General features: G+C 48.1%; 2 protein-coding genes, 1 long non-coding RNA gene and 1 other non-coding gene across 5 annotated transcripts; 3 read left to right on the top strand and 1 right to left on the bottom strand.

Moving 5' to 3' along the window:
- Positions 1–42,038: 42,038 nt before the first annotated feature.
- On the top strand, positions 42,039–65,367 carry SCN3B (sodium voltage-gated channel beta subunit 3). Its single transcript, XM_060160640.1, has 7 exons — positions 42,039–42,359; positions 42,782–42,861; positions 49,426–49,589; positions 52,360–52,585; positions 57,154–57,292; positions 60,988–61,067; positions 61,433–65,367. Exons 2-6 carry the CDS (start codon positions 42,807–42,809, stop codon positions 61,049–61,051), a joined length of 648 nt encoding a protein of 215 aa, XP_060016623.1. The 5' UTR covers positions 42,039–42,359; positions 42,782–42,806; the 3' UTR covers positions 61,052–61,067; positions 61,433–65,367.
- Positions 65,368–66,261: 894 nt separating this feature from the next.
- GRAMD1B (GRAM domain containing 1B) lies at positions 66,262–243,421 on the bottom strand. Of its 2 annotated transcripts, XM_060160638.1 has the most exons (21): positions 243,048–243,421; positions 201,945–202,010; positions 113,411–113,621; positions 112,516–112,536; positions 106,496–106,516; positions 95,338–95,422; positions 94,747–94,850; positions 93,916–94,011; positions 92,452–92,532; positions 88,989–89,104; positions 87,035–87,191; positions 85,769–85,958; positions 83,989–84,132; positions 82,891–83,009; positions 82,479–82,621; positions 80,189–80,292; positions 79,393–79,596; positions 78,285–78,375; positions 74,505–74,612; positions 74,069–74,186; positions 66,262–71,539 (listed from the first exon to the last, which is right to left on the bottom strand). In XM_060160638.1, the coding sequence occupies exons 1-21, from the start codon at positions 243,419–243,421 to the stop codon at positions 71,450–71,452; spliced, it is 2,643 nt and encodes an 880-aa protein (XP_060016621.1). In that variant the 3' UTR covers positions 66,262–71,449. The 2 variants fall into 2 exon arrangements, with proteins under 2 accessions (XP_060016621.1, XP_060016622.1); XM_060160639.1 differs by lacking the exon at positions 112,516–112,536.
- Positions 98,947–102,666, top strand: LOC132526396 (uncharacterized). Its single transcript, XR_009542552.1, has 2 exons — positions 98,947–99,754; positions 102,395–102,666. It is a non-coding gene; the product is annotated as an uncharacterized LOC132526396 (long non-coding RNA).
- A 5,433-nt stretch (positions 243,422–248,854) lies between the features above and the next one.
- On the top strand, positions 248,855–248,927 carry TRNAG-CCC (transfer RNA glycine (anticodon CCC)). The gene has a single exon. It is a non-coding gene; the product is annotated as a tRNA-Gly (tRNA).
- Positions 248,928–253,231: the final 4,304 nt, after the last annotated feature.

Genomic DNA, 253,231 nt, shown 5'->3' with positions numbered 1-253,231 from the left:
TTCTCTGGATTACAAATCAATCCAAGTCTATAATTTATAATGACAGAAATCTCCCCGTAAGAATCTTCCTTGGCACAGTGGTTAAGAATCTGTCTGCCAATGCAGGAGACACAGGTTCGAGTCCTGGTCTGGGAGGATCCCACATGCTGCGGAGCAACTAGGCGTAAGCTCCACAACTACTGAGCCTGCACATCTGGAGCCTGTGCTCCGCAACAAGAGAAGCCACCGCAATGATAAGCCCACGCACACAACGAGGAGTAGCCCCCGCTCACCGCAACTAGAGAAAGCCTGCACGCAGCAACGAAGACCCAATGCAGCCAAAAATAAATAAATAAATTTAAAATTTTATATTTTTAAAAAAAGAATCTATGTCCTAGCAGAAAATTCATCTCCCATGCAAACTGTCTCTTCTCTTGAAGAATGGCTTTTGAAATCCTTTTCTTGCAAGATTTTGAAGTTTCTGGCCAGTTTGTGGGTTTTCTCTTGAGTAATCCCTTCTTTTAGAACTCACACGATGTATTTCAAATCTCTTAATTTCCCTTCCCAACTACAGTAAGTCCCCTACATACAAACGAGTTCCGTTCTGAGAGCACGCTTCTAAATCCAATTTGTTCATAAGTCCAACAAGGTTAGCCTAGGTACTCAACTAACACAATCAGCTATATAGTACTGTACTGTAATAGGTTTATAATAATGTTCACACAAATAATACATACAAAAACAAACACAAAAAATAAAACATTTTTAATCTTACAGTACAGTACTTTGAAAAGTACAGTAGTACAGTACAACAGCTGGCATACAGGGACTGGCATCGAGTGAACAGGCAAGAAGGGTTACTGACTGGAGGAGGGAGAGGAGGTAGGAGACGGTAGAGCTGAAGGATTGTCAGCAATAGGAGACGGAGGACAAGCTGCAATTTCACTCACGCCTGACATTGATGGCAAAAGTTTTGGTTCTTTGCTGGATTCAATTCTATCTTGAAAAAAATGACCCAGTGATGTCTGGGTAGTAGCTCTTTTTTTCTCATCACAGACGACACTGTAGCACTGGATTGCATTCTGAACGGCTGCTGCAACCTTTGTGTACCGTTCTATGTTCAGGTCCTGTGCCTCAAAAACTAACAGTGCCTCCTCAAACAAAGAAAATCCCCTTGCCATTTCCTGCGTCGTGACTCTCCTCAGTTCTTCAGTTACTTCTTCCTCTCTTTGTCCTTTCCCTGGGCCTCCAATTCCATCAGGTCTTCATTAGTAAGTTCCTCGTATTGCACAGCAAGGAGCTCAATGAAGTCGTCCTCTTGCAGATCTAGCTCAAAATAAAGATACTGTACTTCTGTACTCTATACAGTACTGTACAGTAAAGTACACAAAAGCACAACCACTTGTAGAGGATGCACACACATGACAATATATGCCAGATTCCTGAACTAACTTACGTGATTGGACATGGGAACGCATGTTAGCATCTTTGAAAGTTCCCAGCTAGAAGGTTCATACGTAGGGGATTTACTGTACCATTTAATTCTTGTGGCTTCCCATTGCTGAATTCTTTGTAGTGAGGGGTAGTGAGGGCCTCTACCTTGATTTACAGCCTCCGCTTCCCTGTGTGTCAAAGTCAACCAAGTGAAGTTCATAACTTATATCCCTGCCCCACCCCAAGTCCCAGTCTCCTGCTTTTATGGGTGGGCAAAAAAGTGCTTTCGGTTTTTAAGTAAAAGTAAAAGACACATTTTTCATTTTCACCAAGAACTTTATTGAACAACGTAGTCGCCCTTTTGTTCCACTACCTTCTGCCATTTTTCAGGCAACTTCATAATTCCATCTTCCCAAAACGTTTTTATCTTTTTGAGCAAAGAACTTTTCCAGGTGCCTTTTACAATCTTCCAGGGAATTGAAATTTTTTCCATTAAGAGAATTTTGTAAAGACTGGAATAAATGGAAATCCAAAGGTACAATGTCTGGTGAATACAGCGGATGAATCAGAACTTCCCAGCCAAGCTGTAACAGTTTTTGCCTGGTCATCAAGGAAATGTGAGGTCTTGTGTTATCCTGATGGAAGATTATGCATTTTCTGTTGACTAATTCTGGACGCTTTTCATCAAGTGCTGCTTTCATTTGGTCTAATTGGGAGCGGTACTTGTTGGAATTAATCGTTTGATTTTCCGGAAAGAGTTCACTCATAATAGAGGACTCCCAAACCCACCATGTACACATCACGTTCCTTGGGTGAAGACCAGCATTTGCTGTGGTTGGTGGTGGTTCATTTCGCTTGCCCCATGATCTCTTCTGTTCTGCATTATTGTACAGTATCCACTTTTCATCGCCTGTCACAATTTGTTTTAAAAACGGAACTTTTTCATTACATTTAAGTAGAGAATCGCACGTGGAAATATGGTCAAGAAGGTTTTTTTCACTAATGTGGAACCCAAACATCGAAGCGATTTGCATAACCAAGAGGTGCAGATGATTTTCAGCGCTTGATTTGGGTATTTTGAATATGTCAGCCATCTCCTGCATGGTATAACGTTGACTGTTCTCATTTAACGTCTCGATTTGATCGCTATCAACTTCAACTGGTCTACCCGACCATGGAGCATCATCCAGTGAGAAATTTCCAGCAAGAAACTTCACAAACCACTTTTGACATGTTCGATCAGTCACAGCACCTTCTCCACACACTGCACAAGTATGGAGATTTTGCATTTCAGTTGCGTTGTTACCTTTCTTGAAGTAATAAAGCATAATATGCCAAAAATGTTGCATTTTTCCTTCCATCTTCAATATTAAAATGGCTACACAGAAATTCGCCTATTTTGATAAGTCGTTTTTTTTTTTTGCGGTACGCGGGCCTCTCACTGCCGCGGCCTCTCCCGCTGCGGAGCACAGGCTCCGGACGCGCAGGCTCAGCGGCCATGGCTCGCGGGCCCAGCCGCTCCGCGGCATGTGGGATCTGCCCGGACCGGGGCACGAACCTGCGCCCCCTGCATCGGCAGGCGGACCCCCAACCACTGTGCCACCAGGGAAGCCCTGATAAGTCTCTTTTTAAATGCACGCTGATGTGACAGCTGTCACATACAATCTAACAAAACTGTTTTGAATGAAGTTAAGGACAACTAAGTGCTACTACAGCCACCTTATGGAAAAAACCGAACGAACTTTTTGGCCAACCCAGTATCTCTGTATGTTTTTTTCCATATTCAGCAAAATCCCAAGTCTCCTAGCTCTGTGATGCTGCTGCTGATTCTTCCCAATCTTGTAAGTCAGGGACTTGAAGATCAACAATATGATAGAAACTTGCTCATCCAGCATGATTGGAATCAGTAATTTGTCAGTTAACCTACAAAACTGACGAATCATTTTTTAAAAATATAAATTCATGCTATACATTTTAATTTCAAACATGTAAATCTGTGTTTATTTTCCATTCTGCCAAGCCAGTACTGCATGGTATTTAGTCTGAGTTTAAATCTGGTCCCACTATGTAACACTTATATGATTCTGGGAATTAATGAGATCCAACACTTATAGAGCACTTACTATGTGCCAATCCATTTCCTAAGTGCTCTACCTATGTTCACTAATTTATTCTTTACCAGATCCTTATTTTGTTTAGTTTTTAAGGGATGCCCTAACAATTAACACAAACCAAGTGGCTTAAAACAACAGAAATGTATTCCCTTAAAGTTCTAGAGGCTACAAGTCCAAAATCAAGGTGTCAGAAGAGCCAGCCTCCCTTCGAAGGCTCTAGGGAAGAATTCCTCCCTGCCTCTTCCTAGATGTGGCTTATAGCTGTCAACACCTGCCTTTGGCTTCCCAACGCAGTCTTCCCTCTGTGTGTGTCTGTATGTCTCCAAATCTCCCTCTCCCAGTAACTGGACTTAGGACCCACCCTACGCCAGTATGACCTCATCTTAACTCGATTGCATCTGCAAAGACCCTATTTCCATATAAGGTCAGGGAAGTACCAGGATTAAGATTTCAGCAAATCTTTTGGGGGATCCAAATCAACCCACCACACCTGAGGAGAAAGAATTACTGATTATCCAATTTCACAAATAAGGCAATTACAGCTCAAAGAGGTTAAGTAATTCGCTTAAGGTTATACAACTAGAGAGTAGTAGAACCAATATTTATTGATAAATTCGTCTCCCAATCTGGCTCTCAATTCTTGCTCTTAACCAGGAGTCTAAAAGACTCCCTCTGAACAGAAGAAGGAACCTGAGGGTCGTGAGCGCTATGCCTGACACCACCAAACCAAAGCTCAAACTCTGAGCTGTCCTGGGCCTAGCGAATGAATGTAAATCTCCAAGAGCAGGTTCCTCTCGCCGCAGACCTGCAGCTGCCCTTGCAGTTTAAGGAATTACCGCTTGAGGTCGACTCTCCCTACTGGAGGCTTATGCCCTCCACAGGGACTCCAGGTCTGCAAAGGTAGGTGTTAGGTAGAAAGAAATAGGGAAATGTCTGGGATCCCAGATTTTTGAAAGCCCCCCACTGCTTTCAAAATTTTAGTTTTCAATTTCAATTTCTCCCCAGATTTTCAAAAGATATACGTGCAAAATCTGGGCTGCTTTGAACAGCTAGTTCTTTGAACCTGAAACCCTCATAAGCAGTCAGGCTGGGACGCAGTCTATTCACACCTGGCACTCTGACTTGAGCACATTTACAGACAGTAAAAGTGATTGTGGTGCCTAAGGAATTCCATACAAAAATACAGCACGATGCCCATGGACCTTTTTTCTTATTACACCAAAAACCCACGAGCCCTCCTCAGAAATGAAAATAAGCTGGGGTAAGGAAAGGGGAGGGAATTGTGTCCCCACTAAAGCCAGCATCTCCAAATCTATCATTCTTCCTGAAAGTGACCAGCCACCATCCACCTAAAACAGAAACCTGTGATTTGTCCCAGATTCTTTCATCTCCCTCCTCTCTGTGTCCCACCGGTGATGCTAATTTTCAGTTATCCTTAGTGACCCACACCTGTGCCTTCCTCTCATGTGTCCTCGTCCCCCCACTGCAGTGGTTCAGGCCTCATCATGTGCGTTTTTACAATGGCATTCTAACAGACTTCACTGCTTCCAACGTTACCCCTCCATAACTCGTCCTCTATGTGACTGCCCACAAACATTTTAAATATTAAATTGGATCCTATGATTTCTCGGCATCAAATTGCTCAGTGACTCCCCAGCATGTTCAAGATGGAATACGAATGCCCTAGCATGAAGGCCCTACTCTCATGCAGCTCCTCTGTCCATCCCCAACTCTGTCCATGGCCCACTTACCTGTTGGTTGCTTTTTATTTTGAAAATTCAACGCGTGCTTCACAGCCTCCCAGAAGTTTGCTCTTCCTTTCCCTTCATAGACTTCTCGCATGGCCCTTTGACCATTGTATTGTCATCACCTGTTAACTGTTCTCTTGGTTTCATTTACCCAACACCAAGCACAATTTCAGGTACATAGTAGGAAGTCAATAAATAGTTATTGAATAGTAATGTCATGTCTGAAAAAGTGTAGGAGAATGTGTGACAGTTGACTCATACAGTCATAGTCACTATTTGGGAACTGGCATTAACAGAGAAGCCCTGAATATCTGTTTTAAAGCATTTATTAACAATACTTCACTCTGAGTTTTTAATTTCTCCATTACTTGCCTATGAGCTCCTCGTCTCTTGAATATACTTTAGGATATATGCTAGCACCTATTACAGGGCTAGAATATAGTAATAACTGATTGACTGTTTTATTTATGAATATCACACTCAGCTTTTAAAAATGTAATCACTGAAGAAGTTAAAGAAAAAGTCCCCCAAGGACTTTGATTTAAATAGATTTGAAGAAATTAAAGTACATATGGAAAAAAATTTCTTAAATCAAGTATGCAGAGGCAAAGTAAAAGATAATTTTAAAAAAGCATATATAGGGCTTACCTGGTGGCGCAGTGGTTGGGAGTCCGCCTGCCAATGCAGGGGACACGGGTTCGTGCCCCGGTCCGTAAAGATCCCAAATGCCGCGGAGCGGCTGGGCCCGTGAGCCATGGCCGCTGAGCCTGCGCGTCCGGAGCCTGTGCTCCGCCAACAGGAGAGGCTACAACGGTGAGAGGCCCGCGTACTGCAAAAAAAAAAAAAAAAAGTGGAACCTGGGGGCTTCCCTGGTGGCGCAGTGGTTGGGAGTCTGCCTGCCGATGCAGGGGACCCAGTTCGTGCCCCGGTTCGGAAAGGTCCCACATGCCGCGGAGCGGCTGGGCCCGTGAGCCAATGGCCGCTGAGCCTGCGCGTCCGGAGCCTGTGCTCCGCAACAGGAGAGGCCACAGCAGTGAGAGGCCCGCGTACTGAAACAAACAAAAAAAAAAAGTGGAACCTGGGGGCTTCTCTGGTGGCGCAGTGGTTGGGAGTCCGTCTGCCGATGCAGGGCACACGGGCTCGTGCCCCGGTCCGGAAAGGTCCCACATGCCGCGGAGCGGCTGGGCCCGTGAGCCATGGCCGCTGAGCCTGCGCATCCGGAGCCTGTGCTCCGCAACGAGAGAGGCCACAAAGGTGGGAGGCCCGCGTACCGGAAAAAAAAAAAAAAATCATTTATAAGGGAAAGCTCAAATAGCCTAATGAATTCATCTAGCCCACTGGCTTTGCATCCTCCACTTCTAATTTACGCTACTGACTCCAGATGGCGATATTTTATCATGATCGACTGAGTCATGGCCATTTGTTAATTTATTCAGCAAATGTATAGCGGGAGGCTAGGCACAAAGAATTCATAGTGAATGACACATAGACCTTGATATGTGTTTATAATCTATTGGGAGAGTGGGTTAGCTATACAGATAATGGAAAAGTACAGTCATGATGATACAAAATAATAGGCAACATATTTTAAGGGACAAAAGACCTGAAAAGACACTTCATGAACAAGAAAACAAATAGACTAAAAGTACAAAAAAGTGATCAACATTATTAGTCATCAGGAAAATGCACTTTAAAAGGTCAGTGAGATACTACTGTATCCCAGTAAGAATGACTAAAATGAAAAGGACTTAGAAAACTCAGAGATGATGAGGTCGTGGAGCATTTTGAAAGCTTGCACACTGCTGTGTTGATGTAAACTCAACAAGCACTTGGAGGACTCCTTGGTCTGTCCACTAAACCTAACCTGACAAACACCCTGTGACCTAGCACTTCCACTTCCGGGTATAAACCAACAGAAGTGAGTGCTTACATGCACCGAAGCCTTGCACAGATACGTTCATCACAGATTATTTATGATAGAAAAAACAGAAAGAACTCATACCCATCGATAGTACAAAGTATAAAGTATGGTATATGCACAATATATGCAATAACTGGAATATTACACAGCAATGAAGAACAAAATACTGCTGCTGATAGCAACAAGGATGAATCTCACTAAATACAATGTTGACTGAAAGAAGCCTGACCTCAAAGAGCACATACTATATGATTACATTTTAGGTGAGGCTCAAGAACAGGAAAACTAATCTATGAGGATAAAGGTCAGAACATTTGTTATTTGGAGGAGCAGGGGAAATATTGAGAGGAAGGGGGAAATGAGCCTTCTGTTGTGCTAGAAATATTCTGTGTCTTGATCAAGGGCTGTATATACTGAATATATATGGATGTAAAATTTTATTGAGCTGTATAAGATTTGTGCACTTCACATATAAGTTATTCCTCAATAGACAAATAAATAAAGAGAAATCAATAGTCAACATCACTGAATGTTTATTAGGTGCAAGGCATTTTGTCAATACATATATTATCTCAGTCATCACAATAATTCTCTTTTTCCCAGCCCTATTGAGATATAATTGACATATAACATTCTATAAGGTGTACAAGGTGATGGTTTAATATATGTGTATATTATAAAACAATTACCACAATAAATTAGGTAACACACCCATCACCTCACAAACTTACAGTGTGTGTGTGTGTGTGTGTGTGTGTGTTGAGAACTTTTAAGATCTTCTCTCCTAGCAACTTTTAAGTACACAATACAGAATTGTTAACTATGGTCACCACGCTGTATATTAGACCCCCCCAGAACTTCATCTTGTAATTGGAAGTTTATACCCTTTGATCACCCTCACCAACTCCCCCCATCTCCGCCTCCTCCCTGCCCCTGGCAACTACCAATCTACTCTCTTTTTCTATGAGTTTGGTTTTTTTAGATTCCACATATAAGTGATATCACATGGCATGTATCTTTGTCTGACTTATTTCACTTTGCACAATGTCCTCAAGTTTCATCCGTGTTGTTGCAAAAGGCAGGATTTCCTTCTTTTTATGGCTAACTAGTATTGCATTTGTGTTCCCTTTTCTCCACATCCTTGCCAACACTTGTTATTTCTTGTCTTTTTGATCACAGCCATTCTAACAGGTGTGAGGTGATCTCATTATGGTTTTGATTCGCATTTCCCTGATGATTAGAGTTATCACAGTAATTCTAAGAGGGATGTTCAATTCCTAATCCCAGCTGACAGATCAGGAAACTGATATTTAGAGAGCTCAGTAACCCGCCCAGGTGCATGTGACATGCACATGGCAGAGGAAGAACCCAGGCAGGTCTGGTTGTAAAGTCCAAGCTCTAGTCCACTGTTTAATGGCTTCCCCATTTTACAAGGCCCAGTAAGAGGGATGAATTCTGCCTTAGGGGGATTGCTTAGATTAGCAAAGACTTCAAACAAAAGGAAGATACATTTTGAAACAAACAAGTGAACCCAAATGTTATCTATCAGTTTCCTCGCTTCCTGCTAGAACTAAGGAATCCTGGATTTGGAAGTAGGTGTAGCGATCATCCAGTCTAGTCCAATCCTTTTTTATTTTGTTTTGTTTATTTTTTTACAATCCTTTATTTGTGAAGGAAATAAAGCTCAGGGTGGCAACGACACTCATTTAATGCTAGCAAAGAACAGAGCTAGGGTCAACTGGAAAATAGCTGACCTCGCCCAGAGAGATTAAGTAACTCCCAATGGCCACCCAGAAGTAAGTGGTGGAGCTGTTATCTGAATTCCCACAGGGTGACTGCAGAACCTGTTCTCTTAACCACTGTGTTAAACGGGCTTCTGACTCCTAGCCCCGCGCTCCATCCACTGCCCCAGCCTGCCTCCCAAAATACACTGAAAAGTCAGCACATTCAGAGAGATTGGAGTGGTCACAATCCACTGAGGTGGGGAGGCGGACCGGGAGACTGACATGCTTGCCATGTCAAATCAGGTCAGATCCAATTGCAGACAAATTGGGAAGATAATTGGGAATTGCTGATCAAAGTCAATTTTGAGCAGAAAGAAAGCAGCATTGGGAAACCACCTAATTTAAACCAAGAGATGGTTTCAAGAATTGAATTTAGACCCAGAGGAAGAAAAGCTCAGTTTTAGAAAAGTTCAATTAAGGCATTAAAAAATCCAATTTGGATCAAAGTGGTAGGTCTGTCTAAGCACTGGGGTAAGATGCTTATCTGGCTCAGGCGCCACAGTCCGGAGTTCACAGCTTATCCCAGCCTCCCTCTCCTTCCCACCTCTTTCCATCTGCCCCTTCCTGTTCCCCAACAGAAGTTCTTCCTAGTTTTTCTTGGGACTTTTGCAATCCTTGCCCACTTTTCAATGTTCCATTTCATCGCTGAGTGGTCTAACATATTGATGGTCTTTGTCTTGGTACAACTGGCCTTGTGGAATCTTTCCTTCATTGTATGACTTTGCTATGGCAGCTGTAACCAATTACCACAAACTTGGTAGCTTAAAACAATAGCAATCTATTCTCTCCTAGTTCTGGAGACCATAAATCCAAAACCAGTATCACTGGTTCAAAATCAACCTGTCAGCTTAGCTGCACACCCTCTGGGGGCTCTAGGGGAGCATCTGTGCCTTAGCGCTTCCAGCTTCAGGTGGCTGCCCACATGGCATTCCTGGGCTTGCGGCTGCATCACCGCAATCTCTTTCTCCATCTTCCCAAGGCCTGTGTGTGTCTTCTCCCTTTGGTTCTCTCTTATAAAGACCCACCCAGATCATCCTGATAATCTCCTCATTACAAGATACTTAATTTAGTCACATGTTACCGCATAAAATAGTATTCACCCTTTATCCAAATAAGTCAATACTTTGAAGTTCCAGGGATTAGGAAATGATCTCTTTGGGTGGCCATGATTCAGCCTGCTACTCTTCAAGCCCTAGAACTACAGAAAGATAGATTTAGAAATAAAAAACCCTCTCTAACGACCCACTAAAAATATCACCACCATCAAGGAGAATTCCTCTCTTAAACTCTCTTCAGTCTGGCTTTTCTTCCTCACCATCCTCTGAAGATACCCTTGTTCAGTCTGCCAACTCCTGCGACGATTTTTCGGTTCTTTATGCTACTGTAGCAGCATTTGACACGGTAGAGCACTTCTTCCTGGAAGCTATGCTCCTTCATTCCCTCCTACTCTACTGGCTACTTCTTTTCAGTCTTCTCTCCTGGATCATCATCTTCACACAACTTCTGAGCATCAGAGTGCCCATGGCTCAGTCCTTGGACCGCTTTCCATCTTTAGCTATTCTTATTCCTTTATTCCCCCAGCTTTAAAGCCTCTGATACACTGATAATACCCAAACTTAAATCTCCATCCCAGTCTCTCCCCTAAACATCCAGCATTAGTACAGAACAGCTACTTGACGTCTCCATTTGAATGTCTAACAGGGATCTCAATCCTAACATGCCCCAAACTGACCTCTGTATTCTGCTCCCCTCCCCAAGCTGCTCTTTCCCCAGGGTTCCCCATCCCAGTGGAATATATTGCCCAGTCACTCAGTCCAAGAAACGGGAGTCATCCTTGACCTCTCTTTTCTCATATGTCTTACAGCCAGTCTATCAGCAAATGTTACTAGTTCTATCTTTTAAAAAATTCTGACTCCTACTATATCTGTCCACCTTGACCACAATCACCTAGTCTAAGGCACCATCACTTCTTGCCTGGACTGTTATAATTGGTCTCCTTGCTCCTAACTGGTCTCCCTGCTTTTCCCCAGACCTCTTTCAATCTAAATAACCACGAAGACTATTTCAAACACAAACCTCTTCATGTATTTCCTTTCTGTTCCAATGGACTCCCATCACATTTAAAATAAAATCCAAAGTCCTTCCCATGGTCCATGACGCGTCTCCAACTTCATTCCTTAATATTTCTGACCTTGGCTTCCTGCTGTTCTTGGAATTTGCTGTTCTCATCCTGGCCCGCCGGCCGTGCACTTCCTGTTCCCTCTCTTGGACCACTCTTCCGTGGTTGTTTCTCCAACTTGCTCTTTGACTACATCCAAGTCTGTTCAGCTGTCATTTCCTAGGGGAGACCTCTCCTGACACCCTACTTGATAACATTTCTATCACCCTCTTGCCCCATCCCGTAATTTATTTTCTTTAAGATCTAATATTATAATATGTATTTGTCTAACTGATGCGTTTCTATCTCCCTCACTATAATATTGGTTTTCTGAGAGCAGGGAATGTGCCTGTTTTGGTTCATTACCAGATTGCCAGTGCCTAGAACAGTTCCTGATAGAATAGGAACATGTGAGATTTTTTTTTTTTTTGCCACGCCATGCAACATGCAGGATTTTAGTTTCCCAACCAGGGATCGAACCCACACCCCCCTGCAGTGGAAGCACGGAGTCTTAACCACTGGACCTCCAGGGAAGATCCCTGTGTGAGACATTTTTAAGTGAATGAATGAGTGAATGATTTAAAGATTTCAGAAGGCAGATGACTGGGATATAAAATGCAAGCTTTTGGAAGGGACTTCCCTCCACTCCCACCAACCACAAACTCTGATGGTAGTAGCTGGGCTTCCTCCCAGCTTGAACGTGCCCACCCTCTCTGGCTGAAAGTCAGCTCCACCAAGGCGGCAAGTGCCTCTACCCCCATATCAGCTTTGCAGCCAGCCTCCCAGGGGAAGTGGGCAGGGAGGCCACGAGGTGGAAAAAGCCACCTAGGAGAGCAGAGCTAATAATGGACTGTTCTTCTGTTATAGCAACTGCTGTGACATGCAAATGCTATCTTGTTAAAAATAAATAAATAAATAAGAGTAACTTATTGGGATTCCTTGTAAGTTCTTAGCAGACAAAGCTTCATTTCATGCCCACTCAGGGCAGCAGTTGAGAAAGAGCGCAGCCACAGGGTCAGTGCTGCCCACATTCCTTCCAGGGGCCTTCACGGCTCACAGGCCCAAACACAGTGCCTTCCCTATACTTCAGACACTACTCTACCACCACTATGCCTGCCCCCCGGCCAGGGAAAATCGGTGCTAGCCCAGTGGCCAGGAGAAACCCACAGAAAGTGGAGAAGCAGGATAACATACTAACAAACAACCGAAATTTTAGAGGCAAGCCTCAATTTGAATTCCCAAAGTAGATTGTGAGCTATGTATTCTTGGGAAAGTCACTTATTAAGCCTCAGATGCCTTATCCATAGAACAAAGTAATGTCTGTCTCTCAGGGCTGTTTCGAGGATGGAATGCTCTAGGCCAGCACAGGATCGCAGTGACTAGTAGTCAGCACAATTACCCTTAGTCGGCCTTTACCAAGGCGTAGAGGGTAAGGAGGAAGGCAGTAATGGCTGGGACACCCGGCATCCCATGACATGATTGGCATTGGTGTATAACCAGCCTGCTCTGTGGAAGCCACAGAATTCCAGAATGATAGAGTCACAGAAGCCTTCGGAGATGTTAAAACAAACGAACACATAAACAAAAGACCTTGCATTTTACAAAAAAGGAAATGGGCCTAGAAAGATGGACTGATTTGCCCAGAATCGCATAGCTAGTGAATGGCAAAGCCGGAGCTGGAACCCAGATCTCAGAGCTCTGCTCGTACGCTCTTAGAGTGCTTCTTGATGTTGCTCACAGGCTAGGCTGAGTGACTTGTAAGCCCTCCCACCCACACCATGCCCAGGCCTCAAACTGCACAGCAGGCCCAGCTCTTCAGCAGATGAGCTCAGACTCAGTCACAGCCTCGTCAGGCCTTGCAAGGACTCTCTGCACCTCCCGCACCACCCCCGCCCCGTCCCTCATGCCCATTCTCTAATTTGCCTTCCTCCATCCATTAAGGCCTGTGACAGGCAAGCTCCCAGCTCCCCACTCCCTCCCCAGAGAACATCTCAGCCGGCTGGCCCATAGGCCTGTTGCAGAAAAGAACACTTTCTGGAGGGGATGTCAGGGATTGCAAGGTGGATCTGAGGAGCCCTCTGCTTGCATTTCCTGGAGAAGCCTGTGGGGCCTCTGATTCCTTTTATTATCCTCTGAACCCTTAAGTAAGCTTGTTGGTGATGCCATGTAGACAAAGTATCCATAAACTGAAAACAAAGGCAAAACTGCCAGATGGCTTAGGTCAAAGGCCACATGCCTGGAATTGCCTGTCTACTCCTTTCATCTCTTTGCTCCTTCTTCAAATATTTTTGAAATATCATCTCTTCTGCTGAGCCCTTCAAATGGAGGAATCATTCTGAACCAGGATTCAAATCCTTAGTTGCCCCTCACTGGCAGTGTGACCCTTCTGCGCCTCAGTTTTCTCATCTGCAAAATGGGAACAGTCAGATTATCTTTCTCATAGGGTTATTGTGAGATTGTGAATTGATAAACACACAGCACTTATATACATGTCTGAAACAAAGTAAACCCTCAATAAACATTTCCTGTGGTGATAATGATGATGACGAAGATGATGATAGTAAAGATGGACCTCTCTCATTTTAAACAGGAATATACCGTGGGACTCCAACTGCCCTATAATATGTACTTCTCCTTCTTTCTGTCCATACCTAAGTATATTTTAGTGCATTATCTGATATAATCCTCTTCACTGTTGGTTTTCTTGACTAGTGGTCAATGTCTGATTTAGAGAGCAGGTCCCCACCGGGCAGGGACCAGAGCTGGTTAACACTCTGAGCCTTACTCCCCTCCTCTGTCAAATGGATCTAATCCCACATGACTTGCATAAAGGATTAACCAAATTAGCATCATAGATTAAATGGTCAATAATACTGTCACCCTTATTCCTGATTATCTATCTGTGTAACCTGACTAGTATTAGGTTTATTATAAGACATCTTCCTTTTTATTGATAAAAACAGTCAAATATAGCAATTTCATGTGGTTCAGTCTTATAATAGTAACAATAATTGTAATAAAAACAACAATAACATCCAACATTTATTTAATGCTCCTATATGCCAGGTACTGCCCCGGCATGACATGTTTCACATGGATTATGTCATTTAATGTCTGTGAGCCTATGAGGTATATGTCATTATCATATGTCATATGATAATGTCAAATAAATAAGCACCTAGAAGTTTAGTAAATGTCCAAAAGTAACACAGATAGTAATAGGACACAAACCTACAGTGTTAAATTCTGAGTTCACATTCCCAACGAATACTCTCTACTGCTTGGTCTTCTGCATCCAGAACTCTACCTTGTTCTTTTCTTTTTTATTGAACTATAGTTGATTTATAGTGTTTCAAGTGTACAGCAAAGTGATTCAGTTATACATATATATATACATATATATATATATATATATGCTTTTTCAGATTCTTTTCCATTGTAGGTTATTACAAGATATTGAATATAGTTCCCTGTGCTACACAGTAGGTCCTTGTTGTTTATTTTATATATAGTAGTATCTGTTAATCCCAAATTCCCAACTGATCCCTCCCCTCCTTCCTTTGTGGTAACCATAAATTTGTTTTCTATGGCTGTGAAGCTATTTCTGTTTTGTAAATAAGTTCATTTGCATCATTTTTTTTTAGATTCCACATGTAAGTGATGTGATATTTGTCTTTGTCTGGCTTACTTCACTTAGTATGATAATCTCTAGGTCCATCCATGTTGCTGCAAATGGCATTATTTCACTCTTTTTTATGGCTGAGTAATATTCCATTGCATATATGTACAACACCTTCTTTATCCATTCATCTGTTGATGGACATTTAGGTTGCTTCCATGTCTTGGCTATTGTAAATAGTGTTGCTATGAACATTGGGGTGCATGTATCTTTTCCAATTAGAGTTTTCATCTTTTCTGGATATATGCCCAGAAGTGGGATTGCTGGGTCACATGGTAGCTCTATTTTTAGTTTTTTAAGGAACCTCCATACTATTCCCCATAGTAGTTGCACCAATTTACATTCCCACCAACAGTGTGGGAGGGTTCCCTTTTCTCCACACCCTCTCCTTGTTCTTGTAGATCCATCTTTCAATCCTCAAGGACTGGGACCCTGTCCTTGACACCCAGGCAGTGGCTAGGCTCCTGTCACCTGATGAGAAAATGCCCTGCTTCTACCTTTGTCTGCTGAGACCCTGAGTATGGCTTACTCCTAGTTTCTCCATCACTGTGTTCTGTCTGTCCAAGGAACACTCCCTCATTGTTCATGTTGGGCCTGCCTGATGCAAAGTGCTTTACTGAATTGCTCCCCATCGTATGTGTTTTTGTCTTAATCATATGCCACATTCTGCTTACCAGACAGTACTTGCTCCTTCAGCTTCAGCTGTCTCCCCCATTCCTAGGAGGGTGCTAGTGTCAGATCCGTGCTCATCCCTTCTGTCATTTCATTTTGTCTTAAGCAGATCACACCTAGCCCTGCTCATGCATATGATGCTATGGAGAGAACCCTGGAGATGGAGGGAGCATGAGACCTGGTCCCTGCGTGCAAAGGGCTTGTAATCTCATTGGCAGACAGAATATAGAAAAAGAAATGCAAGCTAGCGCATATTGTGCAATGATTGAGTGGTCCGGACATTTATTATGCAGTAAAGACTTAGCATTAGGAACAGAGTGAAGAATGGTGGTCAGGATACAGTCCAAACAGTTCTTCTTTACCATTTGCACCAAGCCCAGTATCCCAGTATTAAAGGAAAGGGAGCCCGATAGGGGAACAGCGGGAGCTCACCTAAGAGGTCAAAGTGGCAAAGCAGCTCTGCGGCGTGTCCCCTCACCTCCAGCCCGCTCCACGTAACGGCAGAAGCTGAATCCCATTTCTGTGCCTCACCACACAGGATCCTGAGCCTCTCATTCACAATGAGAAGTCCAGCGACCATAATTTAAATTCCCCCCAGTGCCTAGCCTGACTGTGTCAGAGTGAATTGCAGGCTAAAAAGCCACGTTGACTTTTGTTTAGACCCACACACACCATGCATTTTCAGGCGATTTTTTTCAGCCTCCTTCTGCTAGCTGAACAAGACTCATCTATCTGCAGCCATTAAGTCTATCCACAGGCAGGTATCAGGCATGACCAGGAAATCAATGAGCCAGTGAGACAAGATATTTCTTCCCTCTTTTGCTCATCTAAATGGGGAAAGCTTCCAGTGGTGCTCAGAGAACAGTTGCTGCCCATCGTCCTTTTCTCTCTCCCTACATGGCAAACACAGAAATTATTTTCTGCCAAGAAAACGGACCAAGGCTAAACTCAAAACTTTGTTTGTATGATGAAGCCAGTCTAAAATCTCCTTCATGTCCTAGAAGCTATTATAGAATCTGTTCTGGAAAAGGGAGGGAAGGAGAGGTCAGAGATTAACTGGGTAGAGGTGTATGAAATGTCCAAGCCCTCTATTTCCAGGCAGAACTACATGGGAAGCATCCATTAGTTGGCTTAGATTCTCAGGGACCTTTACTTCCAAACCCCATTCTAAAGACGTGTGTCTGTGAACGTCGGGACTTCTTTCCTGCATCTGGCTTTTATTCGTCTAAGATAATTGATCACTGACGATAGCATGTTTTCTGAGCCTCTGGTGTTCAGTAAGGTTTTGGAACTTGGCAGGCTTTGTGACTAGAGAGCAGGCTTCATTCACCATCACTGGTAGAATTGGACACTGGATAGTGTTGAGGTGGAAAGCAAAGGGCAAGACACTGGTCTTAGTGGGCTCGGGCTGCCGTAAAACACCATAGACTGAGCAACTTAAACAAGATGTTTATTTTCTCACAGTTCTAGAGGCTAGAAGTCCAAGATCAAGATGCCAGCATGGCTGGTTTCTAGAGAGAGCTCTTTCCCCAGGTTGCCAATGGCCACCTCCACACTGTGAGCTCACGTGACCCCTCCTCTGTGCGAAAAGAGTTCTGGGGTTTCTTCTTATAAGGACGCTAATCTCATCGTGAGGCCACCATCCTCATCTAAACCTATTACCTCCCATAGACCCCACCTTCAAAACCATCATATTGGGGGTTAGGGCTTCAAGATGTGAATTGGGGGTAAAGGAGGAAAATATAATTCAATCCAAAGCAGCATTGTACTCTGAATACTCTCTGTTACTACATGAAACATCCTGATCAGGGACAGAAGCGTCCATTAGGTGTAGGACCACGTATTTCTGTGATGACTTCTCCTGTGTTTTCTTAGGCAGCTGTGGTTGGTATGATGTGGTATAGTTTCTGTGTTGTGGTATTATCCGCACTGGATTTGCAGCCAAAAGAAAAGATTTCAATCACCTCACACCCATTAGGATGGCTACTATCAAAAACAGAGAAAATAGGGCTTCCTTGGTGGCGCAGTGGTTGAGAGTCCACCTGCCGATGCAGGGGACATGGGTTCATGCCCCGGTCCGGGAAGATCCCACATGCCACGGAGTGGCTAGGCCCATGAGCCATGGCCGCTGAGCCTGCGTGTCCGGAGCCTGTGCTCCGCAACGGGAGAGGCCACAGCAGTGAGAGGTCCGCATACCGCAAAAAAAAAAAACAACAGAGAAAATAATAAACGTTGGCAAGGGTGTGGGACAATTGAAACACTCATGCAGTGTTGGTGGGATTGTTAAATGGTACAAACACTATAGAAAACAGTGTGGTGGTTCCTCAAAAAATTAAATCTGGAATTACCACGTGATCCAGCAATTCCACTTCAGGGTATACATCCCATGTGCAGCAACAAAGACCCAATGCAGCCAAAAATAAATAAATAAATTAATTAATTTTAAAAAAACTAATGTGATAGACTGAGCAGCCAAAGAATGTGAAAATCTTAAAAATTAATCCTATTAAATCAGAATAAATATCATAATTATAATTAACAAATTATTAATTAAATTGTCAGTGAAAATTAATTAAGTTGATGAAAATTAATCATATTATGATTGTGTGCATCCCCTCATCAGGTCTCTGTGTCTAGTTAAATTATGTTTTACTACTTCCTTTCTTAGACTTGATTATAAAGATTTTACCTGACTTGCTGATTTGACTCTTAATTTGTGACCTTGTCATGAGTCCTTGCAAAATTACACACTGTAGATTTTTTAAAAACAGCTCCAAGCACATTACACTTTTCAAAGGATCTTAAATGCATTATTGAATAATAACATCTTTGCCAAGACTGAGGAAGATCAAATTTCCGAAGTCTAGAAAGCCAGAGAGATTGTCCAGTTTAAATTGTTTCTTTCCCTCCACAACGTGCCTTTTTAGCTGCTAACTGTGACTCTCTGAGGTGTCCCTTTAGCACAGACTAAGGTAAAAGGAGGAGGACAGGTGGAATTGAGACTTCTTATCCCACAGAGATCAGGGTTCTGGATACATGTGCCCCCTTGTGTTTGTTAGGTCTGTAGTGGTTCAGAATAGAACAGAAAAGTGAAAATCAGGGCAGGCAGCAACAGTCCCAAATACTTCATCCCCAAAGCTAAGCATGGACAACCATGCACAGGAAGCCAGTGAGAAAGTGTGTGTGCATGTGTGTGTGAGAGAGAGAGAGAGAGAGAGAGATGTATTCTGCAAGAGTCATCAGACTGTGGAATCAAACACTGGTGCTCCAGCACCACCACTCCCCTTCCACCCACCAAGCTGCCACATTACTAATTCTCAGCCATGGCTCTACCTCAGAAAAATCTATTATTGACTGTATGTGCCCACACGTACAGAGATTCTGATTAATTTGATCTGGGGTAGGGTCTAGGAATCAGCATTTTCCAGAGCTACATAGATGTTTCTTACATACCGCCAGGGTTGAGAACCATTGGGTCATGCGTTCCATCAGCTTAGACGAAGTTAGATAGAATTTACCATTGATGAGGACATTTGATCTTGAACCTAGGAAATTTATAAATATCATCTTCGGAGCTTTAAAGTCTTTGAGTTATATATAGTGAATTAAACATGTGTTCATCTATACTCCCTCCCGGGTTCCCACTAAAATAAGAGTGAATGTTTTAAACCTGTAAGGACATGTAGCACAGAGAAGAGAAACCAACAGACAAGTGCTACCAGCTAAGTTTTGGAAAATGGAATGCAAATGGAGGAATAGAAACTGACTTCGTCAAGCTAGAAAAGCTAAAACCTACGTGTTTGCAGAGGGGAGCGTGGATGAGAGTCAAGATGATTTGTGCTGAAGAATACTTGGGGGCACCAGATACTGAGATAGGAAGAGAGGTGGGACTAAACACGGGAGGATTCAGTTGAACGTCTGTATAATGGGCAGTCTGTTAGGTCCTCTCTCCCAGTAGGAGAAGTCAGGTGACTCCCTCCATCACAGAAGGTCTAGGGTATTCTCTGAGAAAATCACATCAAGAGTCTTCAGATAGGATACCAGCACAGTGGAAAACAGGGAAGAGGCGCTGAGCTGGAAAGAGGGTGATTCAGTGGAAATCTAGACGATCACCTTTGGCATCCAGCCCTTTCAGTGGCTTGGCTTCAAGAATACTGACTGCCAAACAAATTCTCTCCAAGTGAAAGATTGGACAATCTTTCTCTGGGGAGACTGAAGAGTCTTAAGGAAAAAAAATAACCAAAATTAAATGTATAACATCCACAATAAAACAGCTGGTGCTCTGTCACATCCCCATCGACTGAAGGCAAAGACGTGACACCGATTATTCCCGAGATTCCAACCAGCTTTTCAGAACCTTGCTTGGAAAGCATAGCCAAGGATCTTGAGATGCTTGAAGAAAGCTTCCACCTGACAACAAAATTCCAAAGCAGAAGAAATGGAAGTCAAAGGAACCAGAGACCAAAAAAGATATTACTTTTATGATTAATATTCTCAGAGAGAAAAGAGAGGCTATTGCATCCATGAAGCAAGAACAGGAGCCTATACAAGATAAATCTGCAGAAAACAAGCAAATAAAAATGTGGTAGCTTTGGTAGCTAGTCTCCAAAGACAGACCTCAGTGGACCATGCTTCCCAATAACCACACCCTTGCACGGTCCTCTCCCACATGGAGTACTGTGAGGCCCTGTGACCCACTCTGACTAATAGAATGGGACAGACGTGACGCTGGGCGAGCTTTCGGCCTAAGTCTTCGAGATAGCTGCCAGTTTCTGCTTTTGGAAGCCCTGGGCTGCCATGTAAAAATTCTCGGTACTCTGCTAGGGACACCACATGGATAGGTCATGGACAGAGAGAAAGGTCCTGAGACTACATGGAGGATGCGAGCCTCAGCCGTCCCCATGTTCTAGCTGAGTCTTCCTGCCACCTGGCCAAGGCAGATGTATGGATGAAACCATGCTTGCTATTCCCGCACCATCTGCTCTCTGGCTGAGAGGGAGACAACATGTGAGGCCCCAAGTGAGACAGATGCATCCCAGTCAATCCATGGAATCGTGAAAAATAATAAAATGTTTGCTGTTTTAAACCATTAAGGTACAGATGGTGTGTTATGCAGCAAATATAAAATAATTGCCCAAATTAAAAATGAATCTGAATGGCATCACACTTCTTAACAACACCCCTGAAAGCTAAAAAATAGTCGAGTGATAGCTTGAAAAGCCAGGGTGAGGATGGGGGTGCGTTATTTCAATCTACAGTTTTACACTTAGTAAAATTAGCCATCAACCATAAGGTTGGATTAAAGAAGATTTCATGCAAGGCCTCAAAAAATTTACATCCTATGCAACCCTTCTCAGGAAGCTATTGTCAGCTGTGAGTCAGTAGCATGGAGTTCTCAACTGGGTACAATTTTGCCCTCCAGAGACACTTAGCAATGTCTGGAGACAATCTGGGTTGTCACAAGTCGAAGGGGACACTGCTACTGGCATCTAGTGGGTAGAGGCCAGGGATGTTGCTAAATATCCTATAATGGCAGGATAGCCTTCTACAACAAAGATTATCTGGCTCAAAATGTCAGTAGTGCAGAGACTGAGAAGTCCTGGATTAAATCAAGAAAGAAGATACTTTATCAGGGAATAAGATTTCCAACACAGTAGATTTGCAAAGGGAAGTCCCAGGTCTGCAGCTGTATTACAGGCTTAGAGGACAGCCAGCCCAAATTGGAAAGGGATCCAGTAGGATTATACCAGGATATAAAAGATTCCAGTAGGAGTATACCAGAAGGAAAAAAAAAAGGGGGTGGGGGGAAGGGGATGGAACTGGAATAATACCTGATTGTTTGATTACATGGAAACAGTATTAGAGGGGAATTGATAGTTCTTTTGAAGAGTGGGAAGATTCAGTGTTGGGTCATAAAAAAGTAAACAAATTCATCATATTCTCTTGACTCAGCAAGAGGGTTTATACAGTAGTGATAATATAATCATAGAATAATGTTAATAACAAACATGTATATGGATTAATAGAGCACTGTTCTAAGTGCTTTATCTGTATTTACTCATTTAACCCTCACAAAAATTTTACAAGGTAGCTACTGTTACTGTCCCCAGCAAAGGCACAGAGAAGTGAAGCAATTTGCCTGAGGTTGCACAGCGACCAGTAGCAGAAGTAGGATTTGAACCCAGGCAGCCTGTGTCCAGAATCTGAGCATTTTTCTACTACCCTAGGCTGCTTCCTAATTTAGACAAACAAACAATGTGATATTCATCTGATATGCACTGGTATAGCCAGGCAGCCAACAATTGTTCTGCAAGTTCTCCAGCAATTACTCAATGTCTGGAATATCATTCCTGGAACTAGAGAGGGAGGACAGAGAAGGGGAAATCAGAGTGTGAATGTGTTAAACCCTTACACTGTAATAGGAAATTTATATATATATATATATATATATATATATATATGTCTAAAATTGAGACGTAAAGATATAGCAGTACAACCATATTGTTTTGCTATACAGAGGAAAATATCAGAAGAAACGGCTAAAAGAGATTTACGTGGTCGCCCTGAGGGAATGGAATTTAAGAATGGAGAGGGAAAAAGCAGGGGAGACTCATAAGCCTTGTAGTACTGTTTGGCTTTAAAACCACGTAATATATTTATTATTTTGGTTAAAAAAATTTAATTTAAAAATTTAATAAACTCTCATTGGTTTAGGATGGTAGAGACTTGTCCTGCCTGAAAGCAGAGGCATAATCCAATGACTCTTAAGGTGGCTTTTGGGAATTCCCTGGCGGTCCAGTGGTTAGGACTCCGAGTTTTCACTGCCAAGGACGCGAGTTCAATCCCTGGTCGGGGAAATAAGATCCTGCAAGCCTTGTGGCGCAGCCAAAGGAAAAAAAAAAAGAAACAAAAGGTGGCTTCTAGGCTAAGGACCATGGAAATAGGAATATTTTGTCTCTGGGAATGGCCTAAGCTGCCTTTCCTTATGTAAGGCAGGAATGAAGACATTTGTCTTGAGCCACTTAAGACTCCAGATGATCCATTTGAGTCTGGAAGCATCTCTTCTGCCTTTACGTGTGGCACTTCTGTGACAGAGCCTCTGTGACATCCACAGGAACTCCTTTCTGGAGAGAAACATGGGCCATTCAGGTGGGAAGGAGTTCTTGCTGAGGGAAGAGGAAGATTGATAAACTCCATCGCTGGGTACAAAAGATGAAGGAAAACTGTACCAAAGGGAGGAAGACTGTGTGAGAAAGTCAAGCTTAACTCTGTTTATATTTCAAGTGAAGGCCAAGTACAAACCTTAGGAGACGTTTTTTTTGAGATTTTTTGAAACTTACCCAATTTGGCTTATTTTTAAACCCTTGGCTCTTGCTTTTCAGTGGCCTCAGACACCTCTTCTGTACCATTTCATAGGCTCTCAGCTTCACAGTCTCAGAGGTCTTGGATCACTTATTTTAGGTCCACTCACTGTAACAACCACCTCTACTAAACTGACTAACTTTGTGCAGCACAGTGAGACAGTACTTTGCCTCAGGCCTGAGCTGGTGACGCTTAGCTCTGGTCCAGGAGATTCGCTGTTGACAGGAGGTGAGAAACCACTGGACCAGTTGGGCACTTACACATGAGCTGCTCGGAGCATGGGGGAAATTAACCGTGTGATAAACTCTGACAAATGGAAGATGGGCTCCAGTGGCTAAATTCTTCTCTCTTCCTCCCCCAGAGAAACTTTCCTGAAAAAGAGTCATGTGTAGCTTGGGAGATCCTGTGAAATCAAGTGTCTTGTCCTGCTCCAGGTCAAGTGGTGATCAACTCAGTAACACGCTCTTGTGTTGCGTCTCCTTCTTCCCCGGACTCTCCTTTCCCTCTCCCCCATCTCCTGGGATTGCATCCTAACCAAGTAATAGCACATAAACTTGCGTCTCCAGTTCTGCTTTCTAGGAAACCCAGATTTCAGCCTTCAAAGTGTTAAAGGTCTCACCTAACATAAAATAGATCATTTGAACAGACCTGCAATTATTAAAGAAATTTAATTCATAATTTGAAAGCTTCCAAAAATGAACCCTTTAGGCCCAGATGTTTTCACTGGAGAATTCTACCAAACATTTGAAAAAGAATTAACATCAATTCTACACAATCTTCTTCAGAAACTAGAAGAGAGGAAAGCACTACCCACCTCATTTTGTGAGGTTAATGTTACTCTAATACCCAAACCAGACAAATACAATTTAAAAAAAAACATAAAACTTCAGGCTTATATTTATCACAACTTAGATGCAAAAATACTTTTTAAAAATGTAAGCATATCAAATCCAGCGATATATAAAAAGAATTATATACCATAACCAGTGGGGTAGGGGCTGGAATAAATCAGCTAGGCTGAATAATATTTGAAAATCAACCAATTAATACAGTAAAGGCATTTGACAAAATTCAAAATCCATTCATGATAAAAGCTCTCAGCAGATTAGGAACAAAGGGAAACTTCCTCAACTTAATAAAGAGCATCTATAAAAGTCAAAAGTTAACATCAGGACTTTCCTAGTGGTCCAGTGGTTAAGACTCCGTGCTTCTACTGCAGGGGGATGCAGGTTTGATCCTGGGTTAGGGAAGTTCTGCATGCCATGTGGTGTGGCCAAAAAACAAAAAAAGTTAACATCATACTTACCAATGAAAGACTGAGCGCTTTCCTCCTAAGATTAGGAACACAGGAGGTGTGTCCACTCTCATTACTCTTATTCAACACAGTAGTGGAGGTCCTAGTCAAAGCAACAAGGCAGGGCTTCCCTGGTGGCGCAGTAGTTGAGAGTCCGCCTGCCGATGCAGGGTACATGGCTTCGTGCCCCGGTCCGGGAAGATCCTACATGCCGCGGAGCGGCTGGGCCCGTGAGCCATGACCGCTGAGCCTGCGCGTCCGGAGCCTGTGCTCCGCAACGGGAGAGGCCACAGCAGTGAGAGGCCCGCGTACCGCAAAAAAAAAAAAAAAAAAAAAAAAAAGCAACAAGGCAAGAAAAGGAAATAAAATGTATACCAAGTGGAAAGGAAGAAATAAGTTGTCCAAATTTGTTGTCCAAATCATGTCCAGATGACATGATTATCTATGGAGAAAATCCGAAGGAATTAACAAACAAGTTCATATAACTCAATGAGTGAGTTCAGTAAGTTCACAGAATACAAAATCAACCACAAAAATCAACTGTGTTCCTATATACTAGCAACAAACATGTGGAAAACAAAAACTAAAAATGCAATACCGTTTACGATTACTCTCAAAAAATGAAAGAGCTAGGTATAAACCTAACAAAACACATACAGATTTGTATGCTGAAAATATAAAATGCTGGTGAAAGAAATCAAAGAAGATCCAAATAGATGGAGAGACATACCATAATTAAAGACTGGAAGACTCAGTATAGCAAAGATGTCAATTGTTTCCCAATTGATCTATAGATTTAAAACAATTCCGGTCAAAATTCAAGCAAGAATTTTTGTAGACATAGACAAACTTATTATAAAATTTGTATGAAAAAGTAAAGGAGTAGAATAGCTGAAATAATTTTGAAAAAAAAAAAAAGTAGGAGGAATCACTGTGCCTAATAATAAGACCTATTTTCTAGATACAGTAATGAAGATAGTGTGAGATTGGTGGATGAATAATTATATAGATCAATGGAACAGAATAAAGAACCCAGAAACAGACCAACATAAATATGCCAAATTGATTTTTGATAAGATGCAAAAGTAATTCAGTGGAGGAGGGATAGTCTTTTTGACAAATGATGGTGGAACAATCAGACATACATAGGCAAAAAAAATGAACCTTGACATAAACCTCATATCAAATACAAGAATTAATTTTAAATGTATCACAGATTTAAATGTAATGTGAAACTATAATTCTTTTAGAACATAGGAGATAATCTTTGGGCTAGGTGAAGACTTATATGATACCAAAAGCACAATACATAAAAGGAAAAAAATGATAAATTGGGCCTCATCAGAATTAAAAATTTTGCCCTGTGAAAAATGTTTAAAAGGATGAAAATAAAAGCTACAGACCAGGAGAAAATATTTATAAACCATGTCTCTGACAAAGGCCTTATATCTAGACTATAGAAGGAACTCTAAAATAAAATTAACATTAATTTAAAAAAAGAACAATTATAAAATACACAGAAGTTATGAGCAGATATTTTACCCAAAAACAAGATATAGGTGGCAAATAAGCACATGAAAAGATGTTGAACATCACAGCCATTAACAAATTAAAATCACAGCGAGATATCACCACACGTTTTAAAGAACATTTTTAAGAACAGCTGAAATTAAAAAAAAAAATAGGGCAACATCAAAGCTGGCAAGGATGTAGAGAAATTGGATCACTCATAGATTGCTGGTGGGAGTGGAATTGTGTCAGCCACTCTGGAAAACTGTCCAGCAGTTTCTCATAAAATTAAACATGCAACTACCATATGACCCAGCAATTTCTGGGTCATATGAGACTTGGGTATTTATCCCAGAGAAATAAAAACTTAAGTTCACACAAAAACCTATACACAACTGTTCATAACAGCTTTATTTATAAGAACAAAATACTGATAACAACTCAAAAGTTTTCTTTAATAAATGATTGAACAAACTCTGATCTATCCATACAATAGAAAAGTACTTATCAATAAAAAGAAATGAACTATTAATACATAAAACAACCTGGACAGAATTCATGGGCATTGTGCTTACTGAAAAAAGTCAATCTCAAAGGTTACATTAATAGAACATTCTAAAAATGACAAAAAAGTAGAGATGGAGAGCAGATGAACAGTTGCTAGGAGACAGGGGTGGGAGTGGAGTGGAGTAGGTGGTGGACATTCATACAAAGATGTAGTATGAGGCTGTTCTTTTGTGGCGATAGAACAGTTCTGGATCTTAAAATCTCCACATGGGATGAAATTGCATAGAACTATATATACACAAGCACATAAATGAGTGCAGGTTTAAAAAATGGTCAACAGGGACTTCCCCGGTGGTCCAGTGGTAAAGAATCCGCCTTCCAATGCAGGAGACGTGGGTTCGATCTCTGGTCAGGGAACTAAGATCCCACATGCTGTGGGGCAACTAAGCCCACGTGCCACAACTGCTGAGCTCACACGCCTCAACTAGAGCCCGCGTGCTGCAGACTACAGAGCCCACGCACTCTGGAGCCCATGCGCCACAACTAGAGAGAGAAAACCTGCATGCTGCAACGAAGAGCCCACGCACCACAACGAAAAAGATCCCACATGCCTCAGTGAAGATCCTGCGTGCTGCAGCTAAGACCTGACACAGCCAAAAATATAAAGAAAATTAAAATAATAAAATAAAATAAATAAGTATTTTTTTAAAAATGGTCCACAGTGAATAAGCTCTGTAGTCTAGTTAACACTAATGTACCAAAGTCAAGTTTCAGATTTTGATATCGTACTACTGCTATATAAGATGTCACCATGGGAAGCTGGCTGAAGAGTGCACAAGACTATTTTTTTTTTTTTTTTTTTTTTTTTGCGGTACGCGGGTCTCTCACTGTTGTGGCCTTTCCCGTTGCGGAGCACAGGCTCCGGACGCGCAGGCTCAGCGGTCATGGCTCACGGGCCCAGCCGCTCCGCGGCATGTGGGATCTTCCCGGACCGGGGCACGAACCCGTGTCCCCTGCATTGGCAGGCGGACTCTCAACCACTGTGCCACCAGGGAAGCCCTGCACAAGACTATTTATACTATTTTTGCAACTTCCTGTGAGTCTATAATTGCTTCAAAATAAAACTTTTCTTAAAAAATAGGGAATCTAAAAAAATGAAAAATATAATTTTAGAAATGACCTACCTCAAAATTTCAAAGGGCTCTTAGTCTTCTGAAGCAGGCTAAACTGACTTAAGAGATCCTCTTCCTTATGTTGAAGATAGAGGCGGGCATGGAAAGAAAGCCCAAAAGGGAAGCAGCAGCTAAAGAGAATAGAGGTAAGTAGGCCAAATCTCTGGAATTTACAGGAGAAAAATAATATGCCTTGAGCGGGGATGTGGCTACAGTTTAAGCAGAGGAGGCTGTATGTTCACTGATACCCAAGCGTGGAGAAAATAATAGGGTCAGACAGGTTGGGGCAAATCTGGGTGTGGGGAGTCTGAGTCGGAGGAGAGAACATCTCTGTGAGAGTGGATGGAGAGACAGAAGAAGGAAATCATTTTGAAATGATAACAGAGCCTGCAATTTGGGTGCAGCAGGGATGAGCATTCAGCCTTGTGAGCACTGGTTGTCTGTGGATGATTCATTCCACACCTTGCTGAGGGACTTAATCCCCGCCTGCCCACCACAGCCGGAGCTCTGCCTACTCCCTTGGCTCTCCCCTCCACCTAAGCCCAAGGCATATTAATAACAGTCGCCGTCACAATTTGCACAGAACCTTTTCATTTTTTCAAAAACGTTTCCCATCTATGACCTCATTTGAGCCTCACCGTTCACGTGTCAGGTTGTCAGGGAAGGTGTTTTTTTAAGGTAAGAGAATTAGGAAATCCAGAGATTTTACTGACTCATGATATACGGTGCTGCATCTCAAGTCTCTGGGCTGTGGCCATCACCTCTGAAATATGAATTGTGGTCACTAGTTTCCTACTGGGCCGTGTCAACTCTCAGCTCACAGACTCCTTTGCAATCTGATGTATAGGGAATAAGCAATTCAGAGAGAAAAGCTACCAACAAAATCCAGCCTCAGAGAAAGAGCTCTGCTTTTCAAGGAGCCATGATGGTAAAGAAAATGCATCAGTTCCTTTGTTGGTGGGTTTTTTGTTAAGAAAGGGAAGGAAAGTATGCAAATGTCACTCCGGCTGGTTTTATGTTTTCAGGTAATTCCTGAGTCTTAATCATACATGGGTTCTGGATTAATCAGAATTTATTTTTATCTCCTAACCTTCCGGCGGAAGCTTAGAGTGCTGTTCTTTGCCTGCTGGGTGAGGTTGCCATAGAAACTCTTGGAGGGGAAGCAGTGTCTCTCTTATAATGTTGTGACTGCAAGCAGGGACTAAAGCGGATCAGCCACTCCCAGACAGGAATAAGGATACTCTGGAACTGGGAAGGTACTCATCTCCTCTACTCCAAGATTTCCTGTGCCCTGAGACGTGCAGTGTTTCCCGATCAGTTCAGCATCTCAGCACACAAAAGGAAGTAGAATCTGCCCTCGGAGCTCATCTTCATTAGCCCCTCACTGGAGGTTGGCTGGAAAGCCCAGATTAGAATTAGGAGCACTGCACATTGGTAACCAAGATAATACTCAGCCTCTCATGGGTCCTGAAGTTCCGCGTAATTAAACCTTGCATTCCAATGAATAATTTTTCTGGTCTATAAATAGATATGGAATATATGAGTCTCATATATTTTGTAAGGTTTAGAAATAATTTGGATGCAAGCGATTTAGTTTAAGAAAAGCACCACAATCAATATCATTGATGCTGAGAGAAATGTTCTACCAATGACAAGTCACTTAATAATGACCAGTTTGAGGGAAGAGTTTGATCCTGTGTCAAATCATGGCCCAGGCAAGGTATCTTTTAGCTTGTGAAATCTACTTTAAATAAAAGATGATATCAAAACAAAACTTTAAAATTAAAAAAAAAAGAATTAAAGAGAACTAGAAAAAGCACCGCTATCCTGCCGCTGGCTTGAATTGGTTCATGAGACCGATGTGTGCATTTCTTCCCAATTCCGTATTCAGGGATGTCACATCCGTAGCTTGAAAGTAGTCATGGTAGGAGTATTTACACCACAGAAATGTGTCAAACGTACAGATCAGGGCTTTTTCCTCTTCTACCAGCTCACTACTAAGAACTTTTAGAAGATTTAATATCTAACTCTAGATACTTTGTCTTCCAAATATTCCTGGGTTATAGGTATCTCAGAGTCAAAAGAGATAAAGTAACTCCATGTAAAAAAAAGCAGGAAAATAAGTTTCTTTAAACCCACTCTACGATATGGCTGTTTTCACCTTGGACATGTTAAGCTACTTTTTTTTTTTTTAATGCCCTTAGAGTCAAATGCTTTTATATTGTATCTGACCCCAGACTCTTAAAATTAGTGTTCCCTTTCTTCCCGCTCTGTTCTATCTGAAAACAAACATTTCTGAGTCACTCTTCTCTGTCTCTGAGCGTAGGTCTACTTTCGAATCTCTGCTTCCTGTTGACAAGAGGAGTAATGACACCACTGCTGGGGGCAGAATAGAGGATACAAACCCAGAGCTGGGCAAAGACCGAGGGCCAGTAAGTGCCAGTAGGTGCCTGGGTCAGGCGAGGTGTCGCCAGGTCGTCCCCTAAGGAATAGGGGACTCTGGAGGCTCTGGTGCTGTTACAAACACTGCCTGAACAGGCGGGTCCAGTCCAAGTGGAGAGTTCAGCACCAGCCTTGTCTAGTCGGGAACAGACACTCAGCCAAACTGAGAGCAGAGGTGACTTTTGAAGAGAGTCTAAATAAAGCTCCCCGATCGGCAGCTGTTCTGAACACTCATCTTACCTCACTAGGTTGGAATGAATTTTGTGCTGCTGGGACAGAAACTTCTAGGAAAGCCATGGACATGCTGCCCTTCATCCCACTGAGGGCTGTCAAGTCAGCTGAGCCTGGGGGCTGAGGAGTGCAAGGTGGCACTTCTTGATTCCACGTATGATACCACATCAATAGATTACCTCAGCTGGAAAAGAGTTTTAGCTGTGGCCCTGCCTCCTTCCTGCCAGCGAGGAGAAAGAAAAAGGAAGGGAGGGGGAGGGAGGGGAAGGGAGGGGGAGGGAGGGGGAGGGAGGGGAGGGGAGGGAGGGGAAGGGGGGAGGCGAGAGGAGGGGAGGAGAGGAGGGGAGGGGAGAGGAGGGGAGGGGAGAGGAGGGGAGGGGAGGGGAGGGGAGAGGAGGGGGGAGGGGAGGGGGAGGGGAGAGGAGGGGGAGGGGAGGGGGGAGGGAGGGAGGAAGGAGGGGAAAGGAAGGGAAGGAAAGGAGAGAAAGAAAGAAAGAAAGAAAGAGAGAAAGAGAGAGAGAGGGAGGGAGGGAAAGAACGAGAAAGAAAGAAAAATGAAAAATAAAGACAGAAAATGAAAAAGGAAATGAAAAAGTGCTAAAATCCTCTTCTCACCTTTCAATCTGGTCCTGGAGACTAAGACCCAAACAGTAAATGGTTCACGATGAGATTTAAAGAAGGAGTTTCCTTACTACTACTTTCCACTTCAACTACACACAAAAACAGGACCAAGGTTCTGTCTCCTCGCTCCCGCATAAAAACAAAGGGCATCTTCTCCTCCCTCTGAAGTCTGACTCCTCCCTCAAGGCCTTGAAGGCCCTCAGGGACGGCTGGCAACGCACAGCTGCTTATTTATTTGGGTTGTATTTAGGCGCCATGAGTGCCTGTGTGCGCAGAAGGACTATGATGTTATGGGGACTCAGTTTTGTCCTTTTAGGAACAAACTTTCCCCCAATTTTGACTTACATCTTTCATTTCAATTAACTGAATCTTTTCTTACTTTCTCCCCCAGGCCTCCTAGGACTAAATCTCTTGGAATCCTTTGGAAGGAGGCTGTGTGTTCCACTTATTTCTATTCTCCTGGAAGAGAAGCATTTATTATCCCTGTTCCCACCTGCCTTATTCAGACCATAGTTTTATCCACATGACTCAAGTCAGCTCTTCCTTTACGGAGTTCATGAAAGTGACTACATCACTATTGCATCGTCTTCAGAGTTCTCGGCTGACTTTCCTATAATTCGTCCATCTTCCTCAGTGATTTCTGCATCTGAGAATGGTTGTTTCTTTTCTTATACCCATCGTTGCCTTTGTGAATGTCAATAATCTATGCTGATAAAGCTTCTCATATTTTGACCTCACACGTTCTTTTCTTTTCTTTTAAATTCCAGAGACCTGCAAACATCCACCGACTTTCAATCCAGTCCAGCTGAACATTAGTGAGTTTAGTAAAGAATTGTTGACTTACTGACCTGGATATGAACTTGAAATCTCTTCCTCTGTTTCATTCTTTCGAATTCCATAACTATTTGTTTTGATTTTATTGCTTTGCAGTAATGTTTACTTGTTGGAAAAATAATTCAAATTTGTACATCAAAAAAATTCCATTATCCTAACCTCCTTAACTGCAATGTCCTCCGTCTGCAATGTACCCTGGTCACTTACAGGTCACTTACAGGTCATTTACACACACAATGTACCCTGGTCACCCACCATACAGACTTGTTTATTCCTCAGTGTGGCTCCACATTGAAGATTCCAACCCTCAAAATATCTTTTCTAGCAACTACCTCCTGCCCTTCCTTCTCTCTCAACAGCTTGCCACCCCTAAAATTTCTTCTTATTCTTATTGTCATCACCAGTCACTCTATGATTCTTTATTTTCCTTTTTTATCCCATTTGTTTGACTTGGCATATAATTAACCATTTCACAAACATACTACAACTCCAAGATGCCTCAACACCTGGGACTTCTCTTCTATTGCCACTCCTAGCCTTCAGGAATAGTAGCCAATTGTTGTTGGAGAAAGTCTTAAAGCCACTGGAACTGGATTCGTCACAAATCCATTCTTTGTTAGGTCTACTGATACTCACATCTGCTTTCACTCATCTTTTATTAATTACTCATCCCACTTCTTTTTTTAAATTTTATTTATTTATTTTTGGCTGTGTTGGGTCTTCGTTGCTGCACGCCGGCTTTCTCTAGTTGTGGCGAGCGGGGGCTACTCTTCATTGAGGTGCACGGGCTTATTGTGGTGGCTCCTCTTGTTGCAGAGCACGGGCTCTAGGCGTGCAGGCTTCAGTAGTTGCAGCACGCGGGCTCAGTAGTTGTGGCACACGGGATTAGTTGCTCTGCGGCATGTGGGATCTTCCCGGACCAGGGCCCGAACCCATATCCCCTGCATTGGCAGGCAGATTCCTAAACACTGCGTCACCAGGGAAGTCCCTGTACCAACACTTCTTGCTTTACTTCTTCCATTATGTGTTGCCCCGTCTCTCTCCTCTACTGAAACTCCTCTTAAGGTCATCAGTGATTTCCTAATTACCAAGTCTCCCAGCCAACTGTCCCCCAATTAGCTTGCTGCTGGAGCACGCTTTGGCATGACACTTTCCCTCTCTTTACTCCCTGACCACAGCACTATTTTGATCTCCTCCTATCACTTTGATCACTCTTTTTCCATCTCTATTCCTGGCTCCACTGCTTCCTCTACCCTCCTAAATTAAGCTATCCTCAGATCTCCTATCTCTTTATAGTCTCTCCTTCAAATATCATCCATTTTTCCATCACTTCAATTATCGCTCTATGACAATGACTCTCAAATCGTGATTTCTTCTAAGGACTAAATTTAAATTTCCAGATGACCTATCAGTATCTGAAACATAAAATATACCAAACAAGACCCAAGATCAGCCATTTTCTCCCCTAAATCACTCCTGCTATCTTCTCTATAACTTCTAATGGCATAAACATTTTCCCCATCAACCCTGACTAGAGTGACTTTTCCTCCCTTTCCCCACATCTGGTCATTTGCCAAATCCAATGTCTTTTTTTTTTTAAATGTGATTTTATTATTATTTTTTTAAATATTTATTTGGTTGCACCGGGTCTTAGTTGTGGCAGGCGGGATCCTTAGTTGTGGCATGTCAACTCTTAGTTGTGGCATGCAGGTGGGATCTAGTCCCTGACCAGGGATCGAACCCGGGCCCCCTGCATTGGGAACATGGAGTCTTAGCCACTGTGCTACCAGGGAAGTCCCCCAATCCAATATCTTATACCTTCACATTTTTTCCAAGATCAGACCTCTCCCACTCCCACTCATCAGCCCCTCCTTCCCTCTTACTACATCTACTCCAATCGTTTCACCTATTTTTCTCATTCCATGTCTCCTATTCTGCCAAATTAATTTTCCTAAACTCATTTCATATCATCTTACATGCTCTAAAATCTCCAGTGACGCCCAATTACCTATCCAACTAAGTCTAGACTACTTTAATGAGCATTAAAGACTATTAACTTACTTTTCCAGCATTACCCACCATTATTTCTCTAAATGTGTCCCATGTTCAGATAAACTAAATCATTCACTTTCCTCATCTCAGGTGTGAAACTTTCCTACCTCTATGCTCATGTTGTTTTCCTGTCAAGAACGTCTTGCTTTTCAATCACTTCCTGTTGAAATCCTATCTTTGCTTTAGGAAGTTTTGTTCCTTTTACCGTTTGAGATGTAAACTACCTTTCATCTAATCCTCTATATTTTACTCTTACTCTGCTTTGTATCCTAACCGCTGGCCGAACGTACCACGTTCTCACCACTGATGTCTTATCCTCACTCTAGCTTGTGTCTTTAATACTATTTTCCAAGTACTCTGCTAGTTTCTGCAGATTCAAAGATAAGTAAAAATTTTCCTAATTTCCCTGGGAAATTCAAAACACCCTTACCCAAAGGACACTTGTATTTATGCTTCTCATCCCCATCCCCCCGTGCAGGTTTCTCACTCACCCAGAAGGCAAGTGAGTTCCTATCGCTACCACTTAAAGGATGGAAAACAGAGAAAGTAGAGCCATCTTTACCACTACGTCAAGGGAGAGTGTTTTCTCATATCCTCGTGTTGGAGTTCGGGATGCCTATCTTCGTGCCAGAGGGGAGGTTGCAGGCTTGTGATGGAGACAGACCCCAAAGAACCAGTTACCAGGTAATTTGACAAAAGCTGTCGTAGGAGTGTGTACTCTGGGAGCTGCGGGAGCCATCCCCAGCAAGGCGTGGGAGCAGGAAAGAACAAATCTGAAGGCTTCATTGAAGGATGAAGGAGGCTGGCAGCTGCTCAGCCCAGTCAGGTTTTCTCAGTGACTCTATCAATCATTCTGAAACACAAAATCCAGCGCTGTGCCTTTCCCAAACATTAGGCATAGTCACACGTTCTTGCAAGTTCTTGCAGAAATGCAATAACTTTTAGAAGCTACGTTACTGTTTCATATATCCTGGATCTAGAGGCCCATCCCTTTCCTCCTTCAAGTCCTGGAGTTGGTACGTTAGGCTCTACCTGGCCCTACATGGCTGTTGGGGAAATCTGAGTCCACGGGCATGGTGAGTGAGGAACATCAAAGAATTGAAAACAAAAAACCGATGGTTCTGCCACGTACATACAAGTTGAATGGCCAAGTCATTTAACTTCTCTTGGATTTAGTTTCCTAAAAAGAAGAAGATAGTAATAGTGTCTAGTCCTTATTTATGATGAAGGGACAAGAAAACAATATCTATTAAGTTTATGCTAAGAACCAGGTGATTTACATGATAATTTGTTTAATTGCCATAAATAGCTATGGGTAGGTAGCATTATTATTCTCATTTTATGGCTGGAGAAACTAAGACTTGGAGGAATTAAGTAACTTGTCCAAGATTACAGAGGTAACAAGCAAAGTATCCAGGATAAACCTGTCTGATACCAAAGATATCATTCTTTTCCACTACTCCATTTAGCCACAAATCACGACCTTACTTGAAAATGGCAGGGTCATTTGGTGAAAAGTGCCCCACATTAAGAACCAGCAGAGTGCCACCCGCATCTACAAGGTAAGCCTTTCAGAACACCCATCAACTCCCATTCTATCATTCCTTTTCTTTGGGAAAGTCTACTCATCTACTCAAATATTACCGCTTTCAAAACTTTCCCAGCTGTCCCCCTGCTCCACACCTCCAGAGCATAATCTGTGACTCCATCCTCCAGGGCTATGGACATAATAGCCCTCAGCCCACAATTTCACTTACTGTTGTAAAGCCAGAGATTAATCCAATACCTGGCATAGAATAAGCACCCAGTAGAAGTTTTCTGGGTGAATGAATGAATGAATGATGTGTAACAGTACACAAATCATTTAATCTCTCTAAATAATAATTTTTGCCGTCTCTAAAAGAGATGACTAGTCTCTCATACCTCACAGGTATATCATGGGAATTCAATGAAATATGTTGTGTTCTTAAAAATAAAACTGTTAGATGAGGCCAAGAGGTTATTCCTTTTACAAAAAACAAAAGACAGAAAAACAAAGCAACGGGGAGGTTTTTACTCATGTTGATCTACATGAGCTCTCTAAATGGTGATTATAAGCTTCCCCCGCCCCCCAAAAAAGAAAGAAAGAACACAAAATATATTGCATTTTCTCATGTTTATTTATTTAGAGTCCATAGTTTTTCATCATACTAGAAGTTTTGTGAGTAAAGGGATTATACCTACTTTTCTCACATATAAATACACATATCTACACAACACTTATCTAGGAACTTTCCATTGCACGACGAGTCATTACCTTTCTGACTGATTTGCACATAGACATGTCTTTTGATGGTGTCATAGGAAGAAGTTAAGTCCTTAAAGCTTTGGAGACAAAGAGCCTTAGGTCTGAGTCGTAGTTCTGCCATGTACAGTTGAGTGAGCAAGTCAACTCCTCTTGTATTTATTTCCAGAAAAAAAAAAGAGAGAGAGAGAGAAATTATAACAGTATCTACTTCTTAAGATTGTTGTGGGGCTTCCCTGGTGGCGCAGTGGTTGAGGGTCCGCCTGCCGATGCAAAGGACACGGGTTCGTGACCCGGTCCGGGAGGATCCTACATGCTGCGGAGCGGCTGGGCCCGTGAGCCATGGCCGCTGAGCCTGCGCATCTGGAGCCTGTGCTCCGCAACGGGAAAGGCTGCAACAGTGGGAGGCCCACGTACCGTTAAAAAAAAAAAAAAAGAAGGTTGTGCAGAGTAAATGAATTAATCCTTATGGAGTACATAGCATGGTTTTGGGCCAAAGCATGCCTTCAAATACCGTGATGATGAGATAATAACGCTGCTGATGATAATGATAACAGAAGTGATGATAATCATGAAAAGCTGATTATTTCTCATCCTGCTGGAGTTAACAGCTGAGCGCATCTCTGTAAGGATTAAAGAAATCATCGGAAAGGGAGCCTAACACCTCTTGGTTTTATAGGACTTTACAAAATGCAAAACACATCCACACACACAATTTCATCTGTGCTCCCAGTACTTCTGGGAGGCAGATAATTAGAGAGAATTGGTTCAGAGAGGTGAAGTGAAAATGTCAGTACTATTCAGAGTACAACGAGGTATGGGACACAGGCCTAGGTCGCAGACCTGGGCCTCATGTTGTGGTTTCTTTCTCTTCTTTTTCAATAGTGTTTCTGATGAGCATTGAGTCCTGTCCCAAATGTCAGAACAACAGTAGTATTTAGATAAGCAGCAAAGGTAATAATGATATTTATTTCTCCAAAAGACTTTTCCTTTCTACCTACCTGAGAGCTCCAGCCACATGCATGCCAGAAATGCATAAACAATTATGCCAGGCTAACAGCAATAACTGAAAACATATTATAACTTTTCTTCCGAGGTGAAGTACATTATCACCAATTACGTTTTCTTTTTCCCTACTCAAATGTTTGGATTATCATACCTACCTATTGGCAGCTTTCCCACTGACGGATAACCACGGGTTTCCTGGAGATTGGCTAAAAGCAGTGTGACACTGGCGTTTCTGTACACGGGGTCTGTTCTGAGTGGTGGGGTTCCTCCTGGGTGTCAGGAAAGTTCTGGCTTCCCTAATCATTCAGATGGGATTCAGTTCTATTCAAAAAACTTGTTTGGCTCCATCTTACCTGCCAGGTTCTCTGCCATGTGCAGTTCCAGAAAGAGATTACATAGTCTGGTCACCATGTCACTGTTTCCTGTTCTAATCCCAAACATCCCTTGGCGGTGACAGTAACCACACAGCCGGCAGACAGGATAAGGGAAAGATCTGGGGGAGCCCAATATCTCTCAGTCCCATATGTGCTCTTTGGCCACAGTTTAAAATAAAGAGGTTTCCTCCCTCTCATCCCATGGGGTGTGCACTATTTTTCAAAATTCACTTACAGTAGCAGAAGCAGGTCATTTATTTGACTTGCCTACACTGGGCTCTGATTTCTGCATCTTGACTCTAAGTTCAGGTATGTGTTGATCTTGAAATGCTCCTCTTGGCATCTATGTGTCAAGAAGGACCCCATGTTGATTCCAGACTGGTTTTCTTGTCCGCAGTTTCCTTGTCCCTACTCTCAGTGGACAATTTTTTTTGTGTGTATATATATATAAAGATCTCATGCTTTATCTTTACTCACAGCGTCACTGCCACTACTGTTACTAATTTTCCCCCCAATAATCTTAGTGAAACGGGTTTCTTTCCTCAGGAAAAACTAACTTCTCCATGCATATCTCAGATGTCATTCTTTTTTTTTTCTGTCAGAGACATTGCTTCCCTCCACCTCAAAATCTCTGAAAACCTCAGGCCCCATACTCCCCCCTCCTCTTCCCCAATCTCTGAGCACAATTAGCTGAAGTCCCCTCTGAGGAGGAGTGTCCCCAAAGTCTAGATATTTTCTCTTCCCTTCTCCAGTGTGGCACTGCGTCTTTCTGGACCTTCTCCCATTCCTTTGACTATTTTTTTCTGTTGCCTCTACTGATTATGGCCTCAGCTCTTCACTCTGTCTGCACTATCCTCACTCATTCCTCCATCCATTTATTCATTCATTCAGGATTCACAAAGGATGGAATATCTGCCTGGTACCCATCCAGGCATAGGGATACCGCAGCAAAAAGAACAAACAAGGCTGCTTTCACGGAGCTTACACCCTGAGAGGTGGAAACAGAACATAAGTATGTACATAAATTTAAAATAAGATAATTTTGGATAGTGAGAGAAGATGGGAAGAACAAGAAAAAGGGTAATGAGATAGAGAGTAGCTTCAGATGGGGGAAATAGGTAGGAAACCAGTTTAGAGAGTGTGTCCAGGAAGTGCTACTCTAAGAAGTCATTTAAGGCAAGAGTAGAATGATAAGAAACCAGCCACAGGATGAAGAGCGGCCTGGGCAGAGGGGACAGCTCGTGCAAAGGCTCTATTACGGGAAAGAGCTTGTTAAGTTTGAGGCACATATTTAAAAAGTCAAGAGTCACTGGAACACTGTGGACAAGACAGGGAATGGCAGATGTGAGTGTGAAGAGATAGACAGGGCTCAGGGCAGGCCTTGCTAGACCATGGTGAGGAGTCTAGATGTTATTTATTATTTTATTATTCAATGAGATGCTATTGAAGGGCTTCAAGCAAGAAAGGTACGTGGTCTCACAGAATACAAAGAGTGCCCTGGCTACTGTTGGTAGACTAGAAACTACAGTTTCACCCTCAACTGTAAGGGGAAGATAATCATCAAATTGGGAAAGGTAGAAAAAGAAAAAGAAACAAACAACAAAATCCCAGCAGAAAAGGATTGAAGCTAAAATGGCAGAAAGGAGGAAGGGATAACTTAATTTAAATGAGTTAAGAACTCTCAGAACAAGGCCAGAGGTACTTTAGGGAATTTAAGGTACTTGTGAAAGTGACTGAGAGCTACTGCCTAATATCAAAGGAATCGTCAGAGGACTGAAGAGACCAAATGCTCCTGTTTTCAATAGAGGAGAGACAGGGGAGTAAAATCCTCAAAGTGACTATTTAAAATGGGATTGGTGGGGCTTCCCTGGTGGCGCAGTGGTTGAGAGTCCGCCTGCCGATGCAGGGGACACGGGTTCGTGCCCCGGTCCGGGAAGATCCCACATGCCGCGGAGCGGCTGGGCCCGTGAGCCATGGCCGCTGAGCCTGCGCATCTGGAGCCTGTGCTCCGCAACGGGAGAGGCCACAACAGTGAGAGGCCCATGTATCGCAAAAAAATAAATAAAAAAAAATAAAATGGGATTGGTAAATATTTTAAAAAGAGCATTGTGATTATTAGGAATCTGCACAAATAGACCTAAGAAAAAATTATGTAAAATTAAGCCAGTTCCTGCTGCCATAGTGGTGATGGCTGTAGTGTAATGGTTGATGGAATTATCAGACTGAAAATATTTCAGTCACTCTATGTATTTGGGTGAGACTTTCAATAAGATCATAGAATCTCAAAGATGACTGGAACTTTATCAACAATCCGTTCCAAACTTCTAACCTATAGAAGACTTTTTTTTTCTACAACATCCCAGTAATTCTTTGGATAACAGCTGCTTGAACATAACAAAAGGTAATTCATTCCACTTTGGAATGGTTTGAAATGTATTGCTGAAAATCTGTTTCTATGTAAATGTAAATCTCTCTTATCTGGATCATTATAAGTCTAATTCCTCTCACATATGCCCTTCGTTTTAAATTTTCAGAATGTGTTATGTTACAAATATGGAAAATAGGGAGATATGTTTGGGTATTTATTTGTGATTGAGCAGTAATACCAAAGAAGTCTAATTAGTCAAACTAGAATAAGGTCTCTAAACTCGTGCCAAAGAACTCTTTTTTTTTTCCTATCCATTAAAAAAAAAATCTATATTTGAAAAAAAATCTATGTTTGGATCAAGTGATTATCAAGCCTAAAGATGAAACAAAGCTGAAGAAGAGAGATGTCGGATGATTAAATCTGGATTCAATACAATTATTAATAGCATGGGATAATTGGTTGAAACTAATACATTTAAAAAAATTAATTAACTTATTTATTTTTGGCTGCGTTGGGTCTTCATTGCCGTGCACAGGCTTCCTCTAGCTGCGGTGAGCGGGAGTTACTCTTTGTTGCGGTGCGCAGGCTTCTCATTACAGTGGCTTCTCTTGTTGCGGAGCACCGGCTCTAGGCACTCAGGTTCAGGAGTTGTGGCGCACAGGCTTAGTTGCTCCACAGCATGTGGAATCTTCCTGGACCAGGGCTAGAACCTGTGTCTCCTGCATTGGCAGATGGATTCTTAACCACTGCACCACCTGGGAAGCCCGAAACTAATAAATTTTAACAGCAATAAGCACAGAGGTGTCCCCCCACACACAAGATTCCCTCTATAAGTACAAGACAATTCTGCAACAAGTTGAGTGAAAAATACTTAGGGATTTTAACTGACCATAGCTCATTATGAGTGAGATATGGCTGTAAATGTAACTGAACAGCCGTACCCTCTGAAGCAACTGTGGCTATAATTCTCCTGGATTTACGCTGGCAGACCCCACAGAAAACATCAGTCCCTCTTCTGGATGTATCATGCCGACAAACTAAAAATCCTCCTGAGACAGTGACCAGGGTAGTTAAGGGTTGGAAACTACCAGAAAATACACTGGAAGAGACTTACGAAGCTTAGCCCCAAACAAAAAATTCTGGGGTGGGATGTGGGGAAGCATAGCTCTCTCTTAAGGAAAACATTTTGCCGACCACTTAATGGAATTTGGGGAGGAAGGAAGAGTGTACAGAATTCAACTGAATATGAAGAAGAACTTCCTTAAACGTTAGAAGGGACTGACTTTGTGAAGTAGTGAGCTCTCATTCCTGACAAAGGCCAAGCCTGTTCATCAGGAATGTCCTTGGGGGATTCAAGAATTGGAAAGGAAGTTGAATTAAGTCTTTAACTTCTCATCCAGGTCTAACACACTGTGATTCAAGGGCTGGTCTTCAAAGCAACACAGAGTATGGCCTGGTGGCTCCCTGCCCAGGAAGAAGGACATTCTGTTGCTCTGTGATATGTTAGGAGGGAGAATTTCCTGCACATGGTTCACTTACCGTCAGCTGTTACTCTGCCGTTCTGTTTTGGAATATCAGTGTCAAGTTTCCCGTTTTGGAAAGGGAGCAGTAGGGAATGAGAAGGGGGGAGAGGTTCTTGTATTAATCTTTCACTCGGTTCCAGGCATTCCTAATCTATTATGTCAATATGAGTTTATAACTAAATTTAAACGTTCAGGTTTCCCTTCCAGGGATGGGGAGGGGCAGTGAAACAGCTGCTAGGACTAGGGTGAGGCTAATAGTTGGAAGAAGCCAAACCACAGTTTATCTGCTTTTAAACTTAACCATAACAACAAAAAAGTGAGCAGAGCGAGAGGGACTTGCTCCACCCCCAACACCACTGTTGCACAGACGTTTGGATCACCTCCTCAGCCAGGGAGGAGGTGAACACGGGAACAGGTGCGCCTCCCTCTTACCCCACTTCTAAGCAGGGATTATTTTGCTGCGTTCAGGGTGCCCGGTACCAATTAATCAAGGCTAGACAAAGGATATACCAGGAGGGGATGGGGTCGGGGGAGAGAAGCCAGGAGCCATGTAGCATGTACATTAAAGATGACATCATTGAAAGAGATTTGGCCCTCCTCTTCCCGGAGCTGGAAGCTCGCATGTCTGTGCAGGAGCCAAAGCGGGGTTGCTTGGGCGGGGGCGTGGGGGCGGTGAATTGGTGAGAGGAGGCGTGCCGGTGCTGGGGAGAGGTGTGGAGATGCGAAAGGCAGACCTGGAGTCAGTCGCCGAGCAGAGAAATCGCGGGGGCTGAGGTCTTTGCGCCGCTCCGAGCTCCGCCCCTGCGCTCGGCAGCCGCGCTCGGCCCTGAGAGGGGCACGCCTGTTTGGGGGTGGGGAGTATTGCACTGGCGCGGGGGGGCGGGGGTAAGTGGTGGTGGTGGCGGTGGAGAGCCGCCTGCGCATGTCAAGGCTGACGGAGCACACACGGTCGGGGCGCCTGGAGAAGGGCGGCTGGTCACGCGCCACCCAGGGTCTGGGCCCCTGCACGATCTGCAGGCGAGCTCGGGGACGGGGCCCACCCACCCCACCTCTCGATCGCAGGCCGCACAGAAGCTTCCGCCTCCTTCCTGGCCCCCCTCCGGACCTCCCCGGGGAGGCTCGGCGGGTGTGGACTGGACTGAGGTGGAACGAGTTCTGTAGCTCAGACGGCAGCCCCGGCGGTTTCGGGTGTGAGGGCAGGCCCAGCTGGAGAAGGCGATCAGGGCGGACGAAGCCGGCGCTCCCGGGTCTGGGTGGATCCTGGTCGGAGCGTAACTCTCAGTAGGGAGGTGAGAGGTGGATCAACAGGGACCCCTCCGGCAGCTCAGCCGCCTAGAGCCTGCCTGCCGCTCACTTCGGAGCTGAGCTTTCCCCGAGGTGCAAACAGGGGAAACAGCTGAGCGACTGAAATTGGAAGTTCCGGGTGGGCGGGGAAGGCTCTGTCCGTGGTGCTGATCCGGATCCCAGCAACGGGCTCCGGGGAGGGCGCGCCACGCTGCCGATCCACTCCCTTGAATTGGGGCAGTCCGCCAGGGTGGCTTAGAGCTGAAACCCCCGCCCGGCTCAAGAAGCCCGCAGAGCCTCCCCAGTAAACGGCACTTGGCCCTTATTTCAGTCAGAAAGTCGCTCCCTTGGAGCAGTTCGTCCCAGAGGGTTTCCTCGAAAGTACTGAGAGGGAGCATTTGTTGACCCAGGGAATCTCTCTGTTTAGCCCCGGAAGCCACCCGCTGAAAAAGATGCCTGGCTTCAACAGATTGTTTCCCCTGGCTTCCCTCCTGCTCACTTTGTGGGGTAAGTACCAGCACCCTGCCATGCGAGATGCAGATGACAGTAATAATGCTAACAGTAATAACACTTATTGATGTCGTTGGTGAAAACGAGGAGCCCTGGATGACTTCCCCCTGTGCATGTCTGCCAGACACGGGATCCAGAGGGGTTCCATGAGAGCCGGGATTCTGAGATTGGAAAAAGGCCTCCCCACTCCCGTGCTGCTTTATTCCTGAACTTCCCTTGGTGGTTTTTCCACCCTTCCTCCTGTTTCCTGTTAATTTCAAAGTATTTTTTCCCTTTCCCGTAGCTGAAAGAGCATGCAGTCACATTCATTATTAAAAAATCTCGGTTACCGTTACATTTCATTTCTCAATGAGGTCTTTGAATTAATTTTTATATGTTAAAAAAATCTGGATGCGTGCATTTTGAGAATGAAACTAGTTGTTGATCCATCTGTTTAATTTCAATAAGTAAAACAGGCTTCAGCCATTTGCAGCGATATATTAGATAAATAGGCACCTGGGAATTGCATCTTTCTTCTTTTTCATGAACATGTGGGATTAAGGTGCTTTGGTGTTTGGGGGGCTGAGTTTTTTTGCCTTTAAAGATAAATAGGTTCTTGTTTGTCTGCTGTGAAGGAGTGAGGTGACCTTCTCCCTCCAAATAAGGGAATCCTATACTTGAAACAGTAAGGCTGAGCAGAGTGGTGTTAGAGATGGGCTTGCAGTGGGGTCTGCATGTGTGTAGTGGGAGTTAATGAGTCTACATGATAATGTCTGAATGTGTGATTGAGAGAATGCTTTACTGTGTTGATGTATGCCTCAGGGTCTGAATGTGTATGCTAGTGTATGTCAGAGCATGTTAGCATGGGCATCTGAATGTGTATGCTAGTGTATGTCAGAGCATGTTAGCATGGGCATCTGCACGGATTGATGAGGATGTAGTAGTGTGTGTGTGTGTGTGTGTGTGTGTGTGTGTGTGTGTGTGTGGTTGTTGTGTAGTTATGGGCATTTCAGTCTTGGCAACTTAGATCCTCAGGTCAAATATAGGTGCTCTCCAGTTGATAATTGCTTTACATGATCTTAGCTACATTCCTCCATGTTAAAAATCAATAACCGGTATAATTAGATGCGAGCATGCCCACCTGCCTTACTGAAACGGGGTATAGGATTATGCTCTGTGGTTGGCAGGGAACTCATTCTGCTGGTGCAGTGGCAGATATGCTGATGGGAACAGCCTCTTTACCTTAGTATCACTTTATTAAGCCTCCAGGACTAACTCTGGCTGCCAGCATTATCTGGATTTTGCATGTGACCAGAAGCAGAGCTAAGCTTCCTGTTGAGCAAAATGCCTGATGAGACAGGCTGGGAAGGACAAAGAGGGAGAGTAATGCCAGTCCCAAGGGCAGACTCACCGCCACCCATCCCCAGTAGGGTCGACCAGACCTGAAGATGAAGCAGACATAATAGGTCGCCAATGATCTCACCTGCCTTGAAGACTTAAGGCTGTGATTTCCTCAGGGGGAGGCTAAGACTAGGGGGCTTAGGAGAGGTTAGTTGGGCTGTATAAGAAAGAGCATGAGTAAAACAATGAGAGATGAAGTTGTAGGGAAGGTTGGGGAGAGATTCTAAAGAGCCTTTCTTCCCAAACCCTAATTTAAGTTTTAGCATATATGCCTGAATTCTAGTGGAGGGGGAGAGCACTCTATAGGCCAAGGACCTTTTGACTAGGACTTTCAAAGCCTGGATTGGAGTCTTAGCTCTGCCACTAGCTTGCTGTGTAATAACCTTAGAGTATTTTTGTTCCTCATATACGTATATTTGGAAATACATAAGTTTGGAAATTGGGGCGGATGATATCTAACGTCCCTTTTAGCTGCACAATTGAATGGTAGGGTAATGTAATGTTTGCATGTAATTCCAGCATTGGAAAGCACTTAACTTATATGTGTTCACCCTTCCCAATATGAATGGAATTTTTTCCATTCTTTTATTTTCTGCATGAATTGAACAAAATTCCCTTATTTCCTTCAATAAAGTATATAATAATAATAATAATAATAATAATAATAGAATCTACACTTGCCTTGTGCTTTACAATTTACAAAGCAATTTTCAATCTATTTCTTCTTTTGGTCCCCATAGCAATCCTATGGTGGTAGTCAGGGAAAGCAGTATTATTTCCAATTTAGAGATGAGAAAATGAGTGCAGTGGAGGGGAAAGGACTTGCTAGAGAACTCTTACCTCTTGATTTCAGTCTTCCAGGGCTTGTTCTAGCTCCTCTTATGGACATGTGTGCTGCTATACAGGATTGCCAGGTTGGCGTCTGTCCTCTCATCCCTCTTTGGAGCCACCCTTCCACTCCTCTCCCATGCCATTGCCTTTCCTAGGGCCTTACTCATTTTTACCTCCTAGTGTTTTCTCTGATTTTCCTCTCCCAGGTGTCGGTTGTGTTGGGGAGTGTTTTCCTCTCTTCCCCCAGTAACCCATTTTACATCCCATTCTTTCAAGGCTCTGCTAAGTGACTGGCTAATCTGATAGACCAAGTCATTTCAGGGTGTTAATATCTACAAATAACATCATTTATTACCCCCCTTTGGAAAGTATTTACATTCTAATCAAAGCCTTTATTTTCTTAGCATTGCAGAGCAAAGTTAAGAGGAGCAATATAGCAATAACCAAAGAAGAAAAAGATTTGGGGTTATTAGAGGAGTTGGTTACATACACATTACTATCCACCTGATAATAGATTGATGCTATTCCTTAGTTAAATATAATCATAATTAATATTTTCTTCCTTCTCTGGTTGCCTCATTATTACTATAGACATTGAAGAGGAGACCATGGGTCAAATGATTTGGCCAAGATTATTCCAGGAGTTTATTATTCACAGTCAGCAATGTGGGTTGAATGTCGACCATATGTACAATCTTTTCTTGGATATCTAGAGGATTTCTTGGAAAGAGAGGCACTAGTGTACTGGAGACTTACAGGGTGAAGAAATATACTTTACCTTTTGGTGGAAGGAGCAGCGAGTCATATCGCAAAGGAAGGCAAACAAGGATGAGAGGATTCTGTGGCCATTTTGCAATGTTCCATCCAGGACCTCATGAATTAAATTGACCTCATGAGCTGAGTTCTTTCTTAGGACTTCATACCGGACTTTGGCAAGGAGAAGGCGATCAGTGGGGCTTGCTGTCTGATGATACCTTGGATTACTCAGGGGCAACTCAGAACAAAGAGAGGCTGCCGTGCCCTACTCACCATCCTGACTGCGTGTATTCTGCCTTCCCTCCTTTAACTCTAAATGAACTAACCGTGTTTATATTTAAGACCAACTCATCTACTTGTTCACTAGAGGCTATCACCTCTCACCTATTCAAGGATGTTAGTCCAGCAAACTATACACTTTCAAGCCCCAGCAGCTCTACTGTTCCCTTCATCCAAGCAAAGTCATTGAACCACCTCTCAGTCTGATCACTGTACCAGCCTCTTAACTGTTCTCTTTGCTTCCACCCTTATCCTTCCTCACCTCTTCAGTTTATTCCCAACATAGCAGTCAGATCAGGTAATTTTGTATAAATCATGTCATTCTTCCACTCAGCAGCCTCCAATGCTCCCATGTCACTCAAAGCAAAAGCCAAAGATCTAACTGTGGGCTGGAAGAGCAGCCATGATCCGGCTCTGACTTATTTCTCCTGCCTCATCTCCTCCTACTCTCACTTTGTGCCCTGTACTTTATTGTGCTTTTTGCTTTTGCCAACACACTCCCACCCTAGGGCTCTCGAGTTGCTATCTCCTCTGCACACCTTCACACAGATATTCATACAGCTTGCTCCCTCCTTTCTTTCCTTCAACACCTGCTCGACGTCACCTTCTCAGTGAGTCTCTGATGATTCTATGCACACCCTAACTCCTCTATTCTGTTTTATTTTTTTCTTATAATTGCACTTATTGCAGTTTAATGTTGCTTATTTTCTCTCTCCTTCCACTGGAATGTGGGCTCCATGAGAGCAGGGATGGTTTCTGTTTTGTCCCCTGTTGTGTTCTCAGTGCCTAGAGCAGTGCCTGGCGCACAATAAGCACTCGATATATGTTGAATGAGTGAACAAATAAATGAAGGAAAATAACATTAACGAATGTACAAAGCACATTCGTAGAAATCATCCCATAGAATTTGCATGACACATCTATTAGATAAATATTATTTTCAGCATTTTGTTGATGCATAGACTGAGTCTCAGAGAGGTTAGACAGTCTACCAAACTGGGAATTCTCTGGCGGTCCAGTAGTTAGGACTCTGTGCTTTCACTGTAGGGACCTGGGTTCTATCTCTGTTTGGGGAACTAAGATCCTGCAAGCTGTGCAGTGTGGCCAAAAAAAGTCTATCAAACCCAAGCCTTCAGCTGCCCAATACTGTCTTTCTTCTGCCTCTATAAGCGTAACTGTACATTCCTTGGTACATTTTCGTATTCTTCTCTGAAGTCATCATCATCATTGAACTAACTCATCTTTACCACGTCTCATTAAATATGAATGTGCCCCGAGGCTCCCTGCTACATGGGGTTCTCAATGCACACTCTACACCTCTATCCGCTCCCAAACTTTTGCACAGACCATGCTTTATTTTTTTTAAACCAGGTCTATACTCAAGTTTTCAAACTCTTCATATTCTGAAAATGTTTCTGATCAGTTCTCTCTAGATATGGACCCTCCCCCGATTAAAGTGATGACCCATTATGCAGAAGCAGGAGAGCCTCTTGCAGGCTGCCTGATAAAACCACCCCCTGCTTGTTGAGAGTTTAAAGCCAATAAAATTTATTTTACCTTGACATGTTAAATTTTATCATAGTGCCTCTAGTTTTTAAACTCTATGTCTAAAAATTAAATTTGTTGCTTTCTGAGTCAAATATTTCATTTTTTGACTCATAGTGAGTCGGTCAGTCTCATTTTAAGTTCTAAATAAAGCTTTTCTCTGCTTTTAGAAAGAACTGTCTGCCAGTAGAGGAACAGACTGACCGTTCACTGTGGACTAGTTTTTAAATTACTATGTGTATTATTTCATTTTTTAGGGGTTCTGTTTTTATTATTAATGAGAAGGTAGCCTCAGAAGGGGTTAGAAGTTCTGATATAAGAATCGTTGGCGATTCATCTCACTTTTGAACCTTCTGTATAACAGGCAAACTCTCTTACCAAAGAGTCTTTCGAATTCGCTAACAGCTTCAGCACCAGAAAAAGAAATTTTTTTAAATTGAGTTAGCTTTACTTCCATGTGACTTTTGCAGTTGGAAAGAATCTATTTTCTCTTCCACAGGCCAACCTTCAAATATTTGAAGACAGGTGCGTCGGTGTTCAAGCTAAGCACTCCCGGTCCCCGCTTTGCTCTTACCAGACTTTGCCCCCAGACCCTTCTCCGTCTTGCTTTCCTCTGCACACGCACTCGTTGAGAACTTCCTTTCGTACGATGGGACACCCTGAATTGATCATAGTGGTCCAGATTTGCTCTGAACCGCACCGGGGAACTGCTCCTCCTTTGTCCTGCCATGTACATCTGATAACACAGCCCACGTTTGCACTTGCTTTCTTGGCAGGCACGTCCCACTTTTGATTCATTCTGAATTTTCAGTCTGCTGTACTTACCCTCTTTAATGGGCCATGAGCTTCTAGAGGGCAGGAACTATAAGTCCAGGCCTGCGGGTGGCCTCCAAGGTGCCCCCCAGTCTGACTCCCCCTTTTTTTGTTTTTTACTTTTTTAAATTTTGTTTTTATTTTATTTTACTTTTTTATTTTTTAAATTATTTTTTTTCCCTTCCTCATTTTTACCTGTGTGTCTCTCTCTCCTCCTTGGGTGAAGCATCATCGCCCCAGCCCCAGGGTCAGCTCACCGTTCTCTTCCTTGCTGCTCCGTCCTCCACCATGTATCAGAATTACCTACATTTGCCATAAAACACAGATATGATTACATCTCTCTAAGGCTTTAAAACATGTGACCCCTCCTATTGTGAAGGGCATACAGTGGTCTTCACAACATGGGTCCGATCTACCTTTCTGGCCTTAAGTCTCACCATCCTTCTCTTCCTCTCTTCCCAGCCCAGCCAGGAGTAACTGCCTCTCCTCTAGTATGTCACTCATCATGGTCTGGTTTTATGACAGGAGTATGTGTTCCCTGCTAGACTATAAATGTCTTTAGGGCGTGAAGCGTGTTTTATTCATCTTTGTATCTCAGCGTCAGGCCTGGCATAGAGTAGATTTCTGTGGGTGTTGGTGGAATGAAGGGGTGCATGGGTGGTTGATGGATGGATGCATGGGTGCCCTGTTTCCCACCTTGACTCTAAGTCCTTGAGGGCAGAGCTGAGGTACGAGCTGTACCGCATCCCTGCTGCTTCCGGGGAGGCTTGCAGTCAATGCTGGCTCATCCCTGCCCGTTGTGAGAGGGTGTACCTGGGGAGACACGTACACGTGCATGCTGTTTTCCAGTTTGTCTCATGATTCTGCCTTCTCTGTCTCTCCTCCCTCCCTCCTTGTTCTCCACTGCCTCTCCCCTAACACCTCCTGTCCCTTCCCTGGCGTCCGGGCTCTCCCCAGCTGGCGTCTGCTCCCCTGTGTGTGTGGAAGTACCCTCGGAGACGGAGGCGGTTCAGGGCAATCCCATGAAGCTGCGCTGCATCTCCTGCATGAAGAGGGAGGACGTTGAGGCCACCACGGTGGTGGAATGGTTCTACAGGCCCGAGGGCGGTAAAGATTTCCTTGTATGTCTGACTGCTGACTCTGCCCTTTGTTTCCGCTGGCCTCTGCCATTGTGTGCCTGGCTCCCGACAGCCTGGGGAATGACGATCTGACAAACACTGGCTCTTTCTCTCCAAAGCACTGACAGCTCCTCTGCAGATAACTGACAGCCTTAGTTTACCCAGCCTCTGGGAAAGGGAGGGCTCCAGGCCAGCTCCGGGCACTCCCGGTTACAGGCAGGGTAAGGAGGAGAAAGGCATGAATAGTATTTAGAGCCTACTGTGTGCCAATCACCCCACTAGGCACTGTGCAGGTGTTTTCATCGAATCTCTGCACCATCCTGCTGGATGGATTAAATTCACAGAAACATTGAAATAACTCCAAGGGTCATTAAATGAGATAGCATAGGTTACCTCATTTCAGTCTCACAATCTCAGTGAAACAAGAATGTCAGGCGTGACCAAGACTGATGTGCAACTGGTACACACACATCAGTGGGTAACATATTTAAATAGTCCTATAGTGGTTACTTGTGCCAAATCTCCCAAGTGGCTTCATCACCATCCTTCCCACTAGGAACCTCCAGACCTCCCACCATGTGGGAACTAAGGGATCAGCCCTGGCCAATGTCAGTTCTGACTGGTTGGTGCCAGTGCCAAAATGGTTGTTATATACTTTGAACACCAACTTGGGGGTGACCATTATTTACATTGTCACTGTCTTTGGAGCCAGGCTGCCTGGGATTGATTCTTTTTTTTTGCGGTACGCGGGCCTCTCCCTGCTGTGGCCTCCCCCGTTGCGGAGCACAGGCTCCGGACGCGCAGGCTCAGCGGCCATGGCTCACGGGCCCAGCCGCTCCACGGCATGTGGGATCTTCCCGGACCGGGGCACGAACCCACGTCCCCTGCATCGGCAGGCGGACCCCCAACCACTGCACCACCAGGGAAGCCCACGGGGATTGATTTTTTTTTTTTTTTTTTTTTTTGCTGTACGCGGGCCTCTCACTGCTGTGGCCTCTCCCCTTGTGGAGCACAGGCTCCAGACACACAGGCTCAGCGGCCATGGCTCATGGGCCCAGCCGCTCCGCGGCATGTGGGATCTTCCCGGACTGGGGCACGAACCCGTGTCCCCTGCATCAGCAGGCGGACTCCCAACCACTGCGCCACCAGGGAAGCCCGGGGATTGATTCTTGACTCCACAACTTATTTTAACTCTGTGTCCTTGGACAAACTGCTTAACCTCTCTCTCTGTGCCTCAGTTTCCTCATCTCTAAAATGGGGATATAAGCCATAGCTACCTCACAGAGCTGTTACGAGGACTCATGTGCTATAATTTTTAATGCGTTGAGAATAGTTCTGGAATACAAGAAGTACTGTATAAGTGTTTGATAGAGAATACACACACACACACAAATGGGGCAACTAAGGGTCAAAGAAATTAAGTTAGTGAGACAGCTTAGATTTGAACCAGGTCGTCTGACAGCAGATACAAAGCGCTTATTACTGCACTGCCTCATCTTCCTGGGGGCAAGTTTTTCCCCACGAAGACCTAATGGAGACACAACATTAGGATGAAATTGAGTTTTGCTTGCCCTTCTGTCTAGCTCTCCTAAAGCTGGACTCATTTCTCACTCTAGGCTGGATGTGCCATTCTGATGTGGCTTTGCAGCACTCAGGTGCCAGGCCTGGGACAGTAGGCTTCCTAGCACCTGGCTCAGGGCTGACCGCAACCGAGGCTAGTGCGTAGGTTACAGGAGCCTGGACGTCTTGACCAGATGCAAAGGTCCCCACGAGCCTCAGGTCTGTTCATATGCCAGCCACCTGCTCTGCTTCCAGGCCTGCCCAAAGTGAGGAGAAGGTGGCTCAGATGGAGGAAAAGAAACTTAAAAAATCGTGCTGGAAATACAGAACAACACTAATAGAAATTTTTGTGACAATGAACATGTTCCATATTCGTGCTGTCCAATTCAGTAGCCACCAGCCACAGGTGGCACTGAACACTTGAACTGTGGCTAGTGCAACTGAGAAGCTGAATGTTACATTTTATTTCATTCCTAGTAAGTTAAATTTTAATGTAAGTAGCCACACGTGGCAAGCAGAAACTAGATGGACTGCACAGCTGTAGAAGGAAACAAAAAAAAGGTATGTCAGAAGGTGGAAGTGTTTGAGAAGAGAAATGTAGAGACCACATTTCAGATCTAATTTCGCCCAGAGTGGAAGAGCTGATATGTGCACATTGGCTGGCAGCTCTCTGCTCATGTGGGCCACTTAAGTGGCCTGGGTCCCCTTCCTGCGGCCTGGCCCCGACTGCTCACATCCCCTCCAAGGGGACCAGCTCCGAGAGACACTTTTGGAGGCCAGAGCTCTCAGACGTCTTCATGACGCATGAAGCTGCCTCTCTGCCTTAGTCTCTCCCCGGCTGCCCCCATGACACACCTTTCTCTCTTATTCTCTCTGCCTCCTTCCAATCCTTCCTTTCTCTCAATTTCCCTCTCCTTATCTCCTGTACACTTCACTCACCTTCCTCTGTCCTCTTTCTTTCCAGCCCTTTTCCCTGCCCACCTCTTCCTGCCGTGTCCATGTGCCCTGATACCTGGGTGCCTTTGCCCGTCTTTCCCTGTCTTTGCTCTCTTCCCTGCCCTCCTCTGAGACGCCCATCCCACTCCCACATTTGGGAGCTCCTGGTAACACTGTCCCCGTCCCCACATCCGAGCACCATTCTGGTCCTTTTCTCCGCCCTGTCCCCACCTTTACCCTGTCTTCTCTCCTACACCCTCTGCTTCTCTACCTGCAGATCTATGAGTATCGGAACGGCCACCAGGAGGTGGAGAGCCCCTTCCAGGGACGCCTGCAGTGGAACGGGAGCAAAGACTTGCAGGACGTGTCCATCACTGTGCTCAATGTCACCCTGAACGACTCCGGCCTCTACACCTGCAACGTGTCCCGGGAGTTTGAGTTTGAGGCACATCGCCCCTTCGTGAAGACCACCCGGCTGATCCCCCTCCGTGTCACCGAGGAGGGTAAGGCTAGGGCACAGGCTCCCTTGGGTGCCCTGCTCTCGGGGGAGGGAGGACAGCGGGTTTCCACATAAATGAGCCCCTTGCAGAATGCAAAACCCCATGTATCTGGAGTGGTGATATCTAAAAATGTCACCACTGGCTTGTCCTCCTGGGGCGGCCAGCTTTCTGCAAGCTGCCCGAAAGCTTGCCTCTCTGTGTCTTTCCTCAAAGCAGAAAGGCTTGGAGATGATAGTGCAGTAATCTTGACCCTGTCCCTGGACTCTCACCTTTAGAGAAAGAGGAGAGCCTCCCTGAAGCCTAAAACTGCCAAGACAGTTACACCTACTCTGGCCTGCACTGAATCTCGGACTCAGTGGGCTCACAGAAATCTCCTGAGGTTCTCTAGAGGTCATCTACCCTCTTGTCTGTGACTCATACAAACCTCTGAACTAGCGGTGCTCAAACTTCAGCCAGCCTCAGATTCCCCTGCAGGACTTCTTTTTTTTTTTGCGTTACGCGGGCCTCTCACCGTTGTGGCCTCTCCCGTTGCGGAGCACAGGCTCCGGACGCGCAGGCTCAGCGGCCATGGCTCACGGGCCCAGCCGCTCCGCGGCATATGGGATCTTCCCGGACCGGGGCACGAACCCGCATCCCCTGCATCGGCAGGTGGACTCTCAACCACCGCGCCACCAGGGAAGCCCCCTGCAGGACTTCTTAAACCCAGGCTTTCTGATTCCGTAGATAGAGCATGACAAAAAAAGTTTCCAGGACGTGCTGTTGCTGCTGGGGACCGCACTTTGAGAACAACTGCTGTAAACCAAAGTCTGACAGCCTCTGTCTTCTGTCTCCCTCCACAGTAGTCATACAAGCAACCCCCTCCCCATCCGTGGCGTCTCTCGTTATATAACCTCACTTTCAGCTATGAGAAGGGGAAACGCGGTTTGCTCTCCAATCTTTAAATGTTCCCGATTTCCCACAGCTGGTTCCTTGTTAGGCTGGGAAGTTCTTTCATCAACCTAACTCAAAAAGTTTCTGTTGCGATCAAATCCAGAATCTTGAGGGTAAACTTAGAACTGGTCTTGTTCTGCTTTCCATGGACTCACTGTTCAGAGCACTGTGGCTTCTCACCCCTTGCAAATGTTCCTTCATGTGGCAGAGGAGCGATATATGCATCTCCCTTTGTGTTTTCTCACCCAGGCTAAATGATGACTCCATTTTACTTAGCCCTTCCTAGACGATCTATTTCCAGCACGTTCTCAGCATTATGGCTGCCCCAAGATGCAGGTCAGTGAACAGGCAAAAGGTGTGGGGCAGGAAAGAAAGGAGAGGTCAAATTAAAGCCAGGCTCTTCCTAGAAAAGGATGCCAGGATTCCCGACTTTCAGGCCACAGGTGTATTTATTTTTTTTATCGTGTTATGGTGATTAAATTCATGAAGCAAACGAGAGTGCATAGCAGAGCGAGCGATATCATGATTTAGACAAGACTAAAACGGAAGGTAGGTCAATCCAGATGGTGCACAGGGACGCTCAGGCCACTTGGCTCAGACCTGATGAGCCTCTCCCCCTCCTTGAGCCCGTTTCCTCTTGTGTGAATCGAGGGGGTTGGACTGGGAGCTCTCTAAGGTATTTTTTTGTTCAGAAGTTCCATTATCCTCTTCTGTTTACACACCTGTGCCCCCGGGGAAGTGAGCCTGGCGCCCTCTGCTGTTCACCCTCGGGACTGTCGGCTGGTGACAGCCAGGCCCTAGGAAGCTGCCTCTGTCTCCACCTTGTGCTCTCAAAGGCTTTTGCCTCCAGAGACCTTTGCGCAGCCAGTGGAAAGGGTGGCAAAGCGGAGCCAGTCTGCCTGCCTGCCGGGCACCAGAGCCAGACTTGGGTAAGAACAGAGGGAAAACAAGTTTGTCATCAGAGCCACAGAGCCCCTCGGGACGTTAGGGCTGGAAGGAAGCTTGGCTGTCTTTCAGTCCAGGGGTCTGAACAAAGAGCTGGCATCGGAATCACCCAGGGGGCTTTCCTTCAGTGCAGAAGGCCCCATACCACTGCTGCGGTGTGAGTGCAGCAGGTTGGGGTGCGGTCTGGCGAAAGTCAGTTGAAATGACTCCCCAGGTGGTGGGAGGGTGCAGCTCTGACGCCCTCATGTTGTGGCTGGGAGACAGAGCTCTGGAAGAGGAGGGCTTGCCCAGACATGAAGCACGTTAGCACCAGAAGCAGGACTGCGGTCCAGATCTTTGCCTCTATTACCTGTGTTTCCACTGCATCTTTTCCCTCCACCACCACCCACTCCCTGCCACTTTTTCTTTTTCTCTCTTCCCCGGACCCCGTGACCCCTTTGGCAGCCCTCTGCATCCCCACCCCCAGATATTCACTGCTCTCATACTGCTGCACGCTCCACCATGACACATTCCCCACGTCTGCTCCATCCCTGTGGTCCCAGAGAATCTCCCTGCTTCTCTTTGCTCAAGCTGGACTGATCCTGGCGTAGGCTCTCACCTCCTGGCTCTAAGACAGAAATCTGAGTTCTCTTCACCTGGAGGTAAATAAAGCTAGTGAGGACAGCTTCCTGTGGTACTACTTCTGGCTACTGCATTTAAAAAGAAATAGGGGGGCTTCCCTGGTGGCGCAGCGGTTGAGAGTCCGCCTGCCGATGCAGGGGCCAGTCCGGGAGGATCCCACATGCCGCGGAGCGGCTGGGCCCGTGAGCCATGGCCGCTGAGCCTGCACATCCGGAGCCTGTGCTCCGCAAAGGGAGAGGCCACAACAGTGAGAGGCCCGCATACCGCAAAAAAAAAAAAGAGAAAGAAATAGGGTGCTTGAAGTTGAGCACATCGCAAACCAGACCGTTGTCAGCCCGTGAAAAGACATTTGATGTGTCTGGCATCCTCCTGTGCCTCAAGCTGCATCTGTGACCTCCAGCTCCAGTTAGGAAGCCTGGGTGATCCTGGAGCCCTTGGACTGCTTCTCTGAGGTGAAGGTCATGGCTGTGCCTATATTGTGCTTTTAATGCGCAAGGCCTTGAGGATGACTTATGCCCTATGAATAACCATGAATCTAATTTGCTGCTGAGAGCTAGCAAAGGGAGAGGCGGCTGCAGCCTTCCTTGCCACTAGGAAGGAATATATGTCGGGACATTTGCCATGTATTATGTTTCAGTTATTTATTTATTTATTTTTGTCTGCACCACACGACTTGTGGGACCTTAGTTCCCCAACCTGGGATTTAACCTGGGCCCCATCTGTGGAAGTGCCGAGTCCTAACCACTGGGCCGCCAGGGGATTCCCTATCATGTTTTATTTGTCATTTTTGTTGGTTAGGAAACAAGGAAGGTCAATATTTATTTATATTCATTCATTCCACAAATACTTATTGAATACTTCAAGTATTCTAGGATTAGGCAACAGGCTGATAGTTCAGAAATAAATATGTTCTTAGTAAGCATACAGTCAGTAGAGAAGAGAGATAAATACAGCACAGTACAATCTGGGAAGTGTTATAATAGAGGGATGGAAAGTGCCTGGAGAAGAATGTGAATAATAACTGCACGAGAAGTTGAGGAAGGCTTCACAGAGGAGGTGACTTCAGTGGAGTCTAGAAAAATGGTTGGGAGATTGAAAAGCAGGAGGCGATGTTGGGACAGAGGTAGCACTGGGGTGCGAGATACAATCTAGGAAGAGGGAAGAGAAAGAAGAAACGTCCACAGATTCCAAAAGACCACAGCGTGTATGAGTAGAGAGGTTTTGCTGGCCAACCGAATGGAAATGAGGTGAGGAAGGCTGCACGGCGAGTGGCCTCCTGTGCCCTGTTAAGAGAGTCAGGTCTCTATGCTGAGGGTGGTGTGGGATACTGGAAGGTTTTCAGTAGGTATATGGCAGGATCAGATCTGTGCTCCGGAAGTAGAACTCTGAGGACAGCCTGGTTCATATGTGGAATTCTCCAACCCTCATTTCTGTTTGGGTTTGGAATGACTTGGAGGGAAGATGAGCTGGGAACGTCCTTGCTTCTCATCCAGACATGCTCAGGTCACTGGGTGGGCTGACGGCACTGTCCACGTGGCCCTGTCCGTGTTTTCCGACGCCCTCTTCCCGGGGGTACCACACTCCGCCACCCTAAGCTCAGAGGACAGAGTCGGCTCAACTGAGACATGTGCGTCACACCTGTGCAGACTTTTACATGTCCCAAGGTATCCTTAATACATCAGGTAATGTGTGGTATGAATTATTACCCTCACTTTACAAATTAAGAAGCTGAGTCTCAAATCAGGGAAACGACTGTTCACACACCGGGAAGTAGGAAACCTGAGACCCGGCTGCACGTATCTCAGCTCCAGGATTCCTTCCAGCTCTATAACTTCTTCCTCCATCCATCATTCTCCCTCATGCCTCCCTCCAGAGCATCTGAAGAAAGTCAGTGAGCAAGCTGACAGGCAGGAGAATTAGGGGATGTTAAATCTCATTGGTACCCTCTTGCGTTCCTTTAGACCCAGTGCTTATTTAAGACATACCTAGAAATAGGCCTTGTGTATCTCAGACCTCAGGGACAGCTCTGGGTTTGTGGGACATGCATATTGTGAGCCTCACTCTCCCCCTTGCAGCTGGAGAAGACTTCACCTCTGTGGTCTCAGAAATCATGATGTACATCCTCCTGGTCTTCCTCACTCTGTGGCTGCTCATCGAGATGATATATTGCTACAGGAAGGTCTCAAAGGCCGAAGAGGCAGCCCAAGAAAATGCGTAAGTCCAAAGATGCCAAAATAATGATAGCTCGCCCCTTCCGAGCGCCTGCTCTCATGGGTGAGGTGGTGAGCAATTTACACAGTCCTCCACTTTCCTCACAACGTTTGAGGTAGGCAGCATGAATATACCCATTTTACAGATGCGAAAGCTGAGCCTGGGAAAGTTTGCCCAAGACCATTATAAGAGGCAAAGCCAAGTTTGACTTCGTGCCTGCTAACTCGTGCCCTGCACTCTTAACCACTATGTAAAGCCCATCCGCTGCCACCACAATCCCATGACATTAGCATTATTATGACCATTTTATAGACGCTGAAGCAGTTCAAAGAGCTTAAGTGGCTTGCTGGGGCCACACAGATAATGAGAGGAGAGGCTGGGATTTGAACCGAAGCCTGTCTGGTGTCCTTGCTGTTCCCGACACATTCAGCTGTTTGCTGTAAACCACAGAGCTCATCAGGCCACCTGGGCTCTGCCGTCTATTAGCTAAGGAGCTCCAAACGTGTTCTTCCCCCTGGAGCTTGGCCGTGATTGAAAACCCAGAGACGGGCTCTTCTGCTCCAACGTCCGGACTGTACCTTGGCCATTTTCGCCAAGGCCCTAGTCACTCGAGCACAGGTAACAGATGACGGGGTCTGAGAGTCTAAGGGGCCATGTTGGCTTGTTATTTGGGGAGAGGAAAGGTAGAAAATAACCCTCACAGATTTACACAGTGGAGGTGATAAGCTAAAAACCCTAGGCTATTATCACCTAGAAATGCTTGATAAAGTATCATTTTTCATGATATCTATGATCTCAGGAAAGTAAAAAATTATAACTGACCAGATAGAAGGAAAGAAAGGATATGCTGGGGGGGTTGTCATTCCTGGTGACCTGGGTGATCAGATTTCAGTGCTTGAGCATAGGAAGTGCCCACACTTGGACAGGAAGTACCCACACTTGGACAGGAAGTGCCCACACTTGGACAGGAAGTGCCCACACTTCGACAGGAAGTACCCACAGCTGGCCTTGCACAAGAAACAGAGTTGGAACTGAGGTCACCAGCAGAACCAGGATCCTCAGAGGGCTACAGCTCGTGCAAAAGATAGATCAGTAAATAATCATCAGTCCACCAGCCCAGAGAAAAGCCAAGGAAACCTATCTACCTGGCCTGACTCCAAGTAGAAACATAAAAGATTCTTGAGAACCGGTAACCACAAGCCTGCTCTCACAATGTTTGGGATTTAAATTTATGCTGCCCACGTGATCCAGGAACCTCTAAGCTGAGAAAGTCAATAAAAAAAAAAATTAGTCCCCAGACAGTGATAACCATGTAGACGCAAATGAAAAACTATTTTCTGAAGGGACCCGCTTTTAGCTGAGGCTTAACAGTGCTCCCCAGATAAAGCATTGCTGAATCTGATTCCACAGTCTCATCCAAAACTAAAAGACACAGCAGGAAATAATCCAGCATGAGCAAGAGAAGTAACAGATGGCAGGATTAAACCCCGGGAGCTTCAGACACAAGAAGGACCTGGTAGAATATAGAAAAGAAATTTGCTTAAAAGAGTTAAAACAAGAGTAGGAACCAAAACACAAGAATACAATAAGTTATTAAGAAAAAAGAACAGGCAGATTTGAACAGGAGTAAAGAAAAACCTGGAAATGAAAAATACAGTCAATAACATTCAAAACTCAATGGATTGGTTCACCAGAGATTGGATACTGGTGACCAGAAGATAAACATAAGGAAGTTTCACAGAATGAAGCACAGAGATACAAAAAGGTGGAATATCACAAAGAAATAGGAAGACAAAAATTGAGAAGATCGATTAGCATAAAAGAGAGAAAATGGAGGAGAGACAATATTCAGAGATACAGTGGCTAAGGAAAGGTAGGACTCTTCAGATTCGGGTAGCACAATGTGTCCTGAGCAAGATAAATACATATAAGTCTAAACCTAAACACCAACCATCTTTAAACTGATTAATGGCAGCAACTAGTATAACCTACAGCAAATATCATCTATGTGGCAACTTTAGAAGAACTGCGTGTAATATTAGAACTATGTCAAGGATACCTGCTTCTATTCTATACTGGAGATCCTAGGTGGTGCACTAAGTAAATACAAAAAAAAAAAAAAAGAGTATGAATTGTAAAGAAAGAAACTAAATTATCATTCACAGCCAATATGATTACCTATATAGAAAATCCAAAGGAATCTATAGACAAACTATTAGAACTAGTAAGAACGTTTCATAAGATTGTTGATACAAATCAAAATATTTATAAATATAAATATAAAAGCACCTATATTCCAGCCACAAAAATTTAGAGAAACATCTCAATATTTAAAACATTTTTAAAAATTCAATTACAATAGCAACAAATACTCTCTAGTACCTGGGAATAAATCTGATAAAAACGTGTAAGATATTTAAGGAGAAAATGACAAAATTTTACTGAAAGATTTGAGTTAAATAACTGAAGACTAAAACCTCACTGTTACAAACATAGCAATTCTCTTCCAAATTAATCTGCAAATTCAGTAAAATTCCCATCAAAATACCCAATGGATTGTTCAAGGAACTTGATAAGCGGATCTTAAAAGTCATACAGAAGCCCAGAGGCTAAAACTAGTCTAAGCCAGAGGATGGTCAGATAGTAAATATTTTAGGCTTTTCAGGCTACAGAGGGTCTCTGTCCCCTATTGTTCTTTCATTTTGTTTGTGTGCAACCCTTTAAACAAGTAACAGCCTTTATTAGCTCATGGCCCATAGTTTGCCTATTTCAAAGAACAATAAGTTTGGGGGAGGTGGCTGGTAGGAGTTTTCCTGTCAGATATAAAGATTTCTTATACAGCTATTAGAGTAAAGATTTTATGATACTGGACTTCCCTGGTGGTGCAGTGGTTAAGAATCCGCCTGCCAATGCAGGGGACATGGGTTCGAGCCCTGGTCCTGGAAGATCCCACCTGCCGCGGAGCAACTGAGCCCGTGTGCCACAACTACTGAGCCTGCGCTCTAGAGCCCACGAACCACAACTACTGAGACCACATGCCTCAACTACTGAAGCCTGTGCACCTAGATCCCATGCTCCACCAACAAGAGAAGCCACCACAATGAGAAGCCCGTGCACTGCAACGAAGAGTAGCCCCCGCTCGCTGCAACTAGAGAAAGCCCACGCGCAGCAACGAAGACCGACACAGCCAAAAATAAAATAAATAAATTATAAGAGGAAAAAGAAAGATATTTTCAAGACATGGAATCATCAAAGAAAAAGACAAATGTCTCAGAAGGAAAACTGGTAAAGCAAATGAAGTCATATTGCAGAAGTACAAACCCAAATTGCTTATAAACTTATGAAAAGATGCTCAACTTCACCAGTAATCAGGGAAAGGAAAATTAAAAGATCTATAAAATGTAATTTCCCATCCATCAGTTTGGCTGATTTAATCTAACAGTACTAAGTCCTGAGAACAATGTGGATAAATGAGAAGACTCATACGTTGCTGGTGGAAGGAAAAAACAAAAGTATTTATTATTCTAGTCTGCTGAAAGGGCCATTCTCATTTTCTCTTGGGTAACATGGTGAGAAAGAAGAGCAGAGGTGTTCTAGAGACATCCTTGTTCCTGGGGCCCTTGCTCCTTCCCTTTTCCTGTGTTGGCACCTCTGGGTACAAATGCACTGATTTTCTTCCCCCGTCTCTCCTCCAACAGGTCTGACTACCTGGCGATCCCATCGGAGAACAAAGAGAACTCTGCGGTACCAGTGGAGGAATAGGAGGGGGCAACCGGAGGTGATGTACAGGGAAGGGAGGGGCAGGTAGATAAGGAGGCAGGTTGTACAAGTGACCTTGACACCCACAAACCAAAATGACTTTAGATTTGGTCCCTTAGATTTCTACCCTACCCAGAATCCCCACCCTCAGGGTACTTCTTTAAGTTGATGCCCAAGTAGTCAGAGCTCTGTGCGAGGTTCAAGTCCTTCAGAAGGTGAGTTGCTTTGGCCTGAGTGTTGGGGCAACTTGAACTCCTTACCCACAGTGACAAAAAATAATTCCCCATTCTCCCTCCTATGTAAGGATCGTGGATGAGGTCAGAGAGCCTTTGGCTGGGCTGGACTGGGCTGGCAATTCTCAGTGAGCTGTTTTATCACTGGTAGGTGGCCTGAACACTGAAGCGCTGGCTACCCCATGTTCAGTGATGTCAACAGCGTCAGGAGGGTGCCCCAGGGGCCACATCACTTCCCTTCACACGTCCATCCTTCAGTTCATTCATCATACATCCACTCACCTCTGAACTGTCACCTCTGACTTGCTAACTCCATCAGACCTCCACACACAAGACTTTGCGAGAACCAAGGAGCCAACATTTCTACACGACTCAAACCTCAGCCTGCCCTTGCTGTCAAGCAAGCAGCTCCCATGCCAACTGGACCCCCCCACCCTGTGCTCCACCCGGCTTTGAACACGTGCTGGAGCCGCTGATTCTCCATTGCCGCAAGTGAATGGAGGGCTTAACGGAAGGAAGCTGGAGTGATTAGTCTGGGTTAAAGCAAAAGAGTGTCATGAAGTGGGATTCCTTGAAGTCAGTTTTTCTAAGTTCCTGGTCCGCTTGGCTGGAGCATCAGAGCAAAGCATGCGCTTCTAGGCCCTCCAGTGATAGAAAGGTCATTAAGCATGGACTAAAATGTTCTCTGGACTATGGTGCTCCAGGGCTAGATCCCAAGAGGTCTCAAAGGCCTGGGTTAGTGTCAGTACTTCAAGAAGCCGAGAGCAGGGGACTTGGGAAGTCATACAACATGTTCATGATCTTCCTGGGGCAACGTGTGTGCCTTGCCAGGTGAACGCACCGCCGGAGATGGCGGGGTGGCATTGTTTTCCTGTGGGCACTGGGACTGCGATTCCTAAGTTCTTCCTCTCAAAATTTCTGTGGGTCAGTATTATTACTCATACGGGAGGCAACGGAGACTCAAGACAGGACTCCACTGATACGAGACTTCAAAGGATAAACTGGGGCAGATAGAAGCCTAAGGCGCGGTCCAGTTTACACTTCCCGAGATGGGATAATTTTGTCCTTGAAAAGACTTTGAAATTGAGTTTGGCACAGAACTCGGTGGATTGCCTGGATGAGGTTAGCTCTGATTCAGGCCATTAGAAATTGGCCAAAAAGGCAGAGAGAAGGATGGGAGGTAGATTTGAAGAATTTCTTTAGTGAAAAGGTTTGTGAATCTGAGATGTCTTCCAGAAGGGGAACGCATCCGGGAATGGCATTTAACTAAGACACGTTTTTAGCCTGAGATAGATGATGGCAAATGAGTGATGTGATAGAGGAGGGACAGGCTAGGTGGCTTCCAAATATTTCACCTGTGAATTCATAATGTCCAAGGTTTTTTTTGTTTTTTGTTTTCCCCTAGATGTTAGGAGAGCAGATGAACACTGGAAACATTTTAGTCGATATCTCATGTTTCACTTTGAGTAACTGGTATAAGTGTGATGTCCTTCTGCACCCTGTGATGAGAGGGGGAAGGATGCTTGATGGGATGTGAGAAGATGAAAGTGACTGGGATTCGATGAACAAGATGTCCCTCAGATCCAGGGGCATCTATGGGGAAAGATCCCACTCTCTTGGCTTTGGGCCTCGCCTGACAAACTCAGTTCATCTCTGCCATCCCTGGGACAGCACTTGAATTAGTCCTTGTTTACATATTTGAGAGTCTGATTTTATCGAAGAAAATACTTTCAATAAATTCAAGGCCTTTCTCTTTGGTAATCTCCCACACAATCTCTCTGAAATAGGAGACAGAATATAGATTTTCCTTACTTTCCTGTGAGGAAAACAGGCCTGGATTACTGTGAGGTTTTCCCAGTCACGTGGATGGCGGATGACAAGCCTGCCGCAGAAACTCCTTTCTACCCCTCCACTTCCCTCTTGCTTCAGTAGACCACGCATCTAACTTGTGATCTAGAATGCACGTTTTCTTTTCCTTTTTAAAAGCCCAACTCAGATATCTCCTGGGTGATTTTTAATGAAGCTGAATGGTACCTCTCTTTTTTTCTTATCCTTTACAAGTAATCTTCTCTAGTCTTTTCCTCCTCCTAACTTCTCAACTCTTCTCATCTTTAATGCTTTCTTTATTAAGCTATATGATTTACCAAGCATTTTAATTATCTTATTTCTTCTCCACAACTAGCTCTGTGAGGTGGATATTGCTAATACGTTAACAAATGAAGAAACACGCTGTCTGAGGCTAAGAAGCTTTACCAAATCATAAGTTCATATAGTGGGTAAACAGAGAGCTGGAATTCAGGTCTTCTGAGCCCTAGCCCAGCTCTCTTTCCACTGAGACCATAGCTGCTTCCTTTCCTCTCATTTTTCTTTTCTTTATTTACTTCCATCTAATCTTTGCCTCTCTTGCTTGTCCTGAGATGTTAAACATCTTCGCTCACCCCTAACCCCACTCCACTGCTCCTCTACCACTCTGCTTCTTGGTCCATGCTAAAACTGTGCTTTCAGAGTCTTAATCTCATGTTCGTTTCCCCTTTCTCGTTGGTTTGTACCTCATTATTTCTCCTGAATTGCAATTAAACTCCTTCCTGGGAGACTTGATCATGACTATAAATCCACAAGGTACTGTGATCACCAGCCTACTTCAAATCCTCACTCCCTCCCTGTTCCCCCGCATATTCCTACAAAGGACCCAGATAAACGTGCACTGCTCTGGAAGCTCTATCTGGTATGCTGTTCTATTAAAGGGCTTAGAAATGTTCTCAAGGGCTATCATCACTCTAGGAACCCCACCTGTTGTCTTGGTGCTGGATATTCCCCCTGACTGATGCTTAATAATACAATTCCCTCAAGGCCAGCTCGGCTGGGTCTGGTTTTCCCTCCCTTGGGCTTAACAGCCATGACCTTCATTGCTCAACTCTGCTGGCCCTGTGAGCACCTCGCCCAACGGACCTTTGCCGTCAGCTCAGCCTTGCATCGCAGCCCCAACTCTCGTGTGGAAATACCTTGACGGTCAGCACCTGTCCCAACACCAGCCTTTATTTTCAGTCCATCTAGATAAAAGCACTGTCCTTTAGAGTCACCACCCCCAAACACCCACACGCCCGGATTTCTGACTCTCTTGAGTTTCTGGTTTCTCCTTAGATGCCAAACTGGAAATGTTAGTAGGAAAGGAATTTTTCAGAGCAGGAATATGCTGAAAATATGTATAGAGCTATGAATGGTTAAGAGAAGAGACAGTAGCTCCTTTTTTCCCCCCAGAACTACGGGATCAAAAAGGAAAACATACCCATCTCAGAATCTGTGAACCCACCTGACATAAATCAGAGAGAAAAGGCCGTGTAACTGCATCTTGGCAGGAAGCAGCAGCAAGGAGCTAGACCCATTTCAGAATATATCTTGGCTCTCCTTCCCAAGCGGAAATGGAAAACTAAAACAAAAAACACCTTCCTCTCCCATCCCTTTGTAAATGAAAAGCCCCCAACCCAGTGAGTCCTCCCAGTCACGGCAAATGTATCTGTGTAGTACTTGGTGTCATTACTCCGATCACCCATTCATTCTGCATTTCGGCACCCTCTCTGCGTCGGGCACCAGTCTAGACTGAGTGTGCCCTGCGCCCTTAGGTTTTAAAAATATCATCATCCAAGCCTTTCCTAGTCTCTAAAACTCTACCATGGCAGACGACCCATGTTTGGCCCCCCTCCCCTTACTTGAGGCTGTAGTAGGACCCAGTAGATGCACATTTGAAGCGAGTCTGAGCTGTAGCTCAGACTCAACCCCTATCGTAGGCCAGCGAAGCCTCAAAGCTGGTATTCCTCTCTTTTGGGCAGAGTGACAGGGAGGGAGGCACTGAAGGACGAGCGCTTCTAGGTTTGTGAGGCACCAAACACAATCAGCAAATTCGTACAGCCATGGAACTCGTCACCATGTTGTCACCTTCGTGTGGCTTTTTCTTGATTTTCCACAGCCAATCTTTTTCTGAACTTTAGAAATGTTGTTCCTGACCACTCAAGCTCTCAACAACCTAATGCCTGTATGTGGTGTTTTTCAGTAAACTCCCTGTTCATGTCAATAAAGCGTCTCTAAACACTGCTTGCTCTGGTTTTGCTCCACGGTGTGTGTCTGCTACACATACTATGGCTTCTACCTACCTCCCCAGCCCACATCAATTCCTGAACTCACAATCACTGGATATATGCCCAGAGAATGAAAAATACATTTAATAGTCTAGAATTAAACATACTGTCTCCCTTCTTTCCTTCCCTACCCAAATACAAAGGAATCCAAGAGCCAGAGTGTTCTCACCTGAATGACATCAAACAAGTTGGTGAGGGGCTCCCAGCAAGGAAGACCTAGTGAAGGGAGGGACCCCACTCCCTTACCAGGTTGGCTAACATTAAGGGAATAAAACAACGCTGTCCCCCAGTGTGTGTCTTCCCAGAAGTGCCAAGGCCCCAAAAGGGAAAAGTTACACAAGAAATTGTCACTGGGATTCAGTCTACCATACACTCCTAGAATAACAATACTACTGATTGATAATGATTAATAATGATATAAAATCATTAATAATATTAATAATGATATAAAATCATTAACAATGATTAATAATGATATAAAATTATCTTCATATAGTACTAGCCACTATACTAAGAAACACAGACACACACACATATATTTTATGTTATCTCTAAAATAAACTGAGGCTGGCAGTAACGGTCGGGGCCCAAGGACACAGCTGGTAAATAGTGATGCTGCGATCTGCACTCAGATCTGATTCCCAAACCTCTCATCCGTTCCACTTCATCAGGCTGCCGCCCTCCCCTGGGAAGGAGGTCCTGGATGGCTGGCTGTGCACGTGTGTCTGCGTGTGTGCCTGTGAACACATGCCTTCAGGGCTTGCTGTGATCACACCTGGGAAGCCCAAAAACATCTGGGGCCACGAGGACTAACGAATCAAGCAATGAACACACACCGTTTATTACATGTAGTTCAAGACTTTTTTGCTTTTAATTCATACTGTACTTCCATGGCTCTAGCTACTTTACATGACGATTTGACCGGAAGCCTCGTTTGTCTCTAGGTACTAGCAGTTAAGCTTTTAGACCTTGCGCACAGCGCCAGGCAAAGTACAGTTATAGCTCCAAATACAGATGGCCAGACAACTCAACTGCAATCAACCTGTGTTCTTTCCCATAATGGCCCAGGGCAGGGGTTGGGGATGCTCCCTCTGCCTCACCCCACCCCCACCCCCATGTCAGGATTCTCCAGGGGCCGCAATGGCCTCGGACCCATCCCTCCCCATCTTGGAGTCTAGGCTGAGTCGGGGGCAAAGCACCATGGGTTTGGGAAGATGATCTGGTCCATGCAGAGAGTGGTCTGGCCCTAGAGTGCAGGACAGAGAAATGTGGGGAGCCGCACACTGTCGCTGGCAAAAATGCTTGCTTTTACTCTGCCATCTCAGTGCGTGGCACCCAAGCCCAGGGCCAACTCCCCAGACACAGCCAGCTGTCTTGCCTGGAGCAGAGGCCACCATTTTTTGCTTCTGCAGTGTCTCATCGTGTTGAAAGAAGCAAGGAGGGCCAAGGGGCAGAGGTGACAATGTTCTTTAATGCCTTCACATGTCGGGTACATCGTCTGGCATCAACTCCCCTTGGCAGGCAAAGTGCTTCTCGCCAGCAGCCAAGCCTCCAGTCCAGGCTTCCAGGCCTGCTGAGGACCTCAAGTCGCAACAGAAAACGATGGCCCAGACCCCTGAGCTTCCCCCGGAACGCCAAAACAGGGAGCTGGCTGGGTCCATCGCAGCCACGGCTGGAGCAGGAGTGAGGTAACAAGGTGGGCAGAGAGGTGGGGAGGCGGGGGGCAGCTCTCTGCGCCGTGGGCAAGTTCCTGCTGCACGTCAGGCAAGCAGGGCCGCTAAAAGGTGGCATTCCAGAAAGTGCTCCTCTCGGACCCAAAAATGCATCTTCTGGAAGAAAACCTAGAGGTGGAGGGGAGTGGGGCCAGCCTGCTGGAAGCTGGGGGATGAGGGTCGGGGGTGTTAAGTGGTGGATGGGATGATTGTCCCACAGCCTAGAGACGAAGGACGGAGGAGGAGAGAGTCAGGAAGAGAGGTCCTCAAGCTTCCTACTGGAGTGGGCAGGTGGAGTCAGGGGGTGCCCTACCACCTGGGGGAAGAGAGGAGAGCGCTATTTCTCCCGGGGGGCCCTAGGGAGGAAGGGCTGGCCTTGGCTGCCCTGAAGAGCTAAAGACACAGCATGGTATGGCGCAGAAAGGATTCTTCTGAGACCACACAGTCCAGAAAGATTCTCTCCCTAATCCTTCCTCCAAGATTTCACCCTAGACGTGCTGCCTGCAAACGTATGGACATGGTCAAGCTTGGGTCACAGACAGGGCAATGGAGAGAATCCACTTCTACCAAAGCATTCCTCTTGCACTTTCTTGGTCCTCCCCCTTCCTTGTAATCCCAAGTTCTCAGTGTCAGCGCTCTAAGGCAACCCAAGGATTTTAGCCAAAGCTTCACACTTAATCCAAACCCCAACAAAGCTGGAGACAAGAGAGGTGGTAGAAGCAGGAAGGACTTCTCTCCACCGTTTGCTCTAGCAAGGAGGAGGGAGGATGGACAGACGGACGGAAGGCTTCCCAGCCCAGGGACGGAAGGTGGGCTTAATCCAAGCCAGTGTCCTTGCCACCATCCTCCTCTTCCCAGCTGAGAGAAAGTCCAAAAGGACGCTTACAAAGTAAGACTAGGCCAACAAAGGAAGAAACACCCTCCTAGGTTAACACCGAGCAATACGGCAAGCTTCATCTTTCTCCCTCTCCCTCCCCCACCCGCCTCTCATCGGACCTCCCTGCCCCTCCTAGCGCATAAAGAAGATTTAACTACCCTGGATTTCCTGGAACCCAGACCCTGCCCTACGACTCATCTAAACTCCAGGGAGGCTCTAGTCCAGAAGGCTTGTCCTCTCCTGGCAGGGCACCTTCCAAGTTTGAGAAAGCCCAGCCTCGCCAGTCTCTGGCCCAGCCTCCAAGATCATGTCAAAGCTAGAATCCACCTTAGGGACAGTCTAGCTCAAGCCCCTCCTGTTACATATGAGGCTCCAGAGGCTCAGAGACCGGGGCTATGTGTGTGGGGGTGTGTGACCTGCCCAACAGCAGAGCCAGGACTCAGGCCCAGGTCCCCTGAACCCCTCAGCTCGCTGCCCTTCCAGAGAGCTCTAAGTTGCTGACCTTGCTGTCCTGGAATGTTATCCCTTTGTCCCAGGGAGTGGGATGGGGGAAAGGAGAGAGTTACAGACATGACTGCCCTCTCCAACACCAGTCCCATCAATTCCCCCCCAGTCAGCAGGAGTAGAGTGCAGACCCGCTGCTGTTCTCACCTGTCTAGAAACGGCAAAATCTTTGAAACTGAGTGCAAGCTCTCGAGTGTCTCACCACATGAGTCCTCGCAGAAAGACTCCTATATGACTGAGTTCTTACGTGAAAAAAGCCAAACAACAACAAAGAAAACAAAACAAAAAAATGCCCTGGCTGGAAGAAATAACATAAGATATGGTGGTTTTAATGCTCGCTTACAAGCCAGGGCTGCCAGCCACGAGTCACAATGTCATTTACGTGCTTCACTCCCAGACTGAGCTGCCAGGGCAGAGGCCCCTTCTCTTTGACAGGTTCCTGAATAAAGGGGAAAAGCTTTTGTTTGGGAGTGAACACAGCTGTTGGTTTTCTCCTGGTTTGAAAATCAAAAAATTACTAGACTAGAAAGCTCCCACAAACGATCCTTGATCCTTAGAAATGAGGCCAAGAGATGCTCCCCACGTGCACACACTGCCTCCCGGGTTCAAAACCCCAGAAATCAAGAGGGTTCCTTGGACATCCCTCCCTGTCACCTACTCCTTCCTGAGAGGGGCCCGAGAGGTGAAGCAAAAGCCGAACAATGCCGCGTAGCCAGGCCCACTATACCAGCTTACTCCCAGCAAAGAGTCCCTTTAAAGTCACCCCAAAGGTCCCAATATGGTACCTTTAATAATTGAATAATTTAAATAAATAAATATGTATGGAATACATTAGAGAATTTATCACTTGTCCTTTCCTTTCAAAAGTTTCGGGGAATAATTTTGACTTCTGGCTACTCCAACCAGAAAATTCCTAGCAGCCTGCACTGTTTCTCCTTCTTTGGCTCACGGCCCATGAACCCTGACCCTCACCAGGGTCTCCCATTCAAAGTCCCAGACAGGGACAGGGACAGATATGATCTTGAGCCGCTGGCCCATGGGCGTATGCACACTTCACACGGATTACATGCAACTCCATTTGCTCATGTCTCCTTTTCTAAAGAAGGGATATCAACATTCTAGATGACCATGATGGAATCATCCATCGCATCCTACTCCCCCTGGGGGGGGGGTGGCCTGGGTGTGTCTCTTTCTGTCTTCTCATCCTGCCCTTAGGGCAATAATGAGGCCCTCTTCTCAGACAGACTGAAGAGTCAAAAACTTTCTTTAATCGCTAAAGTGGGATGCTCAGGCCAGTCCAAGAGAATACAACATGCTCTTCTTTTGGGCTAGATCAGTGATCAAATCTACCTTTCTTTCCTCTGCCCCTTCCACCAAGGGGTCCACTAGAACAAGCGATCTGGAAGAGCTCTCCTTGCCAAGTTGGTATAATCCTTTCCTGGTCAAGAATCTCTACAAGCTCTGCCTGGGGCTGCCAGGATTCCTTGGGTCATCACAGGGAGAGACAGTAGTTAGTGTGTGAAGGATGGTAAGCCTGCCCAGATGGGCCATCAGTTCTGAGCCAGCCCCAAAGGCCCTACATGACCCACTTTCCTAACCCATGGTCTTCTTTCTACCCCTTAGTGGTCTCATACCTCTCTGGGGCCAGAGACTAGAGAAGGCGCTGGCTACTCCCTCTGCCAGAACTTCCACTCCCAACTCTCAGAAACAGGGTTTGGAATGGCCCTCTGTGGGGTAGACTCCATCTGGCTTTTTCCTGCCCAAACCTACGCACCTTTGGCAAATCCATTCCCTCCAAGGCTTAGGTCTTCTTTCATGTGCAAAGTGTCTCAGACGGTTGTGTCCCTTGACTAAGCTGGTTCCTCGCTGAGAGGAAATGAGGCTGGCCGCCAGAGTGCTTGGATATAGGTGCTCGCGACCCATAGTAGTTCTGCGGTTAGACCCTACAATTCTTACACGGCTAGTGCATTCACTCTCTCAAACCCTGGAGGCCCTAGAACACACCCTGATTCATCCTAGAAATCAAATGACAGCTCTAAGGGAAGGGGTTAGAGCCACAGACCTGACTTGCTTACAATCGCTAAAGAGGTTTAACAAGATCAAAAACGCTCCCACCCTGACGAATAAACAATGTGCTCTTAGGGCAGAGGAAAAATAGGGCTTTAGGCACTAAAAAGTGACACTTCACCCAGATCCAGCCTGGGAAAAGACCAGAGAGAAGGGGGGGAGTAAGAAATCCCCAGCCCTTACTGGGTCCACACCCCACGCAGGGTAGAGGAAGGTACAGGGGCTGATGGAGGAGAATGCCCTTCAGAACACAGGCCCTCAGGACCTGTGGCTACGAAGCCCAAACCCTCCAGCGCAGCCTCCCCAGCTGTCCCGCCGTCCTCTGCACCTGACTCGCGGTGCACGGCCCACATACAGGGGGCGGCCTCGTATGGTAGAGTTTAGCTTGCGCCCTGCTTCTGATGCTTCCTTGTTCCCGAGAGAACACTTGGGGAAGTGTTGGGTGGGGAAGAAAAGATTCTCGTTTATTTTGGAAACAAATCAAAAGGGGATTAGGGAGTGAAGCACCTTAAGCGATGCCCCCTTGAGACTTCTTTTCACGACCCCAGGGTCTTCACAGGCATAACTCTGGCTCCACGTCTCCATTCTCAGAGCCAAGAATGGCCAGCGAGGGAAAGGGTGGGGACGAGAGGACGGAGAGGAAGAGGCTCAGGGGAGGTGGGTGCTGAGAGGGGGTCCCTGCCCTCCTGGCCCCTCCGCCGGCCAGCACAGGGGGCGGGCCCGCTCCTTCTCCCTGGTACATAGGCATCATCTCTTTTTAAAATCTGTATATAATATATATATTTATATTCTCTCTCTATTTATACATATATATTTATATGGTCTATGTACATGTATTGCACAGGTCTCCTGCAGCTGCCCCCGCTCCTGCCTTGTCAGTGATAGCGGTTCCTCTTCTCTTCACTTTCTGATGTGTAGTCACGGGCCCTGATGCCGTTCTGAAGATTGATGAGGGAGTCCTTCATCTGTAAGACAGGGAAGCCCGCCCCAGCCCGGGTTTGTGCCCTCAGTGGGCTCCTCCATTCAGAGCACCCACCACACCCACGTCTGGCAGGTCCCCCCGCCAGGCCGGGCAGCTAAAGGCAGCAGGCTCCCGAAACGAGGGTCGCTCTCAAGGGACACAGTCTCAGGCTGGAGGGGGACGGCCGATCGAGCCCTGGGAACCCCTGGGGTAAGCGGTGCTGTGTCTCAATGACTTGTGGTCCTTGGTTCACGAAATTAAGAATTCTCTCGAACGTTCCGTTGCCATCAGGACCCGCGTCCGACGCCACTGATCGGTCTACTCACTCGGCTTGGTTTCCCTATGATCCTGAATACACTGTCCTCCTCTCCTGGTACCTTTGCCACACTGTTCCCCCAGCTCAGACTCCTCTCTTGCCCATTCAACCTCACCCAGCTACTATAAAGGCCCAGAACAACTCCAAACTTTCTCTGGCTCACAGCCATCTCTCTCTCTCCTGGCCTTTCATGGACCCCTCACTAGGGCTCTGCGCTGCAGTCATCTTCAATGGCTTTGTTTCAGCTGTGTTGGGACTGCACTGTCTTATCCTTACCTTGTACACCCCAGGTGCCAAGCAGAAAACTGAGTAGGCTCCTAGCTGTACCCATGTCATTGAATTAACTGAATCTTAACTGAATTTCTTAACCTTCTTTAAGAAATAGATACATCCCACATCACGGGATGAAGTTTACATGGGACAATTCCAGCGGTAGAATCCTACCCTGGTTCTAGGTAAGCTGCCTTGTTAACACAGGACGGTTAACATTTCACAGGTAAACAGTTACGGATTTTGAGAACCTCTGATCTCTCGGCCTAATCTGTCACTTTCGTCTCTTTAGTTCTTCGATATCAGGAGGGATGAAGGGCCCATTAATGTTCTTTTCAAGGGGACAGAACGATGGGAATTCCCTGGCGGTCCAGTGGTTAGGACTACGGCGCTTTCAGTGGCAGGACCTGGGTTCAATCCCTGGTTGGGGAACTAAGATCCCACAAGCCATGCAGCGTGGCACGCCCCCGCACCCCCAACCCCCAAAAAAGGGGGAAAAGAAAAACGAAAAACAAAATCAAGGGAACGGAACGAGACACCGATCTTAATGCTTGTAGAGTCGAGTCTACGAGGCTACAGGTCTGCCTGCCCCAAGCTCCTTCTGAAGGAGACCCACCCTGAATAGAATTCCACAGCTGGAAGGGGACCGGGTCATCCAGTCCAACTACCCCCCCGCCTTTAATTCATAAGTCCCTCACCCCACATCATCACATCGCCCTCTGAGCACTTTCAGTCCTTCAAAGCAGCCCGTTCCATTGCTGGACTGCTCTACCCATAAGGAGCGTGCTTTTCGTTGATGACTCAAAAATCCGACTCCCTATAACTTCTGGCCCTAGTTCGGTCCCCTGGAGGTTCACAGCAGCCTAACCCTTCTTCTAGATGCCAGACCCCAACGTCTGAAGACTGGCCTGTGCTGCTCACCCACGCGTCTTCCCTGCTCCTGAGCACAACTTTACTTCTCTCAAGCCTTCCTGATAGGCCAGAGCTTCCAAACTCCTTGCTGTGTTGTTTGCCCTCGTTTGGTTAAAAAAAAATGCCCTCCTTAAACGTGGCTCCAGTGTTATGCATGACACTCTAAACCCATTAACCTGGGTCATGATAGCTGCACTAAAACCCTCTCTCCTTAATTTAGAGCTAAGAAACCAAACCATGAAGGGGAAGTAAAGCTGAATATTAACAAGCGCCTCCCGTGGGCCATCAGACCAAATGCAACAGCAATTTCACGAAGCAATGGTTATAATTCCAATTTTATAAATGAAGGAACCGAAGGTCCCTAATACTAAACCCCTTGCTTGAGGTCACAAAACTAGTCAGTGGCAAGATTAGGATTCCACCTCAGTCTGACAAAATGAAGCTAACTATTGATTTTGCCCCAGAACGACTTTCTTAAAAAGACGCATCTAGTTTTTCAGAAAGAAAACCGTACCAGGAAGAAGACGTTACGAAAAGGAGACACAGTACCAGCCATCGTCCCAGACTCTCAGCACAGCCCCTGAGGAGGGGCCGCGGCCTGGGCGTTGGGTGTCGTGTGCATGTGTTGAGGGCAGGCGGTGGGGGAGGGGAGCACACGTCAAAAGGAGTTGTTAGAAAGACACGCCCTCTGGGAAGAGCAGTCTCTGCGAAAAGGGGGTTATCTCTTTCAAGGCCTGTCAGATGGCTATGGGTTACCAAGAAGAAAAATTAGCTCTCCTCCCATCTAACCTACAGTTTTCCTACTGCAAATCCAGTGTGTTATTTCACTGACATAATTTTGGGGAATACACGGGTGTCTCCCACAGCTCACTCAGGGGTGGCTTTAAAATTAGAACAATGGATGGCCTGGGGGAAGAACAAATGGGAGGAGGGCATCTGGTGGACGATGATGGAGATGGCGCTCTCCTCAGAGCACAGGGCAGGAGTCCCATCTCCGTGAGACCAGGGCAAGGAGGGACGGAGGGGGCATCTCACCTGGTCAAGAAGCATCACTGAGGACTTGATGATCTCCCTCCATTTTTGGAGCTCGGTATCGTGGTACTTTTGCTGGGACTCTAAGAGCTGGGCCCACTCTGTCTGAGACTGGGGTAACCTGTGGGGTAGAAGAAGGGGTACCCCAGCAGCTGGAGTTATGGCCCGTCGACTGTCCTATGCGCCCAGACCCCTAAAGGACAGAGAGCCACATCAGAGCTCTCTGTCCTTTGCTCAGTGCCCTGGTTCCCCTGTGCCCCAAATCAGAAGCAGACTGAAACTACAGGGACAGTTTTCAGAGCCTGCCTAGGCACTCATCCCAGAGGGTTATCCCCCGGCCAAGGGCAGCAGGGCCGTCCCAAGGAGACTGGGAAGCAGGAGCCGGGACACAGTACTGGCTGGGGTGAAGGTGGGAGCAAGGGGGAGGGGCCAGGATTACCTGTCCTGGAGCCTCAGACCCTGCCAGGCAGTGAGGGTCTGGGTGGTATATTCCAACATCCAGAGTTTGTAGAAGAGCATCATGTTGAGGACGACCAGCAGCACCAGACTAAGAAGACGACAAGGGGGGAAGCGAGAGCCATGAGCCGGCGTCTGGGGGAGCCCTTCCCTCTCAGAGCCGGGCACTCCCCCGCCCAGGGGCCGCTGTCCTTGACCACTGGGTCACCCGACGCGTCACAGGGAGTGGTTAAGTGAGCCAGAGGGATGCAGCGGAGGCGGGGGGCGTGGGGGGGGGGAAGAGAGAGAGAGAGAGAAGCAGTGTCATCTGGAGGGGCCAGGAAAGGGCCGTGGAGAGGCGTGTGGGGTGAACGCAACAGAAGGGAGAGACATACAAGTCACCCGGAACCTGGGTGCTGGGGGAAGCGAGGTAAGATGGAGAGGAAAAGAGATGATGGGGTAAAAGAAGCAATCACAGAGTCAGCACCTGAAACAGATCCCAGTGCGAGCAAGGAAGAAAAACAGGGAGGAGGCAGAGGTTAGAAACAGGCTCGTGTGGGGAAGGGGAAGCCCGCTCAACCCGAGGCAGAGAGAAAGTGAGCGTCCACGACAAAGAAAGGGCAGGAGCAGAGACACAGCAGGATGGGGACATCTAGCAGGAAGGAAGGGGGGTGCGGGGAGCAACTGTACACAGACTCTTAGCAATTCAAGGGTGATCAGTCGAGACAAGGTTCCTCCTACAAACCCAAACCGGGGGAGGAATTCCAGTGGGATTCCCAGCTCTGCCCCGATACGCCTCCCAGATGTTAGAACAACTGCCCGAGAGCTGCCGTCTCCTCCGTGCGCCTGCCACAGCCCTGCACGGGGCACGAGGACCAGTCGAGGCTTCTCAGGGATGGGCTGGAAGTGCTCAGAGTCAGGGAGGTGGCAGGAAAACTAGGGGCTGGGGGACCCAGTGGGGAATGATGAAGAGTCACTGAGGCCTGTGGGAATTCTCTTCTCTTGGCCTCAGTGTCCTAAAGATCATTTTATAACAGAGGTTCATGGGATGGAGAGATGAAAGCTCTGGGAAAGAGAGGACGCAGACACGCAGAACTGGGCACAAAGCCTGGCTCACTGCTGAAACATCTCAACTTTCAATCAAGTTTCCTAGCTTCACTGAAAGCCAGTTCCTTCAACAGGACAATAACACCTACCCTGCTGAGGTTGTTATGTGCATGGAAGTAATGTATGTGAAGCCCTCCACAAGGAGCAGTTATTTTCATTAAAGGAGGAAGTACAGACACACAGGAAAAAGAATGACAAAAATGGGAAGATAAAACAAATAGATGGAAAAAAGACCAACAAAGAAAGAAAACCTATACTAAGCCTCTGACCTTTCAAAGTGTGTGCTGCATGTGGTGTGTGGTGTGTGTGGTGTGTGTTACTGTGTTTCTCACCTGGGCTTCCAGCACTACGGAAGGCGGCATTCCTTAAAGCAGCAGCTGCAAATCCCTGGGGCTACTCAGCTGTGTTCTCGGGGCTCTCCTGAGTTTTCCACGAGAACTTCTTAATGTTGTATTGAATTTCAATGATACCACCTTTAATTGCATCAGGACGCCTGGACCACCTGAATGCCACTTCCTCAGAGTGTGCTGCACACAATCTTAGTACTTGCGTTTGGGTTTGTGTTTACAGTCCTGTCTGTGCTCAGTGGAGGTCAAGGGACACCCTTGCCTGCTTCCCGAGTGAAGGCTTGGGGGTGGTCTAAACAGAGAAGAGGTGGGAGGCTAGGGTCACCACAGGGCAGGCTTATGGCAGCCGGGGCCTCTAAGACGCAGGGCAACCTGCACTGTACCAGAAGGCTGGGAGCAGACCCAATGCCTGGACCTTCTAGGGTTGAATGACGAGGCCCAATTTTCCTAAACTAACAAAGCACCAACGTTTGTTAATATGCTATAAAATTTACTCAGGCCACTGGCCTTCTCTACTAAATAATGACAAAACACAGAGACAGCTTAAACAGAACTAACCCAAGGTTAGAGTTCTCTGTTGACCAAAACCAACATCAGAGATTTAGTTTTAACAATGGATGAATCACATTAAAACGATGCTGCTAAACGTGAATTCTGCTGGCTTTACGGTTGTCCTTGTGTTTAATTGTGTAAAAATAGGTTGGCTTCTTATGCCATAGTCAGAAGACTTTTGCATCTACTTTTATGTTACATATTCAGGTAAGGTTAGCAAAAGAGCCCCCTCGTGACCCGCAAAGGCCCCTCTCCCTGCGTGGTCCCCAGGTCTGTCCTCAGCCCATTTCCTTTCTCACGCTCCATACTCTCCTCCGATGATCACTCTCATTCCCACCATGGCTCTAACGCTACCGACAATTAGATCTGTAACTGCAGCCTGAACTTCCCTCCTAAGCTCCAGGTCCACATCAAGAAATATCTATCTGTCACATCCGCCTGAACAATCTATGGCAGCTCAGAGACATCGGGAACTGACGGCATCTTCTGTGACAACTTTCCTCTAAGTTCCAGGTTTCTGTCCATGACACAACCATCTACAGGCACGCAGATCAGGAAGGCCTCTTCCTTGGCTACGTAACCAGGTGTGAGGAGCCTTCACCTTCTGGGCCCTCTCAGCCCCAGGAGGCCCTCATCTCAGTGTGACAGCCCCTCCCGCCGAGATCACTGCCGTTTACTCCTGTTGGCCCCCACTGCCTCCAGTCCGTTCTTGTCTAGCCCATGCCCCATACTGCCATCTGAGTGATATATATTTTTTTTTAAGTGTAAATCCAACCATGTCAGTCCGGGGCTTCCTTCCCAGATTCCTGTGGGCAGAGCTGTGCCCCTGCTTCTGCAATCCTGAACAAGACTTTAGTGAAGGCATGAAGGGCTGGGGGTGGGGTGGGAGTCACAGAAGCAGGACAGAGCTACGCACAGTCTAACGCCTGGTGCACACCTGGTAGAGCCAGCGTCTGGGCAGCTCCCGAGCACCCCCCAAGCTGTACCGCCACGTCTCACAGCACAGCCCAGGCAGGAAGGGCTGGGCAGTCAGGCAGTGGGCCTGGCCAAGCGCAGGAGCTGTCTGTACTTAGCTGTCCAAGCTGCTCCTACTCAAGGTTTACCAAAGTCCTGAGCAGGCTCTGGGCTCACACTTCAGAAAGCTGTCTTCCCATCTTACACCCTCATGTTTCTCAACGAACTTGCTCCCTGGCCCAGCATCTTTCTGTGCAAGTTACTGAGCCCACAGCTTTATAGCATTATGGCAGTGATTATACACGGCTTATATTAAAATAAGCATACACTTTTCCTGGACTCTAGTCATCGATTGTGTCCGGCCACCCTGCCAAAGGGTGGGCCCCGTAAGTGCACAGTCCCGACGCCTGGCACAGAGCGGACACCCAGAACGTCTGTCACAAACAAATGAATGCGCTCCTAAAATGCTCTGTGGCATCTCTATGTTAGCATTTATTCAACAGTGTAGCAACTGTCAATCTCCTGTCTGTTTGACCCACTTGAAATTGAGCTCCTGAAGGGCATGGAGGCTGCATGCAGCATTTTCTTCTGAATCCTGAAGGCCTAGCATACAGTAAGTGCTGAGTAAAACAGAGAAAAAGCAGCAAAGAGGCAAGGAAGGACAGATAGAGCAACCGATCTGGAGAGGGACTAGAGGAGAAGGCAAAAACCAGGGCAGCAGCAAGGGTGTTCGGATGCCTGAGGAAGACAGACGGGGAGGAGGTGGCAGGCGAGAAAGGAAGGCGGCCGGGGCAGGGCGGGGGAGGAGAGCCGGAGTCCCTTACACACAGCTGATAACCAGCAGTAGCTTGGACACACTCTGCAGGTGGAAACCATTGGGGCTGTCCTCGGGGATGTGCCGTGTCTGCGTGGAACCTGTGCGGAGAAGGAAAGAGGTCATCACCACGTGGTCCGCCAGCCCACCAACGACCGACATGATGCTGGTCATGCACAGAACTGCCCGTGACGCTGTCGTGGCAACGATGCGAGATGTGGACCCGGCCCTCAGGGAAGGGAAGCTCCTGGAGGGCAAGGGGGACAGGAAAGTGACCGAACAAATGAGAAAGTCACCTGACCTATGTAGCTAGGACATGCAGGTGCAGGACAAAGCGACCTGCAGCCGTGGAAGGGAAACAGCACTGGGCTGGGACCAGAGACAGCTTTCAGCTCTGGCTTCATCCATAACTGGCCACAGGACGTTGAGTGAGTCACGTAATCCACTGAGGGTCAGTTTGTTCGAATGCAAAGTTAGCCAGGAGTCCTGTATGTAAAACTCACGAACAACGTGGGAGCGCCCTGGCTGAAGCCGGGGGGGACAAGGAAGGCTGGCACCCTCCTCCTGCCCCTGCCCTGCCCCACCCAAATCTGATGAACATCCGGGGGAGTGCAGAGCACAGCCTGAAAATCCCTTGCTGCGTGTTTCCGCGACCGAGCAGAGACAGGAGGTTGTGAATGGCTGGATGGGACGAGGGAGCCCCACTGCCTGGCAGGGGGCCAAGGAGGGGGCTGCCTCGCACTCCCTGACCTTTGTGTCATGCGGTAACCCTGGGGGCTGACCTTCGGCTTCTCCCTGGAGCATGTCCCAAGAGCTCGGAAGCTGCAGGCCTGAGCCGAGGCATGCAGGGAGCCATGGAGCTCAGGGAACATGGAGGCAGAAACCCAAAGGCAACCTCTGTTCAGCAGAGCACACAGGGGGGTTCAGCAAGGGCTGAGGGGCTTAAGGGCAAAGGGAAATGGCAGAGCATCCGGAGCCTCAGATGTAACGAGTCGTGAGCCAATTGTACACAGTCCACGCCAGGCTGCAAAAGGAGCACGCCTGTGTGCCCGGCGTAGGCACGCAGGTCCCGCCCACAGCCCTGAGGCCACGCCTCCCCGGCCCCCACCCGCGCACACCTGCCACGTGCTTGATCCTGTGGCCCACATCTTCATCGGTGGGTGTGGTCACGGGGCTCATCACCTCTTCCAGGTGGGGCACCCGCAGGTGGGCATGGGGACGCTTCCTCCTCCGCACCGACGGGGCCTTACTGGCCTTCTCCTTGGGAGACTGTCTGTGCAGCTCAGCCAGGTAGGCGCTCTCCGTTTTGGTCAGCTCGCTCTCTGTCAGGGTCAAAAGGCCACATCAGAGGACATCCGCCCCTACCTCCAACCCAGCACACTGGCCTCCAAAAGCAGCTGTCTACTCCTAGCCGAACCTTCTCTAAGGGGACCATTTCCCCCTGTTGTACTCTGGGATGTTGCCCTCAGGGATGCCCGTGAGCCCCAGGAAATACTCCTGGGACCCAGCCCAGCCCCAAACCCTCTCTGGGTCGTTCAACAGTGTGTAGAGACAAAGGCTCCCAACGTGCACCCTCACGTATGCAATCTGGGGCACGTCACGTTTCCCAATGGACGCCTTCTCGGGCTACTTCCTTCTCATAACAGCATCACCGCCAGTGAGCCCGGATCTCAGGCTCATTTTGGGGGGGGGTCATGGATCCCTTCATGACGACGATCTCATGAAGGTCACAGTCAGGGCCTCTTCAACGTGCATACGTTCACATACGTGCTGAACTTTGCATCCGTTTCTGGGGCAGACTCAGGGACCCCGTGAGGCCCGCTCACTGCCCCCGTCTCTCCCCGTGCCCCATGCCTCTCAGGCCCTGAACGGTGACGGCGGAACGGTTCACCCAGCACCAGGGGCGGTGCTCACCCAAGTGGCGGAAGTAGTCCTCCAGCCCACTCCAGAAGTTCTTCTCGATGAACGTTTTCACCAGTCCCCAGGGCTGTTTTCGATAGCGCAGCTCTGTGGAGACCCTGAGAAACAAGCCACAGACAAGATCAGCCGTTTGCTACGCGGACCTTCCTCTGCTGGGAAAAGGAAGCTTCAGGTTTAAGGCCGCAGCAGCTTCACATGGGTGCTGCCCTTTACAAGTTAAAAAAGCCCCTTCACATCCACATCACCTGACCTCCCTGGCTACCCCTTGAGGTAGGTGAAGCTAGTGGATTTACCCTCCTTTCATAGAAGAGAAAACTGAGTCTTAGAATTTGTAAGCGGACCAAAGATTAACAAGAAGGGCTCTGACTCCAAGCCCACAGCTCGCTCATGATGCCACTCGGCCTCATCCCAGGAGGGCTCTGGATGGCGGGCAGCCTGCCGGCCCCAGGGCCCTTCTCTCCTTCTCCAGAGACTTTTAGCCCCGGGCAGGCTCTCGGGCTTCGCGGCTTCCACCTTTAAGGGCTTCATCAGCTCCTGGCCTGGCCCCTGCCTCTCCACCCTCCCCGGGACCTCGCCAGCTCCTGCTCTGTCCCCAGCACTCTGTCCCCGTCGTGGGCACCTCCGCTGTCGCGTCCCTGCAGCATCACCTTCTGCTGCTGCACAGTCACGCTGCTCTGCCTCTCCTGAAGGTGCACTTTCATCGGTTACTAGATGCTCCCAGTTTACGCCCCCACGTTCAAGGCTCCCTGCTCTGCCCTCAGGAGGAAGAAGGGACCTCACCCCCAACCCTGGTCTGACGTGTGTGTGTCCACGGCCACGTCACCCCCACCCAGCAACTATTCCCTGGATTGAAGGTGGGCACCTCTCTGTAAAGGTCTGTCTGGGGTCAACCAACTACCTCTGCGTGAGCTGGACAGAAGGGACATCCAATGGGAAGACCCTCCAAGGAAGCTGGAAACGAGGAACACAGATGCTGCAGGGGAGGGACAGCGGGGCAGGGGGGAGAAGAGAGAGAAGGGAGGGAGTGGGGGGGGGAGGGAGGAGAAAAGGAAGGAAGGGAGAGAGGGAAGGAGGGAGTAGAAGAGGGGCGGGGAGGGACAAGGAGTTGCTCAGAGAGAAGCACCGAAACCAAAAAAAATGTTTCACACAGGAGAAAGCGGGGCTTCCCTGGTGGCACAGTGGTTGAGAGTCCGCCTGCCGATGCAGGGGACACGGGTTCGTGCCCCGGTCCGGGAAGATCCCACATGCCGCGGAGCGGCTGGGCCCGTGAGCCATGGCCGCTGAGCCTGCGCATCCGGAGCCTGTGCTCCGCAACGGGAGAGGCCACAACAGTGAGAGGCCCGCGTACCGCAAAAAAAAAAAGAGAAAGCTTCGTCCCTTTTCAAGGTGTGGGTACTCAGATCTTCCCGATTCCCCAGAGACCTCTCACAGCCTTTCACCAAACTCCTATTTTATTTGAACGTGAGTGAATTTCTGCTCCGTATAGCCAGAAGAACTGGGTCTAAGGTACAGGTACATGATCGGTTATTTTCAAATGGGTGTGTGTCTTGGCTTTTCAGTCAGACTACAAGCTTCGCAGAGTGTTAGGGTCTAAATTTCTTCCTTCCTTGAATGCACGTCACAGTGCCCAGGACAGGACTCGACCCGCAAACGGCATCTAACTAATCATTCAATCAACCTTTTCTGACTCTGCTGTGTGCAGACCCCGTGCTGGGTGCTGGGAACACAGTGGTGTGTGGACTGGGACTCCTGCCGGCCAGGATGGCCGGAGCTGCCACCCAGGAAGACACATGTGCAGGAACTCGCAACAAGCCCAGCACCCAGCAGGGTGGGAAGGGCAGAGACTTGCTTTTCTAAGACCTGGATTTCAGCACTTTTGCCTCTTGGAAAAGTTACTGAGCTTGTATGACCCTCAGCTTTCTTATCTGAAAAGTGAGGATAAACCCACCTCCTTGGGTTATTCTAAAGAACCAGCTCTTGGAGGTGAAGTACCTACACAGTATCTTATAAACTGCAGACAACCACTAAAAAGCAGTGGTTGTAAAAGTTTTACTGAAGAGACACACAGAGGGGTAAAGGGAACACGTGGTGGAGAGAAGCATGAACCGTCAGGATGGGGGGCGGTCTCGGAGGCTCCGGAGAGGAGACAGAATAAAGGCTGAGGCAGCAGCCGGTACACCCAGCCTCCCCCTCGTCCCCAGGAGCACATCCACGCTTTCTGCTGCAAGCTCCCCCAGGTGCACAAGGAACTTGCTCCGCACCCGCTCGGCCGTAGAGACAGCACCTGAGTCGACTCTTGTTCCGGGCCACGCGGGTGAGAGTGTAGCGGTTGATGGTGTAGAAGTAGTCGTGATACGGCACGTCGTGTGTGAGGACCTCGGCGTCGACCACGTAGCACTCGCTCTCCTGGCTCGCCTTGTACATGGTCTGTGGGAAGGAAAGGGTCGTGGGACGAGGCTGACGAGCAGCAAGACGGGAAAAGCACCTCCTTCCTAACCTCCCCAGCCCACCCCCAACTTCTGAACGGGGACCCAGAACCACGGGAAACGGCAGCATCTAAGCATGTCAAATGCCGCCGTTTCAGGGCTAAACAACACCGTCACCCAGACGCTCCTTGCTGACGTCTCTCCTGAATCCTCCACGACAGAACAGAGGCTTCTCCAGCCCGCCCTTACTGGCCTCTGCCCGGGGCTCACCTGTGTCTCCCTGACAGTGGCAGTTTTGGGAGCCAGAGGGTTGGTAAGGGTGATGGTGTAAAGAATCACTCGGCTCTGGTTTCCATTGTCTTCCTTCTTCCACGGATGGAAGATGATATCTGAGGGGAGAGAGGAGCCGTGGGATGACGGAGGGAGAGAGGCGTGCCATCCCCACATCTGAACGTCCCCTCCAGTGCCCTCCTCTTGACCGTACTGACTGCCGACTGGCCCCCAAAAGGAAGCCAACGGGAGCCTGAGGGCCGGGGGAGGAGGGTGAGAGGAGGGGGCGTCAAAGCAGAAAGAAGCTCATTGTAGCATGGCCGAAATCCTACACAGGGCTCCACAATGTTGATTGTTCCGGGGCTCGGGCAGGAGGTCCTGGGGCCACCTACGGGGGAGCTGGCAACACTGGAGTTACTGTGATGAGGGCCTGGGATCCTTGGGACCAAGCCCTCTGCTCCGAGGCATGACCTCCTCGTGCCCTCGGCTCTCCCCTCCTCCTGGCAGAGGGCTTCGCCGATGCCCAAGGGCTCTTCCACAGACCCGGACCCCGAGCAGCCCTGCCGGTCCCTGCGGTGCGGCAGGGGCAAGGAGCACACAGGTGCCAAGCATCGGCGCTGAGAGCTTGAGGTATGAATCCCAGCTGGGCCCCTTCCTAGTAGCTGCATGACCTTGGGCGTCTAATAATGGTCTGAGTTTCAGCGCCCTCACTGGTACCGTGGGGATCACAGCCCTGGCACACAGGGCAGGCTGGAGGACCGAATGAGACAGTGTAACGTGCCTGGCGGACAGCAGGTGCCGACAGGACGTGGTGGCTGCTACTCTCTACTAGACGGTGAGCCCTGGCGGATCCTGTTCACCGCCGAGCCTTTGGGGCCCGGCACCAAGGGTCTGGGCACCACGGGCGAGCGTACAGCCGTGGTGGCGCGGGGAGGAGTACCCCGCAGGGCCCCGAGGAGCTCCGGCACCGCGTGAGGCCACAAAGGGGGCGCCCCGGGCCATCAGGCGGCCTGGAAAAGGAGGGCGCTTGGGAGGAGAGGAAAGGAGAGGGGACAGAGCGGGAAGGGGTGGGAGGCACCAGCCCCAGGAGGGACGGACCTGAGAAGCGTCGCTGTTCCATGAAGTCCCGCTGGAAGGGCGAGTCGGTGAACAGGAGGTCGTACAGCTTGTCCACGCTGAAGTTGAAGACTTCATTCACGTACTGCCGGCCACTCAGGTCCTCGTAGAAGGCCTGGACCTCCCCTGCAGAGGGGATGAGGAGGGAGACAGGGAAGGTGAGGGACACCTCAGGGACACCCCCAGAGCACCCTCTGTGGCTAATGTGGGAACGGCCACCAAGGCTCAAAGGAGGCCGTGGGGTGGGGCAGCGGGGCCCTGGCCTCCGCCGTCCGTGGCTTTGCGTCAGCCGGCCTCCTTCCTCAGCGGGCGTGCACGTTATGACTCTATAGCTTTACAGAGAGTTTGGGAATGTGCTATTTGCCTTTACACTCTCAAGCCTTCCTAATTAAAGTGATCTTAGACCAAAGTCTAAATAGATGACTACTTCCTGGGCTTGCCGGAACCCAGAGGATCAGTTATCAAGAGTCTGTAAATTAAACCACAATTGACAGCAAATGTCATCACAACCCATGGCACTGGTGTCTCCAGGGACGCTGACAACTCTGTTTTTACAAAAGCTTCTGAGGCTGGTCTGGTCTGCAGGGCTGTGATCTCTGCACAAGGTCTGCTCTCCTTCCATAAGGCAGCCTATACCCCCTTCAAAAAATTTCATTTTCTACAGGAGAGAGTTTCTGAGTACCGGTGAGTTGCTCAAACCCCGGCATTCCTCTTGAGCCCTCGGCACCCCACAGGCCCTAATTACTGCCCCTGCAGGGGCTGTTATCTGATCTCAAGAAGAACGCTGCCATTTCTGGCATCCCTGTGACGCTGAGAAGGCCAGAGGGGAATTCACGAGCATCCTGGAGCGTCCGTGCGCATGACTGCAGGATCAGGACTGTGGCGCACAGCTCGGGCGCACTTCTCAGTTTACACGACGGCACCCCGGTTCTTAGGCGGTGCCCACCTGCGCAGTCCTTTGCACCGACCCTGCACCCCAAATGGCAGTGGGCAAGCCCACCACAGGTGAGAATACCCCTACAGGTGACTCGCAGGAGACCGTCCACGGGTGGGTAAGTGAGCACTGTCTGCACAGCCTTGCAAGTCAGAACCCACCACCAACTCAAAGGAGGTAAGCCATCAACCATACTCCTGAACACTGAGGATCTGGCCTGGAATGTCAGAGGCAGCGAGTTCCCGAGGGAGGGCTAGACGCCAGCCCTACGCAGGAGGGAAGTGAGAAGCTACCCACTTAGAAGTATGAGAGAGAAGGGCGGTCTCCTCAGTCTGTCTGACCAGGCAACAGTCTAGGTCCGAAATCCCCATGCTAGAGCCACCGAAGCAAGTGTCTGTTAAAACGTGTTTCCAGGGCCAGCGGACTAGCACTTTGCTTGTGGCGTATATGCGTAAACACTGTGAGGGGCAGAGCTGCAGGGCACGCCGGTGCCAACAGGGGGCACATGGAGTGACGGACTAAATGGCAGACAACCTAAGACAACACCGTAAAGCAATCATACTCCAAGAAAGATGTTTAAAAAAAAACTGAAAAAAAAAAAAAAAACAAAGACAAATATAAAATGACAAGGATACTACGGTGAGTGCCTGAAAAAAGGGATGTTCGCTAATAACAAGTGCCCCTTTTTGAAAAGAGCTGTTTTACCCACCCACCCTTCCGCCAGGAACCCAGACTGACTCCAGCCTCCATATGGGAACATCCGTTAAGCCTTCAAAATGTGTGGAGAAGACAGGAAGTGCCATTCTGCCCCCGCTGCCAGACGCCCACCTTCGTCGTGGGTGTCGGAAGAGTCACTGAGCTCGGTGGGGATGTCCTCGTTGTCGTTGAAGTCTAGCGAAGGGGAGTTCACGGGCGCGATGATCTCAATCTTCTCCCCGATGATGCTGTCGATGGCGAGCTCCTTCTCCAGGGACCCGTCGCCCTCCAGCACCTCCTCCTCCAGGGGCAGGCCGTCAAACTGGGGTGGGGACAGAGCGGTCAGCCTGGTCTACTCTCCAAGAGGGAGTCAGAGAGCTGGCCACGGGAGCCCGCACGTTCAGAACGCAGCTGCTCGGGGGCTGGGCTGTGGGGGTCAGGGGTCTCCCCAGCTCTGCCGGGGAGGACAGGACACAGCACAGGGCCCTACCCTTCTCCTGACACCAAGCCCCACGCATGGACAGAGGCAGCTCCGTAGTCCAGCTCCTCTCCTGGGGCCAGGCCTCCACCGTCCTGTAACGACGTGGGCCTGCCTCCAACTAGTGCCCTGTTTTCTGAGAGGTTCAAAAGGCTTCCTAAGCAGTTTTTGATTCATTCTCCCATTAGCCCTGGGAGGGAATGGGTACAACTCTTTACATTTTAAAGTCAACCTCTGAGACAGAAAATGGAGGTAGGCATCAAATGGACGACGCTGTCATTCTAAGGCCAAGTGGTCTGACCCCTAAGCCACTGGAATACAAGGCTCCCTTTTCTGGGAACCCTTTCTTCTACCTGCCAGCTCACACCCAGACACTTCCCTCACCAAGCTTCTATCCCCTCTACAACCAAGTCCCAGAGGACAGAGTCCTTCTTATACATTTCTGTCTCTTCTGCAAAGCCTAGCACAGCAGGAAAATACACCGGAGTGTCGACGCCAGGAGCTCCGTCACGATTTACGGAATGAATGAACAGAGAGCAGTTCTGCAGTCCTCTCTGCATGTACAACTTTGACTTTAGATCGAGGCAGTGAAAAAACAAAGACCTGGAATAGCTCTCCACCAGTGGGCGGACCACAGCAGCCCACCAAGAGCAAAGCTCACACAGTGGACTTGAAATGGTTCTCATCTGCTCCGAAGCCACACAAAACCTGGAACCCGAAGCACCAAGAACCCAGCTCTGGATTCTACACTCATCTGAATGCAGAGAGTCCCTCTGCCCAGGATGCCGCCCTGCGTAAACCGACCACAGTGTAACGAACCTCCCCTCCACCTGCTCCCCAGGTTGGGGTCCCGTGGAGTTAACAAGGCTGGGAAACACTGCCACTGGATTGGGAGGAAGCAAAGGGCTCCCCGCCCGTACCGAGACGGGCGCTTCGCTGCTCCCCGTGGATGTCAGCGTGCTGTTGGTGATGGACTTCTTGGGCAGCTGTGGACTGGCATCCGGCTTGGTCTCTATGCTGCTTTTGGATGAGCTGTCATTCACTTCATTCTCCTCTACAGGGATCTCCTCACAGTAGCTGAAAAGAGACAGTGTGAACCCACGTTAGCCTCAGTGGCCAAGACGGCAGGCTCACAAGAAACTCACACCCACCGATCCATCCAAAACTATGGGCTTTCCTGCTTCTTTGCTCTGTGCGTGACCTTCCGCAAACCTCTCGCTGCCCCTGAACTGCTCTCCTAAAACCTCCTTCCCACCTGACACCCCCTCCCCATGGTAAAATTCTGTCCCCAAACTCACCTTTTCTAGGCACCCTCCTTAGATTTATCCCCACCTAAATAAGAAAACTGTCTTAAACTTTCTTTTTCCATTGGCTTCCCATCCCACCCCAACCTGACCATGTGAATCAAACATCCGGGCTCCGAGCATACATCTGATTTCCCACAGTGACCAGGACAGGACTCTGGACATGAGTGCCCTTCGAGGGGACCTGCCCAGATTCTGGATCATAACTAGCAAACTTCTCTGCATTGCACACCTGAGGAAAAACCCTCCTTGAGATAAAGGCAGGTGCCCTTCTGCGGACAACTTCAGGGATGCCATCGGAGCCTCCCCCAAGGGAGAAATCGTCATCACCGTCGTCATCAGCATCTAATTTATACTTTACATGTGACCTCATCTGGACGCATAACAACTCTGAGCAAATCATTCCATGCGTTTCAGAGATTATCAAGTAGATATTCACAGAGGCTAAGTGATAACTACTATTAAGTGTCAGAAGTGGTACCTGAGCCCTGGGCTATGCACCACACGTTTGACGTTCTTTCCTTGCTGTCCATTCCTCTTGCCTCTCACATGACCACCAAGCCTCTACCTTCCAACCTCAAGCATACTGTATCACTCTGCAGTCCCATCTGTCTTAGCCTGCCAACAGCAGCCCCTTCTCCTCACAGCGTCCTTCCCTTGGCTTTCAGGATACGAAAACTCTCCTAGCGTTCCTCCTCCCTCACTGAATGTTCTTTTGTGACTTCTTTTGCTGCCTCTTTCTCTTGTTGAGTGTTCCCAGGCCCAGTCCCTGAGCTTCTTCTCATGTTAATTCAGCCACCTGGTGGTCTCAGCCACTAGTAACCCCCAAGGTTATGTCCCTAGCCCAGACCTCCCGGTGAACTCCACACTCACACACACAGATGCTTATGTGACCTCTCCACGTGGCTAACAGTCATCTCAAACTCAACTCGCCTAAAATCAAGCTTCTGACCTTCCCCCGCATCTGCTCTGCTTACAGTATTGTCCATCTCAGTTCAGAACAACCTTATCCTTCCTGCTGGTACATCCTTAAAGCCACCTTTGGATCCTTTCTGGGCCATCAGCAAATCCTTCAAAATATGTCTGGTTCTATCTTCCAAATATATTCAGAAACTAACCACTTACTGCTGTTTCTACTGCTACCTTCCTGGTCCAAACCACCATCACCTCTCATCTAAGTGATCTAAATGATTTGGCAGCCTCTTAGCCAGCCTGCCCTGGCTCCCCTTCACTCTATCTTCAACCCAGGAGCCAGAGCGATGTTAAAATGTTATGTCAGATCTCATCAATTATCCATTCAAAGCCTTCCCTGGCTTCTCATCCCCCTCTGAGGAAAAGCCAATCATCACGCTGACCGAGCGGCCCTGAGTCCAGCCCGACCTCCCCGACCTCCCCGCTTCCCACCTGCCCTTTGCTCGCTGGCCCAGCTGCCGCTTCCGCTCCCTCCGCCTGGGAGGGGCCTCCCGGGGCCTCCCTCACTCCGCCAGGGCCTTACTTAGACGCCATTCCCCAGCCGCCCGCACCCCTCTGGAGAGGCTTCCCCGGGCAGCCTGCCCTCTGCCTCGCTCACCCCATCGTGTTGAAGTCGTCGTCGGGGGGCACGTAGTCCTCGTCGTCGCTGGTCAGGCCCAGCTCGTTCCCGTAGCACTGGTGAACGAAGTGCCAGAGCTCCTTGGGGCACAGGGGCTGCAGGGGCGGCAGACGGGCTCTGACCCTCCCTCCTCAGGACCCCACTCTCCACAGAGGCACTGAGCTGAGCTGGACGCCCCCAAGGGTAGGAGAAGCCAAACTCCAGGCAGCGCCTCCACAACAACCCCACCCCCCGCTCTTCTGATCTCAGCAAGACGCCCATCTTCCCCCTAAGAATACGGCTTTTAGTAAAGCCAGGAGCTTCGCCTGTTCCCTCAACTCAGGTCTGCATGGTGGGACCAACGGGCCCTTGAGGATGGCAACCGCCCGCCTCCCGCTCCTGTGGGTGAGGTCCGGCATTCAGCGGCACAAACCAAAACTCCTCTGGGGCCAAAGTGATCACAGAGCTTCTGACTTGGACTCAGAATGAGCACCAGAGGCCCCTGGGCCAGTCTCGCCCACGCTGCGGAAACCTCCTTATACTAACAGTGGTCACACAGGTCCTCACGGACCTGACCCAAGATGGATCAGGTCCAAGAATGAGGTGTGACCTCAAAGGTGGCCCATTCCACAGTCGGGCAGCTCCTGTGCTTGGAAAGAAGTCTACATTCTCATAGTTTCAGGGGCCTCAAAGGTCACTGCATCCAGCCCTCTCTTCACTACTTGAATACTTCCTTCTTTATTCTTAATTACAATCAGCCTGCCTACAGTTCTATGTATTAGTTCCATAAAGAGTTTTTCTCATTTCACTGCGTGTCTACATGTCCTCCTCAAAAGCACTGTCCTAAGAAGAGTTAGCTCTCATTGAGGTTCAGAGTTTCGGAAAAGAGGCAACAGAATGTCAAAGAATGAAGGTCAAAGGTGGAGACCATGGATGAGTCCAAGGTTGGGAGGAGGGAGAGAAGGTGGGAGGGATAAGTATGTGAAAAAGAGAAGCGTTAAGAAAAACAGAAGCAGGGACTTCCCGGTGGTGCGGTGGTGAAGAATCCGCCTGCCAATGCAGGGGACACGGGTTCGAGCCCTGGTCCAGGAAGACCCCACGTGCCGTGGAGCAACTAAGCCCGTGCACCACAACTACTGAGCCTGCGTTCTAGAGCCCGTGAGCCACAACTACTGAGCCTGCATGCCACAACTACTGAAGCCCACCTGCCTAGAGCCTGTGCTCCACAACAAAGAGAAGCCGCCGCAGTGAGAAGCCCTCGCACCGCAACGAAGAGTAGCCCCCCGCTCGCCACAGCTAGAGAAAACCCACGCACAGCAACAAAGACCCAATGCAGCCAAAAATAAATGAATAAATTTATATAAAAAAAGAAAATCAAACTTAAAGAATGTTCCCACCAACGGATTTGATAAGGAGTTTGAGCTTTCTCTGACCCCATCCTTTCGAGGTATGGTTTAAGAAGCACACAGCTGGCAGGATGCCATGAGCCAGGTCTCCGCGTTCCCGGCTGAGGAGAACTGCCTGGAATGGCCTAGTCGGGGCTCTCTGTGAGCCGGAAGGGTCTGGCGTGGCAGCTCTCTGTGCTGGCCGCACCCCCCACCCCCCGCCCCAGCGCCAGAGGGAGGCACCTGCTTCTGTACCTGGACCTCCTCCCTCCTCCCAGCAGCCTTTACATACACCATCCACCCTGCCCGGGACACATCCGCGTCTCTGCCAATCCACGCCCTCCCCTTCTCCACAATTCACCTGCTCCACGCAGCCTTCCCTGACCAGCCCCACCAGGCTCAGCTTGTCTGACCGTAGCCAGGCCAAACACAAAAAGCAGACCCTGCTCATCAGGCAGAATTCTGACGTGATTTTGTGAGTTTTTGCGAACCACATGGATGACCCTCTGTCTTAGTTACAAATGACAGTGGTTGTGAGCTGAAAATTCAGACCTGCCAATGGAGACTCAAACGCATTTCTCAGTTTACCGTTATCCACGGCTAACAAAGGTAGACGATCAACTCAGGATAAGTTACCAGGATTTACACGAAGGCTACAGACTTCCAGGTTAGAAGAAACTCTAAATAACAAATCTATTTAATTTTCTTTAGACAGTAATAAGTTTGGGCTAGAGTCAAGGTGGATACACACATAAATTTAAATACATACAAGTCACATATATAATTGTAATTACAATATTATATAATTATATTACATAATTGTTCCCCCAGGTCTCCTTCCCTGGCTGGGAGGCTGTTTCTCAACACCCCCGGCATCTGCGTGCACAGGCTGCACAGCCACGTCTCCATCTGCATCTCCCACAGTGTCCCCTTCATCCAGGTGATCAACCGGTGGCTGTGTTAACTCTATCTTCCTATTTTCTGCATTTCCTTAAAACTTATTCTATTGAAGTATAGCTGGCTCACAATGTTGTGTTCATTTCTGCTGTACAGCAAAGTGATTCAGGTATACATATACATATGTATATAGATTCAGTTATATACATATATACATACCTATGCTTTCTTTTTCATATTCTTTTCCGCATGGTTCATCACAGGGTATTGAATATAGTTCCCTATGCTATACAGCAGGACCTTGTTGTTTATCCATTCTGTATACAAGACTTTGCATCTGCTAATCCCAAACTCCCAGTCCTATTTTCCGTATTTTTGATGCTCTAGCATCTGAGGTCTTGCTGACTGGGGAAGGCCTGCCCCTTGCAGGGCTAGCTAATTCCTAGAGATAGACTCACCCTGCCAGGGAGACTACCTTCCCTATGTAAACCGGCCAAGCCAAAGCCCACACACCGAACCACCTTGTTTTTCTAGCTCTTACATACCAGGCCAATACTCTCTCGCACTAATTACCCCGGGACAGTCTCTCTGGAGACGGTCTCTCTACCCTGAAGCCCAGTGAAACATTCAAACTAGCCAGTCCAGTGAGCGGCTTGGCCAGCTCCCCCCGCCTCACTCATCCTTTCCCATGAAAACCTGCAATGAAGGCTCTTGCCCCGCTTCCCCCTCACTCTCCCTGCCTCCTGTCTGACCTCGAGCTTCCCCGTGTGGCCCTGGCTGGCATGCTGGGGCCTCTGCTTCTAGGGATCTGTGAGTATAAAAACCTCATCCTTCATGACAGTCATTTCTGTGTCTGGGCGTCTTACCGCGCCTGATTAAAACAAACCCCGGTGCGTTTTAAAACAGCGGGAGTGCACTGCCCTGTCAACAGGGCCTTGCTCCAGGCGGCAGTGAAGCTGTTCACATGAGAGGATGTGCTACTCTCAGCACCTGGGTCACCAGCAGTGGAGGATATGTTACCGCGAGCCTGGAGGACTTCCAGAACCAGGAGAGACATGGGCTTCTTTGGAGCAGGCCAATGTCACAGTAAGAGCAATCACTCCAGTGGACCCCCACCCAAGCGGAAAGAACATTCTAGGTGGGTGTGCATCCTGAGGCTGAAGGAGCTGGGCGGGACTCACCTTTTCCAGGAGAGCGTTCTGCCAGAGCCGGAACATCATCATATACGTCCTATCCCGGGCCCCAAATGAAGTGAAAAAGTGCTGGATTGAACGAGAAAATGGCAAGAAGCGTCTGTTAAGACTTACAGTATAGTGAATGGAGACACGGTACTCCTTCCTTTAAGAAAGGCTCCTGAGTCCATCCTCAAATACTGTGGACTCTCAGTCACCCGTGATCACAGCACAGGGGCTCTGTAGTGAACGGGGTCAGCACACCAGGGACCAGGGCCCTGGGCCCTCTGAGTCCGCACTGTCTCCATGTCCTTCAATGTCCACCCACACTTTCGTCAGTGGTTCTCTTTCTGGTTTGAAGTTCTCACCTCCATAAAAAACTTCCTGCGCCTACGTACACGGACTGGGCGAGTGGTGAGCTGGGAACCAGCCCAAGGGAAGGAGAAGGCAAACCCACTAACCCACTCACCCTTTGATTCACCAATTCAGCAAATACTTGAATATTAGTGTGTGCACTCTTCTACACGTACACACACTAATACGTGTGCACACACTCTTCTACATGTTTTGGGCACAGTAACAAACAAAACAGAAAGCTCTTATGGAGCTTACACATTCGTGGGGACCTTTTATAATGTGCGGGAAGAAAGCGACAGAGAACCAGATTTTACTGAACACATTCCAGGTGCTTCACAAATGCTCCTTCATTTAAACCACACAGAAGCTTTGGGAAATAAACATAACTGCTAATCCTTAATAAAGAGAAACCGGCTGGCGAGGTTAGGTGACCTCTGCAATCGCAAAGCTGCTTCATGCCAGAGACAGAATTCAAAGCAAAGGCTATCGGACCCCTAAGCCTCAGGGTTCTTGCCTCTGAAGCGCCTGAGTTCAAGGGCACTGCAGACCTGCGTTCAGTCCAGCCCCAGCCCCGAAGCCATCAGTCTTCAGGCTCTGGTTAAAGGTCAAAGATCACAGTGTTTCCTCCGCTCTCAATTTTATCTACCACATTTTCCCCATGCTGACGATATGGACAGTCTGTCTCCTGTCAGACGCCTCATCCCTCCCGATGAGCTGTCCTGCTATAGGATGATACAGCTGACATTTGTATAGCACTTTGCAATTTAGTGTTTTCAAGTGTGTGAGGTCATTTCAGACTGTTAAATAGGCATTGCCGGCTCCGCTTTACATTTACAAACTGGGGCTCAGAGAGGTTACATAATGTACCTACAGCCACGGGACTCTAATTCAGGTGTTCTGGCTCCAAGTCCAGTGTTCTGCCCCTCCACCTCGCCCCCTGCTCAGACCCCAAGCGCCCTGCCCACCACGGAGGTGGCTCCCGTAATCTGCATCACCTTACCACCTCTCACCCCAATCCTACTGGCCTCCATATTCGTGCCACTGAAGGGCAGAAATCCAGCAGTAGGGGGACTGGGGTTTGGGGGAACAGAAAGTCCAGGATCAGGCTCTACTTACCTTTTCCGAGTCCGTGCAAACTTGGATGGCATTGGGAATGAGGCGGGCTGTTTTTTCTTTAGTCATGGAGCAGATGTCTTTCAAACGAACGGTCAGCTGGCATCCGCACAGAAACAGAGAATGCGTAACAAGCAAGAAGAGGCATATTAATAGAGTCAGGCAAAGAGTGTTCACAGGGCACCAGTTCAGACAGAGGAAATCAGATCACAGGCTGCATACTTCTAAACCTGGAAGGGACCTCCTTAGAGATCACCTGGTTTGGCCCCTTATTTCAGACGCCACACGGTGAGCCTCGCCCAAGGTTCTCTTGATTCTTGGTCCAACGAGCTTTGCTTTCTCATTTCTACACAGCCTGACAAATGTGCAGAGGTCCCATCACGATTTGCCACTTACAGAAACACAGAACACTGGCACTGGATGGGACCTTAGAGTCATCTAGTCTGTCTTTTCTCACTTTATTTTATAAGATTAGGAAACAAGGCAAATAAAGGACTAGCCTAAAATCACACAGCTATTGGCTGCAGAACCGGAAAGTACAAGCCCGTTCTCTTGAGTCCCAAGGCCAGTGCCCGTTTTACCCTACACTTCTGCCTCCGTGGTGACTCCTGCCAAATACTTACCTGCACTTCCCCCAAATCAAATGCTCACCCGAGGAGGAGGGAGGGGAAGGCATGGTAGAGAGATACATCCTTCAAGATTCAGGCACGTGCTTTTGTGAATTATGCAAAGGCTTGGGCAGAGTTTGAAATCGACCAAAGGACAAAAGTGAGGGCAGCTTCCGCAGCCACAGCCCAGGGGGACAGCCTCAGGGAGCAAGCCCCAGGTCTTTACCAGAGTTTCCCAGCGGAAGATGTTGCTGTAGAAGCAGATCCAGTTTTCAGAGAGGTAGAGTCGGCCCTGAAGAAGAATGTCTCTTTGGAGTGCACAGGAGTAATCTGTGGTAGAATGGGGGACGGAGCTCAGGGACAGGGAGCGTTCCCGGCAAACCAGTACCATCAGGCAAGCCATCCCCCAACAGCCCCGGGAAGCCCAACAGCCCACCACGGACTAGGTGTGTGAAACACTAGTCTAGCGGCCAAGGGAGTCCCTGGCATCTCCTGATCAGGCAGGAGAAGGATGTGAACTACGTTAGAGGACGAAAAGGCCGATACAATTCAACCAATGCCCCTCCCCCTCCACAACTTCCCCAGCCTCTCCTCCGCCGGGCCATCTGCAGGGACAAGAGTGGCAGCGACGCCTCCCAGGCCGGGCTCTCTGGAGGCCATCACGCAAGTGGGGCTCAGCCCTGAGTCCCCACCGCTGGGGCCAGCTCCCTGGACATCCTCGCTCCCTATTCCCAGACAGATGCTCTTACTTGGGGAACCTGTACTCAGAAGCAGCCTGATTGCCTTCCTGCCCCCACACGCAGGTCACCCAGCTCACCAACGATGAGGCGCTCCGTGTCTGGAAGTTGCTTAAAGAGCTTTCTGAAGTCTTCATTTCTCTGCTTGTAAGTGGGGCTTAACACCTGCGTGACAATGGCCAAGGTTAGCAGGATGTTCCCAGGTTCACGGGCTGGGGAGGAAGGTGTGGGAGGAGGACCTGCTTGCATGTTTCAAGGCAAAGCTGAGGCTCTGTTGCGCCAGAGACCCCAGGAGTCAGGCAAAGGGGGCTTGGTATGGAAAAACATGGTGGAGAGAATTTGATGCTGCAGAAGGCTTTATACCCAGTGTCCATCAGTGAGAAAATGTCAAACATACTAAGCAGGGCCCACACAACATCCCAAGTGGACAAAGGGAGGAGGGACAGCCCTGGGCTATTGCTGTTCTGCCTCTGACAGCAGGAAGCACCACGGTGACAGTGAAGCAGGCCCAAGGGGACTAAGGGGACCAAGGGGACCAAGGGGACCCCCACCCCCACCCCCCGGCAGGACCCAGGATATGACGGTGCCCAGTGTAGCCCTCAGAAGAAGCTGTCATTACGAGTAACACAGTTAGCACTTGGCTGTGTCTGAACTTCATGATTGGAAAAAAGAAATCATGAAACATAAGACTAGTACAATGTTATGTCAATTATAGCTCAATAAAACTGGTGGGGGTGGAGCGAGGAATTACACCTTTACAAAGAGTGGACTAAAAAAAAAAACCCCATAAAACTAGTACTAGGGCTTCCCTGGTGGCACAGTGGATGAGAGTCTGCCTGCCGATGTAGGGGACACGGGTTCGTGCCCCGGTACGGGAAGACCCCACATGCCGCGGAGCGGCTGGGCCCGTAAGCCATGGCCGCTGAGCCTGCGCGTCCGGAGCCTGTGCTCCGCAGCGGGAGAGGCCACAGCAGCGAGAGGCCCGCGTACTGCAAAACAAACAAACAAACTAGTACTAAAAAAAAAAAAAGCACACAAGTAGGGAATTTAAAAGCATATCTTGCGGGCTTCCCTGGTGGTGCAGTGGTTAAGAATCCGCCTGCCAATGCAGGGGACACGGGTTTGAGCCCTGGTCTGGGAAGATCCCACATGCCGCGGAGCAACAAAGCCCATGCGCCACAACTACTGAGCCTGCGCGCCTAGAGCCCGTGCTCCGCAACAAGAGAAGCCACCGCAATGAGAAGCCCGCGCACCACAACGAAGAGTAGCCCCCGCTCGCCGCAACTAGAGAAAGCCCGCGCGTAGCAACAAAGACCCAAAGCAGCCAAAAATAAATAAATAAAAACAAAAAAACATAGCTGGCAACTTGAGGTACCCAAACTTCACTCCCTCACATTCCCTTAGAAGACGATCTAATCCAAACCTTACGTTACCAATGAGGAAACTAAGCCCGGAGAGAAGTTCCTGCCCAAAGTCCTCTGGCTGGTCAGTTAGCAGAAGTCTCGATCCGTGGTTCTGTGCTCACCTCCCACCATCACCTGTGCTGCCAGACACCCCTGAACCCACACCTAGCGTTTCGGTGCCTCAGTGAAAACTCAAACCCATCAACTGCCTTAATGAATCCTTCTTGGAAATTCCATGAACCAGTTGAACAGACAGGAATCCTGCTCTTTCCAAGCTTACAATCAATCGTGTGCCCGTAAGTGAAAGGCACCCAAGGATGATACACGAAGACAAGCGCACAACCTGGGAAGGGCCAGGCCTCGTGACAGAGACACGTGCACTCCACCCAGGTGACTTGTTGACCTACTTATGCCAGGAACACACGCAGGTAGACAAACCGTCCTGCTGTTGCTGACAGATGGGTCTTGGCCATTTACACTTTCTCACCCACTTCCCTGGGAATCCACTGGCATACAGCTGGAGTTCACAATGGAGTGAACTCTGCACTGTTCGTTTCTTGGCTTTCTGCAAAGCTAACGGCCCGTGAGACAGCTGAGGCTGCGGCCTGACCACCCTGGCAGCAGGCACTGACTACCTCAGCTCGGTGACTACCTGTGTCAGAGGGAACAGGAGGATCTCAGGAAGTTGGAGGAGAGAAAACACATGACTTCAGTTTGGGGGCGGTTTTCCAGGTAAGAGAGAAAGAAGAGGAGTGCTTTCAACTACTTTGTCCATAGTTAATTTGACATTTAAACTCTTGTTTTGGCTTATTTATTTATAAAATGAGTTTTGTATGTGCAAGTGGACCCTCTGCTACCTTCCCCAAAGCAACAGATATGCTGTAGAATCCCAAACTTCAGAACTCACCGACCATATGTTTGAACCAAGTATCGGGGTCATTGGGAGGGAATGTCTGGAAGCCAGCCCATCCCGTGACTTCTACGGCTAGAAAAGACCTCAGAAGACAACATTCCTCAGACCCATCAAACTGATACGGAGGTATCCAATCTCAGTGGCCCCCTGGCCTCACAGAACAGAGTCCACACACTGAAAACCCTGCCTGAGCACCTGACTGTCAGGAAGTTCCTAATTATGTCTAACCGACCTTGCAGAGCTAACATGGAGTGAGATATGACCCTGCCTCAAACACTATCATAAGCCCTTCACAACATCCTCTCACCTGACCACAGGGTCGTTTTTACGATCCCGTTTTAGACGCGAGGAAGCTGAGGTGCAGAGAGGTTAAGCAACTTGCCCAAGGCACGTGGTTACTAAATGCGAGTGTGGAATATGAACCGGGCGGGCAGTGTGGTCCACAGCTCTGGGTCTGAGCCATCACTCTGCACTGCCTCAGGATCCTTGCGCCAAGAAGGAAGCAACAGGGATGCCCCAGCTGAGCACACCCTCTTGTGGATGAGGTGTTCACTTACGCGTGGGGCCCCCACTAGCCTTCCATGCCTGCAACTGGGGCTTTTTTGGGGTGGGGGTATAGTTTCAGTTTTGCAAGTTCTGGAAATTGGGTGTACAACAATGCGAACATACTTAACACTACTGAAATATATATTTAGAAATACCTAAGATGGTAAATTTTATGTTATGTGTATTTTACCATACTTCTTTCTCTTTTTTTTGGCCACGCCATGTGGTTTACGGTATCTTAGTTCCCCGACCAGGGATCAAACCCAGGCCTTGGCAGTGAAAGCGCACAGCCCTAACCACTGGACCGCCGGGGAAACCCCACAATTTTTTAAAAAGCTGTATCAGTCAAGTCAGTCTTAAAGTTCCAGTATCAGCCTGAGGACCAGCCTACCAGGTGGCCCCAGACCCCCTTCAGTTGAAAGTGGACATCAGGCATCCAATTGCCTGCAGCCTGGAAGTCCTCCCCTTTCTAAATGTTCCCTCCGTGGTGCTCTGTCACCCCTGCTCCTCTCACATCCAGTGAAGACTCAGACGTGGACAGAGATGCAGGCGCAGGGAGTCTGGCCCTCATCTCCAACCCAGAGGCAAACAGAGGGAGCCGCCTCTCCTCCCCTCGGAACAAAGCTGTGGCTATGGGGAGGGGAGAGCCCATCCAGCCCTGACCTCAGAAGTCAGCCAGTTCTGCGAGGGCTGCCTCGGCGGGGTGTAGGAACTCCTTAACCCAGGCCCGCAAGTCACTGCCCTGATTCGAGCAGGCTGCCAGTGTGGAAGGTAGGCAGGCTCGCCTCCCAGAGTCTAAAGTACAGAGATCTTAGTTGGCCCCGCCACCATCTACCTTCTTGTCCCGGGAGACTGTGACCCTCTCTCCCTGGCGCCCTCGTGCTCTTAAAGCCGTCTCCTCCGAAGGGGAGGCACGGCTCACCTATTTTCATTTTAAATGGCCAAAGACTTCTGGTCCAAGGCTTGTCAAACCCGGGGCCCTCTCAGGGAGCAGGGCCAGGTGGAGAACGACAAGGGCGCAGCAGACCTGTCACACGGCGCAGAGAAGTGAGGATGCGCACTCACGGCTGGGATTTCCTCAGACCCGGGCCGGCAGCAGAGTTCCGCGCCGGCAGGTCCATCCGTCAGTTTCTCCAGGCGCCGCTGCAGGGGCTGGCTGTCCTGCTCCAGCAGGAGGCTCCAGAGGACCCCCGATTCCGTGAGAGATTCCATCCCGGTCCTCGAACTCCGACCCCCCCCACCGTCCCCACAGGATGAACCAGTCAGTCTCGCCGGGGCTGGACGCAGAGAGGTGGCCTCTGGCTCCTCGGCAGCGGGTCTGTGTGACCCTCGCTGGCCCCCCTGGTGCCCCTAGAGCCCGGTTCCCGGCGCAGAGCCTCACGGGTGGGAGGGTGCGGTCAGCAAGGTTCTCAGGCGGGCTGGCCAGAGTCTCCAGGGGCCGGGCTCTGCCTCATCGCACTCGGCTCCCAGCGTGGCAGGTCTCCAGGCTGCGGGGGACCCAGATGGGACGTGAGGGGGCTCCTCCTCCGGGTCAGCGTGGACAGCCGCTCCGAGGGGCCAGCTGCGGCCAGGACGCGGAGGACGGGGCAGGTGCACAGGGCCGCCAGAGTCCCGCCCCACCGTTACTCACACACAGTAAGTACAGTGGCTCACGGCTGGTCTGAAACTCCAGGGAGGACAGACGCCCAACTCCCCAGCTCTGTCTGGCCCGTCCCGTAAGGCAGCCTGTTCAACGTGCAGTCGCTGCTCTGGGCGGGCACTGGTCGCTGTGACTCACGGTCCTCACCCAGGCAGCGTGGCCACCGCTGGCTGGGGCACCAGGGCCTGCTCCCCCCACACCCCCTTTCCTCCCAGACGCGCTCCTCTCGGCTGACCAGCAAACAACTTCTTTGTTAGAATCGCCCGTGGCAGGAGGGGGGTGGGGGGAGGCAGGGCGGGCGGGCGGGCAGGGCCGGAGCCCTACACACGCTTCGAGTTACAGGATCTGGGTGATGGTACCGGCCAACGTCCTCCAGTAACCCCCGGCCTAGCCTGGCCTCCCCAGCAGATGTTTCCTGCAATGGAAAGTAGCTGGCCAAGGCTCTGTGTCGGGGAAGGGAGGGGAGGAGGTGCCAGGGGCACTGCTGTTGTGATGAAATCTGAAATGTGAGACCTGAACAGCCAGGGACTTCTTGGAGACACGCTCTCCCTCACTGGCCCATCCATCCACCAACTCCCCCGTAGCAGCAGCAGCAACAGGAGACTTGGAAGTTTAACTCATCCTGTTTCAGATGTGCCGGTGGGGAGAAGCTGACGCCAACAGCTCCCAGGTGTGTGGCCTTCCTTCCCAGGGACGCCGGGAGGGCACCCACTCAGCCTCTCAAACCTTGAGGGCCAAGGCACCATGCTAAGAGCAGAGAATCTGGGCCAGCTCCAAAGGAGACAGACAGGCTGCAAGGAAGCTGAGCCCTCTGGAGAGGAAAGAGAGCCAGGCCAATGAGGGCAAGAAGGGCTCTAGAAAGAGAAGCTGGGGCAGAGGTCAGACAGCACTGGGGCCGGGAAGATTGGATTCCCAGGAAATGTCAGACTCTGGAGACCAACGGGGCACCTCCCTCGCCCTCCCCAGTTCTGCCCGCCTTGTCAGGAGGGTTTCCAGGCTGCACAAGAGGGAGAACGTTGCCTTTGTCCTAGGAGTCTCAGCTACCGGTATTTGATGCAGTAACGCTCAAACTGTACCGTACTTAAAAATGATCTAACCAGCGTATTAAAAGTATAGATTCCTGACTCCCAACCCCCAGAATTGTGCTTCAGAGGAACCTGCGGTCTCCCAGTTAAGTCGTGTTGGAGGGAGAGCCTGAGTCCTCCCCCGAACTCCTGTTCGCGTCTCACTGTGCACACCTCGGACGCAGCCACCGCCTCCGCCCATCTATCGCGCAGGGCGATTCCTCTCCCAGACTACCATCTTCTCCAGGAAGCAGCTAACGCCCCCAACTATCTTCTCCAGCACCTGGTATGGTGGGTTTCAAGTCTCCGCCGCTCAGAAACTACTTAGCACATGAATGCATTCCTTCTGCGCCTCTTACACTCTCCCAGTTTACACAGCATCGTGTGTGTACACATCCACACATCCCCGCTCCTCTAGGCACGGGCCCTCAGCACCCAGTCCCTGCCAACACTCTCCAAGCCATATATCCGAGCTTCTCTCCGCCCTGCATCAGCCCCACCATCAGGAGTGGGGGAGGAGAAGTCAGCAATTCCGTTTTCCAGGGTGACCGGAATGCTTCTACCCTGGGCCTCAGCAGACCCCACGATCTAGGCAGTGCCGGGACCCAAAAGGGCTGAATCCTTACAGAAGTTCCCTGGAAACACTTGAGTATTGCTGCGGCCAGATAAGGGGATGACTGTTTGGGGTCCGATGCGGTGAGTCAGGGGCAGGACACACCCAGAAAGATAAGCCCTGGAGATGAGTCTCAGTGCTCTCAGCCTTTGTCTCCTACGCCCCTCACCGGGCAGGGCAGCGGGCAACTTCCGGCCTGGGGAGAGGGAACTGGCCCCAGGCTAAACATTAACTCCACGGCAAACACTGGGAGCTGGGACCAAGTGGTACCCCTCCCTGGATAGAGCAGCGGGAGGGAGAGGGTGGAGGAGTCCAGGAGAAAAACAGATGGATCTTGGTGACACATTGGCCTCACCTAGGAAGAAACCAATGGAGACCCTCAAAGGAGACGCTGGACTTTCAACCAGATCTGGGTAGGGAGGAGCCAGATCTGGGATAAGGGGCAGTGGAGACGGGGGAGGTGACCCAGCAAAGGAAGGAGAGAGGTGAGTGGGAGAGAGCGTAGGTAACAGAGAAAGGCGGAGCGGAGCGGGACAGGAAGTGGTCTCACCTGGAGACGGGGCCGCTCTGGAGATAGTTAAGACGGGGGCACGGGGGTCCATGGGTAAATAACAGAGGGAAGCTGGATGGAGGCAGAGGAAGCAGAGGCCGTCCCCGAAAAAAAAAAAAAAAAACGGGCTGCCAAGGTGTCCTCAGCGATGCCTTTCAGTGCTCACTCCCACTTTCCTCATTGTCCCCCATCATTTGAATTTCATTCCTACAAAGCTTCGTCCTCTTGTTCAATAGTATGTCTGCCAGGCCTGCCTGGTCATTCCACAGGGCCGGCACCATCCCTCTTCCCCACTGGACGGCCAGCATTCCCAACGGGGACCAGCAGGCCACTTGAGCCCTAAAGTCTCAGGGCAGCCGCCAGCGTCTGGGCTCCCATCCTCTGACCTCAGAAACCTTCCTTTCCCTAGGTTGCCACGGAGATGACTGACCCTCCAGGAAAGAGGTGAGGCAGGTGAGGAAGCACCTTTGTCCACCTGGAGCACCGGGGAAAAGTCTTCTGTGACTTGCCTTCATCCAGGATGCGAGAGCCCGCTGCGTCCAGTGGGGCCATCTTTGGGGAGCAGATTGCACCCCTCTGGCCCCTAACTCTCCCCTTGGCCCCCTGTTTCTGCTCATCCTTCCACCTGTGTATCCCCCAAGCTGGGGGCCTTGACTAATAAAACTGGGGTAGTCAAAGGGGGGTTCAGGGGCAGTAGATGTGATGAGGCCTGGCAGGGACTCAGGCAGATGGCCCGGCCTTCAAACCCCACTCTTGACCTGAATATCCCTGGCTGGAGACCAGAGGCTCTTGCCTCAGTCCTTCCCCGTGTCCCTGGGGTCCAGCCACCTCCCTCCGTGGAACCCACGCTTTATAAAGGCCAAGATGGTTTGTCATCATGGTGACAGTTCCTCCCTGGCTAAATAGGTAAAAGTAAAATGCAGAAGAGAGGCAGGTGGAGGGGGAGGCTGGGGAGGGACAGGGCGGGGCTGGCGGGGCTTCCTCTCACATCAGAGCCAGGCCACTCCAGTGGGCCTGAGATGTTCTCGCAACAGTCGGCAAGCACGTGCTGACCCTCCCTGTCCTGAATCCGGCCAGGCATTTCTAACTGTCCCTAGGGCTGGGGAGAGCCTTTGCTTATCGGAAGGATGTCCAGTGCCAGCGATGGAGCCTCAGGCAGCAGCATAGCTGGAGAGCCACCAGCAGATCAGAGAGGGCTGTCGCAGAGCTGAGAAGGAGACACGGGGTAGCCTTCCTGATGGTCAAAGTCCAACCCCCTAGGCCAACAGAGGGGTGAGGTAGGAGGACCGAGCAGATCAAGGGAAAACAGAGAACCAGGTCACAGCAACAGGGGCAGGGCAAGGGTCTCCTGAGAAACCAGGAATGGACTGGGGGGGCAGTGCTAGGGAGTGCGGGCGATGAACTGAAGTTTCCTGATGGGGCCTCTGCGCACGAGCGCTGACACACACACACACAGCATACCGCAGGAGCGCAGGCCCCCGAGGACGGGGGTACCACACACCCGTGGGCACGGACTCAGGTGGTTCTGAGCTCAGGCAAGGGAACTCCCAGGACCTGGCTTCCCAGTGGAGTCAGAGCACCCAGCCTAGGGGCACAGCCACGCTCAGGCGGTGCCCACGGAGAAGCGCACTGGTACCATCAGAGTGGGCGTCCACGGGGGTGCCACTGTGTGAACACACAGCATCTTGCTTCCTCCACAGACACCCAGGGGTGGACCAGCCCAGAGCTGGGGCACCAGCCTCAGGACGAGAGCAGGGTTTTACTTGGAAGAGGGGGGTCCCGGTGCTGCTTGAAGCCGGCCTCTCTAGAGCTCTACCCACTGTGGCAGCTGATGACCCTCCGGACGTGAAAACACGTAAAGAAAACATGCCGAGATGCACTAGACACAGCCCCTGACATCTGTGGCTCAGGCCGGCTGGAGACCCCTGTGCCTCGCAGCTTCCCTCCCATCTGCTCAGCTTCTGCCGCTGCCTCCCAAGGCCCACCCGCCATTTCTCTCTCCCTCCCCGACGCTGGTCCATTCTGCTCCCTGTTCCGCCCACAAGTCAGGCTGTCCACAGTGGCAGTCCGGCAGGACCAGGAAGAAGGCAGCACCCCGGGGCCGGGTGGCAGACACAAGGGGCCACGTGTGCCTGGCAACCCTGAATCGGGGAGCAGGGGAAGCAGGAGGGCAGCAGGAACACATTTGTGGATGGGCCCCATGTCTGGTATGGCTGAGCTCCCAGAAGGAGCCCCAGTGTGAGCGCGGGAGGCCGGGAGGGCATCTCTGAACGCTGCTCAGCAGAGCCCCTTGTGCACTTGGCCTCTGTGAGTTAATGATTTGTGCTGGGTGGAGAGTCAGTGTCTCTGGAATCCATCTGGGGTGAGGGGTGGAGTGTGAAGGGAGACAGCCTAGGATTAATGGAGGGTGAGGGCAGGAAAGGCCTGGGAACCCGGTGGGTTCTGGAGAACGACTGTATAAGGAGATTTACGGAGCGAGTGAGGGCGGGCTGTTCCAGCACGTCTCCGCTGCAGGTGGAATCCACCAGGAAGCAGCGCTCGGCCATGCCGGGCTCCTCTGTCTGTCACTTATCTGCCATCAGAACGCCTGGCCTCTGGCCCCATGTGGCAGCTGGCCTACCACCACCGTCCAGCCAAGCGGCAGCATTTATTTCTAGCCTGTTGCTCTGCTGAGGGCTCAGACGCCAGTTCTCCTCTGTGGGGCTGAGGGAGAAATTAGGAGTGAAAGGAGGGGAAAAGTGGGGTGGGGGCGGGGGGGAGTAAACCTGCTAGAACCAGAGAGGGAGAGAAAGCCAGCCCGGAGAAGGAAAGTTAGAAAGGAGAGCAGCAAACGGAGGTGGAGAAAAGAAAATGGGGGAGTCAGCGAGGAAAGGGTAGGCAAGGATTCAAGGGAAGGAAACGTGAGACGGAACAGAAAAGCTTGCTGGAAAGAGGAAAGGAAAGGAGTAGATAAGAGGGAGAGGGTGGAGACGGGCAGCAAGGCTGAGGACCTGCCCGTCCAAATCTGGTCGATTTAATTGTCCCCTGGGTCTGCAGCCACGTGTTCCCTGTTCCCCTTTGAGGCACTGATTTTACAGTACCCCTCGGGAGGGTAGAAGATTTCGTGACGGAAAGGATGCTGGAGGCCCCACCCACTCCCAGGAAAGCATTCTCCATCCCCTCTACGTCCTCCCACACAGGAGCTCCTCTCCCCTCCAGGATGTCAGCTCTAAGCCACGGGGAGGCCACAAGCCCAGGTGAAGACCACTGTGGGTCCGAGGGCGGCTGAGGGGCTGAAGTCCGGCTTCTCCCACCCACAGGCCACCTAAGCCCTCAACTCCCCTCCTGCCAGCACAGCCCACCAACCTCTGCCTTGCCTGTGCTGGGTGAGGCTAAGGCTGGGATCCATCAACCCTACTTCTGCTTGGTCCCCTGAGCAGCAGGAGGTGGGAAGCCACGGGGCTGATGGACATGTGCTTGACTGTGGGGAACCGCTGAGCCCTGTGGGAAAGCACCCTCCACACAGCAATTCCGGCCCAAGTCCCTGCGTTAAACCCAAGCCCCTCCCCCCTCCTCCTGCCGCTCCCCCTCGCCAGAGCGTCCTCAACGCCCGTCTCCCAGGCGCCCGCTCCGGCACCTTCTCCAAGTCCACGCGACCTGCTGCAGCAGGGCCTGGTGTTAGGGGAGCGGGGAGGATGCGTCCACGTGACCATCAGGGTCAAGCACAGGCAACAGCAAGCTCAGGGATGAAAGACAGTGACCTGAGACCGGGCCACGGCTGCCCGCCCACCCACTGTGTAGCCGCAGAGGCCGGCGCACGACCGGGCAGGCTGCTGAGACTTCAGCCAGCTGCTCTTCACGGGAAAAGTTCAAAACCCTGTGGCCCCGGCTCTGTGACCCAGAGGATGTGGCCTCTGCAGGGACCGCTTACTCCACGACCGGCTTCCGCGTAGGAGCACCTGGCTGGACACCGCAGGGACGACCCCAGAGCCGGGGATGTGTTCTGGGAGGAGTGTGCCCGTGGGGCTACTGGGGGGACCCAGGGACAGAAGTCACATTCCGTTACATGAGACACAGCCTCGCTACAAACGGGCAACTTGTCTGACTGCTTTTCCCCCGAAATGTCTCGGTTAAGGGGAGGAAACCTCGGCCCTAAGTTTAGGCCCCAGGACTGTCCCGTCCCAGAGTTCTGTCTGGCCTTGGAATGCCTCCCCAGCCCGGTCTCCTCCGTCAGGGCTGGAGGGCCCTTGTCGGGATGCTAGCGGGGGGATGAGGCAGCCCATCCCTGCTTGGTCTCCGGGAATCGAACCCTCCTTCACCAGCAGTCCTGTCGTGCTACAGAAGAGAATCACGGTGTCTGGTTTTTGAAGGAGGGGGTCTGGTCAGGGGAAAAGCCCACCTTGCTAGGCCCCTAAGTTTGCCCGAGCCCACAGGGAAGCCACGCTGCGCCCCCCATGCCTCCATCCCCCGAGCACGGCCACCCCCCACCCGCCTTGCACGAAGCCAACAAGCAGAGAAAAGGGATACTTACGTTATACCAGCTCTGGCTTTTCTGAAAAAACAAAGTAAGAGAAGCAACGTTAGTCAGCGAGACACGGCGGGAACGGCCAGCGCATTCCTGGCTCCAGAGGGAAGGTTACACAGACAGCAGAGGGCGGGCGGGGAGGAGGAACCCCAAGGCAGCTGAAGGCTCCCCGTGTTGTTGCTCGGGGTGGGGGTCCTCCTTTCTCAAGACAGCTCCCGAAAGGAGGCCCAGGGAGCGGTCCATGCTGGAAGCCCCCGCGGCTGGGATGGCAGGCAGCGCAGCACCAGCTAGAGCTCGGCCGGAAGGGAGCAGGCCCCATCACAAGGTTCTTCTGATGGGGGCGAGGGATGCACTGCAGGCATCCGAGACCCAGTCCCCAATGGGCCCTGATCAGAAGCAAAGTACCCACAGAGACCAACGCAGCCGTCCACCCAAGTCGGCCCCCCTGCAAGGCAGGGTGGGACCCTCTGGTGTCTGGGAGTCAAGGGACTGCCTAGAAACTTCCCTCCAACTCAGTAAATTCCTCCTTCTGCCCAACTGGCTGATCACGTAAGTGACAGTGGCCAAGGAGTGGTTGGGGGCTGTGTGTTGGGGGGAAGGCTGAAGCACATAATTGCTAAAGGTCCTTCCCGACTTCATGGGGTTAAAATTCAATACCAACAAACCCTGGTCCATCCCGACTCCAGAATTCAGGTGCTCTCCATTCCCAGCCCTGAGCAAAGGTAACAAAGTTTTTTAGGGAAAGAGGAGGGATGGCTAAGAGGATGGCCTAGTCTATCTCCCATCTCACTGGCCAGGAGTCCTTTATACATACACATCCCACTTGGAAGACAGACAGAGACACACACACACACACACACACACGTACTCGCACACGCACACCCCTGCCCCATCCCTTCAGGGGCTGACACAACAGGTTTAGATTGGGTAGACTGGGGCTGGGGTATTTTCAGTTTTAAAATGCTTGCCAAGGGTGTATAATTCAGGAGGAGAATCACTGGGTAGAAGGAAGCTTTGCCTATGGGTCCACATCTTAACTATAGGCACACCTCGTTTTACTACGCTTCATAGATATTGCATTTTTTACAAACCGCAGGTTTGTGGCAATAGGGTGTCAAGCAAGTCTACTGACACCATTTTCCCAAGAGCATCCATTATTTTTCACTTAATTTAAAATTGTATTTTTAATGATAATTTAAGTGTACACTGCCTTTTGTAGACATAATGCTATTGTATACTCGACAGACTATAGCACAGTGTGAACGTAACTTTCACATGCTCTGGGAAATCAAAATATCCACGTGACTTGCTTTACTGTAACGTCTGCTTCGCTGTGGTGGCCTGGAACCCAACGGCAGGCTCTGCGAGCTATGGCTGCATACGCAGAGGTGTGGATCGTGGGCACCCTTGGCAACCTTTATCCCGCCCACCTGGTCTTACAGGGTCCCTACTCCTAAGGGAAGAAGGCAGGTGTTGATCTCAGGAGGTCTGCTGTGCGGTGTCTGGAGAGGGTGAGGGTGACTGCAGTGGCGAAGGCCTGGGCGTGCGAGCGCCCCCCTCGCTGGCTCTCCCATCCGGAAGAACTCTGTAGAGACCTTCACCTTCACTCTGAAGAGGAAGCATGTCAGCAGACGAAGGACAGGCGTGGGTGGTGCTGCCTCTGAGTGGCTTTGTTTCAACCTCACACCCTATCTCACTGGCCAGGGGGCAGGTGGCAAGGCAGGTGCTCAATCCTCCTCTGCATGATGCTCTCCTTGGTCGTTTCCCAACAAAGGCTGTCACCACGGCCCCATCCGGAAGTCACATATTCCCACCACAGCCTCATCTTCTCCTCCAATCCAGAGGGCCTGGCAGGTAAGGGGCCAAATCCAAATATTCAAAGCCAACTATCCCACCACTGAGGGAGAATGGGAATCGTGGACTGCAAGTTAGCCTCTAGTCATTCTGGAGGAGCTGGATGGGGCAAGGAGGCTGCAGCGGACTCTACCCTGCGCCTTAGAACATCTTAACTCTTGGGTCCTCATTCTGAGATCACAGGGCACGAGGCTGTACAGGTATCCATGAAAACACCTCTCTCAGAGTGGAAAAGCATGCTCTAGAAGCTGCCGGCCTCAAGCACCCGCAGTTCGCCCGCGTTTCATCAAACCAAAGCCAGGTCATCAGACACCTGCTCCACGGCTGAGAAGACTCTCTGTACCCGCCCCCAGCTGCTCACCTCACCGTCCTGGCCTCCACGTGAGACCCTCGGAGGAAAGGGGGCAGCAGGAATTTGATCCTTTACTTAGCCTCCCCCTCCTAACTCGAGTGAATGGAAGAAGGAGAGTTTCGTGCACTGCCGCACAGATGCACGGCCCTTCTGGATCTGTTTGGAAAAAGGGCTTCAGAGTGACAAAGAGCCTGCACCAGGGAACCTGGGCCCACCTCTGACTAGCTGTGCGATACCTTTGTGTGGGTTACTTGCTTGTGTAAATACGTGTTCACAAGTACTGCAATGTCAGACACACAGAGCGAGGACTTCTGTCCCTCAGCCTGAGACTCTGCCCCGATCCAGCGCTCTGTGGGCAGCTTGTTACCCATCACCACTGAGGGTGTCCAGCCCTCCGGCCAAATCCACGGCAGCCCCTGGGAACAGCCATGTGGGTGTGAGTCTCCCTGAACTCAGTTTGATCTCCGTGGCTCCGCTTTCCAGGACTGAGTCCTGGAGGAGCTGCTGGACCGGAAGGGCCCAGCTCACGGGGCAGGGAGGCCAGGGAGCGGTGGCCCCGGAGGGTGAGAGGGGTGTCCAGTGGCACTCGTGAAGTCTCTGTCCTGGTGGGTTCTTGAAAATGTCCTCCTGTGCAGAGAGGGCCACAGGCAAGGGAAGAACAGAACGAGGGAGTGGGGCGAGGGCTTTCTGACAGGTGATAAGTGGATTTGGGCAAAGCGGGAGGACGGAGTCAGGAAAACCGCCCAAAGGCAGAGCTGCTGGGACAGGGCTGAGCTGAGCAGGTTTCTAAACTCCTCGCCGAGGTCTGAGGAGCAAGCACCTATGGGACTCCAAGGCCCCTGGAAACAGACAAGTTCCTTACACATCCCCCCAGTGCAAAGGCCCGGGAGTCTGGAAGATGGGGTGTGGGCAGAGGAGGGACGGAGGAGCGCTAGTTAGAGGAGTTGGGGGGAAAGAACAATTTCTTACTTTGATCAGGTTAAGTCTGTCATACTGGAAAGGAAACCACAAAAATTAGGATTGAACAACAGGGAGAGAGTCAAAGGGGAAAAGGCATGCCAGAGCCACAGAGCCCACGACACCGTACACCCAGCGCGGGGTGGCACAACGCGGGGGCCAAGCAAGGACCTGCCTGGGCTCCCCGCACCGCAGCGCCTGGTTCCAGAGCTGGCGGAGCAGGAAACGGCTGCGGGCTCCCCCTGGCGGCCACAAGCCAGCACTACAGAGCGGAAGCTGGGCGGTGGCACAAACTAAGGGGTCCTGGAATAGACCTGGGCCTTGACGTCTGGCCCAGGGCTCTCGGCAGGGCTGGCCGGGGTTAGGGCCCGCCTCAGCAGGACAGCTGCAGAGTCACAGGAGCGGGGCCTCACTAGCTACCTCGTCCAACCCCAGTGTACTAACACACGAGGAAATGGGGGCGCAAGAGAAGGGCAGGCAGACACTGTGAGCGAGGCCTGGCTTCAGGGAGAAGTGGCGGCACTCTCCAGCCGGCCTGAAAAATATGAGGTCACCTCCTCTAGCGCACAGGATGCAGGGAGCAAGGTGGCCTGGCTGTGAGAACAGTGGCAGTAGCTCTGGCCACCAGACCCCTCGCTGTGGTTGCATTCGGTCAACCTGAGAAAAGGCTCCACCGGGGGAGGGGTATCCCCACCACAAGACTCCCCTCCCTCTGCTCACCTCACCCCTGCAGCTCTCCCTCGCTCCCTGCTCCGGGCCCTGACCGCGCAGAGCCTAATTCCTACACTGGTCCTCGTGTGTCTTCTCTGTCCCGCACGCACACTTCCCAGACCAACCACGGCTGCCACCACGTCCGCCTGGGGTGGCAGGCCGCCCTCCCCGCCACAAGTCAGTCCTTGTTAACTGCTGTGCTGTCGGTCGGTGACGATGGTCACGGCTGGGGAGAGGATGGACCTCAGTCTGTGGCTGATGGGTTCAGGCACCGCCTCACCCAAGCTCTTCGTGGGGAAAGAAAACCTGGACCCCACCAGTCACCTCCCTCTTCAGCTCCTTAGCAAAGGGGCTGAGGTGCACTCTGGGCTCACGCTCAGCTCTTGGTCTCTTCCTGATGCCTCGTTCTGCCCCTCCACAATCCCACTGGGAGTTCCAGCCTGGTTCCGTGCACCCGCTCCCCGCCTCCGACGTGAGCTCTCCCGCCTCCGACTTCATCGAGCATCCCAACTGCTCATGTGGTTCTGAAGGTCAGGTTAGGTTTGTGGATAATCTGGACACAAATAATCAGGATAATCTGTGTTTCTTACCTCCCTTCCCAGACTAGACGCTGCCTGGGGGTGGGAACCTGGTCTTCATACTCCTTTCTTAAGGAAGACCTACCATTTAGGGTTTTTAAAAAATCCTCACCATTGGCTACTCCCCTCAACCCATCACCTGACCAAAAGAGGCGCTCCGTTAAGTGCTGACTTCCGTGCTGTAGACCATAGATAAGTATTGCTCTGCTCACTGAGGGCCTTGCTAGGCACAGGGGTAAGAGGGTAAGGAAGCTTAGAGCTTGAGCTTAGGATGGAAAAATGCGTAAACACTGTGGGCAGAGGCAGAGACATGGAATAACTGGATGCCCTGTCCCGCCGCATCTGCCCTCTCCCCAGCCAGAGGCATGAGGGGCTCAGGAGGGGCTGACGGAGGTCATCTCCAAACCCCGTCCCCAAAAGGCCTGCACCTGCCGAGCCCCCCGAACCCACAGGGGACTCCTGGGGGCCTCCTCGGGGCAGGCAGAGCTCCTCCTGCCCTGCCCACAGCCAGCAGCTGGTGGTTTAAAATCCTCAGAGCTAAGATGAGTTTTTAGCCTGAAGGTCACAGACTGTAGGATTAGCCCTGTAGCCACTCGCTCATCCCTCAGTAACCAGAACAGCTGTTGAACCCTGCTCCTCCCCGACACCCTTACAGAGGCTTGAGACTATGATTAAGTCACCCCCCAGCTCTCTCTTCTGCAGGCTGTAGCCACCCCCTTCCCGCGTGGGTATCATTTCCTGAGCCCCGCTACTGTTGTAAAACACCTATTATTCACCCTCCATTCCCTCCAAGTTCTCCTCAGGCCTCTGAAATCCTGGGGTCCTGGGCAGACTCTGGCACGGGCTCCCTGACCTGGTTGCATCTGTGCAGGGCCTGAGCAGAACAGCTCTCAACGTCCACGACCTCCCGGGGCTGGTGCCACGCCCTGTGAGAGAAGACTTCTCCTCTGGTCACCAGCCAGGATCCTAAGAACACCACGAGCCCCAGGCTGGAGGGCGGGTGGAAGCATTAAGGGGCGCTCAGGCTGAGCAGCTCTCAGCGGGCAAGCGGAGGGAAGGAGCGGGCCAGGGCGAGCTCCTGGGGTCGCTCTACTGCACCAGGGAACTCGTGTAAGGGAATTCGTGACCCTCAATCAGCTCACCTGGGGAATCAGGAATCGCCCACCAGAGCAGGTACAAGGGGGTATCAGGACCTGCAGCCCCACCAGATCACGGTGAGGGGGGGCGGGGGGGGCTCCCTTCCCCAAAGGAATGAGACTAAGCCCTGGCAGGACTCTGCTTCTAGATGGTTCCAGGAAAGTAGGGAACAGATGCCCAGCCGAGGCAGTGTTTGGGGCGCAGGCAGAGACACGGGGGTGGGGGGCGGGTCTGGTCTCCGACTCCGGGTGCAGTGGGAATGGTCCGCTCAGTGACCTCAGCCAGCCTGCCAGGGGCAGTGGGGCTGGCCCTTCTGGGAAAGGGGCCAAGCGAGACGCATGGGCCAAGATGGGCGAGGGAAGAGGGAGGGGTGCGGAGCACTACAGACAGTCCAACACCGGAGGGGAGACCGAAGACAGAGACAAAAGATGGCTTACTTTTGAGAGGCGCTTGTGAGACTAAGACCATGCATGCAAAGAAGGTATTTGGGAGATGGGGGGGGGGAAGAAGAGGAAGAACAAGAAATCAAACGACAAATTCAGGTGGGAAGCCAGCTCCCGAGCCTCCCGGGGTCCCCTCCCCTTCCCAGGGCCTGTGAGTCCAGCAGGTAAGAGAAGCTCTTAAAGGAGCATCTAGGCAAAGACATCTCCTGCTTCCCAAAGGACTAAGGGGGTGGGGGAGAAGAAAGTCTCTGGGAACCATAAGTAGCCAGGTACCCAGGGCTTATCTTATGCCCCTCCTTAGGCAAAGGCCCGGGGCTCAGGTGGCAACTCTGACACACTTGGGAGGGATGGAGAGCCCTGTCACCGTCCTCTTGGCCAGATGAGTACCAAGTAGGTTATTACCAAAGGTCAGGCAGGGTGATGGCCAGGGCGGAGGTTAAAACGGCATTCCGCAACCTTCCCTGAGGACTCCCTTCCTGGCACTACAGTTGTCCCAAATAAAGTTCCCTTCCACCCCAAATTTGGAAAAGGTAGCAGGGCTAAACAGATGACCCCTCCTGACCCCCAGAGCACCTCTCCACCAAGTCTCAAGGCCCGTGAGGCTCCCTAGCCCCTAAAGAGAGATAACGGTCATTGCGGAGCCATTTTTCCAGCTCCCGGGGCGCTCTCGGAGTGCTTAGCTGAGACGATACAATTTAACTAGGGTCTCTCTCCCCTGCCGGCCCCGCCTCGCCTCACTGAATCAAGGCTACCTCTGGGACACTAGGGGCCGGCCAACCACGTCAGGTCCCTGGATGACGGGGTTCTCTGCCTCACTGTCCCCCCAGTGCCAGCTTCCCTGCAGCCAGCCAATGAGCAAGGACAGAGTCCCCGGTGGGGTCTGGCTCACCTTGGAGTTCTTGCCACCGCTGCGGCCGGACTGCGAGGGGCAGCTGCGCTGCACGCCCTGCTCCGGCGTGGACGGGGACTTGTCCGAGGAGTGGTCTGAGCCCTTCTCCACCATGCTGTCTCCGTCCGGGTTCTGAGGGGGTGGCGAGCGAGACCGCTTCCGGAGGATGGGGGAGCAGGCCGGCGTGCTGCGGTTGGAGTTACTGGCAGTGCTGCAGGGGCAGACAGAGAGAGGGGGCGGGGTGGAGAGGGAGGGGGAGGAAAGACAAGCAGTCAGTGACTGAAGGCCAAAGACGGGTCCCAACGAGCCAGCTCAGGGAGCCAGGGTTCGGGGCTGGGGAGAAATAGGGAGCAAAGGGCCCAGCTATGGACTTGCTGCACCATAATACTGCTGCTGGCCAGGAGGGGGCGGTGGTGTCCACGTGAAATGGAAATAGCAATAGGAGGGGTAAGTAGGGCAATTAGACATGGAGAGATTCGTTCACCCAGCCATCCATCCGACCATCTGTCTGTCCATCCATCCATCAGACACTGTCAGGACACCCCCGCCCCCCCATTATATGCCAAGAACTGTCTAGGGAACACGGAATTTAAGATCTGAAAGGCTCATCAGAGGTGATATCAGTACTATCAGCTCATTTTGTACATGCTGCAAAATCCAGTTTCTGCATTTGGTTTTGGAGATATTTGCCCATAAAAATAACAAAAATAATCCCACTTTCCAAAGCATTCACAACATATTATTTCACTGGGTCCTTAAATCATTCCACCAAGGTAGTAATGACGAGTGCCATAAGACCAGCGCGTGGCAGAGAGAATCAAGCGTCCTCTGATCACAGAGGGCTTGGAATTCACTTGCAAAAGGTACCTCGTACATCCCACCGTACCAAATCCCCTCACGTCAAGGCTTATAAAACTGTGTAAATATTTAGCTTGTGTTCTTAATGGACTAGAGGAGATGAAGAAAGGAAGAGGAGAGGAAAATTAAGTGCAGTTAAGTTCTAACAGGTGTTTGCTTTGCTCTGAGAGAATGGAGGAAGGAAAGAGACGGGGGAAGGAAAGGTTATGGAGGAAAGAGACGGGAAACGGGAAGGAAAGCCCACGTGAGACTGGAAAGCCAAAGCAGCATGCGGGGAGGGGATGAAAAGCCCAAGGCCTGGCACAGGGCAGTCAGGGCAGGCTCGGGGCTCTGGGCACAGCCGGATGGATGCGAGGCTGTCAGGGCCCCAGGAAGCACCCTGGGAAGCTGCATCCCCACCTTCCCTCAGCGAGTGGAGTGCAGGGCAGGGAACACTACCATTTGCATGAAGATCCAGCTGCAACCTCAGATGTCCCACTGGACCCATCTGCAATGAAAACCACGCCCCTTTCAGCAGAACCTTCCACCTGGGGATCCTTGGCAGAGAGAAAAGGAAGGAAGCCCAAAGGCCCAAACCAGCAAGTGCGGGAGGAGGGCAGCAGTGGGGCGAGGGCAGTGCTCTGACTTTTGGAAGGAAACGGATGGAGAGAAGAAACAAAAGGAGACCAGAGTAAAGGAAGCCAAATGTGACCAGAGGGCGTATGGGGACACTAAGGCCGAATGTTTTGCTTCATCCCCAAACAGAATTTGAATTTGGAAACTCAGTTATAATACCAACAACAACTGTGATTCAGAAAGCGGCTCTTCAAGTTCTCACCCCACCGCCAACATCCTCATCGTCTCCGACTTCTGAACTCATCTATGACCATCTCCAGCCAAACCCTGGACAAAGGAAATTACGTTCTTCTCCCTCGGTTGGAAGAGCTGAGCCTTCGAAGAGCAGCAAGTGGCTCCTGGGACCCCTCCGGGGGTGGGGGCTGGGGGCCTCGGGATGGGCCGAGGAACAGAATCAGGCGCTCACCTCTCTGGGGGCGGCCCCGCCCCCTCTCTCGGGCCAATCGCAACCCACGGCCAAACACTCCAGGGCTGAAGCCGTCTCCTGGCACTGCCTCACTGGAAGGACAGCCAGGACCTCTGCCCCTCACCTCAACTAGTTTGCTCAGAGAAGCGAGAGCAAGGGTGTGGATGACACCAAGTGCACGCCTGTCTCGGACACGCGAACGCACAGCTGGGCTCCTGTCTTTTCCCGAGATAAGGGACATCCTCACACATGGTGATTCCAGACCCAGGAATAGAAAGGAGCTCCCTTTATCCTTCCTCAAACTCTGAATCCCTGAGAAAACTGCCTGTTGAGGAAAGATTCGAGCAAAGGGTAGGCAAAAAATTCCAACCGGGAGGAAACTCACCCCAACTATCCAAAACCGCGTGAATCTGGGCGCTCGTGGTCGACGTGTCTAGGAGATGTTCTCCCCGCCTAGTGACCCCACATCCGCTGACCCTCCATGTGCCACCCGACGGGTACCAAAAACTCTGCTTTCAACACTTCAGTCAACAGACAACTTATACTACCACGTGCCATTTTCCTCTCTGTGCTTATAAGGCTGTAGATTCGTGTTGCTCTTGAAAATCTCTCCCCTTCTCCCTGATGACGCACACCTCTCTCTTCTATTCCTCTTGCTGTCTCAGCAGCTGGCTCCTCCCTTGTCCCTCCACCTGAAATTTAGTCCTTCCCCAAAGGTGGGCCCTTCACCACCTGAGCCATTTCCTGTTTTCCATGACTTCAACTATGCCTGGAAGCAGAGGACTCCTCTACCTGCTTCTGGTCCTGTTAGCTTCAGCCCAGCAACCTGTTGCCACCGTGACATTTCCTCCAAACTTGTCTCACGAGCACCTCAGATGCTCCAAACTGAGTTTGCCGTCTTTCCTCCCAAGCCGCCTCCCACTACTGCCCAATCTCCGTGGCATCCTCATTTCCTAGTCTCTCAAGCTGCAAGCCCATCTCTTGCATCTCACCCCACAAAAAGTGAGCCACTGAATCCCATCAATTCCATTTCCCTAAAGCTCCCATAACCCATCCTTCCCTTCCACCCCCAGGGCTCTGAGTTCAAGCTCTCAACGCCTCCGGCCTAGACTTTTCTAATAACCTTCTAAGTAGTTTTCTCCTCTCCTTTCCTCTTTCATGCCCATTCACACCTCTGTCCTTGAATCTTTCTAAATAAAAGCCTGATACTATCTTTCTGCCCCCTACTAGCGTTCCTATTAAAGTCCAAAATCCTCAGAATAGAATTCAAAGCTCTCTACTGAAAATAATTTGACACTTCCCTAGATCTCAATACTTTCTCCTTGTACTCGCTCAAAGGGTGCCCATCTTCTCCTCCTACTTATCTTCCCCTGGTTTTCTTAATACACATTCTTCTTCCCCTGCCCCCTCCCTTCCCAACGGCTCACCACTTGTGCGTGAAGCGCCCTCTCCCTTCATATGTACCCAGTGGAGTCCTGTTCATCCTTTAAGACCCATGTCAAACCCCACCTTCTCCAAAAAGCTTCTGTAAACTTCCACCACTGAACTGACCAAAGCATTTAACACTTTGGTGTTTAACACTTCACTGGTGTTAAAGTGAAGACCTTCACGCTCCTGGGCGCACACCTCGGAGCCTCCTCCCTGCTCAACGGGACGCTCTGTAAGTAGTATGAGCTCAGCTAACGCCTGAAGCGAGTCTCATTCTAGTGCACACCCACGGCTTTAACAACCCCCAGGATCACGACAGCTCCCAAATCTGCACCTCCAACCTGCTAATATTAATACAAACAGCTAGAAGTTTAGCAGTGCTTATGAATTCCTGGCACAGTGGCAAGCATTTATTAAGGCATTCTCTCATTTAATCTTCCCACCGAACTGTGAAGTATTAATGGATATTACCAGTCCTGTTTTTCAGGTGCTAAATTGAACGACTGACAGATTAAGTAGTTTGCCCAGGGTCACACACATGGGTAAGTGGCTGGAGAGGCCTAATCAAACGTAGGCCTATCTGATTATAGAGCTTGTTCCCAGAACCAAGCGCTCAGTAATGTCTGTTTGCTGGGTGACGAGACAGGAGGATAGAGGAACAGGATTGATGGGGAGCTGAACGGATGGAAAGAAAGAAGGAATCAACTTTCGGCCTCTAGCCTTCCATCCATTCTCTATTTCACTGTCAAAATGAGCTTTCCACAAAAAGTAAATGGGTCATTTTTGGCCCTCTTCTGCCCCTGGTTAAAGCTCTCTATGCTTTTCTATCTCCCTGGAATAAAATCTGAACTCCAAACTATGATACAGAAGTTCCCCAACTGTCAACTCCAAGCTGCCTTTGAAAGCTCCGGCTTGGCTACGTCTCCCAGGACACACTCGGACTCCGCCATCCATCAAGGCCTATTCACGGACCCCCTGCCACGCTCCGTCACTCCTGCACGTTTTATCAGTCTTTCCCACCCAACACTTACACTCAAGACTAAGCCCAAGTATTGCCCTCACGCCCCACCCCATGCTCTACCTCCCCTCTGATCCTTCGCTAAACAAGAAGAAATGTTAGGAGCTACTACAGTCCTAACTCGGCAGAATCACAGCTAGACTCGTTCGAGTCCTAAAACTCTTACTTTTACTAAGCTTTCTTATTTATTATTTTTTCCTTTGGCCACGCTGTGCGGCTTGTGGGATCTGAGTTCCCTGACCAGGGATGGAACCCGGCCCTCGGCAGTAAAAGTGCCAAGTACTAACCACTGGACCGCCAGGGAATTCCCCCTAAAACTCTTTTAAAAGGCACTCCATCATCCTACAGATTCGGACATCCTGCTGAGCAAATAAAACCAATTCTTATGAATCTCATAACCTGTAACACGGTTTTTTCAACAAACTCTACAATGTGTGCCATTAATCTGATCCTGCCACCCTTATTAACAATAGTATTACATTATATTTCAAAATCCTTGGATTTTAAAGCTAAAAATGACCTTAGGTTTGCTGTAGAAAGAAAGGAAGACACGGATTTTGGAAGGGCTATTGGAGTAAGACCGCCCCCACTTCAGATTTCAGAATTAACATAGCCAACTCTTAACTTCACATATAAGAAACCTGAGAAATAGAGGTTAAAGGTTAAGTGCCTGGCCAAGGGGATAGGACTGCACATCTGGATCTTCTGTTCCATAAACATTTACTGAGCACCTGGCATAATACTAGGCGTTCAAGTTCATACTGATGAGTCAAAAGTATCCTTGTGCTTAGGACATTATCAGCCGGAAGAGCTAGACACGTATTCCTCTCATTTTAATATAAGCAACAAGTGGTGTGACAGGAGAGAGGAAAGGAATCTCAGTCAGAGGTCAAGAAAGGCTTCCTTGAAGATACGGCCCTTGAGACTTAAGCTGGGTCCTGAAAAATGTGTCAGAGTGAGCCAGGTGAAGGGCGTGGTAGTAGGAGGGAAGAGACAGTTCCTGAAAAAAAAAAGACAACCCACAAAAACCAAAACAACAGCATGAACAAAGGTATGAAGGCCTAAAACAGCATGGAGTACACAGAGCAGTACAAGGAACTGTGTGTTTTTGAAACATAACATACTTGAGCGAATGCTTAAGAGATTCTTGTCCTCATCAACTCTCCCCAGTAACAGGTCAGCTGAAACGCCCCCAACCACCTTCAACCCCACTGCAAGGGGCCCAGGGGTCATTCACTCACTTCCCGTCTCTCCTATTTTATTTTATTACTATTATTTTTTTTGATACGGACCATTTTTTTTTTTTTTTATAAATTTGTTTTTGGCTGCGTTGGGTCTTCGTTGCTGCGCACGGGCTTTCTCTAGTTGCGGCAAGCGGGGGCTACTCTTCACTGTGGTGCACGGGCTTCTCATTGCAGTGGCTTCTCTTGTTGCAGAGCAGGGGCTCGAGGCGTGGGTTTCAGTAGTTGTGGCACGCGGGCTCAGTAGTTGTGGCTCGCGGGCTCTAGAGCACAGGCTCAGTAGTTGTGGCACACGGGCTTAGTTGCTCTGCGGCATGTGGGATCTTCCCGGACCAGGGCTGGAACCTGTGTCCCCTGCATCGGCAGGCAGATTCTTAACCACTGCGCCACCAGGGAAGTCCGATACGGACCATTTTTAAAGTCTTTATTGAATTTGTTACAATGTTGCTTCTGTTTCATGTTTTTTGGTTTTTTTGGCCAAGAGGCACGTACGATCTTAGCTTCCCGACCAGGGATCAAACCCGCACCCTCTGCGGTGGAAGGCAAAGTCTTAACCACTGGACCGCCAGGGAAGTCCTCCATCTCTCCTATTTTAAAATCTCCATTAAAGACTATGTCACTCCTCCCCTGGTTACTTTGCTAACAAAGAGTGCTTCCTTAAGTCTGGCCACAGTATCTCATGCTACAGTTTGATCCTGCTTCCCATAGTTAGGTCTAGCTGAAGTCCCTGAGAAACAGGGGCACATGGAAAGAGGACCAAGGCTCTTGGGCTTCCTGTGGCGACCCTCCTGGCCGCATCTCCCACCCCCACTCGAGACGTGGGAGCCACGGCCCCGGTCTGCTTGGCCTTCTGTTCCCTTCCTTCTGCCTGTGTAGTCCTGCAAGCCAGCTCCCTGATCAGCCACCCACACAGTTTCAGACCCCCAAGCAGAGCTGGATAGTCAGCTGGTGTCCCAGTGCTCTTCATTTTTTTTAAAATAAATTTTATTTATTTATTTATTTTTGGTTCTGTGTCGGGTCTTTGTTGCTGCGTGCAGGCATTCTCTAGTTGTGGCGAGCAGGGGCTACTCTTCGTTGCCGTGCACGGGCTTCTCATTGTGGTGGCTTCTTTTGCTGTGGAGCACGGGCTCCAGGCGCATGGGCTTCAGTAGTTGTGGCACGTGGGGCTCAGTAGTTGTGGCTTGCGGGCTCTAGGCACGCGGACTCAGTAGCTGTGGCTTGCGGGCTTAGTTGCTCCGTGGCATGTGGGATCTTCCCGGACCGGGGCACGAACCCGTGTCCCCTGCATTGGCAGGTGGATTCTTAACCACTGCGCCACTAGGGAAGCCCTCCAGTGCTCCTCATTTAAGTTAACTTGTTTGCTTGCAGCAAAGTTAGCTGTTTCTGCCCCAGGGATTGCAAGATATGTACCTGTCGCTCCACCCCCAGAGGCTCCTTTCTGGCTCTCAGGCCACTGTGGGTTCCGGCCCTGGCTCATTCCCAATCAGACCCCCTCCTTCCCACCCCTGGACACTTCATGTTCACTCTATGGTTCGCCCTGAGCCCAGCTCCGCCATGACCTGGATGATCAAACGTACGGCTGTCACAACTTCAGTGCCCCATACTGGTAATTTTTTAAAGACTGCCTAATACATTCCAGTGCACCCCACCCCAACAGAAAGAGCATTTAATGAGAAATGTAGAAAGCCAGTTTCAAATGAAACGTTTGTTTGCTGAAGGCCTGCTTGGGCCCTGCAGGGTCAGGATTAATTGCTAGTGTGCAGTGTAAGCAGGCTCAGCGTTGAGTCCCAGCTTTGCCACTTGCTGTGTGACCCCGGCCTCTAAGCCTTATTTTTCTCATCAGACAAATGAGAGATAATAATACCTACCTCAGAGGATTGTTGTGTTAAGTGAAATAACGTAAGTGAAATCTTCAGTGCGGTGCCCGATACGTAATGAATGATCAATAACTATTTCTGAGCTGCTCTTATTAAGAAGGTTTTTGTTCCTCTCTGTAAAAAGTGGAATAATTATCCTTGCCCTTCTTCCTCAGAGGGTTATATGGACATGCTTTGAATGCTCCCAAACATTACTTCCCATAGGAGGGACCAAATCTACATGGGGTGCTCTCTTGAAGTGCAAAATCCCAGCTCCACCCCCACTCAATAAAGGACAATCTCCAGGGGATGGTCTTATGAATCTGCATTTTAAACAAGCACCATAGCTCATTCTGATGCACCCCAAAATTTAAGAACCAGTGTTCCCAAGGACTAAACCATATAAGGATCAAGGGATCAGTGACCGTATCTGCCCCAGATGACAGAAACCTGCTTATAACTCTCTTGAGCGCATCAGCTATTCAATGTCCGCCGGGTGGGTGGACTCGCTGGAACAGAAAGTCAGTTGAGCTTGTCAGAGGAAGCGCCAATGGAAGAGACCCCCGGGTTGCTGGGGAGTGGGCTTGAAGGTGTGGTTCTCAATGTAATACTACGACTCAGCACACCTTCTTTCGGTGCAGGAGCCTGACAATTATCATTAGATCCCACGCCCACAGCCATATTACAAACACCGCTCCCCTCCCTGCCTTTAGTAGCATCTAGTTAAAGCGGATTCCGATATCGAGCGCTTCCTAATTCCTAACAGCTGACTATTCTGTTATCTAGCTATGCCCGCCCCCATCCCCATGCCAATTCTGAAGTTTCATCAGTAATCCTCCTCAGCTCTTCATAATAGCACTGCAAATATCCATGCAAATTAGCCAGCTCCACTTTGAATTTTCCCATAGCACATGTTCCGGTGTCTGAGATAGGATGGCCATAGGTGTATTTGCATAATAGTTGCATGAAATTTACATGCTTCCTGCAAATGCCTCCATTAGATCTGTCCACCTAAACTGGTTCCAAATTCAGAGTTGACGAGGATTCCCTGAAGATGGTTGTTTTTCAATCCCTTTCTGTTTTCCTGCTTGTCACTTAGTGTCTCTGTACCCATAAATCCACAGCACGGTAGATGGGAAGGGCAGACCCAACCAGAATTTTGCAGAGGAGGAAAAATAGCCCAGATCACAAATCCCAGCTGGGCCCCAAATTCCCCTTGGGCCCTCCTCCTAGGAGAGCAAAATACCAAGTCATTTAGAAAAAAAATTTCCCAGGCCTGCTTCAGTTCTTGTTATGATGTCCCGGAGCTCCAGGTCTTGGCCCCCTTTACCCATGAAAATAAAACCACAGTCTCAGGTCCCCAAGGGATGATTGTTGCAGAGAAAGAGTCAGAGTCCTCTTACTGTTATGGATGGAAGCACAGGCCCAGAGAGATGATGTGACTGTCCACCAAGGGGTTAACAGGCAGCTAGACAGAGTGCTCAGCAGTGTTAAGTCTCAGGAGCTTTTTTCCCCCATGCTTTTTAGGATACTGGATGGGGTGGGGTTTTGAAAGGATGGAAAAATGTACTATTGTTCCTCCTAAGGGGAGCTCCTGGTGACCATGTATAGAACTCACTCTTTGAGAGCCTATCACTTCGAATCTAAACCTGGCAACAACTCTGCCATTGGGTCCAATTCCTTCTCTTAGGGAGAAAAAGCCAACTGTGCTTTTTCTGTCAAACTGTGATTACCTGGTTGAAGAAAGGGGCCAGACCGCTTCTGAAGAGATGCCTTTTTGTTGTTGCTGGGGTTCTTTGTTGGTTTGTTTATGGCATAGAGGTTCTCTTCCCAACTTATGCTAACGCAGGCCTCTCTCAGCCTGGTCCCAGCATGCCACACTTTGGCCTGGATGTAGCATCGTGTTGCATTTCAGCAAAGGGCAGGGAAGGAGAGGGATCCTGGGATAATGCCTTTCTTTCCTAACACAGTTCATACAGGGCAACTGCAGAGCCTGACACTGAGCAGGCCTCCCTCCACTGCTGAAAGAGCAAGATTTAGACAGAGATGAACATCTCGCTCCCTCTCTTCTGTTCTAGTAACTTGCTGAAATGCCCCAGGGGCTTGCCAAGTTGGGTGAAATATACACAGTGTTCAGGGAAAGGTTCTGTCTGAAATTTGGAACCAAGAAGGTGGAACTAGACTGTTGCCAGGTCAGACCATGGGCAGAGACACCTTACAAATGGAAGCCTGACAATTCTCCAGACTCACTATCTGGCCACTGGTCATCCAAACACTGGTTCACAGGGTCCACATGGCCCAGGCCCCACCCTCTCTCTGCACTGTGCCCCTCATTGGTCTCCATCTCTGTAGATAACTCAGGGCACTTCTTATGGCCAGTAAGTTCCACGGACCCATTCTTCCTTCCCTGTCTTGTTCAAGTACCTATGGAAAGCTAATTTTTTTAAATCTTACAAAGGGAATGAAAGGTGGCAGAGCCCATCCAAAACATCTGCAGCCAGCTTCTAGGTACACCTTCTAGGTACATTCTAGATACATTCTCATTAGGGAGCTACTTACATACTGGATACATTCTAGATACATTCTCATTAGGGAGCTACTTACATACTAGATACATTCTAGATACATTCTCATTAGGGAGCTACTTAAGCCCAGAAGGAATTACTTGTGGGGAAAGTCTTAGCAGTGACTTCAGTTGTTGCTGAACTTATTAACTGAGCAACTCATGAAAGGTACATGGAAAGGTACAAGGTACATGGAAAGCATCTGGCCAAGGAGAAAGGCAGAAGAACATCAGTTACCCTACTATTGGCGTTCTTGGTCCGGAGAGGTGATGGGTGAAGACAGGGCTGGAGAACGGGCAAAGGTTGTCTGCCTTTCCAACACAAGCCAAGGAGAGATCGCTCATCACAATGGCTGCAGCCTCCATGCACCCTACTCCCCCACTCCCTGGCTTTCCTACAGCTTCTGTTCAGCCCAGAGTTTGGAATTCAATCCAGGAACAGGCATGACAAACACTATTTTTCATTTCCATGGAGACCAGGGCCCGCAATAGAACCAAGACTCCATGCCTGAAATGCCAAAACAGCCTGACCCACTTTTCCTCCTTCCTACAAAAACAAAATAAGTTTGTTTGGGTCCTGCCAGAGCTGAGGGAGAAGCCAGGGCTCCAGTTATCTCTATGGCCATTTCGAAGAGTAACAAATGATGATAACCTTTGAAAACTCTGATGAGCTACAGAACCAGGGTCAGAAGTCAGAGGCAGACATGAACTGTTTTGCACAAAGGTTCACAGGCCACACCCAATCCATCCTGTGTCCTTGTCCTAACCTTCTGGAGGGATGGACTTAATGAGTAGCAATCCAGTTCCTGGGATCCAAACTCAGGGATCTGTTTCCTCAACTTTCTCTTGTACCACTTCCTCCCTCACTCTATTCTGGCCTCCTTGGACCTTTCTGTTCCTCCAACACACCAAGTTCACCCCTGCCACAGAACTCTCACTCTAGAGTTTTGAATTTTGATTCCTTTTCAACTTTTAGATCAAAGTTCAAATGTCACCTCCCCCAAGCAGCCTGTCTCAAAGGGCTACTGCATCTAATGCAGCCTCCCTGTCTCCAGGCCATCACGATCACGTCGTGCCATTTCCCACCTTCACGGCACTTATCCGGAGCTGAAGTAGTCTTATTTTTTGTTGTTGAGTTGCTTACACTAGATTGAACACTCCATGGGGGCCGGGGCCTTGTCTACTGTGTGGTTCCCCAGTGCCTCTAGCTCAATGCCTGGGGATCACAGATATGTATTGCATGAATAAAGGAAGGCACTCATTTTAAAGCCCCTGTTCAGCCACTCTGTTAGATATTGCTTTCTTAAGCCTGCCCCAAGTCTGCCTTCTTATAACAGCCCAATGGTTCTTGTTCTGACTTCTGTATCCATGAAAACTAAAATTTGACATCACTTCCAGACTTTGCTGGCCTGATCACTTTGTCTAGACGTAAGTGTACATATTTGAGTTTAAATACCGAGCTGTTTTGTGCCCTTGAGAAAAGTCACTTTATCCTTCTGTACACCTGTGTTCCTTGCCTACTGGAGGCTCACAACCTAGCTTACTAGGGTGACTGGAAGAAGCTAAAAACAAACAAACAAAAAACCCCAACTAATTAGACAGTGCATCCCCAAAGTAAAGGGCTTCCTATAATCTGCTCATGGTGGGAAAAAGGGGGTTAGAAGTAGGAAGTCAGTTTCCAGCTAAGGAACTGCATCCTGTTTCTAAATTCTGTCCTGTCCACGAGGCAAAGACAAGGGATGAGAATACAAATTGCTGGTATCCACATCTTCAGCTAGTCCCCACTTCCACAGGGCTAGGAGGATACAGACTTAACATGAAGCTGAAGATGCTGAAATTAAACACAGGAACTTACTGGTGGTGTACAACTTCCTTTCTCTGAGTTTGTTCACAGCAGGATAAACACCTAACATTTGGGAAACAGTCCTGCCGGATTCACAGGCAGTGTTGACCGAACTGCTCTCTGACAGTCTGCAGTCTGGAAGGGGACTTAGTGGTCATGTAATCTCACCTCCCACTGGACACAGGAATTTCCTCTTTGAGGTCCTGTCAACAGCCACGTCCCCCCACCCCCACTTCAGGCTTCCTAGGAGAGAGCACCCATTAGGTGGCCGCACATGTGTTGGAACAGCTCCAAAGGGACTTAATTTTAAGCGCCATCGTCCTTACTTCTCCACGATTCTCCGTGCTCATTCTCCATCCAGCTCTCTCTGAGCTACACAGTTAAGCTGACCTTGTGGATTGGATGTCATTAAACAAGCATCTACTGAACACCTAGCATGTGTCTCCTACTGTGTGATACGTATTCATCCTGAGGGCCCCACAGGGCAGCGACTGTGTCGTGGTTCTTTGTAGATACGCAAGGATTACATACACAGTACTAAACACGCTGGGTACACAATAGGGTCTTCATGCTTTTACACTTTTACACTATCAATCTCAGTCAAATCTAAGTACAATCTACCCAAAGTATTTCAGAAGCCTCAACGCTCAGGAGAACGGGACCTTGTGAACGTGGAAAGGTGCCAAGCTATTCCAGGCAGCCCCTTCCTTGAAGGAGATTTCTAATCCATTGGGGGGCCACAAATCACCAGAAAAAGGCAGGGAGGAGTTCAACTGAATAGAACGTCCAGCTGCTTCTAAGTTTGCTCCACAAGGACCCCCTCCCCCATCCCGCGCAAGAGAAATGTTGCTACTAGAACTGAAAGGAACTTGTGCAGGGTCCATCCGTCCGTCCAACCATCCATCCATCTAACAAACAGCTGAAGAGAACATGCTCCAGATAATGAGGGAAACAGGCTCTACCTCTAAGGAACCCACCGTCTATGAGAGAGACAGACATGTAATTAACCCTGCGGTTAAGACCTACTTGGATTCAGTCAAACAGTTCCCCTCATCACCTGTCAAGGGAGCTGGGCAGTCCGACTCGGCCCCTTCGCTGTGTATGATCTGGGGGCAAACCCCTCCTCCCTGAGCTTCGGCTTTCGATATGCAAGAAGAGTGAGTGTGAATATATCTTAAGCCCCCCACAGAGACAGAGACGTGAGAGGGGGTGACAAAGAGCGTATAAGGGACACACCGCGAACTACTGAGAAGAGCGGCTTCTCCGAGACACAGGGACCCAGATCTACATCTGGCAAAGGATCCAGGAACAAGATCCAGGCTGTCCGGGCCCCTGGTTAACTCAGCATCAGCAGCTTTCCCTCTCGTCAGGGCCACGCCATCTCAGGCGCCAGAGCCCGCTGCCGTGCCGTCAGGAGAAAGTTCCCAGCCGGGCAGGCAGGCTAAGGGGTGTGCAGTATATACAGGTGGATGGGGGTAAAGAGAAGCATTGGGTGCACCCTTCCTTCCCTTCTCTCCTCCCCAACCAAGCTGTTTGAGCCAAGGGTATGGCTCATCCCCTCCAGAACCTATGGATTCAAATCCAGTTCTGACTCACTTTCTGCCAGAGATCAAACAGAAACAGGCTGAAGAATAAACATTATGTTAAAATCATAGAAATTTTAGAACAAAGAGGTCTGTAAGAGGGGTCGGCCAATCTGCCCGGTTGCAAGCAGATACCTATGTCACCCAAGAGAGGCTGTATGCTCATTTAAAATATATTCAGAGTACAAAATTCCAGGGCTTCCACCTCTGATCCTTCTGACTGGCTTCTGCTACCATCAGCAAGTTCTTTATGATTAAAAAAGAAAAAAAAAAAAAAACCTGTTAGAATTCCTTTGGGTGGAATGAATCTAATGCCTCCAACCTATTTTTAGAAGTTTAAAATCATTTCTCCTACATCTCCACCTAATCTTTGTTTAGCGTCTACCTCAAGTGACAGAGAGATAATTAAATGATGATGTAACTCACTTCACCTTAGGACAACTCTTCTTATTTTAAGCTCAATCTGTTTCCTGTGGCTTCCCACCAAAGGTCCTATATCTATCTACCCGCTTGGCAGGTGCAGAATAAATCTCACTCCTCTTCCACATGGCGCTTTGGACGTGGCTCTCAGGCTCCCTCAGTCTTTTCTTCTCTAGACTTGCTGGTCCCTCTGGCCATCCCTCACACAGCACGACTATGGACCCCTTGGCCACTGGGTTCGCTCTCCTCTGAACGAATTCCAGTTCATCTCAATCCCCCTTAAACTGTGGAGCCCAGAAATGTCTGTAGGACAGAAAAGAAGTGCTCTGATGACCTCAGAATAGAGCAGAACCATCACTCCGTGTGCTCTGGAAATGAGAGTGCAAACACAGATTTTTGGAGTCATATTCTGAATCAGAGGAATCTGGAATTAGTCACTCTTCTCTTATGAGTCTCTGGCTACAGCCTCCAGGTTAAGGAGGGCGCGTGCCCGTGTAACGTATGTATGCGTCCCTACGAGGGACACTCCCCGCCCCCACCATTCCTTCCCCCAACCAGACACACCCACGTTCCAGTGGGATGAAGAAGAACCCACTCAGTCCTCAGCCCAACTCAGGTGATGCTACAATTCGGACGTTTATATGCATATTTCCGGGCCAGACACAAAACCACAGCCCTTAAGAGATTCTGGAGATGTCACGTCCTTAGCAAATGTTTTCCCGCCTTCTAGTCCAAACATTTGCTCCTTGGACCCTTACTGCCTGACTTAGAGATGAGGTTTCGCCTGGCTGGCCGAGAGCAACACTGTGAGGTTCTGTCTGAGGCCATTAGGAAAACTGAATCCAGCCCTGTCTCATCTGTCACCGGAATAGAAGGGTGCGTGTGTGCGAACACGTGCACAGTGAAGGCTGCTCACGCCCTTCACACTTTCCTAAGGAGGTCTCAGGTAATTATCAGGCCGCTCAAATCAGGACTAATTCACGGGTCAGCAAACTACGACCCACAGGCCAAATCCGGCCTACCACCCGTTTTTGTGTGACCCACAAGCTAAAAACGGTTCTTACATTTTTAAACGGTTGGGGAAAAAAAAAAAAAAGAATGTCTTGTGACATGTGAAAATTATATGAAAGGGAAATTTCAGAGTCCATAAATAAAGTTTAATTGGGAAAACAGCCACGTGCGTTCATCCTTATACGTCTGTGGCTGCTTCCACTGTACAAAGCATTACAAGAGAGATGGCCTGGCCCACAAAGCCCAAAGTGTTCACTCTCTGGCCCCTTAGAGAAACAGCTAGCAAGCCCTAGTCCCACAAAATGTGTGACCTTGAAAGGTCTGTTCTGTGAGTCTGCCTCTCCTCCGTCAAGTTGAAGAGGAGGTACCTGTGTCCCACCGACAAGGCACCTGAGCTTGACGACTCCATAGTGGAAGGAAGGGGCTGCAGGCTGCCTGCCGCCTGCAGAAGAAATTTGTAGGGCCAGGAAAGAGAGGAGGGGTTTTTTCCAGGTAGGGTGACAGAAGCTCCCACTCCTTCATTCTCTCCCAATGGGGTACCCAATGGGGTACTACCGTCCATGGCCTTGACACTGACACTCTCCTGCCAACGGCAGCTCCCCAAAACGTCCCTTTCTCTTCCCTTCTTCCAAAGCCAGCTCTTTCCAGCCCATCCCGAACTTCGCTAACCTATGGAGTGCTGTCCAAGGCAAAGGAGGAAAGCATGCCCACCTTAAGGCTGCCGGGAGAGGAGTGGCGGGAAGCAGAGGGGCCCGGCGGTGTCCACAGAAGCGATCTGCTAACAAGTGTCAGAGAAAGTAAAGAGGCAAAGATCCCTTTCCCCCGCCCTGGCTGGGTGCTTGGCTGAGTCCCCAGGGAGACAGAGCTTCAAGTCCTCCCCTCCCCTCCACTTACCTAAATTAAGCAAATAACTAACAATACAAGGAGGCGTGGGGGAGTAAGGCCCCCCACCCCGCCACTGGGTATCTATTTTCTGAAAACACACGGCAAATCTCTGAGCCAAATGCTGGCTAAGCCAAAGAATAAACAAATCTCTTTATTCCCCTGAGATGGGAGCTATTGACTTCCCCTCTGGTGCCCCCCTCCTGCTAGCTGGACCCATCCACCCGTCCCAGGGCTCTTCCCTGCAGGAGGAGCCGGATCTGTCTACATCTGAGAGGGCGGCCTGCCTTCTAACCCTCCAGCCCGCCTCTCCTCCCTTGCTAACCACTGCTCTGGTCACCTCTCCCCCACCAGAGGCACCCCAGAGCTAAGTCAGCGGGTGGAGAACAGGAGCACATGGCCTGTCCACACCTCCCCCAGAAGCTCCGGCCAGCTCTCCGTGACGCACCGCTAATGCAATCCTCTGACCTCTTTTCTCCAAGTTCAGGGACCCTGAATAAGTCTTGCTGGCCAAGGGGACCCCACCAGCCTCAACCCAAGCCCTCCCTCCACCAGCCCCAGGCCCACCCCTCAGTGCTCCAAAGCTCAGCTCGGGCAGTGCTACTATGAGGGCAGTGCTACTATGACGGAGGTGAGGAAGGGGGGGAGAAAAAAGCCAGGGAGGAAAAAGAATGTGGCATCTCTGCAGCATGATGTCACGCTGGCTGCTTTCAGATCCCCCAACACAGAACAGAAGCAAACAACATGGACTCCAGATTTACTGAGCCGGGAAAGGTTTGTGTTCTCAGCAGCTCCAGCCGCCTGCGCCAGCTGGAAAAAGCACACAGCCAGATAAGACAGGTCCCCCACCCGACCCCTGCATAGGCGCCCCTTCCAAAAAAATGCCTGGAGAAAACAAAGATGGACTGACATATACACACACACAAGCGTCAGCACGAGTGAGCACTAACCTGGCAGCCATTGGGAAGGTAGTGGAGAGCAGGGCAGAGCTCATTCATTCATGCACTGGGCAGTGGGGGGAGGGGGCGGGGAGCGGGGGGCCCTGAGGATGCCGGAGGGCACGCACCTCCATGACCATCCCACAGCCCTGTGGCTAACGGCGGGGGCAGGGCTCTCACAAGCTGGGGGAGCTTCCTTTCTCTGCTGTTTCGAAACGCTCTGGAATTGTTACGCGTGACTCCCCTTGAATTTCTTCCCCCCACCTCCTCTGCGGCCGGTGCCTGGTGTGGTCGTGCGGCCACGCCGAGCCCCTCTCTCCCGGCCCTCACTCCCTTTCTCTCTCTCCCTCGGACTCCCTCCCAGACAGCTGTCCCCGAGCTCCTGCACGCACGCGCATAGCGCACAGACACACTCAGACACGCACCCCTCTGGCGCGCAGACACACTCGCACACACGCACGCAGACACGCGCACGCACACCCCGCCGCCTGCCGCTTTACATAATGCAACTCTCTGGTGCACAGTCAGCTTGCCAGCTCTCAATTATTCATGCCGTCCTGGAGGACAGGGCCGCTGGGGCAAGAGCGTTATTTCCTCTCCATCCCCGAATCTGACAAAACACAGGATGATGCCCCTGAGAGATTCTGCTCCCTTCGCCGCCATCAGTTATTTCCCAGGTGTTGCCTATTAGGTCAACCTGTATCAAGGAGGTGATACCAAATCAAAACACAAGTGCCTGGCTCAGAATAGAGCCTTGCACCTTTCAAAGGATGACAGCTGCTCTTACTGCCTGAGCCTCAGGAACAGAGGAAAGGAGGAAGGCGGCACTGGAGACCACAATCTTTAAAAGAAAATGGCAACGGCCTCTTCAGGGCAGCCTCCCCGACTTCCAAGGCAGCAGGCCTTGATACCTGCAGGTCAGACCCTTAACAAGTAAAACACTTACATTCATGACAAAGCACAGTTGTCTGAGTTTTCAAACTCTAAGTAGCACCTCCAAAAATTGTTTTTTTTTCCCTGTCCATTCACTGGAATGTAGCACTAGTACTGAAACAGCCCCCAAATGAATGTTCTTTCAGATGAGGCGTATTCTATTCAGCAAGGATATTAATGAATACTTTGAAAGTCATTCGCGGCTTACAAAGCACTTTCACTCACATTAATTCATTTGATTTCCACAACAATCGTATACATAGGCCTTGTGACGACAACTAACATAAGGATGCTGAGCCCTGGAAAGGTGGAGCGTCCCCACAGCTGGGAATCCAGATCACCTGACCTGAAATCCCATGACACCACAAGTATGACTGTGAGAATTTTGAGTACCACTGTCATCTTTTGAGGGGAGGAGCAGAGGAACCCCAAACCTGGGCCCAACACAACAAAAACAATGGTGACGGTTAGCTCAGTGTTTCTCGAATTTTAATCAGTTGAGGGCCTTGTTAAACCACAGCTTCTGATGTAGTATCTGTGGGAGGGATAGAGGGCCCAAGAGGCAGCCTTTCTATCAAACTCCCAGGTGACGTCCATGTTGCTATCCCATGGACCACACTTTGAGTAGCAAAGTGTTGGTTTGCGCATTCTCACTCCTTGGATGTCCCTCAAGGGCAGAGTTGTGTCTGCCTGGCTGCAGCTGCACAGGGTGGCGTGCTGAAGGTGGATAATAACTACAATTCATCAGTGCCACCTGTGTCCTGCTCACCAGACTCAGGCCGGGAGTTCATACTTCTTGGGCATCTGTTGGCAAAAAGGCTCACTCTATGATTGCCAAGCCCTACAGGCTCATCAAGAAAGGTCTTTCTAGGATTGTTTCTACCTGCAACCAGTTGAGAGAATAGCAGCTTCATGGTGTTTAGGAAGCACCTAGGTTTGGTAACTGTCCCGCCTCAGTTACATAGAGGAATTTCAGCGCCACAGAAAGGTGTGCTGGCAGTGCCCTGGGATGCAAGCACTGCCCCAGTTCTACCTGCTCCCACTTGCTGGTCAAGTCCCACCTCATCTGAAATGATAATCTCGCTGTGGACCACCCACCCACCTCCCCTTCGGTTACTCCAGGGAAAGATCTCGGACTTCGGGGGTCAGATCTGCATTCAAAGCTATGCTTTGCTGCTTTCTGGCTCTGTGGCTCCAAGTTGCCCTGCCACCCCCTTCTCAGATGCAGTTTGTTCATCTGAAAAAGCCAAAAATAGGTATTTCCTCTCTTACAGGGCTGAAAAAAATGGAAGACTAAAATAAAGGTATGAAAAAGCACCCAGGAGAAGCTGGCTACATCCTCCACCTCTGAGCTTCTGACTGTACTACAGAATTTAAAACTTAATTGTAGATTCTGTTGTTCATTCTGTTAGTTTGATCTCCCTACCTAGGAAGATTGTAGGCAACTTCCTTCATGTCCCTCCAACTCTTAGGAGTACTGGGTACAGCACAGGTATCTGTAAATATCCTTGTACTGACTGTCCCATCCTCCATTAAGACAGTAAACAAAAGGGTTGGTGGGCCCCAGTCCTTGTCTTGCCTTCTCCATTCACTTACTCTGTGACTTTGGACAAATCATACTGACTTTTTGGAGGCTTTGCTTCTTCCGCTATAAAATGCACAGATTTCACCTTTCTTCTGAAACAGCTCTACATAGCCCGATAGTATCAGTATCTTCATGATTTAGATTGACAGCAATGGGTTAAAAGGGCAGACACAGAGATCAGACAAACCTGACTTCAAAAGCTAGTTCTCTCAATTACACTAAGTCCCCTACATACGAACCTTCAAGTTGTGGACTTTTAAAGGTGCAAAACGTGCCCATGTATGCTAGCTGTTGTACTGTACTATGGTACTTTTCAAGGTACTGTACTGTTAAGATTAAAAATGTTTTCAGGGCTTCCCTGGTGGCGCAGTGGTTGAGAGTCCGCCTGCCGATGCAGGGGATACGGGTTCGTGCCCCGGTCCGGGAAGATTGCACGTGCCGTGGAGCGGCTGGGCCCGTGAGCCATGGCCGCTGAGCCTGCGCGTCCGGAGCCTGTGCTCCGCAACGGGAGAGGCCACAGCAGTGAGAGGCCCACGTACCGCAAAAAAAAAAAAAAAAAAAAAAAGAAATGTTTTCATTGTTGTGTTTGTTTTTTATGTATTATTTGTGTGAAAAGTAGTGTAAACATATTACAGTACAGTACTATATAGCCGATTGCGTTAGCTGGGTACCTAGGCTAACTTTGTTGGACTTACGAACAAATTGGACTTAGGAACACGCTCTCGGAACAGAACTCGTTTACATGTAGAGGACTTACTGTACTAATTTTGTGACCCTTGAAGTTAGCCTCTGGCTTCAGACTTTAAATTCTTTAAGTAATCACAAAAATAACAATATTACTGGATTGTGTGAGGATTAAGAGAAGTATATACAAATAACAAGCTTTTCATTGTATCTGACACAGTGTCTATCCAATAAATGAAAATTATTATCAGTACTGATTTAAAAAATAGCTATTTTTAAAAAACACAACAAAAGATATCTTCTAGTGGTGAGACAGGCATTCAAAAGCCTTCAGTTGAATCTGGATCTAAGAAAGATCTCAGTTCCTAAAGATGCATGTGGTATGTGCATGATATTTCCTCAGTTTCCAAAATGTTCTTTGTCTGCTCCTCCCAAATTGGACCTCATTAAATAATAAGAAACTTACAGGGGGCTTCCCTGGTGGCGCAGTGGTTAAGAATCCGCCTGCAAAAGCAGGGGACACGGGTTCGAGCCCTGGTCCGGGAAGATCCCACGTGCCTCGGAGCAACTAAGCCCATGTGCCACAACTACTGAGCCTGCGCTCTACAGTCCATGAGCCACAACCACTGAAGCCCGCGCGCCTAGAGCCCGTGCTCCGCAACAAGAGAAGCCACCGCAATGAGAAGCCCGTGCACCGCAACGAAGAGTAGCCCCCGCTCGCCGCAACTAGAGAAAGCCCGCGCCCGGCAACGAAGGCCCAACGCGGCCAAAAATTAAACACAAAAAAACAAACAAAAAACAGAAATAGAGTACTTTCTACACGCAGTGCAATTCGCTAAGTCTCTGATGTGAATGGTCTCATTTAATTCTACCAGCAACGGTAAGAAACGGGTACTCATCATCCCCGCTTTTCTGATGAACGAAAACCATGAGAAAGAGGGTTTAATAACCTTCCTATAGTATATGGTTAATAAACAGTAGAGCATGTTTCTGAAACCCAGACCCCCTTAGCCGAGTCCTACTCTTAACCATTAATTGTGTATGAAAAGAAGGCTACTGACTCCTCATGAGGAGAGAAGGGGCCTTTTCAAACTCACAGTGTTTATAGATTGCACTGTTCGCCTCATCCTTCCTGAAAGTCACAGCGCAAACTCCGAAGAGGCTGGCTGAGCCTCAGAGCGCTCGCTGTGGCCAGAACAGAGCTGACCGGGCACGTGGGATTCCTGGTCCCGGACTCAATCTCCGCGTTCCAGTGGCTGGGCTGTCTGTTGCCTAAATCCCCAAGCTGCTTTTCTGTCAATGAATTTAGGAAATTGAGGTCAAAGTAGTTATCTTTTTCTGAATTAAACCTTTGCCGTAGAGATATGGAAAACTGACATTAGTTTCTATTTTTTAAAGGAAAAGAGGTTTCTCAGAGTCTTGTACAGTATCAAAAGCACTTTCCAAAGAGCACCCTGGAGGACTTGGGGAAGAAAAAGAAGTTAATGTATGCCTGCAAATCCAATTGAACCAAGTGGTCCCATTCAACCCAATCCCATTCGATCACAAGCTATAAAAAGAAGGTCGGTGTCTACACAGCATCTTGTTCACCTCAAGTACTTAACAAGTGTTGTGGACAAGAATGGGAGGTAGGGAGGATAAAAGATAAGGTCTTATCTTTGAATCCTACTCCCATCCGGACAAAAACAAAAGAATTTTTACATAGCGAATACTTCAAAGATTTTAACTACTGAATTTGTTGAATTATGGGGAATGATAGGCAAAAGTGAACCTGACTCTATCACGACCACCATCCAAAGCACAAGTGCTTTTCTGAAGCGTAAGCATCTAGGAGGTTCCTGAAGTGTGTGGGGTAAGTCAAAGGAACAAAGCTCTAACGCCTACTGAGACTCGACCATGTGCTAGTCACGTAGTTTACTTTATTCTATATTTACTTGTAAAACTTTTATTTAATCAAATAAATGAAGAAACTGAGTATAGAAGCCTCTCCTTACCCAAGGTCACACTAGTATTTCTAAAATCCGTGTTTGCACCACACCACGCTATTTCCATAAATAAACACCTACTAAGGAAAAAGGCACTCCCCAGGTCACTGGCACTTAATCATAACCAGTTACTATCATAATACCGCATTTAGTCCTCAACACAACCCTGCAAGGTAAGTTCTATCCTTCCTCTTTACTCAGGCCGGCTATCCATTTATTGCCCCTCAGCTCCAAATCCACCCTTCTTTGCCTCGCCTTGTGATGCTGGAGCTGTGCCCTGTGAGCGGTTCACCAGCCTCCCGGGAGCATCACTGGCGTCCCGTGGGTGGTTTTCGGTTTATGTGCCCCACCCTGCAGCGTCTCAGGAACTTTCTGTGCCATATACTGGGCAACAGCCACTGCCCTCCAGAATGAGCTCTAAGTCTTAGCCCTGTGTAAGGGGCCACCCTTACAAATTTGTTCCTAGACGTAGTGGCTGCTCCCTACCTCTGCTATTCCTGTATTCCTTAGAGTCTGCTGCACTCGTTTATACTTGTTAATGGTTCTTCATATTAAACTTTCCCTGTTCAACTTATTGGTGTGGTGTCAATCTCCTGACTGATGCTCCCTGATATATTACTACTCTACAGGGATGAGCAAAAAGCAGCTTAGAGGAGTAATACACCATCCTTGCCCTTGAGTTATGCAGTAAGAAGAAAATGGCTAAAAGCATCTAGAGCACTCTATGAGCCAGACAGATTTTATACATTTAATATGCACTCCCTCATTTAATCCTCACCTCAACCCTCCTTTGCAGATGAGGAAACGGAGATATCTCAGAGATTAAATAATTTCCCCAGATCACACAGTGGACAGAGAAACCAGAGTTTCTGACCCCACAGTCCATTCTCAGCCATGCCATGCTACAACGCTGCCACCACCAGCTGGCTGCAGTTAAAGAGGGAAAGGGGTGCAAGGAGGCAGAAGTGGGACACAGAAACACAACAGTCTTTCACGAAGTTTGGAAGAGCAAAAAGAAGTTAAATTGTTGTCCAGAGAGGTCCACCTGTCTCCGAAGAATTTAAAATATGAGAAGGGACCATTAAAGGTCTTTTAAGTCAGTCTCTTAGTGTAAGAGACTTGGTGTACCCTGGTCATCAGGTACTCGGGAGACCCTATTAAATATCTCTTTCAGAATTAATGCTTGTCCATGTTTTATGAACCATTAATGTAGAAGAACTGATGGTCCACAGATTTCCACTCTGCCATCTCTGAGGTCCCAAACCCAGACTTTAATCCATGGAACCTGGGTCAGGGGTTCCGAATAGGTATATTGATTGCCTCTGACCCAGCTGTAACCCAAGACATCTCATGAATACTGCAACTCTCACATGAGGAGCAGTGATGTCTACATAATTAAAACCTGAAGCAAGAAATGGCCGGAAGGGTGGGGAGAGAGGGGTGAGGATTCAGATAGCTCTAACACCAATCCCACCCTATGGTAAACCAACACTGCCACTAAAACAATGCCCACCCGTTAGGTCAAACTCCAGTAGGATAAAACCTTTCTCTAGAGCCAAATGCAGCCCACTAGGATAAAAAGACCTATCCCCTAGCCCACTGGGAAGAGAATTCGCCGGGGACGGGGATCCTTCTGTATATTAGTCAAAGCCCGCATCACCATGCCTGCCAACACTCTCTACCAATTTTCTTATAACCCCATCCAAATAGAATAACTAACTCCTGAGTATCTCCTTTTTCAAAAATGTTCCTGACCATCAGCCCTAGATTTTCAGCCAGGATCAATTATAAACCCACTGAATGGTCTATGCCAGTGATTGCCAAACTTTACTACACCTAGTAGTTTTTACATATCCCAATGCCTGGTCACACCCTGTACCCGATTAAATCAGAGTGTCTGGGGGGGGGCGGGGTGTGGGTGTGGGTGAGAGCTAGGCTTCGGTAAATTGTTTTTTAAACATTTATTTATTTATTTTTGGTTGTGTTGGGTCTTTGTTGCTGCGTGTGGGCTTTCTCTAGTTGCAGCAAGCGGGGGCTACTCTTTGTCGCGGTGCGCGGGCTTCTCATCGTGGTGGCTTCTCTTTGTTGCGGAGCATGCGCTCGAGGCACACGGGCTTCAGTAGTTGTGGCACGTGGGCTCAGTAGTTGTGGTGCATGGGCTTAGTTGCTCCGCAGCATGTGGGATCTTAGTTTCCCCAACCGGGGATCAAACCCACGCCCCCTGCAGTGGAAGCGCAGAGTCTTAACCACTGAACCGCCAGGGAAGTCCCTCATTTAATCTTATTATTCCAGTTTCACAGAAGAGAAATTAAGTCAAGAGGCTATAAGCGCATCTACAAGTTTATTCAGGACACCTGTGAGACTTCAACAACTCTGAAAAGATCAAGTCATCCCATGTTATCTTTTCCCTGATCTTTGGGTTTTAATTTAACCCAATTACCTTTGCTCTATTCTTTTGATTTAGAAAACTGTTCTCTCTACATGAAAAGACAATGTCATGTACGTGTTTGGTGACATTCTGAAACACACAGAAAAACAGAATGAAAATCCCTCCATTTCCTAGATCTTCAGAATGAGAGTGGGTACTCAGTGGCCATGACAAAAATCTACACAAGAAAGCAGGCACTAGAGACTCGTTCAAGATGGCGGAGTAGAAGGACGTGGTCTCACCCCCTCTTGCAAGAACACCAGAATCACAACTAACTGCTGAACAATCATCGACAGGAAGACACTGGAACTCACCAAAAGATACCCCACATCCAAGACAAAGGAGAAGCCACAGTGAGATGGTAGGAGGGGCGCAATCACAATAAAATCAAATCCCATAACTGCTGGGTGGGTGACTCACAAACTGGAGAACACTTATACCACAGAAGTCCACCCACTGGAGTGAAGGTTCTGAGCCCCATGTCAGGCTTCCAAACCTGGGGGTCCGGCAACGGGAGGAGGAATTCCTAGAGAATCAGACTTTGAAGGCTAGCGGGATTTGATTGCAGGACTTCAACAGGACTGGGGGAAACAGAGACTCCACTCTTGGAGGGCACACACAAAGTAGTGTGTGCGTCGGGACCCAGGGGAAGGAACAGTGACCCCATAGGAGACTGAACCAGACCTACCTGCTATGTTGGAGGGTCTCCTGCAGAGGCGGGGGTGGCTGTGTGTCACCGAGAGGACAAGGACACTGGCAGCAGAAGTTCTGGGAAGTACTCCTTGGCGTGAGCCCTCCCAGAGTCTGCCATTAGCCCCACCAAAGAGCCCAGGTAGGCTCCAGTGTTGGGTCGCCTCAGGCCAAACTACCAACAGGGAGGGAACCCAGTGCCACCCATCAGCAGACAAGTGGATTAAAGTTTTACTGAGCTCTGCCCACCAAAGCAACAACCAGCTCTACCCACCACCAGTCCCTCCAATCAGGAAACTTGCACAACAAGCCTCTTAGACAGCCTATCCACCAGAGGGCAGACAGCAGAAGCAAGAAGAACTACAATCCTGCAGCCTGTGGAACAAAAACCACATTCACAGAAAGAGAGACAAGATGAAAAGGCAGAGGGCTATGTACCAGATGAAGGAACAAGATAAAACCCCAGAAAACAACTAAAGGAAGTGGAGATAGGCAAGCTTCCAGAAAAAGAATTCAGAATAACGATAGTGAAGATGATCCAGGACCTCGGAAAAAGAATGGAGGCAAAGATCAAGAAGACGGAAGAAATGTCTAACAAAGATCCAGAAGAATTAAAGAGCAAACAAACAGAGAAGAACAACACAATAACTGAAATGAAAAATATACCAGAAGGAATCAATAGCGGAATAACTGAGGCAGAAGAAGGGATAAGTGACCTGGAAGACAGAATGGTGGAATTCACTGCTGTGGAACAGAAAAAAGAATGAAAAGAAAATGAAGACAGCCTAAGGGACCTCTGGGACAACATTAAAAACAACAACATTCACATTATAGGGGTCCCAGGAGGAGAAGAGAGACAGAAAGAACCCAAGAAAATATTTGAGAAGATTACAGTTGAGAATTTCCCTAACATGGGAAACGAAATAGCCACCCAAGTCCAGGAAGCGCAGAGAGTCCCATACAGGATAAACCCAAGGAGAAACATGCCGAGACACATAGTAATCAAATTGGCAAAAATTAAAGACAAAGAAAAATTAATGAAAGCAGCAAGGGAAAAACGACAAATAACATACAAAGGAACTCCCATAAGGTTAACAGCTGATTTCTCAGCAGAAATTCTACAAGCCGGAAGGGAGTGGCATGATAAACTTAAAGTGATGAAAGGGAAGAACCTACAACCAAGATTACTCTACCTGGCAAGGATCTCATTCAGATTCGATGGAGAAATCAAAAGCTTTACAGACAAGCAAAAGCTAAGAGAATTCAGCACCACCAAACCAGCTCTACAACAAATGCTAAAGGAACTTCTCTAACTGGGAAACACAAGAGAAGAAAAGGACCTACAAAAACAAACCCAAGGGCTTCCCTGGTGGCACAGTGGTTGAGAGTCCGCCTGCCGATGGCAGGGGACACGGGTTCGTGCCCCGGTCCGGGAAGATCCCACATGCCACGGAGCGGCTGGGCCTGTGAGCCATGGCCGCTGAGCCTGCGCCTCTGGAGCCTGTGCTCCGCAACGGTGAGAGGCCCGTGTACCGCAAAAAAAAAACAAAAACAAAAAGAAAAAAAAAACAAAAAACGAAAAAAACCTCAAGACAATTAAGAAAATGATCATAGGAACATACATATCGATAATTACCTTAAACGTGAATGGATTTAATGCTCCAACCAAAAGACACAGGCTCCCAGAATGGATACAAAAACAAGACCCATATATATGCTGTCTACAAGAGACCCGCTTCAGACCTAGGGACACATACAGACTGAAAGTGAGGGGACGGAAAAAGATATTCCAGCAAGTGGAAATCAAAAGAAAGCTGGAGTAGCAATACTCATATCAGATAAAATAGACTTTAAAACAAAGAATGTTACAAGAGACAAGGAAGGACACTACATAATGATCAAGGGATCAACCCAGGAAGAAGATATAACAATTATAAATATATGCACCCAACATAGGAGCACCTCAATACATAAGGCAACTGCTAGCAGCTATAAAATAGGAAATTCACAGTAACGCAATAATAGTGCGGGACCTTAACACCTCACTTACACCAATGGACAGATAACCCAAACAGAAAATTAACAAGGAAACACAAGCTTTAGATGACACAATAGACCAGACAGATTTAATTCATATTTATAGGACATTCCATCCAAAAACAGCAGACTACACTTTCTTCTCAAGTGAGCATGGAACATTCTCCAGGATAGATCACATCTTGTGTCACAAATCAAGCCTCAGTAAATTTAAGAAAATTGAAATCATATCAAGCATCTTTTCTGACCACAATGCTATGAAATTAGAAATCAATTACAGGGGAAAAAACGTAAAAAAACCAAACACATGGAGGCTAAACAACACGTTACTAAATAACCAAGAGATCACTGAAGAAATCAAAGAGGAAATCAAAAAATACCTAGAGACAAATGACAATGAAAACACGATGATCCAAAACCTACGGGATGCAGCAAAAGCAGTTCTAAGAGGGAAGTTTTTAGCTATCCAAGCCTTCCTCAAGAAACATCTCAAATAAACAATCTAACCTTAACACCTAAAGGAACTAGAGAAAGAAGAACAAACAAAACCCAAAGTTAGCAGAAGGAAAGAAATCATACAGATCAGAGCAGAAATAAATGAAATAGAAACAAAGAAAACAGTAACAAAGATCAATAAAACTAAAAGCTGGTTCTTTGAGAAGATAAACAAAACTGATAAACCTTTAGCCAGACTCATCAAGAAAAAGAGGGAGAGAACTCAAATCAATAAAATTAGAAATGAAAAAGGAGAAGTTACAACAGACACCGCAGAAATACAAAGCATCATAAAAGACTACTACAAGCAACTCTATGCCAATAAAATGGACAACCTGGGAGAAGTGGACAAATTCTTAGAAAGGTATAACCTTCTAAGACTGAACCAGGAAGAAATAGAAAATATGAACAGACCAATCACAAGTAATGAAATTGAAACTGTGATTAAAAATCTTCCAACAAACAAAAGTCCAGGACCAGATGGCTTCCCAGGTGAATTCTATCAAACATTTAGAGAAGAGCTAACACCCATCCTTCTCAAACTCTTCCAAAAAACTGCAGAGGAAGGAACACTCCCAAACTCATTCTATGAGGCCACCATCACACTGATACCAAAACCAGACAAAGATACTACAAAAAAAGAAAATTACAGACCAATATCACTGATGAATGTAGATGCAAAAATCCTCAACAAAATACTAGCAAACATTAAAAGGATCATACACCATGATCAAGTGGGATTTATACGAGGGATGCAAGGATTCTTCAATATACGCAAATCAATCAATGTGATACACCATATTAACAAATTGAAGAGGAAAAACCGTATGATCATCTCAATAGATTGAGAAAAAGCTTTTGACAAAAGTCAACATCCATTTACTATAAAAACTCTCCAGAAAGTGGGCATAGAGGGAACCTACCTCAACATAATAAAGGCCATATAGGACAAACCCACAGCAAACATCATTCTTAATGGTGAAAACCTCAAAGCACTTCCTCTAAGATCAGGAACAAGACAAGGATGTCCACTCTCGCCACTATTATTCAACAGAGTTTTGGAAGTCCTAGCCACGGCAATCAGAGAAGAAAAAGAAATAAAAGGAATACAAATTGGAAAAGAAGAAGTAAAACGGTCACTGTTTGCAGATGACATGATACTATACACAGAGAATCCTAAAGATGCCAACAGAAAACTACTAGAGCTAATCAATGAATTTGGTAAAGTTGCAGGATACAAAATTAATGCACAGAAATCTCTTGCATTCCTATACACTAATGATGAAAAAACTGAAAGAGAAATTAAGGAAACACTCCCATTTACCATTGCAACAAAAAGAATAAAATAGCTAGGAATAAACCTACCTAGGGAGACAAAAGACCTGTATGCAGAAAACTATAAGACACTGTTGAAAGAAATTAAAGATGATACCAACAGCTGGAGAGATACACCATGTTCTTGGATTGGAAGAATCAATATTGTGAAAATGACTCTACTACACCAAGCAATCTACAGATTCAGTGCAATCCCTATCAAATTATCAATGGCATTTTTTTTACAGAATTAGAACCAAAAAATCTTAAAATTTGTATGGAGACACAAAAGACCCCAAATAGCCAAAGCAGTCTTGAGGGAAAAAAACGGAGCTGGAGGAATCAGACTCCCTGACTTCAGACTATACTACCAAGCTACAGTAATCAAGACAATATAGTATTGGCACAAAAACAGGAATACAGATCAATGGAACAGGATAGAAAGCCCAGAGATAAATCCATGCACCCGTGGTCAACCAATCTATGACAGAGGAGGCAAGGATATATAATGGAGAAAAGACAGCCTCTTCAATAAGTGGTGCTGGGAAAACTGGACAGCTAACATGTAAAAGAATGAAATTAGAACACTCCCTAACACCATACACACACAAAAAACCCCTCAAAATTGATTAGAGACCTAAATGTAAGACCAGACACTATAAAACTCTTAGAGGAAAACACAGGAAGAACACTCTGACAAAACTCACAGCAAGATCTTTTTTGACCCACCTCCTAGAAAAATGGAAATAAAAACAAAAATAAACAAATGGGACCTAATGAAACTTAAAAGCTTTTGAAAAGCAAAGGAAACTACAAACAAGACAAAAAGGCAACCCTCAGAATGGGAGAAAATATTTGCAAACGAATCAACGGACAAAGGATTAATGTCCAAAATATATAAACAGCTCATGTAGCTCAATATTAAAAAAACAAACAACCCAATCAAAAAATGGGCAGAAGACCTAAATAGACATTTCTCCAAAAAGGATGTACAGATGGCCAAGAAGCCCATGAAAAGCTGGTCTACATCACTAATTTTAGAGAAATGCAAATCCAAACACAATGAGGTATCACCTCACACCAGTTAGAATGGGCATCATCAGGAAATCTACAAACAACAAATGCTGGAGAGGGTGTGGAGAAGAGCGAACCCTCTTGCACTGTTGGTGGGAATGTAAATTGATACAGCCATTGTGGAGAACAGTACGGAGGGTCCTTAAAAAACTAAAAATAGAATTACCATATGACCCAGCAATCCCACTCACTACTGGGCATATACACAGAGAAAACCATAATTCAAAAAAACACACGCACCCCAATGTTCATTGCAGCACTATTTACAATAGCCAGGTCATGGAAGCAACCTAAATGCCCATTGACAGACGAATAGATAAAGAAGATGTGGTACATATATACTGTGGAATATTACTCAGCCATAAAAAGGAACGAAATTGGGTCATATGTAGAGATGTGGATGGATCTAGAGACTGTCATACAGACTGAAGTTAAGTCAGAAAGAAAAAAATAAATATCGTATATTAATGCATATATGTGGAACCTAGAAAAATGGTACAGATGAACCGGTTTGCAGGGCAGAAATAGAGACACAGATGTAGAGAACAAACGTATGGACACCAGGGGTGAAAGCGGTGTGTGTGTGTGTGTGTGTGATGAATTGGGAGACTGGGATTCACATATATACACTGATGTGTATAAAATGGATGACTAATAAGAACCTGCTGTATAAAAAAAGAAAGAAGATAAAATTCAAAAAACAAAAGAAGGCAGGCACTAAAGTGCTCTACCCCAGAGAGAAAGCCCAGACCCCAACATGTTCCAGAACATTACACCTCATATGTGGAGAGGATCGGGGTCAAGGACCTGGAGTTGATGCCTGGGAGGAAAAAATGGGATTGAGGAAAATGAAGATAATCTACGGTCATGATTCCGTGGGGGAAGCAGGTGGTAAGAGGAGTCTGTGTGGAGCCCAGGGAGCACTGAGGAGTTAAAGTAGAAGAAGAAAAAGTGAGGAGGCTGACAAATGGGATACGCAGCCCAAGGGAAGGACTCAGGCTCACTGACAAGGGACCATCCTAAGGCAAGTCTGTCCTCTCTCCAGGCGATCCTAGCTGCCCAAGCAGGAAGGCCCTGAATGGAGAAACTGCCAGCAGGGTAGCTACAAGTGGGGCTGGAGACCTTTAAAACCTGGGCACAGAGCTAAGCGAATGACTTCATCATGCAAATGAAAGTAGTTTAACTTGCCCACAACCCCAGCGTTAACATGGAAGAGGATTACATAATAATACACCTGCTCTATGAGAGGGTGATTGTGAGGAAGAAGAGATGTAAGGCCAAGTGCAACGTCCTTGACTCTGAGACATGTGCAAGGACATTATAGTGAAGCAGTTACCTCAGTGCGCTGCTCCCTTCCATAGAGAGGTGCTCATCTCCCTGTAGTAAGAGCTGCTGGTGGGTCACACCCTAGCTCCTCTTGGGGCCCTGCCCTTGACCAAAGAGAGCAGCCTCACAGGAGAGTATGCCCCCTCCCTGAGGACAGACCACCCCTAATGGCTAGTCCCTTGGGAATACGAAACCTGCCCCTTTGGGGATAACTTTTTTGGGAACCTTGCCTCAATTTGGGATAACTCTGCAAGGCCATCCAGAACCAGAGCTGTCCATGGGATTGGCCCAAGTGCATCAAAGTTTAACTTCTCCCTCTGCCCAATCCTGATTCCCTCACTCACTTCCAGGCTTGTTCCCAAGAAGCACTTCCCCATAAACCTCCTGCAGGCGAATCCGTGCCCACGTCTTTCCCAGGGTCTCCTTCCAACCTACGACACACACCAATTACCATGAAGGAGTGTGTGAATAGGGGGGTGACAGGACACACTGCTGAAGTGTAAGAAAAACGCCAAATTTCAGCCTCAAGAAATCAGTACCAGCCTGGAATTTCTAAAGAGACACCTGGTCCCCTGGGACAGGTGGATGACCATGCTATGGCTTCTACCTTTGTCCACCTCCGGGTATTAGGGGAGACTAAGCCCCGCTCCGAAGAGGTAACTGACCTCTCCTTAATCCTGGATTAAGGTCTTAGAGAGGGACGGCTGCTTGCTGGTGCCCCAGTTAAGATGCTGACACACTGTATGTACTTAAGGACAGACTTCAAGCCCTTCCGGCCACTGGCCTGAGGCTTGGCCGCATGACTACCCCCTCCATCTCCCTCTACCCCCTGCCCACTCTTCCTTTAACGGAGAGAGAAGCAGCCAGCTGTGGCAGCTAACAGAGCTCACGTCATGAAAACACTATGGTGAGGCCCCTGCACCGCACTGGAGCTGGTGAGGAAGAGAGGGGATCATGACGAGGGAGTTAGGAAGGATCCTCGTCACAGCAATGACCCTGCCCCAGCTGGGGGTCCCCGGTGTGTTCCGGGGAGGCTGTTGTTGCCTCCTGGCCCCACTGCACACACCCCTGCGTCTCAGGAGTTTAGTTGGCCAGTGGAGCCGGGACAGAAAACCCAGGTAGAAAGAAAGCACCAGAGCTCACTGGTCACGCACACCCTGACCCAGCTCTTCTTTAATTCACCCCAGACTCTGCGGAGGACTACTGGAAGTGCTCTCACACGGGCACCGACAGACCTTCCACCAACTATCTCTCTTTCCTTAGGATGGCACAGTGGCCTGGACCCTGTAAGTGCTGCCTCGAGCCTGGCTTCTGCAGACGTGTCCAAGCTGCTCTGTGAGGCTGCCAGACCCTGTCTGGGCTCCCCTGTGATGTGAGTTGCTCATTTTATGAACATCTTTTCTCAGTGTCCATTTCTCCATACATGGCCATGGCAGTTAGTCTGCTCAGCCACCCTTCCCAAGGGCAGCACCTGGGCTGCTTTGGCCATTGTCCCCAAGACAGGCCTCCTCCTAGTTGGGGACAGAGTATACACTTGACTCTCGATGAGGACGATGCAGGCTATGGAAGGAGTTACTAACAAGCTCCAGTCCCAAACTCACTATATAAGACAGCATCCACCTTCATGAGGTACAGGCACCCAGAGGACACTGGTGGTGACCTTGGATGTGTCCCACCTTTTCTTCAGGCCTCAGTTTCCCCCTCTTTTATAAGAAGGGGTTGGTCTAGATGACCCCCATGAAGACCTGTGAGCATTCTTCACCCTTACACATCTCCAAGTGCTAATAATAAGGAAAAAAAAAAAAGAGCTCTGTGCCCACAGACTGAGGCAGAGCGAAGCAGCAATGCTGACCACAGGCGACGGGGCCAGGGCCCGGCCATGAGGCTGCTCTCCTTACACTTTCTCTCTTCTGAACACATCGTTGCCTTGGACTACCTGCCTCTCCTCTCCCTTCCTCTGTATCTCCTGTCTCTCCAGAGAAGAAGAGCTAAAACGCTGTGGGGGCGGTTGTGCTGGGCATCTGGGAGCCAACGCTCATTAAAGAGTTTGGGCCTGGCCTGACTCTCCATTCCAAACCTGACGGGGGCTGAAAAGGAACAGGTAGGGACAGATGCGACTAAGGAAGTAAGTAGCCACGTGTCAAGCTGGGGACACCAACTCACCACGTGCGTATGCTGTGACACCCTGGCGGTACCATGCCCTCCAACCAAAATCAAATCTAAGCAAAACCAACTTCCTTTCTTACAGTTCACATGCTGTTAACCATTCAGCCACGCACCCCAGATGCTGGAGGCTCCCCGAAGCAGAATAAGCCCCGACTTACGGTAAGAGCCTTTTTTCTACGAAGCCTGAAGCAATATAAAGGTAGAGTGGGCAAAGATCACAATGCTCGGCATGGACCAAAACTACATGTGGCTGTGAGAGTAACGAAAATACACCTGGGTCTCGTCGACAGAAGCAAGTAAAGGGAGGCAATAAACCCCCTGCAAATCATACCTAGGAAGGGCACCACTCTTTACGAGGTCTATTGCTCAGATAAGAGAGATAAGACAGTGTGGGTCTGGACAGCCTGCCCTACGCAAAACTGTAAAGCAACTGGGAATGTTTAGACTAAAGGAGAAATGCCTTAAAGTAAGCAGGATATCAGGTAATTGAAAAGAGGAAGAGAGAGAGAAAGCCAAAGGAGAGAAGAGTCCTTGTTTTGTTTCTCTAGAGAGAAGTTATCAGATTACATAATTGGGTTTGAAGTAACATGGAATATTCTAAAAGTTTAGGGTGCGCTTCTAGCCAAGAGGCTGGCTTCACATCCCGATCTCCAGGCTGGTCCGGATGATCTTACAAAACCTCCCGACTCTGAGACATCCCCTGTGCTGAGCAGCGCCCAGTCACAGATGATACCCAGTGAGCCTACAGGGTAGGAATGAGCACAGGGCCTCCTGATTTTCGCACTGGAAACCAGTAGGGAATCTCCACCTGCTCCTATTCTATGGATCCTTCTTCTCTAGATTGAGAGGGAAGGGCTTCCCTCTATTGTTAGGGGCCAGAGATACATCCACAGACTCCACGAATCTCCAAAGTGGAAAGGCCTTTTGATCTCACTCAGCCTAATTTTTCACCCAAAGCAGTGCTTTCCTCTGCAGCTTCCCTGGAGGAGAAGGAAAAGAAACCAAAGGACCTCTTCCATTAGCTTCCAAAATAATGAATCAATATTAACTAACGGGGCAGGTTAGCCAAACCCTTCTCCCAAGAGAGGTTGATACATGGCCCTCAATCCACTGAGGTCCTCCTTCTGCCCATCACTGTGGGTCTCAGAACCACCAGAAGTACCAAAATCCCACCCCCCCCACCAAGAACAGAAATGCGCCTGTGAAGCTTCCTGGAGATCTTGTGAAATGTGCTCCAGTGGGAGTGAGTGGATGAGGAAAGCTCTGCCCACTGCTGGGTTCCCTGTGTGCTGACATTTGTGATCAAGATGGAAAATATCCACGAGACGTGCCCTGGAGACTGGATCGTTTTCTTCTAAATCATCTTGCATTCGACTCACCAAAAACTCTTGTAACAGTATCTATAAAATACCACCGTACGGCATTAGAATGCTCTACTAGGCCAATGGCCTTTTGTCCAGCCTTGATTATTTCCCAGAACACCCTGGGGGGAAGGCAGAAAGGAAGAGCTCAATCCTCCCAGGTTGGGTGTCTCTCTCCCACCCTCCTCCAGCCGCATGCCAGGCCCATAGCAGCCGAATCAATGTGACTCCTGAGTAACGAATGCAAAGAAAAATTAGAAGGCACAGGAAGAAAAAGAAGCCTTGAGCTGGATACTAAACATGGAAAATTTTAGTCCAACAGAATCGTTTTCAGAAAAGTAGTGGTTGAGCAAAACCAAAAGCTTATAATAAAAACTTGGATGCGTGCTGAACCGTAGCAGTGCCCACTCTGGCTCAGCGACACTCCTGAGGGTAGCACCACCCACATACCCCGGGTTACACACACCCCCCGAGCCCCCATGGATGCTTGCGTGCTTGTGTCCCTTCTCCTTCCCTGAGGTCAGGAAGGCTAGGCAGAGGGCTCAATTTAACTCAGGGGATGGAGCTGGGTGTGGGTAGTAATTAGGATACCTTGTATTTATGTCTAGCTATTTCTGGCCTGCGGCTTGTTTTCTCCTCCTTCAATTCCCTCTGAAGAGGTCAGTCAGCCTTACAGATGTGGATTCTGGCCTTCCTGTGCCAGCGATCCAGTGCTCATCAGCATCACCTCGCCCAGAGGTGGAAATTAGGCCAGGATTTTTGTCCTCGCTCTACTGGCCAAGTGACAGGGAGAGCAGATGTTAGGGACACCTTCTCCGAGCGAGTCACACAGACGTACCTGAGAATTGCTGCTCATTTACTAAAGCATATAAGGCTTCCCTTCCCAAGGCCAGCTTAGCCAGGGCACACCGCCACTAACAGACTATTCAAATCGTGATCTCCTGGATGAAACCTGGATGACCAGGTTACCAAAAAAAAAAGGTTTCACAAAAAAGTCTACAGTACTACTGATGTGTTAGCTCTGTTGTGCTAACTTTATAAATATCAGCTTTCATCCTCATAACCACCCTATATACTGTAGGGACTAAATTATCCCTATTTTAACGGGTGAGACAACTGAGGCACACAGAGGTTGAGAAACTTACCCAAGATCACAGAGATAGTAGCTGGTGGGGCCAGGATTCAAGCCCAGCGGACCAGCCCCGGGGTATACGCTCGAAACCACTGAAGAGAAGCCGCCTTGCTTAAATTCGTGGGCCCCGCACAGTTACTCTGATTCAGCACATGATCCTGAGGACCAACCAGGTTTGCAGATCGCTAATGAAGTCGGTGGCTCTCAAACTACCTACGGTGTGCTTGTGGGTATTCAGATTCCTGGGCCTCAGAAGTTCTAGAATTGGAACCAAGGATCTATTGTTTTAACAGGAGCCTAAGATGAGGCCAGTGCAGGTGGTTCACAGAAGGCCCGTGCAGAGAACTAGTTCCATCACCTAACCCAGCTCACCTGGGACAAGTAAACAGCTCACTGGGGCACCTCAGGGCTGCCTGCGTTGACTGTCCCTTCTTCACTGGAGCAGCCCTGGGGGAAGGGGAACTGGTGGCTGTGTGAGGGCTGCTCTGTTCTTTGGCCTTGGTGACAGGCTGCGTTCAGACGGTGGAGGAGGGGGAGGGGGGGACTGAAGGGAGCTCACCGTCCCTCCACCCTCGACAGGCTGCAGCACATCAGAGCGGCACACGCAGTGGGGAACGGGAAAAGGAGAAAAGACTGGGCGGCCTGGGCCCCCATCTCCCGTCACCGGAACAATGGCCTCTTCAAATCCCTGGCATCTGAACTGGCAGTCGGCCACCAGGGAAGAAAAAAGCCTGCTGTCCCTTTAAGGACGCCCTCTCTCCACAAAGGTCAGAAACGCCAGCTCAGCCTGCCCAGCGGCTGCCATTTTGCCACTTTGGTGCCCTGGGGCCCTGGGCTGTGAGCCCCGTTCCAGCTGGTTCTCCAGGCACCTGCTGTCTTCGGGAGAAGGCACAGCACCTGCGTGACAGCTGCGGCTCCAGGAGAGGTTCAGAGATCAGGCAGGAGGCGCCGGTGCAGAGGAAACCCAAGACCTCATTTGTTTCTCAAACTCATCCTCCTAGGGAGAGTTAGCCCCAAGGAAGTGGGACTTGGCGGAGGTGGGGGGCGGTCAAAGATGACCGCGGGAGGGGTGGGGGTCAAAAAGAAAACGGACCAAGGAATGGGCGCTCCAAGAGAAACATTTCATCCGAGAGAGCAAAGGCTGACAGATGACAGATCCAGAAATCACAAAGAGAACAGGGCAGGGAGTGGAGGTTGGCAGGAAACACAGGGGAGTGGTCAGGGTTTTCTCCCACAGACTGAGTTCAAATCCTGCCACTTTATGTAATCTGGGGCACCATTCCTAACTTCGCTGAGCCGCAGTTCCTCTGCAATATTGGCATATATTGAGCAGTGAATAAACATTAGAAACTAATACTGTCTATTATTAGAGTACTAGCCGCTCAGTGTGTTCCTCAAGAGGCCTGAATCCCAGAACACACCACTGGTTCCAGTAAGTCATCCTGCAAATATGTGCCGTGAGGAAAGGGGGCGCTCATTTAGGAAACTACACGGTGAGGCAAATCATGATTCTCATGAGAAAACAACTGAAAGTTAGTCACCTATTCATAATATAATGCAAGGGTTGGTGGACTCTTTCTGTAAAGAGCCAGGTAGTAAGACCATACAGTCTGACCATCCTACTGAACTCTGCTGCTGCAGGGTTAAAGCAGCCATAGACAACATGTACGTGAAAGAACATGGCTGTGTCCCAGTAAAACTTTATTTACAGAACAGGCAGCAGGCTGAAGCTGGCTGACCCCTGAAATAAAGGATGGCATTAATAGAGGACATGCTGAGTCCTTCTGGTGGCAGAGGCCCATTTCTTGCTCTTCTCATGGGACTGAGAGTATTTTACCCAATTACTTGACGTCCAGGAAGAGATTTTAGCCAACACCAGCTACCTGCAATGACTCCTGTATGCTGGTCTCCTCAGCATCTATGTCTGGAGTTTGCCCAGTACCTCTCTGCACTTCGCAGGGTTCTTTTCCTTGTTCTTCTGCACTTCCTCTAATGCTTGACATTGGGAGCTCACAGGGCAGGGTCTCCTCCTCCTCCAGCAAGCACGGTGAGAAACTGGATGAACTGGCCACCCCTCAAGATGTCCTCCTTGAAATCCCTCATTGCAAAAATGCCCGCCCCTCACCCACCTTCCCAGGCCACAGTGGGTTGGATCCTACAAGTCTGTTCTTCATCAGCTTCCTGAACAGCTGAGCATCTCAGGGAACCCAGGCAGATTTTCACTCATTCACTGATTTATTTAAATAGGGGAGTGCCCACTGTGTGCTAGGTAAACCTTAGAAATTTCCCCTCCGCTTTGAGTGGAGTTGGAGAGAGGCTGCTATGGCCGGAATCTTCTCAAAAGGCTGCTGTGAAGCCTATTTATTTCCTGCTCCCTGGTGTCTTTCTACCCGAGAGCTCAAACACTTCAAAAACAACCTTCTCAGCAGTACTAACAACTTTTAACATGATGATTTCTAAATGGCACTAAAAGCAGGAAGGGGCTTCCCTGGTGGCGCAGTGGTTAACAATTCGCCTGCCAATGCAGGTGACACGGGTTTGAGCCCTGGTCCGGGAAGATCCCACGTGCCGCGAAGCAACTAAGCCCGAGTGCCACAACTACTGAGCCTGCGCTCTCGAGCCCGCGAGCCACAACTACTGAACCCGCGTGCCACAACTACTGAAGCCCGTGAGCCTAGAGCCCGTGCTCCACAACAAGAGAAGCCACCACAATGAGAAGCCTGCACACCTCAACAAAAGAGTAGCCCCGCTCGCCGCAACTAGAGAAAGCCCGCGCACAGCAATGAAGACCCAACACAGCCAAAAATAAATAAATAATATAAATAAATAAACAAATAAATAAATAAAAATAAAAGCAGGAAGGATAAGAAAAGCTGAGAATGAGGAAACAGTGAGATTCAAAGCAACGAGGGTAGAAAGGAAGGCAAAATATAAATCATTATTTCAAATTAAAAAAATATATATACTGCTTACTTATATCATTCTCTCTGCATCAAATGACCTCATTCCACAAGTCCAACATGCATGGTCCCAGCCTTCCTTCAAAGCTCTGCTCCCAATGCATCTTCCCCAGGGAGATTTCCCTGATAAACTCCCCTCAAATCTCAAACTCTCCAGTGTCCCTTGGAATTCTCCAGCACACCTCCCACTTGTTTATGCACCTTAAGTGTGGTGTATGAGAGCCTATGGGCTCTGTCTTAACCCTTGGACTATCACCTTCTCAGAACCCCTATCAGGATTTTTCCTTCTTCCACATTCCCCATGGCACACTGTAATTGGCAAATGCTCTCCCTACACTGTTGCTTGGCCAAGGCCCTGCTTCAATGGAAGAGCTGCTGCTATCTTACAGTATCCTCAGCGACCTGCCATCACTGCTCATACCACCATTTACTCATTCATTCATTCAGCCATTCACTCAACAAAACTGATGCAGACTGTTCGTGTGCCAAGCAGTGTGCTGTAGGTTGTCTTATATCTCATTTGCAAATTGATTTAATCCTCAAACCAGCCTACTTAGATAGATATTATTAATATGTAACTGGCACACAATAACACAGGTGACTTCAGAACGGATGACGGAAAGTGTGGGCAACTGATGGGAAGGGGTAGACTATCATACTCTGGAAAAGAGGTACCCATCTACCTGGGCTGCTGCTCTGATGCTAGGAAAATGAACATGACGTATGATAGTCCCTTCTCGTCCCATGGCTGAAAATGTAGTCACCTGAGTTTTATAAAAATATCAACTGATACAATTTTACACGAAATGGACCAATGCATTAAATTTAAAAACAAACCACAGAAGAACTCAAAGCTTAAGTGAATATGTATACTGTTAAGGTTGGGAGGAACTTTCTATGACTAATACACAACAGGGGAAGGGAGACTGACCTGATCACATTCAAACAAACAAGCTGAAAATCAGCCTGACATTAAAAGACAAAAAATCCAGGGAAAGTACTTACAACATGTATGGCTAAGGGTTACTAGCCTTATTACGTTGAAGAGTTGTGAGCAAGGAGAAAGACAAACACCTCAACGGGAAGGTGGGCAAAGAACAAAAAAGGCAATTCACAGAAGAAATATACATGGGTAATAAGGAAATTAAAAGCATGTAGTCAATGATCAAAGAAATGCAAATTAATGCAACTCTGAGACACCACTTGTGGAGTATCAGATTGGCAAAGACTAAAAAGAATGGTAATGCCAGGCAGGCAAAAGACAAGGGGAACAAACACTCTCATAACTTGGGGGTGGGCGGGTAAACTGGAACAACCTTCAAGGACAACTTGGCACATGTGTTAAAAGCTGTTGACCTAGAAATCTGGCTTCTAAATTTTTATCTGAAGAACGTTAGTATGACATTATTTTTACTCTTGAAGAATTAGAAATAAGCTAAATGTCAAATAAGAGGAGACAGGACAAATACTTGCATATTTGCACTGCTACCCTTAAAAGTAATTAGGTAAGTCAATGTTAGTTGATTACAGAGAGATCAGATATTAAAGCACTTAAGAACAGCATATAGAATGAATGATCAATTTCAGCTATTTCTATCTTCCTATGAAAAAACAGCTCAAAGGATATAAAGTAAAATGTTAATAGTGATTATCTCTGAAGGGTGGTATTATGACTGATTTTTTAAAAAATATTTTCTAATTTTTCTACAACGCCCACAATTTTTGCTGCAAAAAAAAAATCAAACAAGTTTAAAGTTCTGATAATTTTTTTCTTCAAAAATGTCTTTAATTTTGATTTTCAAAAGACAAGAAATCTATAAAAGAACTTTGAAAAGCAAAATATAAATATAAGAATACAATCAATTATCCAGCAAATATTTCTTTGAGCACCAACTGTGGGTAAAGCCTTGAAGAAAGTACAATGAGGGGACTTCCCTGGTGGTGCAGTGGTTAAGACTCCATGCTCCCAGTGAAGGGGACCCGGGTTCGGTCCTTGGTCAGGGAACTAGATCCCACACGCATGCCGCAACTAAAGAGCCCACAAGCTGCAACTAAGACCCAGCACAACTAAATAAATAAATATTAAAAATAAATAAAGTCTTAAAAAAAAAACAAAGTACAGTGAGAATCAACAAGGACCTACTGTATAACACAGGGGACTCTACTCAGTATTCTGTAATAACCTATATGGGAAAAGAATCTGAAAAAGAATGGATATGTGTATGTGTATAACTGAATCACTTTGCTGTACACCTGAAACTAATACAACATTGTAAATCAACTATACTCCAATATAAAATAAAAATTAAATTAAGGGACTTCCCTGGTGGTCCACTGGGTAGGACTCCGAGCTCCCAGTGCAGGGGGCCCTGGTTCGATCCCGGGTCAGTAAACTAGATCCCACACATATGGTGCAACTAAGCAGTCCGCATGCCACAACTAAAGATCCCGTGTGCCGCAACTAAGACCTGGTACAGCCTAAATAAATAGTAAATAGTAAAAAAAATTAAATTATAAAAAGAAAGTACAATGAGAAAATAAAACAAAAATTAGAATAAATCTCTACTCTCAGAGAAGGCTTAATGTTATAAAGACAGAATGACACCTAATCCAACACAATGTAATTATGGGAATCCAAGCAAAGTGCTCCTATTTGGGGGATAAGATAAATCTGGGAAGACTTTTTCAAGGCGGTGACAGTAAAGCTAAATTTTGAAGGATAGATAGGATTTCCATAGGCAGAGAAGAGAGAAGCATGAACAAAAGAGCAGTGTTTAACTCTGACTGTAGTTCTAGGAAAAGGTATGTGAGATGCTCTGCAGAGGATAGGTCTGTTAGGGTGGCGGGGACAGCAGATGGAGTGGATGACGAGGCTGGACAGTCAGGATGGATGGAGCCAGACTGGAGAAGGCCCTGAGTGACACGCCAGGGTGTCAACTGCATTTTGTAGGCGACACGAAGCCAAATTCAGGTTTTGAAGAAGGGCTGGAAATCTGACCTACGTGACAGCTGAATGAAAAATGGACCCAAGAGTTACGGAAGAGATTAGATTATTCAGCCACAAAAAAGAAATGAAGTACTGATACATGCTACAACTTGGATGAACCTTAAAAACATAATACTAAGTGGAAGAAACCAGTCACCAAAGTATATGCATGTGTGTGTGCATATGTATACACACGTATATTTCATAAATGGAAAATACGTATGTATATATGTATATGCATGTGTGTATGTATATATACACACGCATATATTACATGAAGTCCAGATTAGGGCAATCTATAGAGACAGAAAGTAGATTAGTAACTGCCCAGGGTTGGGCTGGGAGGGTTGGGATGTGCCAGCTAAAAGGTACAGGGTCTCTTTTTGAGTGAAGAAAATGTTCTAAAATTGGCTGTCGTGATGATTGTGCATATCTGTGAATATACTAAAAACTGAATGGTACACTTTATTTATTTATTTTTGGCCGCATTGGGTCTTAGTTGCGGCATGTGGGATCTTGCGTTGCAGCGCAGGGGCTCAGTAGTTGCAGTGCTCGGGCTTAGTTGCCCCGCGGTATATGGGATCTTAGTTCCCCAACCAGGGATCAAACCCGTGTCCCCTGCACTGGAAGGCAGATTCTCAACCACTGGACCACCAGGGAAGTCCCTGAATGGTACACTTCAAATGAGTTAACTGTATGGTAGGCGAATTAGGTCTCAATAAAACTGTTCCAAAAAAAAAAAAAAAAAGAAAGAGGGAGGAGATCAGCCAGGTGGCTCTTGCAACAGGCCAAGTAAGACATTCAAAGGTTATGAATTAAATCAGTGGCAGTAGTCATGGGAAAGAGTGGAGGATGATCAGAGACACTGCAACGACGGAAGTAACCATGTGGGGAGTGAGGAAGAACAAGTGAAAAAAAAACAGCTCAGAAGTTTCCAATGTGAATGACTAAGAGAGGATGTGAGGGGAAGGCTGGATGGGAGACTATTATAAATTTGCTTTTTACGTGAAAAAGCAAAAGTGAGTTTGAGCAGCTTAAGACCAGTCCCGGAAGTAAGGGAACAGAGAGAGAGGTGCAGAGCTGGAGTCAACAGCCCTTCTCCTGCCAGTGGAGACTAAGAGTCTTTTGTGACTGGTGACGACAATTATTAATTATATTTAGCACTAATGACCAGTTTAAAGTGGTCCTAACTTATGCCTAGAAATATGCTTAGGAGAATTTAGCCAGAGAAAGAAGTTAAGATTGAGGCAAGCAAGGAAAACCAATTCTATAGCTGCACACAATATTCCAAGCATTGAAAAGAGCTGAGTATTTACTGCTCCAAGTAGGGATTTTGGTAAAAAGGAGTATTATCGTTGCAGCTATAAATGTAATGGTTTATACAAAGACTGCTCAATAGCTGAATGGCAGTAGTTGCTCCTGTTACTAGAGGGCCTCACAGGAGCACAAATTTTGCTTGTTTATATCAAAGAAGGAAAGAACATGCAGTAGAAACCTCGGTTCATAAAATCAGAGAGTTAAAAAAAAAATCATTTACACCAAAAAGATGACTAAGGAAAATAAGGCGCAATGAGCAAAGCAGATCACCTTCAAAAGCCCAATGGTCACAGTTCCCAGAATTTTTATCCCGAGGCTTGTCGAGTTAAGCCTCCGGGAAAACAAAGGGGTTTTGCATGTCATGTCATAATGCCACCGGATATACACCATGATCATTCATTCAGTCAGGATAAAAAGTTGAGGTCGCTGCAGGGAAGCTATTATGAAACAATGAAGCTCCCAGTCTCAGGAGAAAGGGTCCAAAAAAAGATCTTAACTGAAAGATAAATCTATTTGCACTACAGCAGGAGAGGCATCTGAGTCCCTCTGTGGAATTTTCCTATACTATGCAGCATCGGTGAGACCCTACAGGGAAGGGAGTCCAATTCCGGCTCCCCCTCTACTGAAGCCTCACTCCAGGGCAAGGACCAGTCCTTCTCATCTTTGTGTTCCTACCACCTAGCCCAGTGGGCGCACAAGAAACGTTCATCCACTAAACAGATGAATAAATGAATTAAAGGGAAGATAGGAAGAATCCAGTAGGAACTTGGGAAGAATATTAAAGGGTCTTGTACTCCAGAGATCCTAGCCCGAAGTCCACGGGGATCCAAAAGAGATAAAATCTGCTGCTCTAATCTCGCCTATCGTCTTAGAGAGGAGCGCACTGGTGCCTTGCCCAAGGTCACACAACCAGTGAGTGGTAGGACAAGTTCTAGCTCCCAGTTAAGTAACCAAGTGACCATATCCATGTGGGACAGGAGACAGGAGAGCTCCAGCAATGAGACTCAAACATATGATATTGGAGGCTGTTAACTTGAAAGGAGGGTGAAACTGACTGATCGTGGCCTAAGTTTACTGTCCCTGGCTATCAGGGAAGAGAAGGATCAGAATTCTCGGTATCCAGCTAGGGCATGAGAAACAATTTTGGATTTTAGGTGTGGAGAGCGAGGACCATGACCATGCTCTCTCTGAATGATGCCAAACATAAAACAATAAAGATTTTAACAGCAGCTTAACATTTTATGAGGTGGTTACAATGTGCCAGGTCTCCTCCTAAACACATTAACAGGAATGATCTCATTTAATCCTCCCAATCTTTACAACAGCCCTCCAAGGTAGGTGTGATTAGCCCCATTTTATAGATGAGAAAATCAAGGCTTGGGGAGAGTAAGTACCTTGCCTACAGTCATACAACTAGAAAGCAGCAGAACCATCTGCATCTGTCCCCTGGGGTCCACATTTACGGAGCAGCCATTTATGCCAGTGTTAGAACAAAGAGGTACCTGCTGAGAAGCAGAGCCTGCTTCCTCTAGGAAGGCAAGTCCCAAACCCAGATTCAGGAAAGCAGTCAGTGCTCAGCTCCCAAGATTTGCATTTTCTGAGGCTTGACCTCCCAGCCTTTGAATATTTCCATAAATCTTACAAAAGAAACACATAAAAACGGAATGACTTTCAAAGGTTTAGGTAATGTTCTCAGCTTAACTGGATGGTGACAATGTTTAGGTATGCTTCTTTAAGCTGTACAGGTACATGATATACTTTCTTTTGCATGCATGATACACTTCATAAATTTAAATAAAATTTTTTTTTAAATAAACCCTGATGCAGCCCTGAAGTGACAGCCACCAGAACATTGATGACTAGGGTCATGGCTCACCATGGCGGGGGTGAGTGCACTGGAAAAACTATTCTACTGCATGATTGAAGGACAAAGGGAGCACCACTGCCCAGAAAGGTCACCCCACCTCCTCAGCAAACCTCTGCTGAAATGCAAAGTTTAAAGCATTTCTACCAAATAAACACTCTTCACACTGTACGCAAGAACTAGAGTATACAGGTTAAGGGCACAGGGCTAAACATCTTCGGTTTTATCCCAGTTCTGCCACTTACCACACGGTCTCAGGCCTGTTACTTAAACCTCTTTGAGACTCAGTTTCCTTACCTGTAAAATGGGATGAACACCACCTTTCCTGTAGGGTTGTGTGAGGGTTATATGAGATTTTTTTTTTCCCCATGGAAAGCTCAGAGAAGCATTGTTATTATAATTTCTAATGCTATTCTTCACACATGCTCCCAAACTTATTCCAGTTCTCGGCCCCAGATCAGCCTGCCCTCCAAGTTGGGAAATGCATCCCCACGCTCTTCAGTCATCCTGAGCCTGAGGGCTTCTCACGGCTGAGCTGAGCAAGCCCACAGCCTCTGCCTCACTTTGGATGCTGTCGGCAGGTGAGCCCCGACTTGCCTCTGAACTTTCTGCTCTGTTCTGATCTCTGTATCCACCAGGCCCTCATCTGGTTTCTGTGGCTCAGTTCTTGCTTCTTCCCTGCCTGAGAGACCCACTAAATCCTCCTGACACCTCAGTGGCCTCCACCCTTCAAGGATCAGCCCACATCCCACCTCCTCCATTCAGCCCTTCTCCATTGATTTTTGCCCATTACCGCTCTTCCCCTGTCTCTGTTCTTGCACATCATTGGTGCTTATAATTCATATCATTAAACGTCTTCATAAATTACCTTAGCATATTTCTCTAACTTTTCACAGGTATCAGTCTTCTCCCTTTTCATGGGCAAAGACCTGTCTTCCAACTGCTTTGTAACTGTAGTGGTTACGAGCACGGGCTCTGGAGTCAGACTGCCAGTGTGAACAATTCTGGGCTGTGTGATCTCGGGCCAATCACTAAACCTCTCGGTGCCTTAGTTACTAATTTGTAAAACCTACATAATAATGGTACAGAGCCCAAATAACTGCTATGAGTTAATATACAGAAAACATTTACAATATGTCATATAGTCAACTGTTATGAAGTACTAGCTATAATTATTACTATCTTTATCGTCATCACTATTACTATGAAGGTGCCTAGAACAAGACTGCCAGCTAGGAGGTGGCCAGGAAAAGCATATCACTTTGTTGCACCTGAGAGGCATCTCTATTTGCCTAAACTAGGGGGCAGCAAACTTTGTGTAAAGGGCCAGACAACAATTATTTTATCTTTGGGGGCCAAAGCTCTCTGTCACAACTACTCACCTCTGATGCCGTGGCATGAAAGCAGCCACACACAATGCGTAAACAAAACTTTATTCATGGATGCTGAAATCTGAATTTCATACCATTTTTACATGTCATGAAATAGGACTCGATTTTTTTTCAACCATTTAAAAATGTAAAGAAAAAAACATTCTTAGCTTGCCACCTGTGTAAAAACAGGCGGCAAGCTGAACAGAGCCCTCAGCTGAGCGTGCTGACACCTGGACTAAGGTCACACAACGTCCCCCCGATATCACAAATTAAGGCCCTTGTTCTCCAGGCGGTAAGAATACATTGTGGGGTTTTAAGTAGGGGAGTGCGCCCTCGCCCACACCTCCATAAAAGCAGCTGTGGTGGGCATTACTGGTGCTCAACGATACTTCTCTTCCTGCCATCAGAAGTCTACATCTCCCAGCTTTCTGGCTGTCAGGCAGGGCCACGTGACTAGTCCTGGCCAATGTGCTAAAAGGGCAGTGACAGTGTATTTGCTTCCAAGGAGAAGCATTTAAGAGGCATGCTCTCCTCCCGCTGCAATGATGGTGGAGGAGATGCCAGGAGATTCTACAGCCTGGACCACCGAGCTACCACATGGAGGATGGCATCCCTGCAGAGTTTTCCAGAGTCTCAGAGGGACCTGGAGAGGTCAGAAACTAACTTTCACTGAGTTAAGCTGTTGAGTTTGCGGGCGGGGGTCGTCATCACAGCATAAGCTAGCCTATCCAGTTTAATTCAACATCCTTCTGCAAATACAAACCAAATAACAGCGCGAAGGATAAGTAAACACAAAAACATCTAGCCAATACCTACGTTATCATACGCTTTCACCGTAACAACTCATTTAGGAGACCAATGCCCAGCCTTCCGGACAATTTAGCAAGAGATCAGAAGCATTCTTCTCTTCCTCAAGTTCTGTCATGAGAAACCCTAAATCATCCCTTCCAGCAGTAAACTGCAATGACAAGAAGTCTCATAATAGCCAAGAAGCAGAGTTTCTAGCCAGCAGCAAAGAAACTGGAGTGCTCATCATCTCATTTGTTTGACAACATCTCTGCCATCCAGAAGCTTACACTTTTTTTTGCTCTACGTGGGCCTCTCACTGTTGTGGCCCCTCTCGTTGCGGAGCACAGGCTCCGGATGCACAGGTTCAGCGGCCATGGCTCACGGGCCCAGCCGCTCCGCGGCATGTGGGATCTTCCCAGACCGGGGCATGAACCCGTGTCCCCTGCATCGGCAGGCGGACTCTCAACCACTGCGCCACCAGGGAAGCCCCCAGAAGCTTACATTTTAATAAGAGTAAATCTCTTTTTTCTTAGGTAATAATGATGACAACAACAAGAAAGCAAGGCAAATAATGTTTAACGTTGCTTATTTCAAGCCAGATGCAGTTTCCCAAAGGAGAAAAAAACCTGGGTAAGAGGTAGGAAAGGCCCATCCTTTTAAGAAATCTGCAGAGTCAGAAGATTTGGTCATTGCCCTAAGCTGTCCTGATACTCAAGGGATTTAAATGCTTGGGTGACCAGTACTCAGTGCCCTGGATTTACCAAACCATGGGAAATCACCAGTTCCCATCCCACCAAGTCAAAGTAAATCTCACACTGTTAGCAAGAGGTGTGCCTGCTGGGGGATGATGGTAAATGAATATTGACTATTTTCCAATGAAGGTTTATTTTTAGTGTCTCCTGCTGGCTAAAGAAGTGCACCAATGGCCCACATCACAAGGGACCCGCTCTGTCGGGACGGCGGCCTTTGTTTAAACCATTGCTGAAAGGAAAGCTGACAGACCCACGCATCTGCTACTCCACTTTCGAGACGGCTACCACCCAAGGCAAACGGAAGTTACCTAACACGGCCACACGGCAGGTCAAAAGGCGATGACAAGATTCAGACTCACGAGCTGGCTTTCCAGAATCTCGAGCCTTCACCCTAGCTCAACTTCTGGTAAACGTGTGAAGAGCTAGGAAGCTTGGGGCTAAAGGGGTTGTGCAGAGGCCATGCCCAAGGTTTCCTCCTCCTCCAAAGTAAACCTCACAGAAAGGGCCTCGAAAGATAGATGCACATCCTGAGCTTAATGCTCCAGAAAGTCCAAACTCCTTCCTTACGTCTAGTTTAAATCCTCCCTGCTGCAACCCAACCGTTTCTTCTTTCTTGGGTCTAAACCAGAGCTGAAGAAGGAACAGCGCTCCATTCGTTAACAGATTTAAAGAGAAGAAGTACGCTGGACCAGTGACCTCGTATCAGATAAAATATGGCTAGCCATCAATCTCCATGAAAGATGGAGGTGTGCAAAACGGACTCTTGTCCCAGTTACCCAGTAACAACGTAAGTGACTGGGTTCTCTCGCACGGCGTTCACATTCCTAAAGAAACAGTGTGAAGTTGCACGACTGCTCACTCACCTGCTCCAACACAGAGACAGACTCGAAATTCCTCTCATCTGTGGACCAAGACCTGGCCACAGAAATGCTTCCCCCGCTATGTGTCTTTACTCTGTTTTTTTTTTCACCAAATGAAATTCTTCCAGCATGCTGACTTTCCTGAAGGTCTGTCACAGCCCCCAACAGACGTGAGGACAGAGAACCGAGACAGATGTCACGACAGGCTGTCAAGTCCTGTGGGGTCGAAAACAGTCTGTACAGGGAGCAGCCCCACGGGACTGGAGGCTTCCTAGTGGCTGGGTTTCTGAAGCTCTACGGGAATTAGGGACAGCTTTACATTACACACACATACAAAAAAATTAACCATGTAGAAGCTAAGGAGGCCTAGTGAAGTGTCCTTTAAAAAACTTACTTGGCTTCTAAACTACACGCGCCACGCTTCTGCTTGGACACAGCCCTGTCTGCATACGGACCTCCTTCCACGATCTCCTCCCCGCCGCCTTCACCTTGCTCACCAAGTTATCAGGAGATGGGATCACAGAAGCATCTTTTGGGAGAGCCTAAAGCCCCTGATCCACTGAGGGGGAGGCTGGATTGTGGGGGGAGGATTTCTCGCTCACAATCCAGCCACTTGTCAATCACAGACATGTATCTTGATCAGCTTCATCCAAAAGCATCCCCTGTGGTAACCTTGTAACTCCAAGAGGTGGGGTATTAATGTTGTACACAGTACAGCCTCCACTCACCTAACGCTGTCCAGGCTTCACACCCACCCCTCAAGTGCCAATTACTTCAAGAAGCTTCTCTGCCACCCAAGCGGAAATAAATTCCAACCTCCTCTGGATTTCTAGAGTGCTTGTTGTTCATTGCCCTAGCATTTACTGACTTGTTTTGTGGAGTGTGTGTGTGTGTGTGTGGTCGGGTCTCATTCTGCCCGGGAGGCTACCAGTCCCTAGAAGTGGGAGGCAATGTCCTTTACATTTTTTCACCCCCCACAATGCCTAAGCACAGGGCTGTGAAAACAATAATTACTTGGTCAACATTTGTAGTATGAAGGGATGGATGAATAATGAATTTATAGGGCTTCCCTTGTGGTGCAGTGGTTGATAGTCCGCCTGCCAATGCAGGGGACACGGGTTCGTGCCCCGGTCCGGGAAGATCCCACATGCCGTGGAGCGGCTGGGCCCGTGAGCCATGGCCGCTGAGCCTGCGCGTCTGGAGCCTGTGCTCCGCAACGGGAGAGGCCACAACAGTGAGAGGCCCGCGTACCGCAAAAAATTAAAAAAAAAAATAATGAATTTATAGACCTTGACCCTGCCCTGCTCTCTGGAGAAGTATAGGTCTAACCTTGTTGTTGCTGTGATAGTTGCGAAACTGAAATAATGGTCAAGTAATAAGAGTGTGCATCCTGGCCTTCCAGTAACTAGTTGCAAGAATTTAGTCAAAACCCTTTATCACTCTGTAGGTCAGTTTCCCTAGCTCTGAAATGGAGACGCCACTTGATGGAATTATAGTGAGGACTGGGATAACACATTTCCATACACTTTTAAAAGCCTAACTGGACTTCCCTGGTGGCACAGTGGTTAAGAATCTGTCAGCCAATGCAGGGACACGGGTTCGAGCCCCGGTCCAGCAAAATCCCACATTGCCACGGAGCAGCTAAGCCTGTGAGCCACAACTACTGAGCCCTCGTGCCACAACTACTGAAGCCCTCGCACCTAGAGCCCGTGCTCCGCAACGAGAGAAGCCACCGCAACGAGAAGCCCGCGCACGGCAACGGAGAGTAGCCCCCGTTCCCCGCAACTAGAGAAAGCCTGCGCGCAGCAACGAAGACCCAACGCAGCCAAAGATAAAATATAAATAAATTAATTAATTTAAAAATAAATAAAATAAAAGCCTAATCAACTAACAACAAAAAAAGTAAGGCAAAGAGACAGCAAAAAACAAAACAGCCAATATGTACTAGACGTATATATTCACATGTATATACATATAATACAGACGAAAGTAAACAAGTGAATCACTGGGGAAAATTCCCTGCAAACCCAAAGCCAGATTCCTATCTGTACACCTTTAAGCAGGTTACTTAACCTCTCTGTCTGTTTCCTCGCTCTGTAAGGTGGGGACCTTAATCATAACACTGTAGGCACTACGTGACTTAATACATGTAAACGGTGCTCGACACATGGTAAGCACTCAAATGTTTGTTGCCATTATTATTATTGTTATTATCATTATTATTGTCAGCATTTTTTATATCACTAACACATAGCAGGCATTCTGGAAATGTTTCTAGAAATGATTCAAAGGTTAGAAAGTTAACTCATACCATCCACTTCCATACGCAGACAGTTTTATCCAGAACAAAACAGCCAGTGTATTTGTCACCTTGTTTCTAGCAAGTCTCCCTGTTGGGAGAGTAGAGGGTACCCCGACATGGGATCCCACCAAAGGGAGCCGCATTTCCAGTCCAAACATCCACATCACAACTACAAGGTCTGGCCCCTGGGCCAAAATGGACTGATAAATCTGTACCTAATGACATGGTGAATCACGGGATCTGACAGTACCCAGGCAGACCACATACACAATTTCCCCATCCTGGTAGCATTTTACTTGGCTGAAAAGGACAAGGTTACCCCAATTACAGTTCCCAGCCTAACACTGCTCTCCTGTTGAAATGCATCAAGAGGTGCTCAAGGCAGATTTGTAAAGGTAAACATCTCGGCACGTCCCTGAGGGATCAGCCCAGGCTGTGCAGAGAAGCACTCTGCGTTAAAGTGATGTCTCATCCTGCATGACAGCCAAGCACCCCTCAGCTCCAACCCGGGTGCGCTGACAGCAGGTGTGCAGAGGAAGGCTGAGTGACTTCTGATGATGAGGCAGTATCCCCACTCTCCCAGCAGCACCTGGGCTCTCCTTGGAGGCCTCATCCAAGTCACAGACCCAGCTCGGCTCTGCTGAGGAATAAAGGGGCAGCTTTGGATGCTGACCGGGCCTGCTAACAGCTTCCAACCCAGAAGGAACAGGAAAGCTGGACCCAAGAAAGCAAGGGCAGGGATGGCACCATAGTACCTCTGCCACCCTTTCTCAAACTCAGAGGGGGCTTCAGCATAAGAGTCGATACAAGAGGCAGTGATACCAAATCCTAAGCATCAGAAGCTACAGGCTGGGCGGTCACTGACGTGCACCACTGCTGGGGACCTGACAGGTATGAAGAGTTAAGGTTGCAGGAACTAAGTTCCTCCCCTTCCCTTCCACAAAGTATCTTTTCTGAAGCGCCTTTTCACTAAAGGACCCTCTTGCCTAAGGGAGGAGGGCTGGCGTAGACTGATTCTGTCAGGGTTTACCCTGGCGAACCCGGCTTCTGCAAAGCCAGAGGTGGCCGAGAGCCAGGCTAGGACTCCCTGCATTAGAGTGCTCACCCGGACTCTGACAAGCGCCCTCCAATCCGGAAAGGTGACCCAGCTACCACCCCGCCCACGACCGCCGGCGCAGGGAAGGCAGGACGCAGCCCTGCAGGGGGCGCTCTCTCGCTGTTGCCTCCTCCCACCCTCCCCTGCCTTCAAGGAGAGGAAGCTCCATCTCCAGCCCCAGGAGCCTTTCTCCTCCGTGCTGCGCACGCCGCCCTGCAGACACTGGCAAAGTTTTCCAAGCAAAATCTCCAGTTGCTCAAGCAGATAAAACGCCAATTCACCCACCCATCTGATTCAAAGGAGAAGAGGGAGAATACGGGTTTTACTTCTAAAATGGAAGGTAAAAATGTTCTGACGACTTCTGCGGCTACAATACAGATACCCCACACCCCAAGCAAGAGGAAGAGGGGATTGCAAAGCCCAAGGCGCGTCCATGTGGTGGGCAGGGGGGCGGCCCGCTCTCCTTTCCACACCAGGCATGCTAGAGGTTGGAGCCTGGCCCCCCAGGACTCTCTCCTCACAGAGAAGCCTCTAAGAGGTCAGGGACTGCCCACCGGGGGGAGGGTGCCCAAAGCAGCAGGGTGAGGAGGGCCCCTCTGGATGTCTGTCGGGTCAAGAAAGTTCGCACCGCCAGCTTAATGCGGACATGCAGGACCTTGTGAAAGGTTTCTTTCTTTATCCAGGTCCCTCAGTGTTTGGCACCCCTCAGCCCCCTCAGAGTCGGAGCCTCATTTCAGCTGCAGTTTGATTCTCTCCACCGCGGCCCAACTTCCACAAAACCCCTCCCCCAGGAAGATGCTGGCAGAAAAAATACTGCAGCAGTGCAGAAGCTGGGGGGAGCCAGACAGGGCAACCCAACTTTGTAGAGTGTGTGGACCCCGCCTTAACCCCTCGATACCCAGCTAGGGAGAGGGGCCTATCTGAGGGAGACCTCTCTTGAGGATGCTGAGGTGCTGGGGGGCGCACAGGGGTGAAGAAAGACAGCGGCAGGGGAAGGTGCCTTATCCCTTCTCTACTCACCAGGACAGCTTGAATCCTTTCATTAGTACAGTCACGATAATCCACTGACCGTGTCCTTAGCATCCCGGGCACAGCTCCGGAGGACCCAGGACATATTTGAAAAGATGATGAAGTCCCAAAAGAACAGAATCCCATGTAATGTGACTTGAACCCAGAGAGAGAAAGAAGAGAGAGAGAGAGAGAGAGAGAGAGAGAGAGAGAGAGACACGGGCAGCCCCAGCCAGAAGAAGTGCTCCGCTGCTTTCCCTCCTTCGCCGTTCCCAGCTGAAAGCTGGGCGAAGAGGCAAAGGACAGCTTCTGCAAACCCAGCCCGGGGCTGGAGCTGCCTGCCTGAGCGGTTGCTGCCACTGCCAGTTTCTGATGAGGATGGGTAACGCTGGCAAGGATGCAAAACAAGCCCTGGAGTTGCCGTCAACAGGCGGGCTGGCCACCCTACCCTCACCTCACGCCGGCTCAGCGCAGCCTTGGTAAAGGAACCCAGGGAGAGCCCGGCAGGAGAGCAAAAACCTAGCAGAACCTGCACCTCTCCTCCCCCAGGCGGCAGCTCCCGCAGCTCCATATAACCTCCTAATCAATGCAGTACCCAGGCAAAGCGCTGCCAGCCACTTCCGCCCATTTAAAGACACAGCACATGTTTTGTCCCAGGATGGGACAGAAAGTCGGGGAGAGGGTGGGTGAGCAACGTGGGCGCTGGAGAAGGAAGAGGAGAGGGGCAGAAATATCTGAAGACGAGCACTTCCCTGGGCATCGCCAAAGGGTTAAAAATGCCCCACGCCTACAGGCGGAGGGGAGCCTTGCCCCCAGGCCCTTTGCCAGCCCCGAATCTGAAGCTGTGCCGACCTGAGAGCCCGGATGCCTAGGTGTCCGGAGGCAGGCGAGCTGCGCGGGACCACCTTAAACGGAGTCCTGGCCCTTTTCCCCAGCGAGGCGGGGCGAGCTCGGGGCTGCGGCTGCGAGCTCCCCGGCAGTTCACAGCCCACGGAACACACAGTTCTCCTCCCTGCTGGGGAAGTCGCCTGCCCTGACTTCTGGGGCTCGTGGTGAGGCAGCAGCTTACGGTGGCCCAGCAGTGCCCCCAGTCACCCGGAGCCAGGGAACTCTTAAGCTGGCCACAAAGGCCTGGTGTAGGATTTAAACAACATTTTATCACCAATGCAGGGCGCCGCGAAGATTCAGACCAGGCACAGCACCGAGATTTTCAACATCAGCTCGGAACACGCAGTTCCCAGGAAAAGGGGAAACGGCTCTTCTTACAATCCTCCAAGCTGGGGCCCAGGAGTTCCAGCACCAGCAACTTCCCTGGCTAGGTCATTCCTTTTTGTCCTCCCCTAGATTACTGACTATCTGGGTCAGTAATGCGGATGGGTGAGAATGAACAAAGAGGAGATTAATTATGACATGGCAACCTTCAACTCAACCATAATAAGCCTTTATACCCTTTAACTTGCCCCAAGGCAATCTAGATATTCATTTGTGTTGTATGCACACCATCTACACTTGACCCTCTAAGGCGATGCTCTTAAGAAAAACTGGAGTGCAGATCCCCGTTGGTAGCACTCATTGTACGTGTAATACTTGTTTATTATCTGCCTTCCTCCTTTTACATGGTCAGCTCCATGAAGGCAGGGGCTGTGTAGGGGTTCAGCTCTATCTCCCTGGTGAGTAGGCAGGCTTGCACAGTAGGGGTCCGATGAGCAAGTGTTTAATTGAAGTGACCTCATTCAAACCTAACTGAAACACTGTAGTCTCTCTCTCTAGTGTCCAGATGGTTCTGCAGAAATACTCTTAAACATATCCTTGGGTGATGGAATTTCCCTCCACCCATAGTCCCCATGCCAGACAACAATGAAATGCTTTCAAGACTTCTGAACACATCTGGAATCATGATTTTACAGCTCCTTGAGCCTGTACCCAGGCCATAGTGTCAGCCTAGGTATTGCAGGGATGGATGCAACAGATTCCAGAAGTGCATAGAGTTCTCCTTTACAACCTAGATAAGTCACCCGAAGGGCTTCCCCAGGACACGTGACCCGGCCCCTAGACTAACGTCACTTAGAGCACTCCAGGTAGATGAGAATATTCTCATTCTGCTCCGTCAACTGCTCTGATCACAAGTGACACGTAAAACCTGGACCAAAGCTTTCCAAGTATTACGTTAGAGACACATTATTGTAATGTTAAAATTCTTTAGCTTTTACCATGTATGTATTTTTTTTGTTTAAACTCTCCTTTGCTTCGCAGCTATCAGTATGAATTTATTGAGGGCAAGCATTATCTCATTTAATCCTCACACACATAATGAAGCAGTTAACTATCGTTACTTTCCAGGTAATGCAGCAGAAAACTAGAGTGTAGTATCTTGATTTGTCTAATGCCAAACAAGCTGCAAGCTTGGGATTTGAATGCAGGCACATCCAACTCCAAAATCCACTCTCAGTCATAATGTATGTTTATTAAAAAAAACTTCACTATCAGACAAGCTGATCGTAAGTGCTAACATGCTCCCAGAACAGAAAGAATCCAAGTAACAGGTAAAAAAAAGGAGACTAAATCAAGGCAGCTTCCTCTTTCTCTTACTGATGAGTTAGCTGGCTTGCGTGTCACTGTACGTCTGTGATGTGAGAAGCGCCCTGAGCCTCCTCATTTCATATATTTTCCTTGTTTTATCTTCTCATAGAGGACAGTCTGTTTTGTATGGTTTGAAAAGTTCCCTGATCAGTAAATTGTCAGCACTGACATAATTCTACATTACTCTGTATATGATCAGGCAGGTGCATTAGGCTCTCCTGCTTCTGCCTGACTCTGCAGTGTGGCTGGCTGCTCCCTGACATCTGTATTTCAGGAAGGGCAATAATTTAAAAAAAAAACTAAATTCAGAAGACTTCCATTTCTGGCAATATGGCAGACTAGATATCCTGATGGTCCTTCCTGTTAACAACAACTAAAAATGCAACATAAAATAAAATATTAACAAAGGGGGGGGGGTAAGATTTTTTTTTTTTTTTTTTTTTTTGCGGTACTCGGGCGTCTCACTGTTGTGGCCTCTCCCGTTGCGGAGCACAGGCTCCGGACGCACAGGCTCAGCGGCCATGGCTCACGGGCCCAGCCGCTCCGCGGCATGTGGGATCTTCCCGGAGCGGGGCACGAACCCATGTCCCCTGCATCAGCAGGCGGACTCTCAACCACTGCGCCACCAGGGAAGCCCAAGAAATTCTTTTAAAAAGCTTGATGAACTATCAAAACAGTATGGAATATTTAGAGGCACAAATGTAGTGAGGGCAGAAACCCAGAAAATCAAGGAACGCCTAGAGGATGCATTTTCTAGAAGGCATTTGCAGAAGCTGTGAAATTGGGCTTTGGTTTTTATGGCCTCACAAAGCACAGTGGACAAGAGACGACTTCTCCAAAAGCCCACTAATGTGAAAGGTCTAAGGGGAGATCTGGTAAAGCAGGCCCTGCTGGCCACACCCTCACCCTAAGGGTGAACTTGAAAGACACAGTAGGGTGGAGGATATAAAAGGAAAACTGTCTGTCTTCAACCCTGACAGTGAGTGAATGAAGAAGGAAGGAAAAACCATCTCCCCTGGTAAGTCATGACGACAAACGGATCCTCACACAGATTGTTGTCTGAGGATTTCCTAAGCAATTCACCAAAAACCATGTCCAGAAAGAAGACTGTAACCACAGTAAAATTAAGAACATCTGATCGTCAACATCGGTCACAGAAAAGACAAGATTTTTCTGGGAGAAGATATGTGTGACGTGTGTAACTGGAAAAGGAGCTGTTCACAGAGTTTATCTTAAAAATTTTACAAATCAGTAAGAAAAAGTAACACAATTAGAAAAATAGACAAATGATTTGAACAAGCACTTTCAGAAGAGGAAATGATCAATAAATATATGAAAGGTGCTCAACTTCATTAGTACTTAGGAAAATGCAAATTTAAACTTCAGTGAGATACCATCTCATACCCATCTGATTGGCAAAAATTAAAAAGTCTAACAATATCAAGGTTGGAAGGGAACTAGTGCAGGTGTATATTGGTTTGATTCCCTAAGGAAACTATTTGGTACTAGGTAGTCAGGTTGAAGAAATGCATCCCCTCACACCTAACGGTTCTACCCCACTGACTGAAGAAACTCACATTAGAAATTTCACACGGGGGACTTCCCTGGTGGCGCAGTGGTTAAGAATCCGCCTGCCAAGGCAGGGGACACGGGTTTGAGCCCTGGTCCGGGCATGCCATGGAGCAACTGAGCCCGTGAGCCACAACTACTCAGCCCGCGTGCCACAACTACTGAAGCCCGCGTGCCTAGAGCCCGTGCTCCGCAACAAGAGAAGCCACCGCAATGAGAAGCCCGCGCACTGCAAAGAAAAGTAGCCCCTGCTCGCCGCAACTAGAGAAAGCCCGCACGCAGCAACGAGGACCGAACGCAGCCAAAAATAAAGAAATAAATTTATTAAAAAAGAAACTTCACACGGTACTGGATGTAATAACATGGTTTGCAGAAACCAACCAAAAAACTGGGGGGAAAAAAATTTCTATCAGTAACAGAAAGGAAAAATACCTGTTGTATTTTCTTAATGTGGGATGGTATATAACAAGAGCATACAGAAGATGTATAAATTACTGTCACAGGCAACAAGGTGGATGCATCTCAGAAACAATGTTGAACGGAGGAAGCAAATCAATGAAGAATGCCTACAGTATGATTTTATATGTACTTTATGTGTGTATATAGCTAAAGAACACATAAAATAGATGATATTTTATATCCATACAGAATCTGTATAGATGTTCTGTATCCTTAAAATGAAAAGTCAAGGGAATGACACACTCAGCATTCAGGGAGGTGGTCACGCCTGGAGCGGGGGTAAGACAATGTGGTCAGCAGGACAGGTAAAAGGTCCACCTGTGTTCACCTGGCACCAACCTTCTCCTATGGGTTTTTGTGAGCAGACCTGATGGAAGGGCAGGATGGTGGTGAGGGAAGGATTGACAATGACAATGTTTTGTGTCATCTGCATTTTCAAAACTCTAAGTTCAAAACATTGATCTTCCCAGCCCCACAAACATTCACAAGTTGCTTGTGTTTACAAGGTGTGGCTCACAGAAGGCTGGTTTGTAACACTCTACGCTTCTTGCTACAACGGTTCCTTCCAAACGGGTTTGGAATGAAGGTTGGAAGAAGTTCCTTTCTGATTTTAGCTGCTTTGACTGCCTCCTGGCCCCCAGGAGCCTGAAGGTCTCACTCACCCTGGCGCTGTTCCTTTCTTAGTCCAACAAAACCACGACTGGCCTTCCTTGCCTCATCCGTGAGCAGGGGCCAGACGGTGAGAGAGGTCTTTCAGCCAGAGCACGCTGCCGGTGATGTGTCAGCAGACACCCAAGGCCCCCAGCCAGGGGACACCTAGCAGCTGGGAGCCCCCGGGAGGACTCAGCCCCCGTGACTCCCACCTCCCCACCAGCGGCTCTTCCCAGCACCAGATACCAGAAGCGCACGCCTCCTCATGACCTTGGGAAGTCACGGGGAGCGTATCTGGAGCGGAAAATAGATGGACAACGTGGTCCCTGAGGCTCGCCTTCTCTCTGGTTCTCGGGTATGTGCTGCCCTCCCTCTGCCCCTGCTCCTACGGAGAGGAGAGCCGCAGCGCCAGGGCAGAGCCGCATGCCTCTAGGAGCTGGCGAAACTGGGGCAGAGCAGTGCTGCAGTCACACGTTGGGGAATCAAAGCTCCAGGCTCAGGCAGGGGAGTCGACAGGCGCCGGGAGTGTTATATTTAAGGAGCGTTTTGGAGGTCAGGAAGCTAGCGAGAGGAGCAGCCTCCTGAACATTTCAACAACAAGCCTCCTCCTCGGGCTCCAGCCAGAATCCTCTTCCACATTCCAACTGCAGCCGATAGAGGCTGTGTGAGGGGACGGCAGATGGCCGGAGCTGCGCCCATCAGGTGCTCCCCACTACTTCCCCGTCCCCTCCCCCCCCTCCCCACCCTCTGCCACAATTAGTCACTGGCTCTGGGGTGGCGGCGCGGGCCGCAGGCACTGGCCTTGCCTTCGGACCTGTTCACCTGCGCCTGCCCCACCCCTCCTGTGGCAGGACCTGCACACACCCCGCCCTCCAGCCCCACCGGCTACTGCAGGGAGAGGCAGGGAGGGGCGGCACAGGCCACAGAGCCGCTGCGGTTGAGGGGCTTGTGGGGAAAGGAAGGCAGGCTCTGTTCATTTGAAGAATGCTTCCTTCCGCCTCTGTGACCCCACGGATTTGCTTAGGGTACTGGACAGACTTACCTCCCCCATCCTTCTTTGCCTCTCCTTCACAATCTGCTAATCCAGAAGGTTCCTTTGGGCAACCAACAGGACAGACAAGGTCCAAGCCAAGCTCCGGTAGGCTTCATCCTGCCCCCAGGTGCTTCACCGACAGGGTCGACTGGAGAGGGAGGCAGACAGGATGGAGGCAGCCAGGGCTTCCACCGGGTGTCTGTCTGTTCACGCGCGAGTTTAAGCTGGCCTCCCACACGTCGTGTCTGGGATTCTCACAGAAACCCAGTGAGGTGTTACTAAACCACACTGGACGGAAGAAGAAACTGAGGCCCCGGGAGGCCTAGTACTCAGCCGTGAGATAAGGTGGGAGTTGGTGAAAAGAGCGAGAAAGCTACAAAGCAAAGCCCTATGCCCAGGAACCACAAAGCGCCCGCTGCCTCTAGCCCAGGCACCTCCCCCTCCCAGCCAGGCCAGGAGAACTGCCTCCCCTGCCCACCTGGTACAGATGCCAGCTGAGCTCTCCCTCCCTGCCTGCTGAAGCTCTGCTGGACATCCCTTCTCCACGGAGACCCCCTGGCTTGATGCAAGGAGACAGGAATGTCCCGGGCCCCACTCTCTGCGACAGTGGAAATCCCACAGAGGACCCCCTCTCTCTACCCTACCTTTCCCTTCCCTTCCCAAATCACTGCCCGCTTCCCGAACGCCTCTGCCGGACTCAGGTCTCCTTCATTGGTGTGCCCTGGATCACGACTCCTCCTGCCAAAAGACAGAAGGGCGGCCTCCGGACACGAAGCCCTCCTGTCAGGAAAGACAGCACACCTCGGAGAAACACCCCCCAGGAGAGGGAAATGCGGCCTGGTTTCACTCCTCATTCTAATTACATTCGTAATAGAAGAAAACATGTCTCCTGCCAGATGGAAGAAACAAGGCAGATTTCTAATTATGCCCCCTGCTCCTCCTGGTTTATTCTCTAGAGGAATTCAGGGTGACTGATGGTGTCAGGGACCCCAGAGGGTGTTTATAAATTCAGGTTTTCTCAGGAAGGGAGCACCCATATATCCACAGCCAGCTGCTTCCTGCTCTCCTCCCACCAAATGGAGATCTTTCTTTTCTCAACTAAGCTACATATGAGAATTACCATTAACAGACAGCTGAATCGAGTGTTAACTCATGTTCACAGCGGAAGTCTCCAGACCAAGGACAAGACCAGAATCTGTTGTTGGCAGAGAAGCCGTCTGCCGATAGGACAAGCCTAGGACAGCCGCATTCTTAACTGACAGGGGCCTGACACCAGTCCCAGAGCTGCACTCTGTGGTCTAGCACAAGGATTCTGAAACTAGACTTGAGTTCAAATCCGTACTGAACAAGCTGTGTGAGCTCGAGCGACTTACTTCATTTCTCTACGCCTCAGCTCTAGCTATAAAAAGGTGATGACAACGATCCCTGAAGCTGTTAAGAGTCAATGACACAACACATGACGTAGTATTGAGTAAGGGCTCAACACCTTTTCACCCTTATTATGATTATTCCCAACCAGTGTCCACAGACCACCACCACCCACTGCAAGAACCAGAGGCTCCGTTTCTATGCTTCCTGGTCTACTTTTTCTCCTTTACCTAAACAAAGTTTCTCATTCTTCCTATTTTGTTGGGGATATTTCTGTATTTTTGTTTTGTGATACTTCTGTCAGGTCAGTCAGCTATTTATTTATTTATTCAACAATAACTATACTTATCGAGTACCTAATGTGTTCATGACCTAGGCAAACCAAGATGCTATTTCAATGATCCATCCAATATCGTCCTTGATCTCTAGAAGCTTATAATCCAATAAGGAACACAAGGCATGGGCATTAAGTAGTTATATTAAATAATTCTAACATACAGTTTAAAGCAATAAGTCCCATAAGAGAGACACAACTAATCAGAAGGGCAGAGTACTTCTGTTTTCCAAAATGAAGATGGGTTTGTAATCATTATGCCAGTTTTTCAATCAACTAATGAGTAATGGTGAATGTTGTCAGCTAACCTATATTAAATCTGTGATCATCATTTCTCGATTAGTATGGTCTTAGAAGAGTTAGCCAGAAAAAGGATCCAATATTTGTCATCATCCTTTAAGGAGACCAGAACTTCCTATTTGCATGACAGGTGTCCAGAAATAGTGCCTTTGGAACATACTGCTACAATCACTGCCAATAAACACAGGTTTATGTGGATGGAGTAGGCTGTATCTAATGGGGTGGATTTTGAAGTTTCATTTCCTCCATCAGGATATCTTCTCATCAGCACCATAAAGCCGCAAATGAAATGCTCAGAGATGTTTCAGGCCCCCATACCCACGATATTCTCTTAATATCACAACGGACATGAGACTGGCATAGTCATGAGTAAATGTAAGAGCCCAGGCTCCAGAGCTACTCAGTAAATGCACCTGTGTCCTTCCATACTCAGCCACTGGCTACCACTGCTGCTTCAGGGGCACCCAAGTGCTGGCGTTACCATGATGAAGTTTTGACGTGGATCCACAGACAAGTGAGGAAAAATAAGGGCAACGTGGTAAGTTTCTAAAAGCTAAAGATACTGAACCTTTAATTTTTGATAATTCATCCTTTTAAATTTTGGGTTTAAATATTCTCTAAATACAGACAATGGTGGTGGTAGTTTTATATTTTAGTTCAGTTTAGTTCTGTTGTTACCCTTTATAGGTGCAATAAATATCTGGCAATTCTGTGTCAGTCCACCAACATTTTTCAATTTCTCTACAAAATCCACAAGTTCAGACTCTCCTATGAAGAAGGCCTTCTCAGTTCCAAGATCTCACATTCTACTATAAGGAGAGCCTCCACCTCTTAACTGCTGTGATGGGAGATCTGAAAAGTTTCTCCTGTCAACTCCCTAGTCCTTGGGTGGCCATCTAGGTCACAGAGGTTCCTAATCTAGTCTTTCTTTTTTTTTTTTTTTTACTTGAGATATAATTGACATATAACATTATAGTAATTTCGGGAGTACAGCATACTGATTCCATATATGTATATACTGCAAAATGATCACCAAAATAAGTCTAGTTAACATCCATCCCCACATGATTACAATTTTTTTCTTATAATGACCTAAGCTAGTCTTGACTGTTTGAACAATGCCTTGGAGATAAGACTGTGCCTCCCAAATGTATATACATAAATATATATACAACTCTGACCACTCCCCTGACCTCAGATACAGATTCGCGATTGTTCCTGAACACCTTCACCTCGATGTCTCATGGGCACCTCAGAGCCAGCACGAATAAATGAAACTCCGCATTGTCCCTCTACCTCTCCTTCTGACCCTGACCTCCCGTGCCTATCCCAATAGATAGCACCACCAACTATGAAGCCACACAGTCAGACAGCTGGAATTCATCCTACATGCCTCCTCTCCCACCTCCCATTTAATTAGGAACAAAGGCATGTCGGCTCTAGCTCCCTAATTATGACTAGCGTTTGTCTCCTGCTATCCGTTATTACCTGCCCTTCAATCCTTATCTTTAGGTTTGCAGTTGTACTTACCCTCTCCTACTTGTTTGTTCATTCACCAAATATTTATCGAGCACCTATCATACACCAAGTAATATGCCAGGTGCTAGGGGTTTTGTGGCTTAAAAAGCAAAAATGCACAATCCCTGCCCTTAAAAAGCTTATAGTCTAGTGGGGGGAAGACAAACGTGAAAAATAAAGTGTCAGAGATGGCGCAAAATGAGGAAAATCTTAACAATCCGTCTACCTTGCAGTCTTGTAGTCAAAAGCAAACCTGAGGATATCTTAAAGTCCTTCAATTGTTCCCAGTATCTACATGGATGAGGCTGTCACAGGGTGTCAACTCCCGCTTCCTTCTCCAGTTTCACCATCTGCCTCCCATCTTCCACACGCGACCTGCGCTCCAATCAGGCCCAAGTCCTTGCAGTGACCTGGGCTTTGCCACATGCGTGCTGTCTCCCTCTCCTGCCTCACTAGTGTCCAGTGAACACCTATGATGTGCAGGCATTTTACCTAAGTTATCTCATTTAACCCTCACAACAATCCTATAGGGTGGATGGTATCACCCTCATTTACAAAGGAAGAAACTGAGACTAGGAAAAGCCAGGATAACTCGCTCAGGTTCACTGAGCCAGAAAGCGGCAGTGCCAGGGTTTGAACCCAGACATGCCCAGCTCCAAATCATAACTAGATCACCTCTCTTGCCTCGTCCGCCCGATAAACTCCCACCCATGCTTCAACTCAAATGTCACTTCCTTAGAAAGCCCTTATGCCAGCCCAGGTAACATCAAATAGTTCTTTTGTGCTTCCCTGGTGACTCGAACTTCTATTACAACCCTTATTACCTTTGTGCCACCATAATTTGTTTACTCATCTGTCTTCCCCAAGAACCCATGAGCAGCTAACTGCTCACAGGGATCGTGTGTTATTCATTGAAAACCTCCACACTGAATCTCTGCTGGCGTGTAAGCGGCATTTAATAAACATTTGTTGAGTGAATGGATTAATGAGTGCTTACCGACCTCTCTTCTCAAGGCTGAAAAAGAAACTCTCAGGACACAATTTATCATGTACTTATCTTAACACAGTCATGTCAGGACATCAGACGGCCCCAGTCTGAAACTGCAACCTTAAAAAAAAAAAAGAGGAGCTCCACAGCAATGCAATAATCCAGACTCCAGGAGGTGAAGTCACACTTCCAAAAGCCCTCCTCCAGGAACTGAACGCAGTCTACATAGGCAGGGCTGTCATCAAGAGTGGCCACACCTCCAACCGAAACTATTTCATTTGGGGGTAACTGAACCCAATATACTGGGGGCTAAAGGGATCCAGGGAATAGGACCTCAGGTATTACAGGGGAAAGATAAGGTAAGGGGGATGCATTTACATGTATTTAGACTTCTAAAAATGATACCCACATCATCTTAAATCAGCTACCAGTGAGTCACATTATGAATTTTTACTCCATGGTTCCTGCCTGTGCACGGCATTCTCCAACGTCACTGTGTCAACCGCAAGGTATAGGTTTTCTTTGTACCTGGGTTGCAAAATGCAAACAGGCTCTTTATGGGAGCATCTTGATCAGTTAAAGAGTCTTAAACTTTTTTGAGTGATAAGCCCTCTGGAGATCTGATGAGAGCCATGGATACTCTTCCCAGAAAAATACAGAGATACAAAATTCTGCCTACAAGTGGTAGAGGCTCATGGACCCTCTCCCAAAGTCCATCCCAGGACCTTAATGGTTCACGGGCCCAGACTGAAAACACGTGAACTAAACTCCCTCCAAAAGGTTTGGGCTAGAGAAGGTTAAAGAAAACGAATCCCGGTGCCAGTGTTAAACGTCGCCTGTTTCTGTGACCCATCAGATTCACTCCTGTGGTCAAGGTCCTGACCGCAAATGCTGGCCTCAGGAATGGTCCAGCTCCAAGGTCTGATTCTTTGCCTGATTAGATAATCTGCAATCTGGGCGAAGGGATGGCAAGAGCCTGAGAAAAATGAAGCTGACTCTGTTTCTACCTCCATGTGCAAATGGAAACATAAACGCACATCTCCAAACTAACTGCAGAATAACTCCCCGATGCCCCCAGAGCGTACCTTTCCCAGAGCACTCACCACCCCTGGAGGGCCAGCTGCTTGGTCCCAAACCACTTACAACTTTAAGAGCTAGTGGACTAGCAGGTTTGTAAGCCTGGCAAGAGATGACACTTGACATCGCGGAGAGAAGATGCGTTACAGCCAGACAGCAAACTGCTTGGAGCAAACTGTTTTGGATCCAAACACAGCTGCAGATGCCTTGCTCCCATGGCTGCCACGGCACACGGCCAAGGGGGGTACAGCACCTTGACCAGCCATGCTCAACGTGGCTCCTCAAATGTTTGTGGAAGGAGGTAGAGAGAGAGGAAGGGTGGGGGGACTGAAGAGTGATGTGGTCCAGGAATCCAGGGAGGCCTGTTCTCATTTAGTTTTGCTCTCCCTAGCTCCTTTCTGCAAGGAAAAGGAAGTATTCGACAGACCTAAGCTGGTTAAAACAACATACGCATGTAATTCTCACCACTATACAGACTAGGCAATGAAAGCCCAGAGAGGTTAAGTAACTTGGATCAGATCACACAGCATGTGGGAGTGGGAGAAAGGGGCTGAGAATCCAGTTCTGCGATTCCCAGAGACGTGTCCTAACCACTTTAACACATTACTGCCCACAGCACGGTTGCTGCTTGGACCTCCTACCTCATTCTCTCTTTCATACACACATGGGGTACTCAACCTGCTCCAGAAGTCTGAGCCTCGTCCAGTCTTCCATCTTTGAGAGAAAGGAGACCCTGCCATTGGCCAGAGAGGAAGGCCCCCAAACCCAGCACTGAGATATTGTGGAAGGACCACAGGTCTCTCTCCCTGTACACAGGGGCTGCGGCTTACAAACTCAGCCTGCTTGAGTCCCCCATCCACTCTCAATGGCTCTAGCTCCTTGTTTGGAAGAATGCACAGAAAAACAAATTTCAAATTGCAAGCAGGAGTCAGGAGACATCAGAAACCTATCTCAGGGACGCCCTCTAGCGTGCCTACAGGGTGCGTGCAACACAGCACCCGGGCACCGTTCCCTAGAGGTGCCCAGACCCGCACTTCCATTGGGGCTTCAGATGAGCGGTGGGAGGGGACAGCTGCCGCATCTGCCACTCAGAGCCAAATCCCAAGGCCACCTCACCAATCCCAAGGCCAACATCTGCTGCAGGATGAGAGGCAGTCTCTGCTCTCAAGACTGTCCATCCCACACCGACCCCACCCATTCCTTACACAGCAGGCAGAGGGAAAAGAGAAGCAAACAGAGGGTGAAAGTGTGGAGATGGCACAGATGGGTTAAGAGAGCACTGCAGCGTGGGGAAGAGGCAGAGGAAGAAGACAGAGAGGATAAGGGAGGGGGCGGCTGAAAAGAGACACGGTAAAGATAAAGGAAAACCAAGGCAAAGCTATCGAGAAAGACAGACACACGGGTCAGCGCAGACAAAGCTACAGGTCACCGCCCCCGCCTACCAGGCTTCCAGGCACACACAGGTGAGGAGTGTGCCTAGGAGGGCCCGGCCTTCCTCCCCTCCCCTGAGGTCCTCCTTCTCGCACCGTTTCCCTCCACTCTGACACAGCCCCTGGATGCTCCGGACTGGTGGGCTGAGGGAGAGGAGGGGAGAGAAAAGTGAACCAAAGGCAGAACTTGCCAAGCGAAGCCACTTACGCACAGTGAGGCCGGCAGCATTTCCATCCTACCTTTGCTGTCGCCATATCAGCCGGCTCCATGATCTCAGCTTGGCCTAAGGAGCAGCGGTACCATCCGGAGAGAAAAGGCAGAGTCACAAAGGTCCACCCGGAAAGAACCAACCACCCCTCTGGAAGATCGGGGGAAACGAGACCTAGTTCTAAGCTTTGGCCCCGGGACCTCCTCTGCTGGGGGGGAGAGCAAAGGGCCTCGGGGTCCCCAGCAAGTCAGGGGCCTGCTTGTGTTCCCACAGATGCCCACACCAGGCTGAGTCAGGGGGCGTCTCCCCTTGCCTGGTACTTCTTCCCAGGAGGCAAGTGCGGGTCTCACCAGGGCTCCCCCTGCTGGGGGAGAGCACACAGAGGTGGAGGCCCTGCCCTCCCATCACCGGGTCAAACTGGTACCCACGGGTCAGAGAGAGGGGAGCTTGTGGGAAGAGGCCGGCTGGCGGGTGCTGAGCAAGTGCTGGGGGCGGGCAGGAGGGGAGGAGGCTAGGGGTCGGTGCGGAGGCGGGTGTGAGAACCTCAAGAAGAAGGTACAGGCACTCAGATGGAAGCAGAAGGTGCTGTGCAAGGAGGTGCCGGAGCCACAAAGCCAGAGCCCGCCAGGCAAGGCCGAGAACGCAGAGGGAGAGGAATGCGCCCGGTGAAGCCACTCACCTTGCAATAACATTCAGACTGACTGAGGCCTACACAGGAGCCAGAGCGGGCGGTTCACACCCCCCCACTCCACTCCCAGAGACTCACAGCCTCTGTCTAAAGGTACATGAGAGCAGCCGGCAGCCCGGCTGGATCTGCAGAGGCCCCTGGCTCTCTCGGAGCAGCCTGATTGGAGGACCAGGATGACTTCATCCGGCCCCATTCATCACTCTAGGTTTCCTGCCCAGCGGGGACAGGCCGCTCTGCTGCAGTGACTACCGCTTCCTCTGTGGCCCATTTTACTCGGGCGGCCTGGGATAGGCTGTGGCAGTCGGGGGCGGCCAGGGAGTGGGGTCAGAGTATGTCGGGCCCTAGGAGAAGGCGGGAACAGCCTGCTCACATTTCTAGGGAAGTGCAGAACCTCTACTTAAAGCACAGCGCATACATCCATTCCTCCGTGAGTCTGCCGGTGCCGGCACCGGCAAGAACGCAAAAGAGCCACTCCCCTCCTTGAAACCGGCAAGGAGACCAGGTTGTGTGCTCTGGTGGAGCACCGGTCTTCCCGTCAAAGAGTTCAATCAGACACATTCGAATCTTCAGATATTTCTCCCAGTCACTGAGAACAACCTATGGACAAGCAGGTCGATATCCTCGGGCATCCCTAAGTACCTCCTTCCATCAGTTCTCCCTGTCAGCTCTCCTAACGTGCTGACCTGGGCTTGCTGTTAAGGACATGCATTCCTTCAAGCCCATGATTTCAGACCCACAAAAGGTTGCAGGTGGATGAGACCTTAAAGCTTCGGCTCCTTTTTACGGAGAAGGAAACCAAGGCCCAGCAAAAAGCAAAAGGGTCAAAGAAAGGTCTCCCAGCACTTGTTCCCCAATTCCACAGAGATTTTCCCTCAGAGATGGTGAGCTCCTGAGAGAAATGATGCCCTCATTTCCCCCTTACCTTCTGATCCCCACAGCTCCCAGAGCACAGAAAACCCAGCAAAGCAAGGGTTAAAGGGAGAGATTCAAATATAAGGGAATGAAAAAAGACGGCAGTGACCGTGAGGTCTCATCCACTACCACCTGCACTGGCCCTCATTCTTTCTAGTACCTGCTTCTGTTCAAGCCTGACTTCATCACAACGAATCCATGCAGTCAGGTAACCAACACACCAAGGAAAGAGTTTTCCAAAAGAATGACGACATCAACAATTCTACCAGTTTATTTTACCAGCGTCCTAGGGTCTGGCAGGAACAATAATAGTAGCAACTCCCATCGGTACATAATTTACATGTTTTCAAATCCATTACCTCATTTGATATTCACAGGCATCCACTGAGGTAAGTATTGTCTCCCCCATTTCACAGATAATGAAACTGAGATTCAGAGACTTGAAGGGACTTGCCCAAAGGTCACATAGACAGCACAGCAGAGCTGGGACTCAAACCCATGTTCACTGACTCCAAATCCCCTTCAACTAAATGTCATACTATCAAATTTCCCACCCCTCAGCCTGCCCCCAACTCCAGCTCCCCATGACTATGGACTAAAAGAACATAAAACCTCAGTGAATTTACAATTTCCCTTTGGCACCCCTTTTTGTGGAAGATGGCAAATTAGAAAATACACTATCAAACACTAGGAAAAAAAAATCTTAGGCCTGCCTAGAGGTTACTGTATACATTTAGCAAATCTCCCGTGTCTGATGGAAACTGCTTTTAAAAAGAATCACCAAAGATTCATTCATGATCGCTTTATTTAAGCAGGAAAGTGGACCAAGACACCTGACCAAATTGGTCAACCATCAGGATTGAAATTAAGGAGGAAAAAAAGATGTGTATCCTGGTTCCTGGAGGTACATTATTTTCCAGCCATCATAAATACCGAAGGTATCACTCCTGCCTTCCCTTTCCCGTCTTAACTCTTATCAGCCAAGGGCCGCCAAGTTCCATAAACCTAGATGAAAAAGGACGAGGATGAGAGTAACAGGAAATCATTTAGGCCCATGGATTGTTTTTCATTAACTCATTGCCTGGTTTCTATAAGCCCTAAACTGTGGTCACAGATACAGTCAACCTGAAGTGGGTAAGAGGCTTTGCTAGTACCGCAGCGGCGATATTCCACCATAGGCCCACAACAATAACAAAGGTGTAGGGCCCTGCCAGACCCACACATGTCAGCTCTGCTCAGAGGCCTGGAATGCGCCTTCTGGCTATCGCTGTGGCCTTCAGTCCTCTCCGTTCCTGGGCTGACAGTCAAGTGTACAGACAGATGGAGAGCAGAAGCCTAGTACCCACGAATGAGGATGTTCTGTTTCATCAGATTCACACACCAATCAGACCCACGTTAACGGGACTCCACCCAGTCTCCCAAATAACCACACACATTCACCTACTCAGTGCTTAAAGTCATCCAGCTGTCACACAGCCCTGGATGGTGAACGCGGAGGACAGCATTGAGAAGACCTGCTCCGCCAGGAGCATCCACGTCTATTTTACAAAGCAATTCATACGTCCTGAACGCAAAGCAGCACAGAGAGCGCTATTAGCCATAGAACAGACAGCCTAGAAGACGGGGCAGGGTGGGAGGTGGGGGACAGTGCTAGGCTTTAATGAGAAGAAGAGGACTATGTCCCAGAGTCCAAAGACAACTCCAGGAAGAAAGACGGAAAAGAGAACGACACTGAAGGGAAAAAGGAAAGAAAAGCTAATGCAGGGTATCTAAGTAGCCATCGAATCTGCACCTCTGCTACTTCCCAGCGAGAAACTGATCTAGATGATTCCTCATAGGATAAATCACTCCTCTATTCCATGCAATTTGCCTTCTGAACTAGAGACCAGAAGCTCTCTCTTCTACAGCTGCTATAATCTCCTTCCATTTTGCCTAACATTTAGTGAAAAGACAGACAGACAGACAGGCAGGCAGAGAAAGGGTGGGGGGGGGGGGCGGGGGGAGCCCCTTTATAACGTCATCATGCCATTTTCTCTCCAGGGCAATTATTCGTACTAATTACTTTACCCTACGTATTACATTCTAACTCCTTAATCACTGTACTTAGGTATAAAGTTAAGAAAGTGGGGGGAAAAAATAACCCAAATGCTTGAAAAGAGGCTACAGTGACTATGGGCTGGGGCCACTCAAGCTGTGGTGGGGAGTCCAGGCACCCAGTTCCCGGAGGACAGCTCAGAGGCTGACGCTGCACCTTCAGGAAGCCCTTCCTCTGGCAGCTGTGGGTGGGAAGCTCTGCCAGGAAAGCGGGCAAGGCTGTTTCAAAGCCTGGTGGGATCAGCGTTGCCTGCTGTGCTGTGGCGTGTGCGGCTCTCCGAGTGAGGGGCAGTGGGATGGCCTCATCTGCACTGCTTATGAAATGTGCAGCCCGATCACTCTGCCCGTCCTGAGACCACAAACACAGATCGGGTGCCTTTTTGCCAGAAAGGTGAAATCCCTTCTCTGACTGATGCTTGTAAACTGAAAAGACAGGGATGAAGCAGGGAGAGTCTCCCAGCACGACAGACCTTGAGAGGTCACTTGATGTCTTCTCTCCCCGAACACAGAAAACGGCAGTTTCTTCTGAGAGAAGAGACAGAAAGAGGGAGGCAGGGTGAAAGTGAACAGGGGCAGAGTGTGTGAGTTGCCATGATCCTGCCGTGTGACTGTGCGAGTCTGAGGGGTTGCAAGGTGCCGTCTCCTCTCTTGTGCTTGTTGGCCATCAACACTTAGAGGCAGTTAGTTGATCCTGATGGACAGCCTGCCTCTCAAGTCATCCTGCTTAGGTCTGAATTCTGACTCAACTACCCACCGCCTGTGTAACCTTGGGCATGTTACTTGGCCTCTCTGTGCCCCCATTTCCTCATCTGTAAGACAGGGGATGTTATTCCTCAACTCATCGGCGCCTATGAGGATTAAATGTGATAACAGACGGAAAGGGCTTAGAATTGTGCCTGGCACACAGTAAATACTACTTAAACATTGAGCTTTTTTTTTTTTTTTAATTCAGTGGTTCACCTCCTGTCTTCCGTCATCCATATGACCTCTCCCCCGCAGAGCATGAAATTTTAAGACCCTGTTGATGACGGTAGAGGTAGACTGGACAGAAAACAAACCCACTTGCTTTTTTCAGGTGAATAAAGGCGTTAGAACCAGCGGGGTGAGAGCGTCATTATAACAAGGAAAAGGCAGAAAAGAAATCAGGGAAAGACCAAGGGGAGACACTTCCAGGTAATGCTGAAGGGTAGTGGACACTGTGGGGGCATGTAGAGGAGTTTTGGGGGAAAAGCCATCAAAGAACAAGGAAAGAGTCCAAATGAAAATAAGAAGGGAAAGGAAGATGCACAAAGAAAATCAGGAAACTGATCGAGTTGGAAGTGGGAGGAGAAAGGAGACCAGGCAACTACAAGCTCAAAGTGGAAATTTCCATGACGGCGTCTGACCGAAGCGTCTGAGAGGAGCTGTGGCTGGAGAAAAACAGCCACGCACAAGGGAAACTAGGGAGACGGCAGCTAACCCTGCAAGGTTCAAGGCTGACTTGGTCTCACACAGCTGAACTGCTCTCTGGTGATGTCAGGCGTGGGAGGGCTGGGGTGGAGGAGCTTCTGACGAGTCAGGGCAAGGAGAGAAGGAGATTCAGGTTCTAGGAGGAAAGGAAACAGCCAGGGGCCAGTCCCCTCCAGGAATGCACCCTCTGCTGGCAGGAAGGGACAGTGTCAGGCCGCCCGCCTCCCCCATTGGCGCCCCTAGGGAAGCCCACAGCTCAGGCCAGACTTGGAGGTCTCTGCTTCGGTTCACACTATAGCTCCTCGGGAAACCCACCTCCCTCAGCCGCTAGCACTTCCTGGGACCTCGCAAGCAACAGGAATATCAGTGATAGCGCCTGGACATCATCCTCTAGAACTGGACGGGGCAGTGTTGCATAGTGCTTAAAACCCAGAGTCAGATGACCTGGGTTCCAATTCCAGCCCATCATTTAGCAGCTGTGCGCTCTCATGCAAGTTACGACACCTCTCTAAGCCTCAGTTTTCTCGTCTATAAAATGGAGGCAATAGTTATACTACTGGATAGGAAAATGGGGAAATTTAAACAAGAGCACAGTGACTGACACATAATAGGCACGTTCAACAAAGGTTAACTGAAATAACGTCGCCTTTATGATTACTATCTGAAGGGTACTCAGGGGGCTGGGAACCATGGGAACGCTCCGAGCTCCCCCAAACCTCCGAGCCATCTGCACTTGGCGCCAATGCAAAGCTGGCACTGGTCTGGTTACACAACTCCTGCCCTGACCACCCCCCCTCCCCCCACCCGCCCCAGTCACACCACCTCCAGCCAGCAGCTGGTCCCTGAACTAGACTTCCACATGACAGATTTGTGTAAGTGCTTCAAAAATGGAAAGGCTCATAAATGCCTCAGGTGGATAATCCTCCCACTCCCTGCCCTGGAGGTTTACTCCTGTGCCTGTACCAATTTTCACAAAAGACCTACAGCGGGGCGGCAGAGGATGTCAGAGACTTTCGCATCGGGGTCAGGGTGAGAACAGATGAGAAGCCACAGGATTAACTGAGCAGGGGGTCAGCAGGGAGCGGAGCGCGGAGAGAGCCAGTCACGCTGCCTGACCTTTTTACGGTACATGGTAAACGGGAGCCACACACGTTTCCATTGTACAACCAAAGACTCTACTGCAGATGGAGGTGGGCGCTGGTGGAAGAGCCGGTGCGGGAGAGGTTGGGGCCGTCTGAATGCCACTGGGACATCACTGGACGCTGGACTCGGGACCCACTAGTGGACTACTGTTGAAACTGAGCAAAAAACAAGATAAGGTGACATAGGTCACAAGACCCCTGGGCAGTCCAGTGAGCGGCAGCAGCCTTGGGGGGACGGGGCTGGGAGCTGTAGGGGCGCTGCTGAGGAGTGTTTCACTCCCCCATTGTGCTCTGCAGCTGCCAGGCCAGGCGCGTGGGAGAGGTAAGGGGGAAGCTGAGAGGAAGTCTCCCAGTGTCCGCCTCTGCATCCCAGGTTTCTCCCAGAGGACTGGGAACAAAGCTGAAAGAGGCAGATACAGATGTGCGCCAATCCCTGGGCCAGGGGCTGGGGAGGAGATGCGAGCCGGCAGCACACGAGGGCAGACGTGGAGGGGAATGCTTCCAGAGCCCACCACCCTCTCCAGACTGTCCTCAGCTTGTCTTCTGAAGGTCACTGGCTCCCATCTATCCTTTGAGCTGCCACTGCAGCGCTTACATCCAGAAAACAAACAGACCATGAAGCTATGGAAGCTCGTGGGGTGGGAAAGAAAAGAATGACCAAGGAGCATGCTACTTAAATGTCCAAGGAAGAACTCGTGGGTCCCCGAGGAATCTGAGCAGAGGGTCTAAGAAGAACATACAAACCTGTCTGCACAGCAACGCCAACCAGCGATTCTTCCTTTGCACTGGCAGTTCCCTCCCCCCCCCCAGTGTCCTCTCTTCCTACGAGGTGGGAGCTGTCCTGCCAGGCAAACACCCCTGCCTTCCACAACTGAAGAAGTGGAGTCCAGGCCACTCCCTTAGCCTTCTCTGCCTGCTGACTCACAGCCGATCTCATTACTGAGGGATCAGATGACCACTCCCTCCTCTCCTGGCAAAGCCACCACCAGCAGGGGGTGCTGGCGAGCCCAGAGGGAAGGTGATTTTTTGCAGGCCCTGCAGATGCCTACAGGGGCTTCAGCTGGTACCTGCAGAGACGTAAGAGTAACAATGGCTCCGTTCTGCAGTTTAGGCATAACAGTGAAACCGAAAGAAAGTTTCAGAAAGAGATACTGTCAAACAAAGAGGTGTACTGGAACCTTTGTACATATAAAATCCTAAGGCACTTCTCAAAATGAACAAGGCATAGGAAACATACTCAAGATTAAGATTAAAAAAGAAAAAACCTATTTGGCCTTCAGGCACATTTAACTGCATCATTCAGAATCACTGGGGTCTATCCTCTCCCTGTTTGTTTCCTGTTCTGTCTGGTTTTGAAGCTTTCCGAGAGATAATCTTCATTAGTAGACTGGCTCATACACCTCCACATCCGGAGCTTCAATTCTAGCAAGCTGGGAAAGACAGACCCATCAGATATAAGGAAAAGCAGAAGGTCCCGCACTGGATCCCCCCCATGTATCCTTTCTCAACGGGAAGTCCTAAAGCACTGCAAATAAAAACTTGAGCTCTGGAGTCAAATCTCAGCTCTGCCACGTTACAAGGAAAGGCAATGGACTTTGCCTTATCTAGAAAATGGGTAGAGAAGTAACTTCCCTTCCTGGGTCGCTAATATGATAAAATAAGCACAGCATCGAGCACAGAATAAGCTCTCAAAATAGAAGCTATTCTTAGTAATAACAAATAATACCTCAGAACTGATACTGTGCCCACAAACTAAGTACACAGACATTCTGTGCTGTCTTGCCTTTGCTCTTCTCATTTGTAGATTTGCAGTAGTTTCTTATAATTATAGATTTCTTCACTGAAAAAGACCCCAATTAATCTCCTTAGTCAATTTCCCATTATGGAAGTTATTCATAGAGAGGCAGAAAACCACTTGACATAGAGAGTGAAGAAGAAATTCATCAATTAGGAAGGAGTAGAGAGTGTCTGGCCCCTTAAATTCCTTCTTAAGGGCTCCTTCTGTAGATCTCTGTTCTGTACCCTATTTACAAGGACAACTGATGTCAACTCTCAGCCGGAAGAGAATCCACCCGTTGTTTAAGATGCCAGGAAAAGAAAACATGGATAATAGTTGTTTCACTTCCAGAGGGAAAGGAGGTGAGCCGGTGAAACTGTCCACTTTGTGGAGCCCAAAGCAAGTCTAAGGCGTGGAGCCAAACTAATAAACTAAGAGTTTCTAAAGTCCAACCCCGAATTCTACTTACTAACTCACCCACCACACTCACACAAAGAATGACAAGGGGAACTTCTGTGTTTATGTATGGGCAGGCGGGGTGGTACTCAGAATGCCTCCACTCCCTCAGCCCCTTCCCTGCAGCCGGCAGGAGGAGGGCCATTCTGAACCAGGGTTGCAATGCGTTTCTCTGCATCTCAATGCAAGAGTTGCCCCTTCGGATTAAGGAGGACTGGCAAAGAGAGGGAGGGAGCCCCAAGCAGTTAACTGCTTGTGGCTCCCCTGCCTGAGGATAAAAAGAAAAGAGGCACTGAGCAACCTGAAAAGTGATGACAGATAAGATGAAATGATTAACTACACAGCCCAACCCACCCACCTTTCTTTCTCCTCACTGCACAATGGTGATGCTTGGGCTACGCAGAGGATAAGGGAAAAATAGAAGCCATGCACTGACGCCAGCATCCCAAGCTGGGTAAAAAGGCACCGAGGGTCTGCCAGAGGTTCCCTAAAACTGATGTCACAAGCCAGGACTGGGACAGCTAGGCTCTCCCTGGCCCAGGCCTATTAAATTGGGTGCTTGATACCAGCTAGAAGGTTTCAGGCTACGAAGTGTGTTTCTCAAACACCACCGACATGGAAATCACTTGGGGTATGTGTTATCTGTGCAAATTCCTAGAGGCTCAGAATCAGAGAGAGGGGCCCAGAAATGTGCATGCTGAATGAGTTCTGCAAGTGATTCTGACACCCGCTCAAAGGCTGAGGACCACTGCCTTACAACCCTGGTCTCCCAAGCTGGAGGCTCATTATCAAGGGGATATGAACGCTTACTCATGCAGTGCAGGAAGAAAATATGAGAACTTATATTTATACTTCTTTTTAGCTCATCCTTTAAAAATGTCTACTCAATTATATAATATACAAAATACTTCATACAGCAGTGCACGCATACAACTTACGTAAATACGTTTACACATGACATTGGTGGTACCGCTCAGAAAATGTTTACTGATGGGGATTTGCGACCAAGCTGGAGTATCAGCTTCTGGTACAACGACTGCTTCAAAGCAAGGAGTGGCCTCTGTAAATACCTGCTCTGAGCTTACGTTATTCCTCAGTGACCAGTTAAGAAGAGAACCCAGGGTTTTGGGCCTCCGACTGCATCTCAGCCCTCGTGTAAGAGGGAGGAAAGAATGCCGTGCAGAGCAGAGCAAGCCTGCGGGCGGAGTCCGGGCCTGAGCCCCGAGCTGTCACCCACTCACGTTCCTTCTTCACCCTGGCTGGTAGGAGGATACTATTTCTCCCAGTAGGAAGTGGAGACGCTGGGGGACGAAATTTACCGTTCATCCTGCCAGTTGCCCCAATCTAAATCCCAACTATGGCATCCTCAGAGAGAGAGTGGTTTGCTGAGCTATAATTAATAACCCCGCTTTCTCAGGCAGAAAGGGAGAAATGCTGGAGTAGGAGAAACGCAAAGCAGGTGATAGTTACACCTGCAGACAGTTCTGCTGACAGCAACAGAAGCAGCCGGAGGGAAGCTACAAACTGGGAACTCGGGCGGGAGGGGAAGGCAGAAGCACCCTGCCCCCCAAAGTCAGAGCTTAGCCCAGACCTAAAATAAGTTCTCCTCTACTATCCAAACGCCTATGTGCTGCCACAAGACCGCACCATCCTCTAAGCACACGTGTATGTGAATCAGAAAAAGGGGCACACGGATCAAACCATTTCCAGGACCATGAAACTGTCACAACGGTTAACAGATGCATTCATTAGGGCCACAGCGGCCCTCCTTCTGGGCCATAGTCACAGAATCCCATGATCATAGAACATCAGAGCTAGCAAAGCCTTACACACGTATTCACGGAACAGATATTTGCTGAGCGCCTACCATGTGTCAGGCTCCGTGCTGAGTGCTGGGTACACACTAGCAAATAAAACAAAGGCGGTCCCTGCTCTCATGGAGATTAGGACGAGCGGGGGAGACAGACAACAACCAAGTCAACAAATAAATACAATTATGACACCATTAGTGCTAAGACGGAAAGGAAGCTGCGGGGGAGTGGGGGCCGGAGTTGATGTGACTGGCTTTCCCGGGCGACTGAGGAGTCATCAAACGTCACCTCTCCTGAACTCACTCTAACCAAATCTCCAGCTACGGTTCTCTGAGAACTTACTTCCACTCACCTCCCAGGCGTGGCCCGAGCCAACAGTTTGCTGACAGTAACTCTAACAGAAGCTACCATTTACTGCACGTCAGACACAATGCCAAGTGTTTTTCCCCTTTTTTCTCATTTTGATCCCCCCAAGCTCCACAAAGTAGGTACAATTATCTCCATTTTCAAAGAAGGAAGCAGGCTCGGAGAGGATAAAACGTTGTGAAAGCACCACAGCCCACAGCCAGTAAGTGGTAGAGCCAGGATTTAACCTGAGGTCACTCCTTCACCTTCAAAGCAGGGTCCTGAGTCCCACGTGACCGCTGCACAGATTCCTGTCCCTGACGCCAGCACCACAGGATCAGAGACTCTCTGGTGCTGCCATGCCCTGCTGGGGGCCGGCTGCAGGGCCACAGCGCTGGGTCGTCGGGGCCCAAGGAGCCACCTCCTAAGGGTGCAGACTGGGTTTCTGTTCACCACCCTCAGCCTCCGCCTGACAGCACCCTGGGGAGAGAACCCTCGTCAACGACGGCTGCACACCTGTGGGCGTCTGTGCCTGGGCGTGTGTGTGTGTGAGAGAACTGTGATCGTCACCAACCACCTTCGAGCCCCTACCTACCTTTGAGATCCACTGAGCCTCTCACTGCCTTTCTTCTTCCTGTCCTCCCCTCACCCCATCTGTCCCATCTGTCCTCTTCCTCGCTGCTGCTTCTCTTCAAAACAAAACTGCCTGTAAGTTTACATGCACCTCTCTCTCCGATGCCTGCCAGCCCCTGAATTTAACTCTGATCCTAGAGGTTGCAGCTCCTTCTCCTCCAGAAAACCTCCTCCCCTCTGCTTGTCACAAAGGCCAAGGCATAGCGTGTCTGGCAAGGAAACACCGCCCCACGATTCTGCCAGGTTCAGGGCCCACGTTAGGGAAGAGAGCCCCACACCTGGTTTATGCTCAGATCTCCCTGGCAGCTGCTCAAGCAAAGTCCCAAATGAGTGGATATGAGGTGTGAACACACAAAGGCACCACCCCCAAAGGTCCCTATCCATAGGTCCCTATCACTGGAAGGGAATCAACACCCACAAAGACATGAGAGAACCCAAAACCAGGCAGAACACACCATTCTCTTCAGCACCTTTCTCTTGGGACCTCCAAGTTCTTTACCAGCTGAAGTAATTCGCCATCAGAGAGGAAAAGAGTGCCCCCTGGTATGAAGAACCCAGAGAGCCACGGAAGCGCCTTGGAGACGACGCGGCGAGGCCCAGTCAAGCACGCCGTCCACTGAGGAGCACGCAGCCTCGTTCATGCCCCACCCCTTCCCCTTCCCCTTCAGCCTCTGGCAACAGAGCACTCTCCCTCTTGCGGGCCTGTCACTAGCAAGGAACTGCAATATCCCCAAACGTGGGAGACACCCCAAAGCACTCCCACCTCCGTGAACAGCCCTGGGTCATCCCAAACCAGCCAAGGGCCAAGTCCTCGTGCCCTGATCTCCAGGGCCCCCGGCCACCTACTTGGCTCGTAGAAAGGACAGCTTCTTCCTCAGGGAGGAGACATGGTGATGGCAGGCCTGCTTCACAGCTGTGCTGCAAGAGACCGTCGGGGAGCGCAGGTTCTGGACCATGCTGGGCTCACCGGGGGGCCTGCCACATGGCCACAGGGACCTGGGGGGCCGGAGGCTCACTCTGGGGCTGCTAGCCGGGCAGCTCCTTCAGCTGTCGACCTGGCCCCTGCACCTGAGCTCTGCCTGACCTAGTGTTCACACAGAACACAGGCGGGTGGAGGGCCCGGCCTCAGGCTCCGTGTTCCCGGGATGCCCCCTGCCTGCGACCCGGGCTCTGCACAGAGCCCTCCCCCATCCTCTCGCATCTGGCCACGCGCTCTGGGCACTCAGTCTCCTCTCCTCCTTTGTCCTCAGACAGGGAGGATGGAGCTGTACCTGCATGTGATGTCAGCTGCTGGAAGGAGGGGAGGGCCACGGGCACTGCTCCCAGAGGGTTTGCTACTCCTGGCTCCTTCCTCCTGGTGAGGGAGCTGACCCGAGCCATCACCTCTGTGTCCACGGGGCCACAGCGAATTTGGCGGCCCGGCAGGTAGACGGGGCTAGAGTGCCCTGGAAATATGCAACTTGGGGACAATTTCTGGGACAGAATTAAAAACATTTTCCTTCTAGTGGGAAGCTATCTATTCCGCTGGCCAGACCTCAGTTGGAAGGAGTGGGCCTGCTTTCTGGCCTTGCTCCAGCTCCGGGGGTTCAAATTCCATTGCCCTGGTTTCTGTGTTTGTTCATTCATAAATTCCACACATATCTGCTGCTGAGCACTTACTCTGTGCCTGATATAAGAGATACAGTTTCTGTTCTCCAGGGTTTCATGGGCAAGTGGGGAGATGGATAAGTAAACCAAAGAGTGCACAGCATGGGGCAAGTGTCCGGCATAATTAAACACAGCCCGCTACTACACACAGAAAATAGACGTGATGAAACTTAAACTTGCCTTCCCTTCCTTATCTGGGAGAAATGAGGGTGCGTTCCAGTAAGACATGTAAGACTTGAACGTCTTTTGAGTTAGTCAGAGAAGAGGTGATACAAGAAATCCCCAGGGCTTCCCTGGTGGCACAGTGGTTGAGAGTCCGCCTGCCGATGCAGGGGACGCGGGTTCGTGCCCCGGTCCGGGAAGATCCCACATGCCGTGGAGCGGCTGGGCCCGTGAGCCATGGCCGCTGAGCCTGCGCATCCGGAGCCTGTGCTCCGCAACGGGAGAGGCCACGACAGTGAGAGGCCCGCGTACCGCAAAAAAAAAAAAAAAAAAAAAAAAAAGAAATCCCCAAATTAATGATGCCCCAGCCTCATAGTACTCCCATTCACCTTCCTTGATCTTCCGAGATGATCCTTTTTCCTATCACACAGAGAAAATAGCTATTAACCTCCTCACTGTCCTACCACATCACCTGTGAGCGCACCTGCACTCACATCCACTATTCTCTCCTATTCAAGGCTAATCCGTTCACCTGTGATCTAGGTCCAGCTTTTCTTGCCTCCTCCAAACCCGTTTCCCTATCTTTCAGCAGAGGCACTCCCCAGCAGGGCAAGATGGAATCCCAGGATCAACTCTGGAGACCTCCCTTCTCTCTTACACCCTTCGTCCAGTGCATCACCATGTCGTGGGCATTTTATCCCCAACATGTATCTTGAATTCATCTTTTTTTTTTTTTTCCCCACAACCAGCATCCCAAGTCCAAGCTACCAATACTCAGTCCTTTGCCTGGACTATTGTAACAGCCTCCCAACTGCCCCAGCTGATCCTCTGCATCCTTTCTCCGAGCTGCAATCTTTACAGAATGCAAATCTGACCCTGTCAGCTCCCTTCTGAAGACTTCCAATGAAAATTAAAAATTAAAAAAAATAAAGACTTCCAATGACTTCCTAGTGCTCTGAGCATAAAGACTCAAGTCCTTGTTGTGGCCAACCAAGCTCCTCTCATCTTATCTCATCTCATCTGTCTCGTCTCACTGCTTCCCTCCCATCTCAGGCTCATCCTTCTGGCCTTAGATCAACCACCACGCTCTCATACCAACCCCACTTCAGTCCAGGCCCAATTTATTTGATACACTCCCTCGTGGCACCATGTTCCCCTCCTTCAACACACACATCCAAGTTTGTATTTTCTTTGTTATACACTCAGTTATGTTAACACTGTCTCCTCAACAAGACTGGGAACTTGATGAGTAGAACACATAGTACATAACTGGTAAGTGTTCACTGAGTGAATGAATGAATGATGTCCTCTTTAAAATTCTCATCCCTGACCTACCGGTTTCTACTTGAGGTTAAAAATGTGCTGTGTCTCCCTATATTAAAATAAACTTTCTCCCCAAACACCCCTACGTACCATCTGTATTTCTCTTCTTCCCAAGCAAATGTCTAGAATAAATTCCCCACATTCAGACTCTCCTTCCTCCCCTCATATATTCTCTTCTAAAACTGCTCTATGGTTATCAACGACCTCCTAATTACCACGGCAGAAGATGCTTTTTAGTTCTTACCTATCTCTACCCTCTTTGTCTCTTCCTCCTTGCTTCTATGATATTTCTGTCCCCTAGTTCTCCTAGCTTCAGTGGGCAATCTTTTGCAAATTCCTCCTTCCCTTATCTTCTGCTTAAACTCTGCTCATTCTAAGACTCTTGGCCTCAACTATATTCTCATTTCCAAAACTAAAGAAGTTTTAGTCCTGTCTCCTGAGCTTCAAACAGGTGTGGCCAACGACATAGTGTATCTCTCCAGCTGCACACTCCATGCTCAAACTCCACACATCCAAATGAAACTCACTACCACCCCTGCTCCTCAAATCTTCCCACTTTACCCAGTATTTTAGTAACAACAGCATTATTATTAATAACAATAATAGCAAGCACATATATAATACTAGCCATGCGCCAGGCACCATTCCTGTTCTAATCATCACACATATACACATTCAACATTCTCAACAACCCTATGAGGTAGGACCTATTATTATACCCATCTTATAGATGAGGAGAGTGAGGTACAGAGAAGTCCTCTTTTCTATTCTTCTACCATAATTCAGAAATGTGCCCATCTGGCCTCACCTTAAATCTCACCACATCAGTAAGCCGTCCCTCCCACCCAACTCACAGTAGTCCCAAAAAGCCTTGGTCCACCACCTCACCTTTCCTCATCTTCTCTACAGCACTTATTACTACTTGACGTTTTCTTGTTTATTATCTATCTTCCCTCACTAGAAAGTAAGCACCGTGAAAGGAGAAACAATATTTATCTTGTTTATAGCTGTAGCCACCAATGCCCAGAAGAGTAGCTAGCGTACAGTATGTGCTCAATAAATCCCTTATTCAGTGAGGGAACGAATGGGTGGACAATTGCCACAGTACCCTTCCTTGTCTATCTGCTTCCAGTGTTTGTTCCTTGAATCCATCTCTCACACTAGGATGAAAAGGATTTTTCGCACAAGAATATCTGGGAGAGACTCGGGTACCCCTTCCTCCAAATCCCTCACTCACTTCCCCCATCTATAAATATGGGTCACTCTATCATGGCAGGATGTGACATGATCAGGCATCTGCTTACCTGTACAAAGATGATTTCCAGCCGCTTGCTAGCTACCCCCACTCCTGGGACATCCTCGGCAGCACTACTGAAGTATTTGCCGTTCCTGAACATGCCTTGCTTTCTCACGCCTCCATGCTTATGTACATCTTGTTCCCTTGCCTGGGAACGCTGTCCATGTGACGGACTCCTACTCACCTTGCAGCTCTCAGCTGACGCACAGCCCTCTCCCCCTCTCCGTGGAGTCTTTCTGGATACCACTGCCCTCTCTCTCCCTCCTCCCCAATCCTCGCCCCAAGCAGAGTACCTGCATTACTTGGGCCAATTTCTTAACTCCACTGAGCCTCAGTTTCCTTAAACTCTAATATGAAGATTATAATAGCATCTATTTGATAGGGCTGTTGAGGGGTTTTATTTAAAAGTATATGCAAGATTCACTGCACAGATTAGGTGCATTAGTCAACAAATTCTTTAGTTCCACTACAACGAAATTCTATCAGACAAACTTCCATCTGTCAATTATCACACTACGTTAGACTTGCTTACTTACAGGTATGTCTTACCATAAGACAAGAAGGCTCCTGAGGGCAAAGACCATGCCTTACTCTGTTTATCCTCAGAGTCAATATCTGATATTTTGCAGATGATCAATATTCTACACAGTCTTTCCGTCTCTGCTTCTTCAAGGACAGAACACAGATCGGCTAAGAGAGTGAGAGTAAAAACTCACGATAGCCAAAAGCAACCATCAGAGTACCAGCAGCCACCACACTGAGCACCTGCTAAGTACCAGGCATTCTACACATGTTACCTCATGGACTCTTTACAGGAAAAGGCTTTTGCAAATGAGGAAGCTAAGGTTCAGTAAAGCTGAGGAAAATGCTTTTAAAAATGCACAGTCAATATGGAAGAAGGCAGACAAAACCATGTCTGCTGACTGAGACTCTCACTCTTTCCTGCACACCGCAGGGCCCAGTGGCACAGGGCAAGCCTCTTGTTCCTGCTGCAGCCTGGACTCAGGCAGGCTCCAGCATGTTGAAGACATTTAATAAAGGTTTGTGGCACACATGCCCGCATGCAGCAGTGAGTACGTGAACGCATGGAGCCCTGCCTTGGCCCTCAGTTACACTCCAGCCCTCTCCACGTCTCATTTTCCTACCACGAAAAGGCTTCCTGGTCAACTGAGACCACGTTCTGTTGAAACTAACATCCTGTACATAAACGGTCCTTAGTAAAAATAGCTCCTTTTTCTACACTCCTGGCTTTGTATGAAAGGTCCTGCCACTGGGTGAATGTACTAAATAAATAAAGACCTGGGCACCTCAGAAACCTTACCAACAGTTCCAGTTTGGGCTGAACCTGGGAACTAGTGTTTTGTAAGTACACCCATGACTTCACCTCGACGCATGAAAATGGATTAGTGTCCCAAATTCCATCGCACACACATACACGCTTTGGGGAAGTTAGATCTATTTTGCTTTCAACCAGAAACCTGAGGGGATTATTCCTATCTCTGAGACAATCCCTGTTTCCCAATAAACTGATTCTTTTCCCCAAACTGCCCCTTCTCCCTGATGCACACCTGCCCAGGAAATGACCGTCTCTTGCACTCACCTACCCAAAGACTTCTTTTCCTTCAGGACAGAAACTGATGTGAATGAGGAAAAGCACAATTCTTAGAAGCCCTTAAGTTTGGATATCTTATTGAGGCATTTCCCTCTTTGCTGTAACGTGGACTCTTCTTCCTTTTTTTGGTTGCATTGGGTCTTCGTTGCTGCGCCCGGGCTTCCTCTAGTTGTGGTGAGCGGGGGCTACTCTTTGTTGCGGTGCGCGGGCTTCTCATTGTGGTGGCTTCTCTTGTTGCAGAGCACTGGCTCTAGGCTCACGGGCTTCAGTAGTTGCAGCACGTGGGCTCAGTAGTTGTAGCTCGTGGGGTTTACGGCGTGCGGGCTTCAGCAGTTGTGGTGCATGGGCTTAGCTGCTCCAGTGCATGTGGGATATTCCCAGACCAGGGCTCGAACCCGTGTACCCTGCATTGGCAGGCAGACTCTTAACCACTGAGCCACCAGGGAAGTCCTGTGGACTGTTTTTAGACTACAGTAGAGTAGCTATTTGTCTCTAAATATTATATCCATTCTGAACCTTGTACAAGAAAAAAGAAAAATCAATGTTTTATTTAACCAGTTGAAAGTTATCTCGTACTAAAGGGTTATAATTTTGATCTTTAAAACAGAAGAAATCAGGACTTCCCTGGTGGCGCAGTGGTTAAGAATCTGCCTGCCAATGCAGGGGACACAGGTTCGATCCCTGGTCCGGGAAGATCCCACATGCCGCAGAGCAACTAAGCCTGTGCACCACAACTACTGAGCCTGTGCTCTAGAGCCCGCGAGCCACAACTACTGAGCCCACGTGCCACAACTACCGAAGCCCGCACGCCTAGAGCCCGAGCTCTGCAATGAGAGAAACCTCTGCAATGAGAGAAACCACCACAATAAGAAGCCGGCACGCCGCAACTAGAGAAAGCCCCCGTGCAGCAATGGAGGCCCAATGCAGCCAAAAATAAAATAAATACAATAAGTAAATTTTTTAAAAAAACAAAACCAAAACAAACCAGAGGAAATCAAACTTTTTTTTTTTGGCCTGCTCTATGAAACGATCCTTCATTCTGTAATTGACCACATGGTTTGGAGAATTAGGAGGGGCCACAGAAAAGGGTCCATATTACCCACTTCATACTTGACCATTTTCAGCCCTGCTCTACCTGCTTCCCAGGGGAGGGGCAAAGAGTAAATGAGATGATCTGTTGGTCCAGGAAGGCCTGGCCAGTGTGGGGAATGCCACTGGAACCAGCAGGGTGTGCTGTCCATCAAACTGGGCCCAGAGCAAAGGGCACAAACCAGATTCCCCACCACCGCAGAAAATCTCCACAGGGCTCAGATCTCACACTTGCTCTAGGTCAGGATATCACAGAGTAAGATCCAAAATGCCCCAGAGAGTCTCTTAATTGGGTGCAAACACGTTAGAGGAAGGATTAGGTGCAGGGTGTAAAGGTTTGTGCTGAGCTGGGGCTGAGTGATTAATTAGCACTCTGAGGACTTGCTCTCTCCAGGAGAACCCACTGGCTGAGAAGGGAAAAAAGAATTCATTCAGGAACGCCATGGGGAACACACATCCGTCCTGAGTTTCGAGGGGAGGGGTCCACAGGGACCGCCACAAGAAGCATCCTTCTAATCCCAGCCCTCTCAGTTTCCCATACTGCCCAAGGTGAGCTAGTGCAGAACTGTATCCAACATCCACCATGAAGAGTTCAGGGGGCTGTCGGTGGGCCAGGGAGAAGAAAGGACCAGGGAAGACATTTAGAGGATTTTTCTGGGCAGAGGTTTGGAAGGGAGACCCTCCATAACATTTCACTTGGTTGGGGGAGTGGGCAGAGAAGGAGCTAGAATATAATTTTTATCAGCATACAATCCCAACTACTGAACAAAAAGGCAGGGCTCTCTCCAGTTAGCAAGCAGCCTTGGGAAAAACGCATCGCAGAGTATGTACAATTTGGCACTTATTCATCTCTCCCAGGAATGCCCTAAGCAGCAGGGATAAAACAGAGCGACCCGAGGAGCTGCCAATCATAGGGCAGATAGACGAGGAGCAGCTGAAGGTATGATGATCAGAAATGGACGGGACGCTTCCAGAGATGTTTGGCGCCCAAGCACAGGGAAGGGAGTTCTGCTGGGGAACTCTACGGACCCTTCCAATTTTGAGAGTATGGTTGTCGAAATCCAGACAGCACTGAAAAGAGAGCGAAGGCCACTCTAGAGACTGAGGGCACTGCCATCAGATCATAACTGATGAAAGCATCTTTACAAGAGTGATTAATCTTTGCCCCTTGGAGGCCCCATGCCTCTGCCTAAATTGATGAGCTGAACCGTTAATTTTGGTTAGTAACAAGCACAAAACTGAGAACTAGCGCAGAACTCATAATAAAGGGAAGGTCCCACCCTCCTGCCCAGGATGAAACCCTTTTCATGACATACCATCTAGCTTTTGTCTGAACACCTGTAGGGAGGAGATAGTTCATTACTTTACAAGGCCTGTTCCATTGCAGTACAGCTCTCGTCATGGAAAAGTTCTTTCTTATCCTGAGCTGAAATCCTTCTCGCTGTAACTCCTACCCCTCTAGTTCTATTTCTTAGGCTTTCAGATATTTAAAGAGTGCTGCTATAGTCATTCTAAACCTTCTCTTTTCCAGGCTAAACCTGTTTGCTTCAACCAATCCTTATAATCACATAGTTATCATCTTGATCATTCTTTTCTGAACTCTAATTTATCAATATCCTTTTCCAAAGAACGGAGGATAATACATCCGATATGGTCAAACTAGTACAGACTACAGTAAGACCTTTTTTTTTTTTTAAATCCATGCTCCATCCTTCCAGTAATGAACTCAGACTTTTACAGATCATTTGGTACTTGCTTCAGATCACTGGCTCATATGCGGCTGGTTAAAAAGTAACCCTTAAGTTCTTTTCCACATGAAATCCTGTCAAGTTAGGCTCCCCGTGGTAACCCTACACTCAAGAAACTATTCTGATATAAATGTATAAATATATAATTGCACATTTCCTTTTTTAAAATACTCCGTGTTGTTTCCACCTACTGTTCTGTTTGAAATAATACTAAGTCTTGGCTCTATCGTCCTTGGTGTTCTCTCTACTCCCTCTCAGCTGAGCAGCCACCATAAGTTTGACAAATGAGGTAACAGTACCTTCTGCATTTTCATCCGGTTTGTTGATGAAAATGATAAGCAGAGCTAGACCAAAAGCAGAGCCCCGCGGCCTGCCTGCTGAGACCCCCTTCCCGTGAAGGTCAGCACGGTCCACCTTCGCTGGGCACAGAAGTTTAACTTGCTGCAGCAGACCGCTCCCTCTGTCTACCATTCAGAGGCGCTCCATGCCGCAGATGCCACCTGGGGCCCACAGCCCCAGTCCCACCTCAGAGCCTCAAACGGGCATCCAGGAGCCTCCGTATCCTCAGGGCCCCCTGTACACCCCACCTCATTCTCCGTTAACCTCTGACACCTACCATCCACTCCAATCCTGGTGTTCTGCTGTCATCTTGCAAACAGATAGTGATACCGGGCAGGACCCTGTGGGGCTCCGGGGCACAAAAGCCTTTCTGTGCCCCCCACTTCTTGATTACAGGAAATAGGCTTCATTCAGCCTCCATGACCTTCCCTGAGTTCCAGCGGGCAGGTTCAAACAGTTGCTAATCAGGGAAGGGAGGGGATACGGAGGCGACAGGAGAGGAACAGTCAAGAAACAATAGTGCAGCCTTGGGGCAGGGTCCTGGATCCCCCTCCAGGGATACACACAACAATATCCTTGAGCTGTTTTGCAGATACAGAAACCCCAACCAGGTGGGAGAAGTTAACAGGTTAATGATGCTGACTCCCACGTGCCCCCCACCCAGGTGGAGGACGGAAGGATGATGTCCACGCTCCTCACCTCAATCAACTAACGCTTGAACTCTGTCGACCTCTGTCGCAAATTCATGCTGAATTCTCCTCAGCTCAAGCCCCTCATGAATATGCATGAATACCCTTAGCTTAAAACTTCCCCAGTTTTGCTGTGAGGGAAACACTGCTTTGGGATAACTCCTTCCCTCCTCCGATCTTTAGCTTGGTTGTATCTTTTGGTTGACACCCACCAAGAGGCGAACCCACCTTTCAGGTACCACTCTGATGCCACACACGCATCCCCGGCCACGCCGTTTTCCTCGGGCACAAAATACCCTTTCCCCTCTCGCTCCACACCGTACCCGACCTCTAGAGTGTGCCTCAGGTGCCCAGTCCACTCTGACATCTTCCCAACGGACTTGGTTTCCACACACTGACTTCTTCCCCTGCTGGACACCAAAAGCCTTTAGAATCGGTCCCCTCTACTCGGGTCGAGGGGGCGCATCCTCCTTCTAAGCCGTGTTTGAGCACAGAGGTCTGGCGGGCCCCTATTTCTCTGCAGTTTCCCACAGTTCTCGTTCGCGGCAGAAGCACTATCTTCCTCAAACATTTTCCCCACCCACTGTAATCGCTGCTCCCATCTCTCCCTCCTCATGCGATCTTACCTTTCTTCCCGCACCCGAGGACTCAGGAACCTGCTAGAGTCATCGTCATGGCTGCTCTGCTGGCTGCTGAGAAAAGACAGGATGTGAACCGTTAACGTTCGGCTTCTTTCTCAACCCTGGGGGAGAGCATCTAGACTTCAGCTCAATGGAGAAACGGGGTTACAACATCTTAAAGGTAGACGTTCCCCGGGGAAGTTTACACAGAGGGTATACTGCCAAACGGTGGAACTGAGACACACATTTGGTGAAAACCCCACCCATCGTACCTAAAGCACAAGAGGAAGACCCTGACCTATCACCTTCTTCTTCCCAGGCCACACAGTCTCAGAGAGTGAATGCCTCTGGCATTCTCTGTACCTGGGCCTCTAGATCTGTAGGACAGAATAATCCCATTCTTCCGCCTCCCCTGAGACACTCAAGGTGCTGGCTTGCAGTCTTGTGGGCAGGAAGGGGAGGGGTGCGGGCAGGAGGGAATTCCAGCAGGAGAAAGACTTGAGACTTGATGGAGTCTGGGACCACCCGGCCTGCTTCCCTGCCTCCAGGGAAGGCTGAAGAGGGTGAGGGACGAAAGAGGGATTAGAAGGTGGAGTCCCTCCACTCCTTAAAGCCCTGTAGGCACGAAGATTATAGAGCTTCAACTCACAAGAGTTCTTGAAGTGCTTACTTTAAATGACTGTGGAATTCAAGTCATTCATCCTACTCAAGAGAAAGAAAAGCTGTTCAGACACCTTATGACACTAACTGAACAGAAAGCTGGTGAACAAATAATTTTTATTAATTGCTAATTATTAAGTACTCCAGGTTTCTAATCAAGAGGCTGGAGCCCCCGTGGGCTAAGAATGGTGTTTGCTTTTTTAAATGGCTGGGAATAAACATTTTTTAAATGATAATAATATTTCATGACATGTGAAAATTATATGAAATTCAAAATGATGTCATAAATAAAGTTTTATTGAAACACAGCCACACCCATTCATTCGCATACTAACCAGGGCTGCTTTTTTGCTACAATGGCAGAGCTGTGCAGTTAAGGCAGAACTGAATAAGTGCAGTAGTGAGGCCATTAGACCCACAAAGCCTAAATATTTACTGTATGGCCCCTTACAGAAAAAGTTAGCAAACCCCTGTTTGGCATAGATTCCATTCATAATAAATTCCTGTTACCATAAATGTCACTATAACCCAGGCCCAGTACAACCAAACTTGTTCCCTTGTTCTGGTGGATTGTTCAGCCATAAAAAGCACTGCTCTCTGCAGAGTACACTCCTTAGACTAGATCCCCAGAAGATGGCAGACTGTGAACGATCTTGTAGGGTAGGTGCCTGCCCCAGTGACTGCTTCTCCACCAAAGCAGCACGTGATTCTACAACCACGCTCTGATGTTCTGATTTTTCAGCAAGAAGTAAATGAACTTAGGAGCAATTTACATCAAATTTTCAAATAAACATACACCTACACACACACACACACACACACGCGTGCGCCAGACATCAGAACAGCACCCCACACAAAGCTTCCAGTTGCTTGGCACAACCAAGTGTGTACACAATCCTGTGTTTTCTTTTACTCTACACAAAGCACTTTTTTTTTTGCCCCTCGTTCCCTGTGGAGAACATGTGGCTACTCATCATTCCCTCTTTGCAAGGTCTCATAGACTTGCCTTTTAAAAACTCCTTATAACAAAATGATACTGCTGTGTTGCTAACCCATGGGATTTCTTACATTGGGACTGACCTGTTGTATGTATCAAGCACCCTCTTCTATACAACTTGGAATAGGTGTTAAGACTACAGTAGGCAACCCACAGATGACTGGAACTCCAATTCCACAGCAGACTCAGCATCAAGAGAGAAAAACCAAAATAACAATAATAATAATAATTTAAAAAGAAAAAAGAGAGAAAGGAATATCAGTCTACACCGTTGGCAGTACATGTGAGGAGAAGTAGGAGGGAGGGCTGTCTGGAACCCAGTGTTTTACACTATCTAACACCCAAAGGGGCTCAACCAACCCAATGACCACAATCAGCATTACGGCCTCTTCACGGAAGAGATCAAACTGGACTCCATTTAAGCTATCTATAATGGGGCTGTGCTTCCTTCTCACCCTACCCTCACTCTGGCAATCAAGGCTTAAAGTAAAGCTAATAGAGGGGCTCCCAGAACTAAATGAGAAGTACCAGAGTTTCAGAAAAATAATTTTGAGCTGATTTTAGCAAGTTATCTCACTAGATGGCACTGCTGACTTCCAAACCAGAACCTGAACAAGGCCAAGCCATCCAGCTTCTGAAACCAAAACTAGAACCAACTTTCTGGCGCCCCCTTCTGGCCTTCCCATTGCTTAGAAAACCGTTCAGAGGGTGGAGATGAAAAGTTAACAATAGATCACCTTCAAACGATTTATTGGTTCTAAATAACTAAGAAATATCAACGTGCATGCATTCAACAAGTATTTCTCCAATGCTCTCTATGTGCACATATGTCAAAAGGCAGCATCCAAGTTAAGTCAAGACTTTGGAATACGCTGCCTCAGGTTACATCCAACTTCCTCCACTTCCTACTTAACACAACCCTGAGCAAATTATTAGTCATTTTCCTTACCTACAAAATGGAGATAGATGTTACGATAGTTCTTACTGTTGTAAGGATTAAAGAATGTAAAGCTGTTGTAAGAATTAAAGAATGAACATATGTGAAGTATGGAGAATACTGCTTGGCACATACTAACTGTTGTACAAATGCTATTATTATGTGCAAGTCATCGTTTTGTGGGTCATGGAAAATAAAGACGTGAATCAGACAGGGATCCTGCCCTCAAGGTGTTTACAATCTGGAAAGTAAGAGTCAATATAAACTATAATTTTAAACTACATTTAAAAGTAGAAAATGATAACTCTTAGAAGTAAATATTAAAAGCTACAGAAACATAGACCAGAGAAAGATCACTTCCTTCTGGGGCTGGTAAGAGAAGACCATCTCAACAGCAAGGGTTTTTTTGCTGACACTTGAAATTTGAACAGATTCAGGATGAGCAGAACTGAGAAGAGAGGGCGTTTTTTTTTTTTTTTTAATTTATTTGGCCACTCCGCGTGGCTTGTGGGATTTTAGTTTCCCATCCAGGGACTGAACCCAGGCCCCCGGCAGTGAAAGCGCAGAGTCCTAACCACTGGACCGGCAGGGAATCCTGAGAGGGCATTCTGGTTCAGCTCGGCTCACCAAACATTTACCACCTACCAGGCACTGTGCTAGAAGGCTGGGACGTAAGGAGCCCCAGTCTAGGAGGCACAAGTGTTCCCTGAGCACCGCGATGCAGCAACACCGGAAGGATGAAGGGGCGCAGGTCGCAGACACTTCTGCTGGGGAATTGCAGGCAACATATTGGAGAGGAGAACGTAGAACAGAAGGAACTACGGGTAACTCCACAGCAGCAACAGCTGCAGCACGCATGGGCTCCCTCCTCCTCTAGACACCCTCCTGCCTCCCCACCCACCAAAGGAGCCTGGTCCTCTCTCCTCCCATTTTCAGAACTTTTTTTCCCACCGTCTTTAAAGGTGAGATAGACGCCAACCACTACCACTCCACCCAACCCCATGAAATGATCGTTGTTGAGCAGAGATTCAGACATTGCCTTGCTCTCTGGCAAAATTCTCAGCTCCTCTTTTATATGAGCCTTTTCAAACAGTACAGACCACCTGGACGCTGGGCAGCTCACCCTGCTCCCTAAATGAATCTGCCGGTCTTCTGAGGTCATGCAGAAGAGCCGTCACCACGGTAGGGTGCTTGCAGAGGGCTGTGGAAGGCCAGAGGTCAAGGGCCACGTCCACAACCGCTCCATTTCAGTCAAGGTCTTGGAGGGACAGGTGGCCAGTGCGGGCTCTACAGCTTAAGGAAGCTGAGAAGAACTTGAAGGAAGTCCGGCAGAGGGCGCTCACGGATGAAAACGTCTCTTAGAAAGTCTGTAAAGAAACTCCAAACACCGATTTGGAATGACTTAGCCTGGGCACCAGATGACTGAAAGTCAGCTTAACACTGCAAGGAAGGGAAGTTGTATAAGCAACCGTTTGCCTTTCCCCCAAAAGAGCTAGAAAACGCATGAGGATGACTAAAATCCCTCCTGCTGTAAATTCAAGCTGCTGATAAAAAACACTGTAGAAATTAAATTTTGAAACAGCACACTGTGTTACTAAATACGGTGGGGAAGCGCTTCTGTGCGTCCCGCAAGGTTCCGGAGGGAAAACAGCTGAAGCGAATCGAATCCGGAGTCCTGGTTTCGTTCTCTGCCAGCAAGCTAGTGCTGGGAGCTTATCCTAGAAGGTCACACTGAACCAGTAACCCTGGCTGGGAAAAACCCACTGTAATCTGAGGCAGAGCACACTCCAGAGGCAGAAATTCACAGGATACCGAGCTAGCAGGAAGCTCCCGCAAGGCAGGCTGGGTAAATTCCCATGATTCCACTGGTCTCCCTTCCTCCCTCCCCCACCCCCGGGCACTGGCAGGAAGGTCAGCCTAAACCCACAAGCCACCAGGAAGGTGTCCTTCTGCCCTCTGCAAAGTACAGCTTCACTCCTGTGGAAACTAAATTTGGCACTTTTTCTGAGCTGGTGCTTCCTAAGTAGAAACAGTTCTTTCTCACCCAGACAATACTAATGGGGTCTCCTAAGCCGGGAAGGGGTTTTGGGAGATTCAGGGGATTCCAAGCAGTTATGGGGCTATGCGAGATGTCATTTAGTATTTCCAGAGCCTAATGGAACCTGTACATTTACCGACACTAAGGCTGTGCACTCATTTTTCGCATTTCTTTGTTTTCGGCTCTAATCAGAGCAACCTAGTGTGTTAATACCAATTATCTTATGCTAATTAGAAGCTCTGAAAAGCTCAGAGTGGCTTTGATTGATAAATGTCTGATTAATAAAAGTGGGGGATATGTATATGTATGACTGATTCACTTTGCTATACAGCAAGAAACTAATAACACGATGTTGTAAAGCAACTATACTCCAATAAAAATTAATAAAAAAAATTTTTTTAAGTGGGGGAAGAAATTTAGTGGATGTAGTAGAATAGCATGGAGACAGACAAACCGAGGTTCGCCCTGGCTTTGTTTCTTATTGGCCCTATAACTTTGACCAAGTCCCTTACCCTCTCTCAGCCTATTTCCCAGCATGAGTTCAAGATTTGGAATCAGGAAGACACAAGTTCTGCCACTTAGCACAGTGATACTGGGCAAATTATTTAACTTTTCTAAGTGTCAGACATGGGTATACACCACATGGCTTTAAGGACTGCAGTGGGGATTAGAAATGGTAGAAATCATCTATAGAAAGTGTCTAGCGCCACGTTTGGGCCTTGGTAGGTGTACCAGAAATGTTGGACATCAATTGTACTTAATATTCACAGTTAGTTTGGCAGATAAATACTTTGAAACATCCAATACATGGGAGGAAATTAACAGAAGAGACCCGTATGATAAAAAATGTTGAGAGCCACTGACTTGAAAAGTAGAGTTGCACTGTCACTGATAAAAGGCTGGATTTTCATGTTGAATTATATCTGCCTGAGAAATGACTCTAGCGTCTACCATTTCAGTTTAAAGAGGAAGGGCATCTGGGGGAAGAAAGGCAGGTAGCCTGTAAGTAGAGAATAAAAGAGAATAGTTTCTGTTTGTCATCTGGCAAGCGGGTATAGGAAAGTCTAATAATAGAAGATAAGTAAACAGATGTGATTTGGGACACTGCCAATGCCTGCCAGCTTCTTATACAACATAACTGAATATTCTCAATTACTACTTAGAAAATAACATGCTCTGTGTGAAGATTAATGATCTGTCTACAAAGGTAGCAGGACTGCTTCTGCTTAATGCCTTCCCTGGGAACAAGTAGCAATGTGAGTAGCTGGTCAAAGATTGAGGGATTCAGAATCCAGCTAAATATCTTTTAACTCATTACAACTCACTAATGTTTCTCTATTGAATAGTTCTTCTGCCTCTAAACATACCCATGTCTCTGTCTTTAAAAAATAAAATCTCTCCCTCAACTCCTTTATGTTTCCTTCCTTCCCTTCAGGGCCATATTTTATTGAAAGAATGCACTATTTGGTGACTGCCGAACTTCCATCAATATCAGAGAGTTGCATATAATGTGTTGTGATAATTAAGCAGTTATTAATAAACAAAGAAGAAATCCTCATCTCCCTATTTCAAGCATGTCTCATTTATTGATTTTTCTATGTAATTTAAAATCGTTCATCTTTAAAACATTTTAATGCTCCTAAGGCTATCAATAAACTAAATTACTTTTAAAAAAAAATCTGTATCAGAATAAGCTAGGAGCTTTTCTATGCACATTCCTTGGCCCCCTCCCCAAATTTACCAAGTCAGAGTCTGAGCCTGTCCAGGAATGCGTATTTTTTAAAAGTTTCCCAGTGATTCTGGGGAGCAACCAGGATAGAGACCCACTGGACATCACACTCACTGCCTCTGCTTCCTCACCATTGATTTCGTGAATTAGTCACTGTAACCTGGACCACACCCTTACCCCTCCTTGGTTTGATCAACCAAGACCTCTGTTACTGCCAAAGCCAATGACAACAGTTACATCCTAACCTCATTTGACCACCCAGGCAGGTCTGGCATTGATGATTATTCCCATTCTTTAAACTCACCCTTCTTGCCTTCTATGACAAAACCCTCTGCTCTTTCTTGGATTTTTTTTTTGCGGTACACAGGCCTCTCACTGTTGTGGCCTCTCCCGTTGCGGAGCACAAGCTCCGGATGCACAGGCTCAGCGGCCATGGCTCACGGGCCCAGCCCCTCCGCGGCATGTGGGATCTTCCCGGACCGGGGCACGAACCCGTGTCCCCTGCATCGGCAGGCGAACTCTCAACCACTGTGCCACCAGGGAAGCCCTCTTTCTTGGATTTTATCCTACTTTTGTTTTTCTCTTCTTTTTTAGGGAACTTCATGGACTCTTCTTCTGGTTGGTCCTAAAATGTTTCCCAGGACTCATTCAGCCACTCATTTAATAAATTATCTGATACCAACTATAGGCCAGGCATTGTTCTAGAATCTAGATACCAAATACAAAGTAGCAAATGAAACAGATGAAACCTCCATGCTCAAGGAGTTCACATTTTATTGGGTTTCTTGCTCTTCCAGCTTTATACCCGGGGAGCCTAGTTTTTGTGGATCTCTGAAATTGTTATATTACACATTCAGGGGAGAGGATTTATAGCTCTCATCCGATTCTCAAATAGAGAATGTAACCCACAGAAGATTAAAATCCACTGCAATATATCTCTGGGGAATCATGTCCACACGCAAGGCTTCAATTATGATGGATAAGTTAATGACCCCCAAAGACAGCACAGCACTGAGCTGTCACTAGTCACATGTGGCTACTTAAATTCATTAAAAATTCAGTTCCTTAGTCGTACTAGCTACATGTCAAGAACCTGATGACCACATGTGGCCATTAACTTCCATATCAGTGCAGCTAGAGAACACCTCCATCACTGCAGAAGGCTTTATTGAACAGCGTAGAGGTTTCCAGATCAAACCCAGGATTTGAGTTCCAGCTCTGCCACTTGTTATCGGAGTAACTCAGAGCAGCCTGTTAACCTCTCTCTGCATTCCTGCCCCCTTGTCTTTTAAAATGTAAGTCACTTCACACACCTGTTTGGAGGATTGACCAAGTTAACTGATATAAAGCACTTAACAGAAGTCTTGGCAAGTAATAAGTACCCCCAAAATGTTAATAATACTTATTTTTATTATAATACATTTGCCATGGTGAATGGGTCCAACAGGAATCTCAAATTGAACATGCCCAATACTGATTTCACCATCTTTTTGTCCTCTCCTTGGACTCCACAACTAAGGATGCCTGCAAACCAGAAATGCACCTCCATGTCAATTTCACACCAGGTCCTGCAGATGCTACCTTACTATCCCTCAAAGGCATCCCATCCTCCCTTCAACACTGACTGCCACTGCTTGAGGTCAAGCTCTCATCACTCCCTGCGGGGATTACTTTAATCGGCTCCTGACTGCTTTGCCTGTTGCCAACCCGGCCCTGCTCCACTCTGTCCTTGACACTGATACATCAGTGTTCTTCCTGATATGCAGATCTGATCACGGCTCTTCCTGGCTTACTACTTTATTTTTTTTGACCGCGTGGTTTGAGGGATCTTAGTTCCCCGACCAGGGATTGAGTCCGGGCCCTCCCGACCAGGGATTGAGTCCGGGCCCTCGGCAGTGAAAGTGAGGAGTCCTAACCACTGGACTGCCAGGGAAGTCCCCTCCTCCTGGCTTAAAATCCTTTAGGTGTCTCCTAATTTCAGAACAAAGTTCAAAAACTCCTTAGTTTAGCCTAAAACTAAGCTATAAAAGCCGAGTAAGCTGACTGCCATCTACCTTCCTAGCATCCACATCTCCCACATCTCCCTCACCGGCTCCAGGATTTCACTCTCCACTCCGGTCATTCTGCTTGTCCCTGGCTTTGACTTTGCTCTTCTCTCGCCTGGTTTATCCTTTTCTCCACTTCCCCTCTTTGTTTCACTCATTCCCATGGGCTGAGGCAGGATCTTCAGGGATTAAGCCTGAGGGCTCTAGCTTTAGACACTCAAGTCTCGATTCTTCCACCTACTCAATTTCACCCTCCATAAACTGGGGATGATAAAAGTATCTTCTTCACTGGGGTGTTGTGAAATTTAAATAAATTAGTTCCCATAAAATACTTAGAAAGGTATCTGGCATTGAGTAGATACTCAATATTATAGCTATTATCATCCTCCAAAAGTAGTACCTTCTCAGGGAAATCTTCCTCGATGGCCACCACCCACACTATGGTCCCTATATCACCCTGCCCTGTACTTTCCTTTATCATAACACTTATCATACTCCTTGGGATACAGTAATTACTGATTCAGTTCTGTATACCTTCTACCACACTGTAAGTTATTTGAGAACAAAGATCCCATTTTAGGCCATTTCTTTCCATCCCCAATGCCCAGCACTGTACTTAGCACCTATTAGATGTACAACATGATAAATTAATGTACAAATATCTAGCCTTGTCCTCCCTCTGAGGACCTTAGATGTACAACATGATAAATTAATGTACAAATATCTAGCCTTGTCCTCCCTCTCCCCTTTCTGCTGACTACTCCCCGGCCAGTCCAGAAAGACATTTCGCTGAGTACAGATTACATGCTCCCTCTAGATTACAATGTGCTTCCAAAATGCTCATCCACCTTTTCTGGACACCTGTGTTCAAAGTATCCTGCTAGTCCTTACTGGATTTGTAAGGCCTGGTCTGTGACCTCAAGGAGCCCACCAGTCTGTATGAATTCCTGATGGACCATAAATTCATCCATGTTTCCAGCAGACTAAGCTTCAGGGTTTGGTGCTCTGGAGATGCCAACTTGAATTAGATGTGAACCTTCTAAATAAAGCCACCACTGTAAGCAAACCCATGAGGGCTGGCATGGCCCTCCTAACACCAGCCCTCCTCTGCCCCACCCCTATGCCAGAGTTGTGGCCCAACTCTCAGTTATCCAACATGAGGAAGCCGTACCTCATGCTTGACAGAGCCTCCATTGGAGGGCGAACAGGAAAGAAGGTGGCCCTCCAATTAGACATCACAGGTATTCGTCAGTGGGAAAAGATTCTGAAGCCCAAAGCTGCAACTTTTTTTTTTGTTTCTTTCTTTCTAAAATGCCTATGAGTATTAAATTTTCTCTTCTGTTAATTTAAAAGAATTTTAATTTTTATTTATTTGAGGTACAATTGACATAAAACATTGTATTAGTTTCAGGTGTACAACATAATGATTTGATATTTGTATATATTGCAAAATGGTCACCATAATAAGTCTAACATCTGTCACCATACATAGTTACTTTTTTTTTTTTTTGGCCGTACCGCAAGGACTGCGGGATCTTAGTTCCCCAACCAGGGGCTGAACCCGGGCCCCAGCAGTGAAAGCGCCAAGTCCTAACCACTGGACTGCCATGGAATTCCCACAGTTTTTTTCCTTGTGACGACAGCTTTTAAGATTTACTCTCTCAGCAACTTTCAAATATGCAACATCATATTATTAACTATTGTCACCATGCTGAACATTACATCCCCAGGACTTAGGCATTTTATAGTTGGAAGTTTGTACCTTCTTTTTTTGGTGACATTGGTATTCCTTTTTGTTTTCTTTTTTTACTGAAGTATAGTTGATTTACAATTTGTGTTAGTTTCGGGTGTAGAGCAAAGTGATTTGGTTATACACACACGTGTGTGTGTGTGTGTGTGTGTGTGTGTATCTATCTATCTATCTTCTTTTTCAGATTCTTTTCCATTATAGTTTATCACAAGATATTAAATATAGGGCTTCCCTGGTGGCGCAGTGGTTGAGAGTCCACCTGCCAATGCAGGGGACACGGGTTCATGCCCCGGTCCGGGAAGATCCCACATGCCGCGGAGCGGCTGGGCCCGTGAGCCATGGCCGCTGAGCCTGCGCGTCCGGAGCCTGTGCTCCACAACGGGAGAGGCCACAGTGGTGAGAGGCCTGCGTACGGCAAAAAAACAAAACAAAACAAAAAAGATATTGAATATAGTTCCCTATGCTATACAATAGGACCTAGTTGCTTACCTATTTTATATATAGCAGTTTGTACCTACTAATCCCAAACAATGCATTTTAAATTTTCATGCTAATCCCGGGGTCTCAAGAATATAGATAATCAAGCTTCGGTTGGAAAAAAAAAAATTTTTTTTCTCGAATGCCCTGTTCTGAGATAGTTTTCACAAAGGGTAAAGCATCCCTCACCTAGGCCTCTCGCCTCACACAGTTAGAAGACTTACACCTGCCCCATTACATCCCCTGAAGGCGCCACCGGAGCAGGGAGTGGGGGGGGCAAGGAGGATCATGCCAGCTTATCTCTCCTCAGTTGCGCTTAGCTAAAGGAGCACACCGCCTCTTTCTAGTTTCCCACATCCCAGTAGCTTCCTTGGCCTCAATCACTACTCAGCATCACACGGAAATCTTAGACCGTCTGAAGAGAGTAAATACAACTTCACCAGGTCTCCTGGTAGTAAACCTTTACTCAGGACGGAACAGGGCCGACGAGTTGTTTCCCAGGACCTGAAGTCTGTGAGGATTCGCCAAGGCCCTGGGCAGCAGAGTCTCAGAGGCCAGCCTCCTCCCTCCTCAGCCCCCTGGGGCCCCTCCTGCCTTTAGAAAATCCCTTCCTTCCCAGTCCAGAGCCTTCACATTGGAGAAGGAAGGAAGTGCCAGGAAGCTGCAAGGAGTTCTCAAACCCCAGGAGAGCCAGAAGCCACGCTGTCCACAGATAACCTCAAAACCTGATCTTGGACAATCATCTTTTTTGGGGGGGCTGTACCACGTGGCTTGTGGGATCTTAGTTCCCTGACCAGGGATCGAACCCGGGGCCCTGGCAGTAGAAGTATGGAGTCCTAACCACTGGACCGCGAGGGATGTCCCTTGGACAATCATCTTGATCCTGGTCACTTTATCTAAACTGCTCAAAATGGGTTAAAATTCCTTCTCCGTCGATTTCCCCTCACAGGAACAAGTCAGGAGACTTTCCCAGGACACACCAAGAGCCCCTGCCTGTGCTCCCCACACATCCCTACTTCCTCCACACCAAGAACCCTTAAATTATATTCCCAACAATCAGGTTTTGAAAGAGATAACTGACAACACACTATCTGTCTCCTGGTTAATTTGTGAGCGTGTTTTTAGTCAAAGGCACACAGCTACCATTCAGGTCAGCATCCAGTAACACGCCTCACCACACTGGGTTGATAGAATTCAAATGAAACAATGTGTGGTTTCTATTAAGCCTTTGGAAATTCTGTTAATACCTAAAGGAACCCCGCCCTCCAAGGAACCACTGACTTCAATAATCAATATACAAACTGGTGTTCGCTGGATCTCCTCTTGGCTCCGCTTCTACCAACCTCTGCATGGTTAGAGTTTTGCCCACAGTCACCTTCTTTTCACTACACATTCTCCCCCCGATAATCTTGTGCAAGTCCATGGCCTCAACGACCCACATGTTGACTCCCAAACCTGTACCACCAGCTTGGACCGTTCCACCAAGCATCAGTTCCCCGGACCCAGCTGCTTACAGGACATGACCAAAACCCTGCGTCCATGCGCTCCTCAAGCAGCATGTCCCAAACTGCCTGCTCCCTCCTGCACTCTCACCTCTTCTACCGAACCACGTGCATCCGCTTTCCTTCGCTCAGCCACCTGCATCACCATCCATCCACTGAGCTATCCAAACAAGGAAACTCAGAAATAGTTTTAGCGGTTCCCTCTCCTCCACTCCCTACCTCCAATCTGTCACCGAGTTCTGTTGCTCCTACCTTTGAAACATCTTTTATATCCATCCCCTCCTCCCTACTCCTCCTGTCCCTGCCCCGGTCATACCAGACTGGCTGCACAAGAACTGACTGAAAACTTTTTTAAAAATAGGTTCCTATACCCTCACTTGCCCTGGATTCTGATTCTGGGTGTCTGGGTGGAGCCTGAAGGATTTTTAAGGCATATCCCAAGTCTGCAACTATTGTACTAAAGTCCTACCCTACTGAAATGGCCCCTTAACTGTGCTGGATAATTTTTTTTTTTAATAAATTTATTTATTTATTTTTGGCTGCATTGGGTCTTCGTTGCTGCGCGCGGGCTTTCTCTAGCTGCGGCGAGCGGGGGCTACTCTTCGTTGCGGTGCGCAGGCTTCTCATTGCGGTGGCTTCTCTTGTTGCGGAGCATGGGCTCTAGGCGCGCGGGCTCAGGAGTTGTGGCTCGCGGGCTCTAGAGTGCAGGCTCAGTAGTTGTGGCGCGCGGGCGTAGCTGCTCCGCGGCATGTGGGATCTTCCCGGCCCAGGGCTCGAACCCTGCGTTGGCAGGCGGATTCTTAACCACTGTGCCACCAGGGAAGTCCCTGGATAAATTTTTAACAACCAGCTTGAAGGGGAAAAGGGAATGACTTGTATCACTTGTTGACTTCTGTGCTGTAAATTCTCCCACCACGTGTGATTTCAAGCACCAACGTGATGTCACTAAAAATATCACAACTGGGAAGCTATGTGCACAACTGGCGGATGCAAGCCGGTCCCGCAAGGAATTCGCCTAGACCACCACCTTTATCTTCTAAAACAGAGCTAGACACGCCTCTTCCCAAGGACTCTGAGGGTTTCCCCTAATGTCACAGATGACAGTCCAAAGACCTTTGTCACACACGAGGCCTTACAACACAAAACCAACTTCTCAACTTCTCCCCACAGGAAGTTCCGCCTACGTTCTGTTGACACTGAGCCAATTGTGCTCTCCAAATACGCCACGTCCACTCATTTCTCCAAGCTTTGTCCGTATCATCCCCTAAATGTCTCTTCTACATGATCCCACAGACCCCACCTCAGTAACTGCATCTCCCACCTTGGCCAATCGAGCCCCATGTCACACAGAAGCCTCGCTGTCTCTCCATGGCCTCATTGATTTCCTCTTCCTCCCTGACCCTTTGAGCTGCAGAACTGCGACAAATCCAAGCCTGAGCAGCTATTGCCAGTGTTGATGGTGGCCCTGCCCGAGCCTTGGAGATAACCTGTTGGCTGCATCAGAGAAACCCTCCTTCAGCGCAAGTACTGGCTGCTTTGTTCAGTGTAGTCAAGCTACTGCATACTAATATGTTTAATACTAACAGTAATCCTTCACATTTAAACAGTGCTCTCCAGTCTACAAAGTGCTTTCTTGTACATTCTTCCATCTGATCTTTCCAACCTTATAAAGAAGATAAAATATATGTGTGTGTATATATATACATGTATATATATACTCTGATCCTCATTTTATTGGTTTTTTTTTGTTTTTTTTGGTCGCACCGTGCGGCTTGCGGGATTTTAGTTCCCCGACCAGCCGACCAGGGATCGAACCAGGGCCCTCGGCAGTGAGAGTGCCAAGTCCAAACCACTGGACCACCAGGGAATTCCTGATCCTCATTTTAAAGATGAAGAAAATAAGGATTCAGGGGAATATATGACATGTCTAAGAGCGAATGGTTGGTAAGCTAAGGAATGAGGATTTCAACCCAGGCTTTCTACTCCAGAATTCCTGATTCTTCCACCTTGAGCACATGACCACGCCGGGCCATAGCCTTCACTTAAGACTGGGAAGGGCTGGGTGGTAGGGATGACCTCAGTGATGAGACTGGGGGAGATGTGAGCTTGGGGTGGGGGCACTGGGAAGAGCCTGAATGTTCATTCTGCTGAAATTGCCAATGTCTCTGCCCTGCAGGCGGCAGCCCTTAGCCAGAAAGCAAGAACATCTGGGAGGTCCAAGGCCACAGAAACCTCGAAACGAGAAGTGACAAGCATTTTGCCCGCACCAGTCAACAGGCACTGACGTGAGATGGGACCGATAATGCAACCTGCCATGAGGTCTCAGGGCCACAGGTGAAATCACAGAAATAAACAAGTGTTTGATGATAACTGAAAAAAATAACTTATGGCTCAGAGTAGAGCTGTTTCATCAGCCAGCTGGTGGAAAAGCCACAGGCACACCAAATACACCAGAGCGCTGTGCCCGGTGAGAGCGCAGGACTTCCTAGAGCCAGGGCCAGGCCTCGAGAGACTTCCGGGAAGCCAGGGGAGGGTTGGCCTGAGCCCAAGGGGGAGGCTTTGAAGACCAGGGAGGCCAGGACCATCTCATTTAGGTCTGAGAGCAGGACTCAGGAAGGGTAGGCCAGTCGCAGAGCAGAAATGCAAGTGTCCTGAGGGCCTCTTCATAGAAAGAAGCGTAGGAAACACTTGGCAGTGCCAACTTGATTCTACTGCCAGCCGAGGTGGGGGCAGCTTGATTTAGGGGCCAGCCTGGAGTAGACTGGGCAACTGGTGAATTCCCACAGGAACGTTCCAGATTCACCCCCCACTCGCCCCCCCCAAAAAAGTGGCAAGAGTCTATTTTACAGCTGATTGAAGATCCAACTCAATTAAAAAGAAATATGTTTTCAAGACATTTTATGACTCTGGCTTCCCAACTGGCAGTTAATTTTGTCACCACCTGTCTGTTTCCCTCTAGTTAACAGAATTCAAATCCCTTAAGCTGAAAGTGTAGGAGTCCTAAAGGTTAAGGTAGGCAAGATACAAAAAGCCTTGTGTTCTGCCCCAGGGACCAAGGACAGAGGCACCCAAGGAGAGGAGAAGCTGATGCATCTAGAAGGAAGGACGAATTCTTGAGTCCTACAGGACAAAGGACACACGGGGGAGGAGGGCTGTTTATGCAGAAACCCTATCACAGACAAATGGTCAGATACTATGCAGGGACCATGGAGTTCAAGGGCAGACTGCAGGCCGTGCTGTTTTCCAGGAAGAGGCCTTTCAGCCTCCTTGCCTCCCCTTCCCTGCCCGACTCCCATCCCCATCCCCTTCCATCCCCCATCCAACTTTGCCCTTAGCCCCAGGAAAAACCGGTTTATGGTAAAACTGTTATCATGGGTTTTTTGTTTTTCCAATTAGAAGAAATAAAAACAGTTCTAACCAAGAACTTTGGTCATTTACCAACTCACAGGGAGCCCCTCAGGGGCCTGGGAAGAAACAGTATGGACTGGACCTAGAGTGAGGATGTCAGGGTCTAAGAGCCTGATCTGTTTCCACAAATGGTTTTCCACACAGGAGTAAATGCCTATCTTTTCAGCCAAGCACTTTGACAACCTTCTGATAAGGTATAGGCCACTCATTGTCTTTTTTTTTTTTTTGGCCGTGGCATGTGGCATGCAGGATCTTAGTTCCCTAACCAGGGACTCAAACCCATGCCCCCTGCAGTGGAAGCGCACAGTCCTAACCACGGGACCAGGAAATTCCCCCATTGTCCACTTTTTACTAAGCAAGAAGGCAACAGGCACTGGAACACCTGTTATGGGAATAGTGAACAAAAGAAAACAGAAGTTGAATAAACCACAAATCGTTACTTTTTGGTTTGAGAATGTTAATGAAACAACCTCTCACCCCGCCCATCGCATCCTGTCCTACATTCAATTAACCCTTTTCACGTTCTGCTCTGGGATTCACCCACATGGACAAGGGCATAAAATAGATTTTGATGATCTACAAAGTGGATCATTCATTCACTTAAAATTCATTTAAAGAACTCTTTGAATGGCAGCCTGTAAACAGGGAAAAGATGAGAAAGCAAACTTTGGGTGGGCCAGGTACTGTGCTAGAAAGCAGCAGACACAAAAGTACCCGAAGACGCTACCCTCAAGAACCCTAATGTGTGTTGAGGAATGAAGCTGAAAGGCTAAAGACAATTAATTATGAAGAACCAGAAGTTTGTTTCATAGAGGAAAGGGAAACTAACATGTACTGAGTGCCTACTCTATGCATTTTTCACATTATCTCACTTAAAAGTCAGTATTTGAAGAAACATTTTTTATTCAAATTCTGTTCTATTCTTCTTGATTTATTTAGAGCAAGATTACAAGTGTCCCATTTAATGTAACCAAGTCCCTTCATCTGCCCTAACTCCACTGTAACTATAACTCATCTACGATGTTCTTTCTGACCAACACAGCGCCCCTCCTACAACAACGTCCTTTAAACGCTTTTCCAAGCTCAGGACTAGGCCGGCGATTGTGCTGGAAGATGCCTGAAGCCCACAAGAGTGTTGAGTCCTCTAGGTCTGAGTCCTCTATGTAACTCTGCTGGGCTAAGAGCATATACATTATATGGGAGCAGAATTTGCCACCCTAAAATATGTCTCTTCGGCACATCGATTGTTTTAAGCTGGTTATTTTCTGAGAAAACAGCAGATCAGGGAAGGGCTCTAAAAACCAAGTAGGAGTTGCCCTTTTGTAAGAGACTTCTACATTTGTAAGGGAAATCTCCATCTATCAGGCTGTCTCCCTCTCCACCTGGAAGAGGAGGAAGACCAAATCTCCAGCAACTCTTATCAGTGGGGAAAGGAACCACTGAGATCTGAATCACAATCACCCTTGTTCACCGTGCCTTTCCCGGTCACCTCCCAGAACTGACTCTCCCCACCCTTAGCATCCTCTTTTGTCTTTAGCTGAGGACGGTATTTAAGGAGAGGGCTTGGGCCATTATGGCAAATTACTCAGATTTCCTGGGTCTCTCCCACGTGCACATGTTATTAAACTTCTGTTTGATTTTCTCCTGTTCATCTGTCTCATGTCAATTTCATTCTTAGACCAGCCAGAAGAACCTAGAAGGATACAGGAAATTTTTCTTCCTCCCCAACAACATGAATCACTGGCTAAGGAGATCCGACTCAGAGTTGAGGGGAAATTAGAGGAGCACAGTCCAGAAGCTCTACTTCCATTCTGTAATTGCCCATCTGCAGAGTTGACACTTAAAAAGTATTCCACGTGTACATACATAGCCTACACGTTCTTGTCACTCAAAATGCTCCTGTTCTCCTCTCTCTTTCCTGCTCATCACTCACATTTCAGCAGTAAATGAGTGGGCGGGGGGGGGGGGCGGTTTACAACAAGCAGAGGAAACCCTGGCCCTTCCCTGTTTCTTTAGCTAGGATTCTTTAGATCAAAAAAGCCATCTGCTTCAGACTCTTCTTTACATCCAGTTCCTTCTCTGGGCAATTTGAGTGAGAAGGTAATGAATGACACTGCATGGGCAGGCTCCATTCCTGAGCTCAGCTGCCAGTCTCGTTTGGATGAGACAAGTTGGTATTTGTGATGCCCGGTTGCCCCAAGAGGGCGAATATTCACTCCAAATGGGTCAGACTATTTTGGTTGCATCATACTTCTTGAAGTTACCCACCTTTTTCTCTTTCATGACCCACCTCCCCGAACTGGTGATCCCCACCAGCTCCATCCACTCCCTCTCTATTCACTTCACCCCCTACAATCAAGCTTCCAATTCTACTGCCTGATACAAACTGTTCCTTTATCAAAGGTCACCAATGACTGCCTAATGGCCTTTTTTCCTATCTCAATTCTTTCTGACATTTCTACAGCATTTGGAATAACTCTTCCTTCTTGGGGTAAAAAGTATTCCATCCTTGACTTAGTTTCAATAGTACTTAGTGAAATCACATCTTTCATTCAAACCAGCATTTCTGGAGCACTTACTATGGGCTAGGCTCCATTTGAGGGAACATAAAGAGAAAGATACATTCCACCCTTAAGGAGTTTACTGCCTAGTGGAGAAAGAGACAGTCCATCGAACAATGAGATCACACACAACAAGGGAACTGCTTCACAGAGGGCACGATGGGGAAAAGTATGTACAAAGTTCAGTACCCATACCAGTGAAAGAACACCTGGGTTGCACGGGAACACAGACAGCACTCCACAGAGGAGGAAGCATTTGAGCTGACATTTAAAAGATGAGTAAAATTTGACTAGCAGACCACATTCCAAGTGGAGAGATTGGTACATGGCAAGAAACAGAGGCAAGCTCAGTCAAGGACCTCGACCTTAGCACGAAACCCACACTGTTGGAGATGAAGGAGGACGTGGGAATGGCAAGAGATGAATGTGCACAAGTAAGCAGGGTCTGCATCACAAAGGGCCTTGTGTGTTCCAGAAGCGGGAGGAAATTTCATCCTGTAGAGGACAAGGAGGCATTGAAGAAACCTGGAGAGGGGAGTGATTTGTTTATTAGAAGAAAGTAAAGGGTTAAGTGGGAGGCCTATAAGGAAGCCCTCTCAGTAAAGCAGAGGGGATGAAGGCGCAAGCTAAGGAGATGAGGATGGAGAGAACCGACGAGCGGGGAAAGAGGCAGGAGGTGCCTGACTGCGGGTGATGGGAGCAGGCGAGGGAGAGATCTGGAAGGTCCTGCTTCCTCTGCCTGTCAGCGCTTGAGGGCAGTTCTAGCTCCTTCTTTGGCATTCCCACCACTTTAGCACAGTGCAAAACAAATGTGCGGCAAGCAATAAATAGCTGCTGACTACTATTACCACCTTCATCAACTAATGGTAAGGTAAGTCTGTAGCAAATCTTCAGTGAGCCTTGTATCTGCAGCGAGAGCAGGAAGGCTGCTAAAGTGGGTTATGGCTCCCAACTGGGTTCTCTATAGCATCCATATACACTCATTTTGGAGTCGTGCGTAAAGCAACAGTTGCCTATTAAGAATAAAAACAAAACAAACAAACAAAAAAGAATAAAAACATATGGAAAACAGAGCACAAGTACGGTGCAGCAATAGTGCTGGGGCTGGGCTCAGGAGCCTGGGTCCAGCCCTGGCTCTGCCACTAACTCGGCAGCACACAGAGCAAGTAGCCTCACCGTTCTGAACCTCAGTTTGCTGAGTGTGCTGGATGACCACAAAGGCCCCTCCTGGCCTTAAACATGCAAGGAAGCTGAGTACGGTTTAAGTAAGTAAGGATATCTGCAGGGAAAATCAGTTTGAAAGCTCAGTGATGGGCGGAGAAGGGAGTTGCATGAACTGAACCAGGAGGGAGTGGAGGACCAGCGTCACTCAGATACCTGGAGAGGCGTTTCACCGGCAGAGACAGAAAGTGGGCCGTCCTGGCCCACTTCTGCAGACTCCTGTTGAGCCCTGCTTCCTTTCACTGTTACTCTGTCTACAGCTTATCATTTTATCATCGTCTATAATTCTACTAATAAAGTCATGGACCAACCCTGACAGCAAAAAGAGGCCTAAAAGATGATCTTGTCTGGACTTCCCTCGTGGTCCAGTGGGTGAGGCTCCGCACTCCCAATGCAGGGTGCCCGGGTTCGATCCCTGGTCAGGGAACTAGATACCGCATGCGTACCGCAACGAAGATCCCGCATGCTGCAACAAAGACCTTGCGCAGCCAAAATAAATAAATAAATAAATATTTTAAAAGGGGGAAAAATAAAAAAAGAAGATCTTGTCTACTTCATTCCCTTTCAGAACAGGAAACCAAAGGCCAGAGAAGTTAAGAGACACGTATAAAGCCACAGAGGTATTTAACAGCGTTGCAAAAAATAAAACTCTAGTCAGCATACTCTTAGAGCAGAGTTCTGCCCACAGCTGCCCTTCGGGTCCGAGAATATAAACTCCTAGAGCAAAGAGGAGGTATTTTACATTTTTTTTCCTAGCCCTTTGGTGCACTCACTCATAATGAGGATAACTACTAACCACGGTTCATTCCATAAAATGTATGCGTTCTGTGCTGTCGTTGAGCGTTTTCTAGGTACCAGCTCTGTTCTAACCAGAGACATAGTAGCGGCCCAGGCCCCTGCTCCTAAAGACCTCAAATTCTTGTGGCTTAGCAGTAGAGCTGCAGAGATGGGATACGGATCATCGACAAAGACAACCTAAAAAATAGGATCATTTCAAAAGTGGCAAATATAATGAAGATAATAAAATTGGGCGGTGAGAAGAGGAATCTCAAAAAAGAAAACAATATGTCGAGTTCACATCAGTATTAAGTGGCAGATTCTACCAAAGCAGACTTAAATGTTTGCTTTCCTATTTTCCTAAATATTAAACATGTCTCTTACACAGTACATATTCAAACAATATTTATCACTGATGTTGATGGGGATAAAACAGATCACAATATTCCTACTAATATAAGACTAAGTGCTCATAAAATATTCAGATATAACAAGTTAAAGTGTTTCTCAAACTCTAAGTTCCCCCAAATAAGTCTCATGAAAGATGGCAGAAGCATCACAGAGCACACACAAAATCAATCCTAATCTCACAAATGCTTCATATGTTTTTAAACTTAATTTTTAATGTAATTTTTAAAGGTAACTTTCATTTAGTTATTACAAAATATTGGCTGTATTCCCCATGTTGTACAATACATCCTTGAGCCTATCTTACACCTAACAGTTTGTACCTCCCGCTCCCCCCCGCCCCCACCCCCGTCATCTCTCTCTTAAAGACTGTCTTTAAATCTTACCTTCTTGGCTCCTCCTTACAACTTCTCATTTTTCTAAAAGTTCTCTTTCTGCATCTTCTCCCTAGCACCAAAAGCATCTTCTCGCCTTATTATCCTGCATGTCAAAGAATGTCACTCATCTCAATCTCAGAAGACAATCCTGCCCTCCAGCATTTAGTCCTCCAACAGAGCCTTACGGCAGCCCTGATTAAGCTGAAATCAAAGATTCATGAAGCCACATCACAGGAAACTCAGCATGGGCAAAATACGTGTAACACCTGCAGCGCTGGTTACTTGGCCCCCTCCCTTTCCCGTAAGAAGGGGGATCAGGTTCCAGAAGTGCATGGGGAAATACTGAGACAGGACAGGCTGCCTTAGCTATCACACGCTGCCCTAACCACCCTCTGGACCACTATTTTTTCCAGGTCTGCCAACCCCAAGTGACTCAGCAAAGGTGGTGCAATGACAAAAAACCACAAGTCCCAGGGCCTGTCCTTCAGATCAGATAAGCTTGGCCCCAAAGGACACCAATATGAAAACACCTCTTTCCCTTGAATTTGAAGGGGAGGGAGATAAAAGGAAACGATCAGAAAAGTGAGCACGTACTGTGCACAGACGAGAGATGCCTTGCCTTTCTTAGTTCATCTTCAAACCAACCTGCAAGGTGGGGATGATCATGATCCTCCATTTATGTGGGAGGAAACTGATGATGCAAAGCAGCCCGAGGGAAGAAAACTTGCTCCAGGCTGGAATTTTACCCCATGGAAGCAGGCTGGAATTTGCTACTGGAATAAAATTCAAAGGCAGCCCCTGGGAAGTCATCTGTGTAGATAGAGTGAGGAACAGAGTCGGCCTGGGAAGTTACGGACAGTATTTTGCAGAGGAACAGGCTTGGGAGAGGTAGAAACATTCTCTTCCTCAGCTGCCCCCATCACGCTCTAATTCACAATCAGTCGCCACCTGTGCCTCCAGACCCTTCATCGCTCAGCCACAGGTGGGCTTATCCTGTCCTCAACCAGAACAGGGCAGGCCAAGTCTCTAAGTCTCTGTGACGTGGATGGATCTAACCCGACTGCGGACATCAAGACAAGAATCGTATTCAATACGCAAATTAAAATTTCTTGCTGGTAAATGTGAGTCACCGTCCCACGGCCAATGGGACCTCACTTGCCCTATGGGACACCCAGGGTTTAAAAATATATGTATATGTACATATACGTATGTGTACAAATGCACGCATACATATGTAACATTACATGTATTACATGCGCAATATATTTATTTTTAAAGGTTCGTTCATTCAGTCATTCTCCATTACCTATCCACTTAACCCGGATGAGTGGGGTTTGGAGTTCCCTGCACGGTGCCAACTATTTCGGGTTTTTTTGTTTGTTTGTTTGTTTGCTTTTGCCAGTTCCATGGGGAGCTTTGACCTAGGATGTCTTTTTGGTATCACCCGGGTTGAGGCAAAGGTGCTGAGACTTTGGACTCCCATATCAGCTCATCATTGGCCACAGCATGTCTCTCTCTTTTTTTTTTTGAATTTTATTTATTTTTTTATACAGCAGGTTCTTATTAGTTACCTTTTAACACATATAAATGTATATATGTCAATCCCAATCTCCCAATTCATCCCACCACCACCACCCCACCCCACTTTCCCGCCTTGGGGTCCATAAGTTTGTTCTCTACATCTGTGTATCTATTTCTGCCCTGCAAACCAGTTCATCTGTACCATTTTTCTAGGTTCCACATATATGCATTAATATACGAAATTTTGTTTTTCTCTTTCTGACTTACTTCACTCCGTATGACAGTCTCTAGATCCATCCACATCTCTAAAAATGACCCAATTTCGTGCCTTTTTATGGCTGAGTAATATTCCATTGTATATATGTACCATATCTTCTTTATCCATTCATCTGTCAACAGGCATTTAGGTTGCTTCTATGACCTGGCTATTGTAAATAGTGCTGCAATGAACATTGGGGTGCATGCGTCTTTTTGGATTATGGTTTTCTCTGGGTATATGCCCAGTAGTGGGATTGCTGGGTCATATGGTAATTCTATTTTTAGTTTTTTAAGGAACCTCCGTACTGTTCTCCATAATGGCTGTATCAATTTACATTCCCACCAACAGTGCAAGAGGGTTCCCTTTTCTCCACACACTCTCCAGCATTTGCTGTTTGTAGATTTCCTGATGATGCCCATTCTGACTGGTGTGAGGTGATACCTCACTGTAGTTTGGATTTTCATTTCTCTAATAATTAGTGATGTTGAGCAGCTTTTCATGTGCCTGCTGGCCATCTGTATGTCCTCTTTGGAGAAATATCTATTTAGGTCTTCTGCCCATTTTTTGATTGGGTTGTTTGTTTTTTTAATATTGAGCTGCATGAACTGTTTATATATTTTGGAGATTAATCCTTTGCCCATTGCTTCATTTGCAAATATTTTCTCCCATTCTGAGGGCTGTCTATTCATCTTGTTTGTAGTTTCCTTTGCTTTGCAAAAGCTTTTAAGTTTCATTAGGTCCCATTTGTTTATTTTTGTTTTTATTTCCATTTCTCTAGGAGGTGGATCAAAAAAGATCTTGCCGTGATTTATGTCATAGAGTGTTCTCCTTATGTTTTCCTCTCAGTTTTATAGTGTCCGGTCTTATATTTAGGTCTCTAATCCATTTTAAGTTTATTTTTGTGTATGGTGTTAGGGAGTGTTCTAATTTCATCCTTTTACATGTTGCTGTCCAGTTTTCCCAGCACCACCTATTGAAGAGACTGTCTTTTCTCCATTGTATATCCTTGCCTCCTTTGTCATAGATTAGTTGATCACAGGTGCGTGGGTTTATCTCTGGGCTTTCTATCCTGTTCCATTGATCTATATTTCTGTCTTTGTGCCAGTACCATACTGTCTTGATTACTGTAGCTTTGTAGTATAGTCTGAAGTCAGAGACTCTGATTCCTCCAACTCCGTTTTTTTTCCTTGAGATTGCTTTGGGTACTCGGGGTCTTTTGTGTCTCCATACACATTTTAAGATTTTTTTATTCTAGTTCTGTAAAAAATGCCACGGGTAATTTGATAGGGATTGCACTGAATCTGTAGATTGCTTGGGGTAGTATAGTCATTTTCACAATATTGATTCTTCCAATCCAAGAACATGGTATATCTCTCCATCTGTTTGTATCATCTTTGATTTCTTTCATCAGTGTCTTATAGTTTTCTGAGTACAGGTCTTTTACCTCCTCAGGTAGGTTTATTCCTAGGTATTTTATTCTTTTTCTTGCATTGGTGAATGGGATTGTTTCCTTAATTTCTCTTTCTGATCTTTCACTGTTAGTGTATAGGAATGCAAGAGATTTCTGTGCATTAATTTTGTATCCTGCAACTTTACCAAATTCATTGATTAGCTCTAGTAGTTTTCTGGTGGCATCTTTAGGATTCTCTGTGTATAGTATCATGTCATCTGCAAACAGTGACAGTTTTACTTCTTCTTTTCCAATGTGTATTCCTTCTGTTTCTTTTTCTTCTCTGACTGCCATGGCTAGGACTTCCAAAACTATGTAGAATAATAGTGGTGAGAGTGGACATCCTTGTCTTGTTCCTGATCTTAGAGGAAATGTTTTCAGTTTTTCACCATTGAGAATGATGTCTGCTGTGGGTTTGTCATATATGGTCTTTACTATGTTGAGGTAGGTTCCCTCTATGCCCACTTTCTGGAGAGTTTTTATCATAAATGGGTGTTGAATTTTGTCAAAAGCTTTTTCTCAATCTATTGAGATGATCATACGGTTTTTCCTCTTCAATTTGTTAATATGGTGTATCACATTGATTGATTTGCGTATATTGAAGAATCCTTGCATCCCTCGTATAAATCCCACTTGATCATGGTGTATGATCCTTTTAATGTGTTGTTGGATTCTGTTTGCTAGTATTTTGTTGAGGAATTTTGCATCTACATTCATCAGTGATATTGGTCTGTAATTTTCTTTTTTTGTAGTATCTTTGTCTGGTTTTGGTATCAGTGTGACGGTGGCCTCATAGAATGAGTTTGGGAGTGTTCCTTCCTCTGCAGTTTTTTGGAAGAGTTTGAGAAGGATGGGTGTTAGCTCTTCTCTAAATGTTTGATAGAATTCACCTGGGAAGCCATCTGGTCCTGGACTTTTGTTTGTTGGAAGATTTCTAATCACAGTTTCACTTTCATTACTTGTGATTGGTCTGTTCATATTTTCTATTTCTTCCTGGTTCAGTCTTGGAAGGTTATACCTTTCTAAGAATTTGTCCACTTCTTCCAGGCTGTCCATTTTATTGGCATAGAGTTGCTTGTAGTAGTCTTTTATGATGCTTTGTATTTCTGCGGTGTCCGCTGTAACTTCTCCTTTTTCATTTCTAATTTTATTGATTTGAGTTCTCTCCCTCTTTTTCTTGATGAGTCTGGCTAAAGGTTTATCAGTTTTGTTTATCTTCTCAAAGAACCAGCTTTTAGTTTCATTGATCTTTGCTATTGTTTTCTTTGTTTCTATTTCATTTATTTCTGCTCTGATCTTTATGATTTCTTTCCTTCTACTAACTTTGGGTTTTGTTTGTTCTTCTTTCTCTACTTCCTTTAGGTGTAAGGTTAGATTGTTTATTTGAGATTTTTCTTGTTTCTTGAGGTAGGCTTGTATAGCTATAAACTTCCCTCTTAGAACTGCTTTTGCTGCATCCCATAAGTTTTGGCTCTTCGTGTTTTCATTGTAATTTGTCTCTAGGTATTTATTGATTTCCCCTTTGATTTCTTCAGTGACCTGTTGGTTATTTAGTAACATACTGTTTAGGCTCCATGTGTTTGTGTTTTTTACGTTTTTTTCCATGTAACTGATTTCTAATCTCATAGCATTGTGGTTGGAAAAGGTGCTTGGTATGACTTCAATTTTCTTAAATTTATCGAGGCTTGATTTGTGACCCAAGATGTGATCTATCCTGGAGAATGCTCCATGTGCACTTGAGAAGAAAGTGTAATCTGCTGGTTTTGGATGGAATGTCTTATAAATATCAATTAAATCTATCTGGTCTGTTGTGTCATTTAAAGCTTGTGTGTCCTTATTAATTTGCTGTCTGGATGATCTGTCCATTGGTGTAAGTGAGATGCTAAAGTCCCCCACTATTGTGTTACTATCGATTTCCTCTTTTAGAGCTGTTAGCAGTTGCCTTATGTATTGAACTGCTCCTATGTTGGGTGCACATATATTTATAATTGTTATATCTTCTTCTTGGATTGATCCCTTGATCATTATGCAGTGTCCTTCCTTGTCTCTTGTAACATTCTTTATTTTAAAGTCTATTTTATCTGAGTATTGCTACTACAGCTTTCTTTTCATTTCCATTTGCATGGAATATCTTTTTCCATCCCCTCACTTTCAGTCTGTATGTGTCCCTAGGTCTGAAATTGGTCTCTTGTAGACAGCATATATATATGGGTCTTGTTTTTGTATCCATTTAGTGAGCCTGTGTCTTTTGGTTGGAGCATTTAATGCATTCACGTTTAAGGTAATTATCGATATGTATGTTCCTGTGACCATTTTCTTAATTGTTATGGGTTTGTTTTTGTAGGTCCTTTTCTTCTCTTGTGTTTCCCACTTAGAGAAGCTCCCTTAGCATTTGTTGTAGAACTCGTTTTGTGATGCTGAATTTTCTTAGCTTTTGCTTATCTGTGAAGCTTTTGATTTCTCCATTGAATCTGAATGAGATCCTTGCTGGGTAGAGTAATCTTCGTTGTAGATTCTTCCCTTTCATCACTTTAAATATATCATGGCACTCCCTTCTGGCTTGTAGAGTTTCTGCTGAGAAATCAGCTGTTAACCTTATGGGAGTTCCCGTGTATGTTATTTTCATTTTTCCCTTGTTGCTTTCAATAATTTTTCTTTGTCTTTTAATTTTTGTCTATTTGACTACTACGTGTCTTGGCGTGTTTCTCCTTGGGTTTATCCTGCGTGAGACTCTCTGCGATTCCTGGACTTGGGTGGCTATTTCCTTTCCCATGTTAGTGAAGTTTTCGACTATAATCTCTTCAAATATTTTCTCAGGTCCTTTCTCTCTCTCTTCTCCTTTTGGGACCCCTATAATGTGAATGTTGTTGCGTTTAATGTTGTCCCAGAGGTCTCTTAGGCTGTCTTCATTTCTTTTCATTCTTTTTTCTTTATTCTGTTCCGCAGCAGTGAATTCCACCCTTCTGTCTTCCAGGTCACTTATCCGTTCTTCTGCCTCAGTTATTCTGCTACTGGTTCCTTCTAGTGTATGTTTCATTTCAGTTATTGTATTGTTCATCTCTGTTTGTTTGTTCTTTAATTCTTCTAGGTGTTTGTTCTTTAATTCTTCTAGGTCTTTGTTAAACATTTCTTGTATCTTCTCGATCTTTGCCTCCATTCTTTTTCCAAGGTCCCTGATCATCTTCACTATCATTATTCTGAATTCTTTTTCTGGAAGGTTGCCTATCTCCACTTCATTTAGTTTTTTTTTCTGGGGTTTTATCTGGTCCCTTCGTCTGGTACAATGTCCTCTGCCTTTTCATTTTGTCTATTTTTCTGTGAATGTGGTTTTTGTTCCACAGGCTGCAGGATTGTAGTTCTTCTTGCTTCTGTTGTCTGCCCTCTGGTGGATGAGGCTATCGGTGCCAACTGTTTCTTATTAACCTTCTGAGGATACTACTGAGCTGATTAAGACAGTGAAAGTGAATTATTTGCAAATAGCACCTGTCAAGCAAAGGGGCCTTAAATCTAGCAGGCAACTGCGGGTAGAGGCTCTAGAACTCTAGATTCTCTGTGGCTATGAGGGAGAAAAATGCAGTTAACAAGCCCAAAATACCTAAATTCTGAATCACTGCATCAACGATGTTTGTGAGAAACAGAATTTTTGTTTTTCCTGCCCATCCTCTGCTGGAGAAACCAAAGGAACGTTCAATGGTTCTATGTCCAGCAGAAAGTGGAAGGAGCAGAAAAAGCCCTGGTTACCCCCATGTTCACAGCTGGGATTCTCCAGCCAACTAAACATGAGCCATCTTTGCCTATTCTGTGAAATGACTGAGCTAGACCCTATGTTGTGAGGAAACTGCTTCTGCTCTCCTAAAACAAAATGTCCATGCAACCCCACTTCCTCAGGAAGATCTTCTACAGAGAGGATGTCCTTCACAACAAATGCTGGCCAATCACCAGGACTACCAAATGTTAACGGCTACTGGTGTCCCCTCTGTGGAAGCACTGGCCACATTTTCAAATTTTACATTTATGTGTATGACTTGCATGGACTGCCTAATAGACACTCAATTAAAATCTGTTGTTGGGGCTTCCCTGGTGGTGCAGTGGTTGAGAATCTGCCTGCCAGTGCAGGGGACACGGGTTCGAGCCCTGGTCTGGGAAGATCCCACATGCCGTGGAGCAACTGGGCCCGTGAGCCACAACTACTGAGCCTGCGCATCTGGAGCCTGTGCTCCGCAATGGGAGAGGCCCGTGCACCGCGATGAAGAGTGGCCCCCGCTTGCCGCAACTAGAGAAAGCCCTGGCACAGAAACGAAGACCCAACACAGCCAAAAATAAATAAATAAATTTATAAAAAAAAAAAAAATCTGTTGTTGAACAAATGAGTGGATGAATAATCAATACACTAGACTAAACCCTTCAAGGGCACAGGCCAGTCAGAGCTCAGTGGCGGGCACAGAGCAGCCAAGCTGTCAGATTTTGCAGAATTTGGACCCGCCTTGCTGTGACGGCCTGAAGGTTTCATGTGTCCCTCCAAATGGGAAGGGAATGGAGGGGAAGTAAACTCCAAAGCTTTTCACAGGGTGAGGCATGCTGAAACAGCCACTTCTCGTATTTGGTCTTTACTTACCATTTCCTGTGGATTTTAATGACCCACATCGTCAGCACACAGACATCAGCCTTGGTATAATGCCAGATGTATACATGTTTGTACAATACAGAAAAGGCCTAAATTAAAGGTGACAGGACACAACCTTTTAGAGTCAGGTTTCCATCATTACTCGGTTGTATGGATGTGGGCGTGTTTCAGAGTTTCAATTCCCTTAAATCCAAGTGGACATACTCATTACATCCACCCCCTAGGATGCGGGAACAAATGAAGTGGTGGAGCGTCATGCCAGAAGCATGTTACTGGAAGGCTCGGTGTGTGCCAGGCGCTGTGGTAAGTGCTGGGGCAAATACAAAAGAATAATTATACTCTGTGCCGGCTTCCGGAGCCCGGGGCCTTGTAAATCACGGAGAAAAGGATCAAATGCTCCCCACATTGAGAGATTATCACACTGCTATCGCCAGCACTGCGTTCATTTGTGTCCAAGCGGGCACGGTTCTCTGCCGCTCTGACCAGAATCTCCCAACAGCAGGTGTCAGCATCCCTTCTCTCCTCTGCACCTCCCCCCAGGCTCCCCCTTCAAGGCTCCATACTCTATAGTCCCCCAGTTAATGGCATTCCCAACCTGCCTTCAGGGCTCTCATTACATGACATAAAGAAGGGCCATTTGTATTGGCAGCCCTTTGGCTCTTGGCTTCCACTGGAGCAAAGAGGAAGAAAGAAGCAAAACACCAGGAGAACAACTGCCCTGGCACCTGACAGCTGCAGAGAGAGGCCCGGCTTAATACCATGTCTCCCTAGGTCTTGGGAGAGGTCAGAGAAACAGGTGCATCTGCATTCCAGAACTGAATGAAGTCCTACTGTCGGTGGGAGGGGAGTCAGCCCCCAGCTCCACGCCCAACATATCTCTCTCCAGCGCAGCGTGGAAGGCATTCCTTTTACAACTCCTGATTTCCCAATTTTAGAAAACACACTAATTCCCTTTCAGTGATGTGCTCAAGTCACTTGTTTTTAAATAAGTAGGGATCAACGTTGCATTGTTCATTTGTTTACTGTCTTTATCCCCTCTCTAGGATGTAAGCTCTCTAGGGCAGAAACTATTTTGTTCACTATTGGTTCCGGTGTCTAGAACAGCACCTGGCACGTAATCTGTGTTCAGTAAATATTGGTTGGATTAAGTAGGAGGGAAAAAGGGTAGAAGGAAGGGTGCATCTATCACAAAATCCTTCTCTCCTGCAAGAGGAACAACTGTTGTCCTGACCTGGAATCGTAAGACTAGGGAAAATGTACTGTGTTACCACGGCAACCACAGCTCCAAAAATAAAAATAGCCTTCAAAGCTGCCACAGGTCTTTGGTGGGAAAAGGCTAACCACGATTGGTAGACTGTACCTGGGCCCCGGGTTGACTACAAACCGAAATATTGCCCCCAATGTGCTCTTGCTCTCTGGAGCCTCGTTTTGGGAGAGGTCAACCACTCTTCACCTGCTGGTGCCAAAGCTGTCTCCCCAGATAGAGAACACCTTTAGAAGAGCGGCCATGTCTGGTGTCTGGGCACTTGCAGTCTGAGGGAAGACACAGTACAAGGGAAAAACCATGAACGAAACCAAAAGACTTAAAACAGACAAACAATACATAGTAATCCAGATTTACATAAATGGCCCACGAGGGCATAATCATTCAACTTCAAGCGGACTTCCTGCTTTGTAAAATGATTTCCAATAGAATTCCGTGAAAATCAAATTTCCTTAGAGTTCTTCATCCATTTGATGATTTATTCACTCCCTAAGTATATGTTTACTACATTCCACGCAAAGAGCTTACCAAGCACTGAATAAAACAAACGCTAAACACAATTAACTCTGCCCTCACAGCTTCTGATCCAGTGAAAGATACAATGTGATCAAGTAGTCACAACTTAAGAACACAGATGTAATAAATACGTGAGTCAGGAAATACTTGCTAGAGGGACAATAACTAGGGTGAGATCCAAAGGAGAAGAAGGGCAGGGGGGCCAAGGGGGTCAGTGTTACAAGAGAGGAATTCCACACAAGGTAACAATGTCTGTGAAAACCTAGAAATAAAAGGAAGCATCCAAGGGCTTCCCTGGGGGCGCAGTGGTTGCGAGTCCGCCTGCCGATGCAGGGGACACGGGTTCGTGCCCCGGTCCGGGAAGATCCCACATGCCGCGGAGCGGCTGGGCCCGTGAGCCATGGCCGCTGAGCCTGCGCGTCCGGAGCCTGTGCTCCGCAACGGGAGAGGCCACGACAGTGAGAGGCCCGCGTACCGCAAAAAAAAAAAAAAAAAAAAAAAAGGAAGCGTCCATCCAAGGCACTGAACGGTAACTGGCTGCAGGGTGAGCGGCATCAGGGAGACCAGTTAGGAGGACGCTTGAATGACATATGTGAGAGATCGTGGTGGCCCAGGGAGCCGAGATGGTGGTGGAGATGAGAAGACAGACTTCCTCCAAAGGAAGGAAACTGTGCAAAACTGAAGGGTACCAACCCTCACCTCAAGGAACAGAGTGAGAGGAACTGGTTTGGAGGGAAAGGTAAAGAGTTCAGTTATGGACTGTTCTGAAGAACATGCCAATGGAAATGCCCATCAGCCAGTTGGAGAGATGAGCTGAAGTCTCAGGAAAGAGATGAGGTCTGAGATGTAAGTGTGAAAATCATCACCATGCAGGAATAATTAAATTCAAGACAGTGAATAAAACAGTCCAAGGACAGTATGTAGATTCAGGAGAAGGAAAGGGGGTGGGGTGAGGGAGAGGGAGGGGAGACAGAGAAGGAGAAATAAGCCTGGATTCAGAACCTTAAGCAGACCAACAGTGAAGAGACAGACAGCCAAGAGCAGCCCACAAATTAGAAACTCATTTTCACCACGTTATCAATATATCAGAAAAGTGACATCTCATCAAAGAAACAACAAACCACTGTTCAGCTTATACTAACCAGACTAGCAGACTCAGAAGCCTCATAGACCACCAAAGAAATCTCAGTTTTATAAACTAATGATAACGTGAGCATAATTCTTCAGACACATCTACTGAATTCTGTCTTACAAGATGAAGAAGAAACGTATACTCTCCATTTTACCAAGGAGAAAGACACTGAGGCCCAGAGAGACTGAGTAACCTGCCCAGGACCACACAGCAAAAAATACATAAATAAATAACAGAACCAGAGCCTCTACCTCCGATGCTGCCTCAGACAGCCCCCTGGAGTGGTACAAAGGCAGTCGTCCTAGGACAACCATCACCCTGCCCCTAACAATGGATGAGGCCTGTCTGAGCTTCCTGGGTTTGCTGATGAAGATATGGCTCCATCCTGGGCCAAGACAGGCTCCTAGGGACATGGGGTGGGCAGAATACGATAGTTAGGTTGCAGGAGATCAGTATTCTAGAGCCATCTCTGCCACTGACCAGCTTTGTCCACTGACCTTGGACTTCTCAGTTTGCTCAAAGGTGAAATGACCACACAAATCTCATCTACCATGAAGACTAGATTCTCTGAGCGAGATGCAGACCAGAACTGTAGGTACTAAGGGGTGACAGTTTAGTGCGAGAAAAGTGAGGCTATTCGGGGGTGAAATCTAGGTCCCAGGACCCTCCTCCCATCTCCCTCCCAGCAGATCTTTTCCTCAGACCTTTTTTTTTTTTTTATGTTTTAGTCCAAATTCCATATTCTATTGAAATTAACTTTTGCACACTAGTCTCCCCCACAGGCTGTGAGCTCCTCAAGGAAGGGCCACCTGTAACCATCTTTGTGCCCCAAGCACCTAGGACAGCACCTGATTCTCTGTAAGTGCCCCAAAAATGTTTGTTGAACTTGAGAATTACTTCTCCTGAGTTATCTACATTTTCAGCCTAATCTCTCTGGCTGCTAAACAAAAGGTGTGTCAACTAATAGAGGCATTTGGGGAAGGAGTCCAAGCATGGAGAAGGCACTTCAGAGGAATTGTCCAGTGTCCCTAAGAACTTTCTGAACGGGCGGGCCACTTCCTACTCTGCTCACCTCTGAGACTGGCTCTGTCTTCTAACGTGCGTGGTTGCCAATTTCTCCACTGTGTCTGCAGGGCTCCACAGCCTCCACCGGAGAATCAGTGAGCACCAAGTAACTGGTAGCCCAAATCAAGGCTTCTCTTACAATCTGGGAGCAACAGCCCAAATTACTAACAATAAGTCTCTGAAGGAATATTCTCAAAGGATAGTGACCTGATAGTCTCTCATCTTCACTGAGGACGAAACAAGAGAGAATGAGTTTGAATTATACCATGGGGGATTTCAGTTAGATCTTCAGCAGAATTTTCTCAATAGCAGGTCTCAAAAACATATTAAGAAGTAACCAAGAGAGGAGAGGTGATGCGATCTCTTTCCTGGGGCCTTTTTTTTTTTTTTATGAGATCTTCACATGTCGAGAAGATGTGTTTCATCATAGACAGAGAAAACACATGGTATCACCCAAGCTAAGGGCAAACTGTTCTCTGGAGAAGCTCCACCCTGTTCAGAGTAACCTTTATTACTGCCATTCCATCCAATCCCAAGAATACAGAAAGGTCAGGAAGAGCTTCCCAGTGTAATGACCCAGCTGGGAAGCAAATGCTTGCCGGGTCAAGGCAGGCTGCTTTGAGGGGTCAGACTGGCACTCACGCCAAGCTTGGGTTACAGAGAACAGGAGAACGAGGCTAAGAGGCGTCTTCTTTGATGAGAGGGCTCGTATCCCCCCCTTTGGAGAAATGTCTCATTCTGATGGTTCCTCCAGAAACAGTGCTTCAGAAATCCTTTTATTTTCCTTATTTCACAGACTGACCTGTCCTTAACCTTTCGATTTATGTTCTCCCTTACTTTATACAGGTACAAGGTGCAGAAGTGCAGATGAAAAAGGAAAGTCTCAATTAGAAAGAAACTCTGGGGAATTCCCTGGCAGTCCAGTGGTTAGGACTCCACGCTTCCACAGCAGGGGCCAAGGGTTTGATCCCTGGTCAGGGAACTAAGGTCTCACAAGCCACATGGCATGGCCAAAAAAAACCTCTGAATGAGAAAAAATACCGGGGGATAATACACCACGCATGCTCCTAATGTTTGGGTTAGCATAGTAAAATGATGAGCTCTCTTCCTTTTCCCTACTGTCCAAAAGTTTTACAGTAACTAGTTATTTGATCACACATACAATATTCGTTGACTTTTATCATATAAAAATTTCTTTTAAGACAAGCTGGGGGGACTTCCCTGGTGGCGCAGGGGTTAAGAATCCACCTGCCAAGGCAGGGGCCACAGATTCAATCCCTGGTCCAGGAAGATCCCACGTGCTGCAGAGCAACTAAGCCCTTGAGCCACAACTACTGAGCCCGCATGCTGCAACTACTGAAGCCCGAGCACCTAGAAGCCCGTGCTCCACAACAAGAGAAGCCACCGCAATGAGAAGCCCGCACAACGCAACGAAGAGTAGCCTCTGCTCGCGGCAACTAGAGAAAGCTTGCACGCAGCAACGAAGACCCAACACAGCCAATAAATAAATACATACATAAATAAAAACAGTAAACTAAGTAAAAAAAAAAAAAAAGACAACAAGCTGGAAAACCCTTGGAGAGACTCAAAAAAGTATTGCTACGTATATCCCCATATCCCCTCCCTCTTGCGTCTCCCTCCCACCCTCCTCATCCCACCCTTCTAGGTGGTCTCAAAGCACCGAGCTGATCTCCCTGTGCTACGCAGCTGCTTCAAAAAAAAAAAAAAAAAAAACTGTATTGCTAAACTAACCATCCATCATCTTTCTGTATTTTCCTAATTGCTGGAGCAAATAATACGTGGGTTACCACACTCACCCCTGCCCAAAAGGGGCCCCAAGGCAAATTCTTTTTGCATAGTTGCAAAAGAAAGTGGAAAAACCAAGTGGGTTGTGGATTATTTTTTTCAGTCCCCTCACTCAGCCCCCACATTTCCTGACTAAACTCTGGAACCAGAAGCAGCAAGACCAAAAAACCTCTGTGGTCAGACCATGGAGGAAGGAGGCACCAGGCTGGAAGAAGCTCCAGAGACATGACAGATAGAAATTAGCCCAGACTTTAGGTCAGAGGCCTGAGTTCCAGAGCGTAACCCAGATCTGCCACTGAGACGTGCCTAACCACCCGTTTTCTTTATCTTATCCACAAAATCAGGGTGGAACAACCAGAGCCAGTTAGAATACGTACAAAGGATGCAGAAGAAAGGGCTTCACAGCATCTGACCCAAAAGATGTATCAGGGCCTCAAATGAAAAAGCCACGGGTGTCCTCCTCTGTCTCCTCTTTACCACTGGTCTTAGCTAAGGAACGGCCACCTCTTCCTAGTGATGATTTTGATGAGATGACCCGGACACATGGTCTGAAAGCAGGGAAGAACATCTGACACCAGGGCTATCTTCAGGAGGTGGCACCTGGCTGCCCGCAGTGGCATGGAGGCTGGCAGGTGCAGGCCGTGGCCTGACATCTCTGTGCCCCAGCTTGAAGCATGTCCATCCTGCCTTCCTTCCACATTTGATTTTCTGTTATGCATCCCTGAAGGAAGCTTCACCATCTCCTCCTAGAGAAGGAAGGTTCCTTAGGCTCCAGAGTCACAGGACAAGAGCTCAGAGACCTCCCCCCGCCCCGAAAGGTGTTGAAAAGCATCTCCCTTCATGCTAGGTACAACTGCCCCTTAGCGAGTCACTGCACTGACACGGGCAATGGAGGAAAGAATCCCAAGTGAGCAAAGCCTGCAGACTTTGTAAAGCTCTTGTACACACAGCAACCAGGCCAGCACTCCTAGGCTCTCAGGCCAGCTTGGCTCTGTATCTGAACGCCTGCTTCAGCGCCCAGCGGCTCACCCACTGGGGTCAAGGAGGAAATTCCCCACCGGCAGCTCAGCCATTCAAGCGCCCTAAGGAAAACTCCGGAGTTCCCCTAGAAGCACTTATCAGTGGCCAGCATAGCAACTGGCCTATAGACGGTAGCTGGGAGAAACTAACCGAGCGGGGCAGGGTTATCACCTGTTAACCTGCCCCGTGAAAATCCCAGCCTCTCCCCTGACACGGAACTAGCACTTCCTGAGTGCATAACCACCACGGAAACTCTCAAAATACCAACTGCCATGGAGGAAACTGGCCAGTGTGAATCAGCCCACGGGGCTTAGATCTACCTTCTCAGTTTCCACAGACTGTTTGAATGTGGAAACCACATCTACAGCCCAAGGTCGGCTGCTTCTCACGGAGCAGTTCACCTACGCCATGTAGCACCACCCTCACACATCCCCGTGCTGACCTCTGACCTCTACAGACATCCTCAGTGGCCTTCCCATCCTCCCGACCTCCTTCAGAACCTCCCCTTCCACGTGGCTGTGATCTCAAACACGCAAGGGCCAACTATTCCCAGGCCCCGGGGAGATGGTTCAGTGTAGCTGTAAACAGCCCGGGCTCTGGAATCAAAAAAATGTGATTCAGATCTCACCCTTGCTTCTGTGCGACCAGGAGCAAATGAATCTCTGAACTTCAGGTTCCTCAGCTGTAAAACCCACCCGGGGGTTTGTTGTGAGGATTAAATGTGTATTTAAGGCGCTTAGCAGAAAGTAAGATGCAGTCCCCGCCCTCAAGGAAATAAGGGTCCGGGAGAGAGGTTTTTCCTAGTTTAACCTTATCCAGCACCAATACTTTATTTAATCTGCTGACAAATCACAGGTCTCCTGTTTGATGCTTTGTGTGAAGAAAGCCATGAATTACCTCCCTCCCACACTCTCTGTGCTTCTGCTAGATGTCAGGGTCCACACGGAGCTGATGGGTGTAGCACACATCAGCCTCCTCCCTGGAAACTGAGCTGAAACCGAAAGCAAGACTCCCTCCGAAGGTCAGAGTGAGGGGATGAAGACTTACGATAAATATACCAATGAGGAATAATCATTACGTGCAAACCCACATGCCAGCTAGGCTGGCACCAGATAGATAACCAGGCTCACCAGGCTGGCAGAATCAGCGAGAGGTGCCACCTGAGGTCAGGTGTGCAGCAGAGCAGAAGTCATGGCAGGGCAGATGTGTCACACAGAAGAGGGGACAGAACTGCCATGGGAAAGTGGTGCAAGAGGTAATAATAAGGAGGGCGTCCTGGGGAGACAGAGCAGAGAAGCGCTTCTGTGGCCCCCATAAGGACAGCCTGCCGTCGGGCAGCCACGCCTACACCTTTGCCCCTTGTCAGCTCTCCTTTCCCCCTCCAGAGAATGATGTCAGGATGCCATCACAGAGACACAAAAGTTGTGTCTCTGTCCAATTCTGACCTCTTGCCATAATCCAGCAGGTGAGAGAGGGACTCTAATCCTCAATTTGGGTTTTGAACCATCACCACAACCAGTTATGGCCAAGGGATTTGGGCAGACACGCAGGTACTAGTTCTAAAAGCCTGCCCCATCAACTTCAGACTACGTTATCCGTGGAGCTCAGAGGGCAACGCGGCCAGCAAAAAACAGTGCCACCTTATGTTAAACAGTGGCTAAGATGACAATTCCCAGCTGTAACAGTAAGTGCTGGAAGAACAGTGCAAGGCTCAGGCCTCTACCTCGCACCTGGTTCACACAGAACAGCAAGAATTCGGTGCCTCCAATACCATTCTGAGCATGTCTCTCCTGGGTTCCGGAACCTACAATGGCTCCCCGTTGAGTTGAATCCTCTTTGCAGACAAAGCACACTGTCCATAGGATCTCAATACATCTTTGTTGACGGCCTGACTAATTGAAATTCAAACCCTTCAGCATACATCATAGTCTGTCGGCCCATCACCTCACCACCCTCATTTCTCCACATCCCTCATCAAGACCACACTTGGTCATCCATCCCCATCTTCAAGCCAACACACCCAAACTGCCTTCACCAAGAGGCTTCTGGTTCCCCTTCAAAACTCAGCTCTCCACAGAAAGTAGATTCATGATTGCCTAGGGCTGGGGGCAAGGAGTAGAGGGGGATTGAGGGTAATATATAAAGGGTATGGGTTTCTTTTCAAGGTCATGAAAATGCTGTAAAATGGACTGTGGTGATAGTTACACATATTTGTGAATATACTAAAAACCACTGAATTATGTACTTTAAAACTGACTGAAGTGCATGGCATGTAAATTATATCTCAATAAAGCTGTCACATGTCAAAAAACTCAGTTCTGGACTCATGTCCTCCAGGAAATTTTCCCTGATTCGTGAATAAGGATAATTTCACTCCAAAGAGGAAAGAAAAAGGAATCATTCACTCAATCGTTATTAATTTACCCATCAATAAACATCTATTGATCATGACGAAAGGCCAAGTACAGTGCTAGACAGTGAAGATCCAAGGATGAAACAGAGAAAATTGGACTCAGAATACTGGCCTCCGAGGTCTCTGCTAACTTCACCATTTTCTCTACTTCTTTCTTCCCAGGATTAAGGAAAAGAAAGGGGTCTCCTGATTCTCTTTATATTTTCATCTTTGTGCAGTTAAAATCCACAAGCTGAGGCCCTCTTGACCCCGTGCCTTCTACCACATCAGACAGAATTGCATTGCAGGCCTCAAAGGGGCTTTTCTCTGTTGCGGAGAGGCAGACTTGGGGTGGGGACAGTGAAGAGGAAGGACGCTGCACTGGGCCTGGTGTGCTCATTCCCCTAAACCAAGCCTGAGCTGGGTCACTTTCCAATCACCATATCCAAGTCATGTAACGTGTGAGGAGTCCCAGGTGCTGCTCCAGGACACGTGAGTATGTAACCTATACTCTCAAGCACACATCCACTCCATGTGAGCCACTCACAGAATGATGCCAATAATCCTTCCCCCTTGCACAGCAAGAGGACGTTTACAAAACAGTTCCACGTCTATCACTTGAGACCTCCCATTCATCCACAGATGGAGAAGACGAAACAGAGGGGAAGGGAGGTGCCCAAGGTTCCACAGCGAAGAAATGACAGAACTTAAAATTTAAACCCACGTCTCCTGACTTGAGTTCCAATTCTCTTCGTGCCCTATTGCCTCTAAATGTCAATTCCTCCTCAGGGGATCATCTTGGCCATTTACAAGCACCTCTTCACTTGACCGCTTCTTTTCTTTCCAAGAAGCCTTCTATTTCCAAGGCCTAAAAGAGATGGGTTTTTGTTTTGGCCACAATCAAGACAGAGTCCAACAGGAGGCAGTTTAACAGTGGTTAAGAGTAGAGATCTGAGTCAGACAAACTTGGGTTTGAATCCAGAGGTTGTCTTTTTATACATATATGCATATATTCTTCTAATCCAGCAAGCCGCCATTGAAAACAACTACCATCTGGGGGTGTGCTGCGCCATGCGGCCAGTGGGATTTTAGTTCCCCGACAAGGGATGGAACCTGGGCCTTGGCAGTGAGAGTGCGGAGTCCTAACCACTGGACCGCCAGGGAATTCCCCAACTGCCAGTTTTTAAACTACTCCTAGAAGGTGAAAACCCTTCCTGATTTAAAAGTATGTTTCCTGCTCCAACAAAAATGAAGATTCCACTAAACCTTTTTTTTGGCCACACGGCTTGCAGAGATCTTAGTTCCCGGACCAGGAATCGAACCCGTGCCCTTGGCAGTGAAAGCGCAGAGTCCTAATCACTGGACGGCCAGGGAAGTTCCTCCACTGCACCTTTAGACAAACTCTCTAAACCAAGATAGACTTCCCTAAATCTAACCAAACCCTCCCCTATCCCTTCCCCGGCTACCAGCGTAAGAATCTTCCCCATATTCTGTCCTCAGTGTACATGGCAGAATCTCAGGATCAAAATAGGGCCTCTTTTAGGGTTTCTCACATTTGAAGGGAAAGCTGACAAACCCGGATGAACTATTTTAGTTCAAGATTAGCTCCCACCAAGCTTGCCCCATTTCCCTCTACTCTCTGGAAAAGGTGACAGGATGAAGTAAGAGTACAGAAAGAATTGCTATCCTCAGGTCCCCAAAAAGCCCCAGAACAAAGCTTTACATCTGCGCCTGCAGGGATAACCACATCCAGTCATTACCACCAAATAAGAGAAAGGAAGCCTGGCAGGCGTAAAACGCTCACCATCTGCGTAACCCAGCCCAATTCCTCAGCGTCCCCTCAACGACACATCTCACCCTGTTCTTATGCCTTCATCTCTACTGTTCCCCTTTCCTGATCTCATGCCCCTGACATTATATTCTTCCTGTTTTCTACTACCTATGTGTACGTGTTGTGGTTTGAGCCTCTTCCTTCCAGAAGTCTTCTTCCTCTCTTTGCCTTACAGTCAGTACCACATGGCACACAGAGTATGTGTCTTCCAAAGATTCCATCTCCTCAATACCAGGGAAACTCACATGCCGTGATTTCTTATCCAAGTCTCCTCCCATCCTCCTTCTCAACTTCCACATCCCCACACTCTACCCAGCTCTACCCACCCTCCCTCCCTGCCTCCTGGCCATAGCACCGTTAGCTGGTACCAGACTGAACTCACAAGAACATCCAATAAATACTTGTTGAACTGAAATGAATGGAATTGAACAGACTAGGAAGAGGAGTCCCGGGGAAGGTGGCCAATCACTTGCCTGCCCCACGCAAAGGCACAGACCACTGTTTGGAGACAGGGCCCTAGAGCCTGAAGGTAAATGCGGAGGGTCCAAGACATCAGTGCACCACTGAGGACTGCCCACCTCCTCCACCAGGCAATGGGCTTGGCTCAAACACAACCCCTGGCCAAGGCTGTGTGGAGCTACCCTATGGTCTCCTACACCAGTCCTCTGCGCAGGGAAAGCAAACTCCCCGACTACTCAGATGCCACGCTTGTCCAGACAAAAAGTAGCTGGCATAAACCATCATGGTGCGGACCAGGCCTAGATGTCTAAGAAATGGGACTCACTCAGTGCGAATACTCCGCCACCTCCTCTACACATGGGGGCCAGGAAAGGCAACCTGGGGTGGCCAACAATGAAATAATAAAAATTGAAATGGAGCTTAGAAACTGAAGTCTGAGTGGAGGAGCCACTTAACCTCCCTCGCCTTCTACGATCCCTGTCTGTACAATGGGACTGACAGGGAGTAGCGACCTCAAAGAGGTTTCGTGGGGACTAACTGTGGAGATGGACTGTGATGTGCCCATCATACTGACCGAGAATGATAAAGGCTCGGTAAACATCAGCTGCTACGGCTGTTACTATTCATGTTGCTGTGAGGATCCAATGGGATGGAACGCAGCATGAAGCCCCGAGTACCCGTGTAATGGAAAGTCACCGGCCCCCCGGCCTGGACTGGGGAGATGGGTGGCACGTGGGGAAGCCGTCCGCCCTGGCGAAGGGCTCCTGCAATCCTCGGCGAGGTTCCCCGGGGTGCCCTGGGCACCCCCCACCCCACCTCCCCGACGGCTGTGGGGAGGCCAGGGAGGAAAAGGGAAGACGGCTGGGGCGGGACAGGCACGTACCTGCTTTCGCTGCACTCCTTCCGCTCACTCACCCGCAGCCACTTGCGGAGGAGGAAGCGTTTGCGGCGCGGGGAAGCGCTGGGCGTGGAGCAGTTGGACCACGGGGTGTCCTCGTCGCTGGAGGGCGTGATCTCGATGGACGGCAGCTGCAGAAACTCCTTGCCCGGGGCCAAGACGCCGGGCAGGTCCCGGCTCAGCCCGGCCTCCAGGCTCGGCTCCTGCACATTCTTGGTGCGGCGCATCTTGAAGCGCCGGCGGCGGAGCGTGGGGGTCGACGAGCTGGACCAGACCCGGCTGCCCTCGGGCGCGCCCGGCGGCTCGGGCACCTGCAGGGCGGGTGGCTGCAGGCTCTCCATCATGTTGGCCGCCGGCATGGGGCCCGCCGCCTCCGCCCGGCGCCTCGCCGCCCGCCGGGCCCGCTCCCCGCCCCTCGCCCGCGGCGCCCGGCCTCTCACGTTAGGAAATGCTCGCCGCTCGAGCCGCGAGCGGAGCAAGTTCGTCTCCCGGAGCGCCGCGCGGGAAGGGGGGAGCGCTGGGGCTCGCGGCGCGACCTCCCCGGAGTCTAAGTCGGCCGCCCGGCCGCCCTCCGGGGCTCCCCTCGGGCGCCCGCTGCTTTTCCTTCGGCGGCGCTCCCTCGCCGGCTGGCGGCGGCCGTGCCCGAGCGGGACTCGGCGGCCCGGGCCCCAAGGGGCGGCTCGGCAAACTCTCAGCGGTTTGCGTTCGGCGGACTAGGCTGGGGAGCCGGTCTTGGCGCTGCAGGGAGGCAGAGAGCGGGAGGAGGAGGCAGAGGGAGAGAGAGAGAGAGAGGAAGCAGACGCTGGATGAAAACAAAAGAGGAGGAACAGGGGGCGAGGAGCGAGGGTCACGTCTGTCCAGAAAGGGCGTGCACAGGCGGCGACGGCTGGCGTAACTGTACCCGGGATCCCTGGGGAGGGACGCTACCTCCGAGCCAAGGCTGCTCCAATCAGCCGAATGAAATAGGATCACAGCCCAAACTTTCTCAAAGCGACGGCTGGCCAGGCAGCTCTCATTAATCTAACTCCCTGCTTTTTCTTTGAGGGGGAGCAGGGGAAGGGAGGAACCGAGGAATTCAGTCAGGATACCGGGTTGAGGGAAGACTAGGGACTCTTCGGCTGGATCTCCTCTCCTGAGAAAGGTGCTTTCTCTGAATAACTTGGGGTGCAGGGGGGTGCAGTTCTGGAGACCGCTTCCAAAATGACAGGCTGAGAAGAGAGGACAGCTCTGTGGAATAAGCTGAGGACAGCAGACATGACATATGGAGGAAGGACAGACAGTAGGACCTGAGAGACACAGGACACACAGGACCAGTCAGGAAAAGGGAGTGATCTCCGTGCATCTGGGTGACCCCGTCAATACCAGAGCCCCATCCCAAGCACAGAATGAAATTAGAGGAAGGTGAGCACCCAGAAGGTGAAGCATACAGCAAAGTGAGTCTCAGGGAGCTAAGGGTACTCCCTTGACATTCCTGGGGGCTGGATCAAGTCTGCTTCAACCTGCAGGGGGCATGGACTGCGTCACAAAACGTCTGTATGTCCCCAGGTCATGGACCCTCGAAAGTCTGGGTCAGTCCTGTCGTGTCCCAAGCTATGCTGAACCCCTCACTCCCTAGACCCAGGTACCACCCTAAGAGATTGGCCCTAGAACTGATCCCCCTTACCGAGGAGCCCTGTTCAGAACTGAGTCTAAAGCAGCCCAGCTCCTAGATCATAGACTGTTACCGCCCATCTTTCCTCCCAGCCCACAGCGCATGTGCCTCTCCAGTAAGTCCTGCACGTGAGAGCCAAAGTAGAGATGATGGCTTTCAAAGAGACCAGCAGGAGTACAAATAGTGCAGCATTAAGTCCACAGTGCAATTCACCCAATCCTCTCTGCGCCTCTCCGTGAGTCCAGTAGGGAAAGAATGCCCAGCTTCTGTGCAGCATGAAGGTCATGAGAACAGTTCACCAGTGTCCCAAAGCTGAGGGACCAAATCACACTCCTAAAGCCCACCAGAACTCACGGTAAGAAAATACGTCCCTGCAGTTCAAGTGTGACAGCTGGCCATGGGTCCACCATGCCCTGCAGTGACACATGGGGGGAGCTCCAGGCATTGCGACCCTGCACAACCTCCATGAGGCCAGGAATCTGAGGGAAGTATGTTTTGCTCCAGAAGAGAGAGAGACTGAAGCCGAAATGCCAGAGCCAGGCCCACCTGTAAATGACTCCCTGGAACAGCGGGCCTGTCTTATTTCTGACCCTTCTCCACATCCGGCCACTGGCTCTCTCAAGGGTGGCTTGGTATCACTCTATTTTAACTCCTGGATGTGTCCCGGAAAGGATCAACTCCTTCCCATCAGGTGTCAGGCCTGGCAAGCCGCAGGACACTGCTTCCGGCTCCGGGAATGCCCAGAAAGCCAAGCTGTCCCTCCACTTCAGGGTCCGGGGCGAAGCCACAGAGCTGCTCACTGCCTTGGATTTCCTCCAAAGATGAGCGGGTTGCCGGGGATCTGGTAACTTTTCAGTTCAAGGAACCTGCTTGTTAAGGGGGCAGTTGAACTAAGAGAGCGGCGTCTCGGGTGTTTAAGGGGCAAAAGGAAGGTGGGTGGGCTCACTACCGTTCACTGGGAAGCCAAAAAACAAAACAAGATGGAACAAAACAGGAGGGTGCACACACAGGGGCCAGAGGGTTCCATGGGTATTTTGGGGAGAGGGAGATTCAGCAAGGGGATTGGCCCCCTTAAGGGGACCGTGCGCCCTCTGAATTTAAATGTACACCCCTTGAAAGGAAGAAAAACAAGCAGCTTCCTCCTCCCACACACTTCAGCCCCTTTTCCACCCACAAGAGATGCTGGACCTAAAATCTAAAACCCTATGAGGTTTAATTTAAGCCTTGTGCCCAGCAGTAGTTGAGTGATCATTTACATTTCTCCTGGCCTGAGGGAAAACCTCCTCCACACTAAGTCTGCAACGGTTTCACTTGGGAAGCAGATACCCAGAGTACCTGAAGCCCCCAGCCACTGTCCTAGCTCACCTCCACCTGCAAGTCTCGGCTTAAAGAAAAGAAGGTACTTGTCACCCAAGAAAACCCTACTCAAAACACATCCACCAGAAACTAACACAACATTGCAAATCAACTCTACTTCAATAAAGAAAAAATTAAAAAAAAAAAACACACATCCCCATCCCACCACCCTCAGCTGTTTCCTTTCCACTGTGGCACTGTCAAGGAAGATGATAAATGGGACACTAGTTTGCAAATGAAATGCCCTCCAGCTGCAAGTCATCATTGCTGTGAAAACTACACACATTAAAGGAAGGACCAAGTTTGCCCTCCCTTTGATTCTGTCCAGTGTCCTGTGTGTTTTGTTTGTAAAGCAACCTTTACACTGTCATGAAGGCTTTCATCTGTAATACTTTATCTTCCCAGTGACCCTAGCAGTGAGGACAGATGTTATTACCCTCATTTTACAATTTATTGAAGTGACGCACAGGAAGATATCCAAGGTCAGAGATAAAAACACAATAACTGATCCATGACAAAGCCAGAACTTGAACCTGGGTCAACTGAAGCCACTTAGAGGCCACCCAAATCTCATCAAATGCATCAGCTCTGGAAAGCAGGTCCCTTGGAGCACCAGCATTTCACCAGCCCTGATTTGAGTTGGGTATGTCACGAAACGACGTGTAGCTACTCAGTTCCATCCGTATTTTACAAGTGTGGAAAGGGAAGTGCAAAGTTCTGCAAAACAATTTCTCACAGGAGCTGGTGTCAGGCGGTCAGGACTAAAGAGCTTCAGAATCTGAGCCACTGCATTCCTCCCAAGTCCCCCCACCCTTCCACTTGTCTCCCATATTTCACTCTCAGCCGACTGGGCGGTTCTCCAGGAAACTGCCCTCACCTGTGGCCCCTCCAGACAGGTGTTGCCAGACCAGCCAGGCCTGCCTGCCCCCAGCTCACACAGCCAGGCCTCTGACTTTAATGAAAGGAGCTCATGTTACCAAGCAACTGTTGTTTATTCTCAACTGTTCAGGCTCCCTTTTCCTGCAGACACAAGACATCCAACACCTGTCTACTACTTCTGGAGCCCTGCAAACTCCAAAGTCCATTATTCAGCAGAAACTTCCAGGAGGGAACTTAAGTGAAAAATAGCAGGTGAGAAGCTAGATTTCTCCTGGGTGCCCACCCAAGCGAGTGGGAGGCAGAAGGGGCAGGTCCCCACCCACACCCACCCACATCCCTCCAGCCCCAGGGATGCCAAGGGCAGGCAGCTCCCAATAGCACGGACAGGTGTGTCCCCTCCAACGCGGCTGCCACAGGACAGTCAGTCCCCCCCTCAAGGTGAGGACACAGACTCTCTCTCCCGCAGGACATCAAAATAGCCAGACCCATGGGCTGGCTCACGGACCAGAGAAAGAAGTGGGCAGTGGGCATTCACGAAGAGGAACTTGCTGCTATCAGAGAACTGGAAATCCTGACAGAAATGTGGACGAGGCCATAAGAGCAGCGTAATGAACTGTCTTCAAATACAAAACGAAGCACGGCCGGATCATATACTGAAACGCTTCTTCCGTTGCCAACCAAGAGGAAATGAGTTTGTGTAGTACTCTGTGTGGGAGATTCAGGTTAGATGATAAACATTTCCCGAGAGAAAGGCCAATTAAGGGCTGGAATGGATGACCAAAGATGGTTTAGAAGGCGGCTTTCTCTGCACATCTTTAAAGGTAACTGGAGCCTAGTTAGAGGTAGAGGCAGGAAAGAATGATCTCGTAAAGGCCCAACCATCGTGGGTCTGTGGGCCCCAGATTCTCTCTCTTTTAAATAAAAGCAATTCACGTATGCCTAAAACAAAGTCCATTTGAACTGATGCATTTCTGGCCCAGGGCGTTTTGATTACTGGATACTAAATACCTCCCTGAAACCCACGGACAGCTTTAATATCTTGCACTGTGAAACAGAAATACGAGGGTGGTGAAGGACAAGGGGCTGGGAGTGGGGACTGCGGGGACAGGTGAAATTGGAGAGAGCAAGCTTCAAGTCCTCCCCTGGTAGCCTGAGTCTGTTCCCTCCTCTAATCCCTACCTCATCACCCCGTGCAGCAGCTCGTCACTGAAGCCATCAGTGCGGTTTAGAGAGTGCTGGAGGATGCTGGCTAAGCACAATCTAAATAAAACCACAGTGGACCAGCCTCCACGTCCAGCTTCTCCCTCTGAGAAAAAGGAAGAAAGAGCTGCAAGACTTTTCCCGGGTCTCAGTTCCCAAGGATGGTGCGCTGGCGAGGTCTCTCAGCCTTGGGAAACGCGCAAGGTTGGCAGCACGCTTCCGCCAGCCTTCGGTGGCCGATGCCAGGGTGAGCAATGACGTCACCCCAGGAGGACTGTCACCAGATAAGCCTGCCTGGTTTAACTGCTCATCGAAAGGCTTAGGAGTCAATCCAGACTATTCTGCACAACACTTGGCTGACCCTGATTTTGCGGACAGACATCATCACTTGTCCTCTAAATCTTCCAGAGGACATCAGGGCTGGACAAGACTTCCTGCGGCCACCCCACCCATCTCCTTGTCGTCCATCCCGGAGGAGGCAGGTGGCCTGCTCTGGGTTGCCTGCTGCTTTCCTCTGAAGGGTCCAAATACTATGGGCGCCGTAAACTAGTGACTGCGTGCACAGGCCCACAGGCCTGTTCTCTGAGCTTCTGACCCTTTCCACCACTTACCAGCTGTTGGATTTGGTGATGAGTTATTTAATTTCTTTGTGTCTCTGTCTCCACACCTAAAAAAAATCAGGATAATTAATAGTGTCTGTGGGACTTCCCTGGTGGTCCAGTGGTTAAGACTCTGCACTCCCAATGCAGGGAGCCCAGGTTCGATCCCTGGTCAGGGAACTAGATCCCGCGTGCCACAACTAAGACCCGGCACAGCCAAATAAATAAATATTTTTTAAAAATAGTGTCTCCCTCCTGCAGCTGTTGTGAGAGCATCTGAACAGCGTAGGGCATTTAGAATTGTGCTTGGCACCTAGGAAGTGCTCTATAAATGTTGGCCTTTTTGTACCTAATTAAGTCTCCATCATAAGACCTGTGTTAGGAAACATGACTACTCGCGTTGATTTTCCATTCAGTTTAATTCTAAGAGTACACGTTAAGCTACAGCAGCGTGTGAGGCTACTAAGCGCTGGGGAGACAGCAAGACAAGCATGACACGGGATGTGCGTTGGAGCATACAGCCTAGCAGGGCAGAATTAATTAAGTGCAAAGCATAAGCACTAACAGCTGTGAGTGGAAAATGGATAAATTTTAACCAGAGGGAAAGAGGTGGTCTGGGAAGGCTCTATGGAGGAATTAGTATTTAAGTGAAGACTTAACGTATGAATTTTAGTAGAAAAGAGGAATGGAGCATTCTGGAATAACGGAAACATTTGAGTAAAGGCACTGAAGAGAAAAAAACCCATGGAGAGTTTTTGAAAATTGGAAGAAAGAAGTCAGGGCTTATGGAAGGACACAGAGGAGATGAGGATAGACAAACAAGAGGGTCATATTGGTGAGTACTTAAAGTTTAGTTTATTCTTTAAACAAAGGGATGCTATTCAAGTTTTTTTTCTTGGGGGAGAGGGCAGTAACATTATCAACCTGTATTTGAGGAACAGCAGTTCTGGTGACAGTGTGAAATATATACTGGAGAAGCAAAAGATGGGACACACAGAGGCCAATCCAGAGACTGTCATTCAATCGGTCCATATTTTTGGAGTATCAACTATATAAATGGCAAACAGTGCAGGTAAATGATGGAGAAAATGTGAAATAGGGCGGGAGAAAAATGTGGGATGAGAGGAGGTGGGCAAGGGAAAGAAAAGTCCTATGAAGATTTATTCAGAGGCACAGATTAGAAGAAAACCAAGAATGTGGGATGATTCGGAAGTCAAGGGAAGGAAGGAGCCAGTGTTTGTTGAATGACTACCGCAAGCCAGACACCGGGCAAAGTGCTTCACACACAAAATCCCATTCAAGCCTCCCAACCACGCTGAGAAACAGACATCAAAAGTCCCATGTTAGGGGCTTCCCTGGTGGCGCAGTGGTTGGGAGTCTGCCTGCCGATGCAGGGGACACGGGTTCGTGCCCCGGTCCGGGAGGATCCCACATGCCGCGGAGCGGCTGGGCCCGTGAGCTGTGGCCGCTAAGCCTGCGCGTCCGGAGCCTGTGCTCCGCAACGGGAGAGGCCTCAACAGTGAGAGGCCCGCGTACCGCAAAAAAAAAAAAAGTCCCATGTTAGGATGAGGAGAGATTTTAAAAGGTGCCTGACTTGCCCAAGTTCACACAGCAAGTGGAAGAGGAGCACAAATGTAAACCAGGGTCTCCCTGCTTTAAAGCTCATGCTTTTTCAATTACACCACATTTCAGAAAGATAAGTGATGCCCAATGCTATAATGAAGTCAGGCAGGAGGAAGACTGAGATAATCCCATTAGATTTTGTAATTGGGTCGTTGGTGACCTCTGAGGGAACAGCGGTGGTGAGGGCAGGAGACGGAATGCGATTGCCATAGGTGGAAGAGCACGGAGCGAAGCAATACATGGAGGCTGCAAGAGACCGTGCTTTCCAGAAACCAGACAGTAGAAGGAATGCCTTTCATTTCTATTCGTTCTTAAATAGTTATTGAGCGTCTTCTATGTGATAAACACTCTTCGAGGATCTGGAGTTAGACTGGGAAAAGGTGTGTGTGTGTGGTGTGTGTGTGTGTGATTGTTGGCAGATGTTATGTTTCAGAGGAACAAAATGTGACTGTACGATTACGCCATTTAAAATGGAGTTCTGCCTATATCTGCTAAGAAAATTGAAGCTTGGGGGTGTACCTGGTAATCTAGCAAATCAGTCAAAAAGTATTTAATATGCCCAGACTCTAAGCATACCATAATACTGGGTACCGTAAAAGGTTTCTGAAAAGTTTCTGCAAAACTATTTATTTATTCCTCAAAATAATTTTTGAATGTTTATCAGAGATGACCCTGGCCTCAATTGCTTCAAATCTTGAGGCAGGGGGGAGAGCAGAAAACCAATCCAAGAACTACAGTTTGGTAAGAAAATCCACTTCAATAGAAGCATGTACCAAATGCAGTGTGAGCCCACAGGAGAGAGAGCTTGATCCAGAAAGAACTTCATGGAGGAGACAGTATCGACCCAAGGTGGAAGGTTAGCAGAGGAGTTTTCCAGCTAGACCAAGGGGGGCATGCTTCCAGGCAGAAGGACCACTTGTGCAAAGGCACTGAGGTGTAAAAGAGAGCAGGGTATATTCCTGGAATCACAAAAAGAACAGCCTGGATCATAATGTTCCATTAGGTGAGGGATGAAAGCAAGAGATTACATCTACTATAAATCTTCCTTCATTCACCCATTTAAACACAAATTGATTGAGCACGCTGTGTTCTACGTGCTAGAAAACAAGGTGGGGGTGTGTCTGTGCACATAACCAAGTCTGTGCCCTGGAGGAGTTTACATCCTGGTGATCACAAAATTCCAGAATGATGGAACAGAGATTTCAAAGATCTGACCCAACCATCACTTTATCTCCACTGTTCCTTCTGTTTCACAGATTAGAGAAGGAGGCACAGGGAGGTTACAGACATTTACTAAAGTCGCGTATCAAACAGCCGAGGATTCACAGATGATAAAGTGCTTTGCAAGCAAAGACCAAGACAAAGACCTGGAGGCTTAACTCACTCAAAGAGAAGGGCCCCAAAGCTCTAGGAAATGATTCCTTTCGAGCACTGAAGCAACCACCTAAGGCTTTTATTTCTGACAGAAACGCAGGCTATTCCACCTCCCTTAAATCAGAAAAGTAGCCTCCTTTTACAAAGACGCAAACCCGGATCCAGAGCAGTAGAGATGTTGGAACAGTGCTTCCAGGGTTGACCAGAAGCGTGGTAACTTCTTGCCCTGGGGTATGACGCTGAAACTGTAAAAGCTGCCCAGTTTGTTCTGATGGATACAATGGCATGTTTGACGAGCATGACAGGGACGCTAGCCTTTACATACCACTTCAAACCAAAAATTCGAGTTATTTTGTTGTGACACAGGAAGGGGCTAAAGAAGGCTGGGCTCAGGAGAGGTATTTTAGCCGCAGCCCCTGTAATCCACATCTGGACAACGATTTCCACTGCAACCTGAGTTATTTATCCTTCTGCAAGGAACACATCTGGAGGGAGTAAGTGTAGATAATTCATTCCTGTAAAATTCTGCATTTAGTGTGAGCTGTTGCCTTGAAATGAAAGTCACACTGTCAGATGTTCCCACTTTTCAGGAATAAATAGTCCACCACCCTCTACCCTGGCTGTACTCTGCCCGCAACTGCCCCCTAGTAGCAACGCCGGTGCTTGCATTCCCCCACCCCTCCTCTAGAAGCTGAGACCCTGGACCAATGCCCACAAAATTCACAATTCAGTGACTGCTTGGAATTTTAAACACTCTGAAATTGGGATTTGGGGATTGGTTATGCTGGGTGATCTCTGAAGTCTCGATTGTAGCTCTCACAGTCTATGAACTGGAAAGGTCTACTTTGCTTTAAGCAATCCTGGTGTATGAAAACACAGATTTTAAAAATGTATGCACTGGGGGTGGGCTTCCCTGGTGGCGCAGTGGTTAAGAATCCCCCTGCCAATGCAGGGGACACGGGTTCGAGCCCTGGTCCAGGAAGATCCCACATGCCGCAGAGCAACTAAGCCCGTGTACCACAACTACTGAGCCTGTGCTCTAGAGCCCGTGAGCCACAACTACTGAGCCCAAGTGCCACAACTACTGAAGCCCATGTGCCTGGAGTCCGAGCTCCGCAACAAGAGAAGCCACCACAATGAGAAGCCCGTGCACCGCAACGAAGAGTAGCCCCCGCTCGCCACAACTAGAGAAAGACCGTGTGCAGCAACGAAGACCCAACACAGCCAAAAATAAATAAAATAAAATAAATTAATTTTTAAAAAATAATAAAACAATTAAAAGGTATGCACTGGGGGGACTTCCCTGGTAGTGCAGTGGTTAAGACTCCATGCTCCCAATGCAGGGGGCCCAGGTTCGATACCTGGTCAGGGCACTAGATCCTACATGCATGCTGCAACTAAGAGTTCACATTGCCACAACTAAGGAGCCTGCCTGCCACAACTAAGACCTGGCATAGCCAAATAAAAATAAATAAATAAATACTTTT

Source organism: Lagenorhynchus albirostris, chromosome 9, assembly GCF_949774975.1.
Source record: "Lagenorhynchus albirostris chromosome 9, mLagAlb1.1, whole genome shotgun sequence".
Classification (NCBI taxonomy): Eukaryota; Metazoa; Chordata; class Mammalia; order Artiodactyla; family Delphinidae; genus Lagenorhynchus; species Lagenorhynchus albirostris.
Note: the sequence above shows the minus strand (reverse complement) of the source record. Positions and strands in the feature narration are given on the sequence as shown.

Excerpts from the sequence above, each read along its gene's own strand:
- GRAMD1B (XM_060160638.1), bottom strand. The coding sequence starts at position 243,421 with ATGCCGGCGGCCAACATGATGGAGAGCCTGCAGCCACCCGCCCTGCAG. Across the intron at positions 89,105-92,451 it reads AGAACGCTCTCCTGGAAAAG|CCCCTGTGCCCCAAGGAGCT; the intron begins GTGAGTCCCGCC and ends CCGCCCCTGCAG. Across the intron at positions 85,959-87,034 it reads GCAGCGAAGCGCCCGTCTCG|TTTGACGGCCTGCCCCTGGA; the intron begins GTACGGGCGGGG and ends TCCCCACCCCAG.
- SCN3B (XM_060160640.1), top strand. The coding sequence starts at position 42,807 with ATGCCTGGCTTCAACAGATTGTTTCCCCTGGCTTCCCTCCTGCTCACT. Across the intron at positions 49,590-52,359 it reads AGGGCGGTAAAGATTTCCTT|ATCTATGAGTATCGGAACGG; the intron begins GTATGTCTGACT and ends CTCTACCTGCAG. Across the intron at positions 52,586-57,153 it reads CCTCCGTGTCACCGAGGAGG|CTGGAGAAGACTTCACCTCT; the intron begins GTAAGGCTAGGG and ends TCCCCCTTGCAG.